The sequence below is a fragment of the Grus americana genome, chromosome 2, assembly GCF_028858705.1.
Source record: "Grus americana isolate bGruAme1 chromosome 2, bGruAme1.mat, whole genome shotgun sequence".
Lineage (NCBI taxonomy): Eukaryota > Metazoa > Chordata > Aves > Gruiformes > Gruidae > Grus > Grus americana.
Window position 1 is genome coordinate 8,138,256 of NC_072853.1, and position 288,358 is coordinate 8,426,613.

General features: G+C 40.8%; 1 protein-coding gene and 1 long non-coding RNA gene across 6 annotated transcripts; both read left to right on the plus strand.

Annotated features, from left to right (window-relative positions):
• The first annotated feature begins 14,969 nt into the window (after positions 1-14,969).
• Positions 14,970-35,767, plus strand: LOC129203118 (uncharacterized). The gene is made up of 4 exons (XR_008575917.1): positions 14,970-15,194; positions 27,087-27,267; positions 33,957-34,142; positions 35,640-35,767. It is a non-coding gene; the product is annotated as an uncharacterized LOC129203118 (long non-coding RNA).
• A 29,050-nt stretch (positions 35,768-64,817) lies between these two features.
• ZFAT (zinc finger and AT-hook domain containing) lies at positions 64,818-170,705 on the plus strand. Of its 5 annotated transcripts, none has more exons than XM_054814712.1 (17): positions 64,818-65,105; positions 79,229-79,342; positions 79,914-80,084; positions 87,766-88,026; positions 100,990-101,163; positions 113,200-113,350; positions 113,619-115,087; positions 116,218-116,450; positions 128,460-128,547; positions 132,395-132,544; positions 134,469-134,642; positions 139,472-139,560; positions 142,117-142,255; positions 152,050-152,168; positions 152,841-152,967; positions 155,055-155,185; positions 169,339-170,705. In XM_054814712.1, the coding sequence occupies exons 3-17, from the start codon at positions 79,931-79,933 to the stop codon at positions 169,576-169,578; spliced, it is 3,699 nt and encodes a 1,232-aa protein (XP_054670687.1). In that variant the 5' UTR covers positions 64,818-65,105; positions 79,229-79,342; positions 79,914-79,930; the 3' UTR covers positions 169,579-170,705. The 5 variants fall into 5 exon arrangements, with proteins under 5 accessions (XP_054670687.1, XP_054670688.1, XP_054670686.1 ...); XM_054814713.1 differs by having other exon boundaries at positions 79,229-79,312; XM_054814711.1 differs by lacking the exon at positions 79,229-79,342.
• The last annotated feature ends 117,653 nt before the right edge of the window (positions 170,706-288,358 follow it).

Here is a 288,358-nt window from a genome sequence, read left to right on the forward strand (position 1 = left end):
GCACTGGTCATCTAGACTGATTTTCTTCATCTGCGAATGAGGGCATTTCACAGGGCTATGCCAAGCATTTTATTACAGCCAAGAAAAAACTGTTTTGCCTTTATCCACTGGGTTAAAGAACTAAACTGAATTCATGTGATATGCTTTATTCTTAACAAATCCATGCTGGCTGCTTCTCATAGGTTTATAATCCTCTAGGGATGAGCAAATAATTTGTTTCAGTATCTTTCCAAGTATCAGAGCTGCAATGTTTGATTTACAGTTGTGGGGCCTCCCTTCCTCTGTTTTTTAAAGACATAATTTATTTTAAAATAAATCAGCATAGCTGCCATGCAGGTTACACCCATACAAATGGATGGAACAATGCAGGGAGAGTTCCTGGGCATTGAGACTGAATCATCCCTGTCTTACACTGCAAGAAGAGTGATGGTTTCATCTCAGCCAGCTAACATTTTCCCAAACAATTCCTGCACACCATGCAAGAGCTGGTGCACTCTGGATGAGGCCATCCTGGTTTAGATGGTAGAAGTTTAAAAATATAGTTGTAGCCAACCATGCCAGTCCGCCCAGAGCAAGATAATGGCCCCAGTGTTGTTTATTTTGTAGATTTTGCCTCACTGATAACTGTTGGAAAACATAGCAGAATACTTTTAAATATCTGAAATAATTAACCAAGCAGGTAAATAAAGGAGTAAGATCCACTTCCTACAAAAGAAAGAGACTTTAGGGAAATGGCTGACGCCAAACATTTTTGTATATTTTATATATCCCATCAGCAGGGGTCTGCTACAGTAAAACAGAGCATCGTACAGGGCTGTTCAGGACCACAGCTCAGTTGCTGGAGCTGGATCACTCCCTCTGCTCTCCATCCAGCCTGTCCTCAGCACCTGAGGTTTTTCAGAAGAAATTTGGATGGGGTACAGTTAGCCATAGCAATTAATTCACAGCCAGTCTCTGGAGCTACATTAAACAATGTCTCCAATAATGTTTCCAATTAATTTTTAGGTAATAGTGGTGCATGGTGTTCTGCAAGGAACGCTGAAGGTTGGTAGAAGTCCATTCATCAAAAAATGATGGGAAGCATGGCCTCTGTGGTGTAGACAGATGTTGTTCTGATCTAGGGAAACATTGGAGAGAAAAGTTAACACAGCAAGACAAAAGATATGTCACAGTAAAAGATTTCTATCCTTATAATTAAAAAAGAGGGTAAAACCATATCTATTCAGCAGACAGAGTGGAGTAATAACTAAAGATAATCTAATTACAGTCTAAACCCAGAAAGAACACTTTTTTTTTTTTTTCTTTTCAGTTTTCTGTGAGACAGATGACTCTATATTGTGTAGAGGACTCAGAAGAGAGCAGAGACTATAATGATCTCCAGCAAAATCCTTCTGGCATGTGTGGCAGCAGAGCAGAGGTGTGACAGGTGTGTGACATGTGATGGCAGGTTTGACGCTCTGTGACGGGACCAGAGCAGAGCCAAAGCCTTAGTGCAGATCCACTTGCAAATTGTCCTCGATGTGAGCACACCAAACCATAAAAAGAGAGTTGACTGTGAAGAGTTTGTTTTTATTAGAAGACAAATTAGAACAATCAATTTTTACAATAGAGAAAATTGGATGTTCTGGGTGAGAGACTTCAGTGTTGAAGATTTTCTAAGTAAGTTTTCCTCCATGTGCTCTACACTTATGAAACAGTCAATGAAAACTTCTCAAGGGCAGATCTTCCCTGACCAGCCTCACGTGGTGAGCTGAGGGGCAGCTTCGATGAAAACTGAACAGCCTAGCGTGTTGCTTTTGGCAGGGTTTGGCCACATCCAGGCACTGTCAGGGGCTGCAGGGCGGCCTGTGTGGGGAGAGGCCGGGGCTGCCCCATGCCGCACACAGCCGGTTCCAGCCGGTCCCAGCCGGCTCCAACGGCCCCAGCGCAGGACACAGCTGAGCCCCTCAGCCAAGCTGGGGGCGCCGGGGGGAAAACAGGTTTCAGCAAGGGCCAAAGGCGGCACAGGCAGAGGAGGAGGAAGCCAAGGAGGGAGCAGCAGCAGAGGGACCCTGAGGCTGGAGGAATAGGAGGAGGAGGAGGGCAGGAGGTGGTGCAGGCCCAGAGCAGGGATCCCCTGCAGCCCTGGAGAGACCCCGCTGGAGCAGAGACCCAGCCTGCAGCCCAGGGAGGGCCCCACGCCGCAGCAGGGGGGTATTTCCTGCAGGAGCTGCGGCCGTGGAGAGCCCAGGCAGGAGCAGGTTGTCCCTGAAGGACTGCAGCCCGGGGAAGGGCCCGCGCTGGAGCAGGGAGACCTGTGAGGAGGGAGGAGCGGTCAAGAGGGGCTGGTGTGGACTGACTTCATCACAGTCTACAACTTCCTCAAGCTGAGGCAGCGGAGGGGGAGGTGCTGGTCTCCTCTCTGGTGACCAGCAACAGGACATGAGGAAATGGAATGAAGCTGTGTCAGGAGAAGTTCAGATTGGACATTAGGAAAAGGTTCTTCACTAAGAGGGTGGTCGGTCACTGGAACAGGCTCCCCAGGGAAGTGGTCACAACACCAAGTCTGTCAGAGTTCAAGAAGCATCTGGACAACGCTCTTAGTCATATGCATTATGTTATGACCCTCAGATTATTATTCTTTTCAGGTAGGTAGCGATGAAGTTGCAATAAGAAGTCCAAGGGCAAACAATAGAGACTTCATGGTCTTGGGATGACTGATTAAGGGATCAGGAGCAGAAGTAGTGTTCTCTTCTATCCTTCCAGTTGCAGGGAATGATGAGGGAAGAAACAGGAAGACTGAGCAGATCAATACCTGGCTCCAAGCCTGGTGTCACTGGCAAAATATTGGGTTTTTTCATTATGGGTCGGTCTACATGACATGAGGCCTGCTGGTGACAGATGGGGTACACCTGTCTCAAAGAGAGAAAAGTATCTTTGTGCAGGAGTTAGCAGGGCTCATTGAAAGAGCTTTAAACTAGATTTGAAAGAGGAAAGGGATAAAACCAGGCTTGCTAGAAACAAGCCTGAGGCCAGCACACTAATGTTTGTGGGATGGTTCTCTATCAAGGTCCTTTGGTCTGCTGTCTCATTGGAAGTAGGGGATGGAGATCCATGCAGCAGCAAACACACAAGGGTTATTAATGCATTAGAAACCATTGAAGTGCCTGAGAATGGTCACATAGGAATTAGGGCTTCTCCTCCCAGAAAGGTGGCAGGAACAATAGCTCAGCTGAAGTGTAAGCCAGTGGTGAAGACGACTGGCTTGGCTGAACAGAGGGCTTTGGCTGGAACTTAGGAAAAAAAGGAGAGTTTATGGCCTTTGGAAGAAGGGGAAGGCAACGTGGGGTGACTACAAGAATGTTGTGAGGCTATGCAGGGAGAAAATAAGAAGGGCCAAAGCCCAGCTAGAACTTAATCTGGCTACCGCTGTAAAACACAATAAAAAATGTTTCTATGAATACATTAGCTGCAAAAAGAGGACTAAGGAGAATTTCTATCCTTTATTGGATGCTGGGGGAAACATAGTGACAAAAAAATGAGGAAAAGGCTGAGGTACTTAATGCCTTCTTAGGCATTGACTGGAGGTTAGCCAATGTGATGCCCATCTAGAAGAAGGACCAGAAGAAGGATCTGGGGAATTACAAGCCTATCAGTCTAGACCTCGGTGCCAGAGAAGGTTATGAAGCAGATCATCTGGAGTGCCATACAGGCACATACAGGACAACCAGGTGATCAGGCCCAGTCAGCATGGGTTCATGAAAGGCAGGTCCTGATTGACTAACTTGATCTCCTTCTATGACAAGGTGACCTGCTTAGCAGATGAGGGAAAGGCTGTGGATGGTGTCTACGTGGACATTAGTAAAGCCTTTGACACTGATTCCCACAGCATTCTCCTGGAGAAACTGGCTGCTCATGGCTTGGACAGGTGTATGCTTGCCTGGGTAAAAAACTGACTGGATGGCTGGGCCCAGAGAGTTGTGATGAATGGAGTTAAATCCAGTTGGCGGCCGGTCACAAGTGGTGTTCCCCAGAGCTCAGTATTGAGGCCAGTTCTCTTTAATATCTGTATCAATGATCTAGACAAGGGGATTGAGTGCACCCTCAGTAAGTTTGCAGATGACACCAAGTTGGGTGGGAGTGTTGATCTGCTAGAGGGTAGGAAGGCCCTACAGAGGGATCTGGACAGGCTGGATCCATGCGCTGAGGGCAATGGTATGACATTCAACAGGGCTCAGTGCCGGGTCCTGCACTTTGGTGACAACAACCCTATGCAATGCTACAGGCTTGGGGAAGAGTGGCTGGAAAGCTGCCCGGCGGAAAAAGGGCTGGGTGTGTTAGTCAACAGCCATCTGAATATGAGCCAGCAGTGGGACCAGGTGGCCAAGAAGGCCAAGAGCATCCTGGCTTGTATCAGAAACAGTGTGACCAGCAGGACTAGGGAAGTTATCATCCCTTTGTACTCGCCACTGGTGAGGCTGCACCTTGAGTACTGAGTTCCATTTTGGGCCCCTCACTACAAGAAGGACATTGAGGTGCTGGAGCGTGTCCAAAGAAGGGCAACAAAGCTGGTGAAGGGTCTAGAGCACAAGTCTTATGAGGAGCGGCTGAGGCAACTGGGGTTGTTTAGCCTGGAGAAAAGGAGGCTGAGGGGAGACCTTATCGCTCTCTACAACTACCTGGAAGGAGGTTGTAGCCAGGTGAATGTTGGTCTCTTCTCCCAGGTAACAAGTATTAGGACAAGAGGAAATGGCCTCAAGTTGCGTCAGGGGAGGTTTAGATTGGATATCAGGAAAATTTTCTTCACCGACAAAGTTGTCAAGCATTGGAATAGGCTGCCCAGGGAAGTGGTTGAGTCACCATCCCTGGAGGTATTTGAAAGACGAGTAGATGTGGTGCTTAGGGCATGGTTTAGTGGTGGACTGGCAATGTTAGGTTAAGGATTGTACTTGATGATCTTAAAGGTCTTTTCCAGCTTAAACAATTCTATTGATTCTATGATTTAGTTTTAGGTTGTCCTGCAAGGAGCAGGGAGTTGGACTCAATGATCCTTATGGGTCCCTTCCAAGATGAGATATTCTATGATTCTATGACCGTAACCTCCATCCCCACCCCCTGCACCACTTGAGAGGGGAGGAGTCGGGATTATAGGAGTGAAGCTGGGTTGGGAAAGGTGAGGGTGGGGAAGTGTCATTTTAATTTTTTCTCTTTGTTTCTCACTACCTTAATCTATTTTAATTGGCAGCAAATTAGATTAATTTTCCCCAAATCAAGTCTGTTTTTCCTTTGACTGTACTTGGCAAATGATCTCCCTTTCTTTATCTCACACTTTTTCATCTTTTCTCTCCGTGTTCTGTTGAGGAGGAGGAGTGAGAGAGCCAGTGAAGGAGTATTGACTACTGGCAAAGGTTAACCCACTGCACCCAGATAAGGTTGACTTTAGGACAGCCTTTGAGACAGTCTCCCACCCCAGTCTCACCTGGGAGCCGAGGAAGCCCGAGCTCAACAAACAGAAGGGAAGCTGAGCTGGAAAACTGGCTGGGTCGCTGGCTCACGCGGCTGCAAGCAACAGCTGAACGTCCAGCTGCAAGCTGCCAAGGGAGGACCCGGGGGCCAACACAGGGCTCCGAACACACGGCTCCAAACACACTCAGCAGCAACCAGAGAGATGACACAGGCTGCACCCTCAGCAAAGTGGCAGGTGATAGTAAAGCAGAGGGGGGCAGAGAAGAAGAGGGGGCTGACGCAGTGAATGGCAGCGCTTCCACCAACAGAGGCAGACCGTGATAAACCCGAGGATGGGGCCAAAAGAAACCTCACCAGGTTCAAGAAGGAAAAGCCCAAAGCTCTGCACGCAGGGCAAAAGAAGCCCATGCTTCAGCATGGGCTGGGGAGAGTTGGCTGAGTAACATCCCTGCTGGAAAGGGCCCAGGTGCTGGGGCAGAAGCCAGCTGAAATGGGAGCCAACATCTCACCGCAGAGAAGGCAAACCACAGAGAGGACTGCGGGTAAAGGATGTCATCCCTGCTCTGCCTGCCACTGGCAAGGCCACTCTGCAGCTACCGAGTGCTCAGGTGAGGACCCTCACTTCAAGGAGGATGCGGAGGAACCAAGGAGGGTCCAGCCCTGGGCTTCTACCAAGGCGCTCAGGGGCCTCAAGGGCATCACCCACAGGGAGAACTTGAGGGAGACGGGCCTGTTTTCTCTGGAAAAAAAGGGCTAGGGACCATCTAAGAACTGTTGACAGCTACCAAGATGGGAACTATAACGACAGTCGAGCCAAATGCTTTCTCAGCACTGGCAGATCAGATAAGAGCAAGCAACGGCCACCACAAAAGGCAGCATGAAAAATTCAGGTTGGACACAATGACAAACTTTTCTCACTAGGAGGTGGTGAAGCCCAGGAACAAGCTTCCCAGAGAGGCCATGGATTCTCTGTCCTTGGGGGTTTTCATGGCTTGGTTGGACAAAGCCACAGCTGATCCACCTAGTGGATCAGTGCTAGTTAGAGCCCTGCTTTGAACAAGTGGTTGGGCCAGAGACCTCCAGAAGTCTTGTCTGACCAGCACTTTAATGACTGTGTGATTATAACAGCTGTAAAACAAAAACATGGCTGACTGTTTTGTTAAGTAAGGAAAGTTATAGAAGTCATATAAGTCAGAAAGAATATTTGCAGCCACTGCAAGAGAGCTCCCATGCTTGGAATAGGGAGTTTGAAGGTTAAGTCCTCTTGAGGAAAAACTGCAATAAAGATAAAGGTGGTATAAAGAAAGTTGGTGAGATCATAAAGATAGATGACCTGGGGGATAACACCTGCTTTATTTTGAACATTTATTTTGTTTTGTTCTTCTTTTTAGAAAAAAAACCTGCTGCCGCCTTTTCAAGGGATGCATAGCATGGAATGTTCCTTGCAGCAAAGGTATAGCTGAGTAACTACTGCTATGTTCCTGCAACATTGCTGGAGGGCTGGTGGGCCTTGGATCCCTCACAGAGCCCTAATAGTGCTGCTCAGCTCTGTGGCAGCATCTTTTCCCCGTGCACTCCAAGCTTTTGGGGCATGGACACAGGTGGTGGATCCAAAAGTAAGCAGGAGCTAACAGCTGCCATCTTAAATACAGGTATGAAACCAACTCATCTTGTGCAAAGGGTTTCCACACTTCTAGAAGTGAGGACGAGTGGTAATCACTGCCTCCTTGGAGGCAAGTTACCACCAGCGAGAGGATCTGCAGGGTCCTTCCTCTGTTGGGGGGAAAGGGTGAGTCTGAAAACCCATGTCCCCTCAAGTACTCCATTGGGAGTACTCCATTGGAGCAGAAATGGGATGTAGAGACCATGACTGATAGTTGCTATGAATCCTGTGTGTAATGACTAGCAAGGTTGAAAGTGGGTCTCAGAGACCTGTGGTGTGCAGCTATGGTCCCAAGCAAACGCTGCTGTCCATCCAGCCTCTCTGAAGAACTGTCATCACATCTGACTGACTGAGTTCAGAAAAGACAAATTCATTGTGGACTAGGTGAAAGGAAGGGCTTTTTGATGGACCATGGGAATGGAGACACTACTTTATAATGTCCTGTTTCATAACGAGTCTTGTTTAGTCTGGCAGAAGAGTGCTTGAAGGGAACGTGACTGCCTTCTATAAATACAGCAGGGAGGGAAACACTGGGGAGAACTATTTAAGTGAAAAGCCAATTCTGGTGCAAAAACAAGTGGTATAAATTGGCTCAGAAAGAAAAATTAGTCTGGAAGATTTCTAACCAGCCGAATAGGGATGTCCTAAGGCTGACTAGTATGGAGGGGAGCATCCAAACTACTTTTCTGACAGAGTTTGACAGGTTTTGAACTAGATCATGTGTCTTTGTAATAGCAGACGATGGGACTCAGTCACCCAGGAGCTGCTTTGCCTCTGACCCTGCAGGGCTGGTGTGTCAGAGGGCAGAGATGCGGCACCCCCTCATGCTGTTCTGCCATCAGGGCAAAATTACACTGCTCTTTAAGTTGTTTTAGTAAACAGAGCCTAACTGTTTTCTTTTGCTTTCACAAATTTCTTGTTAATCTCAACACTGTTCTTCCTTCTTTGTTCCCTTGGTGTCCTGGGGAGACACTGTAGTCCAGCCAAAGGACCAACGCCTTCTTCTGTGCTTTACTCTCTATTTTTCCAGCATCATCTGACACTGCCTCTGAAGCAGCATACTTGATATTCCCTCTTCTCCTTTATCTCCATGTTCTCCCATCCATCTCACTCTTCCTTCTTATTTCTTTTCTTCTGCCCTGCACTACACCTGCTTGATCTTCCCTATCATCCTGGATCTCTGACTTCAACTCCCAGCTCTTCTTCCACCTCCATTCACCACTTGCCTCCCATGCCTTCTGAAGATGGTTTGATATTACTTACCTGCAAATTGATATTACACGGGAATCTACACCTACCAGATTCTGTGTGGAGTGTGTGCCTAACAAGAGTATCGTATGATGGAGAACATAAATTAAACAAGAGCAGATGTATGTCGATATAAAGCATGGCTTGAGGGACTACAACTGCTCATTTCTATGAATGGACCATCAGAGACTCCAGGAGATTGCAAGGCATGTGTTGGAGGACAGCGAAGCAGCATAGCTGGGTTAAGGAGAATTTTTTGCTTGGGAATTTGCCTTCCCTTTTGAGGTCTCAGCCTTCTAGCTGGCAAGAAAGTCCTGGATCCCCAGTCCCTTGCTACGTGGCTCCTTCTATGTGTGACTGTTGTTTGGTGTGAAGAGAGTGTTTAAATTAGTTGCCAGCACGCTCACTAAAGAGCAAAACACATCCTGCTCTGAAAAATGTGTCATCTGAAAGTCAAGCAGAAAAGCGTGATGATTACATACCCTAAAGTAGACACTTAAGGTCTGGTTAACTGGACACTCTCTAGGCCCTACTGACTGGATGTCTGTTCACTAGTGGGAAAGTAGACACCCAGCTCAGAGGCAGATGCCTACACACAGACCCATTTAATTGATAAGCAAGTGTCAAGTGTCATTGGAGATGCCCCAGGGTATCTTAGATGTATTTACGGGACTGGCAGAAATTACACAGGATCCATGGTGTACTTGTGACATTCTGAAGCAGGAGCTGGAGGTTAGGCAGAGTCCTCTAGGACATCTTAAATGGCACCAAAGTTCTATGTGTGGGAAACTGAATCAAGGTCTGTGTGTCAATCTGGAGCTGGATCACCCCTGAGAAGGCTTACAGCTAAAATAAAAAGTTTTCACGTGCGGCTGAAGAAACGAAACAAGCTGGTTTTGCAAGCTCCAGAGTTTCAGTGCAACATTTGCAACACGATATTGATTATCCACTAAGAACAACGCAGACCTAGAAAAAAAGAAAACACTCTTGTCTCCAAAGAGGAGCAAAAACAAAGTTCGAGTGAAACATGATAAACGTAGGTGACTGTTAATTGATTTATATTACATGATACAATGGCTGACAACTTTGATACTGTAAATAAGAAAACAGTGTTATAAATGGCCTAAACTGAAATAAGACCAACTTTGAATGAAAACAAAGTGTTCACTAGCTCTGAGAGGTGAGATTAACTTGACTGCCGCTTCAATGGATCAAAAATTGCATTGATGTAATGCCTCTGACTTTCCACATTATGTCCAGAAAATGTAACCTAAGTACACCTAGACTGGAAGATTGCTGCCTGACAAATGCTTTTTTTTTTTATCTTAATGGAAAATTTCAGCTCCATTCTTCCAGCGGTCCAAAACATCCTCTGCTTCCCACATTGTGAGATGACAACAATGTTCAGCTGTCTTTGGCCTGAGTTATGGCGCCATGCCAGAAAGTATCTCAAGTTGTGAAATATCTTAAATCAACACATTTTACCACTGAAGAGTGAGGAAAAACAGTTTCTAAACCATATGAAATATTCATGTCTAGCATCTTGTGAGATACCATCTGGTTAGATCAAACCAAAGCAGAGCTGATAGTGACATAGAAACACACTGGATAGAAAGTAGGATGATGTGACTTGAAGATTCATTGTTTCATGACCTACAAAAGAGCACTGCAAAACCAGCGAGCATTACTTCAGAAACAATCAACTTTTCAAACAAAGAAAAATCCAAAAGAGCAATGTTCATCCTTTGGGTCTGTTATTAGCAAAACGTACTTCACATAAAATCATGCCTCTCATGAAGGCATTGACAATTTAATTGCAATTTCATATTTGCCTAAATATTAGAGTGTCTAAAAAAACCCCAAAAAACCCAAACCCCACAACTACCAAACAAGCACTTCTACAGCCAGAAGAATAAACAAAGGGCAAATCCTGCTGCAGACACTGTGAACTCCCAGCATTTTATATTTATATTCCTAGGAGTAAATATGTCCTTTTTTTTTCCTAAAAGCCGTTGTTCGCAGGGCATAGTACTGGGACTTGGGAGACCTGAGTTTTTCTCCTGCCAGAGCTACTTTTCTGATATATGACCTTGAGACAAACATTTTGCTTCCATTACTGCTTCCCCCCCCACACTTTTCAGTCTCTTCCAGACAGAGACAGTTTTACTGTGCCTTATACAATGGGGCCTCTAGGTGCTATTGCAATGTAAATAGTGGCAGCACAGGTGCAATTGCAAGTGGAATATGGCTTTTATTATCCAGTTACAAGGTCACCGTTGGGTGAAAGGAATGCTGCATAAAACATTACTGAGCCATCAGCGTATGGCTGCCTCCCAGTTATACAATAATGTTATTTCAAAAGCAGGGAAAGTATTCGAGGCTCTCCCAACCTCGCCAAGTTTGCGGTGCCACGAAGCATCAGTGGTAAAACGGCTCCACAAAGGTGAATATGAACACGGAGGTACTAAAACTGCCGGGGCCTTCCCCACGCTGTCCCTGTTGTTTGCAATTTACCCATTCCTTTTCCATGAATTAAGCCTCGCGACACCTTGCAGGATAAGGAAATATTGTACCCAGCTCCTCCAGTGGAGGGGAAAGAGGAAGGGGGCGGGAATGAAATGGCTGCCTTGGAGTGGCAGAGCTGGAATCAGGACCAGGGTAATCTCCATTCCCTCGCCGCGCTGCGTACCTTGTAATAAAACTAAAATGCTACCACTTTAACAGCAGTGTCAGTCACGCAGTATGGGCTCTGCACAGGCTTTGAAAACCAGGGAAGAGAGCATCAAATGTTCCAGCCCACTTAATTTGAAAGCTGCCTATAATAAACCCTTGGGAACATGTAAAACAGACAGGTCAAATTACATAGTTACACAAATATCACTGGATTTCATGCATTTAGGAATAAAAGGCTTTGATCTGTTCAATTTAAAAGTGCCTAAAACATGCATACACTGTGTTAAAATCTAACATTAAATGCTTTTCCTTTTGTATTTTCCAAAAGCTTAGCTAGAGACAATTTGTACCCAGCACAACAAAACTTTCCCTTAATAACGTAAATATCTATGTACAAGTAATTTGGCACAGTGTGCCATTGCAAAATATTTTATATTCAGTGAAATGACAGTTCTTATCTAGTTCTTATACACAGAAACCCTTAAAGAAACAATCTATTGCCCTTTAAAAGCCCCTCTCTTTTCCTCACTTTCCCATCTATCTTATTTATAGCTCTCTCCTTTGCAAAGCCCTCCAAGATCTACGAATGAAAAGTACTCATAAAAACTCTGTGTGAGCCGGGATTTGAAATCAGCAGCACTGATGGATCTTATGTATATGAAGGAAAGACTTCAGTGCAACGCTCCAGTATTCAAAATCAACCCTACATCCCAGTGTCCTTGTCAACAACTTTCACTTTACACCAGCGCTCACTCAAAGTCTGTATAAATGCATCAAAAAGCCTCTTAGCCCTCCTCCCCCTTATTTTCGGCAGGCGTTTCACTGTGTCTATGAGCTGGGATCGCCTCTCCCTGTTTTCCCTCATTGCACAATTGGCTTTCCATGGGCCTCTTTGGCAGCTTCCAGCCTTTTTGGAAAGCAGAGTTTATTCCTCCCCTCCTCTTTCAGCCTCACATTGAGGAGGAGGTCTGTGGCGGGACACGATGCCACAGAATGTCAATGCCAGAAGTGGCCTTTCTCATGGAAATCAGGCGCGGGAGTCCGGCATTGTCCGTGCAAGAAGGAGAGACGTTGCTTTTTTTTTTTTCCCTCTCTCCCTTTCTGAGAGATTATATTTGAACCGACGAGCTCTGGCTCTCTCATGCCTTGCAAGTGCCAGATCCTTCCTCAAGACTGATTTCTCCATCTCCTCCCTCACCTACATTGTTGCGCCATCTTCTCTTCCTCATGTCCAATTAGTCATTACGGGCTTATCTTGGCATTTTTAAGATTTCATGGATAAAGATCCCAAATAAGTGGATTTGACATGAATTTACTTATGCTGAGGACTGTATTTACCTATGCCAATATATGGCACACAAGCACCAATTACATCGTTTGACCCCCTGGGAGACCTCCACCCCCCTCCACCGAACTGGAGGGCAACAGGGGATGTACAGGAAGGAAACGACTTCCCTGGGGACATGCCGGTCTCATACTGATATATCCCTGGTGGCATATTTATTTATGCCCTTCCCAAGAGTTTGCTGTTTAAAGTCTTCCTCCTGATTTGACTCAAGAGGGATTTTCTGAGGAGGGGGAATCATTAACACAAATGCTGCCGTTTTCCAGTGTTACAAATATGAAGGCCCAAGTCCTGGTGTCTTACTCATGCAGCCCATCATGGTTGAGAGTCACATCGGCCCCAGATGTTTGTCTGGTACGTTAGAATAAGGTCACTCCTGGTTGCCGCTGACTGGAGAAACTCATCCCCTTCGAGCCACAGTCAGGCTTGTGGCTTGGAGACTAAAAGACAAAACAGGCCCATCAAAAAGCAAGCTCCGGCAGAGCTCGGACCTAACAGAAACATTGTGCAAAGCCAGCAGATCCACGCATCGGCTCCCCAGGACGGGCTGGCGTTACCCTCACCAGGCAGGTCAGCACCTAACCCCGCACACCACGCTGCACCTGTGCAAGAGCCACCTTCCACCTGAACGCTCCTGCTCTGAATATCACCAAAAAGTGAGTGTTTTGCTGGCAGATGGTAATACACCACTAAATCTAGTTGGGCTGATAAGAAATAAGCCATGTCACAAATTCAGTGATAGTTAAAAAGCTCTCTTTGAAGTAATTTCCTTATTAGAGCTTTGCCTTCAAATGAGCAAGACCCAGACCACGTATGAATTCACGGTGCAGATCGTGGTCTTGCCGTGATAGGATTAAAACTGGTTTGTTAATGCTCTGGGAGAGAGGCATCGTGCATTTCAAAGGCAGGGAAACTGTATCTGTGCCCTTTTATCTGCCTTCAGGAAGGGTTTGTGGACTACGTGTCAGTGTGTATTTCTGATGAAGATTGGATTGTATTTCTGAATTAATATTTCTGATTAAAAATCATTTGAAACTGTCATTTTGGAGCTGTGACAGATACGTGGCACGTATAAAGTACGCAGCGCGTTCTGCATGCAGGGTAGATAAAAGATGCAGTGTAATTGCTAATTGGTAGTGTATTTAAATATCATACCCGTGCACTTATCTCAACTGAGAGCCTGCAATACATAAGGTGCTGTTAATGCACGCACCTTTCGTGAAACAAGGTACAAACCCAAAGACGTCTGCTGCACCAGCCTTGCACAGAAGGATGCATGCTGTGCGCACGTAACCTTTTCACAGCTGACAGTGTTTGAAGCAAAGGATTTGCACATAAAAAATTTATGCACACATTGTGTAGCGAGGCATTGAGCCGTGCACCCTACCATATGTTATACATATTACATGTATGGTATCTATGCCAAATATTTTGGGGAAAGTAAATGCAGTTGCCCATATGCTCCTCAAACAATGGGAACGTGCCGTAAGTTGTGGGACCGGGGAAGCTGCTTGATCCTTGGGGAATACTGAAGCGCCGTGGGATGAGGAAGAATGCTGGAGATGGAAAGGAGAAGGCAAACTGTGACAGCGCAAGGCTGCCTTGCGTATGTGTGTGCAGAGAAAAGGCAGCGTTGAAATTCATGCCCTGTGATTTCCTTTGGCCGTCTGGAGAGGAGGGAAGGATTCACTCCACTGAGGAGCGTGAAAGAGCGTGTCCTCCCTCTTTCACCCTTACCTTTCCACCGGCCTTCACTGGAGGACACTGCTCTGGCCCTGCTCCACGGCAGCCACGCGCAGCATCGCTCCCTCTCTGCCCCACATCCCTCCGCCTCTGCTCCCACTGCGGCGCCTCCCTCGCAGGAGCTCTGCTCTCGCCCTGATGCGCTCTCCTGCACGCTCCACCACCAACCCGCCCTCCTACATCGCTGACAGATATTTCTAGGGCTGGCAGGGTGAAAGCGGTGAACTGCATGCTGGTGGTGGCCACAACACAGTACGCACTACAACGTGATTTATATGCACAGTTTGGCACGCGCCATACATATGATGCACACCATGGTCCATAAAGACCACGTCCTCCGTGCATCAGGCACCATATAGACCACGCACACCATGCACCCCGTGCACCCCATACACCATATACACCGTGCTCGCAGTGCAACCCCACGCACTCTGTGCACACCACGCACACCATGCACCCCGTGCACCCCATACACCATATACACCGTGCTCGCAGTGCAACCCCACGCACTCTGGGCACTCCACGCGCACCATACACTACACGCACTCTCAGCACGCCCCGCGCCCCACCCACCCTGCACGCTCGGGTCGCGCGCCGTCGAAGGGCGGGGTGGAAGCGCCCTGGAGCGCGCTCATTGGCCGCGAGGGAGGGACCCCCTCCTCTCCTGGCGGCGCGTGCGCGTGTGCTTGCTGCGTGCGTGCGTGCGTGCGTCCAGGGAGAAGGCGAGGACTTGGGGGGGGGGGGGGGGGTCGGGGACGGGCCGCGCGCGCGCGAGGTGGGAGGGGGCGGGGATTGGTTGCCATGGGAGTGACGTCAAAGTGTGTCGGGGACAGGGAGCGGAGACACGGAAAAGGTCAAACTAAAGGCGAGGAGGAGACGCGGCCGCCACCGGGCCGGGGCCGAGACGAGGCCGAGTCGGCCCGGACGGCTGCGCGGGACCCGCCGGCCGAGCAAGGGAATGAGGGAGGGGGCTGCCGGCGAGGGGCCGCGGGCGGGCCGGGCGAGGCAGCTCCTCCGGGGCAGCCCCTCCGGTCCCGGCGGCGCAGCCGGCCGCCCCCCCGCCGCCTCCCGTCACAGGTACGGGCAAGCGGCGCCCCGGTGGGGCCGCCCCGCTGTGGGGGTGGGCTGGGGCGGGGGGCAGGCCGCGGCCTTGGGCGGCGAGCGGGGTGCGGGGAGGGGGCCAGGGCCGTGCCGGCTGTCCTGGGGCGGTGAGACGGGGGCGGGAGAGCGCCCTTGCTCCGCCGAGGGCCGAAGGGCCGCCCCGGGCAGCGGGCTCGGGGGGCAGGGTTGCAGCCTGCCATCCCCCGGAGGTAGGGGTGAGCCTGGGGAGGGGGCTCCCCGCCGCCTTGCCCTTTGCGGGGTGGGACGGGGCTCTTGCGGGGAGGGAGAGGAGCCCTGCGCCCTTCACCGTGAGCCGCCCCCCCCCCCCCGCCCCGTGGTCCCTTTCCCACCGCAGAGCCCTTGGGGGCTGTGTTCCCCCTCACCGCGCTTTGACCCCCTTGACCTGGGAACAGAAGTTGAAAGGTTTTTTGGTGCGGGCTTTGTTGGGGTTTTTCGTGGGCTGTAGGGGTTTCTGCCCCCCACCGCGGCCCCCAGCTTTGCATAACTTGTCTCCCGAGTTGACTGTCCCTTCCTCCCTGCACTTCGCCCTTGCCCGGTGGTCTGTAGCATGGGGGAGTAAAACTATTCACGGACTGGCTTTTTTTTTTTAATGTGGTGAGAAAACTGGATCACAAATAAGGCAGACTACCTAATAATATATGTATATACACACACCTCTCTTTATTTTACCCCCCCCCCCCAGCAGCGCAGTGCTGAAGTAGGATTCAGTGATAGTATAGAACAAGGCCCTTGGGCATGGGTTTTTTTATTTTAGAAAACCCTGGAGTGAAACTGCTGTTGGCATGTAGAGTTTGAATGCCCCAGGCAGTCTGTTGTTTCTTCATGTTCAAAGAATAATTTAGAGAAGCAGTGATGACTCAGTAATATAAAGTATTAGTTGCATGAAGGCAAAACCAGGTGAAGTTTCTTACTTTACCACAGACTTAATCTGTGACCTTGGATCAGTCTTTCTGCATCAGTCCTCTGTTTACTTATGAATCAGGAATATTGGTGCTTTCCAAAAACATACTGTGAATAAATATACTATTGCCTGTGACATGCTTATCTGCTATAGTAGTAACAGGTAGATAGCAATGTTATTTCTACTATAGAAGCATAGAGGCTGTAGCCAGGATGTGGGTATTTTCCTTGCAGAATTTTCCTATAGTAGCTACACTTCGATGGAAATAGGCGCTTGCTTAAAAGATATTTAATAACCTGTGATATTGCATGGTCTGCACTGTGTGGTCATCTTACACTTCATATTTTTGTGAAGAGCGTGCTCTAATAAGCTTTTAAAGGGCTGCCATTCCACAGTGTGAATAGTTTGTGGGGTTTTTTTCCCTCCTGTCTGGAACAAAGCTGGTGTCCTCTTCCACTGCTAAGGCAACCTTGTAAATTTCTAATGTGGCTGATCATATCTGATAACTGGCATCTCTGAGCTATATGGTGTTTTTTGGTTGGGAACTGGAAAAGACTTATTTTGATATACTTGAATACTTGAAATGATGAAGAAATTACTTCTGGCATTGGTTTGTAACTTACTGTGATACTATTCAGCTGTACTTGCCAGGGTTGGGTAGTTGCATTAACTCAATGCTATCTTGGGGCACCTCTGCATTTGCAAGAAAATACTAAAGTGACTGACAATAAGTTCCTTACATCTTTAATGAAAGATAAACAGTAGTTCTGTTTTAGGAACAGTATTTTCCCTCTCACCTTATATGATGTTCTCTATAGAAAAATCAAATACCTTAAGTATGCCATAGGCAGCAACTTCAGTACAGGAGTCCTAGAATCTGAAGGAGTTCCCTGTTGAGGTTCACATGCTGCTCTGAAGTGGTGCACAGCCACTGCAATAACAGGTGACAGCAGCCAAGAACAGAGCTGGAAGTTGCTGCTGTGAGTACTGACCTGAGTGAGCTAAGTTTTCCTTCTTTACAGTTTTGCTTTATACTAACTTGCGCAGCTAGATTACTTGTCTGTTGTCTTTTCTTTTTATTTTTTTTAAATCTGTTGTAGAAGGATATACCAGGAAGCACTGTTTGACTGATATCTTAGGGGTTTTTTGGAAGTAATTTGATCTATAGTTTCTTACTTGTCTATTCAAGTTAATATGAAACTTCCATAATCAGTTTTAACATTAAATGGGAAAGCTTTTATGTGTTGAGAAGGAGGTAAGCACAACACAGTTGAGGTTGTTTTGGGTTTTTTGTTTTGTTTTTTTTGTTGTGGTTTTTTGGGGTTTGTTTGTTTTTCTTAACAAAACTAAAAGCTGCTCTAGTAAAATGGCAATTCATTGTTAATTCATAATATGTAGGTGCCCTGGAAAAATCAAATACCCGGTTTCATAGCTACCCTTAGGCATCTTTAATTTATGCAAGCAGGGCTCACTGAGTAACTGCTCTAAGTCTCACTGACCTTAGTAGCTTTTCAGAGGTCATATTTTAACACAGATAAGTTGTGCTTGAACTATTTTTTCAGTAAGTATTAGGAGAAAGAAAGTATTTGTGTACATAATTACATGCTTTTTCCAGTTCTCCATTACATTTTCTGTTTTTCTTTAGATTCTTACTTCTAAGTGCTACAGCAAATCTAGAGTCTTCTTGGATTTTACTTTTTATCGCTCATCTTAATATTAGGAAGAAACACAGGTTTTTGAAAACAAGTTACTTTTTCAAGATCTCAGTAAAACAGAGCAAACTGTGAGGTTTTACAAGCAGAAAGGGCAGTTTTAGGGTCAGAGAAGCTTGGCATATGGAAAGCCAGTGTAACCGAAACGTATACGAGTGACATCAGCATTTTTCTGAGCCGTTTATGCTATTCATTTCTGTTGGTTCCCAGCAGTGCCTTGTGTCTTATGTAAGCTTGCACTGTACATCCTGTCCTGCTGATCTCATGCATGAAAATTCATTGGCGTTATCTTACTGTAGGTTTTGAGAGCTGAATAGTTGCTGGCTGCTTGTTGTCTCAAATGTCTACATGCAAATTTCTTACGAGCATGCTGGAGAGATCTATGCCAGGAGCATAATACTGTCCTTCTAGGAGACATCAGAGGAATAACTTGGAGTGAGACACAGCTCGTCCTCCTGCTCCTTTTGGTAATGGGAACTGTAACCGCTGTGAAGTAATGTGGCTATGGAGATAATCGTGAGGGAGGCTTTACTGGACGAAAGCCTTGATCTGTATCATAGATGCACCACTAACGCAGTTTTGAGGGCTGGTGATGAAACAACCATAAAAGCCAAAAGAGTAAGGTTTCAACAGAAGCTTCAATAATAATAGGACTGGAAAATAGACTTTATATACTATTACTGTGCACTTCTTGTTACAAGGTCTTGAAGGGGAAACGTGCCTTCAGACAGTGATGCTTTAAGCTTGTTCTTATAGTTAGCATTCAGTCATGCATAGTGAAGATACTGTCGCCTGATGGGTGAAATTGAAGGAAACCCTCCATTAGAAGCTCTCAAAACCAAACTTTCCTTCTGTTTTGCTTGCTTGCTAAATCTAGCTGAAACTTGCTGGCATAAAGTCCTGAAGCAATGCAGTGTTTATAGTTTTAATTCTAAGTAAATCAGGCACCTTCTTTGAACAGTATCTAATATTTCCGTTTTAAGAAACACTTCTTATTCTTTTAATATACTGTAGTCTTTTTTTTGTTAGTGCTCTAGCAGTTTGATGGAGCCAAATTCCTGCTTACCTGTCCTGGTGAATGTGGTTGTCCTTGTCTGCCTCCATAGCTTGTTTTGAACAGCTGGAAAGTTTCCTTATGAACACTGTACATGACATATAGCTCTGCAGTGGAACCACATACAGAAAGGAAGAAAGGTTGACACAGAGGAGAAGCGCACCTGGAGAGGACTGCTGATGTGGAAGGCCCATGGAAGTAATGAAGAAATCTTTCCTGTGACTCTGCAAATGATCTGTTCCATACTGCACAAAACAATTTCTCATTGTAATGGAGAAACAAGGGGAATATGAGACTTGATAAGAGGACTGGTTATCTGAAAAGGAACAGGTGCAGTGCTTTGACACTTAAAAGCTAAATAAATTCCTGTAAGTGAGCTGTTCTTGCAGAGTTTAAGGAAATTTATTGGCAAAACATCTAAGAGGGACTTGAATTTTCATTTTTGGTAGGGAATTATCACTATTGCTTTTATTGCACAAATCTAGGAATGCATGAGGGGTTTTTTGGTGCTCTTGTTATTTCTGGAGGATATGCAAATCTGTTTTAAAACCATATGCAGGAAAATGGACAGCAATGCAGTTATATGCATTTTAGCAGAGACTTGCAGCGGTTGTAAGAGTAAACCTCGTTTAAAAAAATTACTTCAAAAGGAGTTGCATGTGGCACATTAAAGATTCCTTTACATTATGTTTTATTGCTTTACAGATATTTATTTGAATATGAAAGTCCACATATGTTGTCATTATTCCATAGCCTTTTCATTCTGTAGATGTAGGCAAATGTAGTCTGGATGCTTAAATCTGCTAAAATATTTATAAGAAAGTTGGCTCTTGGAAAAAGTTTCCCACAGGATGCAGTGGGTGTCAGGTCTAAAGGTCAGTGGCAGACAAAGTAAAGTGAAGGCTCTCTTGGATTTATTTTTTCTATTTTTTTTTTTCTTTAAACAAACCCTCCTTATGTAGAGAAGCACAGAATCTTTCTTTGTTACTTTCTAAATTTCCAAATGCTAACAGGCGTTTACAGATTCATTTGTACTTAAATGTTTTGTTGAAAACTTTTTCTCCTTTAGGAGAGGGGAGGCAAACAAAAAATGGTGCAGTTAACATATTCATGAACTCTTAGCACTGAAATTCCTGGTGTAAATCAAAAAAGCCAGATGGAGTTTTAAGTGACTGTCATGTACAACTTAGGAAACGAACATTCCTGATACTAATAAAAGGGCCAGATTGGAACTACATAATTAATCCCAGTGTCCTTTTCAACACATGATAAGATTTGGCTGTAACAGCCACAGAGTTAATGGAGACAACTGTCAAGTTCTATGAAGCAGTGGATTGTTTGTCTAAAATAAAAATACCTGCATGGTTATTCTTGTACGTATCTACTGGTGATTAGTGCTCATGCTGCAGTTTAAATGGGAAAATAAGCATGAGTAGTGACTGACTGGGTCTCGAATCTATTTCCTGTCTTAAATATGTATGTAAATATATTTATATACATATTTAATATGTGTAATTTGTCTGCATACATATTTTATGTATATAAATATATTTAAAGACAGGAAATAAGTATATAGGGTTTTTTAAGTGTTACATGGCAATACCTTCTCTCTGTTGGAGTAGAGTTGAAATTAATGACTGGGAGCCCCACGGAGCAATCTTGCAATTAAGTTTATTCACTATATGTATCAGTGTGCAGGAAAGTGCTAAAAAGGGGGGTTGGGGGGGGAAGCCTTATGAGATGGCACAAAGTCTGTGTCAGACAGACAGGAAGAGGAGTGGGCAGATGGCAGTCAGTACAAAACAGGTGAATAATCAGATTGAGAACAAGCTGAATAGACTGTGCAAGTTAACATGCTGTTTGCACGCTGCATGCATTTTTGGTTTAGTTAATGTGATAGGGATTTTTCAAGTTGTTATCTATGGAACAGAGAGGTAAAAATTTTGTAGCTGGAAGCATATATAATGGTGAAAGCATTCCTGCCGTTGACAGAGAGAAATTCTGGGATGAGTAGAAAGGTTAGTGCTTTCAGAACTATCTGGACTGGAAAACCTTATAAAAACGTGCTCGGCTTTATAGACAACACTTGCAAGTTTATTCAGATCTATCTTTAACATGCATAACATGGAATAATCTTAAAATGATCTAAAATCTTAGTGCTGGATATCCTGCATGACAATAGATTTTTTTTCTTTCTGAAATTGTCTAGAAGGTAGCAAGACATATTTGAGATAAAATAAATTATGTAAACAAATTATCTAGTTTGTTTGAAAACTTTTTGGGTAGCTGTCTAGCCTAACTGTTCATTGCCTGGCTCGGTGATCTTTTCCAGATTGTTGCTTGGAGGCACTATTGGAGTGATGAAGGTAAAGAAGAACAAAGGGATGGTAGTACTGATGAATGATTGATCCTGTAACACCTAGCACAATGCTAAAGATTATACAAAAAAAAAACCAAAAAACCCAGAAATATCCACTGATTCTTACTTCAGAAAGGTTATAATGTCAATTTATAATAAGGCATACATATGATTCTCTTATCAGCCTATCAGTAACTTTGTCAGTACAATAGCAATCTCAGTCTTTCATGTTTATATTTTTTTAAAAATGTCCCTGATTTTTTCATTTTTGGGGAGTTCCATAAGTTATAACAGCAGTGAACTGCTCTAACTGGTGAATGCCCTACTAGCCAATAAAGAGGCATTGCTTTTTCTGAGCTGGCACTTAATGAGAAGCACAACCCACCTTACAGTTTAAGATTTATTTAGTAGAGATAAGTTTTTCTATGCCTGAAGTTACCTTCTAGTAATATCAGTTTGTTCCTTGTATACTGCCTTCTTAGGATGCCTTAGTCTGAACAACACCAGTAAAGAGTTTTAACAGCACAAGAAGGTTGAGGGAATTAGGTCTATATTTCTGCAGATATGAAGGTTAGAAAGATAAAGAAAAAAAGATTAAAATACAAGAAGTGCCCTAGATAAGGTTGTTTCATGTCTGAGGGCGTGTTGAATCCTGTGGGAATGAGGAAGCTAAACTACTAAAAGGCTGTTTAATTCTTATGTTTCACACTGAATCAACATGATGTTAGATATCAAAGTGGTATTAGTGGAATTTGTAAGAACGTGAGCATTTTATATAAAGAATATAGAAATAAAATAAGTTAGTCCAAATCTCTTACTGTGTAAGAGCTGTGTGGAGGATGAACGTTGGAAGCTTAACATGAGTATAATAAATCAAAAAGCCAGATGAGCCTCAGAGGACTTTCTTCATTCACTTCATTGTTTTCTCTGCAGATACAGCATGGTTCAGCCAAATGCAGGGTCATCATTCTTCTGATGTTGAGTGTGTTTCTAAATGTTCCTGAAGACTGAGCTCTTTTCTTTGTGCTATCTTAAACTGCCCAGTTCATCATTAGGAGTGTTGAGTGCACTGAGTACTTCTATATGCAGAAATCACAGTGTGAGTCCACAGTTTTGTGTATGTTGTGTACTGTTGATAACCCACAGAAAAGGCTCAAATTTGTACCTTCTGGAAAGTACTGTTTCCCAAAGCTGATGCTTGGCAACATAAGATGCCCTGCTGACCCTCTGCAGCTTGACAGAAAATGCTCCTTAGTGCGTGAGCTTCCTAAGCATATATCCCAGGGTATACACTGCTTGGGGCTACTGGCACAGAGTATTTTTTTCTTTTTTTAACCTTCACCGAACTGTCTCCTTTCCCCATATCCTCTGTACCAGGCAAACAGAGTAGTAAAATAGAGGGCAGAGTTATTTAGTAAGATAAAAATTGGAAACAAAAGGGTGAAAGTAGAACAGACTGAAAACTGTTCTGGTTTAAGCAAATGGTGACCTGTTTAGCTGCTGTTACCTAGAATTTCGAAGGCATAGCTCAGCTGTTGGACCTGGAGAGTCAGTACTCATAGCAGTAGTCTTGCATCAGTGTTAGCTTTGGTTAAGTTTTTAAAGTTAAAATTGCTGTGAATTTTCCTTTCTTTTGCCTTATTCTTACTAGTGGTCTGAGGGTGCAAAAACTTTGTGGCTTTTCCTGGAGATGGGCACCTTTGTGCTTAAAGGCTTAGAGGCTTTTTCTTTTTATCCATATTAATTCTGCTGGCTGATCCATATTTGCTATGCATCATTATTTTAACATACATTCTTACAACATACTTAAATACTTAGTGTAATGTGTTTTGTTAACCTGATGTTTTCTGAGAGTATCTTTAGCTTTTTATAGAGACTGTGATATATTATTAGCACTGCTGATAAACTTTGTAACTGAATGATCTGATTATATGTGGATTGTGCTTGTAAATAAATATTCTTTCTCATCATTGCCCCTCAATGTACTTCTTTTGGAGTTTTGCTTATCTTAAATTATTGTTCAGTAAACTTAAGCAGTAAAACTTTAACTTCAGAGTAATCAATTTTGCACTCACTCCTAGAAGGATAAGTAAATATATTTTTTTTCTCATCAAATTAGCTTAAGACAAGAAGTACTACTGCCAACTAATTTTTAATATTAGTTTGACAGGTGTATACTTTAGCCCAATAAGACAAAGGCAGTGTTTTCAATAATGTTTTTCTTGATTGTGGTTCTATGAGCCTAAATCTCTGATCTCCTGTCAGGGGTGTCTTAATTTTCACATAGCCCTTTGCTGTGGGATAACTGAGCTGTCTGCTGAGAGGACCAGGCACTTTCAGGTCACTGGAACACTGGGAATGTTTTGGTGTCAGGGAAGCTAGTTCTTCTGCAACCTGTCCCTTATCTGTTCTGAAAAGATTGAGGGAGTATTTCAAGGAAATATCAAGGAAAATTAAGGTGACTTCTAGAGCTTTATGAAGATTGGTATGCTGTATCTTTAGCCATTAAGGCAGAAAAGAAAATTATAACACTGAACAGAGCTTGCCGTGTTCAAAACTTCAGTCAGCTGTGATATGACAGATGTTTTAACAAGGAAACTTGTGATATTTTCTTTGCTTAAAATACACATCTGTCTATTTTTGACTCTTCCATCTGATTTTTTTCCCCCATTACTCTAACTTGGAAAAATTAGTTGCTGCATCTCATCCAATGATTTTAATATTATTAATTACAAAATAAATGTAGTAGTTGGTATCGTCAGATATTATGTGATTAGGTATGATTGTTGGTCTTGTATTTTTCATTTGATTTCAGCCTGTATGACTACTTTCAGTTCAAAAGCCTAATCAAAATTTTACAATGAGGTTTTTCACTTTGAATATGGTGACCAAATGACTTGTCTTGATAAGCACACTAGTTGGATCAGGAACTGCTAAGCTAGTGACTCTGTTAAAAGTCAGATTATGCCAGATATTAACTAGAAGCAGTAAAAACTCAGGAAAGTAAAACGAATCTGTGTACTTAAACAGTCCTTGGTTCTAACAAACTGTTTGAAGCTGTAATTCTGTATGTTAATATGAAGTTGTGCACTACAATATCAGGGAGAAGTACTGGTTAGTTGTTGCTCTTTCTTATGCAACATAAATTCCAGTCGTAGTTAATGATGTCTGACTTCTTGCTTATATGTAAATTAAGAAACAAGAGTTTTATTTACACAACTTGAATGGCTGTTATGTGTAGTATTACTTTTAAATTTCTCCTAAGAATACCAGGCATCCTAGTAAACTGAAACCTCTGCTGCAATTCCTAGACTGTTAATCATTAATTATTTTTCTTTTTGTGAAAAAGGGAATGTTTTCCTATGTCACCTGCTTATAATGAAAAGGTGAATACTCGTTTTCTGTCAACTTACTGGTATGCTACAAATCTACTATTGCAGAATTTTCCTTAATGGTTTATATAGTTTATAATACGCTGTTAACTTGAACTGTATGGCTGTCTGCTTCAGTCATTTTTTCACCCCCTGTAGAATTAAGAAGTTATTTTAGCTGTCTGCCTAATCTTTGCACAGATAGGACTTTCAGATCATTAGAGACACAAGCACTGTGGTGTCCAGGTTATTGATAACTCCGTGATGTTTCCTGTCTTTTAAGCTACTCTTTCAAGCTGGAGAATATAATTTGTTTGAGGAGTTCTGCTTTTAAATAGTATTACAGTTAAATTTGAATTTCAAAGATTAAATGCGAGATTTCATTTGCATACAGAATTTGACAAATATTGCCAACTATGATACTCTTTCTTGCGTTTAAGTAGAGCGTAAGGCAGCTGACTTCTTGTGGCTTTGTGGAAGGAGAGTGAGTTTTGGTCTATTGTTGGTGCTTAAGTTTATTTTATACAATGACTGGAAGCCTATATTTGCATCACTTCTGTAAGTGTACCTTCATCAGTCCCATTGTGCAGGTTAACTTAGCTGTTTTCACAGAACATATTTGTTCTAGAAGTGCTACGGCTGATGTGTATTACTCTAGTAACAGTTATGTTTTCATTCTTCACATTAAAAGAAGATTACAGACTGTACATGAAACTATATTTTTTTTTCTAAAATTGAATTGATTCCTTAGAGGAATTTCTTGATGTTTTTACAACATTTCTGTTGAGCTAACGTGGTCTCTGCTGACCTCTGCTTGAGATAGAACAGCCTTGCAAAACTGACAGAATTTGCAGTTGATCACTCAGATAAAGAATAGACATAGTGGGTGTTTGTAAAAAAGTGCTTTCAGTTAGTTGTCCCACACTTGCAGGTAAACAACATAGATTGGACTTGCAATTCAGCTATTTTCCTCAAACTCTTCTGTCTCCAAACACCTTGAGGTTTTTTCAAGTTACCAGTCCTGGTTTCTTTGGTGTATAAAAAAACAATTGAAACAGATAATAACTGTTGGAAAGCTGAATGAAGATACCTTTCAGCTTTTTCAACAGGTGAAATAAGCCTTAAGGACTGTAGCATCATTGCTCTTCAACCCTCTTGCAAGGAACATCACCTGTTTCATGAACTGAGTATGTCAGGATTCCTATAAGGAGCCAGGCATTTGCTTATTTTTATTTTTATAAACACATTATTTGTCATGTGTAAATGTGGTGAAATGAGGTGGGCAGCTTTAAGGGTTTTTTGGTTCATTTGTTTGGGGAGAAGCCTGGCTTTAATGAGGCTTTATTTTGGGCTCTAGTATAAAGTTCACTTTAAAATCCTGATAAAATCAAAGTTACAATGTAGAAACTCTACATTTAATGCCTGTTTTTGTGTGAGCGCTCCACTTTTGGACTTGTTTTGCATCTCATGCAAACTTTTCTGCAAAGCTGTACCCTTGACCTAATGAAGTAACTAATGTTCATGTGTTAGTAGCCAGCCAGCTACCAAAGGAGGATTGAACCACATCCTTGGTTAAAGGTTTTCACAAATACTTTTCAGCAATATTAGTATTTAGAAATTTATTATAGTGCCAAATTTTTCAGGGGAGGTTTTGCCTTAGGTGCTTTAGATGCTTCTGAATACTCAGACATTTTTGTTAATTTTTTGCATTCTTTTGGTTTGTCGTTGCCTCTCCAAGGTCAGGATGCTTTCTGGCCTACTCTGTACTGTCCAGATACCAGCAGGTGGAGCGTTGGTAACACAGACAGACTTCTAACTCTCTCCAGCGTTTGGGAAAAGTGATTGCCATGTAAGTCCTGCGCAGTGGATTTCCATGGAGGTGGAATCTGCTGACTGTTTGGCATAGACGTCTGTGGGGACGGCTCCATGTTAACAAGCAGTGTTAGCAAAAAATGCCGAAGGACAGTTTTCAGACTTGGGGTTGGGGTGAACTTTGATACAGAGAGTGAAAGGCAACTTGATGTTCCTCTGCTGGTTGTTTGCAAATGTCAGTTTCCTGTTGCAAAGCATGGACGTATTGAAGCTACATCTGAATGGTTATAAAGTTGATAGTACCTTTAAGGGAGTGTGATTTTGCCAAATTATTTTTTTGTTTACTATGTCTTTGAGATATACAGCTTGCTTATGTTACTGATCCCCACTCAAAACATTGATACCAGAAGTCTTAGTATTGCTATCTTTTTCTGGGGGGGGTGGGGAAAGGTTCCTGTTGTGGTTAAACAATTGACCTATATTGATTTAACACTACATTGCCACCAAAACAGGCAGTCCTGCCCTATGCAGTACCTTCTTCTTGTCAGCGCTAAGGATTGTACTGCCATCCAGTAACTGAGATCAGCTACCTGCTATAGCGGAAAACTAATTTTTTTCTTTTTTTTTTTCCTTTGCAGCTAATACAGTGATTGTCCAAGTAACTTGCATCATGAAATTATAAAATTCCTGTAACAGTGGAGGCAGCAGGAGTCCCTCAGCTGGAAGGCAGAGAGAGCAGGACTACTCTTCTGCAACAGTGCTCTTACCGTCTTCAATTTAAACCATCCTGAAAGTGCACCAGTAATCAGGCTTTGTGGCGTGAGTATTCTCTTCATGTTTTTTTGGAATGGTCATTGTGCAACAGCCTCTGTCATTAAAATAATTATAAAGCAATACTAAATTGCACTAAATGATGTTCTTATTGCGCAGTTGTTTTGTACTTGAGGTGTGACAAAGATCTCAGCTGCATGTAATTCTTGCATTCATGCTTTACTGTGTATTTTGCAGGCATGCATAAAATTCAAGTGTTTGGGTTCTGTGACTTAAAATGCAGCTAATAAAAATTGCTTCAGGATTAACTTTGGAACAACTGTGCGTTATCATCTCCAGAATGCCTATCACCATAGGCTGGATAATGGCATGCTTTGCTGCTGATCCTGTTTTTCCTGTAAGAAATAGATTTTTGGTGGTGGTGGTTGGTTGCTTTCCTCTGAAGAACAGAGGAAGAGGATGAATCCTAAATAATTCTCTTTGAGACAGTACTTTTCCAGGACTGAATGTACGAATAATTTGTAGCAGATCCTACAATTTTTTTTTTTAAATACTGCTCAGAGCAGGGCTCCCCAAATAGTAGAATTAGCTCTGACTGGACAGCACTTGGCAATCCAGGTTTAGGATATTTCTTGACATTGTGGACATTGATATGAACCCCAGAATGGACCTGTAAATTTCCAACCTTTTTAGAAAATTTGCTGCCAAATGAAACTGCATTGGGATATTATTCTAATTCATATTGCTGAATTTCCTAGTGGTTTAAAGCTTCAAAAAGGATTTCCTACCATATGTGCTTCTCCTGCCATTTACTTTACTTTGGCACTCAGCAGACATCTCACTGAACTGATTGAACTTGGACAACAGTTGAAAGGTCATGTAGTGAACTACATCCATGTTTTAATTGAGATCAGGAATACGATTTTGACATGACTGTTCTGATGGTCTCCAACTCCTATTCTGCAGTTCTTGCAGGATGCAAATTGACTTCTTTTGGATGTCACAAAATTAAAAGGTGTGCTTCTGGACTTGGCTAATGCATTTGATTTAAGGCTGCTTAGACCATAGGTAGGACTAGAGCTAATTCTGAAGTGAGACCCTTGGAATATGTGTAGTTTGAGTCTTGTCTTCAGCACAAACTGTTTTGTTTTGTATATCTCCTCCTGTTGCAGTACACTACTGCTAATGTGGGCGTAGGTTGGTCTTTTTTTTCACCAAAAGGTGTGAAAAACATCAGTCAATGCAAGGAAGAGAGAGTTGATTTTAGCTACTAGTCTTATTGATTAAACTGAATACATTTCATTCTTACTGTGAAACTCAGTGACAGTATGACGTAATTCAGAGTTTGCTGGACCAAAAGTACCCCAAAAACCCTAGGATTATAATATCAGGTGAATGACCTAGGCTTCCCCTTCACCAAGCTATTTTGTCTATTGCCTTGAATTGTTGCTTAATCTATGCGGTCCTAGGATGGAGCTGTAACAGGAACCAGTCCTTCTACTCCTAAGTTACAGTAAACAAACAGTTTGGGAGTAATTGGTTTAATTCTTGTCACTCAAGCTCTGCCTTTATAGTGTGACAAAAAAATGGGTTGATGGGTCATTGTGGCGGGTTGACCCTGGCTGGAGGCCAGGTGCTACCAAAGCTGCTCCATCACTGCCCTCCTCAGCTGGACAGGGGAGAGAAAATATAACAAAAAGCTTGTAGGTCGGGATAAGGACAGGGAGATCACTCAGAAATTACTGCCAAGGGCAAGACTCAACTTGGGGAAATTAATTTAATTTGTTACCAATCAAATCAGAATAGGATAATGAGAAATAAAACCAAATCTTAAAAACACCTTCCCCCCCACCCCTCCCTTCTTCCAGGGCTCAACTTCACTCCTGAATTCTCTACCTCCTTCCCCCCAGCGGCACAGGGCAATGGGGAATGGGGATTGTGGTCAGTTATCACACGTTGCCTCTGCTGCTCCTTCCTCCTCACACTCTGCCCTGGCTCCACCATGGGGTACCTCCCACAGGGGACGCTCCTCCACGAACTTCTCCAACCTGAGTCCTTCCCACGGGCTGCAGTTCTTCACGAACTGCTCCAGCATGGGTCCCTTCCACGGGGTGCAGACCTTCAGGACCAGACTGCTCCAGCGTGGGTCCCCAACACGGTCACAAGTCCTGCCAGCAAACCTGCTCCAGTGTGGGCTCCTCTCTCCACAGGGCCACAGGTCCTGCCAGGAGCCTGCTCCAGCACAGGCTTCCCATGGGGTTACAGCCTCCTTTGGGTGCATCCACCTGCTCTGGCGTGGGGTCCTCCATAGGCTGCAGGTGGAATCTCTGCTCCACCATCATCCTCCATGGGCTGCAGGGGGACAGCCTGCCTCACCATGGTCTTCTCCACAGGCTGCAGAGGAATCTCTGTTCCGGTGCCTGGAGCACCTCCTCCCCCTCCTTCTGCGCTGACCTTGGTGTCCGCAGAGTTGTTCCTCTCACATATTCTTACTCTTCTCTCTGGTTGCACTTACTCTTGGTGTTGCGCAGGTTTTTTTTTCCCCCCTTAACTATGTTATCCCAGAGGCGCTACCACCATTGCTGATGAGCTCGACCTTGGCCAGTGGCGGGTCTGTCTTGGAGCCTTCTGGCATTGGGTCTATCATAAGCTTCTAGCAGCTTCTCACAGAAGCCACCCCTGTAGCCCCCCTGCTACCAAAACCTTGCCACACAAACTCAATAGAATCATATTATCCAACTTCCGTATTTATTTTGATTTGAAAAAAACATTTAATACTGGGAGGAAACCAAATAGAGCATTGCTAGGATAAAACAGAGACTTGAAATCTGTTGTCTATCCTTAAATGTAAGGCATCCTTGTGTATTGCTTAAGAGCGGCATTTTAAAAATGTTCAAAATTAATGTCTTGCGGGAAACATTCTTCTGCCTTTTTCCAATTTGAGGTAGCTTCTACAAGCAAGCTAAGTGAAAATATCTTTCATAATGCCTCTTTTTAAAGGTAGTGACATAAAACTATAATCTTGAATGGTTTTTTTATTGAAGTATCATGAGTAATCTACAAAGGTGACCCTGGGATAGTGTTTGGCAGTGTATTTCAATTCAGTAGGTTTAGGTACACAATTTCTATTTTTCTCTATAGCTTATTTTTTGAAATATTTGGCACCAGCTAATTAAAACATTTTAACATTAAATATTTGTGATTCCAGAATTGTCAGAGCTGCTAGCACTCTAGTCTATTGATAACACTTGGCTATTTAGAGGAAAGTCTATACTGATGTCATCTATGGATAATTCTTTTTCCAAAGACTTATTGACTTCATCATATCTGAGGATAGGTTAAACAAGTCTATAGTTGCAGGAAGCAGTGAGTTGCTAGAATTAATGAGATTATAGAACTGCAAGTATAATGGTCGCACAAGACTTCTGGAGGTCTCTGGCCCAACCACTTGTTCAAAGCAGGGCTCTAACTAGCACTTAAGGTGGATCAGCTGTGGCTTTGTCCAATCAAGCCATGAAAACCCCCAAGGACAGAGAATCCATGGCCTCTCTGGGAAGCCTGTTCCTGGGCTTCACCACCTCCTAGTGAGAAAAGTTTGTCATTGTGTCCAACCTGAATTTTCCATGCTGCCTTTTGTGGTGGCCGTTGCTTGCTCTTATCTGATCTGCCAGTGCTGAGAAAGCATTTGGCTCGACTGTCATTATAGTTCCCATCTTGGTAGCTGTCAACAGCTCTTAGATGGTCCCTAGCCCTTTTTTTCCAGAGAAAACAGGCCCGTCTCCCTCAAGTTCTCCCTGTGGGTGATGCCCTTGAGGCCCCTGAGCACCTTGGTAGAAGCCCAGGGCTGGACCCTCCTTGGTTCCTCCGCATCCTCCTTGAAGTGAGGGTCCTCACCTGAGCACTCGGTAGCTGCAGAGTGGCCTTGCCAGTGGCAGGCAGAGCAGGGATGACATCCTTTACCCGCAGTCCTCTCTGTGGTTTGCCTTCTCTGCGGTGAGATGTTGGCTCCCATTTCAGCTGGCTTCTGCCCCAGCACCTGGGCCCTTTCCAGCAGGGATGTTACTCAGCCAGCTCTCCCCAGCCCATGCTGAAGCATGGGGTTCTTTTGCCCTGCGTGCAGAGCTTTGGGCTTTTCCTTCTTGAACCCGGTGAGGTTTCTTTTGGCCCCATCCTCGGGTTTATCACGGTCTGCCTCTGTTGGTGGAAGCGCTGCCATTCACTGCGTCAGCCCCCTCTTCTTCTCTGCCCCCCTCTGCTTTACTATCACCTGCCACTTTGCTGAGGGTGCAGCCTGTGTCATCTCTCTGGTTGCTGCTGAGTGTGTTTGGAGCCGTGTGTTTGGAGCCCTGTGTTGGCCCCCGGGTCCTCCCTTGGCAGCTTGCAGCTGGACGTTCAGCTGTTGCTTGCAGCCACGTGAGCCAGTGACCCAGCCAGTTTTCCAGCTCAGCTTCCCTTCTGTTTGTTGAGCTCGGGCTTCCTCGGCTCCCAGGTGAGACTGGGGTGGGAGACTGTCTCAAAGGCTGTCCTAAAGTCAAAGTATGTTGCGTGTGCCATTCAGCTTGCTTCAAAGTAGCCCCCCAGCTCTTTGTCTGAAGTTGTTTGGGTACATTCTGCCTTTGATGAATCTTTGTTAACTGTTCATGATTTTTGTCCATATCTTTAAAAATGAATTCCAAATGGATGTGTTGCATGCATCTTTTAGAATTTGGTGGTACTCTGTACCTCCTCTTCTGACTCTCTCAGACATGAGTAGAGTGGGTTTTGTGCTTGTCAGGGACCTTCTGTGAATGCCATGATATTTTTTAGATATACTGGTAATTCCATGTAGAATACAGCAAAAGAAGACTAATGCATTTGGCAGTTGGTAAGCAAAATTTTGAACAGTCAGTATAAAAATCAAAGTTTATTTTTATTATTTAGAGAAAAAAAATCCTGCTAAAAGTCACTTCTATCTTAAAAAAAAAAAAATAATCATATGCCTCCTGTTCTTATTGTAGTCCAGTAACTAAATGTTAAATGTTACATTGTTCCAAGTAGGGAAATATGACTCAAATTTGTCAGAGATACTCCTGGCATATTTACAGACTAAGAAAGTCTATTTTAATTCTTGTTGTCTTATAAATTATTGAAGGAGGTGGCTTGATTCTAGAGGAAATGGTGTTTGAGAGAGAGGCTATGAAAGTCGTAATTTTCTAAGTATATTTGTCAGCTCCTATGTAAGATTGATTTGAGAATATGGAGTAATGTTTTCAAAATGAACTGTTTTGCCAGCGCTTTATGTCTGTTTCCAATTACTGTCAGTAAATCCTGAAAATTTTCTGAAAATAACTTGGCAAAATCTACATTTTAGAGAGAGATAATTGTTCTGAGAGTACTTGAAACGTGTTTTGTATTATTTTATGTTTTATGGGTTTTGTTTTGTTTTTGAGATTGATCCTGAAGTGGATGCCATGATTGCATGCTCTTCCTGTGGGGACTGTTTCCTTTGTGGAAGCAGGCTGTATATGTATACTTAAAAGAATGGGTCTCTTGAGTATTATTGCAAAAACAATAATTAACTTTTTTTGAACTTGTGCATAAAGAAAAAGATGCTTTGTGAAACCAAGTGCCATGGACTTACCTTATGTTTGTGACTTCTATGCTTACTGGGTTGAGCTTATTTTCTTTGAAGTACTTAAAAAAAAAAAAAAAATGCACATGCTCTGGGAGCAAGGTTAGGATTGATACTGGTGTACAGATCACTTGTGAGTCTGATATCCTTCAGCATATTATTGCAATGGAGGAGTTGAGCTCACTTTATACAGCAGGGGAAATGTTGTGACACTGTACTTCCACCAAAGTCTGCAGGCTGCAGTACCAATCTCCAGACTCTGCTTGCCAAAATTAAGAGAATGAGAATGCCAGGATTTGTCATATCTGCAACTATATTGTTTGCAAGGATTGGAATATGTTCATACGGGATTACCCTTGAAATGGGAATATTGTCTTCTACTGTCTGTAGATCTTGGTGCCCTGGCCCCTACTAGCAATGTAGTAATATGGTATAGACTTAATTGTTGGACTGCTAATGTTAACAGGCTTTCCAAATGTGTCCTTGTTCAGCAAAGGTAAGCAAAAGGACTTTGCAGTATGAATGATGAATGTCTCCTTGCAGTTCTCAACTTGTTTCCATCAACGTTACAGAGAACTATTGTTGGCAGCTGCTATCACTAGAGAATTATAATTGCAAATGTGAGTGAAAGGTCATTAAGTGAATGAGTGTGCTAAATGTGTCATTGATTTGGAGTCTGCTATACCAGACTCAATTGATATTCACTCAAAAAAAACCCCCAAACCCCAACCTAAAAAACAAACAAAACAAAAAAACCCCCCGCACCACCACCAAAAAAACTACCTAGCCGAACAAATGATGTATTTATGTAGTGTTTTTAGGGAGGTTTTCCCATTCATGCTTGGCTATATTTGATTTATCAGGCATGGAGGGCTTCAACATTTTAGGCAACTTGCTACTGGAAATAGTAAAGACTGAATTATTGGTTTTTTAGGTTAATTTTTTAGGGGCAGAGCTCTTCGGATACTGCAAAGAATATCTATTACAAGTATTCTTTCTTGGTTTCTTGTCAAGTGTTAGGTTGGTTTTTTGCCTTCTTGCTTCTGTCTTCTATGCTCTTTAATAAGAGGCGATCAGATCAGTTATTGTATTATTCAGTATTGTGAACTTTCTTTGTATTTTCCAGATTGGAAGATGGTCTGAATCTTATACTGAAAGATGCCTTTAAAAAGAAAGAACTCATTTTCTACAGACAGCTTTGCCCTCTTGGACCAGAGATGTTGGTGACCTTGAAAGAAGAAAAGGCAGACTCTGGGCCCAAAGTAGGAGTTGGAAGACTTTTCAGGATAACTTGGAGACATGTCATGTAGAGGTAGCTGTAAAATATTTAAAGTGATTTGTTTTAATAGTTTCTAATTAAGTATCTCCAAAAATCTACCTCAGATTAAACAATCTACTTTCAGTGTAGCTCTTTACCAGGAATGAGGCAAAAATTCCTTTCCTGTAAGAGGAGACCAAAAGAGAAAGGTAAATAGCTGAAACTATGAAATTAGAACTGTACTGTGGACAACAGTATTGAGTTATATGTTAAACCCATTGAGTTTGTATAATCAAAACTTCATGATAAATCAGAAGGAGGAATACTTTTATGGGAACATAAGGAAAGGGATCAAATCTTTATGTGAAATCTGAGTATTCATGTTTCTCCTAAGTTCGTAGTTCTAATTGTTCAGATTTCTCTTATGGTCAATGCACTGCAATGTAGCTATCCTGCTAGAAAAATTCAAAATCTAAAAAAGTGAAAATGGCAGTGCATGTTGCTATAAATCATATAGCAATATAAACTGCTGAATGTCTGTGCTCTGAGGAAAAGAAGTACAAGTAAGGATGCTAATATTCTTCCTTCCTTTGTCCGTTCTTGATTGCAGGTTAACCTGTTGGTTGGGATTTTTATGAGGGTAATTCATTATGATAAGTTCTTAGTGTGGTAGATGGATTTTTTTTTAAAAATTTTTTAGCTCATTTTAAAGCAAAATGACCTTGGATTAGCCTGCCTGCTGTGGTGGCTGTGTAGATGATAGATTACTGCAGAACTTCCCAAATTACCTGAAACAAAGACTTAATTTGGCTGAATAACTTCTTGGGTATGTTACTCCACCTAATGGAGGGCCAAGATGGTATTCTGTAAATAAATGTATGGTTTCGTCAGGCCGAGCTGTGTTGCTCAGCCAGAGCAATACAACACTGGGATGGGGGGTGGTGGTAGTGGTGTCTCATTGCTGCCATCATTCTTAGCCATAGCAAACTAAATTTATGATTTTATTTTAACTTTATTCAGACTCAATGTGAGGCAATTGGGCAGTAGCCCTTTTGAACCAGGTTCTGAACTTTATTTTGGCTCACACCATCATTTCTTTTTTTTCCTGTACTTTGTCCTCTTTAGATCTCCTTTACTCGGATAAGAATATTATTTTACAACACAGACTTCTAGGTGTTTGTATTTCTGAAATGATTATGTATGGTATTTGCATCCAGCCCTCAATTAAATTTGGTCACAGCTATGTTAGTAACATTCTACTTCCATGCTTTCCCATACACTTTTAAAATATCAGATGCTTTTTTGTTTTCTCTTTCTTAAAAATTGGTAATGGTAGATTTGGTCTCTTTCATTGCTTTAGAATTCACAGCCCAGTTTAAAAAAAAAATCTTTCTACCTCTTCTACCAAAATTGATGGTCATACTGTGTATGTATTAGTGATCAAAAGAAGCAGAGTGTGTGCTTTCCTGAAAATACACAGAAAATGCAGTATTAAAACTGCTTATGCACTTCCTACTTCATCATAATTCATCATGCTTTGTTAACTTCTAGTGCTACAGTGAACTTTCTGTGGGTGTTAGAAGCTCACTACAACATACAATCAACATTCAAGGCGGTAACATACATCTGAATCACTGCATGACGTAAGTGCTACTGGAGGTGATGTGATTTGGGTTACATTTGAGCTGCAAGCTACAGTTCTTAAAATGTAATGCTGATTCAGACACACTGTTCGACCCAGGGCAAATAGCTTAATTTATTGTGATCCCTGAAAAAGTGGAATAGAAATGCTTGTGAACTATAAGGCTAGTTAAAAATGTGTGAAAATTTAATCACTTAATATCATAGAATCATAGAATGGTTTGGGCTGGAAGGGACCTTAAAGATCATCTAGTTCCAACCCCCTAGCTGCGGGCAGGGACACCCTCCACTAGACCAGGTTGCCCAAAGCCTCATCCAACCTGGTCTTAAACACTTCCAGGGATGGGGCCTCCACAACCTCTCTGGGCAAAATACAATAATAATAATAATACATATACTATAATAGAATAATACTTCAGAATTGGATAAGTTTCTTTGAGCATTTTAGTTTAGAAATAAACTGTCTAGTGAAAAGAAAGTGTTCCCCTCTCCTTCCACCAAAGCAAGGAAAAAGTAAAATAGGGAGTTCCAATATAAAATCTGTTCTGGCTATTTAACTATAGTATCAGAGGAATGGGTTTGTGTTTAAATAGTTTAGTATAATTACATTACTATAAGGTAAAAGGGGAAATAATCTATTAAAAACAAATGTTTGGATTTATTTTTTTTTGCCTAGATTTATACTTAGGAGGAGTTTGTGGGGGAGGGAGAAAAGAGCATATCGAGAGCATATCAATTTATGTAACATTAGTCTTTAAACACACTATACTATAGAATTTTAAAATGTAGATTTAACTACTAAAAAATTGGTGAATGCTGGCTGTTGATTTCCACTGCAAAGTTCTTCCTACTGTTTCTTAAATTTGTGTACAGTTCGGGAGTCCCTTTTATATTTAGGATTTAATATTTAATTCTCTGTTCTGCTCTGGTCAATGTGTGTGACAAAAAAAACCCAAAACCAAACAGCAATAGTGAGCATCTGTCTCCTTCTGTCAGGTCTAGTTGCATTTTTGCTTGCATCAGGCATCTTTGGCTAAACTGCTTTGACTCCTAGATGGACTGATTGACAAGACCTTGACTCCTAAACACGCACGCATAGACAAGCTCCTTTGACTCTATTCACATTTAACTGTTTTCTGTGTGGCAACTGAGGCTTCAAATTCAATGAATTACAGTGGTCATGCTGGTTGTGGAGTGAGAATTTCTTAAGATGTGGTGAGAAGAGAAGGAAGAAGCTCTCTTTGGCTGCTTGCCTCTTCACCCTCTTCCTTTCCCCTTCTTCCCCTTCTTCCTCCTGTCTTGTTGAACTCTTTGCTCAAGGTGCTCCTTTAAGGTGCAGTAAAAGTTCAGTGTGACTGGTAAAATTATGTTTGAGGCTTGGGAAAATTGCAGTAAATCTGTGGTCTTCATGGCTTTGATTTGGAAATTGTGAAAGAACACAAACTTCAGGTATCATAATGGTGTCCCTTTTTTAGTATTATAGTATTAAATCTTTTTTGTTATTCTGGAGTAATGACAGCTGAAGAACAGTTCCTAAGCAGGTGATCATACATTGCTGTTGGAAAATGACAAATAAGTAAATTTTCTGTGTTAGAAGGACTTTATGTAGTCTTTAATTTTTGTGTTCTGTATGTTCTCCAGGTGTGGAGGTAGAATGAGATTTCACACTTCAAAGAATGGTATCTATTGCTGTTCTTAAAAAAAAAAAAAAAAAAAAAAAACAAACAACAAACAGTTAAAGGCATTAACAGAAAGCAGGGGTCAATATTCTTCAGTTTGTGATAACACTAGAATAAATCCTGGTTGTTTTCAGTGCTTTTAAGCTTTACAAGAATGAGAGGGCAATGCCTTCAATGAAAGCTGGAGCATGCTGTCTGCTTATGTTTGTTTAACAAAAAGTGTTTGGGAGAACAGCTGAAGATGCTTCTTAATAAACATACGGCTTCAGTTTTCATTGAACTTTTATAGAAGTTGCATCTTTCAAGCATGTTTGTACAAAGCGATCTGTAATCCCTCTACCTTTTTTAACACCACATTTTGAAATGAAATTTTCAACTCCTTTTATACAAATATAGTTTACTTTATAAGATGCTGTGTAAGTATTTGTAGTTGACAGTGAGACTGATAAAGCACCAAGAAACTTCAGTGTCATATATATTGGCTATTCTGTGGTGATTTACATGTTAAAACAAAAGGAGGTTGTGGAGAGTTTGTTCTCTTTGGGCAGGTGACATTGTAGTAACCTTCGTTATTCCTTAAGTAAGTCTTAAAGGATAGCAGTATAAGAAATGGTTCATTGCAACTTAATGCTCAGCAGCCTAATTAGTCAAATACCATGTGCCTACCTCTGCATGAAATAGCCTATTTCTTTTCAATGTAAAATAGGAATTTTTGGTTTTGAAACAGCCTGAAGAGGCCTTTGTTGCAAATGACCAGTGGCTTTTTAACTATTCTCAAAAATAATGAAGGTCAGTATGGTATCCATAGGGACGGCATGCAACTTCCTCGTTAATCTTGTCATACTGCTGTAATAACGAAATTCACTTACTACTAAAAAAGTTTTCATGTTTCAGGAGGAAACCTTTATTTGAAAACCGGATGTGATTGGGTTTCTGTAGTTGAGATATCTTGAATATTGTAGTTTTTCTTCACTTCTAAGCTCCTTGTCATAATTTCTTTTTTTGAGTTGCTGTGGAGGCCTAAACAGAACCCCCCAGAATAACTAACCCTAAATTTCTGAAGTCTATGTATAATCTGGCAGTAGAAAACTTCTTACTTGCAAAATTCTTTTCTTTGTGAAGGGATAAAGACAGCTAAATGGGAATATATCAATCTGCTTTCAGCTCTGTTAGGAAAAGGAAGACATTCCACTATAAACTACAAAATTAAGGCATATAAATATTCTGTGAATGTGATCAACCCAGAATTATATGGTTAAAAATAAATCTGCTGATAGCAGTTTCAGACCCTCCATGTCCATCACAAAGACGGGGGAAACTTTCACAACAGCAGGAACACCACAGGAGTCCTTTGAATTTTGACTTTGGGATTACTTCTCTGCATGATGGTGTGGAATCAGAGTGTTAGGAGAATAGACAAAGCACTTAAATTACTTTGGCTTAAATGAAATTATTTCCTCTTTAAGTGTTACACATTGTAAATATTAATTTTTAATATTATAAAAGGTTCTTTTAACATAGAGAAAATTGATTGTTGCAAAACAGAATGCAGTCTTGGGAGTTTTGATAGTAACTCCCGAAGATGGAAAGTAAAATGGTTCCATCCTGGGGCTGTTGTTTTCCCTCCTGCCCTCTCCCTCTCCTTTTAATGCTTACCCAAAGATAAGTGGCTTTGGGTTTGGTTTGGCTTTTTTTTAATTAGTTGGTTGTAACAGAGCTTTAAACTGATCAGATATTGACTTCCAGTGTCAGAATCCTGTTTTCAGAATTCTGTCAAGTTTCTGGTTTTGATATTTTTCTTTATTATGAACATGGCTTGTTTTGCTTTTGTCTTTAAATAAAGCTATATGCAAAATTAAAAATATAAATAATTATGAAAGGATAGCTATCTGCAAAATTTATAGTATGTTCAACGTGGAAGTCCATTTGTTTTTGAGAGCTCCAGGAATGCGGGTATAGGGAAGTAAAGTCAAGGGATCTTTAAAAAAATAATCTATTTGTATATATTTTAAATGTCTGAATAAAATATTTATAAATATAAAATAAAATATGTAAATAAAAATACATTTGAACCTAAAGAGGTCTTAAAATATACATTCAAAATTGAGAATTTGTATTATAATGTGTTGCATGTAAAAACTTTATTAATTTAATGTAAGTTGAGAATCTAGAACTGCGTTTCTGTTACTGAATGTTAAAGTAAGGTTTTCTTCAGAATTAGCTGAACAGTAATTGGTTGGAATATTATAGAAGCATGTCTTAAATATTTTCTTTTTTATTCCCCCCCCCTAAAGGTGACCAGCTGCTTTGCACTGTTAAGACAGTTGCAGTGATGTATAGTAGTCTGTTGCTGTAAACATCCCCGACTGGAAGCTGTACCAGTTCTAGCTTTCAGTCAGATGTTTGCTGCATCTGGCTATTCTTGGACAACATCAGAAGGAAAAGCTGTCATAAACACATACGCACGCATATATATATATATTTTTGTAACTCTGTTTCTGTAGACGCGGTTGAATTGCCTTCAAATGAATTAACCTGATTGTTGTTACTAGTGTAGCTGTGTTTTCTTGAAATCTAGTCTGAAATGGAGTTACAAAGCTGTTGCATACGTATCACTCAAAACAGAGTTCTTTGCTGCTTTGTGGTATGAGCTTCAGAATTATGCTTCACTGGAACATAATGGGAAGCGGTGGTTAATTTCTTGTGCAATTATCCGTAAACCAGACTTGCTTTATGAATTGTCTGTTTTAGCAGCTTCCGTTAGTTATGACTCTTAAGAAAAATTATTATAAATGCTGTCAAATACTTAGCAGGCATTTTTATCTGATGTGCCTTGCTTTTGTTTGTGTGGGGTTTTTTTTCTGGAATTCCACATTCTGAGTCTCCTTATGAGTGGGTGGTGCTCTTATTGTTTGTAAGCTGGATATAACCCAAGGCCAAAAAAAAGGTTAAAAAAATACGACACAGGATGTATTTTTGGGCTAACAATGCATAGCGTATACACTTGTTTGTGGTATGGCCATCTTGGTTTGTGCTACCCCCTCGCCATGACAGTACAAAGGTTTATTTTTCATGTAAATAACAGCCTTTGAAAGTACTTCTTCAGAATTAACTCTTCACTGATTCAGTTCCAAAAAGACTCACAGCAGTCATGTCAGCAGGAACAGCTATCTGCAAAAAAGCTTCAGCACTTTCCCCTTTTTTCGGAGTGGATCTGCCCATGCTGTTTCCTGGATCTTGTCTGGGATTCCTTCTATCTCGTTTCTCTCTAGTCTTCTATTTTTAAAGGAATGGTCCATGCGAGTAACTGCTCGACAGTGCAGACAGAAAATATTCTGGCACTACTTTAGCTCTCCATTCTTGCCCCACCCAAAATGTTATCTTTTTATTCCCGAACACTTAAAAGAAAAACTGATAGTATAGTAAAGCTGGGTAGTATTTGTTCAACTTTGCTATAGTGATTCTGTAAAAGAAGGTGTCCAAAGATACAAATATTTAGGACAGTGGAAGATTTTTCTCTTTAATTTATCAGAATTAAAACTTAGGATTTCGTAGTCCTGGGAAAGCTGTACTAATAAGCATTGGAAAAGTAGTGATTGTCAGGCAAACAATGAATGACCAGACGTGAACCATCTTCTTCTGTGATGGACCCATGACTGTAACCGTTTTGTTTCTCTTACTTGGGTGTTCTGTCTGGTGATGTAGGAACACATGTGGTAGGTGATAGAAGGTAGTGAACTTATTTGTTGATCTGATTCATTCCTAGCCCGTCTACAGAGATTTGGTTTTAAAGCAACTTGCACACTTAATACCATCTCAGTTAAAATTATATTTTTTACATATTATCTGTTTGGCTTGATAATTCATGTAGATATACTTACAAAATGGGCTTAGAAGCAGAATCTAGAGATCTTGATTTCTTTAAAAAAAAAAAAAAAGTGCTGTAGTTGTTTTCCAAGCTTTCTTTGCTGTAAATATTTAGCATTTCCTAGTTCTATATAGTATTTGGACTTTGAAGAAGTGTTCTCTGTTAACAAACTTCTCTGATCAAAGTAAACATTATCTCAGAATTAATCTAGTAGACACTTTTGTTAGTACTCTTCTAGCCTTTCCACATGCCAGATAACAGTGCTTTTTTTTATAAGCTTAGTTCATGTGCAGTTTGTCAGTCCATTCTTGTGGAATTTTCCTTATGCGTACTTTTATATTGTACTAGTATCTAATATGTGTACTCAAACACAGCTGTCATATGTCTTCACATGAAAACAAATTGAAGTGGCTTGTAACTGCAGGAAATAAAGAAATTAAAAAATCACACTGCATTTTTGTTTGTTTGAGGTTTCTTTTGCCAAGTGTTTGAAATACAAGGATCTCCTTTCTCTGTATCTGAAATGTAAAGTACTGAACATGTTAACGTGTCTCAAACATGGCTGTTTGCAACTGAAGAAGGTGGAGTCTCTTCAAGTGTTGTCCAAATGCATGTTTACGCAGTGATTCCAGGTGAGCTCGCAGCTCTGGGATTACTGGGAAGGGATGCTGGGAGTTTGGCATGCCAGCTGTGCTGTTCTGCTGGTGGGGAGGAGGAATTGGAGCAACTGTTGCAGGATTAGACAATGCAGGGCCACAACTGTGACAGTGAATTTTGGGAATGGAAGAGGCAGATTTGACACGTCAGCCTGGTGATCACAGAGCAAGTTACTCCATCTCATTAACATGAGCCCTGTGACTGTTGCTTATATTATCAGGAGTCATGGATCAGTTTCTGATCTCTAATTGTCATATGCAGGTGTAATGTACGGTTACCTTTGGAGATGGAGTTAGGGAGGCATACAAAGGTCCTCACTTGCTGAGCAAGTGGAGTGTCTGTGAAGACTAGTGCTTGGGGTCTGGACTAGTTGCCTGTGTTTTTCCTCTGGATGTTTATGATGGCTTAAAAGCAATACATCAAGAGTCCTCAGTGACTTTAGACTGGCCTCGGTGAAGCACTGTCTTCCCTTGCTGTGAACTTGCAGCTGCATTCAGCAGAAATGCTTGAGCTCATGTTTTTCTTCATACAAAGAACAACTGTTAAATGTTTGGAGGGCTTCCCCCTCCCTTCTCTATGTATGAAATAATCTGCATCTGTGGTTCCTTCCCCCCAGTAAATCTGCAAAACACCTGTTCAGACAAGAGCTTTGAGAAGGCTGAGGCTTGGCCTCTTGGCTGATCATTGAAGTATTCTTTTCCTGGACTGCTGAGGTCTTGTTTGTTTGAGACTGTAGACATTAAATACGTAAAATCTAAGATAAGATGTTGAACCTAAAATAATAGTGTTCTGCTCTTTTACTGTTATAATGGCTTGTATTTCTGAGTAGCTAAATCCATGTGGAGGAAAATAAGAATGAAAAAGATTGAAATAATAGGAGTACCTTGAAAAAGTTCTGGAGGAGGAATGGGAATTAGTTTAAGAAAATACAAGACAAGTAGGAAGATGTACAATGTAGCCACAAAAGCTGTAAAATTTAGCATCCGAAGGAAACTGTTGAAGTGTTTAACACCACAATGGTTTATTTTTGCATAAACAGTTTGAGATGGACGTCTTTGAGGACTGTTACCCAGTTTGTACCATCCCATTAATCTCCCATATGTATTTTGATGTTGAGCTTAAGTTTTGAAAATTACTCAAATTTGAGATTTCTAGAAGGTGTCTACTCTGAGCATCAAGGGCCTTGGCAGGTAAGTGCAACAGAATGCACGTCTCCATGGGCTGTGAGAAACTTTTCTCCCGTTTTCCTTCTTGTACCTCTACAGCATCAGAGACTGTATGTGCGTATTGCTGTGTCCTGATATTTAGAAGATTAAATGTTAAAAATGCGTATTCCAACTTCATAATGTTAGTAAGGCTTAACAAGTATTGTATGTGCCTTATGAGTTGTGCAAATTGTAGCTCACACAATGTATTGAAGTATGTCTGTGCAGATTCATTTTGGGATATCTTGAAAGCCAATGCTGTATTTATATTGTTAAGCTAATTTTTAGTTCCTGTAAACATCCTACACTCAGCTATAACAAGTAGTAGGGCTGGGGGGTGGATGTTTACTTCAACTGACTTGGAAAGGCAGCTTTCCTCAATGATCAAGTGACATATTGGCAAGAACAAAATACTATTTTTCAGTAGCATTCAACTAAGCTTATCGTATTGTAAATACCCTAATTTCTGTAGAAGTAGTATGTATTTCTACAAATGTCTTAATACTCAAATGGTGATTTGTATTGACTGTATAAAGGCATACAAGTTTATTGTGAAGCAGTCTTTGATGAAATCTGTATCTTATTTGTAATTGCAAATAAACTGATAATGTATCTTTTGTCTTAAAGTAACTTTTGACGGCCTTAGTTCACCTAGGATACCCTGATGGTAGAGAGAAAAATCTAAAATCTTATATTGAATGTTCAATTCTCAATTGCAGCAGTGACTTATTACTTGTTATCTACTTCCTCATTGTCAAAGGAGGAATAGATATATATGGAAGTAATGCTAAAAAAACCTCACATAGCAACAGATCATTAAAGTAGTAAAACTAATAAGACTTAACCATTTCTATTGCCCTTTAAGAAAACTAGAAACATCTCATTTGGATGGGGAAAATCTGGATAGGAGAACAAGGAAGGAGACAACCATCTTTCTCTTTCCTTGTAACTCGTCTTACATCGTGTCTTATCTCCTAGAATCATGTATCTACTAGTGATGGATGCATTGTTAAGTAAAGTATGGCTCCAGCATTTGGAGAATATTAAGTACCTAATCTAACTGTTTCAAAAAGAGCTCAAAATATTTTTATTTAAATGGAAGAATGAAGGGTGTGGGATTCATCATCATTGTGAAGTATAACCAGGTTTCTTGAGGATCGTTTTTAGTTTTGTATCCCTGTGAATATTTGAAAGCTTAGACTCTGAGATGTAACCTATTTCTTACTTATAAGGCTGAATAGAATATGAAAATCATCAAGAGGGCTTTTCCTCATTTAAATTCACATACATGAGCACCTTTTGGCTATAGTTAAGCTTTTTGCTGTGCTTTTATTTTTGCTTCCAAACTGAGGAGGTGTCTCATTTGTGGAAGTCCTTGTGGGCAGGTTATATGTAATATATGGCACTGCAAACAATTGCATGCAGGAAAATGCGTCAAATCCTGTATTTATGGATAGTTCAGTGTGTGAATACTGCAGTACAACCATGTGTTTACTGCATGTGCATGTCTGTGTATAGAAAAAAAATTCTACTAAATTTTGATGTGCATCTGTTTAATTGGTACAAAACTCTGACTTCTTCAGTTGGGGTGAACTAAGGAAGTATGAGGGATGTGAGTTGTCCTCCTCAGGAGAGATCATGTAATTAGAAAAGCTTACCTCTGGTAAAGAATCTGCACATCTTTCTAGTCTGTTGTGTTCCCCAGAGTCAGATGCCTCGTGGCATCCCTAACTGTGTCCGAGAGAACTTCAAGTTGGTAGTGTATTTCTCCTCTCTATCCTTAAAAATCGTCCTGCCATGGGTTGCCGTGCTCTGGGAATGCCAGATTTTGACAGCAGGACGGAAGCACAGAGAAAGGGATGAGAGGCCAGAAGGATATACTTGTGAAGCCGTAACATGTTGCAGCTTTGCTGTCATGCGTTACCTGGTGATTGATGTGCACGTATGCTCTTGACCTGTTTCACTAATGATTTCTACCCTTGCTCATACAAGGAAACACAATGTATGCACATCTCTGTATTACATCACTGAGCGTGCAGTGAAATGCACTTGCCGTTCTTTCTCAGTCTGGATCACTTCCCTTGCTTGGTGTGCTGTGTGGTGCCAGGTGCTGATGTAGCTGTGGGATAGTGCAGTGACAAGGAGAAAAAAAAAAAAAGAGTTTATGACAAGAAGGAATCCTCAAATCAACATTACCCCAACCAAAAGGTGTAAAGATTCAACTTTTCAGCAAGTGTCTCGATCTGGAGCTAATTTAATTGGTAGCATGGATAGTGAGCGAACAATCTCAGCACATCAGATGGGGATGTATATTTGGTGTTTCAGTAGGTCTGTTTTAAATGCATATGAGATCTGGAATTCATATTGCAGATATGTAAGTATGAGCAAAACTAGAGTCTTCCTGTTCTTTTCTTGTAGGAAGAACAGTTGTGACTGCTTTTGATGGGACAGTTTAAGAGTAAAACGTTAAAATTAGTAGATCTGAAGAGCCTTTTGAAGCTTGAAATTTAATTAACATACTTTGAATAGTTGGTGTTTACAGGAGTTTGAGTTCTGTAGTGGTTTGGGGGCTTAAATTTTGTTTAGCTACCCCTTGGATAAATGGGCACTAGAGTAGCTTACAATGATGCTTTTGTCAAACAATTTCAAGTAGTTTGGCTCCTCTTCAGGGAGGCAGCACACTCACTGGAAAGTGTCAGGACCAGAATAATGAAATGGAATTTCTAAAGGTAAGCCAAACTGTTGGAGTTTTGTTTTAATTGGGGGGGTGTGTGTGTGTGTGTGCGTTTGTTTTTGTGTGAGGATTTGATAGGAGAATGAGTATTGTGCCTGTGTGCATCCTTCCATGTGCTTGGCTGCACATGCGAATGTTGTAAAAGTGTAAGCTGCTAACTTTTTTTACTTCCTGTGAGAATCTTAATTTGAGAATTTTTAAATAGACTAATTTTGGTACTGTTCCTCCTCAGCTGTATGTATTGGGTAATGTTTGTTATTCTAGTTTATGCTGAAGTAAACCAAAAAGTTCTAACCTAGGATATGTGTTCAAAGATTCCAAGCATAAAATAACACTGCAGAATTTGAAGCTCTGTTTTAAATCATATAGTTGTGGGGGGGTTTTTTTCTTCCATTCTGTTGGTGCTTTTTAAACAGATAAGTCATAATCCCATGGCGCCAGTGACAGCATAAACCAAAATTGGATAAATAGCTGGGAAAAAGGATACAGTGTGCATGATTTATAAGATTGTCTGGAAGTTTTACATAGATGTGGGGGCAATGGTAAGTCACTTAACGTTAGTCAAAAATCAGATTTCTCTTTTAAAAAACACATAGGCATGGTTAATGTGGTTTTTATGGCAATTTTGAAAATATGTATTTATTCTGTTTAATTCCTCCTGGTTTTGTCTTACGCTGAAAACCCAAATACTTAATACCCACTTTGCTCGTCTCTTGTATTCACTAGGATTGTTCTTCGGTAGCTCAGTGCGCTCCCCCTTCACCAGCTGTGCCAGTTTGAACCAGCTTAGCTCACGTTTTACAGGGGTTCTGTGTATGTGGTAAATAAGGGCATAGTTTAAATTACTTAAAACCTCCAGATGATTCGATAGTAGTTGAGTATGAGTAGTAAGCGTCTTAACTCTGATGCTGAGGTCTGTTCAGAGAGTTCAGGAATGCTTTACATTTGTTTTTTCTCTGTTAGGGACCAGCAGACCCCTAACGCGTGCATCTGAAAGAGAGGAAAGCTGAACCCATGAAACGATGCATGGGCCCTGTAAGCAGAATGAAGGAAACCTAGTTTATGTCAGTCTGGATCGTTTGTTGTCTGATAACATCGCTTTCTCAGTAGAGAAATAATTTCCTGTAAACAATATGGCTTTATCTGAAAAATCTGGTATTTTAATAAAGTGAAAAATTGTTTTTCCAAACTTTACACAAGCCTTATCTTTGTGTAACAGGAAAAAAGGGAGGTGGCAGGGATGAAAGATGCTTTGTGAACGGAACTCTGTTTAGTTAAGGGTATGGAAAACATGCTGAAAATGTATACGTTAAGTGCATATAGCTTAGTGGGGTTTTTTATAAACACATTTCCCCAAATATTAATAAATTAGTTGAAGTGACTAAGTACCAACTAGTAGAAAACATGATCTATTAATAATCCTTTTTGGAGATGTTTCACACTTAAAGCCCAAGGAATTTGTAAGCTAGCAAATCTCGCCATAACCTGGATTCGAATTTAGTTTTAATAGTCAACAAATGGTATGGCTGAGTGTGATTTCATGAAATATCTCTTGTGCCCACTACACTTGAAGTCTCGTCTATCCTATTAAGCTGTTTGCCAGGGTGTGGTGGTGTTAAGACTTCTGCCACAAAAAATGTGACAAAATATTAAGTAGAAGTATGCTGAGTAGCGTTTCATCACTCTTGGTTTTAAGAACATTAGATGTACGCTGTGACACAGACCTACTCAACTGACTAGTAAATACGGAAATGCAGGGAAATTTGCTCCTAATTTATTTTCAGTGTTACAAGAAGACTTTAAGATTTTATAAGGATTTTAAGTGTGGTGTAGGAATAGTTTAAATTGCACCTTTGGTAACTTTAATCCTGAGACATTTTTTTGCTAGTTAAACTTGTGTTGGCTAGCAAATACTGAAACACAGTTGGCAGGAAGAGAACAAGTAATATGTGTCTCTACTGTAAAATGGAATAAAACTCCCATTTCTTCAAGATAGCTAAGAATCAGTATTTGACCATACTAAAACCTGATTTTTCTGAACCAAAATTGGATGTAATTTTACTGAAATATATTAAGTAGAATAACAAAAATATCAGTGGTAGACTGTTTGCTTGTTTCTTTTAAACTGAGATACTAAAAAATGGCAAAAAATGTCTACCCCCCCTTTTCCCCTAAAACCCAAAACTTCATGCCCAAACTGAAACTCCGTATTTATTTTCTAGTAAGTCATGACGTGACAATATACACAAGCAGCCCATCTGTATAATGTCATCTATTTATTGCCACTGTCCTGAGCACAGCTGCTGTTTGGAGTCGCTCCTTCAGAACATCTGTCAAAAATGAACTCATTACCCTTGGAAACCTTCGTTAAAATTCTCTTTTTGTGTCAGATCTGATGAGGTTGGGTTTTTCATCAGGGTTAGGTGCTGTTCTGAGACAGCTGCCCGCCATACTGAGCCGTATTCCGTTTGACTCTCGTATTAATCTGGATGTTGCCTCTTTAATGCCTTATCGTAAGCACGGTGGGCAATGGGCCTTTTCACTTGTTTGTTTGTATTTCGGTCCTGCAGGAATTCTAACAGCTATGTGACATCACCCACTAGTAAATACAGAAATATATTTATCTCTGGCTTCCTCCCATTAAAAAAAGTTAGTGAAAAGTAAGAAGTTGTGAGGAATCTTTTCCATGTATGTTCTTTATGTTTTGATTATATGCTTCTTGATCAACTAAATTGGTTTTCCATAGGCTTTCGGTGCAGCACAGATTTCCCAGATTTCTAAACTTTTTTGTTCCTTTCTCAACCCTTTTTGAGTTTTTTCTACTATACTTAAAAGTTCCTATTTAATCAGTGAATTCAGGAAATGGAAATTTTGGCCATTTCACATGTTTAGTGGCAGACAATACATATTTAAGTAATCTTGGAGCTTCATGGTCAAGAGTACAGTTTTGGATATAGTTTTTTATCCTCATTTTTTTTAAGATTAGAAGAATCCTGTTGAACAATCAAAAATAATTTTCATACAGACCTAGATCTTAAAACTTTTCTTCTATTTATTTTGACTGCTTAAAGTGCAAATTTAAGATACGGTACCATAAAGACCATATATATAGTAATGGTAACAAAAATCAAGATCTAGTGAAGTTTTTCTAGGGCCATGCTAATAATGTTAACTTACTACTACTTCAGCTGATGAAGCAGTAGTTAGTATTGTGGGCGGCACAATGAAATCTGCAATACCTTATTAAAACAGCTCCTTTTGATGTAGAATCATTTTAATTAAACCTCATACATCTTTTCATTTTTCAGTAAATACTTTATTTCCCAAGTAGGCAAGTACATCCTGTGCATGTGTGAACTGTTGTGTAAAGCTAAGAGAAGTTTATGCTTTTTGGTTTAGGGATAGAAAAGTTTCCTCCTGTAAAGAAGATGTAGGCCAAGACTTGAACCTGTCAGACGTACAGACTACATCTATAAATACTCTTGCTCCGGGGAGTGATTCCTTCCCCTGGCTGTCTTCTCACCACCACCCAAAAGGTTGCACCCGCAGTGCTCAGGGCTGTCCCCTCTAGACTGGCTCCACTCACACTACATAGCACTTGACTTTGGATCTTCTCCATCACCTGTGTAGTGCCCCGTTGTAAGACAAATAACATGGGTGTCTGTTCCCTCCTTTCCTCTTCGGAAGTGTCCGACGGCGGGGGCTGTGCTGTAGCACATTGGAATATTGTTCTCAGAGCAGGAAACTCAGGAGTGTTGCATGCCTGGGGGTGATGGTGGGGGTGTATTCTGGTGCCCAAGGGTGCAATGGTAGCATTGCTTGGGTGGTGTTAGAGGACGCTAGGGCAGGAGGAGCCCACTTGGTGGGCTAGTAGAAGGTGTTTCTGAAGCAAAATTGTCTTAAAACTCAGGGATGACTGTTTTTGAAGGAACCAATTTTGCACACTCCAAAAGAAAGCTTGTGGATGGATATAGAATGGACTTACTCATTCAATTCCTACTTTGCTCTAGTCTGTTTCTGCCCTCCTTCCACTAACTGTGCTGTTCAGCCCCCCTGTCTGGCCACCAGTATATCCTGCTTAGGTGTGTCCATGGTTGTAGTCATTATACCTCAGTGTGGAGGGATGGAGGAGGACACTCAAACTGCTTGCTGCTGCTCTCTGACACAACTTGGTGAACAAGGACAATACCTTCTGCAGACTCCACAGCCGTGTTATGGCTCTCTCCTGGGCTCCTGGTGGTGCTGTTTCCCACCAGGAGCAGAGGAACAGGAGAATCTCTACGGCATTACATTTTGTGAGAGGTGACTGAGAAAAGTTGTCCAGGGATCTATACGGTGGAAAGAAAAGTTGAGTATCCACAGTTCCAAACTGATTGTTGGGGGCAGGAAGGAAGTGTGTGTCAGAGGGGCTAAGAAGTGGATGGGTAAGGCAGACAAGGTAGGACAAGAAGGGCTACAGACCTTCATTGCCAGGCTGGAAGCTTTTAGGTAGGCATCAGCGCTTTTGGGAATATTTCAAGCCTTCCCCAGAGCCACAGATGGCAGGCTTCAGTTATGGACAAAAGGTTGGTCTCTGGGCTTCCCCAGTGATAGGGACGAGAAGCTTCCCTTGCCTCTCAGGAGTTGGGGAGAGGACTGCAATGTGTATTTCTGTGTGACAGCGGACATGTGGAGGTTTGCGCTATGCCAGGCTCTGACCTCTCACCGACAGCTTCGGCACTGAAGCCCTTGCAGACGTGGCCTTTGGGCGTGGGAAGCACAAGGTACATGAAGGTTCTGCTGGTCCTTGGACGGATGTCCTCCAGTGCATCCAGACATGATATTAGAAAATCCTGGAGTACCAAACTTCACTGAATTTTTGTTTGAGCTGCAGCATTCCTGCTAGAAGAATAGGTAAGTGAGGTCACACTAAATTAATGGCTTCCAATGCCTTGTTCTCAGTGATAGTTCACACCTATTCATTAGATTTAATGGTTGTTTTTGCTGCAGAATAGCAGTGCTGACTTGAGAGTGTTTAATCAATCTGTAGTTGTGACTGAAGGCCAGATTCTGACTCCATTAAATTCCATTACATTTGGGTGACTTCACTGATTTCTAAGGCATTTTCTTCTGGCTTTCACTAATATGAATGAGATTATAATCAGGCGTTAGTTATGGCTCAGAATATATCTGGAGATACTAAATATGAGCAAATGTAAACAGTCATGTAAAGCATGTGAAGTGTACGCAATACGTAAGTGGGTTTAATCATAAATTTTGCAAACTTGACAGCTGAGAAATGACAGGGATGACTCATTTATTAGCATAGGTTCCCTGTATGAACGTGAAAACTGAGCTCATGTATTTTTATTAGATATTTAAGTAATGGTGCCTGTGTTACAAAAATAAAACCCAAAAAACCAAAACCCTTGACGTGGTGTACTAATGAAGGTAGACTGAGCAGATGTTTTTTGGGACTGCACTTCACACATTATGCAACAGTGCTGCTCTTTCAGAGAAAGAGAAGTGAGGCAGAAAGAAATACAGCTAAACCTTTAAAGCTTAATTTTTCACTCATTGTTTAAAATAGAAAATTACTGGAAGAACCCTCCAAAAATAGGGGAAATATTCAGGCATGCAAGCTAAAAAACTTATTTTCTTTTACCCTCCAATTTGAGCAATTATCTCATTAGAGCACTGGAGTTACAAATTAAACACACTTAAGTTTCTACCAGGGAGGAGGGGAAAGACAATCATTCATGGACCCAGAAAACCCTGGTAGCACGGCCAAAAGAACAATCCCAGATAGAACATACAGTTGGCTTGGTTTTGAGATACCGCACAATGAAATCTGAAGATATTAGCTTAAACTGAAGGAGTAATAAAAAAAGGAAATTCAAAGAGCTTATACCAGTTAAGGAGTATAACTGGTGCTTCTGTCAGCCCTAGTGGATGGAGTTTAGAGAAATGAAGTCATCTTCTCTTACGCAGACATCCTGTAGACTATCCAATTCAGTGTTGTTACATTTTAGTAGCTGGAGTACTCAAAAGGGGAGCAATGTTTGTGATTTTAGGAAAATTGTAAAATTGTGAATTTTCATTAAACCATTTTGTGGCATAATCTTTAGACTGCCTTTAAAATTAATCTGTGAGAGAGATGGAGGGGTTTGGGTTAAAATACCCACACGCACTGTGTAGTGCGTGTGTTTTCCCCCTTGCAAGGAGCAAAGAACCAATAAGTGGTGATAGGACTTTTTGCCAGTCAAGCAATATCATTCTGAAAAAGGACTTATTTACAGCTCTTGCCTTTTTAAGGTTGTTTTTTTTTTTCCTGTCATCAATGTCAAAGAGTGAATTACCAGGCTGTGATAACTGTGGAAGTTGCAATGTTAATACGTAAAGACTAATAAGCAAATCAATGATATTGATGCCGCACAAGTTAGATACCTTAACTTTTTTTTTATTGCTTTGCAAGTAGGCATGTGCTCCTTTAAATTGTTGTTTGGATGGTCACAGTAGTCCCATCAGTCTCCTTCTGCAGTCAGTAGGAAAGTCTGGTTGCTTCTGAAGACCTCTAGAAGCTGCAGGCAGGTAGGCTCTGAAGAATTCAGCTGCAGATTTTTTTTCTCTATATTGGCATACTTACCCATACAGAGTTGGGAGAGGGGAGTATGGCCGTGCCTCAGTCACTACTGCTCAAAGCCCAACATCTTGACTTCAGAGGCTGGTGGGAGTGGGTTTGGAGTTGCCATGAGCTCAGGACGCTGAAAGGTGCCACCTCCAATGCCCAAGAATGGGAAATTCTTTACTTAATTACAGCAAAAAAAATTTAATTAAAAGAATAGGGATAGTGAATGCTATGCTTGCAGACTGCCTGAATTCTGTGGTGACTTTGTACGAGAAGGAGCAGTGGTCTTTGATTTAAAAACATTCAGTTGCATGTATCTGATAGACAACGGTCAGAATATAACTATTTTTTACCGCATTTTTATAACTAACAGGTGTTTTTACCAGAAAAGGAGAGCTTCCAATAAACTACCTTTTATTTGCTTATAAGGAAATCCCCATTACTTTTCCTTTCTCCTTCTCTGGGTGAAAGTCCTAGGGATATAGTAACGTATGCGTACTATTTCTTGTAATTTTAATACAGTTTTAGTACTGAAGCAACGAGTACTGAACAAACTTATGGTTGCTTTACTCATTGGGCTTGATGGATAGATGAAGGTGCGTCATATTCTATTCAAGCTTATCGGGGGAAAAAAGCACCACCAGTAAATAAAGTATGAGACATGCATTTTCAGGAGTACAAATAAACTGTATGTGGAAAAGAACGTGGGTAATTAGGTGTGTGTGTGTGTAAAAAATATACATATAAGTTTGTATTTCATTGGAGGAACTAAAATTATTTACGGTAGGTAGTAGTGGTGGTTTTTACTTTCCTAGGAGGGAACTTAAGGTATGAAGTATTTAATGATATGCTAATCTTGCAGAAAACTGCTGCAAATTACGAATAGAACAGTAGTCTGCTGAAGCCAAACATATGATGCAATGTCTAATCAAATCAAAATCATACAAATCAGGTAGGACCCATCAGATTTGTATAGTTTGCAGTTCGGGTATATCATGGTTTTCACACTCCTACTGTAGAGTTAATAAATCAAACCCAGTGTGATCGGTGCTGTTCTTTCTCTCTGCTCTGCTACCCTATAAATAGCTCACTGTTCAGTGAGAGCTGTGGCAACTTTCCCAGTAGGAATACGGTAACAACGATGTCTGTCTTCCACACCTGTCTTTGTGCCTTTTTCAATGCCACTGTCTCTTAGTGGTATTGAGAATATGCGAGTCGTACTATGAATTTACTTTTTCTATTTGGTACATACATGTATTTCCTCTTTCCCTGAATTGCAGGTGAAGAGAATGAAGCCAGGGTGCTGTTCGGATGTTGCACTCTATTTTTTTTTTCTACACATCATCACAAATATAAAAAATCTTCTATTTTGACAGTGCTACATTTTGAAAAGCTTCTGGCAAAGTTTGCTTTCTCACACATTTCTACATCGGTCCAGTTGCGTGGTGTTCATTGTGTACTAGACTGAAGGAACAGCGCACAGTAACGTTTCTTCTTAACTTTCATTCTTTTAATATAATTTTTTGTCTCATAGGAGCCTCTGTAAGAAAGCAACCCACCATCAAAAAGTCCTTAAAAGAACAAGGAAAACCACTATTTAAATCTGCAGAGCATTCCAGCTGTGCTGCTGTCTCCAGATAGTCTGACATCACCTAGCAAAGGAAAAACGTGCTGTATGCTTGTAATAGGATTAAACAGTATAAACCTGCAAGCAGAAATGTGATTAATACGGGGTATTTCTAAGTCCCGCAGTGATTATATTGCTACACTGAGAAAACTAGAATCTGTTTATTGGAAGCATTTTCTGTATGTATATATATTTTTCTGAAGTTATTTATAATTGTTGCCTTTCAGGCCTGCATGAGATAATTTTTAAATTAACTGTGCAGTGTAATCAGTATCAGTAGACTATACAATCCTGAGATGGCAAGAATTATGATAAGCCTCCTACTAAGCTCTGGAGAGATTTGTAAATGTGCAGTTTGCACTGCCCCTTTTTTATTAGCATTTTCATTACAAAGTTGTTACTGGAAGCATAAAGTTAATGTTCTGTAACAAGAAAACAGCAGTTATGCAGTCCTAAACACAGAACTCCACATTAAACATAGCAGATAAAAATAACAAGCAGATACAGTTACTCCAGACAGATACTGGGGGGGGGGGGGGGGGGGGGAATGAAGCATTTACAGTAAAGCAATAACAACTCTTCTTAAGCATAAAACTAGTCGCAAAACAACCTCCTGTAATTTCTGAGTATTCATCTCCTTTGCATTTTCAAGTAGGACTTCCAAAAGTGCACAGCATCAGCTTGAGTTGTTTTCCCTTTGAAATAAATGGGAAGATAAAAGTGAGGTAAAAAATAGGGGCTGAATAGCTTTCAAAGTTCCTCTTAAGCCTCTGTCGTGGCGGACTGACTTTTGCCACACAGATGATCAAACTGACGGAATAGGGGTAAAGGGCAGTATTATTCACAAGAAGGCGAAGGTAAATTCACTTTAAACACCTAATATTTTTGTTTAATGCAGTGCTTTGAGCTTCTCTTTGGAGGAATCCATGTTTTCATTCTGATTTAAAAAAACCTTAAATTATATACTTTGTGTACCCTAAAATATATACTTAAAATACTATGAGAATACTCTCCTTATGTCCTCTCCCAGAATCTATCTTAAGTGGACACTGTTAAATACCTCCACAGCTGTAAAGATGGCTGGAGTTTTCCCTGAGTGGAAAAAGAGTTTACAAAACCCAGGAAGAACTACTTAATTACTTAACAAACTTTAATCTTTGCTCTCATTAAACAATGGTGCTTTTAATTAAAAAAAAAATGAAATATTTTCCCTACATGGTAATACATGTTTTCCCAGGTCTCCGAGTTGGAGGTGAAGGTGATGGACTCAGTCTCTACAGCATAAAATGAAAGCTGATTATTGTACTGATTGGTTTAAAACCTGTTTAATTGACTAGAATTAAAGAAGAGATGTTGTGGATCAATGGATGGTGAAACAACTCCCATTCCCACTCTCTCCTGTCTGCTCAGTTGTTTCAGTGCAATTCTCTCTGGGCTGGTTGAGAGACCTAATCCAGGTTACAAAGAACTCTTGTTTAAACAAGTTTTGTATCTCGATCGTTTTGCAAATTGAATATAGAGCACTTGGCTGCGCAGAGTTTAATAGGTATAGTTAGATGGCAATAAACTTACTGGCAAGGAGGACTGAACAGCTCATGGGGAAATAAAGAGTGGGAAGAGCATCGAACTGTTTCGTCACCAGGAAATTATAACACCCTGCGGGGAAGAAGTTAAGCCTGGAATTAAGTGTCCATATCTTACATGGCTAGACTAGCGATTGAGGAACTGGCATGTCCAATTTCAGGACTGTAAACTGGGCATTAATCTAGAGTGTGTTTTGAAGGTGGAGTCTGAAAGCTTGCTTCAGTGGCAGTGCCACTGGTTGTTAGGCTGTTTGCAGGCTGATGAGGTTCACAGCCCACTGTAGCTGCTCAAACAGATGTCACAGTGTAACTGCACGGGCCAAGCTCTGCCTAAATCTTTGTAGTCTGTAATGAATATTATGTCCCATCCTGGTTTCAGCTGAGATAGAGTTAATTTTCTTTTTAGTAGCTGGTATAGTGCTGTGTTTTGGATTTAGGATGAGAATAATGTTGATAACACACTGATGGTTTCAGTTGTTGTGAGGTAGCTGTAGTGTCTACACGAAGTCAAGGACTTTTCAGCTTCCCACACCCTGCCAGGTGCACAAGGAGCTGGGAGAGCAGAGCCAGGACAGCTGACCCAGGCTGGCCCAAGGGATATTCCCTGCCATGGAACGTCATGCTCCGGGTATAACTGGGGAGCTAGCCGGGAGGCGGGATCGCTGCTCAGAAACAGACTGGGCATCGGGTTGTTTTTTCCTTTCGCATGTGGTGAGCAATTGCATTTGTGCATCACTTGTTTTATATATTATTATTTATTATTTATCACTATTGTTGTTATTATTATTATTATCTTCCTTTGTTATCCTATTAAACTATCTATATCCCAACCCACGAGGGTGTGTTTTGGGTTTTTTTTTTCCATTCTCCTGCCCATCCTCTTGGAGGGGAGAGGTGAGTGAGCAGTTACCCACTGGGATTAAACCACAGCAGTCCTCAAAATGACCCAAGGGAAGTCTAGAAATATGAATTGCAGTGACATGTGAGGAATGCAAAATGTTAAAATTCATGGTATGGTACTTCTGGCAAGCTGGGAAATACCTTTGCAAACATTTGTATTTTTGGTTCCAAATGTTCAGTGTTGGAGGATGCTTTTGCTCTAGCAATTAAAAAAAAAAGTAAGAAATTCTGGAAGGCTTTTTTTTTTAAGTTCAGCAGTAATAAAGATGCATCTCAAAGTGAGAACATGCAAAGGGGGCTTCAAGTAGTAAATACTCTACTTATTCTTTCAAGCTGATGTGTTAATACTAATTTTATCAAAGATCAGTTGTATTAAATCAAAATATTGTAACTACATGAAAGGATAACAGCTTAGTATATCAATGTTTTATTCTTTAAATAACATCCAATAAAATACTTCTGATGCCTAGAGAAAAGAATTGTAGTTCCTGATGTGCTAATCAAAAGGCAAAAAAATGTGTAAAAGTAGTGCTGTTCATAAGACTTTCTGAATTATCTGATTCAGATCACAACTGCCCCATGCTGCAATGCCCTTTGACATGAAAGAAGTGGGAAAAAATCTTCCCATGAGTTTGTACAGTTATCTCATCTGTATTAAGAATATACCTACCGTGTTTATCTAAAACTGCTTTTTGGTCAAACTGCTCTTCTAAAAAATAGGAAATTGGGGAACAACACTATGATTCCAGTGAGAATTGTGTACTTTCCAAAAAACTGTTTGCAAGCAAGTACAGTAAACTCACATGCAGTAAAGTGCTTATGCACTGTAGCATTCCTGGTGTTAGTAAAGAACCCCAACAGACAGTTTGGGTTGGTTTCTTCAGTTCTACAGCAAGTGCTCACAAAGTCGATATGAACATTTCTTACAGTATTTAGTTTGTCATATCTCTGAGTTCTGCACTTCTGTTAGAATGCTTTAAGCATACTACTTCATAAAATGATAAAGGATTTTTTGTATTTTAAAAATACTAATATTATAATAAAAATCAGTAATGTTGGAAAGTCAAGCATTGGAAGCTTATTAAGTGTCAAAGTCAAGACCACGAGCTAGCTTCCGGTTTTATCCTCTTGCTGGTATTTGTTGTTGCAGATCCTTAGGACTGTGATCACATAATTTATTGTTTTCTCTCACAGGACTGCTGCTTCATTTAGGCAATTAAGTAGCACTTGGTGTGTGTCCTATATAGAGCTTTGCATCCTCCCTGTGGCTTAATTAATATTGCTGTGGGTGCTTATGGGGCATTTGTATTGATTTGCTGCTTCAACAGAAATGCCTTTATTTTCACAAAATGCTTGTGGGGTGTCCTGGTTTTTGGCTAGGATGGAGTTAATTTTCACAAGAAGCTGGGAAGGGACACAGCCAGGACAGGTGACCTAAACTAGCCAAAGGGGTATTCCATACCATATGATGTCATGCTCAGTATATAAAAAGGGGACTAGCGAGCAAGGGGTGGCAGGGCTCCTGGATGGATTTTGTATAGTCTAAGTATTGTTGTTGTTATCCTCTCCTTTTGCTGTCCCAGAAAACTGTCCTTATCCCAATCCTTGAGTTTTACCTTTTTCTTCCAATTCTCCTCCCCATCCCACTGTGGAGGAGGTAAGGATGAGTGAGTGAGCAGCCATGTGGTGCTCAGTTACCGGCTTGGGCTAAACCATGACAGTCCTGTTTGGTGCCCAATGTGGGGCCTGAAGAGTTGAGATAACAACAGATCTGACCAGAGGGTGTTAAAACAAAGTTGTTATAAGCATTCACTATATTAGGTGCTGATCGCTACCACAACAGTGCACTGGCAGAGATATCGCATCAACCGAGACTCCTGATTCCCGTCCATAAGCTGCTTTGTTGACTGGAGAGCCAGGGAGTGACCAGCAGAACCTGCTCACCCTTTAAACAGTCCCATATGGCCAGTGCAGAAGTCCAATGGAGAGTGGAGGCTGACAGTAGAGACAGGGAATGCGTAAGTAGAGTGGACCTTGAGTTTAGTCAGTAAGGAAACTAGGACAGAATGAGATGAGTAACGAGACCAGGATCAGATTCCCTCCTGAGGTGAGGGAAGGAATGAGTGTATTGAGACCATACTGCCTGGAGGAGCCTGACTCAAGATTCATAAACACTCTTACACCTCTGTTTTCAGAAGATACCACTGAAACTCCTTTGTATCTTGGCATCTTCTGTTGTCTGCTTTGAGAGGGCACTTACAATTGATGCTAGTTATCCTGTTAGCTAGATCTGCTGTTGTGTGTGGTGCATCTGAAGTCATGCTGGTGATGAGTTATGTGGGTTTTACTATGATGGCACATGGTGGAATTTCTGGAAGAACTTGAGGGTATTGTTTTTAAGCTGTGGAAATTGTGATTCAGAGTTGCAAAGACTTTGCTTTTATCTGGCTCTGCGACCTGACCAGGCTCCCCAGCAGTGACAGCCTTTCTCTCCCAACCTCTGACAGAGACACCAAAGCTCAGAGATTCCAGCTGTGATTTTTCATCTTTGGTAAAGAACAAGCCTTTATTAACTTGGTCTCTTACACAGGCTTGTGACTGTGCAAAGCAGAACTGTATGACATAACTGTATGTAAAAAAGTAACAAACCATGTCTCATATTGATGCACAACCAGCGGTTCTAAGTATGTGAAAGATTTGGGACAGGCACTTTTCTTGGCAGGAGAATGCACCCTACTTGCTGTAGCGAATCTCAGTGACTCAAGGACCACAGAATGTTCTTCTCATGCCAAGGTAAGGGTGAATATTACTCATGTCCTAAAAAGAGCACAATCCCTTCTTTTCATGGGTGCTGAGTGCCTGAGTGTGCGTGTGCTTTCATCTTTATTGCTCCTAGTAGAAAACATTCTCCAGAAGCTGATAGATACAGCAGCGAGCAGGGATGGGAAGAGGGGCAGAAAGGGGCACTGGAAGTAGGAGTCCAGAAGGTGAAGAGAGCAAGTCAAGGCAGCAAGCTGAAGACAGATTCCTAAATGTTGCTTTTGATCAGGTCAGAATATCCATGCATGACTCTGCTATGATATTGCTGTGTCATTCAGGTCAGAGGAGACAAATTGGCAGAGGAGTGTGACCATAGCCTCTGGAAAGGTCTGGTCTTCCTTCCTTTCTGCCTTGTATTTGGGTCCCTGAAGTAAATTCTAAAGAACACATTTCCGTATGAGCTAGCACATGCAAGTTATTCTGAGCAAAAGGACTATTGGTGGGGTGAACATTGGCAGCGTACAGCTGCTCAGTCAAAGTCTTTATGCTGGGGCCCAAGACACAGTCTGGCTCTGGCCCAGCCCTCCTTGGCAGTAACCTTTATCTGTCCTTCCGCATCTGTGTCTGTAGCAACTAATGTAGCAAAGCTCAATATAAGACTGTTGAATGCTGTGAGTAGTGTAACAAAGCAGAATGTGACACCAGCTAGGAGAGGTGACTTCATTTTACACGTAAATGATTTCACTTCCTTGCACACACCCTGTCAAAAGCACCAAGGATGTTTGTTCAGATAGTCTGGCCAGAATTACCTGTGGTGACATGGGAGAACAAGGGACACAGCCCAGTCATAGAATCATAGAATGGTTTGGGTTGGAAGGGACCTTAAAGATCATCTAGTTCCAGCCCCCCTGACAGGGACATCTTTCACTAGACCAGGTTGCTCAAAGCCCCATCCAACCTAAACTTGAGCACTTCCAGGGAGGGGGCAGCCACAGCTTCTCTGGGCAACCTGTTCCAGTGCCTCACCACCCTCACAGTGAAGAATTTCTTCCTTACATCTAATCTAAATCTACCCTCTTTTAGTTTAAAGCCATTCCCCCTTGTCCTATCACTCCATGCCCTTGTAAACAGTCCCTCTCCAGATTTCTTGGAGGCCCCTTCGGGTACTGGAAGGCTGCTATAAGGTCTCCCCAGAGCCTTCTCTTCTTCAGGCTGAACAACCCCAACTCTCCCAGCCTGACCTCATAGGAGAGGTGCTCCAGCCCTCTGAGCAGCTTTGTGGCCCTTGTCTGGACTCGCTCCAACAGCTCCATGTCTTTTCTGTACTGGGGAGCCCAGAGCTGGATGCAGTACCCCAGGTGTGGTCTCATGAGAGCAGAGTAGAGGGAGAATTACCTCCCTCAACCTGCTGGTCATGCTCCTTTTGATGTAAATTCTTTCTGGGCTGTAAGCATGAATTGCCAGCTCACGTTGAGCTTTTCATCAATCAATACCCCCAATACCCCTCTTCAGGGCTGCTCTCAATCCATTCTCCACCCAGCCTGTGGTTGTGCTTGGGATTGCCCCGACCCATGTGCAGGACCTTGTACTTTGCATTGTTGAACTTCATGTGGTTTGCATGGGCCCATTGTTCAAGGCTGTTAATGCCCCTCTAGATGGCATCCCTTCCCTCCAGCATGTCAACCACACCACACACCTTAGTATCGTTGGCAAACTTGCTGAGGGTGCACTCGATCCCACTGTCCATGTTGCTGACAAAGGTGTTAAACAGCACTGGTCCCAATACTGTCCCCTGAGGAATGCCATTCATCACTGGTCTCCATTTGGACATCAAGCTGTTGACTGCAACTCTTTGAGTTCTAACATACAGCCAATTCCTTATTCACTGAGTGGTCCATCCATCGAATCCATATCTCTCCAATTTAGAGACAAGGATGTCGTGTGGGACAGTGTCAAATGCTTTGCACAATTCCAGGTAGATGACATCAGTTGCCCTTCCCTTATCCACCAATGCTGTCACCCCATCATAGAAGGCCACCAAATTGGTCAGGCACAATTTGCCCTTAGTGAAGCCATGTTGGCTGTCACCAATCTCCTCCTCATTTTCCATGTGCCTGAGCATAGTCTCCAGGAGGATCTGCTCCATGATCTTGCCAGGCACAGAGGTGGGACTGACCGGCCTGTAGTTCCCCAGGTCTTCCTTTTCTCCCTCTTTAAAAATGGGGGTTGTGTTTGCTGTTTTGTAGTCAGTGGGAACTTCACTGGATTGCCACAGCTTCTCAAATATGATGGAGAGATGCTAAGCAGCTCCATCTGCCAGTTCCCTCAGGACCCGTGGATGCATCTCATCAGGTCCCATGGATGTGCGCACCTTCAGGATCCTTAGATGCTCTCGAACCTGATCTTCTCTTACAGTGGGTGGTTCTTCATTCTCCCAGTCCCTGCCTTTGCCTTCTGAGGCTTGGGTGGTGTGGCTAGAGCACTTGCTGGTGAAGACTGAGGGGAAAAAAGTCATTGAGCACCTCAGCCTTCTCCATATTCTGGGTAACCAGACCTCCTGTTTCGTTCCAGAGAGGGTCCACATTTTCCCTAGTCTTCTTTTATCACTGATGTACCTATAGAAGCTTTTCTTGTTGCCCTTGACCTCCCTGGCCAGATTCAATACTATCAGGGCTTTAGCTTTCCTAACCTGATCCCTGGCTGCTTGGACAATTTCTCTGTATTCCTCCTGGGCTACCTGCCCTTGCTTCCACCCTCTGTAGGTTTGCTTTTTGTGTTGAAGTTTGTCCAGGACCTCCTTGTTCATCCATGCAGGCCTCCTGACGCTTTTGCCTGACTTCCTCTTGGTTGGGATGCATCGCTCCTGAGCTTGGATGATGTGATCCTTGAACACTAACCAGCTTTCTTGGGCCCCTCTTCCTTCCAGGGCTTTATCCCATGGTACTCTATCAAGCAGGTCCCTGAAGAGGCCAAAGTCTGCCCTCCTGAAGTCCAGAGTCATGAGCTTGCTGTCCGCACTCCTCGCTGCCCTGAGGATCTTGAACTCCACCATTTCATGGTCCCTGCAGCCATGGCTGCCCTTGAGCTTCACATTCCCCACCAGCCCTTCCTCGTTGGTAAGAACAAGGTCCAGCACGGCATGTCTCCTCATTGGCTCCTCTACTACTTGGCGAAGGAAGTCATCATCAATGCATTCCCAGAACCTCCTGGATTGCTTTTGCCCTGCTAAGGTGATTGAAGTTCCGCCATGAGGACCAGGGCTTGTGAACATGAGGCTGCTCCTGTCTCTAGAGGGCCTCATCCGCTCGGTCTTTCTGGTCCCCATCATCGTATCTCCTGCTTGTTCCTCAAGTGGCAAGCTTGGTGTTTGGATGTGTCTTTCATGCTGTTTAGGAGTGGACAGTAATTTTCACCTTTTGTGCATTCATTTTGCCCCACCCCGTGAGTCATTAGGCAACACTGCTGATTTACTGCCTTGTGTCCTCTCTGTGTGCTGTCTGCCCTCTGCTTTCCTGATCTGGGTGTCTTGAGGAGCTACGTGTAGATGGCCATGCTATCAATGACCTGCTGAGCACATCGCCTTCTTCAGCTCCTTCTGCTGCTGACACACTGACACTTCCATTGTACTGATCATAACATTTTACTTACAAATCTCTGCACTCCCACCCCCACTGGATCCTTGACTGCGGCTTCCCATAGGTCCCAGTGGGTTAAATATGGCTACAGGGCTGTGGTTTATTCTTGGTCTTACATCTGATCTAAGGACATTTGCTTCAATCAATGTGATGGATTTTTCTGTGCAGGCCAAAAGACTCCTACAAGAATAAAGTATGGGCTAAAAACCGTGGGGCTGGCTGTTAGGCTAAAGATTCTACTTATTTTAGCATCTGGCAGAGAAGGCTAGAAAATAAAAAAGAAAATTAAAAAAAGAGGAAAATTGCTGACATTAGCCCCTCACCACTTTTTGAGCTGGAGCCATAGTAGAGAGGCTGCAGGATGATCACCAAGTCTGCACTGGTAACGTTACAGGGGAATACAGCAGAAATGGTCAGAAAACGCCCAAGTGATGGCAGAGACGGCTCAGTCCCAGAGCTGTGGTGAATCGGGTTTGGGGCTCTCCAGTCAATATTTATGATGTGGATCATCATATAGATTTTTTTAGGTTAAAAAATGTTTTGTTGGACTAAGAAATAAATAGGTTTTGTGGCCTTCTGCCTGTGGCTGAATTCTACTTGTCACAATGAGGAACAAGCAGTGATGTTTAAAAAGTATTTTTATAAGCTATTTCTCAGTTAATATGTATGCATTATTTCTCTTACAACAGGAAATTATTTAGGTTTATTACTGTAATTAATACTGAAATTAATTCTTGTTTTCAGTTTTTACTCTTTACACTTAATTGAGTACATCTGCAGTATGACCAAAAAATAATAGTACAAAACTGTTTATGTTTAGGAAGGATAATGAGATTCCTACACAGTCATTTGTACTGAAATTAACTATAATAGCAGGCGTTATGGAATTCAACACTAAATTCATTAATATTTAATACATAGAGCATTTATGATGATTTAAGAGTGACAGTGATAAAACTCGTGGTTGTTAGTGTAGAAACAAATAGAAAAGCAACAAATCAGAAAAACATGAGGCAGAAGTGGGTGTTTGTGAGTATTCCAGCTGCACTAGTTGTGCTACAGCATGGAAGTACCTGTCTTCAAGCTCCTATTAAGAAAAAAAAACCCAACAAACCAACCCCTAAAGAAATAATATCTAAATTCATCAAAAAATTAGGGTGACTGTTGATACACATATGGCTCATTCAGGCAAATGTAAAACTTCTCAAGTGCACGCAGATAAAAATAAACTTGTAAAACAATCCTGGTTTAAGGCAATAGGCTAAATATCCACCTGAACTACACAAGTATTTGTTTATGGACTTGTTAATATGGTGGGAATTGTCTTTTCCTCCAAACTTGTCCAATGATCTTGTATTAAATATGCAATGTACTAGGTTCATTAAGACCCACGTTTGTCATCATCGGTGGTAAATTAAACCGGCTTCCTATCGAAGGCTTGTGTACGAACTGTGCAAGCCCCATCTTCCTCACGGTCCTGCGGCAGGGATGAGGCTGCTCCCGGCCCGCGCCGCGGAGAGGGGCACGGAGACTTCACCGCAGCAGGCAGAGCGGAGGTCAGCCGCGGCTGGGACAGCGACCGGAGGAGTATTCCCTTCTCCCCGTGTACCTGAGCACTGTCCCGCCAGGCCCCAGCCCGTAACAGGCCGCAGAAAGCGCCAGCAGCCCAACCGAAGACACCAAGGAGCGCGAACGCTCTTCTGACGACAGGACGAGCCACGGCAAATGCGCATGCGCCGCTGCTCAGCCGTTGGGCGGTGCGTGCGCTCCCTCCCTGCCCTCGCGCCCCGCCCTCTCCCCCTCCCTGCCCTCGCGCTCTCTGCGCGACGTCGCTGAGGAAGAAGCCGCCGTGTCGGACGCGGCAGATTCGCCATAACCCGCTGCCCGGCTAGTCTCGCCCCTACCGCCCCAACGATTAAAATAGTATTTTTTTTTTTTACCAAGGGGGGAGGCCCGCGAGGCCTCGGCTCGCCCCGCTGGCGCGAAAGTGATTTTTGTTTTTCCCTTCCCCCCCGCCCCCTTTTTTCTTTTTAAACCAGGCCGCGCCGCTTGGCTTTCGGTCAGCTCCCCCGCTGCCCCCCCGCCCCTTCCCCGCCGCGGTCATGGAGGCTGCGGCTGCAGGTGAGCGGGGCGGCGCGGGGCCGCAAGCGGCGGGCCGGGGAGGGCGGGGGAGCGCGCACGGATCCCCTTAGAGCAGGGCAGGCGCTGACGGGGAGGGGGGAGAAAGTAGTTCCGACGAGCGTCTGTCGTCGTGCTCCATCCGCATGCGAAGTAGTTCCTTCACAGGCCAGCAGATAGCTGCTCCCCTCTCCTCCGCCCCCACCCTATCCGTTATCGGCCTTCGCTGGGGGCAAAGTGTGTGGACGGGGGGGAGGGGGGCAGCGGCTGCCAGCCGCCCTGGGGAGCTGCGGAGCTGCTTCAGCCGAGAGACCAGGGCCTAGGCCGGGGTGCGCCCCACGGCGGGGCGAGGGAGGGCCGCGGGCTGCCGCGTGCGTGTGGGGTGGCGCCGGGGCTGCCCCAGCGCGGTCTGCTGCGGAGGGGGTGGCCCAGGCCCACCGGGCCGCGCAGGTCCCTCCGTGGTCACGGGGGGGCTCCGAGTGGTGCTGGGGAGGGCGCCGGAAGGCTGGGGCAGCCTTAGCTCGGGAGCCCCGAGGAGCCCAGGCTGCGTGTCCAGTCGCTCCTGTTCGGGAGCATATCGGGGAACACCTGGAAAAGAGCAGCTGCCGGGCTGCCTACTGTTTGTACTCAGCTAATGCACATCTGGATTGAAAACAGCTGTGCTTTCCTTCGACAGCTTGTGTAAATAGTTTTAGTTCAAGAGGCTAAGAGTTCAGCTGTGGAAGGGAGACAAGTTAAAGTTAGATGCTTCTACTGCATTGTCATCCCAGTCCTTTATGTGCCTTATATTGGTTTGACTTTCATGGGGATTACACGTGTAAGTAAAATTACACAGACGTGATAGTCATAGTAATACTCTGTACGTGCTTTCTGCATTTCACAATCCTGTGTGTTTGTTGCAGTACAAGTTTGTGAAGTGGTGTTGCAATAATTTAGTGCTAGTTAATTAACATATATACTCAAATTTGGCTTTCAGTTGTCATTCCCTGAGATGACATTTTAATATTTAGAATCCTGCGTTATTTCTAGCTGCCCTGTGGAGCATTTACAGGCAATTAGTTTACAACTCAAACAGGATTTTATGCCAAAGAGAACAGCACTATCAGGAGAAAACTTGTATCTAAATAGCAGAATCTAACAGGTGCTGTGTTATTTAAGTACTATTGTAAAAGTATTCCAGGACTACTTTATATTTTTTGATCCAATTTTATATTGGGAATTAATTCCCTTATGACAAGTACTACTGTTGCTGCTAATAAATCCATATTTATCCAAGCACATTTGTCTTAATAATGAAAAGTGTTCTGAGGGTAGTTGAACCCAGAACTGTCACGAGCGTCCAGTATGTTTGATGTTCCAACTGCAGAACTGTTTCTGACTACAAATGCATTTGTGTTAAGTGTGCTTCCAAAAAATCAGGTTCAGAGCATTTCAACCAGGGCATCCTCATGCCGATGGCCGATCACGTAGTTCTTGCTTATTCTTTGAGAGATTTCAAGTGTTTTTGGTATCTCTGGTTGTGTGGCTTACGGCACGGTACTCTCTGATGGTGGTAACTTCTGCAGTGTTGCATTTGCTCACATGAGGGCGATCTTAGAACATTAAAAAACCCCTAAGTCTTACTGTAAGTGTATATATTAAGGCACTTTTTTATGATGGAAAGATACTTTGTTTATGTGTTTAATAAACTGATTATTCTAAACTGCTGCAGATAAATTATTTTTTCCTAGTTATTAGAACATCCTTTTTAATCCAGTTCTGAATTTTGTATATTCTAGCCCAGATAAGCGTAGGTAAACACAGTCTTCTTTTGAAGAACTTTATTTAACTTTTTCCAGGAACGTTTGTAAAGCTTATGTATGTAAAAGAAAAACAAAACAAACATATATGCTTTTATTGCTTTCATTAGCTAAATTTCAGTAGTTTTAAACTCAAGTTGCTTTTGACAAATCTAGTAACAGACTGGTTAAATACAGTAGGCTTGGTTATGGTGAGAGTGTGAGGACATGCTTCAGACAAAGAACAGAGATAAGAGCCTTGTGCCCTTTTCCTGTCGGGGCAGCTGTTTCATCTTGTAGCATGAGGCAGGCTCTGGTTTCTGGTAATATCTGAGACAACTCTGAAGCAAGTCAATGTAACCTGGATACTTAGTCTTCCAGTGACTCAGGTTAACCGTCTACAATTGATCTCCCCAAAAGCAGAACTCTAGCCCATTACCGGTCCATTTTTCTACCTTTGTATTGGAGATAATGATGTCTTTATGTCAAATATTTGGAGATTTTCTGAGGTACTGTCTTATGTTGGTGAAATATTATAGTATTTGAATGCTATAGTAACTGAGCTGTCTTAAAGTCTACGTTGTGTGGTGCTGCTGTGACTTAGAAGAAATCTAAGAAAGCATAAGTAATCTAGATCTTAATTTTGTGGCATGCCTGACACATCGTGTCTCTACCAGTGACTCATGGTAGATGTCTAAATAAGCAAATGTAAGAACAGGGCAAGCACACAGCGATATTTGTGCAGAATACTCTCTCAAGCCTTCTTACAAGCTTGCTGAGCCCCAAATAGTGTCTTTCCACTTACTAGTTCTTGATGGACTTCCCTTCAAGAATTTTAACTCCAAGTGGATGTGTTCCCATCTTACAGTTATATGAAGAACTGCTTCCTTTTGTGTTCTCTGCTTCTTCCAGTGCAGGGAGAGATCAACTGAAAAGAGCAGACAGTAGTTTCAGAGGGATCATTTGCTGGTCATCTTCTCCATGACACACATGACTTTGCAGTTCTTCATTTTACTCTTTACCTTTTCTCCACCCCTCAGCTCCATCCTTCCCAGGCAGAAAAATTCTAATTTATTTAACTGCTTCTTGTATGAAACTGTGCTGTGTTATTGATTGTCCTTATCTTTATACCTGTTAAGGATTAATTTTTAATTATTATTATTTTAATTTTTCAAGTTAGAGGAACAATATCCAAAGATGTAAGCCCAGTATGGACTTTTGCAACAGTAGTCTTTTTTTCTGGTTTTTATAGGTATACATGTTATAGGACCATCTGTTTTATAGGACTGCCTATAAACTCTAAGGTTTTGGTTTTCAGTAGTGCAGTTCTTAGCTTTGTTTTGAGGCTGTCTTTAAAGTGTTTGCAGGAATTGAGAGATGTTTCATAGAAAACCTCTCCAAACCCTTACAGAGCTCAGCAAACTGGAAAGGTTGTTTTGCTATGGGCTCACCTTCTTTGAAGGGTCTTTTCATACACAAATTACTTTTTACTACACAGACTCTCAGGCAGGCCTGTTACTGTTAAGGTGTTTCAAGAAAATGCTGCATTCTGCTTTTCATTTTTCAAGTTGATGAAATTATCCTTATTAACCTGCCTTGCTGTGTTTTACTTTTAATTTGTCACAATTTCCAATCTTTTTTTCCTCTTTTTATTAAACTAAGTTTTATAAAGATGTTTTCTTCCACTAAATCTTCCTTTTACTGCTATTTAGCTGTGCCAGATTTTTTTCTTCCCCTTTTTAAAAATCTTTGATGATTAGCATGAAATATGATGCTTTTAAATAGTCTTCATGCTGCTTTCAAGGATTTAACTCTTCTTGAAACCTTTTTAGTCCTTTTTGTGGTTTGTTTTTGTTTTGTAAAGATGCTTTTAATCTTTATATAGTTCATATTGTTGAACACAAACATTTGGCTCTATCACTCTTTAAAAGGATTTTTGAGTGCTTCTTTAATCACAGTGACAGAGTGTGTCACTTTGAATGCGGTCCTGTGTTTTACTTCTGATAAAGTAAAAAACTGTTTCTCCTCATGTAGTTTCCCTGACTGCTTGCTGGGTAAAGCAGTCATTAATGATGTCTGAACATTTAATGTTGGCATCGCGTCCTGACCTGACACTTAACCAATCTGCATAAGGGTAATTGAAGCCTGGGGTATATTGTGTCTGTCTTTGTAACCTCTTTTATCCCCTTCAGTGTGTGTCACAGTCTTTCCATTGTGGTCAGACTGTTGCTAATGTAGTTGTAACACCGTGTTTTTCTGTGCAATGGGAGTATTTCAGACCTCAGGGATTCTGTTATTTGCTAAAAATGCCTGTTAATCAGGTTTGACCCTAAGCTGCTTCTAACAGATGGCATTGCTTCACGAACAATACATCCTACTTTCTGTCCTCAATGTTTTGAGGTGGTAGTATCCCACTGGCTTTACAACGATATTTTTCAGAAACTTGTTGGAATGCATGTCTGTCAGTAATCCTTGTCTACAGCTAGGCGTTCTGATTTTGCCACCCTATTAGGCTTCTTGCATTATTGTAGTAATATGTAGATTTATCTTTTTAAAAGCAACTACAAAGAAATGGAAAACAAACTCAACAATTTGTTTCAGCTGTTGTTGTTTCCTGTAAAAATGTTACTAACTTCTGTGTCATCTTCATTTGAATATAGTCTTTGTGATTTACCACTGCAAGGTGAATCACCTTCATCTCTCCAATCTTTTGCACTTGTCACCTACCCTTCAGTCTTTCATTTATAAACTTTTTCATAATCTCTTAAATTTTGGGTTGAATGAGGCCCATTGCTCCTTTATGTTTTGTCTCAAGTTGTAGTGTCCCTTAGGTATGTATGAAACTATCAACCTAGTTCTGCTCACAACAGCACTGTCATGCATTCATGTCCCAAGCACCTTAACTAGTGCTTTTTTTTTCCTGCTTTTATTTTCTCTGTCCTAGTATATTTGTATTGTATAGATTTTTAAGTGCAGTTTATTTCTTAATCAGAAACATTCACAAACTTCACTGTAATTTAGTCTTATATACTGTGTACCTCTCTGTAATGTCTGAGAGCCTCTATAGATATAGATGACCTTGTAAACAAAACTTGTGGGCTTGTTAGAAAAAATATTGAATGTGTATGATTAGGTTTTCCATAAAACCATATTAAGGGGTATTGATTTTAGTATAATCTTTTAGTTTTTGCAGGAATGCATCCTATATCAATGTTGCCATAACTTACTTAATGTTAAAATAAAAAATGTTTGTGGCATTTAACTAATGATAATTAAATTGTCCTGATTTTAGTTAGCAGCTAAAAGTGTGAACAGGCATGGTGAGGTGCTCCTTTTCCTCGATTGAATGTATTCTGTATTGCAGGTTTTGTCTCAGTAGTCATCCTGTGCTGGTGAATTAAACAAAAAATAGTTGCTAACTATTCAGAATAGTTCAAGTTGAGATGAAGGAAGCCTTAAAATAACTTTCTATTCTCTCTGGTCTGCTGCTTTTAGTACAGTGAATTTGTTAGTTTGGAACATGGGATTTCTGTGGTGCTGCTGTTCATTATAATGGTAGCAAATAGTGGCAGGTTTTATTTACTTTTTTTTAATGCTTACTGAGGATGATGCTTTTGATTTGGAGATATGCCATAACCCTGCATATTAATTTCTTGATGAATCAAAATAGAGAAAATAGCAGGAAACAAGTATTGATTTTTTTCTTATTTTTTTTTACTTTATCAAATGAAGGGAAATAAAATTTGTTTATACCAGCATCTTTATTAAAATGATAACTAAAATGTTGTAAGGTAGAGGAAAAGGTCTGGGAAATAAATCTATGCCTAAATACAGCCTTCTGAGGTTAACGTGTATGTAATCGAAACTTACATTCATTTAAAGATCCTTTTTTGTAAGATAGAAAAATGCAGCTGACAGTTATTTACATTTTACTCAAATTATGAAATAGTACTGATTACTTGAAAGTATTAAAAACACATAATCATACATTTCACAGTATTTTTAAAGTATCTTGATTTCTTTTTAAAACAAATTAAAGCAGATTTTAAGTAAAAAACCCAACAACAAAAAGTATCCTTCCAGTGAAGCAATAAAAATCAGAGATACATTATAACATGTTTTTGAAAATTTCATCTATGTGAAATAGCATTGAAAATGAAAAAAAATCTCTGACACATACAGAGGAATAAGGTCTGATGTCTAAGAAAAATGTTTTTAATGTATTTGACATCAGTATAGTATATCATAATTCATTGTACTGTAGGTACCAATTCTTTCATGTTCAGTTCAAACCATTTTTTTTCTTGAGAAATAATGTTGCTTGTATTAAACACAAATGACTGGCTTTTTTACACGTTGCACTTAAATTAACTGTTATCTCATGATTTCCATACTTCTACCTAAAGAAGCTGTCAAAGAAAAGTCTTCTTTATTGTTCTTAGACACTTCAGTATCTTACATGCTCAGGATTTGTGTATGAAGAGTTCTTTAATAAAAGCAATATTTTTTTTTTTTTGAAGAATTGTGCCCACTTTTTATTGCATTTGAGATTTGAACAGAAACCCTTGTAATTTCTAAGTAATTCTCATGGTAATGTATTATTACATTGTTGGTATTATAATGGAAAATTTAACTCCACTGAATAGTAGTAGTTAATAGAGATGTGATCTAATAATTGCAGATTTCAAGATAAAGTGCAGGGGCAAAGCAGTGGCAAGACAGTGAGGAAGTCAGGTACTGAAGTAACATAAAAAAAAGATACAAGCTTGTTGGATGGCAATGCAGTGCTATGCTTTGCTGGGAGATAACACTACAATTTGTTTCTGATTGTATTGTAACATTGTGTTAGCTAGTTGTAGACTTTGTTAAAGTGTTAGATATTGAGAGTTTTTATAAGAATAAGTATTTTGGGAATATTTTGAAATTAGTGCTAGATTTTAGGCAAGTTATCTCTGAATACAGTCTAGTGCTGAGATATATTTAGGTGGGGCTGTAGGATTTGTTTTGCATTGGTCCTCAAGCACACACCACACACACGAGACGCCAACATGGGAGGCACTGCTTGCAACAGCACCTATGTACAGGACTCACATAAAATATAAGTAGAGAGCGCAAAATCCTCTTGAGCTGGTAGAGATTGAAAGTCACTACTGAAGGCATAGGCACAGCGCTCTCTGGATTAGCAAGTGCACGTACATTCACAGATCCCCCAGGTAGCAGCATGGCCCCTCTATCCATCTGATACGACACCCACACACCATGTTTGGGGAAGATGCAGACACTTCTTGCCCCCCAGCCCTGCTGAGCCCTTTACTCATTCCAGTCTTCCCAGTAGCTGCATCAGTCCCATCCCAGTGACTGGAGGCAGGGGTGGTGAATGGGGTTGATGATCAGTTCATCACACATTGTCTCTGCTGCTCCTTCCTCCTCACGCTCTTCCCCCTGCTCCAGTGTGGGGTCTCTTGCATGGGAGACAGCCCTTCATGAGCTGCTCCAGAATGAGTCCTTCCTGCAGCATACAGTCCTTCAGGAACGGACTGCTCCATCGTGGGTCCCCTACGGGGCCACAGGTCCTGCCAGAAAACCTGCTTCTGTGTGAGCTCCCCTCCATGGGCCACGGCTCTTGCCAGAAGCCTGCTCCAGCATAGGCTCTTCTCCATGTGTTGCAGCTTCCTTCAGGGCACATCCACCTGCTCTGGCATGGGATCCTTCACAGGCTGCAGGTGGATATCTACTTCACTGTTAATCTCCACAGGCTGCAGGTGGATATCTGCTCCACCATCAACCTCCATGGGCTGCAGGGGACAGCCTGCTTCACCATGGTCTTCTCTGCAGGGGAATCTCTACTCTGGCGCCTGGAGCACCTCCTCCTCCCTCTTCACTGCCCTTGGTGTCTGCAGAGTTGTTCCTCTCACATATTCTCACTCCTCTCTCCCATCTGCTGCGCAACATTTTTTATCCTTTCCTAAATATGTTATCACAGAGACACTACCAGTGTCACTGACGGCCTCAGCTTTGGGCAGTGGTGGGTCCGTCTTGGAGCCGGCTAGAATTGCCTTGCTCTGACACTGGGGCAGCTCCTGGTGTCTTCTCGCAGAAGCCACCCCTGCAGCCTCCCCTCCGCTACCAAAACCTTGCCGTGTAAACCAAATACACACAGTTCCACAGACACTCCTAAAGTATCCCAAATCTTCCTGTTCCTGTGGTTTCCCTTTTCTTGCCAGTTACAAAGTTCAAGTGGTCTTCTCCAAAGCTGTGCCTGTGATTTCTTGGTGTCCCATCAATTAGTAACTTGAGACTTTTGGTCCTTGGCATTGTCTGTTATCTCTTGTCTGCCAGGTTTGTGTCTCTGTGTATTCTTGTTCATCATTTATCCCATTAACTTATTGGCCTCCTTTGCACTGAAAATACCCTTGATCACATAGCCTTAATGAAGGCTATCCACATACCGTTATAAATGATAAAAGGGACTAAAATGTTGTTTAAGAAGTTGATGTTTTTCATCTCATTCTTGGCTCACTACTTTCTGTTTCCTGGCTGTACCCTTGGATGCAGAACAGGAGCACTTTCATACAGTTGTTTTTAAGAGGGAAGGTTAAAAAACCCCAGAGTTTTCACCTAATAATTGAATTTGCAACAAGTGCTGTGTGCTATGGCGTGACTTACTCCAAAGCTGGAAAACCTGAGTGGCGAAGAGTAAGCAGTCCTGTGGACCTGCACATCAGGTGAAGTGATGGAGTGCCTGGGCTGCTGTGTGCTCCCTGCTGCACTGCTCCCTGTTAGCTCTTGCCGAGCTGCCCAGTGAACTGGAGCAGGGAGTGAAGTGACCTGCAGCAAATGGGAAATGCAGCCAGACAATGGAGAAGGAGACAGTGTTGTGGAACTGGGAGAAGGAGAATAGACCTGAGGACATGATTCTGAGCTGAAGGCATGTGTTTCTGTTTCTAATAATTCTAGCAGGTTCTGTAAAGCAACTAACACTGCCACAGGGCCTTTCTTTGCAAACCTTGATGTGCTTGTAGATAGGATGATAGAAGCAAACGGAGTTTGAGATCAAGCATGTGAGGGACATCTGTGGCTAAGTACGTGTAGATCCTGTAGCTCTTTTGCTGAGGTAGAAAATGGCAAATCAGTGGCTTAAATTGTGTCTTTACAGGAAGAATTGTGCCCGCTTTTTATTGGACTTGAGATTGCTGGAGAAGAGACGTGGTGGTTTTCTCTATGGTGTAACTGAGTGTTAACCCTAGAAATAAAGATACAGTTTCTTACTTAATCTGAGTTAAGAATACTTCAATCTTCTGGAAGTATTCAGTAAGACATTGTCTGGTAGCTGTACAGTATAATATGCCCAATGAAGACTATGGTAGCTTTAGATCTGACCTGTCTAAATCTTGTGAAACCTGGAAGTTATGTTTACTATTAAGATTTTAAGCTAAGAACAAGTACTGTTGGATTCAAACCAGGCCTCAACAGAAAGAGACAAAGTTCTTGTAGCTGCAAGAAGGAAGGTTGGAAATAGAAGTACCAGTTAACACGAGTAGTTATGTTGAAAGCTTGAAAGTATGTAGTAAGGAACAGGGAGAGAGAAGAGAGTCTGGTAGAGAGCATGGCATAAGAGATGCAGGGGAGAGAAAGGGAAAGGTTAAAAATGCATGATAGGAAGTGGGGGGGGGGGGAAGAATTGGAAGCAAACACTTGTATAACTTGAGAGATAAAGGAGTTACTAAACTGAAAATAAAGTTTACATTACATATGCTGAAGATGGGAGGAAATCTTTTAGATTTAACATACTTTATTCTTTTCCTCACTCTATCAGCATTACTAATAGTAATACAATCACAAATACTTAATTGTCATTAAAAAAACCCAACAAGATAAAGTCCTAGTCTAAGAATGATGTATAAGATTTTTAATTGCAGAAAGTTCTTCTTGTTAAGGATTTGATGGTGATGAGACAGCAAGGTTTGTTTCAGCTCTGTTGTAAGTTTAGAAGGAAATAAGTTGAAATTCATATATTCATATTCTGAGCTTTATTGCTCTATCTTGTAGGAAGGTTGACCAGGTGCGTAAGTATGAGTACTATTGACTTTGTTACTCCACAGGCCCATAAATATCCAGTGAATTTTTATTTTTGTATTTAACTACAGAGTTCTAGCTCCTTTTAACAGTTGCAGAACTTCAAATGCTATTATAGAAGTTTTAACTATTGCCTACATTGAAAAGAGTGGTGAAAAGTTTCGGATATATTAGAATAATTTATGGCATTTGATTCCTTGCCTCTGTGTTTCATGATAATAGTTATTTAAAAATAAAACAATACCCAACCCCTAGCCTACCTTTTATGCAAAATGAAAGGTTTTGATTAGTTAAGATTAACTCTGGAGTAGGTTTTGTCATACAATGATTGAAAGTATATGTGGCAATAATATATTACCTGATTCCCTTAAATACTGTTGATTTCAGTGATTTTTCTGAGATAAGTGCTTTCTCTCCCTTTCTGTCCTTCCCACTCCAACTTTAAAGCAAAACAGCACAGGTACTGTTTTACCCTTTGTGAAGGGGATTGGGAATAAGGGAACCTGCTTAGTCTGCAGTTTGCTATTGGTAACCCATTTGTTAATCTCCCCATGCTGTATACATGCATAAAGAAAAAAAAAAAAAGACTAATTAAGAAATATGCTGAGATCTTTGGAAGATTTAGGAAAAAAAATTGAAATGGCTGCACTTACATTATAGCTTAATTTTCCACTTTTCCATTTAAGAAGAAAATGACTGGTATTATTTATTTCAGTGTACACTTAGCACAGTTTATATGGGCAAACTGAAGATAATGAATTAACACAAAGCATGTTCAGTGAACGGAATGTTCCAAATTGGTTTTGGCTGAAATTCCTGTTGTTTGTTTACCTGCATACTTGATTACTGTTCCTTTCTTTCTCTGCATATTTAATTGCTGTCTAATTAATTGCTCTGTTGATTTCCAACATAATTAATTATTCACTAATTAATCATCGATTCCCTGCATAGTTAATTAACTTATTGCTTATTTGATTTTTACACTTAATTGACTATAATTCATTGCTCTTTTGCTATACCACCTAATTAGCAACTGGTTAATCAATTATGATTTGCTTACTCCTAATCTAGTTGTTTAGGACCATGATCAGCATGGTTTATCCTCTGCTTTATGACCTCCTTTTCCAGTCATTCTTCCTAAAATAATTTCTTTACTCAGTTTTGTTTCCATCTCATCTCTGAGCAAAGCACATGCATCTTCTGCATATTCTCCTGATGCTTTCTGTGCCTTCACTAGCACTCACGCTGTTCTCTGCCACCTGGTCTGTTTTATTACTCATGGTTTTATTACTTTGTGTGAATCCTGAAAGCTTGTCAGAAAAAAAAGCTTAAGCAAGAGTTTGTGTAATCGGTCACTTTAAATAACCAAGCAGACTTTTGCGGAATCGTCTTGCTCATCTGCCTCTCTCCAAGTCCTCACTGGGAGGAGCGAGAGATAAAGTGGTGTGTGAGGACTGATTAAAACTATTGGAGGAGGAGACAGGAGACACAAAGCAGTGAGCCTGAATTTTTAGGGAAAACAACTGGCAGATCAGGAAGCAGAAACAGTGGCAAATAAAACCTCGAAATAGAAGTGTCAGCTAAATCATGGAATTGCAATGTTCATTGTTACTTAAACCTTTGGAAAAATGCTCATAGGTTCTGTAGTGTGAATCTTAGAAGTGCATTTGCATTTAGAGAGAACAGTTGTCATCCACTGGGTCAATAACAGATTTCATTCCCTTTTGTAAAAAACGAATAATACTAACTGGAGCAGAACTAGTTCAAAGGAACAGATTCAAAGGAACGTTTCCATTATAAACGTACTGCAATCAAAATAGAAATGTGTGTGTGCTGGAGACAGAAGAATGCCTGAGAATGAACCCTACTGAGTTCCTGAGAACACGTTGAGTATATTATACATTTCACATAGCTGCTTGTGTGTGTAATATAGCGTATATTTCAAACACCAGGAACAGTATGTGAGTTGTTTTTCAGAGATGTTTTAAAAGAGATGAAGACATACTCTGCTTTTTAGTTTTGAGGTAGTTGTATTATTTCTGAAGATGAGGATGCTTTTGTTCCAGTTTCAGGTGCAAATAAGTGTAAAAGAGAGCCAGCTCTGTGGTTCTTAACATTCAGAACACCTTAAAGACGGATTTTACTTGAGTGAGGTGAACCATATAATTAGCGTGTCATGAAGGCAGAGGAATAATGTTGAATAGAGGTAGTGATCTTTGCTTGGGATTGTCTTGAAAACACGTCGCAAAATGTAACTTCCCTGTTCTCTTCCCCCCAGATTCGTCCCAATGTTCACAAAATATCACTTTATTTCTGTACTTATCCAGCTAGTCTGTGGTTTGTACCTCAAATAGCATTGGTTGTTCCAGTTTGATTTCAGTGAGTGTATGTCCCTAATTTTCCTTAGGGAGGTGGCTGGGAGAGGAGCAATTGAAACCAGTCTCTGGGCCAGGAGTTTATATATGTAGCTGAAGAACAAGCATGCTGTTAAAATTGGTTCCAGGTTGTTGTTAGGTTTCATCGGACACTGAAGAGAGTAGGGACTGTTGAAAAATCAAACCATTAAAACAAATGACAGTTTTAGAAAGCAAACAAAGTCCTCTGAATTAATTCTCTGCCAAAATTTTGTGAGGGTTTTTTTTAGGTGGATTTTTCTGAATTATTAGGTTTATATTAACCCTTCTTTAATTTACTCTCTTGTGGCTTTGCTTTCACATCACACCCCTAGTACCTGCAGATTAAAAAAAAACTAACACAGATTTGTCTAAAAAGTTCTGTAAAATTTCTGTTTAAAGCATTGATCAGAGAAGGTTTTAATGAAATTCTTCATTGGCTGCTGCTTTGAAGGTTTTTAGTTTGTTGGGTTTTTTCTTTTTTTTTATCGGTAGGAATTTTTCATAGAACTTGTATGCCAAAGCATATGAAATACTAGATGTTTTTGTTAATGTCAAATGTTAATATTGCCTCTGAGGCCGATATGACGTGTCTTGTTTTGAGAACAAAACTTCCTCCCCCCTTAAATTTTCCTCCTTTTCCTGCCCATTTTTCTCCATGTAGATTGGTCAAGATGAGGCCTGATATTTTTTTCAAATATTGGGATAAAAGAAGAAAAAAAACTTTGTGTTTCTACAGCTCTGAATTGAACGACCAGGAGGAGAAAGGAAGACGACGTGATTGCATAACTGTGACTCTCATAGGATGCAACATTTTGTGGTTGACAGTGCTGCAGATGTTTTGACCTTCCTCCCCACTCTTTCATTAGTGGCAGAGCCACATCTAAGCATAATGATCCCTGAAACCAAGCACTTAACATTTTTAACTCACAGTATATGCTCGTGGTAATGTGCTAAGGCAAAAATAACACATTAAAGCATACATTTATTATAAAATGTATTTATTTTTCTAACAAACATTACTATAGCGAAGGAAAAGTTTCCTTTTATCTTTTATGGTAGTTAATTCTTTCTAACCTTCTCTTGTTTCCAGCACTTACACAGGTAATTGGAGATTTAGAATCACTTAGGTGAGGTAAGTAGAAAAACGAAGTACATGTAGGAAGGAACAGTGGGGTCCATGAACGTAAATTAGGATTTGCAGCCCAGCTTCTCTGTCTTTCAGAGGTGCTTTGTAAAGGATAAAATCTTTTGCATTTATATAAATCTGATACACATCAGACCTGAACAATGACTTAGTGTTTTATATAATTTTATCATAAGTTTGAAAAAATATGAAATTTTTACCTCAGGCTGGAAGGTAAAAAATTATCATAATTTATCCTGCTTCCTTTTGGGTCTTCTTAGAAAATTTCTATGATTTGAGCCAGAAGAAATTTTTTGCTCTGTGAGGATCTGGGTAGAAGTTCAACCATTTCTTAATTCATTTGGGGATTTATTGTTGTCATGTAAAGTCTGATGTGTGGCTGAGGGAGGCCCTCAGGTTCAAAAAGGTCCCCCTTGCTTTCTAAACTTCTCAGAGAGGAGCCTAGGTGCAGCTAGGTCCAGTCTTAGTCCCAGACTTGATCAATGGTTCATGTCTAAAGGATTATATTTATAGCCACATACCAGAGTCAACGTTTGCCTGTCAGAGCCCCCAAAGGACTTGCACTGACTCAGTTTCACAGAGTTGAAACTAATAGAAAGTTTATTAAAGTGACGGATTTAAAGAGTTTGGAATTGCTGTTGGTAAATGCACTCAGTGCAATAGCAATAATATATGACTATGATTACAATTATAATGCTAGCAAAATACTATCCCGGGTATTCTCACTGATAGGATGAAATGGCAGTTGCTTACCAAGAAGGCGTCCCTATCTTGGGTGGAGGAGAAGGAGCACAGCCCATCGACTGCCTCTTCAAGGTCATCAATTTCTACTCTCCCCCCTCAGGGGTAACTTCCTCAATATCCTTTATACCCCAATCTTAGCTGTTCCCTCCCAGGGTGACGTTTAACATGATTTAGGTGGAGAGTCGAGTACTATAGTCATGTATGTTTAGCGTGTACTCCTTTTAGCTCATTATCATATTTAGGGGTGTCAACTTTAATATTCATTTCACAGATAATAAAGCAAAAGGTCTCACTCCGGGCACTATGACCTTCAACATTCTGTGTAGAAACCGTCTATCTGTTTATTACACATTCTGTAGCCAAAGCAGGGCCACCTTGCTGCTGTAAGACTCCCTCCTTCGGCTGCTTCTCATACCGGCCTTGCAGATCTCCATCCACAGTGTTTGTGTAAGAGATAAGCGGACACCTGTGCTTTTAACCTCTTAGGTGCAATTCCCACAGTTATGAATGTCTTGATTTAATGGTGTAACATTCTTCATTTCAGATCATTACTGTCTGTTAAGTGTGTTAACTGATAGTTACTGTGTTAGCCGAACTGAAATCTCAATAACTAATATAAACCAACAGCTTAAATCTGGAAATATTAACTCCTCTTTTTAAACTTATTTTTCAGGGGTCAATTCCATCTTCATGTGTAAGCTTTGTAACTTGTTTTCACCAAATCAATCTGAACTATTGTCTCATGTCTCTGAGAAGCATACAGAAGATGGGACCAATGTGGATGACATCATTATTCCACTCCAACCTCTAACAGTACCCACAAACATAAACAAAGATGGAGAAGGTACGTTTATAAATTGAGAGGAATGTAATTTTCAATGTCTTTTAGTTTTTTAATAAAACATGTGGTGTGATGATTCTGCATTGTATATAGAACGATTTACATAGCTTGTTTTTATAATGGTTGCTGTACAACTGCCAACCTGAATTTCATTCAGTGCTGAATAGATTGGCGGACAGATGTGGATAAACTCAGCATGTGATAGGGGATGATGACATTGGTCCATTAATTTTAAATGTCAAGTATAGCAAAGTCTGCTTCCTATAGCTTTAATTTGAGCTGTATAATAGCAATGGGAAGATTATGTAATAGCAGTGGTAAGCAACCAGGACCCCATAGATGGAGGTCTTGAGGCTTTGAAATGGTGGTGTGCTTTGAGTTCTCTAACTTGTTGCTTGCTGCGTTTCAGATAATATTAACAGTTCTATTCCAAAAAGAAAATGGCATGATTCATAATTTGTAACTGTGCTTTGATATTGGCACTAATAAATAAAGCAATCAAGTAGTCAAAGATTGAATTAGTTAGAGAATGATTTTACTCTGGAGTGCAAGAAGTTAGATTCATTCCATTTTTAACTGATTATGATTGCAATTCTTTGTCATATTAGCAATGGGTTCAAAATAACCAAGACTTCATAATTATATCTTCTTTTAGACCCTTACTGAGCAATAGATTTATGTTGTTGGCAAATCTCTTATTTAACACAACTAGTAGGATTTTCCAATCATTATGATTTCTGAATTTTAAAAAGTACGCTTCTTTTGATGCAGCCCAGGATACAGTTGGCTTTCTGGGCTGCAAGCGCGCATTGCCAGCTCATGTTGAGCTTCTTGTCCACCAACATCCCCAAGTCCTTCTTCTCAGGGCTGCTCTCAATCCATTCTTCACCCAGCCTGTAGTTGTGCTTGGGATTGCGCCAATCCATGTGCAGGACCTTGTACTTGGCCTTATTGAATTTCATGCAGTTCACACGGGCCCACCTCTCAAGCCTGTCAAGATCCCTCTGGATGGCATCCCTTCCCTCCAGCATGTCAACCACACCACACAGCTTGGTGTCGTTGGCAAACTTGCCGAGATTGTACTCAATCCCACTGTCCATATCGCCAACAAAGATGTTAAACAGTGCCGGTTCTGATACTGAACCTTAAGGAGCACTGCACATTACTGATCTCCACTAGGACATTGAACCGTTGACCACAACTCTTTGAGTGCAGCCGTCTATCCAGTTCCTTGGATGTTGTGCAGGACAGTGTCAAATGCTTTGCACAAGTCCAGGTAGATGACATCAGTTGCCCTTCCCTTATCCACCAATGCTGTAACCCCATCATAGAAGGCCACCAAATTGGTCAGGCACAATTTGCCCTTAGTGAAGCCATGTTGGCTGTCACCAATCTCCTCCTCATTTTCCATGTGCCTGAGCATAGTCTCCAGGAGGATCTGCTCCATGATCTTGCCAGGCACAGAGGTGGGACTGACTGGCCTGTAGTTCCCTGGGTCTTCCTTTTTTCCCTCTTTAAAAATGGGGGTTGTGTTTGCCCTTTTGCAGTCAGTGGGAACTGCACTGGATTGCCACAGCTTCTCAAATATGATGGAGAGATGCTAAGCAGCTCCATCTGCCAGTTCCCTCAGGACCCGTGGATGCATCTCATCAGGTCCCATGGACGTGCGCACCTTCAGGTTCCTTAGATGCTCTCGAACCTGATCTTCTCTTACAGTGGGTGGTTCTTCATTCTCCCAGTCCCTGCCTTTGCCTTCTGAGGCTTGGGTGGTGTGGCTAGAGCACTTGCTGGTGAAGACTGAGGGGAAAAAAGTCATTGAGCACCTCAGCCTTCTCCATATTCTGGGTAACCAGACCTCCTGTTTCATTCCAGAGAGGGTCCACATTTTCCCTAGTCTTCTTTTATCACTGATGTACCTATAGAAGCTTTTCTTGTTGCCCTTGACCTCCCTGGCCAGATTCAATACTATCAGGGCTTTAGCTTTCCTAACCTGATCCCTGGCTGCTTGGACAGTTTCTCTGTATTCCTCCTGGGCTACCTGCCCTTGCTTGCACTCTCTGTAGGCTTGCTAGCATCCCATCCCTCTAACCTTGGCGTGTCACCATGTGTCATCCCACAGCTTGTCACAGGGAAGCCTGATATTATCCCCCTTTCCCTTCAAGCCTAGTTTAAAGCTCTGTCAATGAGCCCCACAAGCTCCTGGGCAAAGACCCTCTTTCAGCTTTCAGAAACGTGAATCCTATCTGATACCAGCAAGCCTGGTGCCGCAGTTGCTCCTGCAGTGCCCAGGCCTGGTCAGCGCCTCCCACGACAGCTCATATATATACACACACACACACACACACAAAATAGAGAGATGATATATCATACTTGAAGGATATATTTTAATTGTTAACATATGCATGTGATATTTCTTCATTTATTTACCAGCAGTAATTTAGTAGTTACATTAACCTGATCAACATAAGAAGATAATTCTAGTAATGGTCATATAGTACTCAACTATAGCTGTTATTTCCTCAGATGATTGGTGAGGAAAAATTGCACCAGATTATTATTTCACACAATGTCTAAAATATACAGTTCATGAGAAGATGAATAAATATCAGATCTACATCAAGTTTCAAAATGCCATTCTAATTTTATTTTAAATGTACAGAATTAATTTCTCAGGCATGCAGAATGTATCTTCCTTTCTTAAATCTTTGTTTCCTGTTAGCCCTTCACTAAACTGTATTTCTGAGCACAGTGAGACCGGTAATTTGTAACATTCTTACTGCTTTTAGAAAAAAGGCTCTTTTGTAAACTTCTCTTTGCATTTGTGTTTGGGACTGTCTGCACTTGCTGTATTGTATGTTGCTAAGCATGCATTGTACATGTATGAGAATAGTATGTAATTACTGTTACGATCTGAAGCAGCAGAAATTAGACATATGCAGCTTTTAATAAAATAATTTTGCAAATCTAATTATGTAAAATATAACATTCATAAGTTACATATTCATAGATTACCTTTTTCATTATTCTTGGTGAATACTTTTCGTCATCTGATATGATCATATGGTGCCACCTTTTTCATATTATGTAGCACAACTCTTTGCCATCTGCTGTCAGTAAGAATGTCGAGGTAAATGACTTTCACATAGATTTCAACTTGTATTATAGACATACTTTAATATTTCTTCTTTCCCATCACAGAGATTGATTTGGAAAAGAGGGTAGTCTGTTCTGAAGTCCTATTCAATTAAATTCTGTTTTCTGTTTTAAAAAAAAAAGAGTATTTCACAGTTGAATATAGGAATTTGAAGAGTTCTTTCAAGGCATCAATTTTTTCCCTTGTGTTATGGAATCTGCAGCAGATAAAACTTTAAAAGTTTATAATATACAATTTTTTCTCAGTGAACCCTTCTTTGTAGTAATTCAGTATCGTCATTAAAAGGAGAAGTGATTGATGGATGACAGTCTTAGAAATTACAGCTTCCTTTTTTAGTACTCGCTGGCTGATAGATGAACATCTTTTTGTCCCTTGAAAGCATAGTTTTTCTTCCAAGTACCGGTAAACACTGTAGCTACTCCAGAATTGGTATAGATGAGCAAATGCTGAGTTGTTAATGGAGCTCTGTGTTCTGCTTGAGTAATAAATTAATGATTTTTTAAGTACAGTGAACAAGTAAAATGCTAGGCAAGTAATAGGTGTTTATTACTCTAATGTTGTTTTATTGGCAATGCTCTCTGCTGAATTTTATTTAGTCACGCCACTTTCCTATAGTTAGGTCATGATATATTTATAGTTGATCTGTTCTAACTATTTTGGTAGGATGATGTCAGAATTTTTTTATCAGGTGGAACCAAAGGTAGAGGAAGAGAAAAGCAAGGACCAAGGAAATGAAATGACTGAAATGACTGTCATAAGCCTCAGAAGTTCTAGTGATATATCAGTTTTCCATATGACTCTTCCTGTTCCTGTGTATGTTGCTACCCAGTGCTTGCCACCAGACCTTTTTAAATGTTTGAGAAATGCTGTAAAGTCACCTACTGGTAGACTCAGTTACAAACAGATGTAAATTTACACATTCTGTATATCACTTGCCACACCATTAGCAGTCACAGTGGCAAGAACTACAATTTTGTAGGCTCTAGAAGAGGATCTAGTACCAACCTTCTAAAAGAGCAGTTTTCACATTTCCACTTGCATATGAGATTTTGTTTCCATTTCTGTCTTAATGTGAAAGTGCTGTTCTGTTTTTCTTTAAGTTTACGTTAAAACAGTCAAGAAGCAGCATACATATTTTATCTGATTCTGCTTCATTTCTTTGTGAATAACATGTTAGGTAATCTGATGATTGCATTGTAAAAGGATGAAAACATTATAATACACAGTGAGTATGGTGGTTGCATTCACTCTTCAAATCCAGGAATTTAATTATTTTTTAGTAACCTGAGCAGTATCCACATCTGTATTCCTCATACTATGTTTGACACATTGGCAAACTGACCTTTTTACAGGGTGACATGAAGATAAATGTTGTTTCTTTCTTTGCTTGTTTTAATTGCATGTTAATTTCCTTAAGGCACCCAATACTGATTGCTGCAATTGTTGGATATCAAAATAACATGAATGGTAGCAAAGAGAAGTTTTGATAGCGTTGATATCACCCCTCTCTTTTTGGCTGATAATTGAGAAAACTACTTTCACTGGAGTGCAGTAGCACAGAAATGCAGAACACTGCTGATGGAGCGTTGCAAAAAGTTATGTCAAAGGGTTGCTTCTTTCCTATCCATAATGAGGCCTTTAATGTTCTTATTACATTATATTTAAACAGACGGGTAGTCAATCACTCCTGTAACAAGACAGAATGCTTTCTTTTTCACTTGATATTAATTACATGATTAATTCAAAGCTGTGATCTCTGTATGTGTGTTTTTGTTTGTCTGGAATAATTAAGGGAATTGTTGAACAGATTTTTAATAAGATGCTGCCACCACCTCCAGTTCTCTTGCATCATCCTCCTTTGAGATTCCTTGAGGTCACTTATTTTTCCATATGCTCTTAGTCTTCCAATTTAGTAAGGGCTTCTGGCACATGTAGGCTTCTGGCTAGGACGAGAGGAAATGGCCTCAATTTGTGCCAAGGGAGGTTTAGATTGGATGCTACGAAAAATTTCTTCACCAAAAGGGTTGTCAGTCATTGGAACAGGCTGCCCAGGGAAGTGGTCGAGTCATCACCCTTGGAGGTATTTAAGAGACGTGTAGATGTGGTGCTTAGGGACGTGGTTTAGTGGTGGGCTTGGTAGGGTTAGGTTAATAGTTGGACTTGATGATCTTAAGGGTCTTTTCCAACCAAAATGATTCCATGATTCTATGTACTTGAAAATTATTTGGGTTTTGTTTTTTTTCTTTTTATATTCTGTCCTTTCATCTTTTTTCAGACTCTTACATTTTCAGTCTCAATTTATCAGGCAGAAGATAGGCTATTGGCTCAATGAATGCTTGATAAAAAGCTTTAGACAGTTCTTAATCTTTCTTCTTGATATACACTGGTTTTGTTGAAAGTTTGTGGTATAAGAGCAGGAGAAATGTAAATTTCTCCTAAGAGGCACAATTTGTGTGTAGTACTGCCAGTTTCTTTTAGCTTGAATAATCTCAGATATTTTCAAGCCTTTGCAATTGCGAGAGTTGCTTGATTACTGGGCATTTCTCTCATAACTCAGAAGACATATCTCATACTTCTCCCTTCTGTGCTGTGCAATAAAAAAACAAACAAAAACCCAAACAACCTGAAACCAACAGTAAAGGTATGAAATTCTGAGGAGAATAATTGTATTTTTATTTTTGTCCAAGTCTCAAGATCTGGAGATATTTTGGGGTGAGAAAACTTTAAGGGACCTCTTTGCTGTGACTACCATAAGCTGAAACATGCATGAGATTTGAATTTGCTTGTTTTTTTCTGACCGTTAAAAATAGAGCTCTTGGCAAAATTTTAGTATGTGCCAGTCCTTCATCTTTCTCTATGATATTACAAAGGTGATGGCTGACAGGTGTTTCATACCTGTTCTGTTTCACTTAGCACATTTTAATGCACATTATACTTCGGGGTTTTTTTGCAATTATGACAACCATATCCAGCTCTTTTGCCTTTTAATTCTCAAAGCTGGAATCCACTGCACATAATTGAAGGTTCTTAAACTGGGATCTTAGTCACCTTGGGATCCAGAGATTCAGGCCTTATATAATCTGAACTGTACTGTAGAGAGTAGTTTCTCTGTTCCTTCAATATAGAAGACAAATATTAACTAATTTGAGAGCTCGAGTGTCTAACATTAGATAAAATGAATCCTAAAAGCCTGGAAGAAACCTGACTGTGCCCTGTTTCTCCGTACACAATCAGGCAAGCTCTTTTAGATGCACACTAATTTTTATTTCTACACAGAGTAGATCTGATGCTTCAACAGATGTCTGCTCAGACTCAAAAAGATCATTTAACTGCCGCTGTGCTTTGCCATTTGTGAACTGAGAGTTTCTTGCAGAAGAGCAGCTTCAAAGTAAATAACTAAAATGTATACAATAACAATTGGGTAATTCCTCAGGAAGCACAGTATAAAGAAGTAAAAAAACAAGCAGGCAACCCCTGAGATTAACAAGAAAGATAGAGACTCAAAGAGATTGATTCTTGTATGAATTGCATTAAACTATTAGATGGAAGTAACTTGTAGCTAGGATGAAATCTCATAAAATAACTTAATCACTATCTGGAAAATTCCCCCCCTTCCCTCTGAATATCTGCTTTTGTTGACTGGACGTTTTCTTGGGATCTAATTGGTTTGGTCAGTCTTCAACAGTTACATCTGTAAGCGGATGATAGCAAGTTGGTTTTGAAGTACTTACAGCAGTGATGAGAGAAATCTTAAGCAGGAAATATGAGTGTGAAGTTTTTTATGTTGTCATGAGTTTCTATGTTCATTACATCTCATTGATTTTATCAGTGTTTCCTTTACAGAAATATGGGAATGTGAAGTTATGTTGTATTTATTAAGAATTTTGGATGCCTTCTGATTTTAATTATTTTAAATACTCATCAAGGTATTTGGATAACCATTATCATGGATATATAACGGATACTCATTAAGGTTTTGCACAATTTCTGGAATTTATTTGTTGCCAACAATTTTTTATACCAATCTTTGTGTAGAAAGTGCTACAGTAAAGAACCACTGGAAATATTAGAAAGCAATTGTTCAATTTAGTAAAAGGACAATGGTTTTAAAAGATAAACAGTTTTTCTATGAATACATCTCAATATTTAAGCAATTTCTTTGAGTTATTTAAATTAAAAGGCCTTTTGTAGAGTGTCAGAACATAGCAGAGCAACTTTGTAGAATATGCATGCTGATACAGTTATTCGACAATCTGAAAGAGTGCTTGCAGTGTAATTTCTGTAAAACTGTGGCACTTTGACAGCTTCTGATCTCAGTAACCAAATGTTATTGCTTTGCAGCTAGCAGAAATGCCAGCAAATACCATTGCTTAAAAAAAAGTTTGTGTGAAGCTAACCTTTTCTTAAGTTTCAGGGACAGAGGATCTTGAACTTCATTTAATATTCCTATTTTTCAAAGATCAGATGGATATTAGCTAATTAGCTGTAGAATTTAATTATGGATTTTTTAGCTTTATCTTTCTTTTCTAGAGCTTCTTGTTGTGAAGAGGAAAAGGGGCAGACCAAAAGGGTCTACTAAGAAGTTTTGTGTGGATGAAGATGTGGCAGAAAATAACCCTGTTCCAAGTGAAGAAACTTCACCTGGGACAGAAGAAGGTCTGGAGCTGTCTGAAGTCTCACCAGGCAGCTTGGAATGTAGGAAATGCAATCGGAAGTTCTCCAACACACGTCAGCTGAGGAAACATATCTGCATCATTGTTTTAAATGAAGGAGAGGAAGAAGGAGATGGAGGTAAGAAACTATCCAACAAGAATATCTGAAGCATGTTGTGAAACTGTGTTTCTGTTCTGTGACCTGATTGGTTACAACTCATAATCCCCAGTGTTAATTTTGAATGGAATGAAATTGTGTTTCTTTTAACATAAAAATCATGTTGAAGCAAAACTGAGAATAAAGTCAGACAAAGTATTAATTTTTGTCCGAAAGGTCAAAATGTTTATTGCACTAGTGATAGTCTCAAACTCGCTGAGATGCTTCCTTTGTGTAAGCAACTGTTCTGTTTCTCACAAAGAGGATTACAGTTTTCCAGTGAGAAGTGGTATGGGCCATATAGGTGAGTATCATACATAGGTGAGGAAGGGTGATCCCGAAGAGATGTTTCTATCATGTGACTTGGGAAACCTGAACTCTGTCCTGTTCTTTTGATAGATTTAAAGACGGCTTTTCCAGATGGCTTGTTTTACCGTATAGATAACAACACCAAACTCACTTTCCTATTTCACAAAACTTTATGTGAATGACTGTCTTTGGAGTATGACAGTTCGTTGCTTAAATTTAGCTTTAATATTTATTTGAATATATTCAACCTCACAAAGTTATAGAATAGAATAGTTTAGTTGGAAGGGACCTACAATAATCATGTAGTCCAGCTGCCTATTTAACTTTGCTCAGAGGTGAATGTCACATGCATACAAGGTAATACATTTGTCCAAGTTATCTAACTTTATGTGAGTTTTGGGTTTGCATCACAATTAGGATTTTGCTTTTCCTATAATTGCTTTGCATGATATCCTGTTGATTCTACTTGCTGACTAAATTTGCCATTGATTTTTCTCCAGTTTTCTATTACCCTTCTGTGTACAGTCTGTCATTATGGTAAATAACTAGTATGACTACTTTACTTTCAGCGAGACGTAGAGTTTAACTTCTGTGACTAATTAAAATGGGCTTAAAATATGTTAACAGAGCACAGAAACTTTGGTGAAGTACCTGGTTATTTTTTTATCATCATCAGTGGTAAGATTATTCAACTGGGCATAGTGACTTTCACTCCAGCTGTCTCACCTCTCACATCACAAGTGTTCCATGCCCTTTACTGTTTGTATGTGCTAGGTAAGGTGTTAACATTTGCATTATTTTGGCAATGTTGCCTTTTCTAATATCCTTTTAAAATTAAATCTCAGATCAGAGTATAAACTCAAATTAACTGTTCTTGACCTGTTAGCTCATTAGAGCTCCTAAACGTTATCCAGAGCTGTTTTGCTACAAAACACACTGGCAGATTTTTAAAAGTAAATTGCTCAGCCTTTTCCTTTTTTTAAAAAGAAAACAGCCTCAATTTTGGGTGAATGGAACAATTTTATGTATTCACTGGCAAAAGCAAAACAATCAAGTGAAATAAGTCATTCTTGAGCAGCAAGTAACAGGGGCTTCCAGTTGTTGGTAACTAGTGCAGCTAGAATGTCTCCAGCCCAAAACTTCCTACCTTGACTGTGTATTGTGAAGGTATTGAGGGCTGTCCCTGAAAGGAGAATTCTTTCTTGGAATCCTAGAATGGTTTGAGTTGGAAGGGACCTCAAGATCATCTAGTTCCAACCCCCCTGCCACGGGAAGGGACACCCTCCACTAGACCACGTTGCCCAGAGCCCCATCCAACCTGGTCTTGAACACTTCCAGGGAGAGAGCATCCACAGCTTCTCTGGGCAACCTTTTCCAGTGCCTCACCACTCTAACAGTAAAGAATTTCTTCCTAATATCTAATCTAAATCGACCCTCCTTCAGCTTAAAGCCATTACCCCTCGTCCTATTACTCCATGCCCTTGTAAACAGTCCCTTTCCAGATTTCCTGTAGGCCTCCTTTAGATACTGAAGGCTACTCTAAGGTCTCCCCAGAGCCTTCTCTTCTCCAGGCTGAAAAACCCCAAGTCTCTCAGCCTGTCTTCTTAGGAGAGGTACTCCAGACCTCTGATCATCTTCATGGCCCTCCTCTGGACTCGCTCCAACAGCTCCATGTCTTTCCTCTACTGGGGAGCCCAGAGCTGGATGCAGTATTCCAGGTGTGGTCTCACGAGAGCAGAGTAGAGGGGGAGAATCACCTCCCTTGACCTGCTGGTCACACAGGTTTTGATGCAGCCCAGGACATGGTTGGCTTTCTGGGCTGCAAGTGCACATTGCTGGCTCATGTTGAGCTCCTTGTCCACCAACACCCCCAAGTCCTTCTCCTCAGGGCCGCTCTCAATCCCTTCATCTCCCAGCCTGTAGTTGTGCTTGGGATTGCCCTGACCCATGTGCAGAACGTTCCACTTGGCCTTGTTGAACTTCATGCAGTTTGCATGGGACCACCTCTCAAGCCTGTCAAGGTCCCTCTGGATGGCATGTCTTCCCTCCAGCGTGTTGACCGCACCACACAGCTTGGTGTCATTGGCAACATCTGGGAAATTCAGTCTTCACCCATCTACTGATTACTATCCCATCACAAGAAAACTTTTCACTTATGGCTTTACCATACAAACTGCTTTGGGACAGCTTTTCAGTTTCTGAATACATACATAAAAGTAGTTTGCGTATTATCATTATCCTTTAAGGAAATGCGATTGCGTTGATTAGCTCAAAACTTTCTGAGGAGTGGACAAGAACAATATGGTCTATGCCTAGAATTGTTTGTCGTACTTGTGTTGCTTTACCAGCTCAGAAAACATGCTCTTTAAAATTTGAGCTGTTGAATTGTTATCAGACTCAAATTTCTTTATGAAGAAAGTTTTGAGGATGGTGGATGAACCTTCTAAATGGGAACAAATTAGTCTAAAATTGAAAAGGCAAGGAAAAAATGAAATATAAATGTACTTTTTGTACATTCATTTAATTTCATGAGGACCTATTCATAAGTTAAAAATAAAAATACTTAGAGAAATGCACCAAGATTCTTAGTTATTGAAGTTGTCGACAGTCCCTGAACTAGAGGTTTCACCTGTATCTTTGGCAAGTGAAAGCTGTTAAACTCTGAATTTACCTAAATGGGTTACAAAGCTGTCTGGTTTCTAGTTTTCAGTTTCTGTGTTAATGAGTTTGAGCAGTATTGCATAGTTTGTGAAATAGTGGTTCTTTTGTCTCTTAAACTTGATGCTGCTCATTTCATTGGGTGCCATCTTGCTCTGTAATTCTGGGAAATGGGGGATAACAATTCTGTATAATCTCTTGCACAAGGTTCATAATTTAGAAATCTTCATATTTTTGTTTAGATTATTCTTATCCTGACTGAATATTGTTACAGATGAACTAGAATATATGGAAATTGCTTATGCATCTGGGCAGTCGTATTCTTCTCAGCAACTCTGCTGTAACTGTTTTGAGATGCAGGACCAGAACTACAAGTGGTGTTAAAGGCATAAGAGCGTCCCTGGTTTACACCATAACTTTTTTATTTTTCTGTTTTTAATGATTCCTCAGATTATGTTTACTTTTCTGACTACTGCTGAGTATTGAACTTATGTTTTCAGGGAACTATTTAGAAATACAAGCAGATCTTCCCTGTGTTGTAAGAGTCAATTTAGAGCTCATTGTATCATCAGTGAAGTTTTTTCTTTATGTGCTTTGCTTTGTACTTATTGTCACTGTAGGTGGGAGTCTGTTCCAAAGTACCACTTGTCTGCTTATACGCGTTTATGCACTAGGTTTTCAAGCTTTAATTATACTCAGCAAATATCAAGTCAGTACTTCAGGGGAGCCTGTGGAGCGGCATAGAGTTAGCTGAATTGCTCGTAGCCGCCATTGACTGCGTTAATTAGAGCTTTGTCTATAATGGCAATTTAGAAGTGTGGCTTGTGGGTGCCTTAATCTAGTTTAATTCCACGTTATTCTGTCACCAGTTACTGATTATTGAGAGACCTTTCTGTAGCTTCATTGTCATCAAATAGTGTTGAATCTAAGTATTTCATACAGATAGTGGTGTTGCTATCTCAGCACATAGTACTGCCAGTATTACACCAGGTATTTATTGTGTGTGTGTTTTTGTGTGTACATAATGTTCAACAAGTATTTCAGTTACTTGAGCAGATGTGGTTGATACCAAGTTTCTAGATTAAACTATCCCTGAGACAAAAACTTCTTGAAATCACACTTATTTTAGTGTATATTAGAAAAGGAGTACTGAAACTGCTAATTTGATGAGATTTCTCTGTTGCTAAAGTCCTTAGAACTAGATGGAGAATTTTATTGAGGGTCTTTGAACCTTCCAGAGATACAATATCTTCTTTCTCATTTCAGACACAGTAGTTCAGAGCAGATGGCTAAAAGTCATGGAGCTTTGACTGCAAGTGCTTCTCCCTTAGTCTTTGACCTCTTACCTAATACATATGGGTTGGGTTTTTTCCCCCCTTTTATCCATGTCTTTCCAGCTTGAAACTACTTTTATCTGTTTTTCTAATGCTTACTACTTTTCTCAAATTTTTCGTTTCTTGCAAATTTTAGTACTGTATGGACATCTGATTAATAAACAAGTACGTTTTCACTTTGCACTGGATGTGGCTGGGATGTAGTTAATTTTCTTTGTTGCAGCTCATATGATGTGGTGTTTTAGATTTGTGACCAAAATAATGCTGATAACACACTAATGTTTTAGCTATTGCTAAAATATGCTAAACATATAAATATTGAAAAGGTATATATTGATATTCTGTGTGATACTCTTTATTGAGAGAAATGTAATATATGTTTTGAGCTGAAGTTAAAATGCTAGGAAGAGTTTTCAGGTAATAACATGTTTTTCTGTCCTTTATAGATCCACAAGGGAAGTGTTGTAATCCCTATCATATTGGACATTTAAAATGACAACGAATAAAACACTATAAAACTGTATTGAAACTGCAGTATGTATTGGTCAGAGGAATAATTGGGGGATGTAATAGGCCTCTGCTGTTCTTTGCTTCTGTGGTTAGTGATCCACACTGACCTCTCAGAGATCAGTGTCTCATTGATAGTTCTCCTACTCTTTCAGGAGTCACCAGGCCGTGCTGGTTACTGACATCCTCTGTGCATCTAATTTAATCCTTTGATGCATAATGATTGCCTTCACCTTGTAGGCCCATTCACTAAAACAGCAAGAAAAAAATGTGTTAATTTTTTACATGGAATTAAAAAATGTCCATTTTGCTTACAAATCCCCTATGTACATGCTTAGTAAATATATATATATATTAATAAAGGGCTTACTTGCCTAAGAAAGTTGCTGTGATTTAAGCAGAGCTGTGTGTACACTTATTTCTGTTTTTATTTGATTAAACCAAATTGAAGGTTTTGGTTAATGATTTGGATCTGGCTGGCTGGAGGTACTGCCATCCATTCTTTTTGTCCTAAGACAAAACTAGAAGAGTTGAGAATCTTTCTGAACAACCACATGTCTTTATTCTGTCTGCTTCCAGCCAGAAAACGGAGCTGCTTCAGCACCCGCCGCTGGGATAAGTTTGGGGATTTTGTCTGTTGCTGGATTGAATCAGTTTCTCAGCAGCTGCCTCTAAAATTGCTTGTTCTGAGAGATAGACAAGAGGTAATTATTTTAACCACCATCCCTCTCCCACACTGCAGCATACCTGAACCTCTGGCAGATATAAGAGAGGACATTTGATGGCTGGGGAATGGGATTTGGGTGGAAGATGGATTACAGCAGTGGACAGCCTGGATTATCTTCTCTGGAGTGAACCACTCATATTCCTTCTGAATTAGGAGCCTGCATAATTCTTAGATGGCACTTTTGGTCTTAGTTTAAAATGGTTTTGCCATTAACTGGTTTCTAATTTAAATTAATTCTTTCTGTGAGAAGTATGTCAATCTCTGCAGGAGAAGCAATTGCTTGTGTTCATTTTGAATGGCTAGTTTACTTTTTTTTCCCCTAAGCTATTCTCTTGCTACTATGAAATGCCAACATCTTTTAAGGGATAAAAAAATAATAATTTGAATGAAGAGTAGTTTAAAAACATGCCAGTTAGGGATGTGTAGCTGTGCCTGTAAAATGTTGTACATCCAATTACGAATGCAGAGATCAGCACCTTCAATTAATGACTCAAATAGAATCATAGGACAGATGAACAATCTAGTTCGGCGGGACTCTGAAAGCAGCGATTCATTCAGAGTTGACAGTAGCTTTACCTGTCAACACAGACACAACCATTTCTTAAATGTGTTAGAAGGCACAGGCACGGCATTGTATTTCTTGCACAAACAGAAGCAGGCATTTAAAATGCCTGTCACTAGATAGGGGAGGTCAGTTTATTTGTCTGTTGAATCAAAGTGCCAGCTGACAAAGTGCTAAGCTTTGGCACATGGCACGTCAGCCAGGGCGGCAGTTTGTGCAGCAGTTTGCATGGGAGAGTGCGCAGGCAGAGCCCTGCAACCTACTTGTAGGTCCATAGCCCAGGGAAGTGCTCTGAGTGCCACTATGGTGGGTACTTACCTCAGAGCTAAAACCAGTGTTCCTATGGAGAACATCTCCCGTGAGATGTCCACCCAAACAGAACTGGTAAGAAAAGAGACTTCAGTACAGGCAGTAGGTTGCAGCGAGTACCCAGATCCTTCTCCTGGTGAAAAGCTAAGTACCTGCACAAGGTGTGCACAGGTCGATGATCTGTTACGTCAGGTGGCTGAGTTGCAGGAAACAGTTAAAAGACTGCACAGTATTAGAGGAGCCGAGACGTAGATAGGTGGTTTCATAACAAGTGCCTGTAGCAGACACCACTGAGAATGAGGCACCTTGGACCCACAAAAGCAGGACTCTGCTTCAGTCTCCACCCTGCAGCTTCACAACCAAAACCAGATATGAAGCTTTAACAGCGGTAGACACCCACAAGCAAGGTCTGCAAGGAGTAATTGTACCAGCAGCAGACAGTGGATACTGTAAAAATTATAGAAGAAACAACAAGTGCTCATAGTGGGTGACTGTCTTTTAAAGGGCACCAAGCTGTCCATCTGCCAACCTGACAGGGAGTCATGAGAGGTATGCTGCCTTCCAGGAGCTAAGGTCCTAGGCATTGCTGAGAGGGTGCCCCAACTTGTCAAGAGCACAGACTACTGTCCACTGTTACTCTTTCATGTGGGCATGAATGACACCACAAGCCAGAACCTGGGCTGGTTCTGTTGTGAGGGTTTTGGCTTTTATGACAATGGGACGTTCTTTGATGACTGTAACCTGTTAGGAAGGGATGGGATCCACCTGTCTAGAAGAGGCAAGGGAGTCTTTGGCAGTAGGCTGGCCAACTTGATGAAACAGGGTTTAAACTGAAGGACTCGGGGTAGGATCTGAAGTGGCAATGCTCATGCCATCGCATTCAACTGGGGAATAAGCCAGGCCAACCAGAGCAGCAACAAATGTTCCTTAGCTGCCTCCCGAGATGAGAACCAGAAGGCTAATATGGGTGACGTTGTAGTGGATGTTTACTACAGGCCACCTGATCAGCAAGAGGAAGTTGATGAGGCCTTCTGCAGACAGCTGGAAGTAGGCTCACAATCACAGGCCCTGGTTCTCATGAGGGACTTCAACCACCCTGATATTTGCTGGAAAGGCAACACAGCCAGGCACACACAGTCCAGGAGGTTCCTGCAGAGCATTGATGACAACTTTTTGACACAGGCGGTGGAGGACTCCACAAGGAGAGGGGTGCTGCTGGACCTTGTACTAACAAAGAAAGCAGGGCTGGATGGGGGTGTGAAGGTTGGGGGCAGCCTTGGTGCAGTGAGCATGAGATGGTGGAGTTCAGGATCCTGCATGGAAGAAGCGGGGCAATAAATAGGATTACAGCCCTGGACTTCAGGAGAGCTAACATTTGGCCTCTTGAAAGACCTGCTTGGGAGAATCCCATGGGAAATCATGCCTGACCAATATGATAGCCTTCTATGATGGCATGGCTGGCTGAGTGGATGAGGGGTTCAAGAGAGATGGTCAATATTCAAGCACTACTTCCTCCTAGCTTAAGCTCGGTGCATCCCAATGAGTAAGAAATCAACCAAGGAGACAGGAGACCTGCATGGATGAGCAAGGAGCTTCTGGAAAAACTTAAAGGGAAGAAGGAAGTTTACAGTATATGGAAAAAGAGACTGGCCACTTGGGAGGAATATAGGAACATTGTCAGAGTATGTAGGGATGCAACAAGGAAGGCTAAGGCCTGCTTGGAATTAAAGCTGGAAAGGGATGTCAAGGACAACAAGAAGGGCTTTTTCAAGTACACCAGCAGCAAAAAGAAGACCAGGGAAAATATGGGCTCACTGCTGAATGAGGTGAGTGCCCTGGTGACAGAGGATATGGAGAAGGCGGAGTTACTGAATGCCTTCTTTGCTTCAGTCTTTACTGTTAAGGCTGGCCCTCAGGAATCACAGACCCTGGTAGCAGACCCTGGAGGTAGGAGATAAAGTCTGGAGAAAGGAAGACTTTCCCTTGGTTGAGGAGGATTGGGTTAGAGAATATTTAAGCAAACTCAACACCTACAAATCCATGGGCCCTGATGGGGTGTACCCATAAATGCTGAGGGAGCTGGCAGATCTTACTGCTAAGCCACTCTCCATCATTTTGAAAGGTCATGGAGAACAGGAGAGGTGCCCAAGGACTGGAGGAAAGACAGTGTCAGTCTGGTCTTTAAAAAGGGCAAGAAGGAGGACCCAGGAAACTACAGGCCAGTCAGCCTCACCTCCATCCCTGGAAAGGTGATGGAACAGCTCATTCTGGATGTGGAGGAGAAGAAGGTTATCGGGAGTGGTCAACATGGATTTACCAAGGGGAAATCATGCTTGACCAATCTGATAGCCTTCTGTGATGGCATGACTGGCTGGCTGGCTGAGAGGAGAGCAGTGACTGTTGTCTGCTTTGACTTCAGTAAGGCTTTTGACACCACTAACGTAAGCTTAGGAAGTGTTGGTTAGATGAATGGACAGTGTTGACTGCACCACACAGCTCAGTGTCATCAGCAAACTTGCTAAGGGTACACTTGATCCTGCTGTCCATGTTGCCGACAAAGATGTTAAACAGTACCGGTCCTAATACCAGCCCCTGAGGAATGCCACTCGTTACTGATTTCCACTTGGACATTGAGCCATTGACTGCAACTCTTTGAGTGCAACCATCTAGCCAATACCTTATCCACCGAGTGGTCCATCCATCAAATCCATGTCTCTCCAATTTAGAGACAAGGATGTCATGTGGGACAGTGTCAAATGCCAGGTAGATGACCTCAGTTGCTCTTCCCTTATCCACCAATGCTGTAAATGCCTTATCCTTTGTCTGAAGTAGCTACCAGCTTTATGTTTCTTAAGAAAATATTTTCACATGGCCATAATCTTCGTATTTAGCACTTAGAATCCATGTACAAGGTTTCTATGCATATGAAATAGCAACATTTTAATAAAGAAATATTTTTATCTTGCAACTTTGTGTGTTATTTTAAAATCTGTTTAAGTTTTTGGAGTTCTGTTTTGAAAGCAGGGAGTCATAGTCAACTATATTTATTGTAACGTGTCTGTTCTTTTCCACAGTGTTTACCCTTGGTTGAATTGAAGGAACTACCAAACTGATCTGCCTGATAGAGGCACATTAGGAAAGAAAAACAGCATGAAACATTTGTTAGCTTGTTACTGCGGTAATAGTAGTTAATTATTCATTAGTGTGGATCTAACAAACTCAACTCTGTGGTTCGTCCTTTTCTATTTTTTAGTATAATTCCAATATTCAAAAGTTAATAGAGTACAGGTTGTCGTGCTTTAACCTGGCAGGCAGCTAAAACAACCACACAGCCATTTGCTCGCTCCCCTGCCCCCGCCCAGTGGGATGGGAGAGAGAATTGGGGAAAAAGTAAAACTCATGGGTTAAGATAAAGGCAGCTTAATCTGACAGAAAAGGAAGAGAATAATAATAATACTAATAATAATGAAAATATACAAAACAAGTGCTGCACAGCACAGTTGCTTGCCACCTGCAGGCCACTGATGCCCAGCTAGTTCCTGAGCCGTGGTCCCAGCCCCTGGCCGGCTTCCCCCAAGTAATATACTAAGCATGATGTCATATGGTATTGGAATATCTCTTTGGTCAGCTGGGATCAGCTGTCCCGACTGTGCCCCCTCCCAGCTTCTTGGGCACCCCCAGCCACCTTGCTGGCAGGGCGGTATGAGAAGCTGAAAAGTCATTGACTTGGTGTAAACATTGCCTAGCAACATCCGAAACAGTGGTGTGTTATCAGCATTGTTCTCATCCTAAATCCAAAACACAGCACTATACCCACTACTATGAAGAAAATTAACTATCCCAGCAGATGCTAGGACACAGGTTACCATGAGAAGCATGAAAAGACAATAAAACAGTGTTGTTGTTAAGTTTCAACCATTTTATTTCCTCATTAAACTGACTTTTATTTTGCAATGGTTAGAAAAGAGGATTTAGGAGTAGGGTGCTTGGATTCTATTCATATGCCTGCTAGGAATTCAATATGTCATCCCAAGCAAAATGAGGAAGATTCTGGTGTTCTAATCACAGCTTTCCCTTCAGTCTAGTTCTGGATTTCTGTTGCCTAAAACATACAAAAAAATACTTAGAGTTTTCTCCACAGGTATATTATTTTTTTTTTTCCTAAAACTATCACTAACTCTTACTGTCCAGTGAACAAAACCAGTGTAATTAACCCCAATTAGTTTCTGTATTTGTTGTTTAACAGTATGTGAAGTAGCCTCAGGGAAACCCAATTTAATAAGCAGCTCACGTTCTTTGTGTATATATTCTTTTTTTGTGTATATATTCTTTTGTGTATACTCTTTCTGAGAAGACTTTCTTCTGTTGGTGGTCTGGTCCTGCTGTGAAATTTGTGATGATTCATTTTATTGTTGATAATAAACTAACAGAGGCTGTTTCATGAAGGAAATGTGGAAAAATGTGTTGTTTCCTCCCACCTCTGTTCATCCCACCAAAAGAAACTGCGCAGGCAGTTTCTGCTCGAAGGGGATATTTCTTTATATTCAAATATCCCTTTGAAGTACTGTAGAGAAATGTAGGTGTTAGAATTAACGTGGTTTCAATATCAATCAATATTTTACAACTATGTTAAGGAATTAAATGGGGATATAATGAGACCCTTTATATCTACCTATAAAGCAGCAATAATTTCCAAAACCATAGAAATCTACAGAGAAAAAGGTAGTTGAGGCATACATCAAGGAATTTATCTAATGAAATTGAAAAAATCATCAGCAGGCACTGTAAAGCTGGGGGCTCTCACGGCAGAGCATAATTTTCTATAATCTGGAAACTGGAAGCTGGGGCAAAAACATTGCTAATGTGACTCTATAGGAAGATGGCTTGCTAATGGTGTTTAAATTCTAATTCGCTATGTGGTTTTTGCTCGTTTTAGGTATTGTAAATTTTAGATTTACAGATTAGCATCAAGTCATTAAGAGTTGTATACACGTTTCTGCCTCAGTATGCCTGAGAAATCGAAACTAATTCCTACATACCTTATTTCCTTCTGGTTTTGTATCTAGTAAAGACCTTGCAGTTTATCTTGGTTGTAGTTACATGATCAGTCCTAACTATGATACTTTAGTTTGTGCTTGTGTCCTTCATTTTTTTAAGGAACACCCAGAACTCTTTAACCCTGTGTTCCATTAAGGTAAGACCATGGGAGACAGACTTGTTTGAATCTCAGCTGAATATTAACGAAATATTACTGAAATTAAACCACAGCCATTTCCATGTAGCATATCTTTCCACTGCTTTTGCTATTTGCATGCTATAAACAACTCTAGACACACTACACCTTTGCCATTACTGGTTTTTATTTATATATTGTTTCCCTATCTCGGTAGAGCAGCTACAGCACGTTATGAATATACATTGAATGACTTTTTCTGGAGATTGTGTCAGCTGCTTTATATTCAGAAATAAAAAATCCAAAATGCACTGGGCTCATTTATAATTTTCTTTCTTCAATCAGTTTTTGCTTTCCTTATTCATTACCTCTGGAACGTTTGCATAATGCCTTAATTTGCCAAGAATGTTTTCTCTAGCCTGCATTTTCTACCACTTCATCTAATGTAAAGAAATTTTGTTGGTATAAACTTGCAACCCTCTGGTTTTATTCTTTATGCTGCTAATTCTTTATATATAAGCTTTATTTTATTTTTTTATTATTTAGAATTTTGGTAAGGAATTCCCCATTTGCTTTAAGGGAGAAATAGCTTTAAGGAACAACTTAGCTGATTACTGTTTATTCATTCCTATTTCAAATGAGTGATGTGAATACAATTATTGTGTTGCTTTCTAGTTAACAGGTCCAAAATTTATCCAATTTAAGAGACTGAAGACATTCTGAACAGCAACAGATACACATGATTTAGAAGTGCAGGTCTTCAAAATGAAGAGTTACATGTCAAGAGTTAGTTTGAACCAAAGCACTGTTTTGAACCTTAATTCTTCTTGACTCTGCATTGAAAAAGTATGTTTCTGGCTATTGATTCAGAGTAACAGCGGAGGAAAAAAATCTAACTCAGAGAGACCATTGGAGGACTTTCCATTAAATAAGACGGATAACGAATCTAGTACTAGGACAAATAATCCTAAAGTCATCTGAACAGTTACATGTGGGAAGAAGAAAAATAATTCGTTCATTAATGGTGAAAGTGTAAGAAATTCTACAACATTTGTAGAATTTCCACAAAAGTCCACAATGATGTCAAGATAATGTAGAAACACAAATGTTTCTGAGAGTCCCTTTTTTGAATTTTGAATTTTTATTTTGTCTATTTTCTCTATTTGTATAAGTATCACACTGGTTTTATTAAATAGAGGGAAAAAAGTTCCCCTTTAGGGACTCATGCAGCATGCCTTGTCTTGATAATGTATTTCTCTGTACAGTAGCATTAATTTTCTCCTAATTCTTTCTTAGAAAGTAAGTGACTTTGTTACCTGCATTTCTTTTGTACATAGTTACATTCTTTTTGATGTTTGCTCTTTAGGTAATGATTCTGACGTTGACCTTGACAGGAAGGAAGATGAGCGAGAAAAAACTCCAAAGAGGCCCAGAGTTCAGAAAACAGAGAAAACTCCATCAACTAAGGAGACTGAACAGGTTTCAGGAGCTAAAAATCCTATTATAAGTGTGGTTTTGACAGCCCATGAAGCTATTCCAGGTAATGAGAATCACCAATCAAATTAATTTTTCTCCATGCTGACACAATATAAAATAGTTGTGAACCATTTAGGATATTTATTATGTGAAAAGTATTTAGTAGTATTTGGTTATCTTAATACAGAATCTCTGCATCTGGCAGCTACGTCATTTTACAACTACCATCACATTTCTTCATAGGTATGACAAATGCTGGACCTGGGTGTAGTTATCTACATTAACCTCAGTTATGTTTAGTCTGTGAATGTTTTTAAAGAAGAAACTGGAAAAATCAGTGACCAAGGAAAAAGAAAGTATTTTTTCCCCATAATATCTTTACTTTAGTTCTTGATTTATGTGTATATTTATGGTAAATGTAAATTTGATTATGAAAATACAAACATCTTAGTATATATACTAACTTAATATTTATGCACACAAATAGTTTGACAGAAAGTGCGTATACATATTTGAAAATCAAGTAAAGTTCCTCTGTAGTGGTTAAAGGATTCTTCATCAATATATTTCTGTAGTGCCTTTTCATCAAAGGATTTTGGAATAATATCAAACTATTTATTTTAAAACTAGACTTGCATTTACCTGTTTATGTAAACCAGTCACTCACCTGACTGACAGAATCCCTTTTTAATAGTTTTCTGTGTTATTTTCAGCCTTGTAGCTTTATTGTTCTCTCTTTCATTACTACTAACATTTCTGAATATTTGTTTTGCTTATAGCTCTTAGAACAACTAGAATGTACTTATTTATGTATTGCTGTAGTTTGGAAGCTAGCTGGATTTTCTATGTTGTTCTTTAATGTCCTTTGGTATTGAGATCTGTGATATGCTTGGACTTTGTTTGCTAAAGTGCATTTCTAATTGCAGTGGTGGAGGAAGCTGGATGAGCTCAACTCACCATGGGGGATGGGCCTTTCTGACCTTGGTGACACCTCTGGTGTAGGTCAACCATCATCCACGTCCTCCATTGACTGACCTCCCCCATCCATAGCCTCATACCTGTTGTACAGAGGCACCTGGGAGGGTGAGGTGGGCAAGGAGGAGGTTCTCCTGCCACCCTGAGTGTGGACTTGCCTCCATTCACTCCTTTCCTTTAAGCTACTGCCTTCATCCTGGCCGGGGGAGGACACAGGGTGCCCTTGATCTTGGGTTTTGGCTGGTGGCTGTCCCTGTTTCTGTCTCAGGGAGGGCAGAGCATGGCTCCACCAGACTATCTCTTCCTCAGCCTCCCTGATGCTCCTTAACCTTTCCACTTCCTCTCGTAGCCCTGCCACCAGGCTGAGCAGATCGTCCCCCTGGTCACAGCTCACACAGCCCTTCTCACTACTGCCAGCCATTCCCAGTGACAGGTCTGGCACTCCCTGCAGCCTGGGGCCTGGGTGGCTGCCTGTTTTCCTGGCAGCTCGCTCTGGGTTGCCACCTCCGTTCTGGTGAGCACAGAGGACAGAGCTCTCTGCCGGGAGGATGCCATAGCTAAGCTCCTTCCGAGAGGGTGATGACCACCAGTGGAACTCCCCTCTTGAGCTGGTGGGGTGACCAGGCCCTTCCTGTGCGCCCTCCCGCACAAACTGCCGCACCGCGCTCTGGTCACAGCGCTGCCCAGGCGGCTTTTTATAGGTGTGGGGGTGGCCGCAGTTGCTCTGGCAGCGCCCAGGCCTGGTCAGCGCCTCCCGCCATTGCTGCCAGCTGCTGGTGGGTCTCTCTGCTCCTCTGGTGTTTCTGTTCCTCAGGAAACCCCCTGTGTGCCGAGATCTGCCGCTCCGCTGTGGGTCGGGCCGGCACTGGAGCAGCTCCCCTTGGTGACTACTCATTTATTTGATTGACAGTTAGTAATCTTAGTATGTTCAACTTCCCAGCTGGAATAAATGTAATAAAAAAGTCATTGCTGTTAAGACGGTTACGAATTATCATCCTACTTTTCAGAATTTGGAAATTATAGAAGATATTATATAGGTGGTTAACTCTTTGAAAATTCAAAGAAAAATATTTCATTTAATACAATTATGTTTTAATTTATTTTTCATTGCTTTTCCTTCTATTTTTTTTCATTAATTTCCATGGTCTGATTATATTTTAGTGTCACTGGCAATTCTTAGTCTGTTCCCTTTCCTCAGTAATACTTAAGTGTCTGGAGTATTTATAAAGATTTTTCATAGTCTTTTATTCCATTTTTCTGGGGATTTATGATGTGCTGAAGAGCTGAGTTACTGCTTTAAACTGCTGCTGAAGAACAGAAATAGATAAAACATTTCTCCCCTCTCCCCTGCTTTTTGTGTGCTAGATCATTTTAAGTTGAAAATGAAGTTTAAAGCTGCTTAAGCACTATCAAAACTTCATCATCTTTCTGCAAGCATTAGCATTCTGTAGCCACCTGTTATCTAGCTTTAAAGATGCATGGAAATATCCCTTTTAATGTCTAGTGCAGTAAAATCCTGTTGAAGATATCAGGTAATCATTCTATCAATTAGAGAAATAGAGAAGGCTGTAAGAATTAGTTGTATTTTATCCACAGTACAGAGGAAATACTCAGACTGTATGTCTCCCTTCTTAAATGAATGATACTTTTAGGAGTATTACATTAACAGTTTGCTGCAATTTTGCTATACACTATTTAGGTTTGGGACACTGCTTTCCATCATGTGTTCAGTAGATTATGACTAAATGGATCTTATCAAAATCCTTTTGAACAAACAGATCAGTTAGTTTTTAACTTCGAAGAAAGGGCAGTCGGACAACATTGATTTTTCCCCACGTTCCTTTTCTGTAATGTTTACTTGGGAGGCATATGAAAGGTAATAGATTTACAGCTTTAGAAATTTGAAAGCTTGCGTTAACCCACAGAGTGAATACAGTCTCAATAAAAGTGGTAGATTTTTTTCTGCGCAGGCATTGAATTACTTTGACAGGCTAAAGAGGTGGGCCTGTGCGAACCTCATGCAGTTCAACAAGGCCAAGTGTAAGGTCCTGCACTGCTGTCATGAGACCCCACCTGGAGTACTGTGTCCAGCTCTGGAGTCCCCAGGACAAGAAGGACATGGAGCTGTTGGACAGAGTCCAAAGGAGGGCCACAAAGATGATCAGAGGGCTGGAGCACCTCTCCTATGAGGACAGGCTGAGAGAGTTGTAGTTGTTCAGCCTGGAGAAGAGAAGGCTCTGGGGAGATCTAATTGCGGCCTTCCAGTACCTGAATGGGCCTACAGGAAAGCTGGTGAGGGACTGTTTATCAGGGAGTGTAGTGACAGGACAAGGGGTAATGGGTTTAAACTAAAAAGAGGGTAGATTTAGATTAGATGTTAGAAAGAAATTCTTGACTGTGAGGGTGGTGAGACACTGGAACAGGTTTCCCAGAGAAGCTGTGGATGCCCCCTCCCTGGAAGTGTTCAAGGCCAGGTTGGATGAGGCTTTGGGCAACCTGGTCTAGTGGAGGGTGTCCCTGCCCATGGCAGGGGTGCTGGAACTAGATGATCTTTGAGGTCCCTTGCAACTCAAACCCTTTGGTGAGTCTATAACTGGAGGGACCCAAAGACCCTGAAGAAAGGGAGCGCTGCTCTGTTCATGAACACGCACATCTTGTATCAGATTAAATGGAGTACAGTTTTTCATAAGCATTGCAATTAAGAATGAGAATTAATAACTACAATTATATGCACATCTAAAAATACTTTGTTTTGAATGGCAGATACTTTTGCTCATAGTGTATTTTTAAAAACCAGTGAGTAAACTCTGCCAAGTATTCAATCTTCTGTTTTTTTAATGTGTTTTATTTCCCATGTTTAGATTCTGTAATATTATCAGGGCTTGTAAAACCAATTTATTATTCTTGCTCAGTTAGTGTGACTCAGGAGAGATTCCGTTTTGAACATTTATATTGTTATTTTATATGAGTCCTGTAATATTTTAAGGACTCAACTAGGAGAGTTTTAAGTTCCTGTAAAGATGGTCAATGGTAGAATTCTTGGGGTTTTTCAGTAGAGCTCAAGATATACAAAAATAGCATAAAGTATTTAAATTCTTGATGCTATTTTTTTTTTTTATTTGTAAAGAAGTTGGATTTTTTTCTCCTCTAAATTCTTAATACAACGCTGTGCAGGTTTTTCTCTCCCCAATTTCCACTGAGGAACGACTCTCCATAAAAGGCCAGCTGTGTTCTCCTGCTGCTATACCCTTTCCTGTAATTTATTAACTCTTGGTTCCTTCTCCCATCGAGATTTTCGGGAAGCAGGGAAGAAGTTGAAGAGTGTTGTTTTGCTTACTTTTTTGGGACTGACTTAGTTTAACTGATGACAGTCTTTTCTGTTAAAGTGATAACAGTCTTTTCTGTTGAAGGTGACTTTTTTTTTGTAGCTCACAGAACGATGATTGTGGGTTTATGACATATCTGAATTGATATAATATCAGACTGTTGCCAAGGGAGCTTTCCTGCTTGTCTCTTATTTCCCAGTTCACTTCCCCTTTCTTGCACTAGCAATAGTGCTTGTGTCAGCCTGCGATAAACTGATTAAAAAAAGAGGCAAAATAAATACGCGTACGCATCCACGTGCACACACACATGCACATACTCATTTTCTCAGTCAGAGAATTTATTTTCTACCAGTTTTGCTTACAGAACTGTCTCACATTGGGGCCGTATAAGTTTGGAAAGTTGGAAAGTGGTGACAAGATGAGTCTTTCAGGGGAAAGGAGGGGAATTGACACTGTGCCTTTTCAAAATAGCAGAGTGGTTTAAGTCATTAAGCCCAGTACATATAGACTGCTGTCCCAGGCACAGTGCTGTCCTCCCACCCTACCCCCTGGCCACAAATTCCTGTCCTTTGGAGCATTGTACATGTTTATGCAGTTGTGTGGCAAAACACACTAGAAAACTAATTATATATTTGCAGAAGGAGTCACGTGGTATAGATTTTAGCCACATCCATTCTCTGATCCTCTTCATCTTCATAAACACCTGTGCTGGCACTTTTAAGGCATCAGCATCACAAACATGTAGTTGAGTTAAGGGCTAGAGAAAAGAAGTTAGCCTTATGTTGATTTAAAGCAAATGGGGAATTATGCAAGGTTTAAGAAAATTAAAGCTTCCCCCTCTGAATGTGAGCAGGTATCTGTATTACCGTGGGATTACAGACTGATTTAGCTCAGCCAATCCAATGTCCAGCTCTGCTGAAAGAAGTAATAATCTTCATCCCACCATACACAGGTCTGTGTTTCTATTTCTTTGAGTTAAAATGTGTTTAACCTCATATTGAGCTAACCTATAAAAATATTAAAAGGTTCTTTTGCTTTTTTTTTAAGCTTTATTTTGGGTGTGAGGGGTAGATTTGCACAGGGAACATCGGGGTTATGGGTAGGGTTAGTTTCTGTTGGTTTCATTTTCACAACTATCTTGGAAGGCAGCACCTTCCATGGGGTATTGTAGAAGCTGAAAAAATACATTTGTTCGAAAAGAAATTGTAAGAAATAGTCACATCATACCCGTAACAAATTATTTCACCTATACAGACCGAGGTACCTACATTACGAAGATTTTTTTTAAACTTGAAAAAAAAAAAAAGCCATAGCTTAAAGATCAATCTAGTTGGATCAGTTGTCTCTAAAGGCAGCTTGCAGCATCTCTGTAGGAAGGAGGGAAGAAACTTAGTATATAAAACCTTCCGGATTTTGACAGCCATCGAACTGGTGGTTGCATCTGGATCATCATATTTAATACATATCTATTAATTTGTCTAAATCCTTTCTTGAATACATTTATTTTTTTCAGTGTCTCTAACATTGTGCAGCAATTGTTCCATAATTTAATTACAGACAGAGTGAAAGTGTACATTCTTTTGTTACATTTTAAGCCTGCTGACTGCTTATTTCTTTAAACTGTTCTTTCTTTGTGGTTTTTGAGATAGAGAACGATTATTTACACTATTTTTCATGTATTGCTAATTTCAGAGGTCCTTCTGGTATTCCTCTATCGTTTATGTCTCTTTCAAGCTAAAGGTCTCTGAGATGTGTGTCCCTATTCCAAACAAAATACTCTGAATTTGCCTTTATTATTGTTTTCTAATTCTTCTATATCCTTTTTGTTGTCCTTACTTGAAGTTGTAGGAGGTTTAAGGAATTTAGTTGGATTTTAGTAAGAATTTGGTTGATCATGTCTCCCATTTTATTTCTGATTCATTCTTAATAATTCATTCCATTGTGATTACCTTTTAGATTGTTGATAAATATTGGAGAGCTCTATAGTGAAGGGCAAGCTATTTTTCCAAGGAACAGGCTGTAAGAGATTAGAGGCCATCGCTGAGTTTGATCCAAAGATAAAGCACACTGGGTAATGCTTATCTGTAGAAGTTGCTGTGGGAATGTCATGAGGAATTCAAATCATATTAGTCTTAAGGGAGATTTACTTAGAACAGATATTGACTGAAAAGAGAAAAGCAAAAGGCATAAATAAAGTCTAGTAAACTGAAGTCCATTCTGCTCTTAAAATAGAGATATAATAGTGCTGGAGGAAGGATATTTTTGAAAGAAAATGACGGGGTTTTTTTGATGGTTGGACTTGATGATTTTAGAGGTCTTTTCCAACCTTAAAGATTCTACAATTCTGTGAAATGATCTGTACACTTAACATCTTTTTTCCCCTGCTATTTGTAGATGCTGACTTCTTGAAATGATTGTCCAGGGAATCAGTTAGGAAAACTTTTATCTTCCTTATTGGCATATAATTGTTGGAGCAAGTCCAGAGGAGGCCACGAAGATGATGAGACAGCTGGAGCACCTCTCCTATGAGGACAGGCTGAGAGAGTTGGGGTTGTTCAGCCTGGAGAAGAGAAGGCTCTGGGGAGACCTTATAGCAGCCTTCCAGTACCTGAAGGGGCCTACAGGAAATCTGGAGAGGGACTGTTTACAAGGGCATGGAGTGATAGGACAAGGGGTAATGGCCTTAAACTGAAGGAGCATAGATTTAGATTAGATATAAGGAAGAAATTCTTGACTGTGAGGGTGGTGAGACACTGGAACAGGTTGCCCAGAGGAGCTGTGGATGCCCCTGGATCCCTGGAAGTGTTCAAGGCCAGGTTGGATGAGGCTTTGGGCAGCCTGGTCTAGTGGAGGGTGTCCCTGCCCATGGCAGGGGGGTTGGAACTAGATGATCTTTAAGGTCCCTTCCAACCCAAACCATTCTATGTTTCTATATGATATTTTTAATGGAGAACCAGACCTTGTATTTGTTTGCCTTGTTTTTACACTTTTCCCAAGCCTCTGGCTGCTCTTAGAGATAGGAATATTGAGAACATTCTCCTGGGGTGTGGGACATGTGTGTTCACTACCTACTAGGTTGAGTAGAACCTAGAAACCAGATTTTTCAGTTTCTGGGCATAGGCATTAGTCATTAGTTTATGATATAGCAGTGATTGCTGTGGCTACTGGTCCATTACTAGCACATACTTCGGCAGCATCTCAAGTGGATGGAGGCTTCTAATATTTCTTAATGCTTCCATACTTTCTAAGGGTGGGAAGTGATTACATAACATGAGGGGACGTGATAGCCTACTGTGAGCAAGTACTCTGTCAGTATGTTTGAAGAATTGGATCTTGATCTTTAGATTTATAGATGTATTCGCCTCTCTGTTAACTGCATAGAGAATGTAGGTGGTAGTGCTAGGATGGCCTGGAGCTTTCTGTCCGCTCCAAGTATGAAGAATACTGGTGAGTTAGTACTTATCTAGTCTACCTAATTTAGGTGATTAGAATTTTATACTCATAACACAAAAGTCTATTAAACAGTTGAACAGTCTTTTCAGGAAATGCTGAAACATCCTGAAAGGCAGAAAGTCACAGAGGAGGTTTAGTGCAGAGCATTTAATGAAGATCTTTGTCTCACATTCAGGAAATGGGAGGCCTGAAAGAGGTAGCCATGCATATAGAGCAGTTCAAGATGTATTTTCTTTTAACTGAGTCATTCTAAATATAGAAGAATTTGCTTATATTTTAAAAATGTTGAAGTACGGGAACACCGATCTGGTGTCTAATGTCTATTTTACCATCTTTATACTGATAGGAGAAGGCTGAGGAGCTCAATGACTTTTTTCTCTCAGTCTTCACGGGCAAGTGCTTTAGTCACACCATGCAAGCCTCAGAAGGGAAAGGCAGGGACTGGGAGAATGAAGAACCACCCACTGTAAGAGAAGATCAGGTTCGAGAGCATCTAAGGATCCTGACTGTGGACAAGTCCATGGGACCTGATGAGACGCATCCACGGGTCCTGAGGGAACTGGCAGATGGAGCTGCTAAGCATCTCTCCATCATATTTGAGAAGCTGTGGCAATCCAGTGAAGTTCCCACTGACTGCAAAAGGGGAAACAGAACCCCTATTTTTAAAGAGGGGGAAAAAGGAAGACATGGGGAACTACAGGCCGGTCAGTCCCACCTCTGTGCCTGGCAAGATCATGGAGCAGATCCTCCTGGAGACTATGCTCAGGCATATGGAAAATGAGGAGGAGATTGGTGACAGCCAACATGGCTTCACTAAGGGCAAATTGTGCCTGACCAATTTGGTGGCCTTCTATGATGGGGTTACAGCATTGGTGGATAAGGGAAGAGCAACTGATGTCATCTACCTGGACTTGTGCGAAGCATTTGACACTGTCCCGCATGACATCCTTATCTCTAAATTGGAGAGACGTGGATTTGATGGATGGACCACATGGTGGATAAGGAATTGGCTGTATGGTCCCACTCAGACAGTTGTGGTCAACGGCTCAATGTCCACATGGAGATCAGTGACGAGTGGTATTCCTCAGGGGTCGGTACTGGGACTGGCACTGTTTAACATCTTTGTCAGCGACATGGACAGTGGGATCGAGTGCACTCTCAGCAAGTTTGGTCATGATACCAAGCTGTGTGTTGTGGTTGACACGGTGGAGGGAAGGGATGCCATCTAGAGGGACATTGACAAGCTTGAGATCTAGGCCTGTGTGAACTGCATGAAGTTCAACAAGAACAAGCGCAAGCTCCTGCAGATGGGTCGGGGCAATCCCAAGCACAACTACAGGCTCGGTGGAGAATGGATTGAGAGCAGCCCCAAGAAGAAGGACTTGGGGGTGATGGTGGACAAGAAGCTCAACATGAGCCGGCAATGTGTGCTTGCAGCCCAGAAAGCCAACTGTATCCTGGGCTGCATCAAAAGAGGTGTGACCAGCAGGTCGAGGGAGGTGATTCTGCCCCTCTACTCCACTCTCGTGAGACCCCACCTGCAGTACTGCATCCAGCTCTGGGGCCTCCAACATAGGAAGGACATGGAGCTGTTGTAGTGAGTCCAGAGGAGGGCCATGAAGATGATCAGAAGGCTGGAGCAGCTCCCCTATGAAGATAGGCTGAGAGAGTTGGGATTGTTCAGCCTGGAGAAGAGAAGGCTCTGGGGAGACCTCTGAGCAGCCTTCCAGTACCTGAAGGGGCCTGCAAGAAATCTGGAGAGGGACTCTTTACAAGGGCATGGAGTGATAGGACGAGGGGTATTGGGTTTAAGCTGAAGGAGAATAGATTTAGATGAAATCTACCTTCCAGAGGGTGGTGAGGCACTGGAACAGGTTGCCTAGAAAAGCTGTGGATGCCCCCTCCCTGGAAGTGTTCAAGGCCAGGTTGGATGAGGCTTTGGGCAACCTGGTCTAGTGAAGGGTGTCCCTGCCCATGGCAGGGGGGCTGGAACTAGATGATCTTTGAGGTCCCTTCCACCAATTCTGTGATTCAAGATTGAACCATGTCTCCTGTACTGTAATGACAAGCTTTCATCTCACTGGACCACTACCGTGCAATTTGGGAGATGCAATCCTGCTGGTCAACTGGGCCTTTGTGGGAGAGCGAGTGACAGGAAGTATAGAAATTATAATTTTCTGGTAACATTTAGGTTGAAAACTTGGAAGTTCGGTTCTGATCAACTGGCAGAAACTGTACAGAACTGAAAGCATTGTTAAAAAACGGTAGTCAGAAAAAGACATTTTTAGATCCAGCCAGTTCAGTGAGTAACAGAGCTATTAGAGTCTCTTTATTTACAGAGTTGGCTGATGTCCCATCTGATACAGAAAAGCTTCAGTCTTACATACTCCCAAATGGCCTGTTCTGAAAATATCTTCATTTGCCACTTTAAATCACTCTGAAGGACCTGCGGGATCTCCATCTTTTTCCCTTGTCTACAGCACTGCTTTGCTCAACTTAATGTCTCTAAGTCTTTCGCACATGTTTGGGTAACCCCCACTTATTACTGATTTTTCCCATAGACTCTACCTACCTTTTTCCTGATGCTTTTGCTATTCTGCAGGCTAAAAGTTTTTTTAGGGACACGAGATTTGGTAATTTGGTAACCAGCTAGTTTTCTTTGGATGATGTATTCTCTGTGGTTTAGATTTGTTGTTCTTGTAATTGTTGTTTCAGAGACTTTATGCTAATACTGCATTTATTTTGTAAATAATCTCTTCAGGAGCATGCTCTTCAAGTGAAACAAGAATTAATTTCATCATTTTGTTAAAGGAATAGCTCATGAATAATTTTTTTGAACTTCTTTCTATTCAGGTTTTTCATTTTATATATGCTTATATATAAAAGTGAGAATCTGTTAAAAATATGTTGAGCATGTTGATTCTGTGCTTTGCTTTCTAGGCTTTCATGTCTCAGATTTCTTTGATTGTTATTGTAAATTCTTTCCTCTGTCACAGAGGTGTATTGTACTTTTTTTTCCCCCTCAGCTTCTAATCAGGTGAATTGAAATGAGATCAGATACTAACGTAATATCCAAGAAAAAGAAAATAAATGGAAATTTACCAAATTTCAGTTTTACCTGAAGTTGTTAACTTCATTATTTAATTCAAATATATTTTCATGTGCAACCTCTCTTGCTTCTTTGTCCCTAGTCTTTAATTACAGGTTCTGTAATACTTTTTTCATAGGATGGATGGGTGTTCATCTATTACTACATACTCAATGTCTTGTTTTCTTTTAGTTATTCAGTATATGGTCCCTCATTTACTATACATTTTTCAATATTAGACCAGAAAGCAATTTTTTTTTCCTGAATATTTTTCTGTAGTACTTGTTAGTAGAATATGAAGATTTCACAAATATTTATATAATTGTAATATATATGTGAATAAAAATACAAATATATCTAATTTCAACTTTTGAAGATAATAGCATTCCCATTGAACATGTGGGTGGATGAGTTACAGACAGACAAGTTAAAAAGGAGGGGATGAATCAATAATGGGTGCTTGGTTTGATATGCATGAGGTTGGGGGGGGTGGTTCAGTGTATTAATATTTATATGGATTTTCGTTACCTTCAATGCTAACTATGGATGCCCAGCATTAAGTTTTTCCTGCCACTATTCAGAAAACAAAGATGACAGCGAAATAATCTCATCTCAGTAACATCTCAAAATATCCTTATTTTTGCCTCAACCAGCAGTGAAGCTCTGAGGGATGGAATCTGATCTTAGTGTGTTCAGTGGAGCCCCTTTACTCCTGCTTCTAATGGAGATTGAGATGTGCACATGGAACATATTCTTTTTTTCTCAGGGGATGGCAGCATACCCCAAAATATAACCAATAAAAGATCTGTTTACGGAAAAGATGAGCAGACTTTTAAATATAGACTAAACAGTGTATTTTCCCCAGCCTTATTTGTGGAACTGATTAAACAGCTTGGCTGACTTTTTCAAAGGATGTAGTATGAGGCAGAAACAGAAAAATTAAAATTTCATTTTGAAAGGTTACATTTTTTTAAAACTGGATGTATTTGGATATAGGATCTCATAATAGTAGGCATCAAGCACCAGGAATAACTCTCAGAGCCAGCAGTCCTGGCATGTTGTTTAAGCAGATCTGTTTTGTAAGTACTAATGTCTTCTGGAATTGTATCCATCGTTTTAGGCACATGACTTTAACAACAGAAACTAAAATAGTTGAACTACTGATTACAAACTTCAATGTTTTGTTTAGACTTGTATATTATAGACAATGCATGTTTTAATGGTATTTTTAATAAGCATTTTTTGTTCTTGCTTTTAGGAGCCACAAAAATTGTTCCTGTTGAGGCTGCTCCCCAAGAAAGTGAACCCACAACTCCAGAGGCAACTGTTCAGGACCCCTCACAACGAAGAGGATATCAAGAATATGCCATTCAGCAAACCCCCTATGAACAGACAATGAAATCTAGCAGGTAATTTTGAAGTACTTATATTTATGTTCATGCAAAATAGGACCGAAAAGCTTCTCTATCCATTTTCATGAAATTGAAATATTTTCTGAGCCATAAAAGAACAGCTGAAAAGGATCTGTGCAGAAGTTGTAGAATTTAGAAAGCCTGTGGGGAATACCTTTTAAAAATCATTTAACATAAATATTTCTGTCCATTATGAATATCTAGGGAAATTTTGACGTGACTCAATTTCAATATTGTAAATATAACTAGTTTGGTTTCTTTTTAGGTTGGGTCCAACTCAACTGAAGATTTTTACTTGTGAATACTGTAACAAGGTGTTCAAATTTAAACACTCCCTCCAAGCACATTTGAGGATTCATACAAATGAAAAACCTTACAAGTGTTCATACTGCAGCTATGCCAGTGCAATCAAAGCCAACCTTAATGTTCACATGCGGAAACATACAGGGGAGAAGTTTAGCTGCGATTATTGTACATTCACTTGTCTCAGCAAAGGCCATCTCAAAGTCCATATTGAAAGAGTTCATAAGAAAATTAAGCAGCATTGTCGCTTCTGCAAAAAGAAATACTCAGATGTTAAAAATTTGATCAAGCACATCAAGGAAACACATGACCTTCAAGATAAAAAAGTTAAAGATGTTTTTGATGAGCTTCGCTTGATGACACGAGAGGGCAAAAGACAACTTCTTTATGACTGCCATATTTGTGAACGCAAATTCAAAAATGAACTCGATCGAGACCGTCACATGCTTGTTCATGGTGATGAAAGGCCCTTTGCTTGTGAGCTCTGTGGCCATGGAGCCACTAAATACCAAGCTCTTGAGCTTCACGTGCGAAAACACCCATTTGTTTATGTGTGTTCTGTGTGCCTGAAGAAATTTGTTAGTTCTGTAAGACTCCGTGCTCACATCAAAGATGTGCATGCAGATTTGCAGGAGACTTCTGTTTTTAACAGTTCTATCAATCAGAGTTTCTGCCTCCTTGAGCCAGGAGGTGATATCCAGCCAGAAGCCCTTGGTGAACAGCTTGCACAAAGTGCAGATGAATTGACTGTCACGAGTACTGATGCTATTAACACACCACAGCCATCTGCTTGTAAAGGTGAATCAGCAGCTGCAGATGTAAACCATAATGGTCAACGTAACGGTGACTTAAAAATTGATACAGTCCCTTTGTTAGAATTTGAAAATTCTACAGTGGAGAATGTAACGGAGACGCTATGTCAGACAACAGATATAGCAGTCCCAAACATTCAATCCTGTGTAGCATCAGATTGCTTTTTGCTGAAAAACAGTACTTCTGGTTCCGATGAGTTAAAAGTTTCCTCTGCAAGTGAAGAAGTAGTTAATCACGGCAGTTCAGTAAATGAGCAGGGTGAAGAAATACAGCTTCTGCTGTCTGAAGACAAAAGTTTAAATCCGAGTCAGGACAATGGAATGACTGAGAACCTTCCACTCTCTGAAGAGAGAAATCAATCTGTTCCTTCTAGTGAATCAGAAGCAAGCAATCCGCCAATTCAAAATTCAGCAGAAACCGCAAACCCTTTGCCAGCACCAGAAGCTAATGCAGCCATCAGTCCACAGCCAGCCTCTTCTAATGCAGCTACATCAGACAGTGGGAGTGGAGCTGTGGCCTTTATGCAGATCTTGGATAGTTTGCAGAAGAGACAAATGAACACGGAGTTGTGTGAGAGGATAAGGAAAGTTTATGGAGACTTGGAATGTGAATATTGTGGTAAGGAGTAGTAGAAGGATGGTTTTTATTGTTTTGGGGTTTTTTTTAATGTTGTATAGTGGGCCATCTTTTTCCTGCTCCACTGGTTTAGTTTTTGATATATTTGTGTGTCTTTGTAGCAGATCAGTTTTGTAGTTCAGTATGGATTCTGGAGTCCAGTGAGATTTACTTTGGGCTGTATAAATAGTGTGAAATGACTCAAATCTCCTCAAAAAAACCCTCACTGTGGAATATAGCATAGCAATGCTTTGCTAGGCTCAATTTTCTGTTGATGTGAAATTTGATAGAATTAGATTATTTCTGTCCACGTGCCTCTCCTCACCTCATAACTTTCACTACAGCCAAACACAGCAGATTTAGGCATGTGATCAGCATTAGTCAGTCTGTGCTTTAATGCTTAAGCTTCGTTATCAGCTTAGTATAAAATTCAGAATCTTTTTCATATAGTATGGAATGATGTATGATTATTGTACAGAATATAAATTGATACATATACTGGCAATTTTTTGTGACTTGTTTTGAACCAGTTTTTTGAGATGAAAATTTTCATTACATAGTATCAGATCAAGACTGTTCTGACTGTAATTGTTTCCATAGCTGCAAAGGAAACAATTCAGGATTTGGTTTGTAGCCTTCATTCTTGAGAAGGGAAGGGAATCAAAGTTTGAAAAAAAAAAAAAAAGGTTTTGAAACACCATAACATTGTACGTTAGATGAATTGCTATGCGCTTTTCTTTCTGGTGTCATTATGTCAGAAAAGCTTTTAGGAAGGAATAACATGGTAGGAAATAAAAAAGGTTTTGACAATCTCTTTTACTATACAGTTGCATTCAGATTCTTTCTATAGGAGAGCAGATTTAAAGGACTTTCTCATTAGGAAAAAGATCATTGATATGTATTAAAGTTGCCCTTATTAGTCTGTTTCAAGACATATGACACAATCTTTTTAGACAAGATGGTTTTTGTAACATAGTTTCAGTAGTGAAGGGTCTTTAGGACAAGCTTTAATTAAAGGCAAAAGGGACAGGATTCAAACTGTGTTTTGTCCAAAAAGAGAACTGAGTGTGTGCTGGAATTTTTGCTAACAATTGTTTAGAAATTACTTTCTTGGTGTCTAATTTTATTTTCAGGCAAGTTGTTTTGGTACCAAGTGCATTATGACATGCATGTTCGTACGCACACTCGAGAACATTTATATTACTGCTCCCAGTGCAATTATTCTTCCATCACCAAAAACTGCCTTAAGCGTCACGTCATTCAGAAACACAGTAATATTTTGCTGAAATGTCCCACGGAACATTGCGACTACTCTACTCCAGATAAATACAAGCTCCAGGCACATCTTAAAGTTCACACAGAGCTGGTAAGTAACAAACAAAACAGTATGTTTGTCTGAATTCAGTGTCATCATCGTAATGTTTGGAATCGTGTGGCAATATTTGAAGACATAGGAAAGAGTTCTTCCCTGAGTACTCTCAGCATACTTCTGTACAGGGAATACCTGAGTTACAGCAACTAGATATTTGGTCCCTCTTGTAGTACTTTCCAGTAGAGTATATCTGTATCCATTTTCTCCCTTTGGTTTTCCCAGTATTCTCAGATTCTTTGGATTTTGAGAGTGTAAAATGAAGTCTGCTACTATTGTTACTTTACTTCATTCCTTGGAGCTGAATTCCCTTTCTTCATAAATAGATGATTGTGGTAAAATGAAAGTATGTTCCTCTCTGAATTACTATAGACAGAAGTTTAAGTTGTTGAAAAGATTTTATTTTTTTTTTACCCAAATAGCTCCAACTAGATGCAGCCAATCTCTTTGAACATCTGTCACTTTCTATTGTGGTTACAAAGATGAAGACATCATGTTTTAAAAGCTCCTATCTTATTCAGTAGCCTTCCAGTTCTGAACTCAATTCTGTTAAAAACAGGTCTGGTCTGCTTCTTCAACGTGCCCTATTACATGTTGTCTTTGAGACTATGCAAGGGGCTCCATGCTTGACTGGAAGCTGTCTTTGTGATCTTGCTGTGACCCATCATTATCACATGAATAATCTTTTGAGGAAAAATGTTTTCTGCATCAACCCTGCTTGCATTTGTCTCAAAAGTATATTTTAAAAATATATTAGAATATTCAGAATAAGAAATATTTTAAAACTAAGTGTGGTGGGTTGACCCTTGCTGGGGGCCAGGTGCCCACCAGAGCCACTCTATCACTCCCCTCGTTCACTAGACAGGGGAGAAAAAGTACAACAAAAAGCTTGTGGGTCGAGATAAGGACACGGAGAGATCATTCACTAATTATCGTCACGAGCAAAACAGACCAAACTTAGGGAATTCATCTAATTTATTACTAAGCAAAACAGAGTAGAGGAATGAGAAATGAAATCAACTCTTAAAACACCTCCCCCCACCCCTCCCATCTTCCCGGGCTCAACTTCACTCCCGGCTTCAACCTCCTCCCCCCTCAGCAGCACAGGGGGATGGGGAATGGGGGTTGCGGTCAGTTCATCACATGTTGATTCTGCTGCTTCTTCATCCTCAGGGGGAGGACTCCTCTCACTGTTCCCCTGCTCCAGCATGGAGTCCCTCTCACGGGGTGCAGACCTTCAGGACCAGACTGCTCCACCGTGGGGTCCCCCACGGGGTCACAAGTCCTGCCAGCAAACCTGCTCCAGCATGGGCTCCTCTCTCCATGGGTCCACAGGTCCTGCTAGGAGCTTGCTCCAGCGCGGGCTTCCCACGGGGCCACAGCCTCCTTCAGGTGCCTCCACCTGCTCTGGCATGGGGTCCTCCATGGGCTGCAGGTGGAATCTCTACACCCCCTCATCCTTCCTCCATGGGCTGCAGGGGGACAGCCTGCTTCACCATGGCCTTCACCACGGGCTGCAGGGGGATCTCTGCTCCGGCGCCTGGAGCTCCTCCTCCCCCTCCATCTGCACTGACCTTGGTGTCTGCAGAGTTTCTTACATCTTCTCACTCCTCTCTCCGGCTGCAAAAGCTCTCTCTAACTGTTTTTTTTTCTTCTTAAATATATTGTCACAGAGGCGCTGATTGGCTTGGCCTTGGCCAGCGGCGGGCCCGTCTTGGAGCCGGCTGGCATTGGCTCTATCAGACACAGGGGAAGTTTCTAGCAGCTTCTCACAGAAGCCACCCCTGTAGCCCCCCCGCTACCAAAACCTTGCCACGCAAACCCAACACACTAAGGAATGAGATTTTATTCTTCATTGTTGATTAAGATGCATTTTTAGAAGTGAAATTATTTGCATGCTTTTCTTGGAAGATCAAAGAAAAAACAATTATTTTCTTTACATCAGTATTGCCTTATTTTCCTCTCACATGGCAGGATGCTTTCTGCTTGCAAGGTATAGCTGATCTGGGACGTTCTAGACTTGTGTATACCCCAGGAAGTTATAATGTGCATACACTCACACAGTATATGAACACAAGTAAGTTGCTTCCCGTTCCAAATTGACCTCTAGAAAAGGATGTTTGGCAAGTTGTGCTCTCCCAGGAAAATGAATTTAGTCCAATTTTGACTGTAGTCTTTCCTGAAGGCCATCTGCAGTGCTTAGGTGGAACATATGAACTTATACAATTTTATGTACAGATAGTGGCATTGAATAAAGTGCAATTTAGGATTTCATAAAATGTTTGACAAGCATGCTATTTGTAATTAAACTTTCTGGACTGATAATACCAGAAAATTGGCATGAACTAGATCCTTGCAATTTGGGTTTTTAATAATTTATGCAGTAAAAAACTTGCAAAGTGTGATTTACCCTTCTCTGGAGTTTATTTTTTGCTCCTGTTCCAACAGAGGAGAAAATACCAGTTACTTAATCGCAGCACGCATTCTTCTATCCTTTAAGAACAAGGAAGTATTCACACAGATGGGCCTTTGTCATTCTTTAAACGACATTATGGTTTTTGCTGGCATTGTCTTGTAAATAAATGGCAGAGTCGTAGAATGGCTGAGGTTGGAAGGCAACTTAAAGATCATCTAGTTCCAACCCCCCTGCCATGGGCAGGGACACCCTCCACTAGACCACGCTGCCCAAAGCCTCATCCAACCGGGTCTTAAACACTTCCAGGGATGGGGCCTCCACAACCTCTTTGGGCAAGCTGTTCCAGTACCTCACCACTCTCACAGTAAAGAATTTCTTTCACACATCTAATCTAAATTGACCCTCCTTCAGCTTAAACCCATCACCCCTTGTCCTGTCACTACACTCCCTGATAAACAGTCCCTCACCAGCTTTCCTGTAGGCCCCTTCAGATACTGGAAGGCCACAATTAGATCTCCCCGGAGCCTTCTCTTCTCCAGGCTGAACAATCCCAACTCTCTCAGCCTGTCCTCATAGGAGAGGTGCTCCAGCCCTCTGATCATCTTTGTGGCCTATGGACTTGCTCCAACAGCTCCATGTCCTTCTTGTGCTGGGGCCCCCAGAGCTGGATGCAGTACTCCAGGTGGGGTCTCACGAGAGTGGAGTAGAGGGGCAGGATCACCTCCCTCAACCTGCTGGTCACACTTCTTCTAATGCAGCCCAGGACACTGTTGGCTTTCTGGGCTGCAAGCGCACATTGCCGGCTCCTGTTGAACTTCTCATCCACCAACACCCCCCAGTCCTTCTCCTCAGGGCTGCTCTCAATCCATTTTCCTCCCAGCCTGTAGTTGTGCTTGAGATTGCCCTAACCCATGTGCAGGACCTTGCACTTGTACTTGTTGAACTCCATGCTGTTCACACGGGCCCACTTCTCAAGCCTGTGAAGGCCTGTCAGCTGCACCACACAGCTTGGTGTCATTTCCAGACTTGCTGAGAGTGAACTCAATCCCACTCTCCATGTCGCCAACAAAGATGTTAAACAGTGCCAGTCCCAATACTGACCGCTGAGGAACGCTGCTCATCACTGGTCTCCACTTGGACATTGAGCCGTTGACCGCAACTCTTTGAGTGGGACCATCCAGCCAATTCCTTGTCCACTGAGTGGTCCATCCTGCAAATTAATGTCTCTCCAATTTAGAGACAAGGATGTCATGTGGGACAGCATCAAATGCTTTGCACGAGTCCAGGTAAATGACATCAGCTGCCTTTCCCTTATCCATCAATGCCGTAACTCCATCATAGAAGGCCACCAAATTGGTCAGGCAGATTTTCCCTTAATGAAGCCATGTTGGCTGTCACCAATCACCTCCTTGTTTTCCATGTGCCTGAGTAGAGTTTCCAGGAGGATCTGCTCCATGATCTTGCCAGGCACAGAGGTGGGACTGACCGGCCTGTAGTTCCCTGGGTCTTCCTTTTTTCCCTCTTTAAAAATGGGGGTTGTGTTTGCCCTTTTGCAGCCAGCAGGAACTTCACTGGACTGCCATGACTTCTCAAATATGATGGAGAGATGCTTAGCAGCTCCATCTGCCAGTTCCCTCAGGACCCGTGGATGCGTCTCATCAGGTCCCATGGACGTGCGCACCTTCAGGATCCTTAGATGGTCTTGAACCTGACCTTTTCCTACAGTGGGTGGTTCTTCATTCTCCCAGTCCCTGCCTTTCCCTTCTGAGGCTTGCATGGTGTGACTAAAGCACTTGCTGGTGAAGACTGAGGGGAAAAAAGTCATTGAGTACCTCGCCGTTCTCCATACCCTGGGTAACCAGACCTCCTGTTTCATTCCAGAGAGGGTCCACATTTTCCCTAGTCTTCTTTTATCACTGACATACCTATAGAAGCTTTTCTTGTTGCCCTTGACCTCCCTGGCCAGATTCAATACTATCAGGGCTTTAGCTTTCCTAACCTGATCCCTGGCGGCTCGGACAATTTATCTGTATTCCTCCCAGGCTGCCTGCCGTTGCTTTTTGTATTGAAGTTTGTCCAGGAGCTCCTTGTTCATCCATGCAGGCCTCCTGGTTTTTTTGCCTGCCTTCCTCTTGGTTGGGATGCATTGCTCCTGAGCTTGGATGATGTGATCCTTGAATACTAACCAGCTTTCTTGGGCCCCTCTTCCTTCCAGGGCTTTATCCCATGGTACTCTACCAAGCAGATCCCTGAAGAGGCCAAAGTCTGCTCGCCTCAAGTCCAGAGTCATGAGCTTGCTGTCCGCCCTCCTCGCTGCCCTGAGGATCTTGAACTCCACCATTTCATGGTCCCAGCAGCCATGGCTGCCCTTGAGCTTCACATTCCCCACCAGCCCCTCCTTGTTGGTGAGAACAAGGTCCAGCATGGCACCTCTCCTCGTTGGCTCCTCTATCACTTGGCGAAGCAAGTTATTATTGACACCTTCCAGGAACCTCCTGGATTGCTTATGTCCTGCTGAGTTGTCCTTCCAACGGATACCGGGGTGACTGAAGTCCCTCATGAGGACCAGGGCTTGTGAATGTGAGGCTGCTCCTATCTGTCTCTAGAGGGCCTCATCTACTCGGTCTTCCTGGTCAGGTGGCCTGTATCAGACCCCCACTATAATGTCCCCTGTCCCTGCCCTCCCTTTAATCCTGACCCATAAGCTCTCGGTCAGCTCCTCATCCATCCCCAGGAGGAGCTCCATGCACACCAGCTGGTCATTGACATAGAGGGTGACACCCTCTGCTTGTCTCCTCTCCTTGTCCTTCCTAAAGAGCCTCTGTCCTTCCATTCCAACACTCCAGTCATAGGAGCCATTCCACCACGTCTCCATGATGCCAGTAAGATCATAGCCCTGCAGGTGTGTGCACATCTCTAACTCCTCTTGTTTATTCCCCGTGCTATGTCCGTGTGCATAGAGGCATTTCAGTTACGCACCCTTGATAGAATGCACCACATATGACACATTCTCCCTAATCACATAAGAAAGCAAAATCACAACACAGGCCTCTGATAAATATTGTTGTTACACTTCCTTTTACTAGTGAAATGTGATGCTTGAATTAAGGATTTATGTTATTTTTTCCCCAGATGTGGATAATTTCTGCATAGCTATTTAAAAAAGTTATTAACATACTGTGCCTAGTGGTTTCATGTCGACTTTTACAGTCAGCAGGTGGGCTCTTGGCTGATATTTCCAACAGTTGAAGTTACCTTTAAAGTGTTTGTAACATAACACACCGCTTCACCTCCTACTCTTGTTAAGTACTAGTCTTTTGTAACTGCAGAACAGCTTTATAAAACAAAACAAAACAGGTGACACAAAAGGGAATGTCTTTTCCCGATTTTGTCCCCTGATTCTGTAGTATTTTAAACAGAAACTGAATTTTCATGACATGTTCAGAAAGCTCACATAATAGACATTCTTTTAGGCTGCTTTTGAATTTTTTACGTTTATGATGTCTGTCTGATAGAAAAAAAATCTGTGTAAGTGATATCTGAGACTACTTCAGAAAAAAGAGCCTAAAATTAGATATCGTATATCCTTACGTAAGTACCTGTTTTTCAAGTGTGATGAATGTCCAACAGCTCCCACCAGGAGGATCATTTTCATGATATTAAATAGAACCGAGAAAATGCATTTCATAATTAAAAACAGTGTGACAGCGAGATCTTTTGGAAGCATGCTTACTGATGCTTACTGTCAAATATATTTGACTATTTAAATGGATTGAAAAATTCATGTATTAGAATTTATTCAGTAACTAAACTTGGCAGTTCTCATATTGGCCTTTATGCCAACTGCTTGGTGTATTTACTTAATGCATACCTGACTGAACAGGACCACTCATTCCAAAATATAGTACTTTAACAAACTATGCCCAGTTTAATGTGGAAAGCTACTTTAATGTTAATTTCAGTTTGCAAAATCAATTCTTAATACATATTAAAATTAAAGCTTCCCTGGAGATAGAAGATATCAAAATCTCAGTTCAGTTCCTTGTATGAATGCATATCTTCCGTTACCTTGTTGCTGACTGCTTTTCAACTGGATCCCTGTATTATTTGGTGAACAGGATAAATGATGGTTATTAAAAAGCAGCTTACGGTTCATCCCTGTCACTCAGTATATAGCCACCCATCTTATTCTCTGTGCAACATCCAAAGCTTGCACTGAATTTGGGATTGTTTATTCCCTGGAGGATGATGATGGGGACTGTGTCTCTGCTGCCTTTTGCCTCAGTATTGGCTACACAGAGTTGTTACAGGGAAGTCTTGAACTGAGGCTCGGCCTGATTTAAAACCAAAATTTTGCATATATTCTCTGATTTTCAGCACCCATCTTTTGGCTCGTGTAGTGTTTTTTGACAGTTCTTGGCATTTATGGAGCTCTTTGGAAGTTCAAACCATGACATGTGTGAATCACTTCAGTGTTATAGTACCTAGGAAAGGGGTGGGCAGTTTTTAATGACTTAAGAATAATTTATAGTTATGAATGAGCTAGTGGTAACGTTAGGGACCAGTCGTGGAACTAAACAACGCTGATGTAGGTACCAGAGTTTGTTTACAGCCGCCAGTGGGTTTTACAGTACTCAGTATGCTGAGTAAATAAACATCACGGAGAGGTTTGTGTCTGAAAATATTTTAAATCTATATATGTAATTGATACTCTAAGATAAGCACCTCTGTAAAACTGGAGTTCAGACACAGAACCGCCACTTGCTCTTAGGTGCCTGTGTCTGAATTCACATACATTTCTGGATGTAAATGGTTCTTGTCTGTGGAAGGATGCTTAGAAATTTCATTATGCTGCTGACCTTTCATGTACTAGTGTAGTTAGAGCTGTCGGTAGGAAGTGAGATACTTGAGCTCTGATTGCTTGTTTCCCCTTCCTGAGGAGCGTTAATTTTCAGACCGTCACTGATCTGGCTGCGATGCTTTTACCTCTGGAGCAGTGCCGCTGTGTAGTCAAGAATGCGGGGTACTGGAGAGGGAAGGAATTAACCAAAAAATCTATGGTCCAGTGATCGGTCATTCAGTTAGAAAATGGCTTTTGTTCTTGGTCCTTGCTTCCATAATGAATGTCAGTTAGCCATTCATTTTTACTAGTGGTTATTTCATGAAAAAATGCTTAAGCAGTACTGTATGCAGGTGCTTGTCATTGTGTGAGCTGTGATTTCTGCTGCTTGCCAGACTTCAAAAAAGTCCCTCTAACCGTTTGCAAATTTTTCTGTAGCCTCCTCCACACGTGTGCATATCCACCTCCTGGGTACATCCGTTCAGCTAAGTTGCTTTTTAATAGGACATCAACTTCATTCAGGAATCTTTTGTGAAAATTTTGATTTGAACATCATGACAACTGTGTAGAAGGTTTCTGGACGTCTTCACTCCTCAGAAGTGTAACTCAGGGACCTAATTCTGTTCCCACAGGTGTTAGAAATTAAATTTCTCTTGATCTGAGTAGGTGCAGGAGCAGGCTTTGACTCTATTCCTCTATGAAATTACACAATTAAATGTGTTAGTTGAGTTGTGGGAACCTTTGATGGAAATGCTGTCAAAGTATCAATATTTAGTAGAGCTTTGTTTTATTTCCTGTTCATAAAATCATGTCACTACTGCTAAAAGAAGGAGAAGGGATTGTTGATTTGTATAACATATTTGTCTAATTTGGGCCTCAACACTTTCTATTATGGTCGTGGTCTTAATTTTACACAATCAAATTAATAACAAAGCAGTCCAGAGTTCACACGATCTCTTGAAATTAGTGGCAGAATTGCCATATAGATCATATATTATCATATATATTCTGTGTATGTTCATAAGAGAAGATATTTGTGTCATCAGAATGTCTCTCTACTGATGAGTGCAATAGAATAGCTGCTAATGTTTCTGATGTTTTGCAGTGTAGGTCATATTTAGTTCTATTTTATTCATTAAATAAATTTCATAGTGGTTGTTGGTTTAAATGCTACATCTGCAGAGGCTTTTCATTTTTCTTTTTGTGACTTTATACTAGTACACCTACCCCTTGAATTATTATGTGAAACACGGGCCTTAGAGAAACACAATTCAGAGAGCTATAAATTGGTAATGCGATATAGCTGATGCTTTCTTAGCACAATTTTAAATCATTTATGTAAAGAGAAAGGCATTGTGATTCCTATGTAAGTGGCATTATTTTATAGTGAAACATAGCATAAACAAGAAAATTCTGTGATAGTATTAGACTAATTTTTTCACTGGATTGAAGAATATATATGGACCAAATTCATTCCTGATTTGTGGAATGTGAATAGTACTTTCACTCAGAAAGCTATCTTTATCTTGGAATTATTTTAAGTTTCTTATATTTTCTCAAGTTGGCTAATACGGGGATTAAGCAAATCTCAGGAAGTGTAGAAGTGACTTTGAAATCTGAGTAGCTGATTGGACTATGCAGCTGGTCTCTAACAAAGGTAGATCCAGCTCTCTTGATACTTTGCTTCTGTTTGTGTCCTTCAAAAAAAACCTCAAAGGCATTTAAAAGGCAGGCACTCTGATAGGCATAGGATAAATAACTTTTATTCTTACCAGAGGAAAACTTGCATGCTGAGAATGTGATGAAGGTTTTGCTACAACCTCAGTCTGAGTCCTTCAAAGTGTCCTCTGTCATCGCCTGTGACAAGGACACTCTGAAGAAGTAGAGCTGTGGTGGGGGAGACCTTCTTTGGAGCTCAGTGTTGTGACCTGGGTGCTCTGAAATGCATCGTTTGCAACGGAGGATTTTTTACAGGCTAGTTTTAAGAGTGATGGGATTACACTGAAGGACCAGCACTGTCACAAACTCTTAGGGCAGCAACAGAAATACATTTAAACATTCAAAACTAATAATGTAAGCTCCAAAAGTCTGTGGCACTGACCTGGACAAACAACCGTGAAAGGTTTCAGCTGGATGCTTTCTGTGAGAGACTGGAGCTTGACAGATACACTTTGAAGGGACTCTGTGCTCAGAAGTGTGATCTGTTTGTTACACTGCAAAGGATGCCCCTTTTGAAGATCATTTACTTCAGAACTTGGTATAGACAATTTTCTAACTGCTTGAAGAAAGCTGTTTGGATTATTTTGTTATTGAAAAATTTTGTTACCATCATGTGGTGGATTGACCCTGGCTGGGGACCAGGTGCCCACCAGATCCACTCTATCACTGCCCCTCCTTAGCAAGACAGGGGAGAGAAGGTATAACGAAATGCTTGCAGGTCGAGATAAGGACAGGGAGAGATCACTCGTCAATAATTGTCACGGGCAAAACAGACTGAACTTAGAGAAAAATTAATCTAATTTATTACCAAGCAAAACAGAGCAGGGCAATGAGAAATCAAATCAAATCTTAAAACACCTTCCCCCACCCCTCCCATCTTCCTGGGCTCAACTCCACTCCCGGTTTCTACCTTCTCTCCCTCAGCGGCACAGGGGGACGGGGAGTGGGGGTTACGGTCAGTTCATCTCATGGTGTTTCTGCCGCTTCTTCATCCCCAGGGGGAGGACTCCTCTCATCGTTCCCCTGCTCCAGCATGGAGTCCCTCTCACGGGGTGCAGACCTTCAGGACCAAACTGCTCCAGCGTGGGGTCCCCCATGGGGTCACAAGTCCTGCCAGCAAACCTGCCCTGGCGTGGGCTCCTCTCTCCACAGGTCCACAGGTCCTGCCAGGAGCTTGCTCCAGCATGGGCTTCCCATGGGCCGCAGCCTCCTTCAGGTGCCTCCCCCTGCTCCAGCGTGGGGTCCTCCACGGGCTGCAGGTGGAATCTCTACACCCCCTCATCCTTCCTCCATGGTCTGCAGGGGACAGCCTGCTTCACCATGGGCTGCAGGGGGATCTCTGTTCTGGTGCCTGGAGCACCTCCTCCCCCTCCTTCTGCACTGACCTTGCTGTCTGCAGAGTTTCTTACATCTTCTCATTTCTCTGTGCGGCTGCAAAAGCACCCTCTAACTTGTTTTTTCCCTTCTTAAGTATGTTATCACAGAGGCGCTGATGGGCTAGGGCTTGGCCAGCGGCAGGCCCATCTTGGAGCCGGCTGGCATTGGCTCTATCAGACACAGGGGAAGCTTCTAGCAGCTTCTTGCGGAAGCCACCCCTGTAGCCCCCCCTGCTACCAAAACCTTGCCACGCAAACCCAATACACATCATCATGTGGAAAGATGCCCATACTTTCGCGATGCTCTATAGCTCTTGATGCATTACTGATGATCTTGATTTTTTTCTCTGTCATAGTCTTATAGCCTTGCCTTCCAGAAGAGTAATAGCTAGAATGTAAAGTTATCACAGTTAAAGTAGTGTGTGTGAAGTGGATTTTTTTTCTTATTTAACTTCATGGAAGAGCTAGGTATATTTGTCCTGCTGTGCTGGGAACACTGAGAAATATTTAATACAATGAATTAATATTAAAGACCAGCAAAACCCAACTGTACATTAAATGTGTACTGATTTTTAATTTTTTTTTCATTTATATATTTTCTATTTTGAAACCAGTTATATAGCAAGTTTGAGGAACAGACTGAGATCGGTCAGCAAATATCAGCTGGCCTCTCAACAGCCCCTAAATGATACTGTCCTTATGTTTTTCTTATACATGCCATATTATGAAAGTGATCGTGCGCAATCCAGTCTTTGAAAAGGTGCAAATGTTGCTATAGAATTTTATTAATGTACGAATTTTCATTTGAGTAATGTGTCCATGTAGAAGTCCGAAATCATGAGTAGCAGGTTTAGGGATAATAGGTTATATCGTCTGAGAGACCGTAATTCTGCAAATTAGCAGCTCTTTCTTGACAATGTCAGCTTTGTAGGCTCCTTGAATCTCTTCTTATAAAAACTAGCTAGTATTCTCTGCTGTTCCTTCTTCACTTGGGATTCTCAGGGCTCAAAACACTTGCTGGTGAAGACTGAAGCAAAAAAGTCGTTGAATACTTCAACCTTCTCCATATCCTGGGTAACCAAGTCTCCTATTTCTTTCCAGAGAGGGCCCATATTTTTCCATTTTTAAAGTAGTTAGAAATGTAGGCACTGTATAAGCAATGGCATCTGTCATTGTTAACTCTTATGCTCAGTTCCAGGCCATTAAGTAGTAGTATAAGTACACATACTGGTGGATGTCTTCAGAATAATGAGATCTGATCCTTAGGTTTCAGAAGGGTAGACTGGTGAAAAAAATGAAGAAAACCTGAATATTACTGCTTATATCAAATACATTTTCTTCTGTTCTGTGACTTGATCTTTCAACTCTTGATTCTCTAAGGAGTCAGTCAGACGATAACGCTTACATTTATTGTGCATATTCTCATGTGCTGTAACTTGGAGCCCTTCATTCATGAGGATTAATGATGTGCTTAGAATACTTCAGTATTTCTCCTTCACTTACTTCACTATAAATATCTTAATTTTCTCCTTAGAAACTGAATCTTCAATTATAACTTTGTTGAGAACCGTGTATTACTGAATGATGACTATAGTGATTACACCAGTGGACTGATAAAGTAATCTCTTTCTTGCCTGCTTGCTTTCTTTCTTAAGGATAAAAAGAGTTATTCCTGTCCTGTGTGTGAGAAGTCATTTTCTGAAGATCGACTTATAAAATCGCACATCAAGACAAATCACCCTGGTAAGAAAAAATCAAGGAAAATTTCTCAGTCTGTTGCAATAAATGGATAAAGGTTTAGAATGAGCGGTGTAATGTCATTACATTCCAAAGAAAGAGAAGAATCTATGTGTAATTTACCTAGTTTAGAGCAATAATTGTATTGGGTTTGCAGATGTTAGAATTTAGAGTGAAAAAAGTTATTGTTCCAGCTTGTATATTGTGGATTGTATCAGGTGATTGTGGTAAGAAACCTGTCTCCATCTGGGAAAGAACTCATTTCCAAAAGAGGACCTAGGTGAATTCAAATTAAGTACTGGGAAGTTTGGAATTGGGCGTATAGACATCCTGTAACAACCCATGAGACAAAAATTCCCATTAGCCGTACATAAGCTGACAGAAATGCGTTTATTGCCCATTATTTTGTCTGTAGGTAATTCATGTGAATGCACAGGTCCCTGACCTGAGTCTGCATGTGCTCAGTTAACGTGTGGCTGGGTGTTACCTCCAGGGCCAGCTGAAGTCTCCAGCAGGGCTCTTACTCAAACCAGCTGTGATATAGTATGACCAGTATTAAGCTGGAGCTGACAAGCCTGGCTGGATCCAAGCTAACCACTGTAGCCCATTCAAATTCTGTTAATACCTTGCATTCTAGTGCCTTGATTTATCTGTGCAAGCACAACATAAAATCAATGTGGTAAGCTGTGCCTGAGTAAATAAGCCTTTCTCAGATCTTGGGAACTCAATGCCAAAGTACCTGAGTGATGCAGGGACTGATTTAAATCTGATTGATGTGAACTTGGCAGGGCCCCATTGGCATGTCCGTACTTTCCTCCTCAGTATCTGTATTATGTTGGATAGAAAGGCCCACTGCTACTGTGGATGAAGGAGAGTTGACTGCAGTAGCCAACGTACTTTAACTCACTCTACAGTGTTACTTATCACCTGACATAATTTGATACTAAGAAAGAAAATACCAGCCACCCTCAAACTGAGTTTGGGGAAGGAAAAATCCAATTAAAATTATTTAACTTCTATTGTCTTTGTCTGAAATACAATGTAATAGGTAAAGGACTAATTTCTTATCTCTCTACTGCCACTAGATAGTGCTAGACCCGTGTTTTAAACAATTTCCTTCACTTTAATTTCAGACTAATTCCCACTTTAGCTCTTTAGTTACCAAACCTTTTTATTTGCAGACCACTCTACAACAGTGTGGTTGGTGGAGGGCTTGTCATCAAGGGACATGTCTGATGCAACAAATTGAAATGAGGAAAGGCTTCTGTGCTATACTGTAGTCAGGAGGTATGTCACCCAGTAAGAATAGAAATTGAGTCTCAAGAGCTGTGCCTGTAAAGCCTTTATGCTGTCTCAGCCAGGGAGTATACAAGGCCTCCCTAAATAATATGATCTGTGAACTAGCAGTACATTATGTACTGTGTCCTTACAGGTTGGCATTGGTCTGCACTGCTCCGTTGGCTGCTGAATTATTAGTGTATGCTGTCTCTGGGGTCCAGAAATACCAGTAACTCTGGAGCCCTGATGTGCTAAACTCATGCATTTACATACTTTTGAACAATTCATTCAGTATCTGAATCCTTTTAAAAGTATAGCATAATTTCTTTGACCCAGGAAAGTGGGTTCTTTTAAACTCTGAGTTGTAATAGAAGTAAAATTAAAAAAGAAAATTTGCACAGCCTATTATTTTGTGTCCTGTGTTTTTAATTCATATATTGTAGGCAAATAGAACTTAGAAGCAAAATACGAGACTTATTAGATATATCTCCATGGTACTAAAGAAATACTACATCTAAGATATGCCTATGTAGTAGTTATGCAACAACACCATTTTAATAAATGGAGGAGAATTAACGCACAATTTTTTTTTCCTGTGCATGCTGTCCTTGTAATCAGGAGGAAATCTTTTATTCGTACAACATACTTAATTGCAAGCCAAATAAATGTAAGGGATCTGATGGTATAAACTATCAGGTACTGCGGTGGAATGAGTGCAATTGTTTTTAAAAATGTAAATTGAAAAGAATAAAGATGAAAGGAAAAATGGATACTGTTAAAAGGAATTGAATTTTAAAACGACATATCAAAAATTAATTTAAACTGAAACTCTTTCATATTTATCATTAAAATGCTATTTCGGGAGCTCCCCTCTCCTTCCTTTCTTAATATCATTCAGCGTGACCCCTCTCTTGTCTCTTCTATTTCATCAAGTAGAAAATATGAAATAAAACAGTAGTCGTCTTCTTCTGGGTTTCCAGAGAATTGGAGTTGAATTCTAGTCCCAGAAAGGCAGTGGGATATAAATCTCTGTAGACTTTGGTAGAGCAATATTTCATAACAAAGAAATAAAAGAGCTTGGCTTTCTTGCCAAATGATTTGGGTACTTGGCAGTGAAGGAGTTGTCTTGGATTCTGGTCCCAGCTCTCAGAATTATCTACCTTTCCATCCACTGTCTGATTTAATATGAAAATTTTTAATAGTCCTCAGACATGAGAGGCATCAGCTTTCATAGATCTCTACTGAGCAGATGTAACTAGCCTGCAGTGATGAATGAAGGATCTAAGCCATGGAAGGCAGATAAGGGTTCAGACTTGTGTTTGTATTTTTCTTGTTTGGGTACTTCAGAACGTATCTCTGCTCAGTTCATGGGTTTTTATATTTCCCTCTTGAGGTTGTTTTCCTTGTGCATATGAGTTCAGGCAGGATTTTTAATTCCACTCTGGGACCACTCATCAGGAGACTAGGTATGACAGTTCATATTTGGTAAAAATCTAAGTTTAGACTGTAACTTTCAAATTTTATGAGATTTTGTGCATAAGAAGTCATCAGCTTTCGTGTCTTAATGTTTAGATTGCATGATTGCTATACTTTCATTGAGTCAAGTGATAGCATTTTATTAATCTGAAATGAATTGAGTAATTTGATTTATTTTTTAAAAGCGTTTGGCAATGTTTAAATTATGTGTGTTTGGGACATTTTAATTTAAACGTCATTATTTTAAGCGTTTTCACTGTGACAAGGAAAACATTACATCATATGAAGGAAAAACTTAGAGAGTTGAGTGCGTTGAATAAGCGAAGGCTAGGAGAGGAATCTTAATTGCTGTCTTCAGCTATCTAATAGGAGATTAGAAAGAAGACAGAGCCAGAATCTTCTTGGATTGAAGGGACCTGAGTTGAAGCAAGGAAATTCTGGTTACAAATTAGGAAAATAATTTTGACGTGAGGTTGTAGAATCTCCATCCTTGGATATGTTCAGAACAGGACTGGATATGACCCTGAGCAACTTGATGTAACTTTGAAGTTGGAACTCCAAAGTTGTCCCTACTTGGAGCAGGTCCCTTCCAATCGCATTATTCTGTGAGGCTGTTGTTAACTTTAAAGTTTCTGATTATCAGGCATTTTGATCATTATAGCTGAGGATGTAGTGAATTATATTGAGATCCTTCACGTCTGGAAATCTAGAGTGAAATCTTAAATAAAGTCTTTTGAAAATATTGAAGAAAAAAGTGCCAAATTAGCTTACTGGGAAAGTTCATAGTTGGAAAATGATTTCTAAGACAGTGGCACACCCCAGTTGTTTTTATATTTCAATTTATTTTTTTTTTTTTAACCAGGCAGTGGGGACATTGAGCACACAGATCAGGAGAGGAAAGACAAAACATCGTAGGAGCTCTAAAGGAAAACTGGTCCTTATGTTCTTTGCTCAGGTCTCATCTAAGTGGCAGTAGGGGAAGTAGAGCTTTTAAAAAGTTGGAGTGAATCTGAATCTAACTCTTCAATATTACTTATATAACATTGAACAAATTCCCTCATGTCCTTCTGGTTTTTATTACCTTTAACTTTTCTCTCAGAGGTTTCAATGACTACTATTTCTGAGATTCTTGGCAGAAGAGTTCAGCTGAAAGGACTTATTGGAAAACGAGCTGTGAAATGTCCCTACTGTGATTTTTATTTTATGAAGAATGGATCAGACCTTCAGCGTCATATTTGGGCTCATGAAGGTAAAACTCTGGTTTTAAGCTTTTGGGCATATAATCAGTCTCATATTCCACACAAGCTTTGCTGACATAAAAAGGAATTCAAAGTTATCACGATACCTGAATCAAAAACTCCAGGCTACAGTAGAGGTTAAATACTTAGTTTAATAGATTCTGGATCACATATGGAACCGCACACTCATAACATGAAGAGACAGCTTAAATGTTAAATAATATTAATCAGCTGATGATTCCATTTTTTTCCAAAGTTTCATAAACCTCCATACTCCATAAAGTATTCTATAATAAATGCGAGTGAGGAGGAGTGAATTAAATACATGCTCAGTCTCTTAAAACAAGTAATTTTCTATAACTTCTCATGCTTCTATAACTGCTGCTCCTTTCACATTTGTCCAAAAATACTTGGTCTGGAAATCTATTAGTAAAACAATTGAAATTCAGTTGCTTTGATGTATGTATGTAACTTCTGTTTGTGTTTTAATTAAATCATTTTGAGCGTGGCAGCTAGCTGACATGGACATAAACAGTGGTGAAAAACCACTAAGATGATTCTGATCATATCTATCACTTTTTAGGGAGAAATTCCAGTAATATGGAAACACACAGGTTAAAAATCCTGTGGAGTTAAAATCTATGCCCATTAAAGTCTTGTGTCTGCTCATTCTGTCTATTTTTATAACAGGTGGAAGACAACTCATATGCTCTTTAGTCAGTTAATAATTTATGGAACAGATTGCCTATGGCATTTGAGCATTATTTTGGTTTCTTTAGCCCTCAGCATAAAGGGAATAATGGGATTTGGTACTTTCAAATTGATATTTTGCCTCCAAAGCGTTTGTGCCCTTGCAGATAGCTCAGGCATTTATAGTAGTACTGCATATTTGTTTGAATGCTTTAACTATGAGCTTACCTGCCTATGTACTGTAGTGGTCCTCTCCAGTAGCCTTTAAGGAGTTTAGGTAATGCAAAATTGTAGGCTTAGAGCAATTACTTGTGTATTCCATAGTTACAGTTTTTTTCATTCTGCCAAGAAAGCTTGGAACCCCTCTCATCTAACTAACTAGCAGGAGAAAGAGGTGAATGGAAATTTATTCCAAAATCGAAGTGTGCAATCAAGTCTGCTTAAAGTAGGCTATAATTCCTCATGCTTGTAAATCTAGTTTTAAGGTCATGAATATCAATCTAAAACTGCCAGAGCCTCATGAAACTGTTGAACTACTCTGACAGTTCAGATTTATTCAACTTTTCTTTGAAGGATTTACTTTGTTCATGTAGACCTTCTGCTAGATGATATACTGTGCGTCTCTCTATTACATGCTTTGGACAGTTTGAGAGAAGTGAAATTGTAAGTCCTTGCATCTTACTGAGGGGGGGAACAAAAAAGTACTACTACGTGAGTCATTAGCAAATCTGATACTAATTAACAATAAAACACACATTTAAGTTGTGCTTACATATTAAGTACCTGATGAACCAGTCCTCCTAAAACAGGTTTCTTCATTATTTATTGTAGTAAATAGAGAATGACAGTTAATCTGAAGACTTTTAGAGGGAGATTTGGTGTGTACACCAGCTAGGCATCAACTTAGGCAGTCTGGATTCTACTTTCAAATGAAGGACGGACATACCAAGACCAAAACATTTGTACTTGCTTGGTTAAAGTCAGTACCTGGCTTAAGTAGGGAAGCATTTCATTCTAAAAGAACCCCTCCTTTCTCTTAGTAAGTTAAATGATGCCATCAAGAGCTTGGTGTCATTTACACAGAAGCTACGGATGACATTTCTTAAATGTAGGTATCCAAATTTTTAAATTTTGATTTTTTTATCTATGCTGCTCACATGATCTGAAATTTCTTTCAAGCAAATATCCACCCCGTCATCAAAAGGAACAGCTTCTTTGTTTCATAGTATATTTTTTTATTTTTAGGTGTCAAACCCTTCAAATGTTCTCTCTGTGAGTATGCCACTCGCAGCAAGAGTAACTTGAAAGCCCATATGAATCGTCATAGCACTGAGAAAACACACCTTTGTGATATGTGTGGGAAAAAATTCAAATCAAAAGGCACTTTGAAGAGCCATAAACTCCTTCATACTGCTGATGGTAAGTGCATGTTTATTCAACTGAAATTCATTTTAGGGCAATAAATACTGGCTGCACTATAGGACCTTATTAATAAGCATTTTTAGGTTGAAAACTAAGTGCTACTTATGGGGTTTTTTTTATTCCTAGAAGACACAGATTGTAAAATAATTCAAAACTTTGCAAAATTAAGATAGCTGTCTCTGGAATACTTTATTTTTCTGAAATTTTGGGTTGACCTTACAGAGAACTGTTGATCTCAATAGAAATTTGAAAATACAAATAGTTCCATGTTTAAATCTCTTACCGCTTACTTCTGTGAGAATATTGTTAGGAGTTGCCAAATCCAGTAGCCCAATAGAGGCAAGGCTGCTGCATCTCTGTGTCCCCAGGTCTAGTCAGTGGGAAGCCCGAGCACATATTCCATGTAGGCACACATACATGCCACACATACTTTGCTCTGTGATTTTAATATTTCTGTGATCATAACAGAAAAAAGTAAGATGCAGATACAAAAGAATACCATATTTTATTTCAAAATTTGGGACGCACCAATATGTTATTCCTGTGTAATTATCAAAGTGAAGTAAATGATTTAGCAAGATAAGTTGTACAGACCTTCATTATGACTTAGTAGCTTGATCTTTGTTACTCATGCAACCTTGTGAAACCTCATTCCACTCTTTATTGACCATTTCATTTAAATTATTTTTAAAAAAATTTTGCATGTTCATTAGCATTGTCCTTTCAGAGCAGCGCACATGCTCTGTTACAGCTCTAGAATATATGTGAAGTCTTTGTGTCAGACATATTTATTTTTATGTATGCTTATATCTGTATGTATAATATTAGTGAAAGACATGATCCCTTTTACACTGATATTCAAAAAATACTTTCCAATATTTTGAAGTAACTTGGTCAATAACAAGCAGATGTTGCACATACATCTAAACTTCATATGCAAGAATCGGTGATTTTATTTATCAAATGCAGTCCTCAGCTGATTCCTCCCTGGGAGAAGGAAGCAGACTGTATTTGAATTAAAAGGAAATTTGGAGCATGTTCAAGCTATAAAGAACAAAAGGCCTCTTTCTATGGTGCCGTAAAAAAATCCCTGCATGGAGTTTCATTTCAAAACCTTTTTGTTTTGTTTTCACCATCTGGCATGTCCAAATAGTAAAATTCAGCAATGGAACTTGAATTTGTTTTTACCTGTGAGTTAGTTCTATTTCTTGAACAATATATGTATATGTGTGTGTGTGTAAGTAATTACTGCAGTTCAGCTGAGGCTGCTTTGAAAATTTGGCACTGCTAAGAATAGGACTACAGTCGTGCAGGAGCTGGCCTTCTCTGGATTTGCTTTAAAGGTGTGAAGTTAGTTTTAAACATTTAATTGGATGCAAGGAACTGTATTCTCTGATCATTTACTGTTAAGTCAGGCTGAAGCCTTGACTTTAGAGACAATGTTATTACCAGGAGCCTTTTTTATCTGGCATCAGACTGTCATCATCTTCTGCAATAACTGAGATAACTGCATGTTCCTTGTTGATCCACCTCCATTTTTGACTGATATAAATAAATCTAATATTTAATGCTCTTTTGCTTTGCTTTTTGCACTTCCAAAAGTGTTCCAGGAAATTACCCATACCTTTGGAAAATGCGTTTTGCCATTGGCTCCGGTGGAACAGAATCTCACTGTCTGTGGAGTCTTACATAATTTTCGTCACTAAGTCCACCCCAGTGAACTCTTCATGCATTTCAGACACTTGTGAAAAATAAGATAACATTTGTCACTGAGAATGTAGTGTATGATTTGTCAAGGGACTTTCAGCCTCTTGAATGCTGACAGTTTCTCTTTACCCAGTGTCCCTTCCTATAGTGGCAGCACTTCACAAGTTCTTAGTAGCGCACGTCTGGTGTTCTTCAGTTATTTCACAAATAAATGAATTTGAAAGATGCTTCACTATTTATGAGTCTTGTCTTCCTGACTTATGAATCCAGGCAATTTTTGTTCAAATATCAGCCCTGCAAGGTCAGTTTAACCGGTGGAATATAAAGTAGTTTTCCGTCTGCTTTATTCTTCTCCAGAAGACAGAGTTCTCAAGAGTGACATGATAGAACACAATTCCCTAGTCCAGGCCTATTACTCTTTGTGATTAGAAATAAACCAGAGAACCTGGTTTTCATTGTTTTAATTAGATATCAGAAATCATCTTAAGGTTTTTCTTAGGTGTGTTTTATGGAAACTTTCACACTCAGTATAAATTGCTTGTCACTTTTTTGAGGAAGATCCAGAATCTAAAGAAACCTCATCTCTTCAGGATCATAGAATGGTTTGGGTTGGAAGGGACTTTAAAGATCATCTAGTTCCAACCCCCGTGCCATGGGCAGGATAATACATTGTATTGTACTTCTCCATCCTTCCTTTAGGTTCTTTTGCTGTTGGAGTAGTTTTTAGCACATATTTATTCCATGTCACTCAAATACAGTTTACCAGCCATGGGCATTTAATACAGGAATGCAGTCTTTCGGTATTTAATATACCTTGTAATTTGGGTGGAGGTAGAAGGACTGATAGAATCTTAAAGCTGAAATATGAAGAAAAGGAGTATGAAAACGAGAGAATAAAAGGAAGGAAATTGTGTTATTTTAAATCATAAGAAAAAAAATTGTAGAGAGACTGCTTCGAAGGGAAAGTAAGAGAAACCTACAGAATGGTAATATGTTTGGGAGTTTCACGCTTTGCAAAGCCACAAACAGCAACAGATGTTTCTCGAAAATGTCAGAGAATTAATTCCTGTTAGAGAATCCTAAAAATCTATCATAGAATCATAGAATGGTTTGGGTTGGAAGGGACCTCAAAGATCATCTAGTTCCAACCCCCCTGCCATGGGCAAGGACACCCTCCACTAGACCACGTTGCCCAAAGCCTCATCCAACCTGGCCTTGAACACTTCCAGGGAGGGGGCATCCACAGCTCCTCTGGGCAACCTGTTCCAGTGCCTCACCACCCTTATAGAGAAGAATTTCTGTCTAATATCTAAGCTAAATTTATGTTCCTTCAGCGTAAGGCCATTCCCCCTTGTCCTATCACTCCATGCCCTTGTAAAAAGTCCCTCTCAGCTTTCAATCGTGACAAAATCTGACCACCTTGCCTTAAGAAGGATTCAGACTAATGATTTCTGGGCCAAAAGCAGACTGTTAGGATCACGAAGTCTGATCTCTTGCCAAATACAGGCCATAACATCGTCTAATAATTTTGCATAACATTTCCATTGGTTTGTAGTATATCTTTTTAGAAAGGGCTAAGCAGACTTGATTTAAAGACTTCATATGACAGGGCATCCATCTGATTTCTAAGTAAATTGCCATAGTCATTAATCATGTCCTCTGTTAAAGATATTGACTTTATTTTAGACTGAACATTCTGAGCGTCAGCTTTCATTAGTTGAAATTCCAGTTCTTTTTCTTCGATTTTATTGTTGCTATTTCAGGTTGGAGGGTTAGTGCTGTCAGTATTGATGCCTGACTAGAAAGCTCCCAGGCATATAAAGAAATTGCAAGTATAATGTCTTATCTGTAGAACTTAAAGTAACACCTTTCTTTGGATGACACTTCTGAACTGAAGTAATGTTTTTTTTACAAATAAATATAAATTTCATTGACTAATTATGTTGTGTAGAAGACCTGCTTACAACACAGACTTTCAGTCTGCCAAGTACTCAGGAGGCAGAGACTGTCTCAAATCTTTCAGTGACTTCTTAGGTTGGTATCTGAAGGAGCAATGTTTATGCAAATATGTACCCATTGTCATTACTGCTCTTCTGGTCCACTGTAATTTTTGAAACACTTGATGCAGAAGAACAGAAGTCAAATAGTTACTTTAACTCCATACATTTTTAGAATATTTGTGCCCAGATACAATAAAGAAATGTGAATCAGCCCTCTCCAAGAGCAGGTCACAGAACCATCGTGTAAGTCACCACATATAAAGTGTGAACTAGTCCCAGTATGTGCTTTCTCTTGCCTTGTGTGACTGCCTGTACGTGATACTTAGGGTTACTGCAGAGATTTAGATGAGAAAGGACAAAATGTCATGATGAACAAGGCAAACAGGCATCATTCAATCTGATGTTGATAGAGCAACTTGTGCCCATGTTTTAAAATTGTATAAGCAGAAGTGAAAGGTTGAAACATAAAACCTCTCTATTGTTTGCCATTCTAATCTTATTTTCATCTATAGCATATTTTATTTCTCCCTGTATCCAGGGTAAAGCCAATGTAGAAAACCCTTTTATGATAGTTTGAATTATTATTGGAAGAGTAGTGCTAAACACATAACCAAATCTTGTGGTAAAAATAATAGGGCATGTCATACCCTACCAGAAATACATCAAGAAAACTTACAGTGGAAAAACCAAGAAAATTTAAATGTATTTGAATCATAACAATTCGGTGCTCGGGACAGAAGTAGGTAAAAACACATGTGAACATGACCAAACATCTTTACAAATAGAAAAATAGCTGTGCCTGCAGTTGTAAATAATTGATTTCCTTCTTCCATTTAGGCTACACTATAATGATTCTTTCTCTTCTTTCCCAAGTAACTATCCCAGGAGCATCTAGACTATTTAATGCTTATAATTTAAAGACGACACTTGAGCCTTTTTTCTTCCTTACTCTGCTCTTCGCTCTATTTAACCAAAATTTTGCAGAGCAAGTGCCAGACTTCCAGTATTGTTCATTGTTCATTCTTAGCATTTTGGACATCATCTTTATGAGGAAATATAATCAGTAGTTTTCTGAACTTAAATAGAAAAAGGTTTTCCCATTTTCTATTGCCATTTCAGGAAAGCAGTTTAAATGTACGGTGTGTGACTATACAGCTGCCCAAAAACCGCAGCTCCTACGTCATATGGAACAACATGTCTCTTTCAAGGTAAGAAAACATATAAATCATGCTTATTGGTAAGTCATTTAGAAATACATAGAACTTAAGACAACAGTTTTAAAACTGACACATCTTCCTGTTTGGTGACAGTTACGGTATCTTAACATTTTAATGTTCTGGGAATTTTGACTTTATAGTCAGACTTTTGAGATAGGGTTATTTTGTTCGTGGACAATTTGTAATTAGTATCTTTACCTGCCAAAAATGTATCTATTTGTCAATATAAAACAAACATTATTGGGTTTTTTGACTGTCAGTCCTTGAGAGAGCTAATCAAATATGTACCTTAAAATGTCCTAGGGAAGTGCGAAAGTGAATCCCATACATCATTGTTCATTGCCCACCTTAATTTTCTCTGAGTTTGCCAGTCTAATGTGCTATAGATGAGTTCATATACTTGAAGAAAATTGAAGGGAATTAATTTTAAAACACCCCATTTATCTGAAACGTGTCTTGGAAAGAGTTTTGAAGACTGTTAATGTTTCTATGAAGTGTTTAGATTAGAGATACGGTTTATTTTAATAAACTATAGTATGGTTTTATTCCTAATTTTCACATTGATTCTCAACATGATAGGTCTTGATGTAATGAATTGTGAAATGTTATATTCAGGAAATAGAAATTATACTAGTGCTTTTCCAGAAAAATCCAGTATTTTGTATGTATGAAAATGTTCATTTTAATATAAAACTTTATCTTGGCAAGGAGCATGTTTGTTATTGAAAACATCATGCTATTTTCATATGCAACGTCTTTCATTATCTAACAAATAATTTTGCTTCTGTAAAGAGTATACTTCAGCCATTTTTAATAAGTACCAATGCTACATACCTCCGTAAAGCAGAAAGGGAGTCTTTTGATTCATGGTTTAAATTTTGGAAGACAAGACATATGAGAAAACAAAGCAAGTCATTTAAAGAGATGATACATTTTGAACAAGTAAATTTTCTTTCTTAAGTATGTAGTTTTGCTATCAAATTTTCTCTTTTAAAGGATTTTTTGAAAATGGAAATACACCATTTTCTTTTTTTAATGGCTAACAGGATGAATGCACTCATAATACAGTTCTTGAAATATAGCTGGTTCTGACCTCGGGATCAGCTTTAGAACTGTTGACTCAGCACCTCTTTTCAGTCCTTTGTCAGCCTGCGTGTAAGTCTGGCTATTCAATGCATTATCAAGAGAACTACAAAACACTGAAATAGGTCAATCAGTATTTGTCAAAAGGAGCTCAAAAACTGTCTATTAGTAAAACGTTGCCTCCCTCTGCGACAGTTGTTTGCATGCGTATCAAACTCAGAAGAATGTCAGCAGTGATGTGACCTAATGATAATTTAATCCATCATATTTCCAATTTCCATGAATTTGCAATCCTGCTACCCGATAGCAGATAACACACAGGACATGCAAGTATATAGAGGGGGGTATAAGAACACAGCAGTCTGTCTGGATTAGTTTCTTGGGAAAAAAGACAGTTTCAGCAATAAAAAAGGAGAGCAGCCCTCTCTGAAAAACTGAATAGCTGAATGTTACAGTACCCTCTGAATTGTAAGGCTAAGGGAATCTGAACACCACTTTTCTTCCTTTTTTGCTGTTTGGAGCCTGAAGGAAGGTCATGAGCAACAAGTTTAGGGCAATGTTCTGGTCAATGGATCCTGACTGCAGACATTTCCCTGCTTCAAATTCAGCTTCTTAATAAACATTTCTGTACCAACCATTTTCTGCTGACTAGCTTTAGGTGGGCCTGGTTGCTGTGTATGAACCATTTTGCATCCCATTCTGAGGTACTTGACTTTTCCCCAAGGACTTTGGTCAATGTCTGCATTCTTTTCCAGGACCCTAATGGTTGTGTCCAGCTTTCTGTAAGTGTGACATATCTCAGTCAAAAGGTTATTCTCAAAGGCTAACTTTAGGCACATATACTTGTTTTCCTAAACTTTTTTCTTTAGAAGTGTCTCTCCTTGTCAGTTGAAGGGAGATGTATGTTCTTAAAAATTATTTTAGTTCCCAAAACATCGCTTACCAAATGGTCAAATGAATGCAAGTGCCAGTGAAAGGGAAGCAGTTGGGAACGTGTTGGAGAGACAAGGGAAGGAAAGGGAAGAGATCAACCCTGTCAGGTACGGTTATCTGTTAAATTAGGTTGGCTGTACAATCATATTGTACCTTCAGTTATTTTAGCTCTCTTACTCCCCCTTTTCAGACCAAAGTTCACGGCAGCTGAGTCATTTCCATGTAGTAGAAAGTCTCCACGTGGTCAGACCAGTGATCATCAATTATGAAAACACAGTTTACTGAATTATGAAAAGTAGGTAATAATCTTACAATGTTGAGAATACTTGGCATCTTGCACATACTAAAAAGTACCAAATTTTAGATAACAATTAGTTACAACTTCCATTTATGTTGCATTTTCGAAGATCTCCTTGGAAGATGCCTAAACCAGAAATGAAATTGTTTTCTCGGGATCAAAACATTGCAGCTTAGACCTGTATCCTGAGGAGGTCGGGAAATGTGTTCTAACATTTTCCTATTTGCTCCTAGCCTTTCCGTTGCGCACATTGCCACTATTCCTGCAACATATCTGGTTCCCTGAAGAGGCATTACAACAGAAAGCATCCTAATGAAGAGTATGTAAATGTCGGTTCTGGGGAGCCAGCAGCAGAAGCTCTTCTCCAACAAGGTATATCTTCACCATATGAGATCTGTTATTTTTTTGCTGAAGCAAACTTGGTGCAAAGGTAGACTTTTGTGCAATATGTGTTCTTCAGTTCATTGGGTGTTATGTGATAAATCATTACTACTTTTTAGTAATTATGAAATGGCCACCTTTTACCCTTTATTCATTGTTTTTAGTTCATGGTTTCTAAGGATGGCTGAACCAAAGTTTTGACTGACCTTGGCTGTGCTATTCATCATTGCATACATTTATCATTTTCACTTGTTTGTCTCCTTTTGTAAGTAAAGTATCACTATCTGTTGAAATGAATGATAAATTTCTATCATTCTACTGATAAATTTCTATGACAATTTTGCAAGGTTGAACTAAAAGTAAGGTTGCGCAAATGCAAGGAAAGAGACTGAAGAGTAAATGGCAGCAAATTATTCCCCCACTGGAAAAATGGGGGGATAAGAGAGTACAGGTAGAACTAGTTACAAATTGTTACTCTCAGAATCTTGTTTATGGGCAAAGAAAGCACACCGTATCTATGTAAGTAAAACTAATAATTTATTGTTAGTATAATGGAAATGTTAATAGTCTAGTTCAAGGATCACCATAGGTCTAGTTCTAATTATTTTAAAAAAATAAAATATACTTATAGTACTTATATACAAAACAAGTTTCAATAGTATTATTATTACAATTAAAATGGTGACACACACACTTCTTACTTTCTACTCCTTTTCTGGTGTTATGGTTACACTTCCACTGTTTCTCTGAGTCCTAAGATGGGTGGTTTCCCTCTGGTGGTGTTGTTGGGCTGAGGGTTACAGTACCTTGTCAGCATCCAGAGTTCTTCACTGGGAGGAGTATGTTGATCATCTTGATGGTTTCAATCTTCCTCTCCCCTTCCAGTTGGGGCCATTGTTACATGTTTGCTTACACACATTTATCCTTTCCTTTTTCATTGATCTGTAGCTGCAGATTAAATCCAAATTTACTGTTTATGGTCCCCTTCATGTATGTTAAATACTATTTTTTGTTGTCCTTAAAAGCAATTTTATCCAGCTCAAGATTTGCATATTTTTAACTAATCATTTCTGAATTGTTTACAGCTGTAGGTTCTTCAGGGCCAAGCTTGTGCCCCATTTCTTATCATGCCGTGTCTGCCCTCCTCTGTGCTTGTGATGGGTTGGCTTTAATGGTCTTAAGCTGAAGGAGAGTAGATTTAGATTAGATATTAGGAAGCAATTGTTCACTGTGAGGGTGGTGAGGCACTGGAACAGGTTGCCCAGAGAAGTTGTGGATGCCCCCTCCCTGGAAGTGTTTGATTCTATGATCTTAAAAAACCTTCCTCCCACCCCTCCCTTCTTCCTGGGCTCAACTTCACTCCTGGATTCTCTACCTCCTCCCCTCCAGCGGCAGAGGGGGACAGGGAATGGGGGTTGTGGTCAGTTCATCACACGTTGTTGTCTCTGCCGCTCCTTCCTCCTCAGGGGGAGGTCTCCTTACACTGCCCCCTGCTCCAGCGCGGGCTCCTCTCTCCACAGGGCCACAGGTCCTGCCAGGAGCCTGCTCCAGCACAGGCTTCCCATGGGATCACAGCCTCCTTTGGGCGCATCCACCTGCTCTGGCATGGGGTCCTCTATAGGCTGCAGGGGAATCTCTGCTCCGGGACCTGGAGCACCTCCTCCCCTTCTTCTTCACTGACCTTGGCATCTGCAGAGTTGTTCCTCTCACATCTTCTTACTCCTCTCTCTGGCTGCAATTGCTCCTGGTGTTTGGGGTTTTTTTTCCCCTTCTTAACTATGTCACCCCAGAGGTGCTACCACCGTTGCTGATGGGGTGGGCCTTGGCCAGCGGCAGGTCCATCATGGAGCCGGCTGGCATTGGCTCTGTTGGACATGGGGGAAGCTTCTAGCAGCTTCTCACAGAAGCCACAACAGTAGCCCCCCCACTACGAAAACCTTGCCACACAAACCCAATACAGTGCTGCATCCTGGGTCTCTGCTTCTGAAGGCTGTCATACCAGGCCTCCATTTCTCTACATTACGTCTCTATGTTAGTGTCCTGAATACCTCATTGTGCCTAGAACAACTGCTTGTTACTGCCGTCTGTGTAAATTTATAGTCATACAACCCAAGGATAAAGACAAATAAAACTAATTAGATACAGACACCTGGTCAATTAGAGAAATTGCTGTCAGACATAAACTAACTAAAGGCAAGAAGGTTTTTGGGGAGGATTGAAAATTCAAGATTAAGGATAAGAGCTAACGGAATGTAAGGGGGAAGAGAAAACGAGATTGTAGTAGATTTATGTGGTAGCATAAAAAGTTATATTCCTGGCTGTTGTTTTTGTTTATAAATTTCATGCCAGCTGAAGTCCTATATCCTTCTGACAAGATAGATGGTCAATGCCACTAGTTCCTTCACTTCTGCTCGATACAGGTATCAGAAATTGTAACTCATTCCTTGCAGTGTCTGGGTGCTAGCAAAAGATTCATATACAAGTTCTCTGACTCCTATAAGTAGTTTTTTCTATCGTGCAGTGGGCAGGTGAACCAAAGCAAATCATTGACTATGCACTCGGATACCTTTCTGGGTTCTAGTTCTAGTGCTTCGTGTGGGGGCAAGTGAGGAAGAAGATGAGAAAGCCAGATAAAATATTAAATTGTGTTGAAAATATTTTAATGCTTGGTAGAGTTTCTTATTTTGTTTCTGATAATTTTAGAAAGTGCTTTCCCTATTTTCTTTATAGAGGCTACCATCCTTTTTATAGTATCTTCTGAGATCTTAAAAATAATTTAAAAAGTGTATCTTTGTCTATAAATTTCAGGGCAGGAAAGGTATAGTAGAAGTTTACGATTATTTTCACAGACAGTGAAAGTTGTCAGCAAACCTGCAGTTGTTTTAAAGAGGTAATATTGACTTGGTCAGTACTCAAAACCTCTGTTCTGTAGTCATGCTGGTGAAGGAAGAACTGTGCACTATGGGGAGCTTTGTTTAACTTTCCAAATATGTGAGCACTGCAAGGAATTATTTGTCCATAGCCACTCTTAAGAACATGTACCTGAGATTGAATTCTGTTAATATGAAATTAAGGATCATATTTATAATGTTTTGAACAAATAAAGTTAATCATACACTTATTAAGTTTTCCTTCCCCTTTGGGAGCCAGATAAATGCACTTCTGAAAATAATTCTTTTCCGCTGAAACAAAAAAAAATGTAAAGTTGCTGACAATGCAGGAGTAATCTTATAATGATGACATTAGAGTGAGATGAGAGAGAGTAGCCTTTTTTTTCTGTGGTGGACATGCTTTGTCCACCACGTTGGAGAATTGGGCAATGATTAATGGGATGAAATTTTACAAGTCCAAATGCCGGATTCTGCACCTAGGACAGAGTAACACTGGGCACAAGTATAGATTGGGAGAGGAGTGGCTGGAGAGCATCCCTGCAGAAAGGGATCTGGGGATCTGGGGTTGCTGGTCGACAGCAGGCTCAATAGGAGTCAGCAGTGTGCCCTGGCATCCAAGAGGGCAAACCGTATCCTGGGGTGCATCAAACACAGCATAACCAGCTGGTCAAAAGAGGGGATTGTATTCAGCATTGGTGTGGCCTCACCTTTAGTACCACGTGCAGTTCTGGACCCCACTCCAGCTGGACTTCTCTCCAGCTTCCGGTGGATGAGAGGTGTGGAGGGAGGTGCTGAGCTCTTCTCCCTGGTTTCCAGTGGGAATGGTTGAAAGCTGCTCCAGGGCAGGTTTAGACCGTATATTAGGAAGCATTTTTTTACTGAGAGGGCGGTCAAACACTGGAACAGGCTTCCTAGAGAGGTGGTCAATGCCCCAAGCCTTTCAGTGTTTAAGAGGCATTTGGACAATGCCCTTCTTGAGGGAACTGGCGGATAAAATGGCCAGGCCACTCGCCATCATATTTGAGAAGTCCTGGCAGTCTGGCGAAGTTCCTGCCGACTGGAAGAGGGGGAACATAACCCCCATTTTTAAGAAGGGTAAAAAGGAAGACCCAGGGAACTACAGGCCGGTCAGTCTCACCTCCATGCCTAGCAAGATTATGAAGCAGACCCTCCTGGAGACTATGCTCAGGCACATGGAAAATAAGGAGGTGATTGGTGACAGCCAACACGGCTTCACTAGGGGCAAATCGTGCCTGACAAACTTGATGTCCTTCTATGATGGGGTTACAGCATTGGTGGATAAGGGAAGGGCAACTGACGTCATCCACCTGGACTTGTGCAAGGCATTTGACACTGTCCTGCACGACATCCTTGTCTCTAAACTGGAGAGACATGGATTCGATGGATGGACCACTCGGTGGATAAGGGATTGGCTGGATGGTCACACTCAAAGACTTGTGATCAACAGCTCAATGTCCAAGTGGAGAATGGTGACGAGTGGTGTTCCTCAGGGGTCGGTACTGGGACTGGCACTGTTTAACATCTTTGTCGGCGACATGGACAGTGGGATCGAGCGCACCCTCAGCAAGTTTGCCGACGACACCAAGCTGTGTGGTGTGGTCGACACGCTGGAGGGAAGGGATGCCATCCAGAGGGACCTTGACAGGCTGGAGAGGTGGGCCCGTGAGAACCTCATGAAGTTCAACAAGGCCAAGTGCAAGGTCCTGCATGTGGGTCAGGGCAATCCCAAGCACGACTAGAGGCTGGGTGAGGAATGGATTGAAAGCAGCCCCAAGGAGAAGGACTTGGGGGTGTTGATTGATGAGAAGCTCAACATGAGCCGGCAGTGTGCGCTTGCAGCCCACAAAGCCAACCGTGTCCCGGGCTGCATCAAGAGAAGTGTGACCAGCAGGTCGAGGGAGGTGATCCTGGCCCTCTACTCCACTCTTGTGAGACCCCACCTGGAGTACTGCATCCAGCTCTGGGGGCCCCAGTACAGGAGAGACATGGAGCTGTTGGAGCAAGTCCAGAGGAGGGCCATGAAGCTGATCAGAGGGCTGGAGCACCTCTCCTGTGAGGACAGGCTGAGAGAGTTGGGGTTGTTCAGCCTGGAGAAGAGAAGGCTCCAGGGAGACCTAACTGCAGCCTTACCAGTACCTGAAGGGGACCTACAGAAAAGCTGGTGAGGGATTGTAGTGACAAGACAAGGGGTAATGGGTTCAAGCTGAAGGAGGGTCGATTTAGATTAGATGTGTGAAAGAAATTCTTGACTGTGAGGGTGGTGAGGCACTGGAACAGCTTGCCCAAAGAGGTTGTGGATGCCCCATCCCTGGAAGTGTTTAAGACCAGGTTGGATGGGGCTTTGGGCAATGTGGTCTAGTGGAGGGTGTCCCTGCCCACAGCAGGGGGGTTGGAACTAGATGACCTTTGAGGTCCCCTCCAACCCTAACCATTCTATGATTCTGTGATTCTGTGATTAACAACATGCTTTAACTTTTGGTCAGCCCTGAAGTAGTCAGGCAGTTGGACTAGATGATTGTTGTAGGTCCCTTCCAACTAAAATATTCTTCTCTTCTCTGCTCTGCTCTGCTCTGCTCTCCATCTCTGACTTTGCATCCTTCTTTCTCTTCCCTTCCTTACACAGCATTTCTATCTGCTGTGCTGCCATTAGTGCTGTGCCTGCTTTCCATGTGTTCACCTGCTGTGTGGAGTTTTAGAGCAGTAAAGGGGCTTCAAATCCATGTAGTAGCTATGAAGTCATAGCCTCTTATCAGGACTCCACCATGAAGAAAGCCATGTTAGTAGGTGCACTTTTCCCACATGCCAGCTCCTTTGCCAGCTCCATTTCCTGCTATATGACACATCATGTGGATCTTACATGTGGGCTCAAAATAAAAACAGAAGACCTGCACATTTCTTATCACACTGTAGAAAAGTCCATTTTTCTCAATGTTTTGGTATCTCACTGGGGGAAAAAAAAATGTTCCTTGTGGGAGGCTTGAGTTAATTAGAATTTGCATTTGGAGTTGATAAACATGAATCCTACTGAAGTTAATGAAAATTTTCCTGATTTTGGAATCAGAAGATCTTCTGTATCTGGGTCACACAGCACAAACAGATTGTTGTGGATGTATGTATTATGCCGTATAACAAGGTATATGTTTCTGAGCTGCTTGGGCCAGCAGTTGCAACTTGCTGCCTGACTAGCTTCTATCAAATTTCAATTTACCATATTCATAGATCTGAAAAGCAATTTTGGAAAATTATTCATGTATTCATATAAGGGAATAAGACCCTTCAGACCTGATATTAAAGAAGTCCTTTGAAATTAAAGGACTATAGACAAAACGGAAAAGGCAGGAGAACCAGCAAGCAAAAGCGTTTGGAAAAAAAGTGAGAAGGGAAGCTAACAGAGATTAACATCTAATAAAAACTGTCTCTATTCGTCTTTTTGTATTCTGCTTGTTCTAAGTTACCTATGGAGCCCAGGGTGAATTGCCTTCATACTTGCTCATCTTCTCTACTGTCAACTGTTTTTTGACTGCATTGCAGACATTGCAAATAACCTTAATTGGAAATATTTATAGGAATGTAGACTGCTGGTCTCTACTCAAGATTCCTAGAATGAGTTTATAAATAAATCAATGATTCATAGAATAGAAGAGGTAACGTGCTCATTTGAGCAACTGCATTGCCAGGGACAGACAGCAGTATTTAATTTCTGGGCTTCTATTAGAAATAAGGATCAGCCAGGATCAGAAAAATGCTTGGGTTTTGGGGTTTTTTTTGGTTGGTTTGTTTGTTTAAATAGAAGTCTATGACCTGACATTTATTTTAGTATTTTAAAGTAATAAAGGAAAATAAATACTCTAAGAATTTGATGTATTCTGCTTAGGGGACAAGAGTAATATATATATGCGTTATCTGCTACGTTTTTTGCGAGACCTTGCCATTTGATAGCTTCCTTTTTTAGTTTCATTTGCTTTGTGCTGGACAAGTCAAATAAAATTGTTCCAGAAATTATTTCTTTACTCTTTACTGATATTCCCTACCATCCGTTGTTTTCTTTACCTATTTCTGCACTCTCTGGGAAATGGATTTTCTATTTGTGTTTGTGCAGCAAACTTCTCCAGTATGTACATGATGATCTAGTTGTGGCTTCTATTTTCTATTATACCACATGCTTTCTTTTAACATAAAATAATAGTTGTCTTTGGGGATTTTAGGCCAATAAATAAATAGTTTGGAAAGCAAGTGTCAATGCCATGATGGAAAAAAGTTGTGGAGCTGTATAATATTTGTGTGCATTGTTTTGTTGCAAACATCAGTTTTGGTATTCAAAGTAGATAAGGTGTGTAATTCATTGACCTTCTCTGTATGTTACCCATTACTTTAAAGAATCGTCTAGAAATTAATTTTCTTAAACTTTCATATCAAGTCACTGACATGGAGTTATATATTACCAGTTTAGTTCTGTGCTTCCATTAGTTGTTCTCTAATTAAAGTCATAATGACAAAACTTACAGCTTTGATTTATCTGGTGTATTGTTATAATGGTTTCAATATCAAAGTAATATGGAAAAGTGTCCTTTCTTTCACAACAGCAGTTTTTTCCTAATGCTGCAGATTGGTGTGAAATGAATATTTAATTTCATTTTCTGTAACTGATAATATCTTTGTCCTAATCTGAACAAAGGTATTTTGCTTTTGTGAATTTTTGAGTTTCCCTTAATAGGGAAACTATTTCAGTTTTGTCTAGAGATGGAGTATTGAGCATCTGCTATAATAGCAAAGTTTGGTGAAGACTTATACTAGATTGAGAGCAAAGAAGGGAAATTGTATAGGAATATTAAGTGTCAGTGAAAGACCCTAGCAACTGGGTGTAGTTATATTCATTTTTATCAAAATAAAAAGTTTATTTCTTTTCACCCGGTAGAATACCATGTGGTAGATTTCCATTACTGTAAAACAGAATGTTTTTTTCTCATCACCTTATTCATAGAAGACTATGTGCAATGAAGACTTGGCTTATAACTAGCTTATGACAGTATATTTGAAGTATTTGAACATGAGGAGTAAGAGTCATCATTTGCCATGATAATGTGGAGTCAGCCATCTGGTGGCATAGTTCCTAAAGTGTCATAACGCACTTCCCTAGCCATTAGATTTGTTACAGTGAGTTCTCGTCACCTAATGCGACAATTCATCACCTGCAGATTATTTTTGTTCTGCTTTAGTCAACGTGCAGAAAAAAAAGAAATACTTATTTGCATAATTACAGGCAGCTGAGATCTGACATTTGACCAAGTGACTTTCATAAGTAAAAAGAAGTAAGGGCTGTTTAATCTAGTGTAGAAAATTGGATGCTTATGATTTCGTCATGCTCAGTTTTTTACCTGTAATGCTGCATACTCAAACAGTAAACTTTGTGCTAAATTCATTGTATGCATCATTTTGTAGATAGAAAAGTTAGGTTTACAGTTTTGTGTGTTAACATAAACAGTAGAAACTCTTAAAAGCAAAGATAGTTGGGTAAAGATGACACTACATTGTTAACTCTTCCTAGTTTACTTTGATAATATGCCAAAAAAACTTAATAATGTTTGTTTGAAACTTGAGAAAACTAGAACAGCTGTCTTAAGAGAAAATCCATTTAAAAAAATATTCAAGTATGCTACTACTGTGTATGTTAAATATTAAGATCTCAGTGACATTTATAAGCACTTAAATCCCAGCACTTACTGAAAGAGTACAGTGCACTGTTGTTTTGCATTGTGTCCTGAAGGCCACACACCAGGGCTTTGCAAGACAACAGGGAACTGACACTTAAAATTGAAGATCATCAGAGACCCCAGTCTTGCAGGTTTTTGGACTACACATACAATTTACATTTGAAGCTGCAATGTTATATAATGGAGTAGGCATTAAAAATAGTCTCTAGGGAACTCTGTGATTTGAAATAAAGGAATATTTACAGGGCAAAAGCATTAGTTACGAATTATTTAAAACATGTGCTAGGCTTTGGTTTTGGTGGACCTAAAGCAGAACCTAAGTCATAAACACCCTCAGACTTGAAAGAAATTTCACTTAGAAACTAGGACTAGTCTCCATTGGTACTGCTAAACTTGAATTTTAACCAGAGCCATGACTGTGGGAATGATTCTGCACAGACTGAAGCATGCCCTGGGTTTGCAGTATTTTTTTGTGGGGAAGCAAAAATTGGGATAGGGTTGGTCAAAGTTAGTATGTTGTCATTCATTGAAAAAAACTTTCAACTTTCTAATGTGCATGCAACTTCTAGAATGGCTGTTGTTAGCAAAGCAAGCACAAGTTCTCGCCTGGTAGATAATTTATTATTTACTTTGCAGTTTATGTTGTCTCTGTTATAGTTTGGCTATCTCCCTTAACATCTAACTCCTGAGATGAAACCAATACTTCTTACATGGACCTAATTGCAGAAAGGATGCTCTGTCTGAGACTAATGCAAGCAGTTGTCTGTTCCTGCTGTTTCTTTCTAATTGGTCAGTGGTAGGTGTTCCCCAGGGAGAGAGGTGTAGAGGGGGGAAGGATGGGAACAGCATTCCTGCAACTTCACGTCCACTGAAGGGAGGCATGCAGACAGGGAAGCAGGATTGCTATAGCTTCCCAGATACATGAGTTGTTCCAGACTCCTTCCATTACCATTATGCAAAATTGTCCTTTAAGCATTGCAAGAGTTTAACCACTTTATTTTTTTCCCATTTTTTTCATGTTGGACACATGGCTAAAGGAAACTCTTTTAAATTAGAGTTATGTGGCTTGATTGAGATGGGGTCAAATTAAATGGCTCCTTACTGCCTTGAAAAATAATTTATATGAAAATAACTCAAGAAATGTGTTTGTGTTTCCTTTTAGGTGGCATTAAATGTCCTGTTTGCAGCTTTGTGTATGGTACAAAATGGGAGTTCAACAGACATCTTAAAAACAAGCATGGAATGAAGCTAGTGGAACATGATGGGGAGACCAAGTGGGAGGTAAAGCAAAATTGCCATGGTTTTGGCCCTAAGATTTTAAAAAACTCTGGGGTGAAAAGTAAGAATAAGAATAAGAATAAGAATGATAGAAAATGAATGAAAGCTGGACAGGGACTCTTTGTCAGGGAGTGTAGTGATAGCACAAGGGGTAAGCTGAAGGAGGGTAGATTTAGATTAGATGTTAGAAAGAAATTCTTCACTGTGAGAGTGGTGAGGCACTGAAACAGGTTGCCCGGAGAGGTTGTGGATGCCCCCTCCCTGGAAGTGTTCAAGGCCAGGTTGGATGGGGCTTGGGCAACCTGGTCTAGTGGAGGGTGTCCTTGTCCATGGCAGGGGGGGTTGGAACTAGATGATCTTTGAGGTCCCTTCCAACCCAAACCATTCTATGTTTAAGTCTGTTGTTAGTTATAAATACCTGTGCAACAAAAATGAAGTAAAGATAATTTAGCATGCTTAAAACAACTTTTGAAGTAGAATCTAGAAGAAAACTATGGGATGATATCCTGACTCCCATGTAATGTTGTTCTTGAATTCTGTTTCACCCACTATTTCTGTGGACAACAGTATTTGTTGTCCAAAACTCATTCCTTTAAACTCAGAACTCTCACTATTCTCTAAATTGCTAAAATGAGAGTGAGATTATTCATACCTTGGCTGGGTTTTGTTTTCAAGTTAACTGCTGAAGTTTCTGAAGAAGCATCCACTCAGTATCTCCATATCACAGAGGCTGGAGAAGATGTTCAAGGCACTCAAGCTGCCGTAGCTGCATTGCAGAACCTTAGATATACTTCTGAGAATGGTAAGTTACCTTTTTTTAGGTTGGAACACAAAATATATCTTTTTTCATAAATATCTAATTCTTCTGAGTATATTGGGCAATATATGATCTCCTGTGAAACTATTAAAAATGATGAAATTTGTTCATCCAGAACTTACTTCTAGGGGGTTATATTTTTCTTTGAGGATAAATAATGAGAAATGACCATTCTTTATTAATTTCTATATCCTTAAGTCATTAATACTTATCACACTCTAGTTTGCACTTTATTATTAGGTGTGTGGCATTTCCTGCCTGTATTATTAAATATATCATGAAATCAGCTATCTTGGCAGAGTAGATGGTGTGTGTCTAATGGCAATTCTCTAGCTATTATTTTTCTCCCTGCTTAAGTCAGCCAGCCTGCAGAAGTGACACGGTGGAATAGCTCATTTACCATGTTCCCAAGACAGTACTAACAAACTTAATTTTGATGATACACGAAACAAAGTAAGCTATTCTGTATCAGACTGAGGAAGAACAAGAGTGGGATTATGATTGCCAAGTGGGAAATAACAAAAGCTAGAAGAAAAGAAAAAATGTTCAGGTTTCTGAGAGTGTGACAACATTAGAGACTAGAGTAGGTGTTCATATATCTTGGTTTTATATATGTAAAGGAATGTATTGGTTATCAGAAGATAACATTTTACAGTTGTTTACCATTGTGGTCTTTATAGTTTGTAATACAGATATGTTTCAAAAACTCCCATTTTTAATGGAATTTCCAAGCATGTTGCAATTAAATTATGTTACTGACAATTTCTGTATGTTTTATTTTAATGACTGGGAATTCTGAATGAGTACAAACCTCTTGAGAACTTTTCTTATACTTTTATATATTTAAATTAAAATAAACATGATCATCGCATATGCTCTACATAACATTTTTTATTTTAAACTGTAATTTTTGAAGTAGATTGATTTCCTTTAGTGCATCCAGCTTTGGATACTCTTCTGACATATTCCCTCTTGTTATGAAAAACAGTAGTATTATGTCTAAAAGGCAGTTACATAGAAAAAAATCCTAAAGCAAGTAAACATTTTCAGTACTCAGATAATCTTATTTCTTATGTAGATAACAAAATATAACTACTTTCTGTTTGAAAAGAAATTATCTGATCTAGATAGCCATCACAGTATCAGCCTCAGTTTGAAAGGGTTTGGGGTTAAGGGATGAGGTTTATTCTATTTACTGACTTTTTCCTAGCTCCAACAGTGATTACAGCAAATATAAGGCAGCTTTAACATGACCCTGAGCATTTCTTTCCCTTTCAGATGTATCTGTCATGCTGACACTGGGCGTTTGGGAATGGTGGGCCACAGAAGGGGAATTCGTATTCCTGCATAACAAAAAAAATTTTTCCATCTTCCGAATCTTTCCTTTTCACACTTTGGGAGAAGAGAGAGTACAACTATGTATGGCATTTTTTTGTAAACTTGCCTATCCTTTGGCAGGGCTACACACATCAAGAAGATTTTTTAAAAAAAAAAAGGATAAACATGTTCTGATCTCATACTTATAAAATGATAGGCATGAGCTCTCTCAAGCAATTAAGTTTTCCCTTCAGCACAGTAGTGATAACAGTACTTTTAGGTTGAGGGGTATTGCAGATGGCCGGACAGATGGTAAACACAGGTTTGTGATATACCAAGTAACTGTTATGCTTATAGGTATAGAGTTCGGGTTCTGTTTAAGCTGAATGTCTGGCAAATGCACATGAGGATTTGTAAAGTCTTGCAGCTTCCTAATGTACAGTTACTGCTATGAGTTGTACATATTGTTTGCTTATTCAATTTATTCTTTTAGATCTCTTTCAAATAGGCATAAGAATGAGCAGTGTGGCTTCATTTGCTGATTCATGCATTCCTCAGGCAAATAAGTTTTGGGAATACTTTCCTGCCATAGATCTATTATTAAATTGTCATGTTATTGAGCTATTTGAAATTTATAAACAGCGCTGTGAGTCAGGGTTTAGGCAGAAGGGAAAGAGTGCCTGTAGCAGTTAGATTCACGTACCCTTAAAGCTGTTTTACTGTAATAATCTTACCGTTACTGTCTTTCTGATAAGGTGAAAGACTTGATCCAACAGCTGTAAACATCCTGCAGCAAATCATTGAGTTGGGTTCGGAAACCCATGATGCCACTGCAGTTGCTTCTGTCGTTACCATGGCACCTGGCACTGTGACAGTGGTAAAACAGGTAAGAGCTCTTTTCTTCTCTAAATCAGCTACATTTAATGTTCATGTATTTATTGTGAAATGAGTATTATTTTGCAAGGACTAAATTTTGAATGACCATGCAAGACACATACAAAATTTTTCCTAAACTAATTTTTTACTACGTGTTGCCTGTATGTGTGTTTATGTGCCCACACACATACATGTTTATACATATAAAAATGCATACATTTTTGCATGTGTATAAAATATGAGTGAACAAATGCACATATATTTGTACGTGTGTGTGTGTGAAAATACAGCTTTTTTCTAGCAAGTGTTTTCAGGGTTTTTAAAGTAACATACCTGCATTGTGCATGGGCACTTAGTTCCATTGTCATCTAAAAGAATCAGGAGGTCCTTGACACAGCATTTATCCAGCGACAGAAGAGCATGAAGGGGTGTTGCTTGTGCAGAACTGTGTGTGCTCTCTAACCATAGTGCTGTAGAACCATGCCCAAAGATGAACCATTGTCGTTAACATTTACAGTGCTGTCCTGTGGCTGAAGTTCAACAGACTTGTGGGGTCCTAAAGTCATGTACCCTGGGGACAAATGACACTTCTCCTCAGTCTGAGTTCACGCTGCCTTTCTAATGAAGGGTGCAACATAAGTGATCTGCAGGCGTGTAACAGCTCCGAGAAGAACAGTGCAGGTGTTCCTTATGGCAGTTGCTTATGTGAGACAAAAGTCAGCGTGGCCACCCACATGTGAGATAAATAAAGAAAAATTCAATTGATTTGGTAGTTGGTTGAAAAGATCTGTAGTTAATTTTGTTGTTACCAGGGAAATTATGCAAGACCAGAAGGTATAGATCAATATAAAAAAAATGTATAAGATTGATTGTTAATTTCAGGCTTTTGCACTAATTCTCTTTCCAGAAGAATAGTGGATTCAACTGATAATTAAGTGACATAATTTGTGGTAGGCAATATAGTTCCTCTTAAAATGAGACAAACCTTATAAGGTATTGGTAGAAGTAATTTTAATGTATGTATATTTTTCTTGAAGTTTGGTACTGCACAGTTTTTGCTAAAAATATTTGCAATGTACAGTATTACTAAGGCACTTTAGAAATTAACAATGATAAGATATACAAAACCAGAAAGAAAAGGAAATAATTGTCAATTGGAAGTGACTGTTGAGTGCAAACATCAAGACTTTTGCTCAGTATTTTTTCCTCACAGGTGTCTGCTAACTTTTTGCTGACATTTTACGTTTCTCCTCACAGTGTTCTCCAAGCTCCACTTGTTCCTCCTGTTTCATCATACCTCTCTGCTTATCGGTCGGTCTCTTCTCTCAAGTCTCTGCTGTCAGTCTCTTCTCCCAAGTAACAAGTGATAGGACAAGAGGAAATGGCCTCAAGTTGCACCAGGGGAGGTTTAGACTGGATATTAGGAAAAATTTCTTCACCGAAAGGGTTATCAATCATTGGAATGAGCTACCCAGGGAAGTGGTTGAGTCACAATCCCTGGCAGTATTTAAAAGACATCTAGACGTGGCACTTAGGGACATGGTTTAGTGGTGAACTTGGCAGTGTTAGGTTAGCGGTCATACTTGATGATCTTAAAGCTATTTTCCAACCTAAGTGATTCTATGACTCTAATTAGAAAAATTAGTGATTCTTCCTCCTCCAAGTATTAAATCTGATCAATGTCTGATTCATCTTAAAATCTATCGTCTTCCTTGTTAGACCATCTGAATTTGCTGATAGCATTTTGTAAGTAAATGTTTATATTCCCAATTCATTTTCTCCCTCACTTTTTAATCCATATTTCCAGCCTTTTGAGTTTACAAGTTGTTAAGCATTGATCACTTCTTTATCCCTTTCCTTGTATACAGCAATGACTCTCACCGGTCTGATGTCAAACTGTTACAAGCCCCACTCCTCTATCAAATCAAATGTTGAATTCTCAGAGCACAGAATCTCTTTGCTGCTTTTCTTTTTTTCTTCCCCCCTCCTCACCTCGGCTTTAGAGTCTTGTTAATATAAAATGCCTTTTTTTCCCCTAACTTGGAAGTTGCACAGAAGCAAAATCAGCAAAGAATTTAAGTACATCTCAAGCTGAGTGATCTTGTGCTACATCTGTTTACACTGGATTTTACTAATGCCTTACTTTGATGCTCGAAGCACTATTCCTCTATTAATATGTTTCTTGCGTGTACTGGAAAGCCTACTCATTTCTTTCTCTGGTAGCCTCAGTGACTTTTCACTTTGTGTGTGCAGAAGTGTGCAGGTCTGTGATTTCCCAGGGGAGGATCAGGTGGCAGTACACCACTGACAGCTAACTGCTTAGTTACCTTTGGTGGACTTTATGGAAGTAGAGCAAGGACCAAGGGAGGTCTGTAGATGATGATGATGATGATTTCTCTCTTAAATTTTTCTCCTTTCATTTTTCTCTTTTATTTTTTTCTCTTTTAATTTTCTACATAAATCAAAGTCTGTCTGATCTGTTACACAGCTTTAGTTAGTTTCCAGTGCTTGCTGATTGCTTCAGAATTACAGTCACACCCATTTTTAATTTGAGGGAAAGAAGTCTTTAAATGTTATTAACATGACTGTAATCCTCCTACTCAGAATTGTCAGCTTCTCTTTTTTTCTTCAATACTGAGTTGCTTTTTGTGGCATATCACTCATTTGTACCTACGACTTTGTCAGGTTTTAATTATGCTGAGTTCCTTATTGTTAACCTTGAAGTGATCTTAAGACATGTTCATATTTCACTTTCCTACTGGAAAATTTATTCCACACTTTCTTCTGTGACCTTCAGCTTCTTTTGAGGATTGCGAGACAAAAAATTCATTCAGGGTGTCAGCAATATGTCAGCATCATCTGTCACTGAATTTCCACTCTTGTTCTGTAATGGCCTCACCGAGTCCTTGCTTAGCAGTTTGGTTCCATTTTTTTCCTTAACAACATTTATTGTAGTTGCTCTGATTTTTATGTTGTTATGTTGGGTTTTTTCTTTTTCTGTAAGGACATACATTACCCAGTTTTTTCATCAGTTCTTACCTTCATATCTCATTTTTAGCTAGCCCTTGCAAGTTGCCTTCATATTTCTATATTTGCACCAAGAAAGTTTTTCTAAATCCTAAATTATTAGAACATCTAAAAAGTATTATTTGCTGTAAATGTTACACTATATTGTTGCTAATTTTGTCTCCCATTTCCTCCCTGGAACTTTCTCCCACAGCTGTCTTCTTCCTTACTTTTCACCCATGAAAGTGCCATTTACACTTGATCCTTAAAATTATGTGTGAATCCACATGTATCTGTCAGTAATGCTGCCATCTTCATGCTCAGATACCTTCGGTGTGCAGTACTTGTAGTATCTCAGGTTAATGCAAGACTTTTGCCTGCAGAAACACTTTCATCTTCATCCATAAGTCCTTTTCAGCGTATTGCAAGATGTCCAGTGTATTAGCTAGATATGACTGGTATATTTTTAAAATTGTTTCCTACTAAGACACAAGATGGAAAGGGTACCGTGTTTGAGGTGTGCTGTTAAATTAATGTTCTGAGTTGCATGTAGTCTTATTGCAAGTATCTTAAATCACGCGTACACATTGTAATGGAGGTGAAATCAAGATCAGATTGTCTGTTCAAAGCCCCCGGCTTCTGAATTGGGTGTTGAGAAGGAAAAAATGTCAGTTCTGACTTTGGAAACTTCATATTTTTTGTTCATAGGAATTATTTTATAAAAGAAAACATTTTGATAACATAGCAAGAAACAATCCCCGCCTGAATCACGATTTAGCCTATGATTATAAACCCTAAAATAATGCAAAGTTAGCCCTGTTTGGCTTGGATTAGGATTGGGAAATTGGAATTATTGTTGGGTCTGATAGTGTCATGTGTATGAGGCCTTTCAAAGGTCGTGTCTAGAGCCTGAAATGACTTTAGCTCATTCTTGCCTGAGATTCAGTATACTAATCTGTTACCAAAGTTAAACTTTTTCTGGTATCTAATTTGGGAGAAATCTTGTTGCAAGAGAAAATCCACACTGAAGCTTTAATCACAGTATGGTAGGAGAAGTGTATCCTCGTCAGTTTGAGTCTTTTTCAGTAACTAGTGATCCAGTCTGGATGTCTTTCTGACAGAGCTAAGGAAAATATTTCTTTATGGCATGATATTTGTGTTGTTCTGCACAGCTTAAAGACCAAAAACAGTAACAAGGTGGGGGAAAGGTGAGAGCAGAGAGTGCTAAATTTGAAGAATAACTAGGAGAGAGGCTAATAAATGCTTGAAAAAGGCAGAAAATATTGTTCTTAGTGGATGGTAAACACAGACAAGAAATTGGGAGGAAAACAGTTTTGTGGTAACAGAGCACATAGCAAGGCGGAGAGACTGGAAATAAAAAACAAGTCACCGTACTTCCTGCACATTTGACTTTCTGTCCTGTTACAGACAGACTTTTGCCCTCATGCCTTATGTTGTGGTTTAACCCCAGCCAGCAACTGAGCGCTATGCAGCCGCTCGCTCACTCCCCCCCGGTGGGATGGGGGAGAGAATCGGAAGGGTAAAAGTGGGAAAACTCATGGGTTGAGATATGAACAGTTTAATAATTGAAATAAAATAAAATAATAATGTTAATACTAATGCTAAATTGTAATGAAAAGCAAAATAACAAAAATACAAAGAAATAAAACCCAAGAAAAACAACTGATGCAAATGAAAAACAATCACTCACCACCCACTGACTGATGCCCAGCCAGTCCCCAAGCAGCAATTGCTGCCCCGCAGCCAACTCCTCCCCAGTTTTTTTTGTTCAGCATGACATCATATGGTATGGAATATCCCTCTGGCCAGTTTGGGTCAGCTGTCCTGGCTGTGCCTCCTCCCAGCTTCTTGTGCATCTCCAGCCTTCTCACTGGCAGATCATGAGAAGCTGAAAAGTCCTTGACTTAGTGTAAGCACTGCTCAGCAACAACTAAAACCATCAGTGTGTTATCAACAGTATTCTCATCCTAAATCAAAAACACAGCACCATAGCTGCTTCGAGGGGGGAAATTAACTCTATCCCAGGTCAATCCAGGACACCTCAGGGTGGAGATTGATCCATTTCTTTTTTTGTTTATTTTGCTAGCAGAGGCTGTTCAGTTCATTATTTATATGGGTGGACTATTTTCCTAGCTCACGTGCTGAATATAAAGGAAGAATTGGAGGATGGGCAGTCATGCCAGTATCACAGCCACCCTTGATTTGCAGTGTCTGCAGGTCTGTCTTCAAAGACTTGTTTATCACACAATATATCTGTATGTAGATTAGAACAGAGAAAGAGTGTTTAACTACAAACTACCTTGATGTATAGTTATTTCTTTCAGTTGGCATATATATCAAATATCCTGAAGAAGTTTGTTCCAAGTTAAACATTTGTTTGATTTAAATACTGAGTTTCTTGTGAAGAAACATTTCCCTCAGAAATGAACACTCCTGTTATTTTATCTTTTGCGGAGGGGACTATTTCAGTGTGTAGTGTCTGTAAGTTATTCTCCAGCAAGACAAGATTCAAAGTGCATTTTCTTGGTTTCACAATACGAGCATCCTTAAAAGCTTATTTCCTGAACCCCTCACTGCACTGACCGGAACATCAGAAAAGTTGCCCCTTCTCAGCCTGTGTCCATCAGCTCTCGTTTTTGTTGTTGCTCTTCCATTTCCAGTGCTTGTTAAGCAGGAGTCTGTAATGGCAGCAAGATACTTTCTGTTTTAATTAATTTATTTTTTTATAAATGCAGTGTATTACTTGTACCAAATCTGAAAAAAAAGGTAGAAACTATGTAGTTCTTTGTCCAAATTTGATTTTTTCTTCCTCAAATTACTGAACCAGAGCAGTAGATTTTTGGATTCCCAGTGTCAACCAAAGTTTTAAATCAGTATACGATAGTAAACAGTTAAATTTGGTTGTATGTTATCTGGTTGTCAGGCTTTTTTCATTTATATACTGATAGAGGAATGTGCTGCTAATTTGCCATGTTAGGCCTGTAATACGTTTTATGCATCATACCAGTGCAGAGGTTATTGTCCTCATGAGAAAAACTCATCAGCAGATGATTGTGTAAAGCTTTAAATCTTTTCCTCAATATTATTTTCCCTGTCTGAACAAGCCACTGAGATCCCTCTTCATTCAGAATAAATCCTGACTGCCTCATATGCAGAGGACTGCTAGAGAGCAGAGCAGTAGTCTTTGTTCTAACAAAACAAAACCAACAGCCAAAAAACCCTAACCTATGCCCATGGCCTTGTGCACCATGTCAACTCCCTGTTTTTTTCCTTTATTTCTAATTCTTCGGAACAGTGTATCTGGGTGAGCACTGCAAACAGACACTTTTATGCCACCTTACTTGTAGCACATTAGCATGTAAAAACTGTAGTCAGAAATCCAGAGCTTCACATGCTGAGTAATACACAGACATTTGACTTGCATTATCTTTGTTTGCAGAATTACATTGCCACTCTAGACAGTCTTCATTATTATTTATTACTAAGATGATTATGCTGTTCGCTTGAATGTTCCTTTTTTGCCACATCAACCAAAACTTTGTTTTCATTTCCAGGGCTTTTTAGCCCTTTCTGACTTAGTGTCCCATTTCTCATTAGCTGTAAAGATATTGACTCCTACCTTTGCTCAGTCCATGAAGCTTTAATTGTTCATTACTTTTTTCAAACAAGTTTCTTAATGCCTTCTTCCATATTGTGCTTAGTTATGTGGATTTTTAATGAGGAGCAATTTGTACCTCATTGTCTTCTCTCAATTACTTTTCAAAAATATGACAGTAATTATCCGTGGTTAGGCTATTGGTATATTGATACTAATGCCTGTCACACAAAACTACCACTGTCTCATTTATGTTGTACTCCCTTACCTCCCTTTTTCTGTGTCTGCTTACTGTCTCTTGTTTTATATTGAAATTATAAGGCCTTTGGGGCATGAAATACTTTCTGTATATAGCATACCTGATACAATCCAGGTCCTGCTCCAAAGCACTACACTAACATTAACAATAAAGAGCAGTAAGTGGCTGCTGAATTCTTTCTCTTTTTTTCCCCATTCAGAAATAAGAGACAGGACTGATGTTCTTACTGCCTGTGGAGCTTGGAGTGTAGGGTTAACTCTTCCTGAAAAGCACAATAACCTATTTTCAACCCAGACTTCTACATAATTTGCTCTGAAGAGTAACTATATCAACTGTTTCCTGAAGTAAGCAGATTTTTATCAAGCTTAAGAAAACATTGGATTTCCATGCATTTCACCCTTTATTTTAGTTCCTTTCATCCTTTTATTCTGTGATCTCTTCAGGCTCCAGTAAAATCCTACCATGGTAACAGTCACTTTCTTCAAAGTGACAGCGGTAGCAATGCACGGCAAAGATTACACATCAGCTTGAAGGTGATCGCAGAACAGAATTTGATAGTGTAACACATCTTCAAAAATAAATATCTAATAATATTAGCATGGCCGTCATGTCAAAGGCTACTCCACGTTGTACTTCAGCAACACACCTTATATTTCAATCTGGCTCTGATTTGTACCTACATGATGCTGGGTGCTAGCGTTCATCTAGATAATTTGCGAATACGTGAAATTATATACAGGTTGATTGTCAAGTTTGCGGTTGCTTTAGGACATGGAGCAATTTGATACTTAACATGATGGTACCAGCAAAGGAGAGCTTTAACTGGGGCTGATGGCCCTGTTTTCTCAGCCTCTGTGGAGTTCTTGCCATCTGTGTAGCATATAGATAAAATCTCATATCAAGATTACTGTCCTGTCTAGAGCTCTTGAAATGATGGCAATGTTGCCATACTTCCTCAGAAGGAAATCTGGTGATACAGCATTTTGCCAGATGAGTGAAGTTGCCAGTCACAGTCTCTCTGTCATTCAAACAGCCAATTGCTAAAACTTTTTAAAAATCTACATCACCAGTATGAAGATTTGTTTGCCACCTTGCATTTTTTATGTTATGCAAAGCAAGTCTTTCATATTCAAATCTCTTATTATTCTGAAACAATTGTGCACCAGATTGTCTTTGTTTTGTAGCTCATTATAGAGGTTCATATGATCAAATTAGAGTGTTTTGTGTGTTTTCTGTGCGTGTTTTTCACACAATATATGTAAACTAGAACCGAGAGAGAGAGGGAGTTCAAATTTTTCAAATGGCACTGAACAAAATGGTAGAGACAGTCCTGCAGGCACCAACATAAGCTGGCACATCACATACCCAGGTGCTCTCTGTGATATAGAATGCTTATATTCACTTTTCCTTTTAATCCTTTCTGTAGCTATATTGTATATTTTCTTACTGTGGTGTCTTATATTAATAGGAGCATCTGTAACCTAGTGTAAGGTTTTGATTAACTTTTGTTCTTAATGGTAAACTGAAAGGCAGCATTCAATCTGAAACCAAGGGAGAGATTCTGTGGAGGATTTTGGGTCAAGCCCAGCAAGACTGTTTTCAACACTATGGACTTGCAACTCCTGCTGACTTCAAAGAAAATTGAACATATTCGTTATTTCTCAGGATGAGCTCTGGAATAAGAAAGTGGCTTTAGCATCATACTGCGAATATTTTTTTTTACACCTTTTCAGGGAAGAGAAGAAGTATATTTTCCGTAGTGGCTTGAATTAATTTTTCTCAAATTAAAAAAGACTTGCTTGTTTTGAGAAGAGATTCCTCTAAGAGATACCCATTTTTAATGTCACTTATGTGTATTTGGATGGTCCTCAGATATTTAAATTAAGAACATTTATAATTTAGAAATGTTGAGTTACTTATGAAGACATGGGGGCAAAAGTCCCATTGGCTTTTGTGAGAGACACATTTAGCTAGTAAAGAATATTTATGCAGGTACTGAATTGATTTAATATGCCAGCTGTGTGTGGCTTCAGCTTTTGCTGTCACTCTTTAGTGAAGGATAAGCAGCCAGATGCTTTTCAGCTGGCTCTCAAACAGAAAAGAGGTCTTGGATGCTACTCTTCAAAAGATTTCAGATGCCAATAAAAAGAATTGAGTGCAGTGACTTCATTCATTATGATGGCAGCCGTCCCACTGTTTCATCAGTTTGAGGGATGTAAATTAATGTTTTGAGATTATTCCCTGTGGAACAATCCAATAGGAACCACGCAAAAGCATGTAAACATTGAACTGATTTGAAATGTAAATATCCGAATGGGGTGGGTTGACCCTGGCTGGAGGCCAGGTGCCCCCCAAAGCCACTCTATCACTGCCCTCCTCAGCTGGACAGGGGAGAGAAAGTAAGGACAGGGAGAGAACACTCACCAATTACCATCACGGGCAAAACAGACTTGGAAAAATTAATTTAATTTATTCCCAATCAAATCAGGGTAGATGAATGAGAAATGAAACCAAATCTTAAATAAACACCTTCTCCCCACCCCTCCCTTCTTCCCAGGCTCAACTTCATTCACGAATTCTCTACGTCCTCCCTGCAGCAGCACAGGGGGACGGGGAATGGGGGTTGTGGTCAGTTCATCACACATTGTTGTCTCTGCCACTCCTTCCTCCTCAGAGGGAGGACTCCTCACACTCTGCCCCTGCTCCAGCGTGGGGTCCCTCCCACAGGAGACAGTCCTCCACCAACTTCTCCAACGCAAGTCCTTCCCACGGGCTGCAGTTCTTCACAAACTGCTCCAACGTGGGTCTCTCCCACGGTGTCACAGTCTCCTTCAGGTACATCCACCTGCTCTGGCATGGAGTCCTCCATGGGCTGCAGGTGGATATTCTCTCCACCATCATCCTCCATGGGCGGCAGGGAGACAGCCTGCCTCACCATGGTCTTCTCCATGGGCTGCAGGGGAATCTCTGCTCTGGTGCCTGGAGTGCCTCCTCCCCCTCCTTCTGCACTGACCTTGGTGTCTGCAGAGTTGTTCCTCTCACATTTTCTCACTCCTCTCTCTGGCTGCAGTTGCTCTTGGTGTTTTTTTTCCCCTTCTTAACTCTGTTATCCCAGAGGCGCTACCACCATCACTGATGGCCTTGGCCAGTGGCGGGTCCGTCTTAGAGCTGGCTGGCATTGGCTCTGTCAGACACAGGGGAAGCTTCTAGCAGCTGCTCACAGAAGCCACCGCTGTAGCCCCCCCGCTACCAAAACCTCACCACACAAACCTAATACACCAAAATAACGTGGCGATTTGTCAAACTAAAAGGATTACAGATAGCTGTCCAAAAAAGATACTGGAAGCCAGAAACACCAGAAATAAGGGCATTGGTCTTCTTTACCCTGCGTGACAAGGGTAATAAAACCACATCAATAAAGTCAGGTAGGGAGGTTAAATTAACTTTCTTTATTGGCCATTTTCATTTCAAAAGCATATAAAACTGAACACGTATTAGATTGCTGCTGTTGAATTGAATGAGATTCTGGTTTCATTTCATTTTCTTGTCAACTGTGCTTTATTTATTTTCCTTTCTGCGTTATTTATGTAGACTCCCAAAACTATATTTAAAATTATTTATGGGTTTTGATTTAAAGTGACTAAAATGAGACTGTACGAGATCCTTCTTAGACTGTGTTGTGCATTCTTGCAGCTCTTAGCAAATGTAGTGTCATTTTTCTGGCCTGAGCCATGTTGTCAGAGGATTATGTATAGTGCACTAGCATAATTAAAGGGCCAAATTTTAGACACTCCTATTTGTCTATTTGTTTATGGGTCTCTAGCATCAAAGTCTGTAATTGTGAGCTGATTCATAAGAAGCTGTGAAGATTTTAATTATCTAACATTTCTAACTGCAGCTTCCTATCTGAATTTGCTAGTGATTAGGCTTTCGTCTGCCTATTATGATCTTCATTAGTAGATCCTGTGTATGTCCTTTCCTTTCACCAGGAGCTGACACTGGAGCAGGTAGCCTCAGGAGAGAGGACAGTTATGAAAAGGGACTCCTGTGTATGAATTCAGAAAATCCCTATTGCTTTCAGTAGGACTTAGAGTTTCTTTAATAATTAAAAAAAAAGAGGGGGAGGGGGAGGAACAAGAGAAGAAAGTTAACAGTGCTATGTTTCTTTTCACGATATAACTCCTTGCTTTTCAAAGAGAGGCTGAAGCTTCCATTCTTAAAGGCTGCTTTGGTGATACTCATATTTTGTGATAACATAAATTAGTTTTTCTGAGGGTGGTTGCAAAATTTATTGTGTCAAGACAAGCATCCAGGATCACCCACTTTTGTAGGATGTTGAGCTTGAACTTCAGCAGGAACTGTTTAAAGTAACTTTCAATTAAAATGTTCAGATATGCTTGGTAAAAGAAACAGAATGTGGAAAGGACTTCAGCTTATTCCTGTAGTTTTATCCCTATAATCTGAATCCTGTGCAACAAAGCCAGAGTCAGAATCAGTAGGTATGATTGTGCTGTTGCATTAAGGTCAATGACAATGTCAAGATTCTCTTTAGATGTTAAATCTTTCACCAGATAAAATCCACATATATTTCATCTCAATATATTACAGGCATACTGACTCTGGGACTTCTGAATAATTTAACACCTGAACATACTTGTTATTGTTCAAGAAAAAGCTTTGTATAGCCTGATGAATTGAGTGAAAGTTCAAAGTGATATAAAGTCCTGAGGGGTTTGGGCATCTCTGAAATCTTCTTCATCTGACAGATATTTTAAACATGGAATAAGAAAGTGAAAAGAAAAGTCAGGGTACAACAATGGGAATGGTTGCTTAGGGGAAAAAAATGAAATTAGAAAAGAGCATCAGGAAAACAAACATAGAACTTTTTCTCCTTGCTCGTCTCTAATAAGTCAAACAGAGGCTTGGAAGCTTCGCTCTAGCTCTGCCTTCTATTCATGCTCCCCTATTAAGAAAAACTACTGATCTTAATTATATTTTCCTGAGCTTGATTGTTCTGATACTGCTGTGTATTTGGTTTGAGTGACAAGGTTTTGGTAGCGGGGGGGCTACAGGGGTGGCTTCTGCGAGAAGCTGCTAGAAGCTTCCCCCATGTCTGACAGAGCCAATGCTGGCTGGCTCCAAGACAGACCCACCACTGGCCAAGGCCAAGCCCATCAGCAACGGTGGTAGCGCCTCTGGGATAACAGAATTAAGAAGGGGAAAAAAATCTGTGCAACACCAGGAACAATTGCAACCAAGTCCTTCTCCTTAGGGCTGCGCTCAATCCTACAGGGCTGCTCTCAGTCTAGGATTTTGTTTTATTTCTCATTATCCTACTCTGATTTGATTCATAATAAATTAATTATCCCAAGTTGAGTCTGTTTTACCTGTGATGGTAATTGGTGAGTGATCTCCCTGTCCTTATTTCGACCCACAAGCCTCTTGTTATATTTTCTCTCCCCTGTCCAGCTGAGGAGGGCAGTGATAGAGCAGCTTTGGGGGGCACCTGGCCTCCAGCCAGGGTCAACTCACCACACCCATAAACCTGGATGAATTTTTGCCACCAAACCAAGCCTGTGGTCATGCTGTGAAAAGCAAGACTATGGATCAATGGATGCAGTGTGAGGGGAGGGATAGAGCAGCTTTGGTGGGCACCTCGCGTCCAGCCAGGGTCAACCCACCACATACTGTTTACAAAGCCATGTCGTATAAATAAGAATTGGAAAAGAACTTTTGAATCAGCTTCTAAAAAAAAAAAAAAAAGCCCCCTTTCCAATTTACATAATTTAGATTCCACAGTTTGTGGAATCTACCATGTTTGACCTATTCTTTTCAAAATGGCTTACAAGTTTAGTGCTGCCAAGAGCACACCATACACTGCTCTGAGATACAAGGGTACACTGAGATCCAGTAAATTGATATCTACCAATCCTTTGTTCTGTTCTTACTACGTTTTGTATTGTTCTTGGAAATACCATGGAGTTTTGCTGTCCATCATGAGATGTAGGTGAGCCAGCGATTCTGTCTTCATTCCCTGTTGTTTGTGTAAGTAAGTGGACAATTTATAGATGCACTTGATGATATGAAAAAAGTGTTTGTTGTAGAGAATGTGACCTCCTACAAATTCAATCAGCTATTTTCTTACAGTGAGAAATAAACATGATTTATCTCTGGAAGCTTACATCATAAAACATTTGCTAAGCCTAAATGAAAGAGAAATAGGCCTTAACAAAAACAACCCATTTTCTGAAAAGAGAAGGAAGAGAGGATTTGATTAACTGCATGTTGCATTTGCAGGTGGGTTGGCATTTATGATCCAGTAAATAAAACAGGTCTCTTCAATGAACACAGGGAGTAGTATTGTACTGAAAACATCTAACAAATGCCTTTGCATATATCTTGAATACCAAAAAATTGCTATTCCATTCTCTCCTCAAAAGTACATTATTTTATCACTAACACTTGAGAGAATGTGTTTCCTCCACATGACTTACAGTTTTCAGATGTGTTTTTACTGGCCTGGAGTACTTTGCATAGGAATTTATTATGGATCTGGTAAACAATAATGATTTTTTCTTATGTACTGTATTTTAATAATTCTGCTCTATTTTAATAATTGACAGCTGTTTGAACTCTTTGAAATTCAATACCAAATTGGGGGGTTTTTTTACTTTTTGACAAGAAGCAAATTGTTCAGTAAAAATTCTGTTATTTTGAATTGTTTCTGTCACTATCCTTTCAATAATGTAAAAATTGCTGCTTCACAAACAGTAGGTCTTAGGAATCTATTTCAGTGATATTTACATTTCACAGTTTTGTAATAAAAGTCTATTAAGGTTCACAATGAAACTTTTACTTCTATGTGCAAGCAGTTGGCTAGGAAAAAAAAAATAAATGGGTACAGTATTTGTTTTTTTATGTGGTTTTCAATGGATTCTCATCTCAGTGCTACTAGAGGAATTGCTTGACTTCAGATTTGTTTAAATAAGAGTGATTTTGCATGAATGACTGCTGAGAGTTAAAGCTGTCTCCAAAGACCTATGTTCCTGGAACTTTGCAGCTCTCTGTGCATATAACTGAGATGCTGTGTTACTGCTTTCAGTATTCTGTCTAGCTATACACTTATTAATCAAAGTGCTCGCAACAAATTTTCTGTAAAACTGACATTTTCTTTCAAAACCATCTGATTTCTAATTTCTGTGCTGTATTTCCATGAATCATCACAATACCAGGTACTTATTGGAAAGGTGAAATTTCTGTAACCTCTTCAATTTTTCTTTAGGTAAAAGAAGAGGAGCAATCAGCCAATCACACTTTGATGATTCAAGAGACACTGCAGCAGGCTTCAGTGGAGCTGTCTGAGCAGCATCACCTGGTCGTCTCATCGGATGAAGTGGAGGGAATTGAGACAGTGACTGTCTATACGCAGGGTGGAGAGGCTTCAGAATTCATAGTTTATGTTCAGGAAGCTATGCAGCCTGTAGAAGAACAAACTGTGGAACAATCGGTGCAGGAGCTCTAGAGAACAGTGTTCAAAGGAGATGGCTACTTAATTAGCCAAAGACAGAAGTTTAGGTTGTTGGGGTTTTTTTTTCCTAACACAGCCAAAGGCAAGCAAGCTGACAAATCTTCAATTAATTTGTGAAGCAAGACCTTGTTATTAGATAGTGGTCTGGCCGTTTGGAATGTATCAGTAACTTGGATGTATTACATACCAAACCTCTTCAGATTTCTTTTTTTTCCCCTAAAAAATGTTTATATTTTGAGGAAAAAGTATTCTTTCCCTTCTAAGAAGATCTCTCACTTGATTCTTGAAATCCCCCAAAATATTGTCTGTTCAAAAGCATGTTATCCCACAGTACTAAAACATCTATAATGGTAGCTAGAATCTCTAGAAAAGTCCATACATCCCATTTTATACATACTTAATAAGTGCTTGTCTTCACTGGAAGCAGGGTTGGGTTTTTGGTTTGGTTTTTTGTTGTTGTTGGTTTTGGGGTTTTTTTTAATTAGAAGAGTTGCCTATTTCTGAGTACCTGCTTAGAAAGTGTTTGCGGAGTTGTGGATCTAACCAAAACAAAGGCTCAAGACTTTAATTAGAAACATGCCACAGATGGACTGTAGTTTGTATTTGTGAGATGATCCTTTGAGTTTGGGAGGTATTTAAAGCCATATATGATAATTCTGGGTATCAGTAGGATGACTTATTTAGATAACTGAATAATGTTAACTCTTTCCATCCCACTGGAAAAATACCTGTCCAGTACCGTATGATGAAACCAAATCTGTCAAATCAATGAAATAGTCTTTTGTTTTTAAGAAAAAAAATCTATTCAAATTATTTGTAAATGCTATAAAAGTTGTATGTTCATATGTTTTAAAAATATACACTTGTAAATATGATTGTGTGAAAGAACTTGTACAAAAAAATTAAATATTGACAAGAATCTAGATATTCTTAATTATGCATGTATATAGTTCCAGATTTTTCTTCATGAATCTTGAATTGTTTCTGATTTAATATTTTTAAATTTGAGCTATAAAAGTTATTAATTAATAACAAAGTTGTCATGTTTTCTTCTAGTTCTCTAATTTCTTAAGTGTTGGCTTCCCTTTCAGGACTAAGTAAAAAATGCTGTTTTGCATTGACTCTGACAAATTATTCCTCCAGTTAGTATTCTCTAATCAAGAAAGTAGCATAATGAAGTCTAGACAGACCTTTCTATGTGATTGAACTTATTTATGGGCTTTCTGGGGACAAAAGCGGAAAAAAGCTTTTTGACTAAGTTGATGAAATGTAGTGAGTTGGTTGCCTGCCTCTTCTAAGTCTGCTGGGTTCTGTTAATGCTGAACAAAATCAGAGTGCAAACATTTAGTGGTAGCTTCTCCCTTATCTGTGGTGATAGAGAATTTAAATTTGTTAATGGAAAAGAACTGTAAATCGTTGTACTTTGGTGGTAGCTATGTTTCCTCTGCTTTAATCTTGAAAGTGCACAAGAAGCCCCGGGGATGTTACATGTGTAGGAGGGAGACCTTTTTGCCATTTGGTGTAACTGGCTGGAGCTGGTCACAGGTGTCAGGGTTGATTTCTTACATGTTCAGTAAATTTGACGAGGATGAGCCGTGAAGTGTTTAAAAACATTAGCAGCGTGATAGAAACTGATGCACCAAATGTATCAACTGGATTAATCTGCATAAGAAACTTTGGGTTTGTAATTACTGGTTAAAATTCAGTGTTGATTGCAAGAATAATGTTTTCTATTATCTAAAATAGAAGAAAGCAGTCTCAAAAAGTTTTCTTAGAATGTATTGAAATATTCACAGCCCACTTGCTGTTAAAACCACATTTGGAAGAGCATCACGATCGTATGTGGTAACAGCTATGTTCTTAATGTAAAACCTTTCTGAATCAGTTCAGCCATGTATTTTATTATTATCTGACTGTGGGGGAAAAATGGAAAAGTATTTCGCTATGCGTCACTCAAGAATTCCTAAGTAAATTATTTCCAGATAGACTCGGTATTATGTCTATGAGAGCTGTGTCTGTATTTGGAGGAATGGTTTTGGTTTTGGTTTTTTGTTTATTTTAATTCTAATGTATCATGGCCATGCATACCTACTGTAATTTAAGGCTCGATTTATAATTGACAAGTTATATCACATTTTCCTACACTAAAACATCAATATTTTTGTGAATTTTCTGTATACCTTTTTTTTTTAATTTAAAAAATATTTTTCAACTCGGGTTCTTAAGTTTCAGGTTTTTTCCCAACTCTGCTTGGAAATGCAATGGTTGGAAACATGCGAGGTGTAAGTCAGGAAGGACTTTCAGCTGCGTTGAGTACTGCACATTGATTTCTTGCCTCCATAATTGATACATTTTCTTCTTTCTTGAATATGCCACATCTGTAATGCTATGAGGAGATAAGTACTTCCTCTTTAACGTAAGGCATTGTACTTTGCAAAGTCAATATCCGAAGATTTGTGTTTTTTCAGAAGCATAAAGAAAACGGAGAGTGCTATGTTTACACCAGGCCATAGCTGTTCCAGTTGTCTTTTGTCTGGATTTGGAACAACCAAAAAGGTAGGAATTAAATCTTTTGCTTGGCAAGCTCTGCTTTTATCACATAAACAGCACAGATTGTTTTCGGTGTAGATTCAACTCCTTTTATCCAATTAATCTTTTCTGAGGGTTGTGACCTTTTCAGTTCAGGGGAGACAAGCAGTTATAGTTTTAACATAATCAAGTAGCTCCTGTTTCTGTAGATTACACATTCTTCCCCCACACTAGTAATTTTCATTAGCATTTGCTACACTATATGATCTTTTTTTTTTCATCTTTCTTTGACACCTGAGGAGTATCCTGGCTTTAGGCTAACACTTGGCAAATTTTACTGTTTAAAAGCTTATGCATGCATAAATTGAGAAACATGGGCTAACTGATCTGCACAGCTAGGAACACATCAAATGTTTCTGGGAATGTGTTGAGCACTGAGGGGAGATAGTCCTTGGAAGTGTGCAAAGATTTTAAAAAATGGAAAAAGGAAGATGCAAATACTTCTAGTGGCAGCAGTCTTATTTAATGGAGGGTAAGATTATGATGCTTCAAGCTGACTTGAGTCGCTGAGGGGAGCAGCGGAGCGGCAGATCTCAGCACATAGTGGGTTTCCTGAGGAAGGGAAACACCAGAGGAGCAGAGAGACCCACCAGCAGCTGGCAGCAATGGCGGGAGGCGCTGACCAGGCCTGGGAGCTGCCAGAGCAACCATGGCCACCCCCGCACCTATAAAAAGCCGCCTGGGCAGCGCTGCGACCAGAGCGCGGTGCGGCAGTTTGTGCGGGAGGGCGCACAGGAAGGGCCTGGTCACCCCACCAGCTCAAGAGGGGAGTTCCACTGGTGGTCATCACCCTCTCGGAAGGAGCTTAGCTATGGCATCCTCCCGGCAGAAAGCTCTGTCCTCTGCGCTCACCAGAACGGAGGTGGCAACCCAGAGCGAGCTGCCAGGAAAACAGGCAGCCACCCAGGCCCCAGGCTGCAGGGAGTGCCAGACCTGTCACTGGGAATGGCTGGCAGTAGTGAGAAGGGCTGTGTGAGCTGTGACCAGGGGCTGGCAGGGCTCATTAACAGAACTTTAAACTAGCTTGAAGGGGGAGGGGGATAATATCAGGCTTGACTGTGACAAGCTGTGGGATGATCTCTAAATTGGAGAGACATGGATTCAATGGATGGACCACTCGGTGGATAAGGAATTGGCTGGATGGTCGCACTCAAAGACTTGTGATCAACGGCTCAGTGTCCAGGTGGAGGAGAACAGTGACGAGTGGCGTTCCTCAGGGGTCGGTACTGGGACCAGCACTGTTCAACGTCTTTGTTGGCGACATGGACAATGGGATCGAGTGCACCCTCAGCAAGTTTGCCGACGACACCAAGCTGTGTGGTGTGGTCGACACGCTGGAGGGAAGGGATGCCATCCAGAGGGACCTTGACAGGCTGGAGAGGTGGGCCTGTGTGAACCGCATGCAGTTCAACGAGGCCAAGTGCAAGGTCCTGCATGTGGGTCAGTGCAATCCCAAGCACAACTAGAGGCTGGGCGAGGAATGGATTGAGAGCAGCCCCGAGGAGAAGGACTTGGGGGTATTGATTGATGAGAAGCTCAACATGAGCCAGCAGTGTGCACTTGCAGCCCAGAAAGCCAACCGTGTCCTGGGCTGCATCAAAAGAGGCGTGACCAGCAGGTCGAGGGAGGTGATCCTGCCCCTCTACTCCGCTCTTGTGAGACCCCACCTGGAGTACTGCATCCAGCTCTGGGGGCCCCAGTACAGGAGAGACATGGAGCTGTTGGAGTGAGTCCAGAGGAGGGCCACAAAGCTGATCAGAGGGCTGGAGCACCTCTCCTGTGAGGACAGGCTGAGAGAGTTGGGATTGTTCAGCCTGGAGAAGAGAAGGCTCCGGGGAGATCTAATTGTGGCCTTCCAGTATCTGAAGGGGCCTACAGGAAAGCTGGTGAGGGACTGTTTATCAGGGAGTGTAGTGACAGGACAAGGGGTGATGGGTTTAAGCTGAAGGAGGGTCGATTTAGATTAGATGTGTGAAAGAAATTCTTTACTGTGAGAGTGGTGAGGTACTGGAACAGCTTGCCCAAAGAGGTTGTGGAGGCCCCATCCCTGGAAGTGTTTAAGACCCGGTTGGATGAGGCTTTGGGCAGCGTGGTCTAGTGGAGGGTGTCCCTGCCCATGGCAGGGGGGTTGGAACTAGATGATCTTTGAGGTCCCTTCCAACCCAAACCATTCTATGATTCTATGATTCTATGACATGCCAAGGTCAGAGGGACCTCAGTGAGAGCCCTCAGCCTGTTGCTCAGAGACGTGCTGGATACACCGCAGCACACTTGAAGTCTTACGGAGATGAGTCAGGGTCTCATGAGGTAATAGGAGCCAACAGGGAAACACTGGTGAAGTACCTCAAAGGAATCCCAGCCACTCCAGCCAGTCAGTCAGCTTCATCAGAGGCCCAACTGAAATGCCTCTATGCAAATGACCATAGCATGGGGAATAAACAAGAGGAGTTAGAGATGTGCACACACCTGCAGGGCTATGATCTAATTGCCATTATGGAGATGTGGTGGGATGGCTCCTATGACTGGAGTGTTGGAATGGAAGGACAGAGGCTCTTTAGGAAGGACAGGCAAGGCAGAGAAGCAGAGGGTGTCACCCTCTATGTCAATGACCAGCTGGTGTGCATGGAGCTCCTCCTGGGGATGGATGAGGAGCTGACCGAGAGCTTATGGGTCAGGATTAAAGGGAGGGCAGGGACAGGGGACATTATAGTGGGGGTCTGATACAGGCCACCTGACCAGGAAGACCGAGTAGATGAGGCCCTCTAGAGACAGATAGGAGCAGCCTCACATTCACAAGCCCTGGTCCTCATGGGGGACTTCAGTCACCCCGGTATCTGTTGGAAGGACAACTCAGCAGGGCATAAGCAATCCAGGAGGTTCCTGGAAGGTGTCAATAATAACTTCCTTCTCCAAGTGATAGAGGAGCCAACGAGGAGAGGTGCCATGCTGGACCTTGTTCTCACCAACAAGGAGGGGCTGGTGGGGAATGTGAAGCTCAAGGGCAGCCATGGCTGCTGGGACCATGAAATGGTGAAGTTCAAGATCCTCAGGGCAGCGAGGAGGGTGCACAGCAAGCTCATGACTCTGGACTTGAGGCGAGCAGACTTTGGCCTCTTCAGGGATCTGCTTGGTAGAGTACCATGGGATAAAGCCCTGGAAGGAAGAGGGGCCCAAGAAAGCTGGTTAGTATTCAAGGATCACCTCCTCCAAGCTCAGGAGCGATGCATCCCAACCAAGAGGAAGGCAGGCAAAAAAACCAGGAGGCCTGCATGGATGAACAAGGAGCTCCTGGACAAACTTCAATACAAAAAGCAACGGCAGGCAGCCTGGGAGGAATACAGATAAATTGTCCGAGCCACCAGGGATCAGGTTAGGAAAGCTAAAGCCCTGATAGAATTAAATCTGGCCAGGGAGGTCAAGGGCAACAAGAAAAGCTTCTATAGGTATGTCAGTGATAAAAGAAGACTAGGGAAAATGTGGACCCTCTCTGGAATGAAACAGGAGGTCTGGTTACCCAGGATATGGAGAACGCCAAGGTACTCAATTACTTTTTCCCCTCAGTCTTCACGGGCAAGTGCTTTAGTCACACCATGCAAGCCTCAGAAGGGAAAGGCAGGGACTGGGAGAATGAAGAGGCACCCACTGTAGGAAAAGGTCAGGTTCAAGACCATCTAAGGAACCTGACTGTGGACAAGTCCATGGGACCTGATGAGACGCATCCATGTGTCCTGAGTGAACTGGCAGATGGAGCTGCTAAGCATCTCTCCATCATATTTGAGAAGCTGTGGCAATCCAGTGAAGTTCCCACTGACTGGAAAAGTGGAAAAATAACTCCCATTTTTAAAGAGGGAAAAAAGGAAGACCCGGGGAACTACAGGAGACATGGATTTGACAGATGGACCACTCAGTGGACAAGGAATTGGCTGTATGGTTGCACTCAAAGAGTGGGAGTGTTGGTGGATGAGAAGCTCAACATGAACCAGCAATGTGTGCTTGCAGCTGGGAAAGTCAACTGTATCCTGAGCTGCATCCAAAGAAGAGTGACCAGCAGGTCAAGGGAGGTGATTCTCCCCCTCTGCACCACTCTCATGTAGTGAGACCCCACCTGGAGTACTGCATCCAGCTCTGGGTTCCCCAGCACAAGAAGGACATGGAGCTGTTGGAGAGAGTCCAGAGGCCACAAAGATGATCAGAGGGCTGGAGCACCTCTCCTGTGAAGACAGGCTGATGGAGCTGGGGTTGTTCAGCCTGGAGAAGAGAAGGCTCCAGGGAGACCTTATAGCAGCCTTCCAGTACCTGAAGGGGCCTACAGGAAAGCTGGGGAGGGACTGTTTACAAAGGCATGGAGTGATAGGACAAGGGGGAATGGCCTTACACTGAGGGAACATAGATTTAGCTTAGATATTAGACAGAAATTCTTCTCTATAAGGGTGGTGAGGTACTGGAACAGGTTTCCCAGAGAAGCTGTGGATGCCCCCTCCCTGGAAGTGTTCAAGGCCAGGTTGGATGAGGCTTTGGGCAGCGTGGTCTAGTGGAGGGTGTCCCTGCCCATGGCAGGGGGGTTGGAACTAGATGATCTTTGAGGTCCCTTCCAACCCAAACCATTCTACAATTCTGTGATTTTATGATTTCTTTGGAAGTTCTTATAGAAATTAACTAGGAACACTAGTTCTGGAAGGACCTCATGTTATAGAATGGTATAAGCATTTGCCCGCAAAGGGGAAACTTTGTACCTCTCAGGGCAGAAGGTACAGGAGAGATATGGGAAATGAAGGTTCCAAAATTTTTTTTGTCCCTAACTTATTACATCCACAGAGGGTAATTTCTCTTTCCTGAGTATATAAGAAGATGGGATCTGCCTTTCCTTCTGATGTGGTTTGGTCTCTGGCTTGTTGTTGTTCCTCTCAATCCCAACACCATTTCTTGATACTAGTGATTTTAGCCAGCTCTTGTAGCATCCTAACTTATATGAGAGTCTGGCGCATGAGATGACCTTTTGGAACTGTGTTCAACTGTAGGATCAGGTCTTGATTTTTGGCTTGAACTCTTCATGCCTGCCTATGGAGGAGGCTTATCACTAGTTGCTACAGATTGTTGAAGCTTCAGTAAAGTCAATGGAGATGTGAAAGTTCACCCAGTGGTGATGTTTTAAGTACCAGGCCCTTCTGAAAATCAAACTCTTGGGATAGAAGCATACTGAATACTCAAGACTGAGACTAACCACTCTGGGGAAACTTTTTTCCAAGGTCACACATAATCTTTTACAGAGGTAGAATTATCAACCACCCTTATGCCTTAAAAGACTGCAACCCTGGCTTTTCTTGTTTTGCTTAAATGTGGAGTTGTATTTCTGTAAGAAGAATGAGGTTCAACTGAGAGCTGTTGGACTAGTGTGGAATTGAAAAGAATATTGATTTTTATTTTTTAATTCTTTTAATCTGACAATAATGATGACTTATCAGAGTGCACACAGTAGAGCTGAGTGAAACAGATGGTATACACAAAAGCACAGTATATGGCTTGTTACAGTTTGTTTTGGAGGGTTTTTTACACCAGATTATAGTTTCTCCTTTTTGTAGATATGTTTGAGCTGTATCTGAAAGTTTAAACAGGGAAAGACATGAGCTTATTTGCAGACTGCATCATTAGTAAAAATGTTTTTTCAGGTAATGCTAATAATACAGTCTTTGCTCATAATGTGATAAACTGCAGATGCTCTTTTCCCTTTTGTAATCTGATCACGGTGAGGTTACTGAGTTGTACTGCACACTGCTTGACAGCTTCTCAATTTGCATTTCTAGCTTTCCCATCATTAGCGGACATCATTTCCATCAATAGCAGCACTACTGCATTTGTCTTTTTTTCTTCCTTGAAACGAGGACAACTTTTCATCTTGGAAGACTTTCATGTTCTCTCAGTCACAGAGATGTATTTTGGCACATCCTGAGAGTATCAAACTTGATATTATGACATAAATATGTAGGATCATATTCATCTCTACTATAATTCCAGAAGGTACAGGTAATTGGTTAGGTGATCTTTCATGTGTTCCTGTTCTCAACTTGCTGGTATTGGGCTTTAAGTGATTAAAAGCAGTGCCACACATTTCAAAGGGCAGTGCAAATTACAGAGCCCTTGTTGTATGTTCCTAACAAAAAATTCTGTTCGAGTCTGTTGTAGTCCCCTCTGTCAGTCTTCCAGATGGTTGAGGCAGAGAAAGGAAACCATCATGTGTTTCTTGGTAAATACTAATGGATAAAAATGCTTTGCTTATATGTAAACATAATTCCTTCCATTCCTGTACGAAGCAGATCCCAATGTAAACTCACAGTCCCAGAATGACTTTTTATTTCTCAGAATGCATTGCCCATGACCAACCTGATCACCTTTTCTCAAATTAACCAACAAAATGTTTTAGAATACAGAGCACTTTGATGCTTATGGGAATGACTTGCCACATTAAATAAAATCCATCAACCATGACAGATATTTGTCAAGGGGTATAGACTCACCCCTCAGTTGTAGTGGAGTTAAAATTCAACATTAGAATGCTAGAGACTACTGCAGCTGCAACAGCATCTGGTTTGCAAGCAACTCCAGCTAGGCAGTATATTCCTGATCTGATAGCACTATGTGCAGGAGGGGACTTCAACTGAAGATTTCAGGAGTTGCTTGCTTATCTTAGTGCAGCTACCTATTTTCCTCTCTCTACTCTCTAAATGCCATTTAAGGTGCCTAATAAATTTTAAATTACTTTGTAAGCCCTTTGGATGAAAGAAAGGCATGGCAATAGTTATCCTAGTTTAAAAAAAAGTCTTTCTCTTACATGAACACATTTCTCCCTCACCCCTGACTCCTCTCCCCCCAAGGGGCACTGGGGTGGGGATGGGGGTTGGGGTGGGTCCATCCCAGCCCCTCTCGGCCGCTCGTCCCTCCTCACACGTCTCCCTGCTCCAGCGCGGGCCCTTCCCCGGGCTGCAGTCCTTCAGGGACAACCTGCTCCCGCCTGGGCTCTCCACGGGCCATAGTTTCTTCAGAGGAAGGCTGCACTTAGCAGAGCTTGGTGTAACTTGATTGACCTTTTTGGTTTGTTTTGTTGTTTTTTTTTTTTTTTTAACTCAGAGGGTTTTTTCTGCTGAGTTCAGCTGGTTCCATATCAGCCTACAAGCCCTCAGAAACCAAGACAGAAGGTGGAGCTAAGGATTACTGAAAATGTTCTTTGTCCTTTCCCCTCTCTCTCTTGAACTGGGTTTATGTAAGTTGACCAGGTGATTGATGCCAGTGCCCATGTGCACAGTGATCAACATATTTAAGAATTTAACCAGAGGAGAATAGGCAGGCCTTAGTGTGACAGAACACATGAAATGATGGGATGTCCCTGAGCAAAAGAAATATCAGGCCAAATAACAATATTAACGTACTGTTGGGGAGAACTATTAGCTTGAAAGACAGTACCTGAAATAGTAGAAGCTCCTCTTCTTGAGTTGCACTGAATAATATAAAATGCAGCCAGACATTAGGACTGAGCCTGGTGAGAAGAACAGGGCAGCTGACCTCAAAGGATTCTTACACCTCAGATTTCTGGGCACTTAATAACAACAAAGGAGAACAAAGTGACATAAGACCTGTTTCATATTCAGAGTCACACCTAACAAGGATGCTTGTCCAACTTTACTCTGATGGAATTGATGGGATGGGCATTGATAGGATGTTAAATAAGAGCAAAGTTGTCACTTATATTTTCTTATTCTTATGTGACTTACTCTTCATGAAAAGTCTAGTGTAAGACTTGAAGTGAGTAGTGGTTGTCAGTAAAATACAAAAACAGAAAATAAACATCTCTGACAAATGACCTTTTTCTTCTCTATAAAAATATTTTTTACAGTCTTCTTTGCTAAAAGTGGATGACGAAGGAAATTACAGTCAATACATTGCACAAATCTCTGCCCAATTTTTTTAATGCTGTAATTTTTTCTGAAAAGCTGGAAATAACTTTATCAGCCTAGGTAAATTAAAAGGGATCAAAAGGTCTTCAGTATTTTGGAAAGAAATCAAACAATTAGTAGGAATTTATAGAACAAGCTTTGTCATGTTTTTTTCTTCAGTCCAAGGAATGTTATCTTCTGGAAAATAAAGGATCATTTTGTGTTGTGCACCCAAATGAAATACACTGTAAGTGGATTTTACAGGAACACATAAGATATATGAGAATGAGACCATAGGAGCTACCTCATTTGTAATATTCTTTATGGACTAGCAATGAAATAAAGGACAAAATATCACAGTGGATTACAGAGCTAGTCAATGTTTTTATAATTTGTTTTGCAAATGGTTGCCCTTTTTGATTAGCCTTGATAGCATTTATTTTGGTATAGCACTAGGAGCGAAAATATTTTCTGGGAGCTGAAAGCTGAATGGGCTTGGGGTATTAGAGTACAGATGTTTTTGGGGCTAGGTAGCTTGTTCAAATCCATATTCGAATGGTAGTAATCAAGTATGTCCTTCATCTAAGGGCAGATGAATGAGCTAAGGAGTTCAAATCCAAGATATGTTAGAAAAGGTCCAAGTCAAAAAATCACCATGTAATTAGGAATGAAGTAGCATGTCAGTTTTTACTGTTTTACTTCAAGCAGCCACATTGAGCCTGAATTTAGGTCATCCTCAAAGTAGCTGAAAAACACATTAGTAGATCAATGGGAAAATGTCTGTGGCTGTGGTGATGCAAGTTCTGTGATACACCTTTTCTTCTCTGAAAAATATGATTTACAATTTTGGTGGTGACACAAATGTCAGGTAGTTGACTTTTTAGATTATTCTGTCTGAAAGCTAGCATCCAGTCCACAAGTACTCTGTGTTAGAACCAACTAATCCAACCTGCCAGAAGTGGAATAAATAATAATAATAATAATAATAATAATAATAATTAAAGATAACATGCTGCTGATGACAGCAGTCTTTACCAGTGAGACTGGACTGACAGTGGGAAGTAAACAATCCTAGGCCAACTGTGAGAACTTCAGACTAGAAAGAGAAGGGAAGACAAATTAAGAAACTTTTTTAATTATCATTTTATCAGTTTTCATCAGGTGACAAGCTCAGGACTTGTAACATGCACCTGAATTTAAAGAAAAAAAAAAAATCATTGCTGATTTCACCTTGTGGCTTGTGATGTCTCATTACAGCAGGTGCCTGTTCATGGCTCAATGGAAATAGGGTACATGAAGGATGGTCAGGAAAACCAGTAAATTATACTTGTCTAACAGATGTAAAAAAGTCTGGTGGATTTATGCCCCATCTTTAACTCTGGAGTTAACCTCAAGGGGTAACCTCTTACCCCTTGATCAAAGGTCAATCAGTTTATCCAGCAGAAACAGCCACTCTCCACTTGCATTCTATTTAAAGTGTGGTTTTAGCTATTCAGGTTGCATTTTAAATCTTTAAATAATGAATGGCATGCAAAGCCTTGTCTATTTAGAGCGCAGTCCGATATCTTGGGTGTTGACTTGAACTCCTGGGCACTGCCACAGGGCAAGAACTTTTTTCTACAAATCATAGTACTTGCAAGTTCTTCTGGCATAACTGTGCTGTTTTGTGAGGTCAGAACACAGCAACACTTGAAACTACCAAAATCATTTACTGAAGTGCTAGATGGATGTCCACTTTTGAACGCAGAGATTTTGACTGAAGACAGTGTGTCCTCAGGTGCTGTTCTCTTCCCTTTGCTAGCATTTACTCAATAGCTTTGCCAGCAGAAAAGGTCATGTAGGAGCGCTCTCATCTACTTCAAGGAAACTGGAGCGTTTACTTAATCCCATACACTTCCCTTGAGGCACATTAGAGAGTTTCACCTGAGCCCTCTGCTCACTGAGCTATTGGCCAACCTCAAGGAGGTGGTGGATCATGACCGTTCGGGGACTTCACTGTTATCAACCAATGTGGTTAGCTGTGGAAAAGGTTGCAATGGTGACTGGACAAAACTCCTTACACTGCTATAGCTAAGGCTGGGAATACCATGGTAAGATGTTTTAGTTTTGCATTACTTGAACATGTTTCTTATTTAGAATAAGTTCTTCTCCCATTTGCCTAAATAGAATATTTTTCTCCTGGCAAAAGGTCATTGCTAACATAATAGCATGTGCATTAGAAATGTGACCCACTGTAGTTCTCTCTCTCCCTAAGGTGTGATTAAAAAAAACCCCAAAAACCCCAACCAAACAAAAAAACCCCCAAAAATCCGAACAAACAAGAAAACAAGGACAGGGACAAAGCTGTAGATGGTGTACTTTAGCTAGTCTCAGTGCTTTAATTTGCCTGGGTCAGAATGGAAAAACCCCAACAAACCAACTAACTGACAGAAAATTTAAATTTGTATGTACTTCAGCAGAGAATAAATAACAAAAGGACTGCCATACTGATTGTGCTATACTTTTAGTGATTAGTTTAATACTATTTTTATTTCACTTTTCTTGAAGCTACACCAGAACTTCCAGCTTTCCATGCAATGCATTTAAATACAGCATCTCTACAGAACTTTGTCCGAAGTGTGGAAAACAAAGGCAGCAGGCAATACTATTAAGCTTTTGTGCAATGACGCAAGATGTTGCTTTTGAGTAAACCTAACATTTACTTAGTCATATTTTCAAACAAGGAGTCAGGGTGAAATATATTCCTGATATTCTGTACTAAGCAAGATGTACTCTGTGCAAAGTTTACTACCTTTTGTGCAGGTTTTTTTTTGTTGTTGTTGTTTGAGGGGTTTTTTTTTGCTATGGGGTTTTGGGGGGTTGTTTTTTGGTTTTTTTTAAACCATTACCTTAAAAACTGTTACAGCAGGAAGCAAAGTGCAACACAAGATCTGGCAAGAATTGATAAAAAGGAAATATATTACTATGTCTTATATTCTGTAGTTAATATAGATCTATTTATTTTACTGTTAGTTTGTACTAGAGCTGAATTCAGTCACTGGTTGATCTTGTGGTAGGTGCTGTAAAATCACCCAAAAATCCTTACTCCAGAGTTCTTAATCTCTAAGTAAGCAGGATTGATATTTCATTATTTCTTAAAATACAGTTTTTCCATGTCTATAAATGGAGAATTACAGGAGGGAGTAGCTGTGAATCTGTGGCAGAGCCAAGAGAAGCCAGGTATCTTTGTGTTTTCTCTTGAGATACAAAACATAAGGCAGTTGCAGAAAAGCCTACAGGCAGGTAGAGGGAAGCATATGTGGAACCTCTACTGGAAGGAAGCTTTTCCCACAGCTGAAAGGGGTCTTAACTGACCTTCTTTACTACGTCTTTGTACAGCGCAGTGTCTTTATGCAATGCAGTGTGGGGACAGTGCCATGCATAGTTGCACGAGTCTGTAGCTCTGTGAACAAGTGAGAGCCTGGAGCTTCTTGAATTCTGGTAACTGATTTCCGCGGCAGGGGGAATGGAAGCATGAAAGGACAGATACTGGCTGATGGCAGCATGCTTTCGGTCATTATGCTGTTTTTCAAACAGTTACATTTTGGGATAGTATTCTCAGCATGAGAATCTATGTGGGACTAGCTCTGATCATCCGTAGATACACAAAATGAGCGTATGTTGTCATACAGGTACTGCCTAGCCTCTAGTAGCAGATGTTGGTAGATACCAAGGTAGGGTTATAACACCAAGGCAAGCATAAACACAGCTTGCAAAACCACATCTAAGGGATATTCTTGAAAAGCCAAAATTTGTAGTGTTGCAAGAGAGAAGTAGGTCTGTCTTGATTTAACAATGTGTTTAGCAGTAAAATTCTGTATTTATACTATTCTATAGGTAAGCCACTAGGATTTGTTTCCCTCTGCTCACCCCTCGAAGCAATGAAAGTGCATTGTCTTCAGCTACAAACTTTGCTTTTTCTCTCTTCACTGCCTAGTTCACTAGCTGTTAGCATCTCTACTTTATGCTTAAGTTGGTTCACAAAGACTTCAGGGCACGGAGTGCTGTGAAGCATCAGTGAGGTTTCTACGCTAGATGTCAGAATGTCCCACATCACAGCTCAGCACAAAGCCAGATTGTCATTTAATTGCGTTATTTCCCAGTTGAGCCAAGATCCATCTGAACTGGACATTCATGCTTATTCCCTTTTGCTATATGCCCCGAAGAATATGCCTTGCCACTTTTGCTCTGCTTTCAGATCTCCTGATGCTCTTTTGTTATGCTGAATGCTTAGGTTGGTCCATTTTTCAACCTTTGTTCAAGGCAGTTTGCTTTATCCACAAACTCAGAAGTTTAAAAGGACTCCATGTATTAAAGGATTTTACTTGTTCTGAGACGATAGATCCTGCTTATAAAACACAAGGCACTAAGACTTGGATACTGTGTGATTTACTGTGAACCTAAATCATTTCACTGAGCCTGACACCACAAGGGTATATGAAATTGGATTTAAATCACCCTCCCAGTGACTTAGAAGGACTAAATACCTGGTTTAAAAACTAATAATTGAGCCTATGTGAGCTGGCAATTATGCATGCAGTAATTGCATGTGTTAGGAGCATGTATCATGACAATGGGAACCAATGGGATTATACCACTTCTCAGGAGGTTTTAGAGATTGAGAGGAACAGCAAGCGTGGTTAAAAACAAAATTAGCTACGCATATGTAGAGATTATAAAGTATCAGCACACAAACAACAGAACTAATTCTCCAATGCCAATGAGCTTGGGAGCTCATCGCCACTGAGCATCCAACGGCACAGTGGATCGAGGTGGGAGCTGGCTAGTAATCGCTGCGCTCCTGACTCACAGGTGCCTGGGGGACTCTTGCAATATCTGGAATATGAGACGAAGCTGCTGTAAAAATTGATGCAGAAGAGTTGTTCAGGACTTGCTGAAGAGCTGCACCGCTGGTTTCTCAGCGTCCAAAGGTCAAGTCTTATTTGCATAAAACAGAGCATTGCAACAGCTCTCCACACGCTTAATGGCCCACGAAGATCCCAGCATGCTGCAGTGCGTTTTGAGCCGAGTGCCCTTGCAATGACTTTTGTTTTCTTAGTGTTGCAGACAGGGGGTGAGCACCTAAGAAGTCAGTCCAGTGAGAGAGAGAGTTTTAAACTTTCACCGGTAGCACGTACATTATCCTAACAGAAATGCACAACTAATAATAAAGCATTTCTCCCTAGATGTAACTCTCTAACATTCAGTTACCCAAAACTGGCAAAGCTGTATATAGTAAGATTGTCCGCTGATTGCAAATAGTGTCACAATCCTTCTGGGTTATTCTTGTCGTCCTTGTCATTTGTAGGATAAAAATAGTAGAGGTTAAAGCAGTATTATTCTTTAGTTAGAGCCAGTTAGCTACTACTTAAATAAGGATGCAATTCCTTTTTTTTCATTGAAAATGCATTTTTAGTAATCTTGAAAAGGCAATTTATAGGATGATGATGTTGAAGATTGCACAGAGCTAGACGTCCAGGGCTGGTCATCAGAGGTGAGGAGTACTTTGAATGCCTTCTGAAGTTTTTGAATATCATGATGTTTTTGAAAATCAAGCAGTATGTAACGCAACCTGCTCTCCCAGTCTTAGTTTCTCCTTTCTTAACATGGGTATCAAGAGTACTTGCCTCCATCATAACTGGTTGTGGTGGTTTAAACCCCAGCTCCTAACTGAGCACCATGCAGCCACTTGCTCACCCCTCCCCCTGCAAGGAACTTGTGGGCTGAGATAAAGACAGTTTAAGAGGATAACAAAGGAAGAGGATAATACTACTGATGCACAAATGCAATTGCTCACCACTACAAAAAAATCCCAACCTGATGCCCAGTCTGAGCAGTGATCCCACCTCCCGGCTGTCTTCCCCAGTTATACCCGGAGCATGACGTTCCATGGCAGGGAATATCCCTTGGGCCAGCCTGGGTCAGCTGTCCTGGCTCTGCTCTCCCAGCTCCTTGTGCACCTGGCAGGGTGTGGGAAGCTGAAAAGTCCTTGACTTAGTGTAAACACAACTACCCAGCAACAACTAAAAATATCAGTGTGTTACCAACATTATTCTCATCCTAAATCCAAAACACAACACCATACCAGCTACTAGAAAGAAAAATAACTTATCCCAGCTGAAACCAAGGCTCTGGTACAACAGTATGCTTATTAAGGCTGCATAACAGAAAACCACCAGACAACGGAAGTATTTTGGAAGCCGGGATCAACAGCGAAAATTTATTTTGGAGACATGTCAGGCCTTGTTTCCTAAACGGACCTTGATTGTTGGTAGCTTTTCTCCAGTCCTGCCTCTTCCCATCTTCTGGATGAACCTCAGACCTACCCGTAGCTTTATCTGCAGTTGTGTCTCCTGCCCAGTCTCCTGCTGTTCCCCACAGTGTTCTCCAGGTGAACCCTGGACCTGATTCATCACCTTGCCTTGTCTGGGACTGCTGATGGACGCTGTTACAACCACCTGGCTCTGCCCATGCAGTTTTAGGTCTGATTGACAGACTGAATGAAGCAGTTAGACCCTAGTGCGTGACAGGCTTGTGAGCGCTACTGCAGTATGAATATTTGCAAATAATTAGCTTGACCATTTAAGCATGTCTAATGCTGTGGCCTTTACAGAGCTGCAAAACACAAGCCAAAGCAAGTACATCTATCCCAACTCCGTTTGAAGTTTGAACACTGTTTCCCTAAACACTTTTTACATTTGTAGTATAAAACTAGAACTTCAATTCTAAATCTCAAATTAAGTTGTTCAGCATTAAAAAGAAGCCTGGAAAATTAATCTGTACACTAAGAACTTTGAGCATTGGAAGACATCTTGCACACTATCTATGCTAAGAACTAAGATGTCACTGAAATTTTGGAAGGACGTTGCCTTAATGCAAAGTAAACTAGTCTATTTAATTTTTTTCTAATCTGCATATTAATTACTGTCACCCAGCTGATGCAGTGGGCTGCAGCTAGATTCATCCCATTTAAATCAGTTTAATCCTTTGCAAGCTTGCAAAAGTAATTATTCTGCATTTCCATCTAACACTGTGTAATAGAAACCTCAATCTGTTCAGCTCCTGCTGCAGACCCTTGGTGACCTTTCTGCTCATACATCAGCAACACTGACTACAATTAATTTTTTCTCTCATTGGGAACCTTCTCACATTGATCTACTCTTCATAAAAGATGGTAAACTCTTACTTGCCGGATTATTCTCTGAATAATGTTTCTCTCATTTTTACTTTTATCAACCTCAATGTTTGGATCATGCATTTCATAGCATGGCTTTCTTGCTCAGCACGTGCACCATATTGCCATTTATTTCTGTTAGTGTTTCCTTTGGCCAGCTCAGCACTCGCAGGGAGTACAGCAGCTTCTCTGCATCTGCTCCGTATGTTACATTTCTGCCTTGGCAACGATACGTTCTGTGCTGCTTAATTTGTCCTTTGGCTGAATTCGTCTGCTTTATCAGCTTGATTTAATTGACCATCTCGTGAACCTGAGGTGCGAGCTATTTCATCTGACTGGGCGGCAGCGTATTACAGTGGGTAGAGCCACTTTGTGGTAGTGATGCAGCAAACATATTAATATGGCAGAGATCTCTCCTAAAAGGCTTGAATTCTTAGGATTCCACTTTAGGATTATATAGTCCACAGAAAATTGCAGTAAATCACCTCCTCATGGATTTGGGTTTCAGATTCTCCCATTTATTGCTTACCTCTTTTGCAAAATTCATTTCCAATTCAGAGCTCATTGAGCCTGAGCCTTTCTTCTGTGACCATCATTAACATGATGGTAATCACTCTTTCATGAGTGTTGCTATTATTTTGCCGAGTTTTCAGAAGCGTTAAAACTGCGAAGACATCACTTGATGTCAAACATATATAGATATTTGCATGACATTCAGATGAACTGAAGGACTTGCAGAGCTGTGACTGTTTCTACCAAGTGGCCCAGAGTAACTGAAGTTATCATTACAACATTGTTGTAGCCTTTCTTCTGTGTTCAGAAGTTTATTGCAATCATTCTACACAGCTAAACAAGATGTAGAAAATACACAGCTCTGTAAGGGCAATTTCACAACTCCTCAGCCTTCACACGTGATTCAGAGATCAGTCCACCTACAATTTTTCTTACTTAGTATGTTATTTTTATGTGTATGTTTAATCCTTTTATATAATCCGGTTTCCTTTTTAATCTTTCAAGGACAGATAATTACAACTGTTTGAGCTGACATGGAGTCTCAGCCATGTTGACACCGGTGGGGATCCAACAGTAATGCAGAAAGGTGAGCAAGATGGAACTTATTGCAACTGCTATTTTTAGATGTGTGCATATTATTAAGATACCATTATACATAATGAAATTACAGAGCAATGACAATCATGTACTTACCATTAACTATTTCTCTAGCTGTAGCAACTGAAACCTCAGGTGGGGTCCTTCACAGTAGGTGCTTCCTATGCCCCTGAGAAATTACAGTCCCTGTCCAACCACTCTGCCAGTTGAATTCTGAGGTACTTGCATTATCCAGTAAACTATCTTACCTGTAATGTATTCTGCCAAAACCAATCAAACTGTTACTGCACTGCAAATAAAGGACCTGTTACCTTGGAACTTGGGAATGCTGTAGAGATGATGATCCTCTGCTGCCCACCCTTTAACACTCCCCCCATGGTTTTTGTCTTGTAAAGCAGCTGCTGAACTTCTCCTTATTTGCATTCTGGTAATACAAGGTAATCTCATAACCATTATGTGTTGGGTTCAGTACTTGCTTCAGAAGCAGCTGAGCCGTTTGTACAGCAAAAGAGGGAACCCTTAATGGGCGGTGGTGTCAGCAGCTGCTGCAGCCATCAAGGCACGCTGCCTCTGTTCACTGGTCAGAGCCCTACGGGTATGAAAATGAAAATTTTGCCCTGAATGGTCAAGAAAATTGCAGGAGGAAAGGAAATTTTGATCTCCCAGCACAGTCACTGTTTGAACAGTTTGTCATTCCCCAAGATCAAGAAGAGTTTGTTGATAATTTCAGAGGCTAAACTCAGTGAACTTTCCCACCATGGGACTGGAAAACAAAACGTAGCAGTCTAGATGAGTACGAAAAAATGTAACAGAAAATCAAATTCTCAAACACTCAAGTGATGGGTTTCATTCTGTATAAAGGAGAAACCCATCTGGCGGCTGCTGCTGATTCAAAATGTCAAAGATTACATGTTAATTGACTCTTTAGCTAGAAGTTGCTTATTACCTTTCAGTAAAGTCTGTGCGCAAGACGAATTGAGCTTTGAGAAACGTGTGGAACAGCCGTGAAAGTACTCTAATGGGAAAAAACATCATGTGCAAAGGACATCAAAAGTCTGCCCGTTTGCTGTTTTGCCTCATTCTTTCTCCCTTTCTAGTTTCTAATAGTTCCAGCCCTGCTGTGCAGCTTTTTAATTAACATCTCTTATTTTATAAAAATAGTGGGGGTAATGCTGCCCCAACCTCCTGTCACTGGGTGTATAGTTTGGAAAAACTGGTTTCTAGTCACAAACATGAGATGGAAAAGTAACAAAGGAATGGAAAAAAAAAAACAACCCACCCTTGCTTTCTAAACCATCAGGTCTCTCTGAGTCTGATCCAAAAATCCAATGAAAGAAAGGAGATTCTTTTTCCATCAGCTTCAGTGGGCTTTGGAGAGAGCGCTCTGGTCGAACAAGTGCCAGCTGTTCTCTTTTAGTGATTGTAATTGGTAACAGCGCTGCCGTAGCTACGGATAAAGGAAGCAGCATTCAATGTCTCCATGGGAAAAAGAATGCCCTTGTAACATCTTGTCCCCTGTGTTTGTAATAGCAACATGAAGTGAACGTTCGCCGAGGGTACAATGGTTGAATGCTGGATATGCCCCATTAAGGCACCGCAGCCTGCTCCGAGGGCATGGTGGATTCAATAGACTGGTATTGGCATCTCTGGCTATGATGACTTAATCCTTGTTTTGCACTTGCCTGCATCCATTTATCTGGGAAGATCAAAGCGGTGGAAATTAGGAAACTCATTAAGGCTCCCAGCCCCTTTCTGGAATCAGCATCCCAAACAGGTGCTTAGATACTCTGTAATGGATATTGCACATTAAGTATTTTTTCTGAATGCATCCAGCATATGCCCCCCCATTGCAGGAAGGGAGGGAGGGGGGTTGCAAGTTACTGTCAGAGCCAGAGAGAGCCCCAGAACGCCTTGCGCTGCCTGTTGAAAACAAACCCACCACTTCCAAGCATCCGAGAAAAGCAGCAGGATTGTTTTCTTTATGAACCCCTGTAAAGCAATTTGTGATGCTTCAGCACAGAAGGCAGGCATGGTGTGTGACATGTCCTGCATGTGCTATCCTGTACAGGTTTTGGGAAGCCTCCAGTGGTGCTGGGGGTTACATCATGCCCTGCCAGTTCAGGCTCAAAAGCTCCTTAGCATCGACAGAAAACATACAGTTCTTTCCATCTGTGGTCTTTTATTATCTGTCCTAAAATCTGGCATTGTCTCCTATGCCTTTTGCTAAAAAAGCAAGCCTTTTTTTCCCCCTCAGCCCCCTGGAGACACCATTTTCGTACAAGCTTTAGCTGGGTGCTGGTCCCAGAGCAGCATTTAAAGTCTGTGCTTTTTGAAGCGTGCTCAACCCAACTATGTAACTGGAGGAAAAGCAACCGGCAGAAGCAAGAGCTGCACATCACCAGGCATCATTAACATACAGCTTCTTCTGTAGGGGACAAGAGTGCAGACCACACATTGGAAAGTGGCAGATTTCTGTTATTGGAAGGTGAAGGGAATGACAGGGCATGCCAGCATTTGTCACAACTGTGTCAGGGACTGAATGACAAAGGAAGGATAGCAATGTGTCTCTCCGGCAGACAGTCAAAGATAGGAGCCTGGAGTCAGAGCCACCGTTGTCACTCAGCCGTTGTGAAATGCGATGAAGAAACAGCGGCTGCCCTGCCATTTAGAAGCAGCATGAATTATTAATGGAGCACTTGTAAAAGTTATATAAAAAAAAGGGGCGGGGGGGGGAAAGGCAGCATGCTATGCTGCAAATACAGTGATAACAATTCCCTCCCCTCCTCTTTTCTCTTTTTAATCAGAAGATGGAACATTCTGGGTTAGTTGCTTCTATTTCCACTTAATAAGCAAGCAGGGTTAGAGTGACACAGCCTATGTTCTTAACAGATTCTACGCGGTTTTTCCCCAGTAAATGTTTTGGATCTCTTTCTTCCCTTACAAAACCCTCTATATGAAACCCTGAACGCAAATGGTAAAGTTTCTCTCCCCCCCCAGCTCCTTCCAATAATGCAAGTTCTCTTTTCTTCTGAAAAGTTTGTCACCTTGTGCGAACTGGCAAGATCAGATCTGGTTTGTTGTCAAATTTTAAGTGGAATACCATTTCTCCTCTTCACAAAGTATAGGAGATTGTGGGGTTCAAGTAATGAATTGGATTTTAAAGTTTAATCACTGCTGGTCTGTTGTCCAGAGAAATTTCTCCTTGAGTGCTCAAACTGAAAGGCAGCTGTGTAGGCAGGCAGTAAATAACAAACTTGAGATGACCGGCGTTAGTGTTTTTAAGGGAATCAAGGATTTATAACCTATTACTTTGTACCAGTGCTCTTCTAAATCCCAGCTGCAGGATTTCTTTGAATTAGTGATGTGCTTGTGCTAGCCTTTAATTTTTTCTCAAGTGCTCTTAGGTCCCTTCCTTTTATTTCACCCTCACAGATACACAACTTGAGTCTGACAGCCTGAAAACATTCTTGATGGGTTAAAATTAGGCCCTTTTTTCCCCTCCTTTGTGTCTGAGGTGCACTTGTAATGCTGCAGATAATTTGTAACTGTGCTGCCAGCAAAGCACGGGGAAATGGAAGTTCTGAGTCAGCATTTCCATAAATGCGGTTTGTAGGACACCGTGGGGACCCTTCTGGGATGCGAACGGTTTCGTGCTCTGCTGGATCGCGGGAAATACTCTGTGTGCCTGTCTTCCAGTTCATGCTGGTTTTCTGTCAAGTATTTGTTTGTTCCTGGCCCTCTCTAATGCTCAGCTTACAAAATAACTTGCATATTCCATCTCCTTCTGACTACTGCGCTGTACAGCTGCAGAAAGGCAGCTGAGCCCATCCACACCGTAACAAAACATGAGAAAACAGAAAAGGGCACCAGCAGCACTAGCAGAGATCGCAGTGAATCCCTGGATACAATATTTTGTTATTAAGTTCACACTCAACCATCACCCTGAGTTGTTTTACTGGGCTCTGAATACTTTCCCTTAGGAGCAGCAAGGATAAACTTCACACTGGTTTAAGGAAAGGCTGTGATGAATCTGAGCGAGGTTAAATGTGATATAAACATCAGTGTTAACAAAAGAGCAGCTGGCAGCGGCTGCATCTCACAGGGTGAGATGAAGGGAGTGAGATACACGTGGTCTAGCGGCAGCATGGGCTCTTGGTGCGGGAAGAGATGATGCCCTGCAGCCCTCCCGCCGCTGGCCCCCAGGACTAGAAGTTGAGGAGGAGCCGTCTCTTGGGCATGGGGCACTGCCTGGGCTGTTTCATGGACAGATGAACAAAGGATTTGTGTTTATGGCACTGTCTGGCACCTTTCGACAGCGTTACGTTCAAACACGTTTTAAAAGGAAAAATAAAATCCTCACCTCCCACAAGAAGTGAACAGAAATGTCTTCTGCTACTGCAGTGCTGCCTATAACATAAATAGAACTTCATGCTCCTCCAAAAGCTCGTTCATAGCCATTTAAACAGACATGATAAACTATTCTTGGTAGTAGATAATAAACCTTTGCATGATTTTGACTGACAAACAAGCAGAAATTATCACCGAGGCCAACTATGGAAAAAAACCTGACACTTTTTCATTGTTTCAGTTTAGTTTCATTTCACTACATTTTCAGATACCTTTTTTTTTTTCAAATAATTTTAAAATTAAATGAGTCCTCCTCAGCCTGGAGAAGGCATCTAGAAATATGATCCTGTTTCTCTCAGTCCTGCCCCATGCCAGTGTAGTCTTGGGTCCCTGGTGGTGACACTAAGGATCATGGATCTGGTCTGTTTAAGACTGGAAAAGCAGAAAAGACCTCAGCCCACCCATTTCCTGAAGTCTCAGTAACCTCAGCTCTGCACAGGCTGAGCAGTTTCATTTTCTGGTTGTAAGGGATGCTTTAAGTGTGAAACGCTGTGAGAAACGGCAAGCAATTTTCCTTTCAAAATGTTGGCACTATTACATCCAGCTGAGACGTGGCTGCACAGGAATGTATGAAAATGAAAACTTATTTAGGAAGACAGGAAGGGACTTGAACTAAATATCCAGGCTCATTCTAAGGAGTCAGCATGGCTTTGGAAACACAGGTAGTTTTCCAAACACTGCCTCACCCATCTCTACTCACTGGCCCAGTGGCCAGGACATCAGCGTGACTAAAAAGAGATATGTTCTCCATAGCTCAATTTAACAAGAGAGCTTTGTAACGGTGTAGTAAGTAAAAGTCATTCTCTGTGGGGAAGATAAAGAAGTGACTCATTTACCTTGTTTTATAGAGGTGTCTTCCAGCAATACTACTTCCCTTACAACTTACCCTGTTGGGAAGATACTGTGCACAGGGGAGTCTTGAATCTCTTTACCTCTGCCATCAATAATACATAAAAAAGGAAAGGGCGGGGAAGCCTATAATAACAAATCTTTTACTCACAGCAACTTTCATGTGCAGCTTGCAAAGACATGTCTATAATAAGACAGCATGCTTCATCAGTTTGAGGTGGTATATTGGTAGCAGGACAGAACCAGGCCAGCCTTGGGACTGGACAAGCTGCTGTCTGCTCTTTTCCCACTTGCACTTAAATTAGAAAATATAAACTAGAAAATAGAGATTAGATTTTTACACAAACCGGATCAAAACTTTACATTACTGAATTACTTAGCTCTTGGCTTTGAGTGCTGTAGATCTGAAAGCCCACCTGTATTATCTCCCCAACTCCCTAGTGTTGTCATTCAGCATATAAATATATACATGTGTGAATGCTATGAGTTGTTGTTTCCTTCCCTCCCCCAAGGCACTTCGTCCCTGCACGACAAATGTAGAAGAAAAATCAAATATTATTGTTCCTGCCTGAGACACCATCATTGAGATTCATTGAGATTCACAGCAATGAAAAGAACTTTGTTTTCTATTACCTAGTCATGGCCGCTGCTATTTCAAATGAACCAGAAATACTTTTGAGTTTCATCCTTCTAAGTTATCATACTTTCTCCTGCTGGGCTGAATGTAGCAAAAACTGTTTGTCAAGAGACTGGAGAAACTTTGACATGAAGCTTTTAAAGAGAATGCTTAAGGAGACGTCGATCACGAGCACACGCACGAGAGGCACCTGGGGCTGTCTCCTCCTCCTAGCTTTATTCCTACAGTGATTTATCTGCAGTTTCTGAACAGGTTTCCAGTCTTCCTTTCATGAAGTGACTGGGATATTCAAGCTTCTCATTTTATGCCTGAGTGAAGACCAGTAGTTTTAGTAGGGGGAATGCTTGGCATCTTCTGAGAAACAGAGCGCATCCCAGCTGTTTGAATTGGACACTAGATTGGGTTCTTGAAGTAACCTGCTATTTTGGGAAAAAAAAAGCGCATTCTTATATATATACACGCACACACATATATATATAAAGGTGACTATCACTTTCTGGGTGCTGCCAAGTGTATCTTCTGTATAGAATCATGTAACTTCTAAGTCTTAAAAAAGTTATTTTTCTTGAATCCAACTTACCTTCTCATAACTTAAGGAAATGTGTTTATCAGGTCAAATTTTCCACTCGGACTTCACTGAAGCTCTGCCTGCTTTTGCTAGCAGCGTATTTGACCTCTTGCCCTTAATTTAAAGAAGATATTTTGCTTACAGAGACATTTATCTAACAGGGACCTGTAAGGGAAGAAAAAATTTGGTTTACAGATGACTTGATTCCCTCAAGGTACGTGAATCAATCACATAAATTGCAGTGTGTCCTGCACTTCAGCTTCAATCAATAGGGGATTAAAACTCTAGTTTCAGTACGGGGAAAATAAATGCCCATACCGATGCTATTAATAACACCTGGGATTACTAAAAGTGTACTGATGCTTTAAAAATCACACTTTTTAGCGCTTATGTGTCTTGTTTGGTATTTCCACTGTACCTCTCTGCTGGGAGGGTGAGAACAGAGGAGGAACTTTGACTTATCCTAACTTGCTGCCAGGCATTGCTAAAAAGGTTTATTTCCTGCAGCTCGGTACCCTGTCTGCTGTGTCTGGCTTTGCCTGGCTGCTGCAGAATATTAACATGAAAGTAACTCGTGAGCAAAATTAAGAAGGACCTAGTTTAACACATTTTTAAGAGGGTCTCTGCTCTGCCATGCTGGTCCTTGGTCTGCCACACTCTTCCTACATTGCCTTGGGTAGATCACTTAGGTCGCATGGGTGTAGCATAGCTAATTCTAAAGCAAGTATTTCCAATGGGTAATTCAGGATGAGTTTGTCCCACAGATTTGGCCTAACTCTCCTTTGACTCCAAGCTTCTGGTCCCTCCCCAGACTCACTCACTACTTACCTGTTTTTTCCCCATCTGCAGTGACTGATACCTTTTAGAATAGTTTGAGATCCATTAAGATCTGTATGGCTGGGGGACAGGGATCACTCTGGTGCCTTCACAAAACACAGGCTCTGCGAGCACGCTCCCTCTCCAGGGGGGTGAAACAATGTCCTGGCAGAGCGTGAGGGGTGTTTATCACACTGACCGGGAGCAGCCTGGAGGCAAACAAAGGAAATAAAAGTTCTTCATGCAGTGTTACATGTCATGTTTGTTGGTCTGCTGTGTGGTCAGAGCTTTTGGTCTTCTTGCAGAGATGATACCTATGTTGTATCATCACTGTTGAGATGAGTCAACGTTGTATGTTTTCCATAGCACGTCCAGGGTCTGGGAGACCTCCATTCAATTCCTTCCCCAGGCAGGATGAGAGGACTCAAACTTGTATCCCCATCACCTGGATGTTGCATTTTCTGTAAAAGTAATCTGGTTCACAGCTAAAGCCACTGAGCCGCCTGGGAGAGCAAACAGCAGGAGGCCTTACTCTGTGGAGTGGGAAAATTACTGGGTCCTGGTCCCTGCCACAGAGACCCTTTCAGTGTCTGGTATCAGACAGGACACTTGAGCCCATTTCACAGGCACCCCTTGATAACACTTAATGGTTCGTCTAACCTCTATAACCTTTTGTTTTTTCTAAAGGGCTGGAGAGTCCTTTCCACAACTTGGAGCCTGATCAGTCTGTAACTGCATCATGAGATGGAAATTATGAACTCAATATGTAAAAAATAGCCTACATATTGCCCACCTCAGTAATGCTATTTTACTAATACTTCTGTCCCCAGAGCTGTATCTATAACTTCACTTGTCGGTAATACTGAACATTTTCTCCTTCTGATATCCAAGCTTAAAAAAGAGGCAGAAGTAGGTCTCTGGTTTCTAAATGCATAAAATACTCTAAAGAAAGGACCATTCTTCGCTGGGATTAAGATCTGCTGCCTTAGCATTTACTACTACTTCTGACAAGCATTTCCAGTCCTAGACAAAATGCCACAACTACTTTTATGTATTTTTTTGCTGGTCCACATCTATTATCACATATTTTGTTTGCTTGTATTTAGAAATTGGAACTTAATATATTTCTTCAGAAATTGACAGATTATGCCACATCAAATGTTATTTCCATATCAGTGTGCTTTTGAGCTAATACATCCATTGCAGTTGTGAGTTTTAGAATGATCGCTTGTCTGCTTTCAATGGTTGTCATCGATTTTGAAAAGTGCTTGATGTACGTGAAATATGATTTTGTAGACTGCATGGTTTAAACTTTGGAGACTTCTGGTTTAATTTACTACAGCTCTCAAATGCTTTTGGCAAAGGAAGCAGCGTGCCTCACGTAGGTCTGAAACCAGATGTAATTAGGAATGTTTCCCATCAGGAGGAGTCTGTCCTGGCTCTTTATAGTATTTTGTATCATCATTTTCTGTGAAAGCTGTTGCAGGGAATCGGTGTCTGTCTTTGCTGCAGTCTGTCAGTGACTGGGAATCTTATAAGCTTTTTAGTGAATCTTGACTCACCAAAGACTTAATCAGCTTTAACCAAGCCATCCTGGTAGATGATGATCTAACCTGCTTATAGACATCTCTGAGGAATACGGGCTTCACAATTCTCACAGGCAGCGTTCTCACCTGAACTGGTCATGCTGAAATTACAAGTCCAGCATTCTTTATCTATCCCCCATTTGTCTTTCCTAAATTACCCAAACTAGCCTCCAAGTGAGGTCTCATGAAGACTGCAAGAGGAGGAAAGATGCACTTTTGTGGCTGTTGTCATCTTCTGCTATCAGTGCACTGTGTCCATTGATCCATGGTCTTGCTTTTCACAGCATGACCACAGGCTTGGTGGCAAAAAATTCATCCAGATTTACGAATGTGATGGATTGACTTTGGTGGGATGTCAGGTGCCCACCAAAGCCCCTCTACCATTCCCCCTCCTCAGGTGGACAGGGGAGAGAAAATGTAACTGAAAGCTTGTGGGTCAAGATAAGGACAGGGAGATCACTCAGCAATTAACATCATGGGGAAAAAAAGACTTGACTTGGGGAAATTAATTTATTACCAATCAAATCAGAGTAGGGTAATGAGAAATAAAACCAAATCTTAAAAACACATTACCCCATCCCTCCCTTCTTCATGGGCTCAACTTCAATCCTGAATTCTCTACCTCCTCACCTCCAGCGGCACAGGGGGACGGGGAATGGGGGTTGTGGTCAGTTCATCACACACTGTCTCTGCCGCTCCTTCCTCCTCAGGGGGAGGACTCCTCACAATCTTCTGCTGTTCCAGCATGGGGTCCATCCCACGGCAGACAGTCCTCCATGAACTTCTGCAATGTGAATCCTTCCCATGGGCTGCAGTTCTTCATGAACTGCTCCAGCGTGGGTCCCTTCCATGGGGTGCAGACCTTCAGGACCAGACTGCTCCAGCATGGGTCCCCGACGGGGTCACAAGTCCTGCCAGCAAACCTGCTCCAGCATGGGCTCCTCTGTCCACGGGGCCACAGGTCCTGCCAGGAGCCTGCTCCAGTGTGGGCTTCCCATGGGGTCACAGCCTCCTTTGGGTGCATCCACCTGCTCCGGCGTGGGGTCCTCCATGGGCTGCAGGTGAATATCTGCTCCACCATTAACCTCTACAGGGGCTGGAGTAGCAGCTCGTGTCTCTGACTGGGGTATCGGGGCTCCTCTGTGCATGTGCAAATCAGCCTTTTATCATATTACCTAATATGATACACTGGTCAAAACAATGTGTTCTTTTGTATAATCTAAAAAAGTGACCAGTCCATTCCTGGCGAAGGATGCCACACACTCTGTGTTTAAGAAATTTGTCTCCTTTACTCCATTCTTACAGTACTGTTTACCTTGTGACATCCTCCTGACCTCCTTAGCATTATCTTAGGCAAACAGTTCATCTATGATCACATCTTCTGTGAGACCTGCTCTCACTACTGTGTCAGCAAAACCTTTATTTGATTACAAATACTAATCAATGTCTACAGCAAGGTCTGCAGCTTCACATCTTCTGTAGGCTGCATGCTGTTTTTCATGCATCCCAGGATCATTTTTGCTTTTTCACACACCAGGACATTGTTGACTCAGCTCCAATTTGTGACTCACTATATCCCCATCTCCTTTTCTGATTAGCTACTGCCTGGGGAGTTAGTCCATATTCTGTGTTTGTACAGTGAATTCTTCCTGCCTTGCATGCTTTCATATTGAATTTCACCCTGCATGTCTCAAGATCATCTTGGAATTCGACCTTGTTCTCCAAGAGGCTCAGCAGTGCTTTCATGCCATTTGAAAATTCTTTAAAGACTGTTAAACACTGAGCAGAAGGATAGCACCCCACCCAATACATTTTTCTCAAATTGGCAAAGAACTACTGACAGAAGTCCTGACCAACAGTGTGCACAATACTAGTGTGAAATGCAGGTATCGTGTCCTACTATTTCTGCACCTGCTATATATTATTTTGTTTAGACTGTGCTCTTTCTTATTTATAATATAATATCTTGGAAAATAGTGTCCAAAGCCGTGCCAATTAAACTCTATGAAATGCAAAAACTTGTTTGCTGCCATGTGAACTTGTATGTAGTTTTGGAAGGAAATCAGATAGGTTCAGTCATGATTTAATTCTTGGCACACTGGTACTTTTCTTATCTAACTCTTTCTTATCCTCCAGATTCTTACACATGGCTGGTCTGATGATTTGATCCAGAACTTCACTGTGGATTTACGCCAAGCTGAAAAGTCTGTATTTTCCCCAGGTCCTCTCTATTGTCCTTTTTAGAACTGGGAACGCTTTTGACTTTTACAGCCTGTTGGTAGTTCGCTCATCCTTTCCAAATTCTCTCAGCTGACTACCAACAGATCCCAAGATTAACCTCATAAGGCCAAACTGTACTGAAAATATCAAAGACTCAAATGAATTCCTTAAACACAGAGTGGCATTTGGGATGCCTGAGCATGTCTTAGCACCTGCATGGTGTGTGGGGTGTACTGCATCTTTCTGTACCAGCAGCTGGAGGTGGGATGAACATCTCAAATAACACTAGCTACCTATGGCCAAGCAGTGCAGCCAAAGGCCAGCTGTATGTACCTGCCTTCTACTCCTTCTCATTGACATTAAATGCCCACTCTGTTCAGCAAAAAAGGCAAGCCTCCTTTAGAGTTTCTCACCATTTGTCAGCAGATGCCCCTCTCCATCTTTACTGGGGAGAAAGACTAATTTCTATGGGACTGTTCCCAGGTGCTTCTATGGTTTCTAACGCATCAACAACCCTTAGGTCTTTGCAGCTGTGTGGATCTCCATCCCCTGCCTCCACCAAGATGGCTAATCTGCTGCATGCATTGGTACAGGGATATTTCAAATGTGCTCCAGTGTACTCAGCACATCACAGAGCAGACTGAAGGACCTCGCTAGCACACCATCCCTCAAACATTGGCATGCCACCCCCAGGCTTGTCTCTAGCGAGCCTGGTTTTATCCCTTTCCCCCTTCAAATCTAGGTTAAAGCTCTTTTGATGAGCCCTGCTAACTCAATGGTAGATACCATTGCTCCATGGTCGAGCTGTAAGAGTTATAGTGCCCTTCCTGTGCTCCCTTCCATGCAAACTGCTGTGGCACACCCTGTTGCCCACCCTGCTTGCTAGCACTCCCCAGGAGCTTCTTTTACAGGTGTGGGGACTTGGCCACCATTGCTCATGGCCCTGCCCAGGTCTCCTCAGCCACTGTGGTGTAAGCTGCGGGCTCCTGGCAGGTCTCTGCTCCCCTCATGTTCCCTCAGTTCAGGAAACCCCCTGTACACCATACTAGAGCTCTCCACTGCCAATTGTGCCAGCGCCGGAGCTGTTCTCCTCAGCAACCGAGTTTTCATTTGCTTCATTTTGCTCCTTTCATTTGCTTCATTTGCTGTTAAAAAGAAAGGTTTCTGGCAATTCTTTCCATCTCTTTCTAATCTCTTCTAGGGCTTCTCTGCTGAAAAATGGCAGCATTAAGAGAATTTGCATTTCCAATCCAGTACACCCGGCAGACAACACAGTGCTGGGGGGGAGTTATAAATCAAATTTTTCAAGTAAATCATGGAGATGAAGTATTGAAGATTATCATCATGTAGCTGTTTAGAATTGACTTAAATGACTTAATCATAAAAGAATATCTAAGTAGTTCCAATAATTAAACCAAACCAAGTTCTCTGCTCCCACCTGTTAAGTAATGCCAAATGCAAACTGGTTTTCATTATTTCTCCAAAACTGAAAGCATATTCTCCATAAAAAATTAATTGCTTTAACCTGGCTTTGCACTTACTCATAAGAAATAACTATGTTGGCTGTAGGCCTGTGGCTGTGAAAACAGCATGGTATTGAAAATCTTCACTTCTTTCAAGATTCTCTTTTGATCATCATCACGGTGGCTCTATTAATAACTCTTTAGGTTACTGGAATTTGTGCTTTGAGAATGGAAAGAATGACCTTCCTCTTTAATTACATCCAAACTTTTCTGTTTTCTTTTTGTTGCTGTTTTGGTAAGCTGTTTCTGTAGAAGACACTGCTGATTATAGTTCCACCAAAATCCTTGGCAAGTAAATATTCATGGACCTTTAAAAGGTTAGCACTAAGCACTAACCTCCTTCGTGTTAATAGCACAGCATTTCAACACTTAAAAGCAGGGGATAACACTAAATCAATGTAACTTTCAACCACAATAAGCACACAGAACATGACATACTCCGCCCATTTTTAAGTTTCACATTTGGATGATATAAAACCTGTTTTTCTGTAAGTTAAGAGAAGCCACCACCACCTTTCTGCTATGAACACTAAAATCAGTACTGCAGCATTTATGCTATTATTTTAATCTTAAATTCAGTTTATTTTATGCTGTTTTTTCAGTTTGCTTTATGATGATTTTTTTCTATTAACAACATAATGTTGCATAATGAAAATTAGTTCTTGTTAATAAAATATGTTAGCTTGCATTGCTTGTTAAAGCTCTAATTCAGTCCAATAGTTAATACTTAATTCCTGTGTAATTTTCAGGTCAGTCACAAATAAGGACAATTGCCTGAGTCATGAATCTCTCTTCTCTGGTACCTGACAAGATCAGGCTGTGCTATTTTACTTTACCTGGAGTATTAAACTAGAAGGATCATCAGAGTCTGCATCCTGCTATTAGAGGTACATACAGTTTCTTATCCCTGAGATCTGCTGACCAGGATCTGTCTCAAAACTTTGTTCTTCTTGTTGATGTTTACTTGGTGTAATCCAGGCTTTCAGTGCTTAGAGAGTTGGAAACTTTTTCTTGGTTTCTATCTAGATTTATTCATGCTGAGTTTATTTGTCCTGCATTAACCTAGTTCTGCCCCTCTGGAATCAAAAAAATGGAGAAGGAAGTAATTTTTAATAAATGTCATGACAGCTTGAGCAAGCCCTGTGCGCCCAGTTTCCTTTTGCACAGCAGCCCAGACACATTACTGGCCTTTCCTCCACCATGCCCAGTTTGGGTTCTCGAGTGTAGGACCTCACTGGCTCAGAGTACTGCAGGTGAGGTTTCTCCAGGAATAAGGACACCAAGGTGCTGTGAGATACAGTGACATTTGTATTTCCCTGTACATACTGGAAAAATCTCACGTATGTCCTAGGAACACCTTTGACTTTCTCACAGATGCAGCAGTGGTGACTCTCAGTCACTCGTGATAGGCAAGTACAAACTAGCCTTCCTCCTCAGTTGTTCCAAGTTATTACTGCCCTATATAAATTATTCCACTAGCTAATTGACTTGACAACTAAAAGTCACTGATCGCTTCCAAATAGCATACTTAAATTTTCACTTGTATTGACATTATTTTAACACATTCTCTAAATAGTATCACCATATCTGTCAGACAGTTGGTCTCTACACTGTATGCCGTAAATTCCTTTAGCCATTTTTCCCGTGTCGCACCTTGAAATTCTTCTGTTGGATTTTCAGCCCTTGTCTGGCATTATTCCACTTTATCTCAGACTTTTGGATGCCAATGTAGATTCTATTTCTGCATGTCAAACCATTTGCAAGGGCCAGCAGGAAATGTGCCACTGTACAGACTCCTACTCTCTAGGCAGACCATCCATTACGCAAAATAAATAGGAAACATTTCTTCTACTTAATATCCACACACCTCCCCAAAAGTCTTTTCATGTTGTATGAACTCTTTGGGACAGCTTGTGGAAGCAACAAAATTTAACAGAAAGTCTAAAAACCACTGTGTCATTTAAGTAAACTGTGGCTCCTTTGCAGTGCTCCGAGCTAATTTGTTGTGTTTTCTGAAGCCCTATATTTTTATGTCTAAATATATATCCATGAGGGAAATGCATACATTAATGCATATGTATGTATGCATTAAAAAATAAAAACAGGCAAATAATAAACCAGTCACTATTAAGAATTAAGTTTTTGAAGACTGTAAGAAGATACTGTGGAGGTAAAACAGGTGCTCACTCATGTCTCTATGAAATACAGTGCTCATTCAAATCAATTATCCTTTTACAGATGTGATTTCATAAAGGGATAATTAGTTCATGTCTGGAATTCATGAGCAAAACCAATCTATTTTAATTGTTTCTGTACCAGTGAACTGCAGCACATTTTTTTCTAGCCACAAAACAAATTTAATCAACTCTGCCAAATAAGAAGTCATTTGTCACTTGAAAGATAAAATTGTTTATTTTTACTGTCAGCCAAAAAATATTTGCCATATATCTGCATGCATACATTTTTTGCATCTATAAATGCACCTGTTTTCACATTTTGTAAAAATCCATTTGCACTGGAAAATCATGTAGGTGATCCTCCTTTTCTTCCATTACCTTTCATAGAAGTTGCTCTTGGGCATACAAGGACTGTGCATAGCAAAGGTCCTGCTGACTCCTATTTAAAGACTTCTTTAAGCAGGTGAAATTAAAAATCTCTGCTTGCAAGGTCATTTTTCAAAGTCACATATTTCACATTGTCACACAACAAACCCACAAATCACCACAGATAAAAACAAACTAACTACAATTTGTTGCAAGGAACAAACACCCATACACTTCTCAAACAAGTTCAGATGCTGGCTCACACTTAGCTACAGAACAACAGCAAAACCAAGTATGGGCAGCACCACTGCAAGGGTGACCTAAAAGCTTTTAGGGTTTAAGAGGGGGGGAGGGGAGGATCCACAGTACCATTCACTCACCAGTTAAAGTGAGGGCACCCAACCTCCAGGAGTCTCCACAGCACACATCCCTTGCCACAGGAAGGACACCACACCACAGACACATTACTCCAAGAAAAACCCCAAGCACCCTTTGGCAGGACTCTATTTACACCCAAGTCAGACCAGGGCTCATGGTCATACATGGGAACTCACCAGAAACTTCTTCAGACTGAGGTGCCTCATTGGCTGAGAGCCTTGTCCATCAAATGAAGGGGCCTGGCCTGTGGGCTGAGGGGGCACATGATGGCGGTCACTAGGGAGGAATGTGGTTCAGTTGTCGGTAAGTGTTTGGTGATGTTGGCACGAGTATACCTGCCACACACATGAATGATGAAACATTGTTTTTCTCAGGAGGAATTTATTAAATGGACCAAACTAATACAAAGGTGAGGAAGATCAGTGAATAAACAGCACATTTTGAGGGAACTTCAGTCAAAATGCAGTAGATATTTCCCCATATACGTGAATATGGGAGGTGCACCCCAAAGACTTTGCACCAGCCCAGCAGAGTGGGTGGATGTGGATGTATAGACCCATACAGGATGCACTTTGCAAACCAAATTTGCCTGGTCCTTCGCAGTCAGCACACACGAGCCAGTGCCCTCCAGCCAGCACCGGGAGCTGTGGGTCTGCCCCACCCAGCCCAGGTGTCTCAGCATGGAGGAGGGAGGAAAGCACATCACCAGTCCATGCCTTCTGGTCTTCTCTGTGCCGTGACTTCTCTATTGCATGATGGACCAGGTGTTCTAATTTGTGTGTGTATAGGTGCCAACCCTAGTGGTGAATTTCTTAACCATATCATGAGGGTTGGATGCTAACGAGCCCTACCACAGACCTTTTCCTACCAGTGAAGCGCCAGTTCTGCATCCATTTGCATACCAAAGCTGCCTCTAATTTCCAGCATACTCCTGGGCACAGGAATGTGTCTCCATGTGCTGGTAAATCCCTAGACTGTTCCTTGTCGAGAATTTGTCCTGTTCCAACTTGTGCACTCCCCAGCCATCCCTGGATACAATTCGACAGTTGACATGGTCCAGGGATCATTCCCCAAAGTGGCTTGTGTGCAGCCACCTTGTTTTGAGGACTACCGTGGTTTACTAGCATGGATGCAGGCTGATGTGTACCACTTGACTTCAAGGTCCAGGAATATTTATTTGTCATTGTAGGCAGCCAGCATGTCCCACCACGTCCTCTTCTCTGTGCCTGTCAGGTACCCTGTGGTACCTGCCATTTCAAATCTCAGTTACTGCAACAGACCCGTATTCGCTCTCAGTCCAAACCATTTTCAAAAGCCTCCTGCAAGTAAAGATCATGTCTGTGCTCAGATGTGAGCTAATCCCATCACTCAGCAGCAGGCACAAAGCTCTCGGCTCTTACCGAGGCTTATTCCACGAGGCGCAGTCCAATTGTAGAGCAACAGCTCCTGCATCTCTCAGCCTGTCATTGATGTAGCTGCCAACAGAAACATTAACTGCAACAACAAATAGCTAGAATTTTCCCTAGAATATGAACAGGGATCTGTTTCCTGGCATATTTCTTTCCTAGGCCTTGGAATTAGAATAATCTGATGAAATTCTTTTTAATATTAATAATAATAATATATGATCATTGCTGGATAAGACAATTCAGAATAGCTGAAAGATATCCACAATATTTTGAATCACGTCCTTTCTGATAAGACTTAGACCTCTGGAGTAGAGGGCAGAGATTTGCAGCATGACTCTCATGACTCTTTGTGCGTTGATAGCTGGATAACTGGGAAAACAAGGGCAATTCAGACTCTGATTCACATTGGATTTACCTGCGGTGGCTGAAGAGGTTACCAGCCTGGAAGATAAACTCTTCAACTGTTGCAGCTAAATCAGAGATGATTGTGAATCTGCGTTGCCAGCCTGCACAGTTTACAGCTTGACGTTTTAATGTAAACTGAGACTGATAGCGGTTTACATTTCCTGGCGATAGCGAAATCAGCACCACACCTAATCAGTAATCTGGCAGGGACGTTTGGGGGTGGCAGGCTTTTAAATCACCCTGGCCTAAAGTGCCAAATCGTGTGAAAAAGGTGGCTTTAAGAACAGGACTGTAATATCTGACTCTGAATTCACAAACCCATGTTCATCAGGCCTGTGGATTTTAGTGGACTAATGAAAAATAGCTGACCTGTGGTATTATGATAAGTATTTTTCCTCTGCACAGTTTCTCTGCATCTCTCTTGATCTCATCAGAGATCTTGTCAAATCAGATGACTGGAGTAGATTTACAGAAGTGGGTGAAAAAAAAAGAATTAAAACCCAGTTAGATGGATGCCAATTATATCTAAGACTTTGGAATAATTTTTTAAGAAAAATATAGAGGTACATAGAAATGAATTAATACGCTAGAAAACTTTGTCAAAACCACGTTCCCCAGAATAATCTGCAGGCTTCTTTGATAAGAGATTCTCTAAATTAGTCAACAATGCATTTTTCTCTTGACTTGTAAGAAATTATTACATAAGATGAATAACCTGGATATCAGTAAAGAACTGGGAAGTGAGTAGGGATGAAATTAAAAGAAAATTTACATTAGGCTGTGATGAGGGTTAAAAAAAAGTCTCTGGCTTTGGAAACTAATATTTAAAAACATGCATTAACAACCTCTACAGGAAAAGCAAGGGTAAACTTAAGAAAATTACTTATGAGAAAAATTAAGCTGCACTTTCATCTCGGAGCAGGCTAGGGCTATAATTTAGGAAGAGTTAGATGACCACAGGGTGGAGGTGGCTGAAAACATATCAGAATGAAATGCAAGTCACACAAGCCTTGAGAATAGGAATTTTGGCTGCAGTGTGGGAGACCATGATATAAAATAGAGGAGACATACCTTACTATCCATTCAAATGTACTTCCAAGGTTAGGATTACCAGGCAAGGTACTTTTAATGGAGAAAAGGAAATACAAGACTGTCATGAGACTGTATCTGGAATAGCATGGGAATTCTTGTTTCCCATACCTGAGAAAAAGAGATATGAACTGAAGCAGGTAGAGAAAAGGGTAACTCAGCAGTTTATTTCATTGGATGAAACCAAAAGACCTTAATTTATTTTACATGGAAAAATGATACCAGAATACATCCATGATAGGTGTGTGCCTCCATCCATGGAATGCAGTTCCTGGTGGGTCCCCTTCAGTGCTGCATGCCTGGCAGGGAAACACAGTTTGGTGCCAAAATGGTCCAAAAGAAAGCATTTCAAGCCATTCTGGAAAAGTATTTCAGTTGTGTAAAGGCCAAAATGTTCCATTGCTCTTTGAAAGCTCCTGCACAAGCATGTGCCATGTGGTGAGGGAGATCAAATGGAGAGATGGGATCTCAGCTCCTGTCTGTCACTGCACGGGAGTGCAGAGGGATGTGACTGCCTCAACTTGCTTTGGTTGAAGATTTTCTTGTACATTTTCTGGCCTGTGCCACCTTCTGCAGATTATCCTAGGCACAGACTGAGTGCCAGCAGGGTCCAGGAAACCTTCCCAGAAGCAGTTTGCTGACACCTCTGTGAAGGCATGGGCCGATCAGACGGAGACCATGGTACTCTGCCCCAGCTTGTGCAGCGTCTGCACTCCGCTGCAATGCACTGAGCTAACACTGAGTGGTAGTAAAACTCATGGGCTGTGGAGTCCAGACCGAGGCTTGTGAGAGAAGGATGAAGTTTCCTATCAGAGTTTGACATGAAAGAAGGAATTTAATAAAAATATCGATGCTAGTATGTCATTCAAGCTCTATGAAGAACCCTAAGGCTTGTTTATCCATTGGTTAAACAGTTGTAACAGACTTTACCTGCTTCAAAGAGGATTCATAAGCGAGAGCAATCAATAAATACTTGTGAAGACCTTTGATGCTTGAAAATGGAAAATGCTATTTTCACTAGTCTTATACAACAATCCAATTATTATTTTGGAGGACCAGAGGGAGAAGAGCAAACAGATTTGATCAAGACTGAGGTTCTTTGCCATGATTACACTGAGACCTAAATATAAAAAATAATAACAACAGGCTAAGAAAGAACTGAGTCAAGTAATTATCTTCCAAACTTAGAATAAGTACAAGATCTGGAAATGTAAAAAAAAAATAAAAATTGAAGATAGGCAAGGACCCTTCTGTCAGATCAACTGTTTCTGTGTCAGGACTAATGGAAGCAGTGTATCAGATTAGGAAGGCACAGTCACAAAACTAATGAAAATACAGGGGAATGATAAATGTGTTTTGATACTATCCTAAGACCTAGGTGTCCCTGAAGAGCTTACTGCAGAAGTAAGTGCAAGACACAATTCAATTTCATGTAATTGCAGTGAAGGCAAGATTGAAGTCACCTAAATTAAGACTGAATTTAAACTAATGTTCTGCAGAATTTGGATACCGACAGCTCAGACCAGTGCTTCAAAATGGCAGTTCTCTTAATATCCTCCTTATTGCCTATCATCTACGTGTCTCTTTGGTCAGCCCCAAAATTCCTTATCCATATGAATGCAAACATTTTACATCTCTGCTGTCACCCATTTAGATCAGTTTGCTGCCCATGTCACCTTCAAGATCCCTTGACATTCAGATTTGGGCACCAACGCCTAATTCTAATGGAGAACTTCTGGCCCGTGGTGCTATACTTGCAGAAACCCTCTGCCATGCATACATCCATATGGCTGACAGACCTTGTTGTTCAAACCCATAACAGTGAAGAAGTCAGTACCTAGAAGGAATTTAATCTTCCGTGATGTGAGGGGTTTCGAGTCTCTGTCTCTCATGTCCCCAGCCATTGTGCTCCAAGGACATGCACTCCACACCTCTGGATGCACAACTAGGAGTTCAAGATTTGTGAGACCAGGAGAATAACATAGAAATGACCACTTGATTCTATGCTGAGAAAAGCAGGTGAAGTTTCTGTCTGGGCTAATAAACCTTGCTGAAGGAGAGAGCAAAGGTAGGTTTTGTTTGGTCCTGAGCAGTACTGTAGCAACAGTCTAGCAGTTGGAAAGTTCTGCACTGCACACCTGTGTGTGAAAAAGACCTGCCAGACTGACCTTTCTTGTCATTAAAGTTTCCTTCTATTGTGCAGACTTGTTTAAAAATGCCTCTCTCTATGCATTTGTTACGTGCTTTTCCATCTGTCTCCTAGCAAAGGAAAAAATGTCATTTGAATATAATGGAAAACCTACTCCCATGATTAAATGCAATGAAGAAACCATTGAATACAATGATTTTCTAGCAGGAGACTCATACATCTTTAAATCAATAGAGTTGCATTTTCTCGCTGTGATGAGCCAACAGCCCACCTATGACTGGCAGAGGCTGGATCAGCTGGCCAGCTGCAGGACTCCTGGAGCATGTATTATAAAACTATCAAAAAAAGCAGCTAACAGCAAATCTGTCCTCTCAACTGTTTTGAGAATAAATTCTGTACTGGGCAGTACACTAAGGCTGCACCACAATCAATCTCCTACCTAACATCTCGGCCTATCTCTTGTATCTCTTCTGTGCACATGTAGTCTTACCGTGATCCTGAATGTGAGCCCTGATTCTGCCCTCTTGCCTGCCACATCTCTTGGCTTCATCACTGTGGTGACATCATCTACCTGCCTTTTCATCATAACATGAGCATCTTCCCTTTCCCCTCTCCTGCCCATTCAAAACACTGCTTCTCGTGACATCTGTTCTCTCTTCCCACTGCTTATTCTGTTCACTGGCCTACAGTATATCCAGGAGAATCTAGTTGTTTTCACTTGAAAATATTTCACAGCCTACATTTTTTACCCTCTTTTCCTCACCTTCTACATCTTCCTGTCCTCAGCTGGGCCTTGACATCAGCTCGGTTGCTTGCTTTGTGTTTTCAAGTGAGCTCCTCTGTGCCTTCTCTGAAGTTTCCCCTTGCATTAGGCAGGAGAACCCCACAAACAGCTCTGAAACTACTCTATTATGATCCTCCTCTGAAATCCCTCCCTAAACACCTGTTTCCTGTGTGAGCAGGGCTTAGGTCCTTCCTCTCCTGAAACCAGTGGCCTTATCACCTTGACCAACAGTGTGTGCTGGTTTCCTTGTATTTTCCTTGCTTGTCTCTTGCCTCTCAATCTTCCATTTGCTCCATGAGCTCCAGAAACTCTGTTTGCGGAGTGTTTAACTCTAGGAAGCGGACTAGGACAGAGATACTCTCCAACTAAATGAATACCCTACAGGCAGATGTTTACTGTTTTTGTTAAGGCAGGATACATTTTCTTCCATCGCCTCTCCATGTTATTTGTCATGCTCACCGCTATGAACAGAATACTCTCCTTATTACTATATGGCATGTACTTTTCCTCACCTTACGCCTAAAAGAGCCCTACATTTTTACAACAGCTCTCTTAGACTGCCGACTCTCCAGGCTTCATGCTTCTTTGCTCTGTGTATTTTATTTTTAAGCACAGAAAGGATCCCTGTTAGCCTGACCTTTGCTGCAACCCACGCCAAGATAGCAATATTCCACCCTGCTATGCTGAATGTCATCAAGGCCACTGGGCTGTTGGGAAACACACTCAGATTGGTCTGAAAAGCCCAGAGAGAGAGTTATCAGCTATATATCTTGGCTTTGGCAGAAATTTCTGCAGCTGTTGTTTTAAAAAAAAAAAATTCCAGGCTGGATTTTTAAGTTTCAGCTTTCAGCTCTCTTATGCCAATTAGGTCTTCATTAGCCACATGAAAGAACTCCTTAAAACCAAATATATTCTAAACTAGTCTGGTCACTTTTCAGCTATATCCTGTACCTTCGAGAGTATAATAAATGCCATAATGAAAATAATAACTAATAATGATGATAGAATCCATTATTCACAGAAGAGACAAAACACACAAAGTGCAAAACTCATAGAATCAAAAGTGAAGGCTTGAGCATAGCCCAAGACATTTCATAAACTGAAAAATTAAGGCTTGAGCATAACCCAAGACATTTCATAGGCTGGGACATAATTGCTCTTGATTTCTTTATATCGTCTTTTTATCTCAAAGAAGCCAGATGACAAATTACCAAGTGATTTATCATAAGCCATTAGTGCACAGTTTGCCTCTCTTCCTCCTCCTTCTCATGTCCTCCTCCTTTGCCTTTGGATTCTTTTCTTTTGATATTTGTAAGTTTACACAATTTGGAACAGCCAAAAAATGCAAAGCACAAGCCTTTTACACTCTGCAGCCAGCTGGTCTCCTTCTTACTATTTATACGCTGCAGTTGCACTGAGGAACTCAGTCATCTTTGGCGTTAGACAAACCCATTTAAGAAGGTGGTCCTGCCCTAAAAGATTTGCACTGAATAGATGAAGCATCTAAGAGAAAGAGGATGAACGACAGTGACTCATCCCGAGTCAGCGGGCAGGCAAAGGGCAGGCCTGGGAAGGAATTTATATCTCAGTGATGCCTTAGTCACTGCTTTTCCCATGAGCTAGTGTCCTTTTTTTAGGACAAAGAATATTGTGGCTGAGAAATTGGGTGTCTCTCTAACCTGTCAATGGCCAGCCAGTCCATAAAGGACCACTGGGGTGGTCCAATGCAGTTTAATGATCTTGCAGTATGCCTGTATCCCCAGAGAGTACAACTGCATTTTTAAGCTCATGGTCAGGTCTAGGTTTCCTGGGAAAGATTTCAGCACCCCTTCTTCCCCCTGCTCCAACAGACCCCATTGCTACTCCTCCATCGCAGCACTCAATCCTTGAGCCCTGTGGATGTTGGGTCCCTGGTGCTCTCCACCCTTTGATCCTAATTCTTGGTTGTGGGCAGCTGCAGACAGCTCGCAACACTGTAGCATCAACATACACATTTTTCATCCTCCCTGTGATAGGAATGGAGATGAGGAGTTCAGCATTCTCCTTTACCTCCACTGACATCAGTGCTGTGTCAGCCCTGATGGTATTAGCACAATCTTTTAAAAGCAGTTCAGCCTATTACCATGGTGTGTACTCCCTGAAGGCCATGGACAAATGTTAAAGCCTGGAAGTGCGTGTGATGTCATGGAAGAAATATGAAACAGCAGCTGAACTGCTAGCTGCTACAAGGGCAAATTTTGGTTAATGTTTCCTATTAACTCCTAGCTCCTTCTGTCATCCTGCTATCGTAGTAGGGAGACTAAGGGAAATAGCGCTCTCGTCTTCTGCTCAAAATTGCCATTTGCCAAGGATTTGCTAGAGGTCTAATTAAAGCAGAATAAATGTATTTTGCATTTCTCACCCAAGAGGGTAGTTTAGATCATAATCAGTGCAATGAATACAGCATGTTTCTGACTGAATTTCCAGGGCTAATGAAAAGGGATACTCTGAATGATGAAGACAAATGTACTTCAAATGAAGAATTAATACTGCTCATAACAGCACAAATATGAAAATCCATATTCTTAGAACAAATGCTTTGATACTATTAGGCATTTATGTGTCTAAATCTGTTAGAATCTATAGTTGCAATAGACAAATATTTATGCTGATATTTAGTACATGGTACTAATGTGGCTGTAATTTATATTCCCCCTTAATCATGTCAGAATGCCACTTTGTGTGCTTTGTGCTGTGCCATTTCCACTTTCAGATTTAAAGTCCCTGAAGCAACTCTTCATGGGGAAACGTATTCTTCCAGCCAAAGAACAACTGTTCTCAAATCTCTGTGGTGCTCTCTGAAATACAAATAATAACACTAATAAGGCCCAGAAGCTTCTGCATTGAACAATACACAACTAGCTTGTGAGAAATGTTTTCTTCACAGGGGACCTTATGTTCTTAAACAAGATGCATCAAGTGATTTTTGCAAACAAGCAGTTACGGAGGGAAACCATAGCTATCCAAGAGACGTTGTTATGAAAGCTATCTATACATGTGAGTTGAAGAAGGTCTTGTTTTTATAGATAGAAGCAAATAAAAAATGCTCATGAAAACACAGGCCTTACTAAAAAACAGCCTCGCTTGTTCCTGCTCCAGGATCACTCAGAGCCACATGTCCTCTTGACAGCTTTTGTACTGGATTAGCCCCCAAACGGATGCAGGCTTACATCTTCAGAGATTCTTAAAGACGGATGAGATGTTTAACCAGATTGCTCTCTCCCATACTCTTTCTTGGAGCTCCCATAGCTTCCCCTTGATCATACACTTGGAAGCACATCCTTGACACCCTCAGCTCACTGTCCCTGCTTCTTGGAGACCAAATGGGAGACCAAAGCATGCATCTCCAGTAATGTGAAGGAGTGTGTCTCATCCCCTCCTAGGGGAAGCCTGAGCCTGGCTGCATAAAGCTTTCCCACAAAACTAAATTGAAACCTACTTTCAAAACTTAATATATGTCCTTGAAGGCTTTGTTAGAAGAGTGGTGCAGACTGTTAAAGGTGGCAATTGGTGGAGGATTAGGACTCTAAGATCAGAAACATGTTGTAAAAACCAGGATATATTTTCTTGCTAGGTCTTTCTTCTGCATGGTCATACACTATCATTGTTTTGCAGTGAGATTTCAGTAACGGTGGATTGTCAGTTGGTTGGAGTGTAACCTGGAAGGCTTCCTCTGTTCAAATCTCATTTTGTTGACCTAAGGGACTTGAACAGGACACGGAGATGCAGAAGTGTTTAAGTAGCCTTTTGGCTCACAGCTGCATTTAATGGTAATTCACCATGATGGACTCTATACCATAATTTGTCTTAATGTCTCAGTCTACTTTTAGAAACAAAGATAGCAATCAGCTTTGCAGAAGTATTATGTCATCCTACAGGAGACAGTATTTTAACCATTGCTATTAGTACCTTAAATATATTATTCAGGGCTTGCCCCATCCTTGCCTTACAAACTGTAGGTGTCTGCCAGACTAACTCTATTTGCTCCAATTTAATAAAGTGTTGTAATAGTTTCTCCAAGTACATTTTTTTTGCAGATTTTCAATGAACCATTGCTCATTGCTGTTTACTCATGAGAAAAGTCATTGGTGGTATCTTTGTTCCTTGCTATAATGAAGAAATTGGCTTACACAGTGAATAACTGTTCCTTTGCTATTGAGTTTATGTTAACATTCACAGTATCAATTAAACAACATTTGAGGATCAAATATGTGACAATAACTGGAAGGGCTGAAATAATTGCAAAGGTTAGGTCATGGTGATCAAGCTTCCAAATGCATTTTACAGACTGCTGTTGTGAAGTCTGCAAGTTATTTCTTCTTCCTTCAGGTGTCAAAACTCATTTAGGCTTTAGACACTGCCATAAAAGGCAATCAGATCTTCCTTTCCAATCTCCAAAATCATTTTAACACAAGTAATATCAACAGAATCACATCATTTAAAGCCTTCTCCTACCACCGTACAGCTGCTCAGGCAGTTAATTACAATATGTTCCCAGGATGAGAGGCTGAATAGGCAGTCACATTTCTGTGCTTCATTAAAATGAGCTTAGCAAAATTAGGCTGATAGGATAATGGGGATACCTTGTGCAGTTTCCACTATTCCCAGCAGCAAGGATCATACCAGATGTTACTCCCTTTGTGTAAATTATATACCTTGTATTTGTTGACTAGGAATAAGTTATGTGCACATGCTTTCATCTTACATCAAGCTGCTAAACAAAATTATTTTAAAGCCTTATAAATGAATGCAGCATCTACTCCTGCAAAATAACTATATCTACTATCAAGCTTATCATTTAGTGCTGAGGAGAGATAGGAGCTTGAAATATTTTTGTTAGGAAAGTACAGGAAACGAGCCACTCCACGAGAACAGGTGCCTTCTATGAAATATGTCAGGTTTGCATCTTCATCATTTCAAGTAGAAATGTTCTTTCTAAGTTTATGCAGCTCTTCTCTCTCACCTTTAAGAGTTATTAAGAATGGAAAATCAAATTATTTCAATGGTATTGATTTGCCCATTGCTGATTCATTTGCAGTGGGTCAGGGCCTGAAAGGTGGGATTCATCTCATCTGTCTTTCTGTCTGAAAAACTGTCATCTAGTTAGCCACATTCAGTGCAAAATGGTTAGGGGAACAAGCTGCCCTTCAGGGAAACCTGTTTTAGGGAGGAAACACCTTCAATTACAGAAAGAGCCCCCAAACCAACCTGAGACAAATCAGATAAATGTGAGGCACCTAATGTCAGAAAAGGTGAATTCAGGCCAAAGGGGCCCATTTTTTTAACCCATCCATTAATAAGCTTTACTTGGTTAACAGAAAATTGTCAGATGCAGTTAAAATGAAGTTATTTATTGTTGGTTGTTGGGTTTTTTTGGGGTGGTGGTGTTTTGTTTTGTTTTTCAGGCTGTACCTCTCAGTTATGGTTTTTCATTTTCAAGGTAACAAATGAGGTACTTTGGCACTGCCTAGCATCCTTCTCCTGGCTTAGCACAGAGCAGAACAGATACTGGAGCACAGGTTATGCTTTACCAAGCCCCTTTAGCCATTTCTCTGAACAGATAATTAGGGTCCAGTGCATGTGGCTTCCATGTGTGAGGTTAGGGAGGGAAAATGCTATATCCTATTCCAGAAGCTGGTCTTGCTCCTCATCTCTGGGACATCTGCAATAAGCTAAGGAGAATCTAAATTGGAGATTTCCAAGACCCAAACAGTGAACAAGACTATTAAGTCTGACTTCAGGTGACTCTTTCATCCTGAGGTGTAGCCCATTGGATGCTGCAGACCAGGTCCCTTTGCAGAGGGAGCATATGAGGCATATTCTGTGGAATACTTCAAACATTACACCTGAGGTTTTGGAGTTTCATGGTCAAATGCCAGGTCAGAAATAAGCCACCAGTATCTGTTCCTTTACTAACCACATTGCAATGAAGATGACAAATGGTGTGAGACTATTACTTTTAAATGGCAATGGGGGGGAAGTAGGTGTCCTTTTCTTTGCTGTTAGCAAGAGCTGTATTCTAAAGATGAGTGAAGCAATTGCTGAGAAAAGTAAGACATTATTCCATACACCATCCATCACAGATATACCTATTATTTATGATATATGGATAAAAGAGGAGGGATTTTCTTTTCTCTTCTTTTTTTTTTTTTTTTTTTTTTTTTAAGCCTATTGCTCTATAGTAGTGGGGTATGTGTTTCTATGAACAGAGACATATGTGTAAGTCCAGTGTGTGCAGTTTTATTGTATTCAGAATTGCTGAAAATAATTAACCATATCACCAATTTCCCTTCTGGAGCTAAAGAAGCATGTTGAGAGCAATGGTATTATTAAGAATAATTTCAGAGTAGTAAATACAGCGGTCTGATCTTGTATAATGGCAGGCTAGACATCTACATTTGACTAAAATGAATAAATATATCACTGCACATTCTGTTTCAGTGAAAATATACATCCATCCATCCTGCATGTAGCAAATGTCATGTATATAAAACATTTTTCAAAAAAAAAGTGCTTCAGTGATCAGCTCCTAACCTTCACTCTTGCCTCCAAAATAGTAAAAAACCCCACTGCATAAAATATTGCATCAATTATGTTATGCATCTTGATCTACTAAAAAGTTGGAATACTTTAAATATATTTTATATAGATATAGAAACCACTTTGGATGAAAGCTTACATTCTGGAAGACAATGAGACTCTCACCGATGGTTCAGTTGTTAAATTGGAGTTGTTAAATCCTGGAGATCTTGTTGACATTCACTGCTGGGTCCACATCAGAAATACAAGTCAGCAGTTGTGGAGCTACATTAGCAGATGACACTGTTGCTCTCAGCTCTGGAGCATGCAACGTTCATGCTCCCTGACAGCAAAGCATATGGTCTAATAAACATAAATGAGGGTCAACATTTAACTCTCTACTCTTGAAGTATTTAGTATTCACCTAAAGCCCTTCTGACAGAAAACCTTATGGGACATATGTGGCCAACACTTCCCATACAGCATAAGTATAACCATTTACAATCTGCTTGGCACATACTATTTATACTTCATATTTTTAGTTTGTGAAGTCTGGAGCATTTAACAACTTTAATGATGTTACATTTAGAGACGAGACCAGTAATATAGAGAGGCGGCTGAGGCTGAGCTTGTCACAAATTTTGCAGATTTTTGTTGTCTTTGAAGAATCTTGGTGATACAGACTGACTGTGACCGTAACCTGGGCTCTGTGTGTTCAGCACCATGCACTCGCATGTATGACTCCGGCAGGCACTGCAAAGCGGAGCTTGCCCTCATGGGAAGAGAACCGGGTGGACTGAACCTGCAAACTACTAAATTTTGTTAAGATGTTTTAATAGATTACTTTTTCTAAGGCATTTTAATAGATTCATACACTTTCAAAGCAAAGTTATCATTCTGAAGGTATGGCGTGTGTTAGGTGCTTCCAGGTCTTTTCTCACATGGGCCTGATTTAGGAAGTGGAGGAGTTGACTCTATGTGACTGATCTGGCTCATCAATATCTGGCATTTCATTGGCTTGGATGTGGTTTATAAACTTTATCAGGGTCAGTGCAGGTGCACGTATTGATGAACCTCATCAGAAAGATACCAGGTGGCTGACAAAGGTGTCATAGGGGGATCAGGAAGTCCATTATTAAAGTTTTTAGATATGTTCATCATTTCTACTTATTTACTTTTCTAATAATCATATGACAGTAAGCCATAACTCAGAGGACCTTCACGACACAGGGTATGCAGTGAAAAAAGGTGAACAGTGAACAGCTTAGGCTTGCTGCTGAAGGTAGACTTCACCATCTCAGGTGACGTTTAACACCCTCTCCATTTAAAAGTAGGCCAGGGGTGTTAGTTCATATCTCCATGGTTTTTCTGAGCTTGGAAAGTCTTTGGGTATTACTTTCTATCTGACAAGGAAGAGAGGTAAGAAAATATGTCTCTATTCAGAAAAATCAGCATCAGGCACAGCTTTTCAGTGAGGTTTTATTTTTCTCTCTTTAACACTTTCAGGGTTGTATCACCAGACATGATAAATAGAAAATGTGCTATGAGAAGACATTTAGCACAGAGAACACTAGTGGCATCGCTGCTACTGGTTTAAAAAAAACAAACCACAAAAAACCCCAATGAAAACCCCACCCCACAATAATTAGAGCTGTTTTCTTATGTAATTAAACCAACCAGCTCATTAGCATTAACCATACTACACATTCTAATGACCCAATTTATTTGAAACTACAGATCTAAGCAGATCTGATAAGGCCAGACCATCCTAATTCTAAAATAATTCCCAATTTAAAGCAGCGTTCTAGGCACTGGCTGCCACATCAAACCATGTCCCATTGCAATTGGACTTACTCAGCCGACCGGTCCAGTTCAACATGAAGGGATTTAGAGAGACAACTTGCAAGCTTTCGATGCAATATGTTCTTTATGGGAATTTGCTGAAATTCTTTTAATTTAAAAGTATCTAAGGACTAAAAAGCAAAACTATTATGGAAAATGAACTCTTTCCTTTATGTTACAGATTCTTCTCTCTCCCAAGGGCAGCATCTGGCAGATGGTATGATATGTCGTGCTGGAATACAACTCATATGTATTTAAGAAGCAAGCTGTAATTACAAAGGCAAAGATTAGAGGATGATTTCTTTGACATAGTATTTTAGTTCCAAACACCATGATGGTGTCTACCTCAGAGCAATGAACTGCCTGTGATCTGAGTCCCCAGGATCCAGCCCTAGTGCCATGCAAAAGCTGTGTGACTCCATCAACACAGTGCTGGGCCAGACCTCCTTCTGCTTGGTGCCACCCTAACGTGGTAGAGGTTTTGGCCAACTCAAAGCACAGGCAGAGTGTGTTCATGTCTTCACGTAGCATATTGTGTAGCCACATCATATACATCGCGTGGAGTCACTGGCTGCCACACTAGGGTCTCTCCTTCCAAGCAACTTCAGTGGTTATCAGTGATCCTTATTAGGAGAGGATTTTGAGTTTAAATCCAATGAGCTCAAGTTATCTTCAAAGAGGAAGGTCATTTTCGGTGATCAGATGAGATGGCAGACAATTGCCTTTCAGAGGAGCTCCATTAAATGAAAAAATAAACCTCTTATTAGTGAGGAATTTAACTCAAGATGCTAAAAAACTACATCCTGGTATTGATTCTGGACACACTTGGTAGATAGATTAATTTTAATGTTTACTGTATCTAATCTTTCATTATGTGCATCTGGATGTTTCATAAACCAATTTACCTTAGATATGGAAAGATCAAGCAGTAGAGATGCAAACTATATATAACTTCTATGCAAGAGCATCAGAACATGACATTAATCTCCTTTCTAATTTCCTACACTCCCATTTTTGTCATACAAGGTGACATCCCTCACAGCAACTGGGTGATTTATACTGCGGAAGGTAATTCTTAACTATTTTTAATATTGGTGCACTAGCTCATCCATCTTAATTCAAACAATATATGCAAGATTATTTATTCAGGATGGGCATTGAATTATTAAAAAAAAGTCTTATTCCTGAATAAATACAGCATATCTGTGTTTGTCTCTCTGGTATCAAGTAAACTACATGTGTCAATAATGAGTATATGCAACCTGCCCCAAATAAAGGGACTCTAAAATCTTATGGTGAAATACCTCTCTGAAACAAAATAAGAACTTGAAAAATAAAACTAAAGGAACTTACCCTCTTATTCTCACAATATAAAAATTGATATAAGTACCATGATATGATGTCAGAAAAGCAGAACCAACATAATAATCGTATGTTGGATATTCTAGTCTTACAGAGTGTCAAGGATTTTTATGTCAGCTGCATGAAGGGCAGCTGTATGGTTTATCCTTATCCGTGTATTAACATCTTGATGTTTTATAAATAACTTCCTCAATAACACTGTGTTTTGGATAGATTTGAAACTTGCTTTGTTATTTCTCCCCGAACTGATAAAGGCTGTCAACTGTAGTTGCCTTAAGTTTCTTCTTGCTTATGTCTGGGAATGAATGAGGTTGGACTCTTGGACTACAGTCTGGTGACCAGAAGTTTTGTAGGATCTGTTTGGGTTGACCACTTTCCATTGATAAAGCATGTAGCAAATCTAATCTCCTGGGGCTGCACATGTTATGTGTGGAGAGGGGAAGGATGATAGAAGTCTCCTCTTTCTTGTCTTTAAATTGACAAATGCTCTCTTTTACTAATCAGGAACAACCTGTCACACAGCGATGTGAGAGGAAAAATGAGGGGATTCCAGTGAAAGGCATGGGGTTGTGGGAACAAGATACTTTCTCCCAGATAAACATTGAGCTACTGTTTAGTGCTGTAGCTCTTCTGAGGCCCACACTAGAAGGGCTCATTCAGCACCGTGCTTCCCTAACTAACTTTAGAGGGGGGAAAAAAAATAATAAAAAAGTGAAAAAAAAAAAAAAAGCCTTGTAAAGGTGCCTGCTTCTTCTTCCTCAACCCAGACCTCTTGGTCATTCACAGACAACATTAGATTGCTCTGAAGTGACATGGCAAATCCAAGTCTGTAGTTACCTGCCACTTCATTCTCTTCTACATGTTCACAGATAGTTTGATTATTTTTTATGCTGTTTTTCTTCCTATTACCATGTTCTTGCACCAAAGGTTCCCCACAGAATAACAGCCTCCGTACTTTGAACTCCTCCATAGTGACAGCAACAAAGATAGCAGCTGCCATCATTGCGAAGTGCAGGGCAGTCTTGACCATTTTTTACTTTTGATTCATTTATTCTCTTGACAATATTGGTCTCCATCTTTCCCTCCCTAGCAATTGCCTCCTTGTAGGTAAACTGTCTTGTCTCCTCCAAGATTTTATTTTGTTAGGCCAACAAGTCACTTTTCTATAGAGGTGGCAGAGTTAAATATTGCCCACATCTACTAAAATCAGATATAGAGACAGAAGTAGAGAGAAAATTCAGAACAGACTGAGAAATTCTGGGATAGCATTGGAGGACTGTCAAACACAAGCTGAAACATGCAGCTTTAAAAAATTTGGTCTTGGTTTTCAACTGAAATGCTCATATTCAATTGTCTGCCTCACATTAAACATACATCCACTGAAAGAGGAGGGTCTGTTCATTTTTAGGCACATCTGGCTGCCTCATGCTGAAATGTAGGACGGTAGAAACCAGCAGTCTTAGAAGCCAAGCAAACCTCAGCTTGGCGTGATCCAAAACTCATGGAGGTCAATGGGAGAGATTGTCACAGTCTTCAGTGTGTTTTGATTCAGTTCTCCTCGAGAGCAGTCATCAATCCCTGCTGTGAGGAGGACAGAGGAAAAACCAAAGACAATTGGAATAAAAATCCAACCCTCTACTGAAAAATCCCTTGGTCTTTATTTAAGCGTCAAATGTAGAAAAACAAATCACAGCAAATTTTTCTTCCATGGGAATTACCCAAATAAATTTTTGCTTTGAAAAGTTGGGGTTCATGTTTTGTGGCATCACTTTTCTTTCTTTTACAGGAATTGCCTCAAATATAAAATTCATGCCTGAAGAAAGAAAAATCAATCAAAGCATAATAACTTATTCAATAGTATAGACTAGTGCTGCCAGTGAAAATTGATAAAGAAATAATCAGAGTGCATTAGACCCCATCCTTTCCTGAATTACATGTATGCAGCGCTTTATGTAGCAGAGGCAGTTTTGATACTTCAGAATCTATACAAAAAGCATGGGCCCAAATGTCCTCCCATATTAATTTTATGCCAGGGTAATTTCATACATTTTAATGAGATCACTTTGCATTTACACCAGTGAGAGAGACACAAGGAAAAGCTTCCAAAAATACCGTCTGTCTCTTTTTTTTTTTTTTTGTTGTTCTTATTTTTTAAATTGGGGGAAAAGCTATAATTTGGACATAGTAATTTTCAGAAACATGATTCTTTTCCTTTGTGGAAGGATGATCTACGATACCATAAATACAAATAATGGCCATTGAGCAAGGTTCATATATTATACTGTCAACAAAATACTGACGTGAAGACCAAAAAAAGAAAATGAAAAAAAATCCCTAATAAAATATTGATTCTAACATGGGGTCAAGTAAATTAACTTTTTGTTATAAGAGAAGCCATCTAAAAAGGGGAGTTTCATCCTGAAGTATTTAGCTTTGTTGTTGTTGTTGTAATTTTTTTTCTTTAACCTTCATTCAGTCTGCATCCTGAAAAAGGTCTCTCTGCTAATAAAGTTACTTCTTCAGCCCTTCTCACCTCCTGTAATTTGCCTAAATTACAGAAAGCAAATTAAGCCAGCTCAAAACAATATTACCAGACTGTCACTACGGTCATAATTAAATCACAGCAGATGCAAAGCGACAATGGAGACTTGGTTGTAAATATATCAAGTGGTTCTGATGACAGTAATGCATTTTATTAGGGGAAACTATCATCATTTTATGATCTAATGCACATTTACCCTTTTCTTGCCCTTCAGTCACCAGGTAGGACATAAGGTAAATTGGATTCCTGTATGTTAATGGCTTTTTTCCTAGTTAACTGATATTAATATTCTACATTATTTAGTGGTTGCTCTTGCACCTAACCCAGGTGCTGTCAATAAGGGAGAATCACTTTTTTTCCAAGAGGTGTTAGTGTCTTACACTGTTATCGCAACAAGAGCCTCATGCCATGGGCTCCACAAGAGACACAGGCTCAGTTCTGCCTGTTCTTCCTCTGAGCAGCCACAAGTCTCCATGTCCTGAGCTGGACCCAGGCAGGAGCTGCAAGAAGGCTGTGGTGGCGTAACAGCAGGACTGAGGAGCATAGGACAGAATCTTCTCAGCTGCAGGGAGGTGTGAACCTGAATTTTCAGTCCCTGGAGGCATGCACTGATCACTTGGTTAACAGCAGGCCTGCTGCCTCCCCCAGCCATAATTTAAAAGCATGCATTAGGATATTTGACAAAAACAGCTACTGGGGTTTGCCATCAGATGTGTAGTTGGAGCTGAGCATCAAGGAGGAAGGGATGTGTCACCTTGAAAACTCATTATGGTTTTATACGATGTCCTGTGCAAACAGGGTTAATGGCATCTTAGGATAGATGGACTTGGGTACCTTGAATCCCCGGGTGAAACAGAAATGTCAGTACCTGGTGACTCCTTAGTGCCCTCCTCTTTTGGGCTCTGCTCCAAGGCACTCTCCTCTCCCCCTGCTTGCAGGGCAGGTGCCTCAGGGTTGGGGCTGGACTTGAGCACTGCTGTGGTCCAAATCCTGACCAGGGGGAGCACACAATATGGTGTTTATACTTGCAACATGCTGTAGGATTGTCACACATAGCCCATCTCTTTGGGTATTTATCAGGCAACCAGTGTGGGTGGCCAACCTTGGAGACGTTGATGCTTTTCTCGTTCCCACAGGACTCTGGGGTGTACTCAATGCTGATATCCTTCATTTGATTTTAGCCTGTTGACTTCCTGTGCTACTCAGTCTACACGTCTCTGCTTGTTTACACTTGAGAAAGCAAATCAGCTCAGAAAAAACAAGGCTCTTTTCCTTAGCTTGGAGCATCAATCAAACCAAGCAAGGGGAAATGAAGTGGAAATGGAGTGTGACATCTGGGGAAAAACCTTCCTTTGATCTTTCTTGATATTGTTGATTACAGCTAAAGGGGAAAACACTTTACAATTCCTTCATTACTTTTTGGTGTGTGAAGTAATTTTTTTGAATAAGGGTAATGGTTGAATGTCTACATCTTGCAGCCTACACTGGGGAACAATGTTGTGTTGTTAACATAGTACAAATCACAGAGGACAGCTTATCTGATGGGAAAACCTAATTAATAGGTTTGTGTTCATCCAGACCTAATATTAGCTACAATTTTTCCAACAAATTTTAATTATGTCAGAGGAACTTCAAGATAAGGACATGATTGGAATAGTGTAGAGACCTTCCATTGCACTCCTTCTCCTATTACAATGCTGTATGTGCTTGCTAACTTGCCTGTATATCATATCTGTTTACTGGATTAAATATGAAATACTTAAATTTTACCCTGCTAATTAGCCCTTTATTGTTATCCATACTTAATTGCAGTCCAGGAGAAAGGTGGCCCTACTGACTTCTCAGGTGTGATTTGCTGATCAAGGTCTGGATGGCTCATGATTGTAGAATAGGTGTATGAAAACATCCTAGATGGTAGTGCACTTTTTATCATAATAACTTTTCCTGGCACCAGGCAATAGTAACTTTAATCAGAAGATGACATTTCTCATAATCAGAATTAACTGAGAAGGTGTTTTGATCATAGATGACATCTGAACTCTCAATTCAGCAATTACAAACTTCAGTGACCTACAAAGCATTTTTATTTTTTTTCCTTTTAATGCTAAACAAAGCAAGTTTTCCCCTGGAACAAATGGTGGCCTTGCCAGTCTAAACTCGGGGTTTACAGAGATTAAGTTAACATTTGGCAGGTTGTCATTTCCAAACCCTTTACAGTCAAATCTTCTGTCCATATAGCCAGAGAATTCAGATGCATCCACGTCTTGAATGCTCTTTTCAGTCAAAAATCCAAACATTCAACCTTCCAGAGTGTGACAATCTGTTCTTTATGTGGAGGATCCCTATATGACAATTAGAAAACAACAGCAGAAGGCAGCTTCCCATGTCTGGAGGAATGTATTACACCATGCAGAGTATGTTACTCTCAGGACCATCACTGATCTTAGTTTCCATAGTATCTTGGCTGGCTAGAAGAACCCATCCTTTCCTAACATATGATGATCTGAAATCCACACTTAACATTGCCTTCCACTTACATGACCACTGTCTGCACCTGTGGAAACTCCTATTAGCACAGGACATCACAGTGAGGTGAGGTGAGGTAGGCTACCTTGGCATCCTCAGACCTGTTCTAGCCTCTCTGACTCTGAAGTCTTGGTCCTCCTCGTCAAGGAACATGGCAGCCTGGGACAAGCATTTCTGAGTGGTACCCTTACAGTTTTAAATCATTCTCATTCTAGAAATGTGATCAACAGTTCTGCCTCTCAGGCATAAGAGAGCCCAAAAAGCAGATAATTCCCCCAAGACTCAAGGGGATATTTTCAACACCTGTTTGTCCCATTTTTCTAACTTCTTCCATTTTCATAACTCATTATAAGAACAATAGACATTAAAAAACATGCAAACATAGCACTTAGACTCTTGCACTGACCTTTTCTGGAAACCAAGAGAAAAATGAGCCATGCATGACAAAGACTAGGCACATCAGTGCAGTGCCAGGAGGTTAGGAGGTGCTCAGCAATGTGGTGGCATGGGCAGAATAAGACACCTCTGCAGAACAGAACAAAACTGAAATTCCATTAACAATTCACTGTTACAGTTTTGAGTAATTAAACCAGAAAAGCTTTTAGCCATAGCAGCTTGTGAGGTCCTCTGCTTTCTTCATGAGCTTTACAATTGTCGTGGTTAAGAAGGCAAAGGCTGGTGACTGCACAGTCCCAGTTAGTGCCTTCTAATGCTGCCACCCACTACATCGTCTTACCTGTTTCTCAGTGTCCATTTATCTTCAAGCTGCTCTGTGAAGCCTATTCACTATTCTAAACAGTCTGGGTTAATACAGAACATAAATTCATATGAGAGAGACTTTTTTTCATTACATGTGCAATAATATCTCTAGCAATTTTCTTTTTCTGTGGCCTAAGCATTATAAATGAAAAAAACAAAACCTAGCAGAATACTGTGGGATCATTGCAAGTGTCTGCCTCCAATCTGTCTGTCAGTCTGACAGACATTGATGTAAACAGTTCAAAAAGGTTGGGGTTTTTTGTTTGGTTGTTTGGTTTTTGTGTGGTACAGCAGTGAAAATGGGATATTGTTTAACCACTGATCTGAACGATTCAGAATTTGAGGATCCAAAGATTAATTGTGATCTAGTGACTAACAAATGATCAGCTTAAAACAGGCATCTAGTTTTGAACTTTTTTTGGACAGACTGCAATGGTCCATGTCAAAACTATGCAGTAGAACCCCTTCCATCTGTGGTCTCAGGTCTCTCCTCTCAGATGAGGTATATTTTTTGTTACCGAATTAAAGTAAAATTCACTAGTCACCAGAGTGCCCTGAAAAACTGAGAAACAAAGTGATTATTACTAGTTTCTCTACAATAGCAAATTGCTTCTGTTTTAAATATTTCCCAAGAAGAACGTTTTTTTTTCCAGGTCCCTCAAATAAAGCCAACAATTCCAGAGAGGGTGGCAGTACTTATATTTGTTATCTGACAAACCTTATGTAGCAAAAGATTACATCTGTCTATATTTTTTTCTGTTTTGTGGGAGCTGATGCCATCAGAAATGAAATAACCAGCTTCTGAGAATGCTTTCTTTTGGTTTATTGCCTCATTTTGTTTTATGAATGCAGCCTCCATAGCCTTTTGTTTTTATTCTGGCTTTCCATGCTGCTGTGCCTGCTACTCTAGCTAGTTGTGTCATCACTTAAACTATAAAACCCAGGGGCTCTATCTGGACATAAAAATCACCTTATATGAAATTTGTGAACCTCTACAAAATGAATTTGAAATAACAAAAATAATAAAAAACTTTATGCATTTAGAAACAAATGTTTGTCCTTTTTGTAATGTAAAAAAAAATAAATCTCAAAAATCAAAGGGGATAAAATTCCACCTTTGTCTCAATCGCAAGCCCTCTCTCTAACCAGCCAATGGAACATATTTCTCCAGCAAAGGAAAACCCATGCAAGCTTCTGCTCCAGCCAAAAACATCCCTTCAATGTAAGGATGACACTGCAAGAGAAAAGATCTGGGCAACTGACCTCTTATGCCAATTCCTATTCAGCATATAATCTCACAGACCAGGGCGGGGGGGCAGGGGGGAGGGGGAGTGGAATGAATATACATGGGGTTGGGAGGAAAGAGGAATGAGGATGGAGAAAAATATAATGTTCCCTGAGTAAAATGCAAGTTTCCTCAATATATGTCCCCCCTCCCCTCCTCCCAAGAGCACAAATTTCTATCAGATCTTTCCTGAACCTCATTTGATTCCCAGCAGTCCTCCACGCCTTTTCCTCTGGAGGCCTTGCATGTATGCACATATTCCAGTTTTTGTTTGCTGTGTCTGTGCCTTCTATTTTTCAAAGCTAATAGACAAGTCTGATGTTTTCTACTATTTTATATTCTGGAGAAGTTTTACCACAAAAACCTTGTGAAAAATCGCAGTATGCAGCTTTAACTCACACGCTGCAGGTTGCCGCATGGAGTTGGAGCCCTGAGATTTTCTTCATTTGCCCAAGCAAAATGTGCTCCGTGTGAGGCAGAGATGTTAAACAAACTCAGAGAAGCAGCACAATTTTAATTTTTAACCATGGTCTGTAGTCTTCCTCTGTAAAGATTGAGCCTCATATTACACTCAATAAACAGCCTCTCTTTAAACTAAATATAGACCACTTGCTCATGCAAATTACATTATCCCGAGTGGAGCATACCATTACAGTAATTGCATTTACAAATGATGTGAGCATGCCTAAGCCTTTTGGGAAAAGGTTTTTTCCTCCACCTACATCAATCTTAAGATTCAAGGCTCCATTGAGATGAAGGGCTTGTTCACACCTCAGGCTCCCTGTGACAGCCCTCCATCAATTAAGGTTGGAGAGCTGCCCTGGGAAGCAGGAGGAGGAGTGGACATTCGCCCGTGATTCTCCAGAGGTGCTCCCGGTGTGGCCATTCACATCTGAGTGGTAAGTGAATACAAAATGCCCTCAAGTGAAATGGGATCGTTTTACACCTCCTTTGTTCTGAAAGTAATTGCGTAAGAAGAAAGACAGCGTAGAATGACAGATATGAAGCTATAGTAAAAAAAATGAAGTTAAAAAGGAGTTGTGATTCTTAGGAAGGACGTACATAAGGAGGTGAATAAGGCTACAAAGCAAGCTGATATTATGGCTTTTCCCACCACCTTTCTACTAATACTTATTTTTGAGAATTAAAAAACTTTTTGCAAATGCAAGTAGTCACATAGAAAAAAATCACCTCTAAACCACTTTACTGCCTTCAAATTTTTCTGGTCTGAAAACCAGCGACCAACTAGTAAAAAGGAAGATGGGAGTTCAGGTTCAGAGGAGGAAAATACCACATCAACAAGAAGGTATTTTTGGTGCCTAAGATATAATGTGATATATAGAATTTAGACAAGATTTCAGCACTTAGACTCTGTGGCTTATTCCAAAGCTGTGATGAAGATGTGATGGCCCAAAAAAGGCAGATCTAGGAAGACCTGTCTCATCTTAGAGATAGAACTGTAATTCCAGTAAATGATGTCTTAGATAACAGAGAAACTCAGGAAAAAGGATAGTGGCAGTTGAACAACCTACACCAGAGTGATATAACTGAATGTATTTCTGAGGAGGTCTGTTAACACATTTTCAACAGAAAAATGAGCAGTTGGATCTATAGGAATTTCTTTGCCCTCATGTGGGGAGCGAAACTTCCGAAAAAGGGGACATGACCACATCCAAGCAGCTCTGCAGTCCCCTCTGCTCCCACCGCTGAGTCAAAGGGAGCACAGGGCACTCACTAGGTAGGAGAAACCATTAGGAACCATGTTCGAAAGGATTAAATAAAAGCATGAGGGTGGTTGCAAGGAAAGCTAAACAGATCTTAAGCAGTCTGCAGCCTGATGGCACATTCTCTGAGTGATGTGAGACACTAACAGATCTTGGAGGAGGTGAGGACAGAAAGAAGAGATGTTTTCATGAATGAGCAAATAAGATCAATTGTGTCAGCAAATGCTCACAGGTGGTGGATGGAATAGAAAGCAGGGAGGAAAACCATCTCCCAGGCAGGTGCAGTGAGCCCTGCGCTGGGCTGTCAGGGCAGCATCAGCCTGGCTGTGGTATTGTTACCAACCGCAAAGGATGAGGGAAGAGACCGGTCTTCTGCTGGGCTGGTGGGACCAGCCATAGTACCAGGGGATGGGATGTTTCTTGGCTGCAGTTGGCGGTGGGGATTTGTAGCTCAGCTGCTTATGACTGCTGGATAAGGTGTTGGGACCGCTGCCGCAGCAGCATAGCAAATCAGGATTAAGAGCTGTCAAGAGGACACTGTTATTAATGTAAAGCTGCTCTTAATCAGTTCAGGGAAGCTGCAAAATTAGCCTCCCCTGGGAGAGCGGCTGAACAAATGTGGCACAGAGAACAAGGAGATTGTTTGGTCAAGTCAGTATGGGAAACTTGGGCTAGAAGCCCTGTGATTTCAGTCCCAAGAAAGGAAAGTCATAAATTTAAATATATTTGTATCTGCCTTCCCCTCCTAGTCGCCACATTTCCCTTTCTTCCCAACTTCTCATTGACAGCACTGACACATGGAGAAAATACAAGTACAACCCTGCTGTGTCCATATCAGAGAGACCTTTGTCATGGACTTCAAGGGCAGAAGGGTCAAACCAAACTTTTCTATGTGCTATCCGCATGGCCAGACCCGAGGCAGGGTTCTTCTGCTTTCCCAGGTGCATGAGCACTGGCAAGGCACAGAAATCAAGGTGCCAACAGCAGCGTGGGGAAAGGTATGGCAGAGAAAGAACTACTATGTGGATGAACCTGCAGGAGTGACTATGTACAAGCATGAGGCAGAGATGAAGAGGAAGAATGAGCAGAGAACCTGCTGCTGCATGAGTTGTGATTTAGAATCATAGAATCATAGAATGGTTGGGGTTGGAAGGCACCTTAAAGATCATCTAGTTCCAACCCCCCTGCCATGGGCAGGGACACCGTCCATTAGACCACGTTGCCCAAAGCCTCATCCAACCTGGTCTTAAACACTTCCAGGGAGGGGGCCTCCACAACCTCTCTGGGCAACCTGTTCCAGTGCCTCACCACCCTCACAGTAAAGAATTTCTAACATCTAATCTAAATCCACCCTCCTTCAGGTTGAACCCATTACCCCTTGTCCTGTCACTACACTCCCTGATAAACAGTCCCTCCCCATCTTTCCTGTAGGCCCCTTCAGGTACTGGTAAGCCACAATTAGATCTCACAAGAAACACAAGACCACCCTGCATCAGGCATGCTCTGAGCACTCCAAACGTTAATTTCTCTGCAAAACCCCATGTATCCACATCTCAGAGTCCTTTTGTGCAGCCAGACCATCAAAAAGAGTTTATTAGCTCAGGTCAGACTGTGCCAGTACCCAAGCAGTTTGAGAGTGAGTTGTGAGTGTTCAATATAAAGATTCAAATACACCATCTACTTCATTTCAAGCAAATCTTTCTCTCCAGGACATAAAACACTAAATAAAAGCTGCTGTAATGCCTGGGGTATTCAGTTTCTCTAATGGTATAAAGCAGACCAACCTCTTAGGGATTTTTTTAATTGACAGAAGGTGATTAAACGGAGAGCGGTGAGACAGGAAGTGCCCTAGGTGTTAAATACTTAAAGCTGGTTTGTGCCATTGTGAGTAAATGGAATCAATGCTCTGTATCATTATTTAAACACTATAATTAAATTTGGAAATTCAGGTGCTTAATGTTCCCTCTGGCCCACAGCCAGAAAAAAATTATGGTCAAAGGAGAGGAGGCCAATAAACCAGCAAAGCAGCTCAGGTGCGCTGGAGATCAGAGGAGAAATTAGTTCCAGGGTACTAATTGAAATCAGTGGACTTAAAGTGAGGCCCAGTCGATCTCAGGGAGTTGAGTGAGGTTTGCTCTCATTTTGTGTTGGTTCGGAGAGATGTTTTCTGGCAGTCCATGCCTCCACCTGGGGTTGCTTCTTCATCATCTCTGTTGAAGTGACCATGGTGCTACCGTGGGGAGGATTTTGTAGTGAAAGGCTGCTGTTCTCCATAGCATCAGCCAAAGCATAGCTACTTTAAAAACATCTTTAAACTTTCACAAGCAGATGAGAGAGGGACTACTGTTTCTAAGGATGGGGCCCCACTCCCAGAAGAAGGACCTACTCCTGTCCCTGAACAGATTGTCACTGCTCTTAGGTGGTCCTTGAGCACTTTTCTGCGTGCTACCCAGCAAGGGACAGCAATGATGCTGTCCTTGGCAGATCTGCACTTCAGTCCTTATGTGGCTCTGAGCTGATTATTTAGGTAAGAGCCACAGAGAATGCCTGATATGGTCTCAGCCTAGTACTAATGACTTAGAAACTAGCAAACTTGGTCAAAATTATGCTATACTAATTGAAGTAATTCTTGTGCCTTCTTTAGGTGCACGTACCTGTAACAGCAGGCTGAATAGGGAGCATTACATCACCTTCTCTGGATACTGCCTTCTGTGTAAGGCATTTTCCTACACAATAGGAATATTGGGTTCATGTCTCCATTTTTAATGTGTCAGAGTGAGGGCATGATGGTAATATTTCTGCCTCCATCATCTACAGAGGATAATTTAATTTTGGTTCTCCCTAGATAGCCCAATAGCTGGGAACTGACATCAAGGAAATCCATAGTGAAAATAAACTGATCGGCAAGGCCAATTGGCCACTGGAGCAGATTGCAAAGATTTTCCAGCTGTGATGTCTTCAAATCAAAAATGGGGAATTTCCTGGAAGTTACTGACTGGGCAACTTACTGATCTCAGCATAGAAGTAAAACAGTGAAAGGTACCTGATAGTAGGATAAGGTCAAACTAACTGATCAAACAATCCTGTCCAGTCCTCATCTGTGAGGATCTATGATCATAAGTGATGCAAAAAGTTTTTGCAGCCACTAAATTTGTGATGCAATGCTGGATTTACTTTTTTTTTTTTTTAATTTCAAGACTAATAGCTAATGATAATTGGTGCTAAGGTTTAAAAAGCAAACTTCATCTTATGTTTAACCTCAAGACGGCAAATTATCCAATCATATTTATGCTACTTGTGGCAAAACTGTGCCTCCCATTGCTTGAAAAATAATATTGTGGAGCAAGGTTTATAAGGGAGTTTCTTATTTTCATCTAACAAATGTTAAGGTCCAGTTCAGGAGTTTGTAATTGACAAAGCTTTTAGTCATTTTGAAGAACTGGGAAAATAGGGCAATCAGTGGTGTCAATGTGTTGTCCTACCAGTGTTGCATTCAGAGAGATAAGTGTCCTCATCGAAGTTGCATTTTTCTTCGCATATTTTAACAGGTATATCTGTCTTTGGCAATCCACTCTAGGGAAAAAGAAAATAAAGATAAAAGAAAATTACAATGTGAATAGCAGAAAGATACCTTCGAGCAGTTTCTATAAAGATGAGATTGCCTGCTAGAGATGATCTTTAGAGCAGTTTTCATGGTACGTGCAAACACCCTTAATGCAAAATTATGCCCGAGTCTCTTTCAGATGTGCCTTTATCTAAAAGAAGCAGCATAAGTAGCTCATTCACACCACCACCCTACTTCACAAACAGTGCCACTGAAATCAGCAACAAGGATGGCAAAAGCAGTCCCTGGGTAGTCATGCTTTTCAAAAGGATTTCAGTTCTGCAAGATGCTCAGCAGATCCTGCAGAACTGACATGGACTTGGGGACAATTAAGAGTTTGCAGAATCAACCTGATAATTATCTGGCTTTGATTAGTGTTACCTCTTGGGTATGAAGCTTATGTTTGAAGTTTTGGTCTCATAAGTAATTTCTCTAACTTTTTCTAATGCAGCTTCTTGAAATAAAGTCATCAAATAAATTTGGCATACAAATATATGAATGCCACACAGTTTCTTGGAGGTGACACTAATGACTTTTGGGGCATACTAATTAACCCAATAATTCTTTTACATTGTCCAGGCTCAAGCAAATAAACCTCCTGATTTTCAGATACATTTCCTGATTTGTTTAAATATATATATATAACACTAAGCTATATACACAAATACAGACATTTTTATATAGTGAGATGATAATTCTTATGCTGCTCTATTACAGCCCAAACAAAACACATTACTTAGATGTGTGTCTCTCACCCTTACCTCAGAGGTGTCACCCTGAGATCTCAGGTATGACCCTTACGCAGCAAACTCCTTGGGGCAGGCAACAACCATGCTCTTGTTTCGTAGTAGAAAAAGTTGACTTTACAGAGCTGTTCCATTTTGCTCTTATGTTTTTATGAAAGAGGAATAGAAGTAGGGCTTTTTGTCTTTTGTAGTAACACTTACATGTGTGATTGGATGGAGAGATTAAGGGGTTTGATGCGCAGGCTAGGCAGAGATAAGGTGGGATGTCCCGTTCTCAAGAAATATCATGGGTATATAGAGGTTGCCTGTGAATGCAGAGGCCTGGAAAGTGTCCATGTAGGATCAGTGCTTCTGATGCTACCGAGGTTCCCAGCAGAGGTGGCTGTGATAAGTGAGACCTCCACAACCTACTCCATGAAACAACATTGACATCATAGCACCTGCTGTGAAGGTGAAAAGAAAAAAACCCAAACCCAAACTTGCTGATGTGCCCATTGATCTGCCAGATAGTTTAAGATTTCAGATGTTTTGGCCTGAAACCTTTGGGACCACAAAGCTATGAATTAGATCATTCATCTGGGAGGGAGGAGAACTAGTTTCTTTAAGAGGAACAGCCTCTTAGAAAATAATGTGGATGAGAATTAGCAGGCTTGGGAAATAGCAGACTCTAGAGTATGCCACTGCCAGTTTACTTCTGCATTTGCAGAAAAAGGCAGTAGTACACTTACATGCTACCTCAAGTTGTGGCTGCTCTTCTGAAAAGGGTTTTAAGACCACACTTTATTTTTAGGAGAGGATCCTAAAATGAATCTTTTTTTTTTTTTTTTTGGCAAGGGCCATACTGGGGAAGGCTAAACAAGTGTCCTAGCCTGGCACAGACACACATGGGGCTGCATTTGCTCTGCGTCCATCTCCATCCCCTGCTGTCTGGCACATTTCACATGTATTAATTCTACAGAAAAAAACCCACAACATGAATTTTGTTTTTTTAAAGCAGATGTCTAATTAGCTACTGGCTGCTATTTTTCTCTTAGACATGTTTTTGGGAGATTAATGATAATGTAAAATTGCTGAATCCCCTTTATCCCAAAGAACATTCATTCCAATGCTTTAGATCCAATGCCATAACCCACAACATACTGTTGGATGCTCTACTGCTTTCAAGTATAAACTCTGTCTCTGTTTTGGGGGGAGGAAGGGGTTGTTTGCTTTTGTACATCCACGTCTGTTTTGATTCATACGTAATTTATGGTGTGCTTTCAACTGTTCACTTAACTTGCCTTCTCTGCATATTCCACAAAGTGAACAGAGTTTGTAAATCAGTTACACAAACTTTGAAGAGTTCTACTTTTTTGAATTGTTTGATGGATTACACATATTTGTATAATAAGATGTGGTGCGCACGTTGTTACAGACCATGCTTAATGGATTGGAAGTAGGAAGTTTATAATCCCACTGTGAACATAAGCATCCACTGTGTTTGCAGGCTACTAGTCAGAAAAATCAACTGAAGCGAGACATATGCTGCCAGAAGGGAAAAAGAAAAAAGGAAAGTTGTCTGCTGACAGTCGGCCATGTATCGCAGTGGGAAGAAAGGATGCACTGTACTGTACCCTCGCATTGTGATGGAGGCAGGGAGCGATCTCTGTCTGTAGAAATTTCCTTGAGCTGAACTGTCTTCCTGCAGAGCTCCAGTTCACTCTGTTTCTCAATTACTTTCATTCAGTCCTTTTCTGCCTCTGCCAGAGACCTTTCTTCTCTGAAAACCCAGGGATGAAAAATTGCCCTCCATTGTAACCAGAAAGTTAAGGGAGAGAGCCCAAGGGTGGCTTCACACCTCCATTTTAGCTGCCTTTGACTGCAACCTTCACACCAGTTTTTTTCATAAATTTTTTTTTAATCATACAGCCCTGACCTTCTAGCCTTTTAGAATGTGGGTAGAAACTCTTCATATCACACTATATAAAATTTCTCTGTAAATGAAGTGCTATTGAAATAGAAACTCAGATGTTAATTGCACTGAGATATCTGAGTCTAGAAGAATATTCTTTTTCTTAACAAGTTCTGACTATTTGATCTCTGCAAGACAGCAATGAAACCCTGCTATCACAGTGGTGATGGTAGATCGCTCTACCAAAAGGGCATCTCTTCAGTAGAATTATTTTTGTGAACACTTTCAACTGTTGTCCCATATGTTGAGGACACTTGAGAGAGGCTTGGCTGCGCAATGGGGCTTTTCATGCCAGATGAAATGGCAGATCTCTTAGGAGTGAATTATTCATATTGATGTTGTGACCTTTCATTAGTATACTCAGTTTAAAAAATAAACTTTAATCCTTTTTAATAAGTCTCCCTTGCTTTTTCTAGATGTGCTTTTCTTCTAACTCAGGAACAGACAGATCCTAAAACTTGAATGTAAATTCTGAGAAGAGTCTCTTTTTTTTTTTTTTTTTTTAATCATTCCCCAACCTTTTTTGTTAATAAGCTCAGGAAATTAAGAAAAGATCCTATATTCCTTTCACAACACACCCCAGTAATTTCACCTTCCATGGAAGAAAGTCACTGTAGCCCTATGTAATTAAACTTCCTACCATATCCTACTAATTATATGTCGCTTCCTTTAGGAAAATTATTTCCCAATTTCTGTATCATATCACAAGAAATGTAAGGTATAATAATACTGATTTATTTTTACAGATATTTCCCCTCTCATGCAACTAAGATCTGTTTCATTCCCAAATTTCTCTCAGCTCTTTAATATTCAAGAGCTCTTACATTCTCATTAGTAAATAATAGATCTTTAAATTTCAGCCTCTTCTAAGAGTATTGCATTTTTCAAATATAAGGATTATTTCAGTATCATGATTTCTAACCCAAATTTGGATTACTTGTAAGCTTCTGAATGCAGCACAAAGCTTTGCTTACATGCCTTTTTTCTTCTTGCATTTGCAAACAATGGGTTTGTAAATCACCTCCTCATCCCCCAGTGTGCAGAGTATTTTTTACATGATTGCCAATACATCTTGGGTTTCATCCAATTAAACCATATTCAACTGATGGATGTGCCTCTGTTTTATCTTTCCTTGCACAACATTCTTTTCTTTACTAGTTTTCTGGGTCACCTTCTATAAACACTCTTACGATCCTGCAAAAATTCTGGAAAAAATAGCAGGACAATTTATCCTGGGACTCCTAGTTCATTATTTCAGATTAGGTCTGATCCTGTGCCCAGTGAAGTCAATAGCATGGTGCCTCGTGATTTTTGATTAAAACTTTTGATTAAACCTGATGCATCCAACTTTGTTCTCAAACCTTTTATATCAAGACCTCCTCTTTCTTCTCTTCAATAGCTTAAGCATGGGCAAGGGCCAAAAAAAAAAAAAAAAGACTCTTTACATGACTGCTACAGAATAGAGAACTTTCAGTGAGTCAGAAAAGAGGAAGAGAAACTCAGAATTGTATAGGTCAGAGATAAAGACCTGGAGACTGCTTCTCTCCCACTCCAGATGCAACCTACCCCTTGCCATAGAGCCCACGCTCTCAAATCTCTCTTAATTTGAGAATCAAGAGTTGGTTTTGCTCATTTCTTCTTCCTGGATATCAGTAAATCACTCAGGTGAAACAAAGACTTTCCCACCCTCTTGAGATGTGAATGCACACATGTCCCACCTCTCAAGAGCTTTGAGACAAAATCTGTGATCAAGAGAAATTATTATACTTCTTTCTTACTTTTATAAATGAAAGTGGTTAAATGCATCTAGCTTTCTACCCATCGTCACAGCCTGAACTTAAATACAGGTTTTGTGGCTGTCTGGAAAGAGAACAGCATCATTTATTAGGGACCTATTCCAGTCACAACTCTTATTTTATCTTACTGAAGGAAGCAGTGCTAGTTCTTATCTCTGACTATGATTATGGAAAAGATGGCTAGGTTCAGAAAGGGGAACTTGATTATCACAGTGCTGAATTTTTGGGTAGGCACCTTGCTCTTTAGTGCATTTTTTGGTGTTCAGGCTTCATACAAGGCATGAGTATTGTTAGACATCTAGGAACAGGAGTCACAGAGGTCCATATGCTGTGCAGAGAGCTCTTAAACTTAGCCAATAGGATGCTTTAAGGGAAGGCTTAAAATCTTTGCCCTCTTAGCCATCCTCAATGGAGTTGAGGTGTGAATATCTTCATCAACAAATCACATGAATATTAATATTCATATACTCATTTATAAAGCAATTGCTGGTGAATCAAGTTGGTTATCTTCAGAGCAGAATGCAAGGATGTTTTGTTTAATCAAGTTTTTGAAGTGATTTATTAATTAGGTTCCACCAAAGCAAAGACGCTTTGGTGGAATTCACACCTTGCAATTCTCCCTAATCCCCCTGTCAGGATTCAGGGACAAAACTATTATTGGGGAAAAAGCAAAGCGAAAAACCTAGACACATGGAAAAGAAAAAAACCTGCTACTCATGTTGTACCTTGGTGATAAATTTCTACCATTTTGTCTGGGGTAACATCAAGACCTCTAAGGGCTACATGGGTTAAGCATTTACATGACATAAGGGTTCAGATCAGGCAGATTACAAGTGTGACCATGTCTCTTGCACATCTTTTGTGTCCTAGCCTCTCTCCTGATGCTTAAACCGGCCTTCTACTCTGATGGGAGTAGGGAGCTTTCAGTTCCAGTTTCAGCTCCTAGTACCATACCTAAAGGCAAGTAGTCCTTGCAGTAGGGGCCAGGACCATTGCGTGAAAGCACCTTTCTTAGAAGGTAAAGTTAAGAACGCAAATTCCCCCAGACCATGGTCTTGATCCTTGGTGAGCTACTATATAACACTTAGATGGGAGGCATAACACTGTGCCTTCTAGACATCTTCAGTGAGGACCTTCTTCCAGTGTTTGGTAGACACAGCGCAAGCATACTTATGGGACTACGTAAGCCTCCGGGTATGGAGGCATTCCTCTCTACATGCCAGAACCACAGTGGAGGGCCGAACCATGCCCCTAGGTCATCTGTCAGCTTGAGGCCATGTTAGGAGCTGTTCAAACTGAGAAAGAGCTGGGATTTTATCTTAGGGATCTCCAGGATGATTGAGAGCAGCAACCCTAAGCAGTCTGAATTCCACTTGGTTTGAGTCATATGTGATGTTCACATGTTCAGAATCTGGCTCTGGGCATTTAATTCCCTCTTGTACACAGCCAAAAATGAGGTCCCAAAAGTTTTATTTGGACAAATTACTTTCAAATGTATTCCGCATGTACTTTTACATCTGTCAATTTGTTTATATACCTATGCAAAAATTAAAGAATCTTTCTTTAAGTCTCCAGTTTTGAAAATATTGTTGTAAAGCTTCCATGGCTCAAAAGCTTCCATTTCAGTGATTTATAATAGACAGAAAAAGGTCTGGGAAATTGCTTAAAGCAGAATTGTTCCTTGTGTCAAGATACCATGAAGTATAAGTATCAGCACAAGGATTTACTTTATTTATATAGGTATTTGAAAAAGACATGGAGATACATTCCTGTAGAAGCCTGTGACAGTTGTACCAAATGCAGTGCCTCTTGGCTCTCATGTACTATTCTCCTTTGCACTTGATCTATTTGATTCAATATTAATTTGATTTTTTTGCACTGAATATGCAGCTAGTGCACTAACATAAATTTTGGCATAATTTGACATATCAGATAGTAATGAACAAAACTCAAATAAGGATTTGCAGTCTATTCCCTATACCCTGCAGGTCATCTTTTCACTAGTGTTAAGGAGCTAACTTAGCCAACCACATAAAACACCATCATCAGGTAAAAAAAAAAAAAAACCCAAACAAATAAAAATCACAATACTTGATCTTTTCAGAACTGACTCATTCAGATCTCAATTCCATTATTTGAGCGTCTTTGCTTTGGTGGAACCTAATTAATAAATCACTTCAAAAACTTGATTAAACAAAACATCCTTGCATTCTGCTCTGAAGATAACCAACTTGATTCACCAGCGATTGCTTTATAAATGACTATATGAATATTAATATTCATGTGATTTGTTGATGAAGCTATTCACACCTTTTCAGAATTCTGCGTTTTAAAAAATATACTCCCTACAGTACCTTCTTTCGAGTCTATCATCTTAATAAAGGGCACATTTAGAGCCCGCTCTTTCAATGTGCTGAGTGCTCTACTTCAGTCCTGAGTGCCTTTCACTCGGTGAGCTAAGGGACATTTTGTGGAGCACTGTTTGTGCTCGCCACAATAACAGAACATCCAGTTTCTTTGCTCTAATCCTTTGGTCCTTCTGTTACTTAAATAGTTGGTTTATTTTAGCTTAGACAACACTGCTTCAAATAACTTCCCTGTCAAGGCTATAGAGAAATGGCATCTGATGTTATTCGTTGTAGAGGTAGATGTTAGAAAGTTCATCCTCAGTTTAGCAGGAGAGGCCCAACCTCCCATCTGTTACAGGGTCTGTTAAGACAAGAGCATGGCAGACCCTTCCTGGAAGATGTTTTTACAGTTTTATCAAACGACATGGTTAAGAGGCTGCATTATTAGGAACCATGACTGAAATGTATCTCCTGCTTAATTTTCCCAAAAGACTGCAGACTTGGCAGCAGATGCAGCTACTACTTTCTCTTGGGATCTTGCCTCGAAATTACATGTGTGATACCCAAAGCTAAAGAACTGAATGGGAGTCTCACCTTTAAAAGTTTTGGAAACACAAAATTTCTCACAGATTAATCTCTGTCCTGAGAGGATGCAGTGGGTGGTGTCACAAGGTTCCTGTTATGAATTTACATCTGTAATGCCAGCATTAGGATAATACAGCCATGGACCCGAAGCAGTGCTGGTATGTGCACGCAAGGGTCCCTTGGGATCCCATGGGTCAGAGGCACAGGACTTTGACTGGGGGAACCATGAGCTGTCCCTTCCTACCATGCCATGCCACAGCTTTTCTCAGTTCTCTGCACCTACTGGAGGACTGGAGAGAAGCTGCAATGTTCTTTCCAAGGCTGTAACAAAGAAATAAAGGGAAGAGGAGAACTGAAGGTCCCTTCCTCCACATAACCTGTCCCTGACAGTATGAATACAGACTGTAGAAAAATTCCATGAAAACCATTTGTGCTTGGTTTGTCTCCCTCTACAGGATTTACCCTTGGCTGCTCTATTTCAGTTTCTCTTAAGAGAAACTGGGATTCTGAAGCAACTGGGCTGAACAGTGGTAGCAGTACCTTCTGGCTTCTCCAGCAATGAGTGCGAGCTCCCAAGCACATCCTTTTCCTTGGATGATGTTCTGTTATCACATTTTTTATCATCTTGCCCTGAGCTTGCTGGTCTATGATAAGAAAGGGGCTATCAGCATGTTTTAGGCTTTAGTTGTTGAGTTAGAAAACAGCATTTTGTGGGCATGCATAGCTGGCCAGATGTATTCTGCAGTGAATTAGGTTTGTGTGTATTTTTGAGCTGGTTTGGGCTATCTGAGGACATTTTTCTAAAATGTGAGCACCTCTTTGGAGTGGCCCGAGTCCATCAACTCAGTTTGTAGAGGATCTGCTTGCCAAAAAGCTGTCAGGTGATAATACCTACAGCCTCTCTGGCTGAGCTTGAAATGGTGACCTGGTGAGCTGGCTCTGAACCATTGGTTTGTTCTTCCAGGCGGCGATAATTGTGTGAGATCAGCACAAGCCTGTGGGGTCCTGGTGCTGCTCTCATTTCAATTCACAAAGGGATGCCCAGATTGATGAGGCAGGATCTGCAGCACCCACGCTGTTGGACATCTGGTTACTTGCTAGCTTTTAAATGTAAGTGCACTTATAAAAAAGAAAAAAAAAAAAAAAAGAAAACCTAAGCCCCCACAGCTTAAACCAGTAGGCACATGAACATCTATGAGAAACATAATGTTTCACAATTGAACAGCTTCAGTTTTAATTTAATTTTACAGTTTTGTTAGCCTGAATAATCATCTCCCAGGAAAAAATTCTCAGAATTCATGGCCTGGCAGGAAGAAAACCAAACAGAAAAAAACATTAGCCAAATGTGCAATAACGAAGACTAATCTTGTTTTTTCAATGAGAAGGAACAGATGACCAAAGAAGTCTTTTCCATCTCAGGCCATGGTGGTTCAATAACAGCACCGTGCCAATAGTTGGTTTCATCCCAAAAAATGTTCCAAATTTCTAAGCACATCAAAACACAATGAAATAACTGAGTTACAGGCAAAATGCCAATCTTTGCATTAAAGATGAAGAGATAATTCCAACATGTCTTAAATTTTGAGATCTTGACTTCTCAGCACCAGAGCTTCTTACAAAAATAATTTCATATATGGAAAAAACCAGAAAATATCAGGGTGCCCTAGCTAGATCATCAGGAGACTTCAATCTTTAAATCCACAGCTCTAGATACTACAACATGAGTGAATAGAATTCCTGATACAAGAGAAGGCCCCTGTCTTCTAGGTGGCACAATCGTTAGTAGCATGCTGCATTTGTGCACACATGAATAAGAGGAGTGAGATTTCTTTTAATTTCTTCCTTGAAGCAGATAAAGTGGGTGTGAGGTGAAGTAGCTGGGTAATGGGTGTAACATATCTCATCCTGGATGTTTACCAGTGTCACTATTTGGGACTGGAAAGGGGGAATGAAATATTCCACATACATACAAACAATCTTTTATTCGTCACTAGAAGTTGGAGTAAAAAAACATGGATACAAGAAAGCATGTTAAAAAAGTATAACTTCCCAACTGTCCATGTGCAGAGGAACATGTGGCAAACATACATTGAACAATGTCCCTTGTGCAAAAATAGGTGTAGTATTTGTAAAATATGAGATTCAGAAAGTGACACAAAATTATCAGCTACCATCACACACAGTTGGTCCATGGTCCAAATCTGGGATATGCCTAAATTGGCTCTGCCACCGAAGGAGTCCCTCCTCTGACCTCAGAGCAGATTCCCCAAACCTCCCTAATTGTGTAACTGGATTTGGTGGTAAGAGGGAACCTCAATTTTGAGAAACCATCTACCTTGGATAGTTAATGCTGGGAATCAGAAGCAAAAGCTAATAAGCAGGGTGTGTTGAGTTTTGAAATGGTGGTACAGTGGTCCTCAGCATCATAAGTTGCATTGTGTCTTGTTGGCAGCTCATATAGGTTTTTAAGCTTTCAAAACCCAAGCAGTGTCTTCATACTTCCAAAGAGGATCTGCTAGTATTTTCCAAAGTTGAACTAAACGGGGAAGGAATGAAACGGCCACGACCACAGCCTATGTGAGGAGGACATTGGGCTGCATATGTATCCAGCACTTGATTTGCTGTTTGCATATACTACAAAAACCTATAGCAGCACTCCCTTTTGAATCTACAGTGGCAAGAATCATTTATAGTCATGGCTCACAGCTTCAAGTGATTCACTATGCTGATTTACCTTGACATCATCAAAGCCAAACACTGACCGTTAACATGGTGTTTAGAAAAACAAGAGAACCTGTAAGATGTTTTTCTTTTATAATAAGTTCCTGAATATCATTTATTCCAAATATTCCCTCCCCTTCAGCTGTGTTAGTCCTCAGTTTACATATTAGAGTCTTTGCCTTCTCCAAATTAATTACAAAACTCAGTCTTTGGAATACTGACAACTGTAAAAACCTAAAACTACAGATGGCACAATTAGAACACAAAGGATGTGTTGACAGGCTGAAAAATGCACAAACTAAACAAATTTTCCTCAGAAAGGTTCAGGAAAGGATCTCTTAAAGAAACAGGAGGTTTTTGTCTTTCTTTTGCCTCCAAATAAATATTTTTTTTTTCTATTGAATTAAAAAAAAAAGGAAGCTTTATATTGAGAAAAGATTGACAAACAGTGTCTTCAAAGACAGGAAGACTAGTTTTCTATCAAAACACTCAACAGAAGAAATATGCTGGAGTTATTTTTATTTGCAAAGTCTTTTCAATAATTTTTGGCTCTGACTTGAGAGTGCAATTCTCCTTGAAAGAGTGAGAAGATAGCAGTGAGGCTTTCTTACTCAGCATGTTTTCTCCTGTGTATGTGCAGAGTCCCATTTGCCTAGTGCCAGTAAACTGATCTGTTGTGTCCTGTAGTGCTACCAATCATGGGAGCTGGAAATGGGTTTCATTTTGGCTTACGTGTCATTGATTGGAGTCTTAATTAAAATGTAAGATCCAACAACTTTAGGATATGAGTCACTAGGATGGAGAGAGTGATGGGTTTATGTTTGAAGATGAAATTACAACTCAAGAAAGAGAAGGGAAAAAGCAGTGATGGAACATTTTTATCCCAAATTTGATGGAGAGTCGGAGGGAACAGCAACTCCAAAGCCAAAGCACAACAGCTGTCTCAGATGCAGTCCATACGCACTCAGATTATAAACTTCTCTTCTGTGTCAAGTCCATCTTAGCAAAGCTTTGCTGGAATGGCTGATTTCTGAGTAAGAGAGGGGCATAAATTTAGGAGGCATCATCCCTAAATGCAGGTGGCAATGGACCTTTTTGATGGAGCTTTTTGGTGACAACCAGTCTACGTTTAAGAGTGCAGAGGCTGTTCCCAGAGGTTCCAGGCAGCATCCTGCAACCTCTAGTAGAGCAGAATTAAATCTAGCATGGGGACAATGGGCTTCAGGACCCAGCAACAACCTCTAGCAAAAAAAATCAGGACTAGTACAGCTGAGAAAACATTCAATCGGCCCCTGTCTTCAAGCCCATGAGTAGAAACCAAGTCAGTTTAAGTTATAAAAAAAATAAATGTTTCACTAAATTAATTAATTTTCAGCTGTGAAAATGAAAAAAAGAAAACCACACAGTGACTCATGGTTTGTAACTTAATATTACTGTCCAGAAACAAAAAATAAACATATATCCGAAATACTACCTGTCACAGTGGAATATATCACAAGTCAGGTCTTCATGAGGGAAAATAACCTTTTTCAGTAAGTTATTCTTGGAATCTGAGTGGAAGTAGGGAAAAAAGATTTTCTGAAACACAAGGGATGTAACTGAAGTGGGAGTTTTAATGAGAGGAAGTTCTGACATTTCAGTCAACTGCTTCAAAAGCAGTTTGGCAAAGCTTTAAAAAAGCCTTCATTAAAGTGTCCATCAGCTGCACTAATGATTTAAACATAGTCCATATTCTCATAGCGGCATGTGACTGAAAAGAGAAAGGGACCTGTGAGCAGCAGGTCCCATCTGTGCGAGTGGAAAGGAGACATATGCCAGGTGATTCCCCTCTTTCAAGCTCTGTAATTCTTCACAAGAAGGGTATTATTCCTTCCAGTCTATTTGGGACATTGAAAAATCCTATAGAAAAATTGTTTATGGTCAAATTAAAGCTAGATTATATTATTATTTTTTAAAAAGTTTCAATTAATTTCAAAGCTGATGAAATTTTATTTGACTCTAAATAAAATCTTTCATTTTAATTTGGGGTTGTAGAAACACCTTAAGTACTTATTTATCTCTCTTCCTCTCTCTTTCCTTTTTAGTGAAAATTATTTTTAAACAAAGATGCTGCTTTGAACAAAATACAAAGAAAAATCTTGTTTTTTTTTTAAAAAAAAGGTCAAAACCCACCATACTGACATTTTATAAATGAGGCAATGTACCTGCAGAGAGGAGGAGAGTGTGATGCAGATGTGGATAATAAGATACAGCACCATTCCAAAGAAGGAATATAATGAAGAAAAAGAAACTTTTAATAAATTGCCTTCACAATGAAGTGAGAGACTGAGCTCCAAGACTTCCCACCATCACTCTTGAGAGGGCTTCTTCATGGAATACTTAAATTGGGCAATACATGAGGCAAGTACCTGAGCAGTGATAGAAGCAGCCTTTTCAAGATGAGTAGTTCAGCATCATAATTCAGGGGCCCTTTGGGGAGCCAAGATAACCAAACACTTTATTTTGCCTGCGAGATCTTGTCATGTAACATTTGTGCTTTAGATTTGCTATCCCAAAATGAATCAGATACACTCCCAGATGTTCCGATGTTTATAGTTAATCAACTATTTCTATTTTTTTTCAAGGACAGAGGAAAAATAAAATGCATCAGTGTGACATAAGCACAACTTGTTTGTTTCACTTTGATACTTAGAAATGAAAATTGTTTTAAATTCTTTTCAATCCACAGTAGCATAAGAAATGCCCTATGGACAGCAGCCTTCAGCAACTCCCTCATGGTATGCACAAAAATGGCCAGGGAATTTAGGTCAAGGTAGGAGGCAAGGTCATAAGATGCTAAAAAAAAAATTCACAGGAAGGGTGGTGTCAATAGAATGGTATCTCTAGAAATGTAGGAAATTAAAAAGAACTGCTCTCCCTCCTTTCAGTATTCCCGTCTGCAAGTAAGCTGCACTAGCCAGCCTGAGGGAAATCCTAAAATCAGAGATAAATGGACTTTTCTACAGTTGCTGGAGCTGGAGAGGCCCCTGCTGTATTCACCCAAGTTTAATTTCTTCTTGAATTTCAAGATAAAAAATTCTCATGTTATTTCATGCAAAGGAATGTATCCTTCCTATTCTAGTCAATGGGCCACCACCCAGCAGGGCAATGAAGCTGGTGAAGGGTCTAGAGCACAAGCCATATGAGGAGCAGCTGAGGGAACTGGGGTTGTTTAGCCTGGAGAAGAGGAGGCTGAGGGGAGACCTTATTGCTCTCTACAGCTACCTGAACTACTCCCAAGTAACGAGTGATAGGACAAGAGGAAATGGCCTGAAGTTGCACCAGGGGAGGTTTAGATTGGATATTAGGAAAAATTTCTTCACCGAAAGGGTTGTCAATCACTGGAACAGGCTGCCTAGGGAAGTGGTTGAGTCACCATCCCTGGAGGTATTTGAAAGATGTGCAGATGTGGTGCTGAGGGACATGGTTAGTGGTGGGCTTGGTAGTGCTAGGTTAACGGTTGGACCTGATGATCTTAAAGGTCTTTTCCAAGCAAAATGATTCTATAATTCTATGATTGTCTCCTCCTCTACCCATAAAGCAAATCCTTGTCCTCTTCTTTGGGAGAGTTTTCCAAAGAGCAGATGGGATTTCTGTCTCTCATTTTGGAAGAAGAACCAATAAAATGTCAGGAATATGAAGTCTGACCTTTCCTTAGTTGCTCTTCTAGGGATGTAAACCTGAAAACTGAGATGCCAGGATACCCTGGTACTCAGAAGTCTTCAAACTGCAGGTCTAAACATTCTGGTTCACCTGGAATCTTTTTTTTTTTTTGGTTGGTTTTGTGTTTTGCTTTTTTTTCCTTATAGATGATCTGGAAACAAAACCCAATACCATCCTTCACAACCACACAAGTCTGTCCAGTTTTCACACTGCCCAGTTTTACAGCAACCACTGTTCATAGATGTCAGTGTTTTCTGTCATTCAACAGCCCATAAGCAATGAAGAACAATATTCCTGGTTTTACATAGGGAATTTGAAAGGAAAATTAATTTTCCAGGGTCATTCTATGAATAGGTGGCACAGTTCAGAACTGTGAGCTGTTTTCCTGATTCCTGAACAGCAGCTGGAATATGGTTTTATTCCCACCAATAAAACCAACAATTAAATATTTTGATAGTTTGGTTTTTTTTTTTTTTTTTTGAAGAGCTGAGGTATTCCCTTAGTACACAGGAAACTTTTATAATTTTATTTTGTTTTGTTCCCAGAAAACACATTTTTTAATTAAAAAAAATATTCCTATACAAAATGTTAACCTAACCTGTTTCTAGTTCCTTGCCAGATCTCAGAGCCTATAGATCACAAATCTTCGGCACTGAGACAAGGATTTCCTTTCAGCTTATTATTTTAATAAGCTACCAGCAATGGATCTACCTATTTTGGAGATTTAGTCAATAAGTGTCAAGGACTGGGATTTATTAGCTGCCTACTTATGCAAACATGGTTTTCTGCATTCAGAAGATTTGCATTAGAAGACAGCACCTGCAGGAGTTCCCTTATCTCCACATTCAAATGTTCCCCAATGAACCAGAAAGGCTAGCAGCAAAGTGTGCATGCTACGTGACTTATGTTGAGCCCAGTCAGGGGCAAAATAAAACTGGATTGCAGCTTCCCCTAAATAAAAGAAAAAAAAATAATAGTGCAATCAATGGAATAGTAATTTTCAGCCTTGCTAATTATGTATGATACCAGCATCAGATAAATCCTCACCTCAACTAGGTTAGATAGAGCTAAATTGTGTTATTTTTTAACACAAACAGAAGCTGATAGAAATAAACATGTATAAACTTCCAGTGCAGTTTATTAAACATACTCCTCCGGCTTTTGCAATCTCTTTGAGTGTGATGAAGCACCAGTCTCCAGGTTCTAATTAACCTGCAATGATCAGGGAGGTAAGAGTTTGAGAAACCTTATCTCAGACCAGTACCCACTAGCTACACTCAGCCTCAGAATGGATGGCAACCCATTTTTGCTTTATTGAGCAAAATTAATGCTATTTTCATTTGTTGTCCTCCTGATAATTTTAAACTGCATCACAACACTTTGGGACAATGACCACACAGCTATAATGGGCATATCGAGAGAATTAAACCCTGTATGGAAGCCAATTAATTTTTTGCTTTTCGTCTCAATTGCTTCTATCATAGACATAAATATTAAATATTGCCCTTTGTGTGCATAATGAATGAATCCCTTAAAAAATTACAAAACTAAATGGGAAAACAATAGTAAACTACTATTTTGTGATTTTAAACTACAGAGTTTCTCTTTAACTTTTCCTCAGCAAGGGGAGATGGAAAGCTCCCTTGTGCTGCTGACTAGTCTAGGAGCCTCTCTAAGTCAGGAGAGAGGTTTAGATGAACACAGTGATAGGACACAGATATGATGCTATCCGACCAGGGGATGCAGGGACAGTTAATTTTTGTAGTGGAAACACTGCAAGACCATCTCACAGTGAGAAATAAAAGCTCTGCTGTTCTTGATTGCATTTACAGCATGGGGACTGCGTACCTCTGTGTAGCAATGCATAAGGGATCATAGGGTTGTAGGATAATCCAGGTTAGAAGGGAGGTCTCTTCTCTAGCTTCCTGCTCAAAGAGGGGTCAGCTATGGCTCAGACCAGGTTTCTTGGAGCTTTATCTGGAACGGTCCTGAAAACCTTTTAGGATGGACATAACAAAAACTCAGCAACCTGCTGTACTGCTCAGCTGTCTTCACAGTGAAGTTATTCCTTATATCCAGCCATCTCTCTCCTATCAACTTATGTCCATTGTGTCTCATCCTCACACCATGCACCACTGAAGAGCCTGGCTCCATCTTCTTGATGATCTCCCCACAGATACTGGGGGGTTCTGTTAGGTCCCACTGAAGCCATCCCTTCTCTAGACTGAAGAAGCTCTGGTCCCTCAGGTTCTGCTCAGTGGGCAAGTGCTCCAATCTCAGTGGCTGTCCACTAAACTTGCTCCAATTTGCGTATGTTCTTGTACTGAGGGGGACAAAACATTAAAGTTGTGATTGAACATGTTTTTAAACATTAAACCTACATGGTCTTAGGCCAGAATTTCCCTTACTGACAACCAGATGTGTAGCAGTGTGCTGTAAGCCACCCAGCTGCTGACCTTTCTGCTGACACCTACTCCACTTTATTGATTTTAAAGGTGAGCACTAACCTGGTCTGATGCTCTGTGCAAAGATGGTCCAGAGACAGTGTTGTGGTTTAACCTGGCAGGCAACTAAAACAACCACACAACTGTTCGCTCACTCCCTCCCCCCACAGTGGGATGGGGGAGAGAACAAAATAAAAAGTAAAATTTGTGGTTGGAGATGAAAACAGTTTAATAGGACAGAAAATAATAATAGTAACAACAACAACAACAACAACTAATAATAATAATAATATACAAAACAAGTGATGCACAGTGCAATTGCTCACCACCTGCTGACCACCGATACCCAGCTATTTTCCAAGCCGTGGTCACACCGCCAGCCAGCTTCCTCCAAATTTATATACTGAGCATGATGTCATATGGTATGGAATATCTCTTTGGCCAGTTTAGATCAGCTGTCCTGGCCATGTCCTCTCCCAAGTTCTTGTGCACCTCCAGCCTCCTTGCTGGCAGGGCAGTATGAGAAGCTGAAAAGTCCTTGACTTGGTAAACATTGCTTAGCAACAACTGAAACATCAGTGTGTTATCAACACCGTTCTCATCTCAAATCCAAAATCCCAACACTATACCAGCTTCTAGGAAGAAAATAAACTCTATCTTAGCTGAAACCATGACAAACACCAACTGAACACTGCATAAGCCCCAAACAGGTTGTAGATGGTACATAGAAACAACAGCTTGGTTTTTTCAATCACCAACAGGACTACAGAACATCACATATTCTGAGTAAAATGCAAAGGTATAGAGAGTATGAGAGACAACTAATCATTGCTTGTACCTCTTTAGAATGTCCATATTTAGCTTTCAAATCAGCTGCTCAACTACTTATGTTTAAAAATAAAAGACCATCTGGTTCCATGGAGCTCTGGCACATCTGGATGGTATATGTGAGGAACAGTTTCCATGTTTCCATGGCATCATCCCCAGTTTCCATATTTTCCAGTGCCCCAGAACTTTTTGCTTGGCTGTTGAAATGCAGAGGCAGGAGAGGAGCAGGGTCACAATACTTCAGTGCTTCAGCTATTTTCTTCTTCTGTATGAAATTTGGGTATTAACTCAAACACATTCACTTACCTTAATTAGGGTAGCAACCAAACTGATATGACTATTGTTGTTATGCCTATTAACATCAGATTTTCGTGTCTGTAAAAAGTCAAAACCAAGTTTTGATCTTCAGACCACACTGGTTTTTTTTCAGAGATGCTTGCTCCTCAAACTGGATCATATATTAGGTGTGGATCATGTGATACTTGACAATGAAGAAAGAAAAAGAGGAAAATGGAGGGGAATAAAAACCATCCTTGAACATTGATTTCAAAAGAAACAGAATATTAAAGGCCAAGTCCTTTTTATGGAGTTTTCTTTCTCTTTCTTAGGATCTTCTTTGCATGGAAACACATTCTGCTTAATTTTTCTGTTACTTAACAAACTCAAGTCCTGGTATTTTATACACCCTAACCTCTGAGAACTTGAAAAAAAAAAATAAATAGGGTTCAGGGTTCCATGATGAAAAACTTCCAGAAAATAACGTGTATAAAATAGCAAAACCAAACCTGCAAGCTGTTCTCCAATCTGATTTCCCGGAACAACTACTATAGAGAAATCACAGCACACAAGTGATTCCTCTTTAAATGGACTCAATATTTGGTTCATGACAGGTAGTACTGATGCCCACAGGAACTGTCACACCCTAAGCTCATGTCATGCAAGACAGTACTACTACAAGCACAACTTGTGGGAAGAGCAATGCTGGCAATGTATGCTTGTGCTCAGAGCATGTGGAGTACCCAACAGACCTACAATTTCACTACCAAGATCCACATATTCCTCGAAGTATTGACTTGAATCTAGTCTGGATGCAGTAAGTGAATCATCTTTGATGTGCTCATTGGGTAGGTGTAGACTCTTCTCTTGCAGATGCTGCTCATCACTGTGACATTGAAAGACAAGGACTCTTGCTGGAGATGGACCTGCCACTGTCTAGAGAGATGTTTGTGGGACCCAGGGGAAGGACCCCGAGTAAGGAGTCCTAATCTATGACCCTCTCTAGCAATCATGAAATAAACTAGTCAACTCAGTTCAGATCTTTTTGCAGAATGACCTGTTTAGAGAAATCTTGGTGTAGCAACAAATTGTAGATAGAAAAATGAAAGCAAAGTAAATACCCCAGATTTTAACGGCTGAGTTCAGATACAACAAAGCAATATCCACTTCAATCCAACTGTAAACTAGTTAGTATACAGTCCTATGTCTGCAATACTGGACAGTGATGTACAGCCTACATATACCTAAGAAATAATTGTTCAGTTCCCATCAGTAATCAAGTTCAGCAGTAATTGCTTTACTGAGCAGTTTTCAGCTAGTCAAATGTCCCCAGATATGCCATAATAGAAGCAGTTGTTTTCCCTGAGATTTTCTTCTAGTTGGTGATGTCATCAAATACCACCTCTTCTACAGTAATGACTCCTTTTCCTATAATTATAAAACAGAATGCTGGGAAAAAATGTCCTCCATCCTGTAGGAGTTTTCTTTTTTGTCTCATGAACCCAGAATAGCTTATGATGATCATTTAATTAGAAAGACATTGAGGTGCTGGAGCATGTCCAAACAAGGGCAACGAAGCTGGTGAAGGGTCTAGAGCACAAGTCTTACGAGGAGCAGCTGAGGGAACTGGGGTTGTTTAGCCTGGAGAAAAGGAGGCTGAGGGGAGACCTTATCGCTCTCTACAACTACCTGAAAGGAGGTTGTAGCCAGGTGGGGGTTGGTCTCTTCTCCCAAGTAGCAAGTGATAGGACAAGAGGGAATGGCCTCAAGTTGTGCCTGGGGAGGTTTAGATTTGATATTAGGAAAAATTTCTTCACTGAAAGGGTTATCGATCATTGGAAGAGGCTGCCCAGGGAAGTGGTTGAGTTACCATTTCTGGAGGTATTTGAAAGACATGTGGATGTAGCACTTAGGGACATGGTTTAATGGGTGGATTTGGTAGTGCTAGGTTAACGGTTGGACCTGATGATCTTAAAGGTCTTTTCCAACCTGAATGATTCTATCATTCTATGATTCTATGATTGATTATACTTCTCAAAGAACACTCAGAGAGAACTAACTTCCTGCATCATCATCATCACCACCACCACAACAATAATAATAGGAATTGGAGATATTTACAATTCTTAATCCAGGGGCTTTATATATAAGATTCCTTCAGAACTGATAAAATCATTTGGTATAGCCCAATGCTAATGTTCTCTTTGACAGCCAAAGCTTTCTGATCAAGCTTAGAATCATAGAATCATAGAATGGTTTGGGTTGGAAGGGACCTTAAAGATCATCTAGTTCCAACCCCCCTGCCATGGGCAGGGACACCCTCCACTAGACCAGGTTGCCCAAAGCCCCATCCAACCTGGTCTTAAACAATTCCAGGGAGGGGGCATCCACAACCTCTCTGGGCAACCTGTTCCAATACCTCACCACTCTAATGGTAAAGAATTTCTTTCTAACATCTAATCTAAGTCGACCCTCCTTCAGCTTCAGCTTAGCTGCATTAAAAAAAAGAAAGACGTTTCCAAACACCTAACCTCAAGGGGACTCAGATTCTATCTGTTCCTCATGGATTTTGACATTAAGGAACATCTTTCTGGAGTTTTGTTGGTGGAAATATACTGAAGTATTTTGTGAAGAGCTTTCTCTTATTGATGTGCATTAAAAATTCTTGAAGCACATCACTGAATTGCCTACTCAAAGCATGCAGGGAAAGAATTTCCACTATACAGAATCCAATTATCAGATGTTTAGGTACCTGATTTTAGGCATACGTGTTTGGCCATAGCTTTGGAGTTTGGCATTTAAACATCACATAAGTATCTTGTTGACTTTGAAGGACCATTTGCTAATCAGCTCTAATCAGCCTGCCAAAAGAAAACTCCAGGCCACAACAGGCAGCAATATTCTATAACACTAAGCATCAAGTTAAAAAAAAAAAAACAACAACAGAAATAACTTATTTTAGTAGATTTTTTCAAATTTAATCTAGTTGTCAATCATCTAGCAAACTTTGACATTACCTCAAAATTGTCACTACTTTTCTGTAATGACCATTTTTGCTAAGAAAGTTGCCTTGAACCACTTCAATATCGGGTAATGACTGAAAATGGCTGTTTAACATTCTAAGGAGGTGTTTTCTTATGAGTGAGCTTTGCAAGAGAAAGCAGTCCCCACTTAAACTTCACTAAGATCTGTTCTTCCTGAGATCAGAAATGTCACTGTAAATAGCACTTCCTCTTAGCCTAATTGGTAAAGGTTTTCCTATTTAGTCAATAATTCATCAGAGCTAAGTAAAATATATAATGTGAATTTTATATAAATTCATAATTAGCAGATTATGAGGTCCTTTCCCGAGCTAGTTTCCTGCTGATGCACGGTTGCCCTGACATGGATCTGTGGGTTTGGCTTTCAAAGTCTGCTTGGTCAGTGCTGGCTTTGGTGTTTCTCTAATGTACCACTGCATCATGCAAGGGTTGCCTTTCTCAAGTGAGAGGACCCTGGATCCTAAAATGTTGTTGTTACAGGGGACATCAGAGTTCAGTCCAAAATCTGAGGCTGCCTAGGTTTTTGGCATGCTTTTTATGAGCCAGGAGGCCAGGATAGATATCTATCTTTATTAGTAAAACAGTATTTGTAGCCCAAAAAGGGAGAGCTTCATCTTAAGACTGTGTTTCCAAAAGGCTAGGAAGAGCAACACTACTACCTGGGATCAGCTGCTCTGTTAAAATAAACCACTCTCCTTTTCAATGACTATTTGAACAACAAAAAAAAATTATAACATTCATAACCTGTAACTAGTTTTAGAGATCACTGCTTCTATTACACATCTGAGAAACCTAAAATGCTTGGAAACACAGATATTTTTTCCAGCTGTATCATGCTGTTTAATATAATGTCCCTGCAAGTCTTTCTTCATTTGTGGACTTGACCTATAACAGTTACAGCAACACTATCCCTAAGAAGTGATAAAATTCCATGGAATTGCATGAATAACTTGCATAGATCAAGTATCCCCTTGGGCACCGCAACTGGCCATCTGTGGTTCCAGAAAAAAATTTAACTTTTTATTCTTCCTATTTTCTGTAGCAACTAAATCCCCAGTGAGAGCAATGTAGCATCTATCCACATGCTCTCTGCACAATTAGCGCCATGCCTTCCTATGAGGAATTTGCAATATACAGGAGTTGGAGCGGTAAAAAGGAAATAGTATCTTCCATCATTGAGCAGATAGTCACATCGATATCAAGAGACATGCCTGAGATTTCATAAGATGTCTGTAGCACAGCCAGGAATTGCTCTATATTTATCTCAGTGATAGGCCACAGTATTATCCATAAACCCAACCTTTTCAGGGCTGAATTAATACACAGGCATCTGAATGAGAAATGCAGCATGTTGATTCTGCAACTTCAGTTAGAGATTTTTCATTTCTTTCTTTGCTTTTTCTTTACTGCATTAAGACCATCCTAAGGATGGAGGGAAATATTACAGAAAACATTCATTGCATTTCAAGGCATAAGAAAAACGTTGCTAATACTCTCATTGCCTAGATACAAAATGAATCTCAAAGCAATTAGAGGACAATAACAATTTTAAATTAAAATGTGTACAGTGTGCAAATTGATTTTGCTAAAGGCAAGCATAATGGCAAAAAGATTCCTACTGGCAAAGTAGCTTTGAATATTTAGATCAAGTTTATTTCTTGATAAAGATTCCTAGAAAAGCCAAGAAACCCTAGCTCTTGTGTTTATACTACGGAATTTTTTTCTACAATTCATTGCTTAGTCTGCATATCTGCAACATCCTCATTTTATCCATGTATTTGTTACTTTTCTCTTCCTGTTAACATTTGAAATGAGGGACTGAGAAGAGGAACAGTGGGGAAGATAATAGCTGATGTTTTTATATAGAGGCATGTTAATCCATCATCTGTTCCAGAAACAGCTTTTCAGCATTGACTATAGCTACTGTATGAAACAGATCAGTAGCTTTTTATGTACAGTATGGCCCTTGGACATTGCAACCAGAAGCTTAAACACCTTTTGCTGTCTGCCAGAGGAGGCTCCTAGCAAATAGACAGAACATGCCCACAACAGGCATAACTTCAGGACAGTGTTTCTGAACGTCCACGGGGCAAAGAGCATCCACGTTGGTAGGAGAAGCCATGGAGACTCTATGCCAAGTAACCGTGGTTAAGCTCCTGTGCATCACTGATAAATGTCCTGTTAGATACTGAACTGTTTTCTTCAACAGCTGAAGGACTCTACTGTGTTGGATTTAATCTCACAACAGTTTTGGAGTTCACCTTCCTTTCCCTCCTGTCGTGCCATTATTTACTTTTCCTTTATCTCATGTATCTGATTAAAAGAGTGCAGAGAACTAACAAGTTTATCAGACTGTTCAGTTTTGATAGTGCTTTCTTTGGTACCTGATATACCCAAGAAATCAATACAGAGACTTGACTGAGATGTGTTATAGGACTCCACTGTAAGAGATTAAAGAATGAATAGAGCAATCTCTAAGTACCATTCATGCATACACTGCTTTGTGGGGGCATGGAAAATCTGGTTAAAAGGAATCCTTTTTTTTTTAACATAGTGGTGCCAGGAGATAGTTCTCCGGGCAAATAAAATCTCTGACCTCATCCATTTTAGTAGCAAAATAGCAGAGAAAATCCACTTTCTTTAGAAATGCAAAACACATAAGTAGTTCAAGGCAGGGAAGAGTATCAGTTCCAAATTTATTTTCCCCATGCATCACTATTAAATGAAGTATGTCAATGTATTGCTTAATTTTAGGACTCTTTAAATACATTTGAGCATAACAACCTCCACAAACCTCTACGGAAACTATTTCTACAGAGACAACCCTCTACCTGAATTACTGGGTTCTAGTACAGGGAGCTTTTTACATTCAAAGAAATACATAGTGGCAATAAAGCATGTGAAAATGGCCACATCTCCAGGGAAGATAGGTTTGATATAGCCACATTTTTTTGTGGCTATTGTTATCCATTAGTCCCTAAGTGAACTGAGCTGTGGAAGAAGAATCATAGAATCATAGACTGGTTTGGGTTGGAAGGGACCTCAAAGATCATCTAGTTCCAACCCCCCAGACATGGGCAGGCACACCCTCCACTAGACCAGGTTGACGAAAGCCCCATCCAACCTGGTCTTAAACACTTCCAGGGATGGGGCATCCACCACTTCTCTAGGAAACCTCTTCCAGTGCATCACCAACCTCACAGTAGAGAATTTCTTCCTAATATGTAATCTAAATCTATGTTCCTTCAGCTTAAGGCCATTGCCCCTTGTCCTATCATTACATGCCCTTGTAAACAGTCCCTCTCCAGATTTCTTGTAGGCCCCTTCAGGTACTGGAAGGCTGCTAATGAGGAAAATGGGCATGCTTGTATCTTATTTTTGCAGAGTTAGGACTTCCCTAGTTCAGGAGAAGTGGGAACTGACTAAATGGATATCCATTGGGCATTTTACTACTGATAGTGAAGAAAAATATACACAGTTGCATGTTAATTTGGAGGCTATATTGAACAGGAAAAAAATCCTCTGGGCAAGCAATGTTGTGGTGAAAATACTGGCGCTCTCTTCCATCTCTAAGTCTGTGGATACAAGAAGCTTTTGACAGAATAGAAGAAGCATATTTCTTTTTTATCTTAAAATCCATTGACTATATAGATAACAGAACCTTTCATCTGAAGGACTAACATACATGATAACAATTTTTACCAGGTAGAATGACATTTTCACAGAAAATATCAATAAAATACATAAATACATGCTAACAGTAATTAAAATAGCCATAAGTCCCACAACTCTGAAAACCCTAGACAATACCCAGCATCTGACAGCAGCTATTACACATTTTGAAAGTCTCACACTGAAGTCTTACTACAACAAGAGACATACCTATAAACTGACCACAATTTCTTCTCAAGATCTTTCTTCCACAGCTGCCTGTGAATGCCATTCTCTCTGCACCATCATCACTCCAGCTGTGAAGTCTCAAACCCACTGTCAAGAGGTTAACCAAGGTTTGATGGCTGCCAAGGGCCAAAGTAGCAGGTAGCTGAGTACCTCTTTCTGCATTATTCCTTTCTGATGTTGCTGGAGACAAGGGTGCTTTTTTCCTAGTTGCTGTAAAATGTTGATTTTCCATTGAAAGGGGATGTTTTCTCCTCTGAAAAAAATACGTTTTTCCCCACATTTGGCCCTTTGTTTCATGCAACGTATTGCAGACATGAAAACTAACTCTACATACACTGCGGAAAGTCAGAAACATTTTATGAGCCCAGCTGGGAAGAAACACCATGCAAGTGTCATTTTTTTCTGGTTTGTTTGTGGTTTTGTTTTGTTTTGGTTTTTTTTTTTTTTTTGCGAGAGCTGTTGTGAATGAAGAACCATCTAGGTCAGAAAGAACAGCACAATCGTAAAATCATTCCACATTACGTTTTTTTTTATATTGGCTTACATTTCATTTCAGCTCCTCTGTATACAGCATATGGACTTCTGCAGTGTCTGGATTTCTATGGAGTCTTCTGACATTGGATCAGATGTCTTCTTATCTCATGCATGTTTTTCTTCTTGTGTTTGCTTGTAATATTTCACTGGATCAATTAATCTTCAATTTTCTGCATCTGTGATGCATTTATGTCCAACACATGACGCTTAAATCTGTACGGAAACAGAAACATTTAGGTCCTCTGTCAATTTATTGGAAATAACATTGTTTTTTCTCCTTTGTCCTCCACTCCTTTTTCTTCCTTCTGCTCACAAAATTAGGGGAGTAAACTGACATCTCAGAAAATTATGGGAGATTGGGGGTTATATACTCAGCTGATGTAAATTTTCATGGCCCACTGGTTTTCCATCACCAAGGAAACTAATTTTGGGGTTTCTCAAACAATATTTCCTGTTTCTGTAAATGGATCACATATTTTAGAGACAAGCAATCTGAATGACAATAATAAGCAAGGAAAAAGACATTGCACCTGTTGACTTTTTACCACCTCACACCTATGCACACTGTGTTCAAGACTATCAGATCCAAACTCTGTTCATTCACCCCAGTTGTAGCATTTTACATTGTCTCCATGTAGGTAAAGGCAACACCCTAAGAAGTCAAAGAAGCCGGTTCAGAAAACAAAGATATTTAGGTCTCCATTATTGTTTCTATTCAGGCAGCAGGGATTATGTTTAGTTAACACTAAAGAACATTCCACCCTCTAAGGAGAATGCATCTTATCTTACATTTTGGAAATGAATATGAAAATCATGCTCATGTTTTATAGCAGACACTTGTAAATGCACCTTTCGATTTGTGGCTTTTTCTGTACAAATGGGTGTTAATTGGTGTTTCCTAGGAATTGATGCAATCTGGTAAAATTGCAGCTGAAAGATGATTATACTAGCAGAAAACCAGCTAGTTGTGTCTTAGAAGTGCTCTACCCAGTCATCCCACTATTACCAGAGCTGCAAATCATCCTTTAAAAGGTCTGGAAAGTTACAGTGTATTGTGAGGAACAGGGTGTATTTGTAGCAGCCTGCCACTGTGTGAGTGTAATTTAGTATTAATGTTCTTTTTATCCATTGTAAAAGGTGCCTCCCTGGGTAGGGTTGTGGGTCCTTTTAGCAGAAATGGATACCATTACAAAACCACTCATCTCTGAGGACGTTTCTGCAGCACTGGTAAAGAAATGATGCTGTCATTCCCCAGCTGGTCTTGAGCTGTGATGCTGAATAAAAGCAAATGTAATATGGGCAGTGGCTAGAGAGAGATTCTCATGAACAGAAAAAGAATAAATAGAAATATTTCCCTCTCGGACCCACAAAACTCTTGTTTGAAATGCATGTGTACCTCACATAGGTCCCAAGGTTCTTCACGTCTTTATGTTCTGATGTTAAGAAATTCAGTGAGAAAAAACAGATGAGAGCTAAGCTGAAAGATGCTTGGCACAGGAAGGTGCAACAATAAGACTAAGCAGGATACTGATTTCACCCTGGGGTCATCGTATGAGCTGCTGTATACAGAGTGAGCCTGGCTTCCTCTGGTGGAACATTGAACTGGTCATTAAACATTGATTTTATTTTTTTAGTGGGATAGACAATCCCTAATCACTTTAGGCTTGGTACCACTGTGTACAGTAATAGCTCATCTGCTGCGGAGGCAGATTTTGCCTTAGGCAAAAGTGATATACGGAGTCCTGGGACCTGTTTCAGCAGTGAGTAAATGTCATGGTACAGGAATCAATGTAAAGCACATGACTTAACACTGTTGTATCTTGCTAAGATCCACCGACACATTTTCTTTTGGAGGCTGCCCAGAGCCTCTTGACTTTCAGGATAGCTTGTGTTTTCCAGGCCATTTTCACCAAGGCTAAATATACAAAATCACCAGTGTGCAGCAGGACTTCCTTTGTGATTTCCAGAAATGCATGTAGATCCTCACCTCTTTACTAGATGCCACTAAATCTGACTGACACCTTCCCCCCAGGAAAACACAGGCCGATCTCCCAGGATTACACGTAAATCCCTACCCTGTCCACTGATCTTTTATTTCCCAGGTATGCTCATCTTCCTGTTTCCCAAGGTTAGAATGGTGATTTAAGAAGGAAAAGGATTTGAATGTGGATCAAAAGAAGTGTGACCAGCAGGTCAAGGGAGGCGATTCTGCCCCTTACTCCACTCTCATGAGACCCCACCTGGAGCACTGCATCCAGCTCTGGGGTCCCCAGAACCAGAAAGACATTGAGCTGTTGGAGAGAGTCCAGAGGAGGCCACGAAGCTGATCAGAGGGCTGGAGCACCTCTCCTATGAGGACAGGCTGAGAGAGTTGGGGTTGTTCAGCCTGGAGAAGAGAAGGCTCTGGGGAGACCTTATAGCAGCCTTTCCGCACCTGAAGGGGCCTACAGGAAATCTGGAGAGGGACTGTTTACAAGGGCATGTAATGATAGGACAAGGGGTAATGGCCTTAAGCTGAAGAAACGTAGATTTAGATTAGATATAAGGAAGAAATTCTTGACTGTGAGGGTGGTGATGCACTGGAAGAGGTTTCCCAGAGAAGTGATGGATGTCCCCTCCCTGGAAGTGTTCAAGGCCAGGTTGGATGAGGCTTTCGTCAACCTGGTCTAGTGGAGGGTGTCCTTGCCCATGTCTGGGGGGTTGGAACTAGATGATCTTTGAGGTCCCTTCCAACCCAAGCCATTCTACAATTCTATGATTCTCTCATGTTTTATTGAAGTCTCTAAGTAATGAACAGTCAGATGAAACAGACAGTGTGTCTTTCCTAATTTCACATGGGACCTGAAATAATAAACTCGCTGTGAGAGTACTTTCCTATTTAAGCCTCAGAATTTGGAGGGGTGTAGGAATATTTCGGGAAGCATGAAAGGTTTAGATGTGAGGTGGACATTTTGTGCTTTAACAGCCATCTCCTAACGTATTCAAAACACATCTTTAGAATCTATGAGTGTTATGATCATAAGCATCTAATGGGTTTCAAGTGCCCCCAACGTTCAGCAGCAGGCACAGAGAAGGCTGATGAATTTACATTTGGAAGTACAGAAAGCGGCAGTGATCTAAGTCCTGTCCAAGGCACCAGTCTTCAAAATGGACTTAGAAACAGAGCTCCTTTTAAATGGGTGGGAATTCGGATGCTGAAACACTTCTGAGGACCAAACCCTTTGCAGATCCATCTGCTTTCTGTCATGCACTACATGAAAATGAAAGTTGCCATGTCCTTCACTGCATGTGTGTCTGCAGTTGCATGCCGTGTTGAGGAATAACCTGTGAAAAAGCCATTTTCCTTCAACTCTAACTGAAATTCAGAGCAATGGAGGGTGCTGAGTGCATCAGGGCACCTAATGCAAAGATCACTGAGAGGTAAATGCATGTATGTCTTTCTGCGGCATGAGCCTGAAGTGTCTGTCCATTCATCCAACAGCAGCACTCCCCTGATTTCAGTGGTGCAAGATCACATCCTTACACCTATCTCCTTAAGAAGATGCAAAAAAGGACAGCCAGAGATGTTCTTATTTTTCCTGCAGAAAAGAATAGTCTCTCAAGTGCAAAAGAGAATAAATGAAGAGGATTAAGTTAAAAGCATAAAAGAAATGCTGAAAAGACATAATATTCAAGACCTGTGCATACAGAATAACATTTCAGATTGCATCAGTGTAGGAAGACTGTCCTGTAGCTCATTAGCCTGACTTGGTGTTGACTGTGGAGAGCTCTTTACATATGTCATTTAATGTAATATTGATTTTTCCTATGTGAGTTTCATTATTTGTGAGCTCTCCTAAGATGAGCAAGCACGATGGAAAAATGGAATTTTTCTGTTGACTGGCATTAACACTATACTGTCCCCCACACTGCTGTGTGCATAGCACAAAGCTGCACTGAAACATCGTCAGCGCTAGATCAGCGCCTTGCTCACAAGCATGGTTGCGTCCCATGCACCATTTCACATCTCCCTGGGGCTGCACAAACATTCTCATTTTCACTCCCCCAGCCCCAGAGAGGGAAGGAAGGTCTGTGCACACTTCACAGGTTGAGGAGAGTGGGTCGACATAACAGAAAGCGAGCTGCAATAAATGGGTGGCAGAGTTGGGGCCAAAGCACAGGGTTTTCTGACTGAGTCTCAGAGCCTGCTTTGCTCCAAGGATGTGGACTGGGACAGGAAGGAGCACATATTATTAAACAACAAGAAAGAGACTGTCTTTAAAATCCGAGCTTGCCAAATGGCATTTCTTGGACAGAGCAAGACCCAGAGCCCAGTGGCTGGAGGGGGAAGGGATTCAGCAGCCAGTCACAGGCTCTCCTTGGTCTAAGTCTAGTTTTCATTCCCCTGTTTTTTTATCAAGTTTAGCTCTGAGGATCCCAAGACAGGAGAAGGGAAGTCTGACTTACACCAGCTCTAGCAGGTATAATTCTTTTTACTCTTTGACATGCCCGTTTTCTCCCACCTCCATGGTATAGTGGGAGAAAAAGTGCTGGAAGCTCAGGTATTATATTCTTAAGTTATCTGCCTTAAGCTCATCTTTATTAAACCTGATCCTGGAAAAAAATGCTACCAAAAAGGATGTGATCTTATTGAAAATAGAGGGATAGTTTGAGAAATGAAGTTTAGCAGTCTTACCAGGTGTACAGGAACAAAGCTAACTGAGATGGCCATCTTTGCAAAGATTTTCATGCATTCTTGATTTTATACATACAGCCGAACCCACTGCAAGCAACACATAAGCAGAAGCATGATCAAGGTGGCAGCAGAAATAGATGCCACCCAGCCCACCCCCTGATCTGTACACAATTGCCTCGCAGCCGTGTGGGAAAGCAGCTGCCACGTGCCTGCATGGCTGCCCAAATTCCCTGTGCCCCTACATTCAACAAGGATTCAAGCATGTGGGCGACCACTCTGGGAACATGCTCATCTTGTTTTTCTGATCATACCTTTCATTTGGCTGCTCAGGGAGTCTATATTGTCTGAGAGCTTCAATAGAATCTGCTAGGCCAGATGATTTTCTTTGAATTTCGACAAATTAAATGCCTGTATTATTTCTCTGTCTAACTGAAATAAGGGGGGTGGGGGTGGGTTTGTGCCTTTTTTTTTTTCTTTTTTTTTAATCAAATAATGATTTAGAATGTGGAATAGGAAAGGGGAGTTAGGGTCATATGAAAGTAGCTTTCATATTCTGAGTGAAGACAGATGTAATGCCATTACTTTTTGTGAGGAATTGGGATGGCTAGAAATTGGATGGCTTTTAATTTTGTTTTTCAGTACTTCCTTCAGTGTTAAGTTAATTAACTGGAAGGTGGCCAGATAACTTGGAGCCTTTACAATGTTTGGGGGTTTTGCATAAAGAGAGACAAGCCCACTACTTGGTGAAATAATTAGATTAGCCTGAATGATTTAAAGCCTTTGGAGGAGGAGGAGTTGTATAAGCTTTGTATACATAATGCTAAAGCTCTTCTTGATTTCTTACAGGGACTTCCTGAGGCCCTGGAAAACCAGACCTGGTCTATCAGGCATTGCTCTGGGAAGTTCACAAACCAAACAGAAAGCACAAAAGGAAGCACAGGGAGCTGCCAATGGTTACCCAGATTCAGGGTAGATCCCACCAGTGAGTAGAGCTCAGATCTCTGGGTGCCCATGAGTTATAGATACTCTTTCTGACCCACTCAGATGCACAGACCAGCAGAGAAGACACCAGGAACAGTCCCAGTGCTGTGTCTGAGGTTGTGGTGCTGCTCAAGTCACACCTGTCATGGAGGTTGCTCTCAGGTGACAGCCTCCCTGGGACACGTCTTGCTGAGCTACTGGTCCAGGTGAGCAAGGGCTGTTCAAGTCCTACCTAACAGGGAACCTGGACTTTGACTGGCAGACTGACACGTGGAGTAGGTCTTTGGAACATGAGTGCCCACTTTCCTCGTCGAAGAGTAACCCCTTACATGGTGGTTTCCTCTTAGGATAAATTGAGCCTTCTCTGAAGATCCATGATGTGAGTCTAAAGTTATGGCAAAGTCGACACAGGATATTAGATACCAGTGAGTATCCAATGGATCTGTTCATATAAAGACAGCATTATCCAAGGCTGATTAATTCTTCCAGGAAGGGGTCCACCCATGGTTAGTGAGTGGAACTTCCAGCTGATGTCCCAGGCAATGACCTTGCTTCACCAGAGGGACCAGTGACAAGGAGCAGTGACAGAATTTGTGCATGTGACACCTCCCACCCCCCCAAATCAAGGAAATACTTGGATAAAAGGGAGCTGCTGCATCTAAAAGGCTTTGGAAATAACAATGTGCGGGAAAAAAAACCCACAAAACACTCTCTCTATGTTGAACATCAGTGGCACCACACCAGCAGGCTTCCTGTGAATACTGTATCCTGTTCCGCATGCTGCTACAAGGGTTCAAGTCCACTGCAGCTGTTAATGAGCCTTAAATTACAACTTTTTTTTTTTTTTTCCCCCCAGAATACAGCAAGATGTCCGTTCTATAGGCGTGTGCTCTTACTACAATTATCAGGATAACAGATGTGGAGAACAATACCTCTGTAGCATAGCGAGCCCCTAGGTCGCACACTCAAACCCAACATGTCGACCTGAGGAAATGGAATTTCCTTCATTCTTCTCTAAATGCCTGTTCCAAACACGGCTGAAATTAACAGGAAAGCAGGCTCTGAACAAAAATGTTGAGATGATCCATTTGCCTTTAGAATTTCATTTAAACTCTATTCCTAGTTGGAGTTTCATGTAACTGTTTGCAGCTGAACCTGGCAGTCTCTCTGTCTTGTGCAGTACTACATAGGTAATATCTTTCTGCAAGGATGAATTATTCTTGTACTCTTACATATTAGGCCCAAATTCAGTCTCTCGGTCTTTTCTGGGGATATCTTATTTTCTCCTATCTGCCTTTTAAATAGAGAATTTTATGCATATACTGATATATCTTATTTATAACCTGCAAGCATTGGATTATTTTTATTTATAAGGCTGAAGTTATTAGATTCACTAAAATTCTCATGGTAAAGACCAAGTACGTGATGCATGTGACTCAGGCACTTTAGGAAGAGCAATACATATTAATTTAGTAGCTCCAAAGTGATCCCAAATCACATGGAAACCTAACTTTTGTTGACTGTTTCTGCACGAATTAGCTGTCATGTTCCCTGTCAATTGAAAAACCACTCTGCTACTCCATCATTTCATTATGAAGTAAAAATATAGTCAAAATATAGGAGGCTCACAATAGGTTGGTTCCCCCAGTGAGTATATGAACTGTTTGATTGGAGCTTCTACTGCATACTTTTGGTAAAGTTACACTTGCCTTTTTTTTTTTCCGCTGCCCTTGAATGTTCTTGGACACTAGAGACTTTTCCCTGAGCAAGTGTTCAAGTTCCTTCTCTGCTTCCTGTTTCTGGGTGTGATTGTTCACAGCCTTGAAGAGGAAGTCTGAGTTACTTAGACTATTTAGCCATGTCTGCACTGCTCTGCTAGGTCACTCCCAGGGGCTGGAGCACCCTGCTCACGTCATACTGCAAGCCCCTCAGGCACCGCCAGACCAAGCAGGCTCAGCCTTTCTGAACCCTGTACAACCTTGTGAGACATCCCGTCCAGCTCTTCTAGCAGTCAGCCTGAGCTCTGTATCGATGGCTCCTGCATGTTCAGACATCCCCTCCAGACAGGGCATTGGTCAGCAGTGGTGCAATACTCAGTGTAGAGGAAACCTTGGACCCCAGACAGTTATCCTATGTAACCATGAGATCACCACACTGAAGTGTAATAACTTCATGTTTGGTATTTCTACAAAATGCATCAGTGTTTAAGACACAGCTTAGACAAGAATGCTTTCTTTAAGAACATTTGAAGAATCTGTAAAGACTATATTAACAAAATTGTTTCTCCTTCTTTAAAGGGTATCTTCTCATCATTGTGTGCTTTCTCATGGTTACTCACATTTTCCATTCCTGTGATTTCACATTGATATCATGCATGCACACCACTGCCCTGTGCTTATAGAAGGATAAATTTCACTGAGAATTTTGAGAAGCTGTACCCAAGTGGCTTGCCTGGACTTACTTGTTGTACTTGACACTATTTGCTGTCACAGCATGCAATGAGGTATCTTTTCCTCGAAAACAAAACAAAATAAAAATCTCAGCCCTCCTCTCCCTGTCCCTTGCCCCCCCTCCAAGCAACATCATTATTTTAACATGGACCAAAAATTGTAAATTATTTGCCTTGGAACATGCAAAGAGGCATGACATGTAATGAGAAGGTTATTGCCTGTGTCAGTGAAGTCATACAGAGATGATTGAGAGAACTCAGACAAGTAAAATTCCTAGTTATGGATGTCTTATGTTATGTTCAGTTGATTTATGTGGTTTGAGTAGTAAATGACAATGAAAACAAATTTGGGAAAGGAATATTAAGCATATGATTCAGACATGGTTTTCCATTTAAGAAACATCGTAATATAAAGTGTGCTCAGTCAATCGGCCCAAGGTGATTACTCACAAGGTAAACAATCAGAGAGAAGATAGACCTCAGTAAAAGAGGAAAACACATCAATCATAATCTTGCTTCTTCCCATGCTGAGTAGGCTCAGCCCAACTCCATTTGGTTTCTCAGCTGGAGTCCAGTAACCTCCTGAGGAGTGTAGATTTCTGTGTGTTACTCCCAGTGTGGTATATTTTACATGTGATGAGTGTAAAGTGTATTAAAATAATAGGTCTTAGTCATGGGCACAGCCTGAGGACACTTTCCTCTGGATGGGAGGATCAGTGCGGGATGTTGGTTCTTTGATGCATCTAAATCTGACCTTTTCCCCAAGATTCATGCCCACCTACTTATCTGCCTCCCACTGTCCTTCTTCTCTCCTGCCCATTTTACCTCCAATGTCCAGACTTTCAGACACACAGAAAATATGGATACCTTCAGAAGAGTAAACCCAAAGTCCCAGGTAAAGGTTTCCAGCACCTAGCCTGTATATAAGTGTAATCCTCTGAGGCAAGTGACATAAACTTAGAGGCCATGGTATGCTTCAAATGTTCCCATTGCAGTCATGAAACTGAGCTGAGCTGCAGCAGAGTGAAAGACAAGTTGAACCAGAGTCACTGGTATGGCCTTGTACTGAAGAAGCCATTTGTGAGACCACATCTGGGCTGTCTGGTTTTGGGATACCTGGTACAAGAAAGACATTGGGGAAGAGTGGTGAATCAAAGGAACGGTCACCAAGATGGTCAGATGGTTGGACAACATGACATTTAAGGAGATGCTGAGAGAACTGGGCCTATTCAAAGTTAAGAAGAGGAAGCCAACATCCTTGTTGTTGACTTCAACTTACTGGTGGAAGAACATAGAGAATGTAAACCAAGACTCCTCTTGGAGGTGCACAGAGAGAGGACAAGGAGTTTCTGAATGCACGCAAGTAGCAATTTGGAAACAAATAATGACTTGAGAAACTGCCTTCAGATAGAATTAAAATAATTGTACCCATGAGGGTGATTAAATACTGGAATGGGGCCCAATTTACATCCTTTGAGATATGTAAAACAACTGACAAGACTCTGAGCAGCCTGCTTTAAGTGGACCTACTCTCAGCAGGGATTTGCACCAGATGATCTTCAAGTCCCTTTCAACCTCAGTTGCTCTGTGATTCTGACAGCCTTTGTAAAACCCAGAAAGGCATTGGTCATGCAGACCTCCACTCTGAATATGCAGAGTCCAAATCAGGAGTATTAAGTAGGCAACCCTGGCCTCATTTGAGGCCACTTCTACTGCATGGCTTGGTGGGTAATTTATATTCCCTGCTCTACCACTACACCAGTAGCTTCAGAATTTTTTTCTCTTCCTGTTTCTCTTTCTTCTGTTTGTCTATCTGGTTTATTAAATGTGAATTTTTCAGGATAGGGTCAGCATTCACAGGTCAGTTAAAGGTTCAGCTAATGTCTCTGCCATCAATGACAACAAAAGGGAAAGATTTGCTGGCATTTAGCCTGGCAAATACACTTGCAGAGAGAGATGTGTATATTTATTAAAGATGAAGTAAGTGCACTGCCTGCTTTTCTTTCCTACAATATTTTCTGTTTTGGAAGTTCCCCAAGACATTTCAGGTCTTTCTATATTTGAGATAGTAATTGGGAGAACAATTGAAGGGGATTGAGCACATAGTGAAGAAAAAAGCAGTAGGAGGCAAAGATTTCTTCAGAAGAAAGTATAACACATTACAGAAATTGAGTGCTCTGCATTTAATAAGGCAAGCAAATAGACAAGAGGAAACCAAAGAAAAGGCACAATGGAGACAAAAAAGGCTTATTATGACAAGAAAGCCAGAGCTGTTAACTATCAGTCTGGTGATAAACTATTACAGTATTACCAATGCTGTCTCCTGAAGAATGTAAATTATGTGACAAGAGATTTGGCCCCACACAGAGATAAAGAAAGTGCATGCAGTTATATTTCCAAAAGGACAAGAAGATAAGAAAAAATTGGGGGTGGGGAGACAAGGGAGTGGATTTATCATTTTAAAGTCACTAGCACAGACAAAAATACACAAAAAAAGGAACAAATGAACAAACCGTGGAGTAAAATAGACCAGCAGATCAAGCTTAACATAGACAGATATGAAGAGAAAGCAGATCTCACACTGGGTGTTGCTGATTTGATTTTAGTTGAAATTTAGTGCTCTGTTAATCAAATTTCACAAATACAAAAGGATTCTGCTGTCAGGAGACCATGAGAAATATTTATCAATCAGCTAGGAAGAAAAGCACCTTCCTCGAAGACTGTGTGTGTCCACAGAGGGCCTGAATACTTACAAGAGCAATCAGAGAAAAACAGAGTGAAACTGTCTGGGGGCTGGGAATGGTACCAAGCGGCTCAAATAAATTTTCTTAAGTGGAATCACAGGTTGTGTGCACTTTCAGGGAGAAGGACAAAGCAGTGTTTTCTCAATGTATTGTACCTTATAGACAAGTATTGTAATGGGGCATCCATGCAGATTTACACACGTCATGGCCATGTGTTATTAAAAGCATGCTCAAAGAGAGCAAAAGGGAGTCAGTGCTTGTGGCAGGGCTGTTGTGCTCTGCCTGGGACAGTGCAAGCATATCTCCTTTGCTATAAGGGATGAAGGGAACTGCATGATGGTCTCTCATTGCTATTTCAGAAGAGTTTCGTCATGGAGACTGCAATTCCTTGCACACCTTGTTCTTGCAATTTCTTGCACACTGTCTTCTAGTTGCACCACGTTTAAGCCTCTCATATCTGACAGAGCGCTGCACTCTTAAAGATGCAATTTCTATCCACGCCACGTAGGAAAATGGAAAGCACCCATATCCCAGGTAATTTTATGGGTGTTGTATGTCATGAAGTTTAGAATAGAATAGAATAAGAATAAGAATAAGAATAGAATAGAATAGAATAGAATAGAATAGAATAGAATAGAATATTTCAGTTGGAAGTGACCTACAATGATCAACTAGTCCAACTGCATTTTGCGAACTGAAAATGCAGCTATTTCTGTTGCAGGTGACCCCCATGGGTGTCAGGATGAGAGCTCCCAGGCTTCCCCCACCAATGCCAGGAGAGATGCCAAGTCCCTCTGAACATAGAAGCAGATTGTTCACACATACTAAAAACTACAATGATCAGGTGCAGGGCTGCCTGACAGGCACTCCTTGTACTTCAGCCCCCTCCTAAAATAAACAACTTGCCACTAATAACTTTTTCCCCATTGGTCCCAGGTTTGCTATATCCATACCCAAGTCTGGTACTTGTGATACTGTTACTTAGGTAATCTTGGCTTTACGTGTTATTACTGATAAGATTACCTTGGTGCTGTTGGCCTTGCAAGTTTTGTTTCCCAGAAGACCCCCAATACTACCTTTGAAAAGGTCTTTTATTTAAAATATATGGAAACATTTTAAATTAAATAATTTCCTTCAGTTACCTACGGAGTTTGGCCATTGCTCCCTTTAACTGCCTGTGAAGCCCAGGCACTCCTCAGGGATGAGGGATTTTTGTTAGCATCTCTCACTGGTATCAGTGGCTTCCAAAAATTTTTGTCATGTCCAGAGATTTCTCATGACCTGTTTACTAGTTTATTCTCAGGCCAGAGACTAATCAGCAATCAGGTATTTTCTTGCAGCTGTGACAATCTGTAACCGAGCATCTTCACCTTATGGGAGATCAAGTATATTATGGTTGGGCTGAATGAAACTGGTCTGGAAATCCAACACGTGACTTTGCTACTTTGGAAATTTAACCATACTGCATTTAGATGAATCTTCAGAAGCTTTTTGAAAACCATAAGAAGAAATTTCCATCGAGGGAAGTTACCAGGTATCCCAGCTGCTACCTTTGAAAAGGTGTTTTATTTAAAATATATGGAAACATTTTCAATTAAATAAAAAAGTTTCATCAAGAAATTTCCACCCACATCTTCTTCAGCTGTTTCATATGTGAAATTTTGCAAGAATACTTCCTGGAAAAGTTGCTGTAGTGCATAATAGCAAATTTTATTGTTTTTACAAAAAATAGGAATAGAGAAAACTGCAAATCTTGTAAGAATCCAAGTTTCCTGGAAAGCAAAGAAAAAAAGAGCAGACTGAGTATGTGAAAAGCTTTATTAAAACACCTTGACTGTGAAGGATTGTTTGTTGATTCTGAGCAAGGAGTCCAAAGTGATTTCTGGTGAATCTGTACCAGGGCTGAACCCAAGAAGATGCAATGAAAAGATCTTCTGACAACTTGCTCAGAGTCTGCCAGCTGGAGAGAAGAGGACACTGGAAAACTCTGAAAAACAGGTAGAATTTAACTGTGTGATCAGTCAGTAACACTGGGAGGTATGACAATGCCGAAGTTCCAGCAGAGGGTTGAGTCTGCCTTTGGTTTGCCAGAACTGATGAAAAAAAAACCCAAACCTTTTTTGTTGAATTCTTCCAAATCTAAATGCCAGAAAAAAGGAAAAGAGGATGGTACTTCTATAGCATTGTCCTCACTATTTTGGTATTTACTATTGCCTGGGATCATAGAATCATAGACCCATAGACTCAAAGAATCATAGAATAGTTTGGGTTGGAAGGGACCTTCAAAGGTCATCTAATCCAACCCTCCCTGCAGTGAGCAGGAACATCTTCATCTAGATCAGGTTACTCAGAACTCCATCCAGCCTGACCTTGAATGTTTCCAGGGATGGAGCATCTACCACCTCTCTGGGCAACCTGTTGCAGTGTTTCACCACCTTCATTGTAAAAAAATTCTTCCTTACATCTAGTCTGAATCTATCATCTTTTAGTTTAAAACCATTACCCGTTGTCCTGTCGCAACAGGCCCTACTAAAAAGTTTGTCCCCAACTTTTTTATAAGCCCCCTCTAAGTACTGAAAGGCTGCAATAAGGTCTCCCCAGAGCCTTCTCTTCTCCAGGCTGAGCAACCCCAACTTTCTCAGCTTGTCTTCATAGGAGCTGCTCCAGCCCTCTGATCATCTTCATGACCCTCCTCTTTCTTGTACTGGGGACCCCAGAGCTGGACACAGCACTCCAGGTGGGGTCTCATGAGAGTGGAGTAGAAGGGCAGAATCACCTCCCTTGACCTGCTGGTCACGCTGCTTTTGATGCAGCCCAGCATACTGTTGTCTTTCTGGGCTGCAAGCACACATTGCTGGGTCATGTTGATCTTCTTGTCCACCAACACTCCCAAGTTCTTCTTGTCAGGGCTGCTCTCAATCCATTTTCCACCAAGCCTGTAGTTGTGCTTGGGTTGCCCCGACCCATGTGCAGGACCTTGCACGTGGCCTCGTTGAACCTCGTGAGGTTCACATAGGCCCACCTCTCAAGCCTGTCAAGGTCCCTCTGGATGGCATCCCTTCCCTCAGGTGGGTCACCCATGCTGTTATTGTTAGCTGTTGTTTACTTTTTATCGGTGGGTGCTGTTGGTTCAGAATTCTGGAGATAGTGCTAACACAGCTGCTGTCCAACACTTGTCTCATAAAACATGACCAAGGCTTTTGTTTGGTGATGAATATTCAGATAGGTTTCTGAATTTAATTTCAGATGATTTCAGGCCATCTCAGAAAGATGGCCTGAAAATGAACTTTGATAAGGTGTTATGGTGCATGGATGCCTGTACTACCACAGTATTATAACCAATAAGTCATTTAAAGGTCAACATGATTTCTATGTCTCCATTTTTAAGGCACTCAAAATGATAATGTATTAAGTTTTGCTTGCATCTTACTGGATGTTCAAAACCCTCTCATACAGCATTGGCATATTATGCCATTATTATGTAAATATTAATATTATGCTCACTAAGGATGTCACCCTTATTCTTTTTTTTTCCTCTCATTTTTCAGGACTGTCAATTTTGTACCTTTCTTTTGGCCTTGTAAGCATGTCCGATGTGTATGAAGTTCATCTATTGGCCACAGCTTCTGTAAGAGCTGCTTTGGTTAATACTTTTGATGATATTATATGAGTCTACATACTAATCAACAGCCCAGCAGGGATTGGATTATTCTCTGATGTTATTTGAAGGAGAAAGATAGCTGGAGCCTGGTGCCTGTTAGAGGCAAAGTTTGCATATAGGCACCGGAGCTTGTGGACAGCACAACATGACAGAGGCAGGTGATTCTCATCACGTCCTGTTTCGTGCTGAATAAGGCCCCTCCAGTACTCTCTGGAGAGACGCAGGCAGTTTGGCAGCTGCTGTTTCAGCCCAGTGGTTTGCTTCAGCAAGTGAAAAAAACATATAGTGTAGGCATATCCTAACAGATTTTAGACACCGATCACACCCCTCACAACCTGTGCCTTGATCTTAACTCCTCGTGTTGACTATTTTACAATCAAAACATTCATTTTTCTCCTTTTATTTAAACATACATGGCACAGAGAGTATATTTCATGTATTTCAGTTAAAAATTCTCTTTGCGGTCAGACCAAACATTTGCCGTTTCAAGATCAAAAGAATTTCTTTTTATACCCTCTCATATCAGCAAATTTTAGTGAATGGTCTTTCCCTTTTGTCTATTAATGCTGCTGGGTTGGTAACAGGACATCTCCTCAAACTACCATGCTGTAATATTATTCCCATTAGCCTGGACTATCGTCCCCAACAATCTGGAGCCCATCACCCATCATTTTGTTTGTATAGTTTCATAAAGCAACTAGGAAAGAAAACCCACACCCCAAACAAAATTTATTTTTGGTTCAAATGAAATAAGAGTCACCTGTCTCTTCCTCTTGCCTTCTCCTTTGCTGCCTCATGAAAAAATAAGGATCATCTTGAGGCTGGTGAGGCACTGGAACAGGTTGCCCAGAGAAGCTGTGGATGCCCCATCCCTGGAAGTGCTCAAGGCCAGGCTGGATGGGGCTTTGGACAACCTGGTCTAGTGGAGGGTGTCCCTGCCCATGGCAGGGGGGGTGGAACTAGATGATCTTTGAGGTCCCTTCCAACCCAAACCATTCTATGATTCTATGATTCTATGATCTTTTTTCATAACACCATGAGAAAGTTTTGCCTCATTTTTCTTAGGAACATGTAGTAAGAAAGAAGCACAAGGAAAAAAAAAGTCTTAAAGAGTAAAAGCCAGCTTGATGTAGAATGCTTAAATCATACTCCTAAAGACATCGTCCTACAGGATGTAATTAACATTGTTCAGATGTTTTATTATGCATGTTTGGGTTTCTCTTCAGTGTACTAATCCTGCTTCCTGCATTCAATATGTCAGGGGTTTGGAAAAATTTCTTGTAATATTTTTGTCTATCCCTTAAATACCTGATATACAGTCCCATCCTTGTCTCATTTTCAGGCAGACATTTAGTGCTGAGATCTACAGGTTTTTTTATATTCCTGTGTTTTCTCCCATTCTTACTTTTCTTCTTGCTGATGTTTGTCCTTCCAGTGCCTCCTTTGTGCCTCCATTAATCTAATTTGTAACAGACAAGGAAGGTCCAAGGAGGACAACTTAGTTATACCACTTGAATAAGGACCCTTCTAGGTCTATTAAGAGCACTGAGTGACAGGGCTAAAGTGAATGACACAGCCCAATAGCTCAGTGTAAGCAATCAGCCCACCCAGCAGAAATAGCAGCAGAAGTACATTTCAGTCCCTTTTTCTCAAGGTTGTGCTGTCTTTTCCTACATCAGAGAGTTACAAACTTCTTTTGCCAGGTGTCACCATTAGCAATAATTGCACACCCCAGTTGGGACTGCAGGTCCTGCCTCTGTGCTGGGCTGCACAGAGCACCTGCCCTCTCTGAAAGACTACACAGATAGAGCCACATAGTCCTTGTGCTTTGGAAAACTTGACTTTACCACTTTACACAGTCTGTACCATGAGTACTCTGAATTGTGCACAAATAAACATGCTTTTTTAGGGCTTTGTCAATTGACTTCATTTCTAAGCGGTTCACAGAGGCTTTCATCAGGTCCCTTTTGGTCCTGCTATTAAGAAAATATTTAAGAAAATACTGAAAGGTGAAATTTGTTTTTCCATTGACCCAGAGGCTCAAGACTTTGAGGAAGAAGCAGCTGCTTTTCTAAATGCAGACCTTGTTCCTGGAGAATCAAACAAGGCAGAACTTTGACAAATTAACCTGACTGCACATCATTAGGATGAGGAGGGAAGGAGAGGTCACACCTCTTGGGAATCAAGCAAATGAAACCGTAGATCAGTGGATTTGCCTCCAGCCAAGTAAATTTGACATTGTATTATCTCTGCTGTTTAGTGATCATCTGATCTTTCTTGAGACACGTTATTTTCATATCCCTTTTTGTCTGAGCCCAACATCTTGCATTGAATAAATCGCTAGAGGCTAAAGAAAAGCTTCAACTGCCAACTCAAAAACATATTCGATGTGCCTTCTTAGCTATACTATTTCCATCATATCCACCACAGGCACACAAATATACATGTTGTCTGTGTCTAATCTGTTTGAGGTAGCTCACTATTGCTTTGGATAATCACTTCCTGCAAGCCCAGTCATGTGTTTGGGAATTCCCTACACTTCGCTCATCAAGTAGCTGTGAAAAAATACCGATCTCATGAATTTTTTTTTTCTTTCTTCCTTAGGCACACTTTTTAAAATGACAAGGTTGAGACACATGCATAGGGGTTACTGTGCTTTCCACCTCTAGTCTACTGTTTTTAAAGTGGAGGTCATATTTCAGGAAAGCAATTAAGCATATGTTCAACTTCCACTGCGTTTTTATCTACCCTGACTGCCACTGTAATACGCATAAGATTAAGCACATGTTCAAGTGCAGGGTTGCACCAGAGAGCTTCATAGTCAGTGTAATGTAAAATATTTGGCCTCTTGCTGATGTTCTGGATGGACAGGCTGACTCATTTACAAACTCCTTTATGATTTGTTATTTGTGTCTATCTGTATATATGTAACATGATAAATATGTTTATTGTCATATATCTAGATGCGATCTTTTAATTTAGGGAGACTGAGAAAGACAGTTCATGCTCCTTTAGTGTCACAGTCTAAATGAGACAAATATAAAATCTGAGATGATGAACAAAGAGGAGTTAAGGAAAAGGGTGATAAACCACATAAAAATAACTTGGGCCATACTGCTGTCAGAATGAGCCATATTTGTAAAAACTTAAACAAAAGAAGGTATATGAGGGTTGGTTTTTATTACTGTTATTATTATTATTATTGTTGTTTCTGTACATTTATGTACCTATACAACTTTGTGTGTGTGTGTATTTTATTCAAATGGAAATTTTCATGACTCTCCCATGCCACTCAGCAGGTGAGGGCGAGGTTAACTTTTTAATTCTCTGCGCGGTAATCAGAAGTAACGACAATTACTTCAGAGGTTCAAACCAATCATAAATTTACTTAAAACTCAGTGGAACTACAAAAGATAGAGGCTTGGCAAAAGTCATAACAATGCTCAAAATCTACCAGAACTATGAAAGGTAAGTGTTTAGCAAAACGTGTGACAATATTACCCTAATGTGCTGAAAATTAAGTTAGAGACAAAGAGAGTGACAGAGAGGAAAAGAAAGAGAGAAAGAAAAGAGAGAGAGAGAGAAAGAGAGAGAGAGAAAAGATATCACCACCCTTGGATCCAGCGATGTTCTCTGCTCGTAGTTGTAGTCTTCAGGTGGTGGGCGCGCGCCGAAAACTTGTGTTTCCACTTTTTATAACCCAATGTGCCCGCCCCATAGGCGGGGGTCTGTCATCACTGAGCAGGCGCAGTATGTGCTCAGGAATGTTCAGAAACGTTCTAGAAATGAGTCAGTGGGTTGTGGGGGTCCTGGGGGTCTCACTGCCCTGCCCCCCCCCCCCCCCGCCTTCAGGGCTGACCAAGTGAGTGGTGATCTGTCACAGGCACATGGTGCGCAGGGCACAGATGGTCATTGTCTACATGTTTCAGGAATAGAGGAGTGGTCTCACAAGACGTTATCCTGCCTCCGCAGGCTCCGTTCTTGTTCAACACTCCCTGGTCATCATCAGCCCATCCCTGTCCATGTCAAGACGGATGTTTGCGACATTCAGTTGTTATCAGGGCCTTACAATGACAAACATATTGTTCAGATGACTTTTTGTAGGGTTTTTTCAATGACAAACCTACCATCACATTTTTCCACCCTTTAAAAACCGTATCAATCCAAGTTGCCAGATAAACTGAAATGCTTCAAATTTTCAATACCAAAGAGAAGGGGTAAACAAGTGGCTGGGAATGGAGGTGTAACACATAATCCTCCAAAGCACTGTAGATTTTTTTTTTTTTTTTAATACAGTAAAACTGCTTTATTCCTGCATATTTTTCAGAGGGAGGCTGTTTCCTGAAGAGGAACGCCAATTTTTATCTGAGAGAAGGTCAGGGAGGAGAGGAATTGCTAGCGTAAGGCTGAAAATGAGGAGGTGGAGTAAGGGATGCAGAGGTGGGAGGAGGCTTGAAAGAGAAGAATAGAGATGTTTGAAATGATGATGCTATTCCAGTGCAAGGGAGTGGCAAAAGTGCCAGGAAAGACATAGACGGAGAAAAAGGGCAAAGAAATGAGAGGGAGGACAAGGGAGAGGAAAGAGCTGAGCAGAATGGTTGAGGAGAGATACAGGAGCAAGGACCTCATAAAAGTGGGACAGAAAGCTGAGCAACGTACCAAAGGTGCAGCCAGAGCAGTGGGAAAAGAGAGTATTGTAGATGCCAAAAACTGAAAGGATGAAGAGGAGAAAATTAGAGTGCTGGTAGGAGAATACAATAGCACAGATGAGACACAGCTGTCATAGAAATCAATGATTTTATAGGTTTTCTGCCTAAAAGGAAGGCAAGCATTGAGGCACACTGCCTCAGCTAACTGGGAGCAGGGAAACCCGGGACTAAGGCAAAGACTCTTCCAGCAAGCTGAAACAGTGATGGAGCAGGGCCAGGGACGTCAAGCAAGACACAGGCTGCAGTGGAAAATCCCCTTGTTCTAGCTACAGCTGTGCTGAAATATGGTACAGAAGGTCCCTTTGCCTTATCCTGAGGTCAGCTTCTCCCCAGGGTGTGCTGAAGGTGTGATTTGCTGCTGTGCTGAGAATGCTTGTGGCTTGCATACGGGCATGGTGTGGACAATTAAGTTACTGCTACCTTTGCTCTGCAGGTCTTTAGAGATGACTTTAGATCTGCTGGGCTGGCATCTTCCGTGAACCCTAACAGGGTAGGAAAAACTGTAGGGAAAAAAAAAAAAAAGAGCTACTGCTCATGGAATGTCCTGCCCCTCCCAGGAAGGCACCTCTAGGGCCAGTGTACCTAATCTGAACTCCTTAATTAAATTTGGCCAACATAAAAATTGTCCTTAGTCAGTTGTTTAGAGACAAGGAACAGTGATTTTAATAAGCATTTAACCCTGGCCTCTCCAGCCCATTCAGGTAAATTGGTGGTAGGAGATCTGGAGAAGGCAGTGAAAAGGCTTCAAAATCTGATCTGGACTTGGTCTAGACTGCGAAGACAAACCCTTTCATGTCAAAGAAGACATGTCAATCATCGAGGTATGCCATAGAGCAGACATTTTATATATCCAGATCTAGATTTTGTACCTCAGCTCTAATTCTTAAAGGAAGTGATCTGAATTGATGAAAATATTATCAAAAAAAGGGTGCAAGCACTTCTCTATCATGGAGGGATTTTACACTTACAGTAATGCCATATGAAATTATGTGGGTCACGCCATCCATGTAACCTGCAGGAGCAAAGCCTAAGCTGTTTGCCTGAGACAGGCAAAGGGTCAAGAGTAGAGTCAAGGCTCTCAGATGTCAACTTACCACGGTACACATGGCAACGTTCTTCCAGGTTCTTGAAACTGCCAGAAAGGAGATGGTATATTGAAAAGAATGGACTGAATAATTAAATTGAAAAGGGTTCCTCAAGGGAAAATAGTAATAAAAGTCCCTAGTCTTATCTGAAAAATGATCTGGAGTTTAGAGCTGTTAGAGCAATTACTAACACAGCTGCACCTCCAGTTCCAACGCATTTCCTCAGGTAAGTAATTTCAATCATATTTCCACATCTGGCTATGCCAGCAAGCATATAAATTTTATACTTGCTTAGCAGAATATATAATGCAGAGAGGTGGCTGTGTATATTTCAAATGCTTTCGCCTTGACAAAACCCAGTCACCCTGTCTCATTGCCAAAGGAAGCTACAGATTTATCATGGCAAATTGTACCGAACATGCTGCATAACTGAAACCCACTGAATCAGTGCACATCAGCTCTAATCCCTGGCCACTTGCAGAGCAGAGAGAAGGAATTACTGCCTGACTGCATCCCATCCATGAGAAGATGCTTCGCAGCTTTGTCCTCAGAAGACCAGCAATCCCCTCCACTGAGATGGATGCTCTCTCCCACCCCCAGCATGGCATCTCTGCTGCCTACTGGCTCCTGCCAGGTAGCTGCACAAAAAGAGTCTTGATTTAACTCTTTTCCAATTTAGAAGATAGTATGAGACAATATCTGGTGGCAGCATACCCATGGGTAAAGACACTTAGCAACAGGATGTTTATTTCCCTCTGGAGAACCTGGGGGGTCCTAAGAAAGCTTTGTGTGTGGAGAGAATGATGGAGGAATTAATAATGTCAAAAAACAAGCATGCAATTAAAAAATGCTTTTTGCATTTGATTTATCTTTCATATTCTAGCTTATTAAGACTTCCAGCTGCCTGAATTGCCTGTAAAACCCTGCCTCAGATGGGCCAGAAATACTGAAAAAGAAAAAAAAACAGAAAGAGCAATCACTCTTGTTGCTACTGCCACAAGTGCTAGTGCGAGGGAATTGAGTGGCTTATTACAACCTGCAGACCTGCCAGGAAGTGGGTTTTCCCCTTTGGTGATAAAGTATGGAAGGAAGTGAGCCTGAATCACAAACATGCATCAAAGAGATACAGTCTGAAGTGTCTATCAAAAGTCATTAAATATTTGTCTTCTATAGAGAGCACAGCAGTGGAATAATTGTCATGCTGGGACACTGGGAGGAGCTGAGCAAAGGCTTGTTCCTGCAGGAGGTCTTCAGGCTTTTCCACACAAAGAGTGTAGTACCCCATAATGGCTTTAATCAAAAGCCTGATCTTAAAAGCGCAGCAGAAATGCAAGCAAGGCTGTGTGCACTGCGTACTTACTGTCAAGGCAAAACATAGCTGAGAATTGATGACAAACCTTTTTGAGAATGACTCACTGACCTTCTGTCATGGTTTAACCCCAGCCGGTAACTAAGCACCACGCAGACTCTCGCTCACCCCTCCCCTCCTCCACTGGGATGGGGAGGAGAATGGGAAAAAAACTTGTGGGTTGAGATAAACACAGTTTAATAGGATATCAAAGGAAGAGATTAATAACAATAATAGTAATAACAATAAAAATAAAACAAGCGATGCACAAATGTAATTGCTCACCACATGCAGAAAAAACCAAAATCCAATGCCCAGTCTGTTTCTGAGCAGCAATCCCACCTCCCGGCTGTCTTCCCCAGTTATACCCGGAGCATGGTGTTCCATGGCAGGGAATATCCCTTGGGCCAGCCTGGGTCAGCTGTCCTGGCTCTGCTCTCGCAGCTCCTTGTGCACCTGGCAGGGTGTGGGAAGCTGAAAAGTCCTTGACTTCGTGTAGACACTACAGCTACCTCACAACAACTGAAACCATCAGTGTGTTATCAACATTATTCTCATACTGAATCCAAAACACAGCACTATACCAGCTACTAGAAAGAAAATTATCTCAGCCAAAATCAGGACACCTTCATCTCCCATCCCCAATTCCTCTCTCCCCAGGTTGCCATTTCTTAGAGGCAAAGGACTTTAAAATGCTTTCTAGCAGTGGTCCATGGTTACCTTCAGCTAATCCAAGGTTTCACTGCTGTTGAAGAGGGGGTCCCATTCTCACCACCTCCACTCTTCAGGTTCATGCGTCAGAGCAGTTAGAGAACCTGTGTTATTCTGGTTCACTCAGCTCACCTTATTTCATGGCCACACAATGCTGATACGGGAAAGACTTAGGCATAAATCAGCAAATAGGAATTGTGTCCCTGCAAACTGTCACATGGCAAGTTGAAGTAATCACTTTTGGAGTTGAGGTGTAAGCAGCACATTTACCCTGGCTGGGTGAGGTGACATGGCTTTGCCTCATCTCTGTCATTCATGAGCAGTACTGTCACAGTGAGGGATTTTGGAAAACAAGCTATATAATTATAATATAAATATATAAAAGCAGATATGTTTATATGTATAAGTATGTAAAAGCAGATATAGGAAAGCTTCCAGCCTACAGAGGGTGGAAGAAAGGGCAGGCAGCCTTAGAAGAATACAGAGAAACTGTCTGAGTAGCCAGGGATCATTTTAGGAAAACTAAAGGCCTGATAGAATTAAATATGGCCAGGGAGGTCAAGGGCAACAAGAAAATCTTCTATAGGTACGTCAGTGATAAAAGGAAGATTAGTGAAAATATGGCCCCTCTCCAGAAGGAAATGGGAGACCTGGTTACCCAGGATATGGAGAAGGCTGAGGTACTCAACGACTTTTTCCCCTCAGTCTTCACTGGCAAGTGCTCTAGCAACACCACGCAAGACTCAGAAGGCAAAGGCAGAGACTGGCAGAATGAAGAACTGCCCACTGAAAGAGAAGATCAGGTTTGAGACCATTGAAGGAACCTGAAGGTGCACAAGTCCATGGGACCTGATGAGATGCACCCACAGGTCCTGAGGGAACTGGCAGATGACATTGCTAAGCCACTCTCCATCATATTTGAGAAGTCATGACAGTCTGGTGAAGTTCCCACGGACTGGAAAAGGGGAAACATAACCCCCATTTTTACAAAGGGAGAAAAGGAAGACCTGGGGAACTACAGGCCGGTCAGTCTCGCCTCTGTGGCTGGAAGATCATGGAGCAGATCCTCCTGGAAACTATGCTCAGGCACATGGAAGTTAAGGAGGTGATTGGTCAGGGCAATCCCAAGAACAACCACAGGCTGGGTGGAGAGTGGATTGAGAGCAGCCCTGAGGAGAAGGACTTGGGCACTTGCAGCCCTGAAAGCCAACCATATGGGCTGCTTCAGAAGATGTGTGACCAGCAGGTCAAGGGAGGTGATTCTTACCCTCTACTCCACTCTCATAAGATCCCACCTGGACTATCGCATCCAGCTCTGGGGACCCCCAACATAAGAAGGACATTGAGCTGTTGGAGCGAATCCAGAGGTGGGCCACAACGATGATCAGAAGGCTGGAGCACCTCTCCTATGAGGACAGGCTGAGAGAGTTGGGGCCTACAAGAAATCTGGAGAGGGACTGTTTACGAGGCATGTAGTGATAGGACAAGGGGTAATGGCTTTAAACTAAAAGGGGACAGATTTAGAATAGATATAAGGAAGAAATTCTTCTCTATCAGGGTGGTGAGGCACTGGAACAGGTTGCCCAGAGAGGGAGTAGACGCTCCATCCCTGGAAACATTCAAGGTGAGGTTGGATGGAACTCTGACTAACCTGATCTAGTTGAAGATGTTCCTGCTCACTGCAGGGAGGGTTGAACTAGATGACCTTTAAAGGTCCCTTCCAACCCAAACCATTCTATGATTCTAGGGTTCTATGTCTCACTGGTATACACATATACTGTGGTATACACGCTGGGATGGATCATGAAGGCTCTCCTTCAGTGAAGTGGATATGGATTGGGGAAATGAGGATAACTGGAGAAGTTTTGAAGGTAACAGGAGCTGCTACGCTGTCCTGGGATTTTCTGAAGACAGCAGCTGAGTGGTTGCTTCCCTCCATCTCTCCCTGGGAATGCACTGCTCCATACTGTGGTCGCAAATCAGCACACGTAGGCAGTTACTTGCTTGTGTAGTGAGCAGCATCTGAGTGGCTTGTCACAGCCTGATGCTTGAGGTCCCTCCATGTGGTTAGAATTCATTTTTAGAAATAAATCAAGATGAAGGAAAATGCTGGAAGTGCAAATATTTCTGATTATCCCAGACTTTGCTTTATCATATCAATTTTGTGTCATTTTCTTAGCTGAATGAGCTCTTTCAAATGGCACCAGACCTGTGTATAATAAGAAAATACAGCAAAATAGCTGCTTTTCCCCCTTCACTGTGTCTGTTGGCCTAAGATATTCAGTCTTCCCAAGAAGGTCTTAGAATGGTAATTTTGATAATGCACAGCTGGTTATCTTTAGATAAGAGTAATGCATATAAAAGCCTCGTAATTATGTACTTTCCTATTTTCCCTGACTTAGGTGTCAGGATGTGTAAAGGTAATAACATCACATTAAAAAAACACATGAAAATATAGCCACACCATAAAATAGATTATAAATTTATATTAACACAGTCATGTGTTCCTGTTCTTGCTTCCAAGCGTTCACTAACTGCCCAACCAACAAATTTACCAGGTACAGTGAGAGAATGAGGGTCTGATTCACTCCTCATTTTCAAGTAAGTTTTGCTGAAATCAGTCAACTCACTCTGGCATAAATGACAGGTGAATCAGTCCTGCAAGGTTAGAACTATAAAATTTCCTTTAAGCAAAATATTGTTCTATATAGGACATACGTCTTTATGGCATATATATGTGCACACAGCTACATTGGACTACATCTGTCTGCCGATGCTGTCTTTTAGGGGGTCTCAGGAGCATCATCTCAGACACAGAGATGCCAAACTGCTCTGCACAAGATGCTCAGGTTATGCCAATAGAGATCCGATCTCCAAGACAGTGCTCAAGTCCAGACTCATCTGTCACACCATCACAATCCATACTCAGATGCAAACATAGGCTGAGCTCCTGAATAGCTCGAGGCAGGAAATCTTGGGTCCTGCACTTGATCTTTGAACTCATCATTTCCTAAGCAGATCCTGGATGTTTCACACTGAGCAATGAAGAGGCAAATAGCCAGCAAGGCATATGGAGATTGCAAAGTACATGGGACTTCTTGTGCTTGAGCTGATTCTTAACGCTTGTCTTTATCCTGTAGTATAGATCTAACCTCAGAGCTAGTTGGCACAGATCAGCCTGCCCAGGTCGCACCATCCCATTTCTGAGTGCTGTGTTGCTAGAATAGGCAATTACAAGTCTGGGAATTTAGTAGAGCCACAGTCATTTAGAGGTTATAAAGACTCATTTAAAAACTGTATCAAAGGAACTGAAGACCTGCAAATATTTTACCTTGCCTAAGCAATAATTAAAGGGAAGTGTGATATTTTACAGTAAATTGTAGGGAATAAAAAGCATTTTATCCATCTCAGGTTTTGCATTAATTTTCATCTATGCAGCTTCTTTATAGCACCTGCGTACCAAACATAGCACAAGAAAAATAATTGAGTATTCTTCCTGACAAAAAAAGAAGCAAATCTAACCAAAGGAGTCTGCTTTGGGTTTCTTCCACGGGGTTATGGCTAAAAGCAAGAGGAAGATGCAAAACCTACTGTGGTCAAGTCTGGGTCCAGGAAGCAGACAAAGGAGGAAAGCTATGGAAAAATGTTTGTCTTCAAAAAGTTGTAGCTGGTGGGTGTATGTACAGCACTGGGATCTGGCAGGACCATATCCCTCTCTCCTAGGAACTTTGAAGTTCTCTGCATCTGTGGCAGGCAAGAGGTCACTAAAAGGGTTTGAGTTCAGTGTTAATTTTATATGATCCAGCGGTATCATCCTCTTACAGTAAGCAATGAGGGGAACAAGGTCTTGTACCCAGTTCAGATAGAGGTTATTAATGTTCATTGAAAAAACGTACCTAGCTAACTCAGTGAATACCCCGCAACTGGCCACAGGTTTCTTCCTTGGAGAGTTTAGTAATTAAGCTGTGAATCTTGAAAAGAAAAGAATGGTCTTAAACACCTGACAAAATTGACTTGGGTTCACCTCTAAAAGTCATAAAAAGGATGATTCTATTTAAATTCTCACTATCCTCACATAATCACTAAACATAGATGTTTGGTATTATCTGAGGTGCCTTAGAATGTCCCAGACATCACCAAGGGCTGGCAGACATGACACAGGGCCGATGGGAGACCTGCGCCCTTCTGGGGGGTGTCTGGAGGCCAAGTGGGGTAGGGTATTTCAGATGTCTGTATGTGGGCAAATGAACAGAGTCCTCGGTTCACATCAGGTGCCTAGCAAGATATTCAGCTGGCCAGCCAGTGGGTATCTATTGCAGGGAGACCTGAACTGTTCTCCTGCATTCACTGACTTACACATCTAAGGCTTGTTTCTGTTGTCTGTACACAGGCATCCAGTGCTGTCTGAGATGCCTTCAGGCACCCACCTGGCCTCCACTTCCAGTTTTGGAAATGTAGGAGTCTACTGTGTGTTCTGTATCATATGAGCCCTGAGTGGATGGTTGGATAGCAGGTCGTTGGAGTCACCATATTGCTGGTTGGATTTTACTGCACTATGGTGCATGTACTGCTAAAGAGTGCATCAGCCTTTTCTGTAGGTGCTTTGGGAGTTCACACCTCTTCGGAAAGTTTGGATCTTAATGTACATGCTGCTCAGGCACATACAGCAGTTGCCTCTCGATCCTTGTTGGAATGACTTTCATGACAGAAAAAAGAAGAAATGCCCAGGACTAAAGGAGCTGATGGACATGACTTAGGAAGTTGCTCTAAAGGCTTCTTTTTCTCAGATCTTTGTGGTTACACTTACAAAAAATCAGAGGAAGGGACTAGATCCTTCTCACTCAAGAAAATTTAACACATGAACACTGAAAGTCAAAACATAAATAACAGAATGAAGGTTGAAAGAGCCTAAAACTGTATATATTAATGAACTCTCCATACCAAGATCCCTGGCTACTGCAAGTTGGCACAGATCTATTAATTTCTCCACAATAGTGCCACTTTATGGGAAGACATGGCATTTAAAAGTTCAGTATATTTAGTCTTGAATGAGCAAATGTGAGGTTTTTCTCCCCCACAAGATCCAGACAGTGAAGACATTACGCATTTCAGCCATGCAGAATTATAGCATGCTGCTCATACATACTAATTCACAGCACTTTACAAAGTGTAAAGCCATTTCAGTTGTCAATAGATCACAGGAAAAAAGAGAAATTAGTGAACTCGAGGTAAAAGAAACACTGTACAGAGCAAATGGATAAGAAATCTTTAATATGTTTAGCAATCTTGCAGACATAATCAAGAACAACTCACCTGTGACTGGAGATTTGTTTCAAAATGGCCCTTATGTAGCAGAAAATGAATGTACAGAGAGGGTGTATTCATAAAGGGATTTATTCCTGCTGCTTTGGGGCATATGTCCAAAACTGAAATACTGAAAAACTGTTACCAGTTGCAGAGGAACCTAAATTCCTCATGCACAGAATCACAGATTCGCACAGAAACACAGAACGGTAGGGGTTGGACGGGACCTCTGGAGATCATCTAGTCCAACCCCCCTGCTAGAGCAGGATCACCTAGAGCAGGTTGCACAGGATCACGTCCAGGCGGGTTTTGAATATCCCCAGAGAAGGAGACTCCACAACCTCTCTGGGCAGCCTGTCCCAGTGCTCGGTCACCCTCAGAGTAAAGAAGTTTTTCCTCGTGTTCAGATGGCACTTCCTGTGTTCCAGTTTGTGCCTGTTGCCCCTTGTCCTGTTACTGGGCACCACTGAAAATAATCTGGCCCCATCCTCTTGACATCCACCCTTTAGATATTTATAAACATTGATGAGATCCTCTCTCAGTCTTCTCTTCTGCAGGCTAAAGAGACCCAGCTCTCTCAGCCTTTTCTCATACGAGAGATGCTGCAGTCCCCTCATCATCTAGTGCAACTTAAGTGTCTGCCAGTAAAAGTTAGCTAATCATATAACTTTCTGCCAGTGGCATGCATACAGCTGGTCAGGTTCTGGTGAACACCACTATGTTTGGTAATCTACCCAGAAGCTTTTTCAAACCTTGTGATAGGAAGGATCTGCTGATACTTTAGATTGCTGTCACTACTGTTGCTGTAGGAAGGCTGGTTTGATCCTCCATCTTCCATACAAAGCCTACTGTAAACCAATCTATAGTCTATAACCTACATTTTCTTGTATGCTATTGCTCTTTGGTTTTAAAACCTCTTTCTAAACCTTTTTGTAGTTACTCCTTTTCTGCATTCACAGGAAACAACCATGGCTGTAACAGCAAAACCACATGGATTCTGGTTGCTTTGTGGCTTAACTGGATACATTAAATTCAGTCTGCTAGGATGATGTTAGACTTAGACTTTTGTATCTGATTAGCATAATTAGCAATCTGGAGACTGGGAGAAACATCCTAGCATTTTGTAGGTAAATATTTTTTAAGTATATAATATCTACTGCTACCTTTGTCCCTGCCGATTAGTTTGGTTCTAAGTCCAACACTTAGGCGTGCTCAAAGTTTTCAGGCCGTATCTCTCTAAAATCAATGAACGGAGCCCCAAAGTGAGTTTTAACTTGTAAAAATTCACTGGCATTTTCTCAAGCAAACCACAAATACAATTCTTACTTTTTGTGGTTTAAATCATTTAAGCCATAAAGCCTATGACTACAGGCTTTGCTGCGTGAGAAGCTGCATCTTGATTTTAAAACAATTCAGATGAAAGATGCAAAAAGTTCATCCAGAGAACCTTTATTTTTAAATATATAAACGAAGCCAGGTTATTTTTTGTTAGTTAAAATTTATTTTTAAAAGATGTAAGATAAGCCAAAATAAGCAGCTTTTTATCCAATGAAAAGTTGCACTGGTTTAATGTAAATCCTGTTTTGCCTTCACTTCCCAAATGTCATAAGACAAATGGAACATGCATGCATGTTGGCATTTTCAAATAAAAATCTGTAAAATTTTGAGTTTATAAGCTCTCAGTTGATAAGAAACTCTCAGTCAAGAAACTGATGGCATAAAATGTTCAGCTCCCTCCAAAGTGTGGTGAGGGCTCAACATTACTGTCAATTTACTAAGGCTAGCAAACTTCAAGAAAGTGTCTATCCTGTACTTTGCATTCTTCTCACCTGCAGCAAATTCAGGTTAAGGTGAGCCACAGTGTAGCTCAACACATGTTTTAAGCTGCCACTAGTACTAAAAGAAGAAATGGTATCTTTCCTGTTTTCTGGGCTGACGATATCCAAACCTCACATGAGCTTAGAGAAAAGACAAGAGGTGAAAACTAACCAACAACAACAACAACAACAATAATAATAATTTGGTTTCCAGCTGTATCCATTACCTAATTTGCTCTACCACGCAGATGTATAGATGTTTCAACCAGAAAAAAGAGTATGGAGACTGAATAGCAATGGGGAGAGTGAAGGACACATTCTTTCAGTGTCACTTGATGTTGTCTTGCAGTAACAGCCCAAATACCAATGTAGTGAACCTGATTTTACTACAGGCTACATGAAATGTAATTATCAGACTGTTGCTATGGGATAAGAATACACATAAGGGCAGCTACTGCAGTTCCACTAATGCTTTGTAACTCCTTAAACTGAGCTAATTTAACAGTGAGTCTAAGCTTTGAGAAAAGAATTTGAAAAGCATCAGTCTTAATTATCACAATAGCACCAAGTGTATAGCACTTCACATTTTCATAGTGCCAATTAATCAATTCAGTTCCTAATGACATACTGATATTATGAGTAATTTCAGTGTCTTTTGCTTAAGGCTGGGAAAAAATGCTATTAAATCTTCACTCAACCCATAGAAAACTTTCTGTAACCAGAAGCATGAAAGTGCCTGACCTGTCTGAATGCTAACTGCCTCCTAGCGTGCTGCTTGCTGGGCAAGGCAGGCTGTGCTCTTCCCAGGGGAAGATGACAAGGTACTCTAAAGGCCAGTAACTGCAGAAATAAAGGTATTGCAAGAATATGGAGAGGTATGTTAGGTGCTAACATTTCCAGGAAACCAAGGTCTATGAAACAAAGACATATGAAACCCATTTCGGTTGTTTTCTGAAGCACTTTTGTTGTTTGCTAAATGTACATGAGGCTAGCATATGCGGAAATAGATGCATTAGGACAGGATACAAGCACTGAAAAGCTAGGAAGAAAGAGCAAAACCTAATTCTGTAAATATAAAAACTTCAGAGCAGAATAATTTTTAATAACTGTGGCTTCTGGGAACAGAAACATTTCTCTAAGCAAAAAGAGAATCATAGAATCATAGAATATCCTGAGTTGGAAGGGACCCATAAGGATCACCGAGTCCAACTCCTGGCTCCACACAGGACCAGCCAAATCAGAGCATATGACTGAGAGCGTTGTCCAGATGCTTCTTGAACTCAGTCAAGCTCGGTGCTGTGACCACTTCCCTGGGGAGCCTGTTCAAGTGCCCGATCACCCTCTCAGTGAAGAACCTTTTCCTGATATCCAACCTAAACCTCCCCCGTCGCAGCTTCATTCTGTTCCCTGGGGTTCTATCACTGGTCACCAGTGGGAGGAAATCAGCGCCTGCCCCTTCGCTCCCCCTCGTGAGGAAGCTGTAGGCCACAACGAGGTCGCCCCTCAGTCTCCTCTTCTCTAGGCTGAACAAACCACGGGACTTCAGCCTCTCCTCATACGTCTTCCCCTCTAGACCCTTCACCATCTTTGTTGCCCTCCTTTGGACACTCTCCAATAGCTTTATGTCCTTTTTGTACTGTGGCACCCAAAACTGCACCCAGTACTCGAGGTGAGGCCACACCAGTGCAGTGTAGAGTGGGACAATCACTCCCCTAGAACGGCTAGCAATGCCGTGCTTGATGCACCCCAGGATATGGATGGCCTTCCTGGCAGCCTGGGCACACTGTTGACTCATGTTCAACTTGCTGTCGACCAAGACCCCCAAGTCCCTTTCAGCATGGCTGGTGTCCAGCGTCTCATCGCCCAGTCTGTATGTATAGCCAGGGTTGCCCCTTCCCAGGTGCAGAATCTGGCGCTTGCCCTTGTTAAACCTCATGCGGTTGGTGGTTGCCCAGTTCTCCAATCTGTCCAGAAGTTGTTACAGAAGGTACACAGTGTGCTTGCTTGGAGTCAGTG

Excerpts from the sequence above, each read along its gene's own strand:
- ZFAT (XM_054814709.1), top strand. The coding sequence starts at position 65,847 with ATGCTTCTACTGCATTGTCATCCCAGTCCTTTATGTGCCTTATATTGG. Across the intron at positions 115,088-116,217 it reads CTTGGAATGTGAATATTGTG|GCAAGTTGTTTTGGTACCAA; the intron begins GTAAGGAGTAGT and ends TTTTATTTTCAG. Across the intron at positions 132,545-134,468 it reads TCATATTTGGGCTCATGAAG|GTGTCAAACCCTTCAAATGT; the intron begins GTAAAACTCTGG and ends TTTTATTTTTAG.